Source organism: Jaculus jaculus, chromosome 12, assembly GCF_020740685.1.
Source record: "Jaculus jaculus isolate mJacJac1 chromosome 12, mJacJac1.mat.Y.cur, whole genome shotgun sequence".
NCBI classification, from domain to species: domain Eukaryota; kingdom Metazoa; phylum Chordata; class Mammalia; order Rodentia; family Dipodidae; genus Jaculus; species Jaculus jaculus.
In genome coordinates, this window is record NC_059113.1 from 71,525,466 (window position 1) to 71,813,823 (window position 288,358).

A 288,358-nucleotide genomic window follows, 5' to 3' on the forward strand; every position below is an offset into this window, starting at 1 on the left:
TGGTGTTCAATTTCTTTTGTTTTCTTCATGCTTTTATTGGGGACTTCCAATGTGGTACTAGGTATCCTTGGTGGAGATCTCTAAGTTTTCTAACTAACTTTCTTTCTTTCTTTCTTTCTTTCTTTCTTTCTTTCTTTCTTTCTTTCTTTCTTTCTTTCTCTCTCTCTCTCTCTCTCTCTCTCTCTCTCTCTCTCTCTTTCAATCTCTCTCTCTCTCTCTTTCTTTCTTTCTTTTTCTGCATTGTGGTCTATGTATCTCAGGGTAAAATTCTTATTTTATTGAGGAGGAAGCAAGTATTTGTAATTTTAGGATCTTCAATGAGTTTTAATGTTTTAAATGAGCACCAGATTGGAGTTGGATTGAGTTATAATCTCAGATGCACAGATTGTGGAGATTGCAAGTACATCAAAGCACCTGGGATTAGGTGGACAGCTGTGAGCTCAGACCTGCTGACTCCACTTGTATGGACTCTTTAGCACATGAAAACCAAGTGATGGGGAACCAGGAGCATGGAAGCTGGAGATCCAGCTGCAAGAAGCAATCTCTCACAGTTGCCCGTGCACCCTCTGGCTCAGGAGAACAGGGATTTGGGAACCCAAAGGGTGGTCAATCAGGAAGCCAGAGACAAAGGCCTGCTTTGTCAGTGTCCAGGCTGACCCAAACCAGAACAGGTATACTGAGACCAGGAAACTGGGAGTTTGGGAACAAGCTGACCAGGGAACTGGGAGGTGGATAAAGAATCCGGAGCTCTGGCCTACTCAGTTTGCATGTGTGCACCATCCAGAGGAGGGGATCTGGAAGTTGGGGACACAGGGCCAGGTCAATCAGGAAGGCAGAGCAGAAGACCTGTTCCAGTATCATGTACACAAGATCCAGACTGCCCCAATCCAGGAGCAGTGGTACCAGGACCAGGGAACTTCAAGGTGGGGAACAAACTGGGAGCTATGGCCTACTCACTTGCGGGGCTCTTTCCCGCACAGGTAGTGCCGAGGGAAGGACCAGGCCTGCTGGTTCCTCCCTAGGGGTTGAGGGGATGATGAGCGTCGGACGACCCAGAAACCTCTCCTGGCCACCGGAGAAAAACCACACTGAGTCGGGAGTCTTTGCAATGCAGGAACAACTCGCTTTATTACTCTGAGCAGTTGCCTATATCATGTTGGGGATGAAGGCGGGGATTTTAGGGTGGGAGAAGAGGTAAGGGCCAATAGTAAACTTTAACTATTGAAATGGTAATTACAATTACCACGAGGAAGTAGCAGGCCAGAAGCCCTTAGGCATCCTGCTGAGTCATAGCTGGCCAGAGACAGGTCGCCAAACTTTAGCTAGGCTCAGGAAGTTCCACTAGGCCTCACGCCTAGGCCTTTCAGGGCCCAACACTCACTCTGCATGTACCCTCCTTAGGGAATGTTTTAATAAAGCATTTTCAATACATTTAGTGTTTTCTTTTCCTCATATTTGGACATTCCAGAAACATACATGATTGTTTGTCTAGTGAAGTCTTAAACATCCTGAATGCTCTTTGCAAGACCAAGTATCTCTTTTTTTTATGTTAAAAATGATTTATTGTCTTATCTGAAATTCAAGTTTAACTGAGAATCCTATCCTGTATCATATCCAGCAATCCTCAATGGAGGAATTCTCAAAGGCATTTAACACAGTTTTTTTTTTTTTTTAATTTAATTTATTAGTTTTCTTTTCAGTAAATACAGGCAGTTTGGTACCATTGTTTAGGCTCATCTGTGATCTACCCCCTCCCATTTGACCCTCCTTGTTGATGAAAATGGGTCTTGCATTGTATGTCTTTTTGTATACCTTTTGTTTCATTTTCTCTTTGGGAATGGGATATTCAAAAGAACTGTCTTCTAGTTTGTATACTCTTTCTTCCACTTGATATAGTCTATTGCTGAGGCCTTCAACTGAACTTTCTTTTTATCTCACTTATTGAGATATTTATTTGTAAGATTTCTGTTTAGCTCTTTATCAATGTCTTATTTAATCAAATATTTGTATTTGTAAGAATAGAGAGACACAAAGAGAGATAGAGAGAGAGTGAATGAGTTCATCAGGACCTCTTGTCATAGCAAAAAAAAATTCAGATATTTGTGCCACTTTGTTTATCTGGCTTTATTTGGGAACTAGCAAATTTAAACTTGACTGGCAGGCTTTGAAAACAAGCTCCTTTAACGGATGAATCATCTCTCCAGCCCCCAAATCTATTTTTTTCTCACTTTATTTTATTTTATTTTTTAAATTAGTTTTCTATTCTGTAAGTACTGGCAGTTTGGTACCATTATTAGGCTCATCCATGACCTACCCCCTCCTCATTGGCCCCTCCTTGTTGAGGTATATGGGTCATGCATTGTGAGGTTAGCCCACAGTTATTGGTATGATAAATGTCTCTGTATATCATGACCCAACATGTGGCTCTGACATTCTTTCCACCCCCTCTTCCACAAAATTTCCCTGAGCCATGTTGGGTTCATTTTTGGTCTGCTTCAGTGCTGAGGTGTTGGGGGCCTCTGAGGCTCTGGCTCTCTGATTTGGTAGGAGTTGATTTTTCTCTGTGTTGGTCTCCTTCCCCCTTGTGCTGGTATCCGGTTCATCAGCAAAACACCACCCTTGCTTGTTTCACCAATTTTCCTTAGTTTCAGCAGGGGCCCTTTTGAGGTATGATGGGGTGGTTCTCTCCTTAGTATCTGCATCTATCTGAAAAAGAGAAGCAGAATCTCCAACAGAGAGTAAGTTAGCATCAGGACAAATGAGAGAACCCTTACTTTTTTGATAGAGAGTTTAATAAGTTTAGGCCCTCTTGTACTCCATGATTGATGGTAACTTGATATTGGAGAGTGGGCTTATGTTTGGATATGGTTCTGACTAGTTTCCCAGCTCCAGCTATGGGTCTGGTACCACTGAGGGGACCAGTTAGTCAAATCAAGAGCAGTTTGTTCCCCACCATGGCTGTGTGCCACTATTGCACTTGTGTGGGCATCACAACAGGTTATTTGCTGCTACGTAGGTTGGACCATGAGTCACTTGGACAGATATTGGTCATTTCCCCCAGTCGCCCATGTAGCACCTTCTGGCATTAGACACACTGACTGTCTGGGGACTGACTCTCTCCTGGCTTCCAGCCATGCTGTTCCATTTTATGTGTCAGCTGCATATGGCGTCTTCAGCAATAGGGTCTTACCACTAACCTTTGGTGGGTCATCAAGTACTCTGACAGAAATCTGTCATTCTTTTAGAAAACCTTGTAGGTTTCTCTAATCAAAAGTTCATTGTGGGTGATAGCCCCATACTGGTAGTGGGGGTTACAGGTCAGTGCCCACTAAGAAAATGAGGGAAAAAGATAACTAATATATAGGAGTTAGAGAGGCAAGACAGAGAGAGAGAAGGAGAGGGAGAGGGAGAGGGAGGGAGGGTAGATGTAGAGGATTTAGGTTAGACTTTATCCTACCCTGTCCAGTGTCCTGTGGTTCAGGTGTTTCCTGTAAGGGCCTGGTGAAGGTTCAGCCATTTGGTCTGCCTTTTAGAAAGTAGAATTTTATAGTACCATTGACATTTGGGTCTAGATTTGTGTTTCTCACCCCTTTGATGCCCTCTCCTCCCTCCCCATTCCTTTTAGTGTCTAGTCCACAGAATGCTTGCTGGGTATGTAAGGTATCTTGGGTAGATTCAGGTTACGTGCTGTAGATGAGTGAGACTATGTGGCTATTTATTTTCTGTGATTGGGTAAGTTCACTGAGAATGATCTGTTCCAGGTTCAAAGATTTTTCCTCAAATTTCTTTGTGTCATTTTTTCTTACTGCTGTATAGAATTCCATTGTGTAGATATTCCACATCTTAGTTATCCATTCTTCTAGTGATGGACATCTGGGTTGATTGCTGCTCTTAGCTGTTACGAATTGAGCCCCTACAAACATGGGTGAGCAAATCTCCCTGGCCTGTGGTTTGAAGGTTTATGGTAGATGCCCTGTAAGGGAATAACTGGGTCTGTTTGTATCTCTATAGTCAGCTTTGTCAGGAGTCTCCATATTGCTATTCAAAGTGGTTGTACCATCTTACTTTCCCACCAACAGTGGATGAGTGTTCCTGCTTCTCCACATCCTCACCAGTATTTATTTTCGTTTGATTTTTTGATGTTGGCTATTCTTATTGGGGTAAGGTAGAGTCTCATAGTTGTTTTAAGTTGTGTTTCTCTGATTATTAGGAATGGTGAACATTTTCTTAAGTGTGTGTTTGCCATTTGTATTTCTTCCTCTGTGAACTGCCTGTCTAGCTCTTTGTTGTTAGGGTGGCATCATCAAGAAATATGGTATTTTGTCTGGTCTGAACTGGACTCTGCATGGAGCCAGGGTATGTTTCGCCATGAATACCTGAGAAGGGAAACACTGGATACAGGGTCTCTCAAGGGCCTTTCTATATGCTCCAAGCAAGGCAGCAGCAGGCAGGCAGCATAGTGCTCCCTTCCTGTTCAGTGTGCTATAGGCACCTGAGTTTCACTCATGGACGAGGGTCAGTGGACTCACCTGGTTGCAGGCAGACTTTTTTGTCTACATTTTTGTTGCCTAGGGCAGTTCTCTTTTTTTATGAGCATTCATGGATGATGCTTCTGTTCCCTGTGTAACCCAAGACCAAACTCTTCAATGTGAGGTACCTTGTAGGCTTAATTCAAAGTCACTCTTCTAGGCTCATTTGGGTTTATGAAGCATCTAAACTCAAAGGCAGTGCCATGGAATGTCTGTGAGGTCCAGAGATGAGAATATGTAAGGTTTCTGACCTCATAGCATCCCACCTTCTTAAAAAAAAATATGCTTTCTTTCCAGATGGCATCTGGCCACAGAACACTGGTTTGCTAGGAGATTCTATCAGATTCTTCTCCCCATGAAGCTCTGTGTAGAATTCAGGTCCTTCATCTAAGAAGGTTTCAAGACTGAATTGATAGTGAAGCTTTCCTTTAGCTCATGTGGCAGAAATTCTGGTTCAGGTTGCAAGCATCATGAGAAAAGGTTAAAGACCTCCTAGCACTGAGAAGTGCTAAGCTCTAAATTCTTCCAGCCCTAAGCTCAGATGAGTTTTTATAGGCTATTTTGCGAGCAGTCAGACATCACCCCTTCTGCAATGTTCCCTGAACCTTGACAGGTGTCCCTTTAGTGTTGATCTCTTTGTAATAACTGTACTGAAGAGAACTCTCAGTGGAATGATAGCAGAGAAGGGGGGATGTAAAAGGATAACACTACCAGAATTGGACTAACACATGAATTTTTTCATATAGTAAAATTCACAATTAATACAATAGAAATGTTTATACAAATCTATACCTGTATACTGACCCACCAGATATGATTGTTATTTCAATTCTAATGTAATTTAAAAAATAAATGTATAGTAAATTAAAATAGTAACTGTAATCTGGGGGTCAGAAAGGTGTACCTTAAAACAGCAGGAGAGCAATTTCTCCACACTCAGGGAGAAAGTCAGCCTCTGCTTACCTTTGTGTGACAAACCCACATGCATGCATGTAAGTAGGACACAAGCATGGGTGTGAGAGTGTTGCAAACAAAGTCTAGAGATGTAAGAGGAGAACAGATGGTGACTTGTCAGGCCACAGTAACCACCATTGTGTTTTGAACTAAAAACGAAGTTTTTCATTTGTTGCACTGTTCATAAATCCTTCTGAGCCCTGGAAGCACCTCTGAGCATTACCATCTACTCCAAGAAATATTTCACAGTGTAGAGTCAGAGTCTGCCATTACTGCTTTATTATCTTTCTAACTTAGATTTAACAATTTTAGGTACCTTATGCAGAATGGAATTCAGTAGATCTTTGCTGAATACTATTTGAATCCTAAACATCATGCTAGCTATACAGAAAAGAAAATAAATCATTGATTTTCTGGCTCCTGAGGTTTTATGCTAATTGATAGAAGGCAATTAAGGAACAGGAGGGGAAGCAGAAAGAGAAAACTGGAATTAAAGTTTTATGAGTACTTACTCAGTCTGGCTAAAGGAAAGAATTACATACTTAAATATTCACCAAAAAATCCACATAGATTTAACACCCATAGCTGCAATAACCCAAAATACATTTTGAGACATCAATTGCGCATATTGGCAAATACTATGAATAAGTCGCAAGAAAGGGAAATAAAAATAAGTACTATATGTTATATATCTATATCTATATCTATATCTATATCTATATCTATATCTATATCTATATCTATATCTATATCTATATCTATATCTATATCTATCTACATCTACATCTACATCTACATCTACATCTACATCTATATCTATCTGTCTGTCTGTCTGTCTGTCTATCTATCTATCTATCTATCTATCTATCTATCTATCTATCTATCTATGAAAAGACATTCCTGTTAACAGAGGACAAAACACAGACCAGAAACATCAGATGGGTGGAAAAGGTCAATTTGGGTTATGGTTCGAAGGGGAAGCTGCATCATGACATGACAGAGCACAGGATGAGTATGCTGTCTTGTGACATCAGCTAAGATGGAGCAGCAAGAGTGAGTTGACTTCTGAACACCCAGTGTGTTGTAATAATTAACCTCAAGACCTTCTCCCAGAGATACACCTCTTACAGCAAGGTTCCACCTCCCAAAGGTTCCACAACACTCCTAAATTGTCACCAACTAGGAAACCAGATATTCTAATATATGAGCCCTTGGGGATGTTTTATTCAAAACCCTACAGCACTTCTCTGGTGTGACAAATAAACATATTGATTGTAAATTAATATTTTTTGTTCTTTACTCAGTATGATACTAAATGTTTAGTACATTTTACATTTTTGCTAGGAAACATATTATTTTTAACTATCACTGATATTAATTATTGAAGTTTAAAAGGTCTGTGTTCAATAAGATTAAACTATGACCACTTCTTGATATATATGACAACAAGATGGTAGAGTATTATAGTTGTGAGACTGAGAAGAGACTCAAATTATAGTATGCAATTGGTAGCTGGTGGAAAATGCCACTATATTCAGAGAAATGATTTCACACTTGGTATAAGCAATTACCATTCCAGTGGGTTTGCTCACACACTCACATGCACTATATTATGAAGGATTTTTAAGAGAATCCTTCATTTTGTTTCTCCCATAACTGTGATTTTAAAACATATAACTATAGTTTCATCATGTAGTTGTAGTTTTATTCACATATTATAATTTTGAAGAATCTTTGAAAAATAAACACTAGCTGGAAAAAAGGATACATGCATATACATACACACAATATACACATATATCTATACTTATCTATACACATGCATATATATATATTTTATACATGCAGATATACATATACATATATACACATATATCTATATTTTTACACATGCAGATATATGTATACACAAATATATACACATATATCTATATCTATCTATAGTCACACACATACGTGTATATGTATATATAGAAAGAGAGTTATACACATATGCCCATATATGCATGAAAGAGATCATTATAATAGAGAAACAAAAGTAAGTAAGAAATTATAGGAGCCAGAAATTTTGTGTAAGATACAAAGAATGAATTTTTAAATTATTTGTTTTGTCCATCTTTGACATTTTCATTCATTTACATAATGTATTTTGATATTATTCTTCTCAATTACCCTCTGTTATTTCCCACCATTAATATCCTTCTCCCCCATTAATTTCATGTCTTTTTATAAGATCAATTCATATAGGTGAGCATGAATGATCATGGACGGAATGGGCAGCTTATCACAGCCCACCACTGGTGAATCTGACTCTTCTACCTCACCCAGCAAGCATTAGTTCTCATTAGCTACTCTGGAAACTCATATAAGAGATGAATATTTTTGTAAAACAAACAAACAAATGAACAGAAACTTAAGACTTAAGCTAAAAAGGGAAATTATTGGCTGCTTTTTCTAAGAGCAGGGAAAGAGGGTGACTGCTGCACTGGTCAGACAGGAAGACAGAGGAATGACCACCTTGAGAAGCTGAGGTACAGGCTGGTCCCAAGATGACAATGACTATGAAGGTACCAAGGAAATGAAAACATTCTTAAGGTGTAAATTAGCATGTTTCATTTTTGTAAAAGCTCATTTTCTTTCTATCCCATCTTAACATTTCATATAGTAACATTTAAAATCAAGAGTCATATTATATTTATTAAAGATCACATATCCACCGTGAGTTAATTACCATTGTAAATGGTCATCAGGCATGCAGTGTCAATGTGCTAGGGGAAAAAAAAAAAAAAAGCAAAAACAAAAACAGAGGGAGCCATAAAGTAGTAATGCTGGAGCATAACAATTTTTGGTGGGATTTGCAGGGTCAAAAAAGCATAGGAATAACTTTCCTACTTTATTTTGTTTAAAGCTTAGATGAATGACATACAACAATACTTTAAATGATACTTAAATAGTTTCTTAAATAAAAAAAGGGAATTAGTATTCTTCTGTTTCTTCTTCTTTTTCTTCTTCTTCTCCTCCTTCTTCTCCTCCTCCGCCTCCTCCCCTTCTTCTTCTTCTTCTTCTTCTTCTTCTTCTTCTTCTTCTTCTTCTTCTTTTCTCTCTCTCTCTCTCTCTCTCTCTCTTTCTTTCAACAGGGTATCATGACCTAAAACTTATTTTGTAGCCGAGGATTACCTTTAACTGCTTATCTTCCTATCTCTTTCTACCAAATTCTAGGATTCTAGGCATATGCCACCCTTTCTGGCATGAAAATGAGTATTTTATAGTTTATTTGGTGGATTCCAGAATAACTCATACAATATGGCTGTTTTTTCATCCACTGGTCTCATCTTAGTTTCAATGTAAACAGTGTCTGTAGATAAATGGTAATCCACAAACACTTTGTTAGATAACAATCAGATGTTCCTTCCAGAAATGCAGCAGTTCTAAACCTCAAAGAATATCCAGATATTTTTTAATTAAAATACACAGCTGTGAGCTGGAGAGATGGCTTAGTGGTTAAGTCCTTGCCTATGAAGCCTAAGGACCCCAGTTCGAGGCTCCATTCCCCAGGACCCCTAGCCAGATGCACAAGGGGGCATACATGTCTGGAGTTTGTATGCAGTGGCTGGAGGCCCTGACACACCCATTCTCTCTCTATCTGCCTTTTTCTCTCTCTGTCTGTAGTTCTCAGATAAATAAATAAAAAATAAAAACAAACAAACAAAAATACACAGCTGTATTCAGGCAAGAGGATGACAAAACAATTTACTGAAAAATAACACTCGTAAAGCAGGAAGAACCAAATATTAGTCACATTACAATTGTGGGGCACAGATTAAAAAAAAGAAGTTCATGCATAATGTGTTCAAAGAAGCAGAGAACAAACTTGGAGATATATAGAGCCAGATACACAACTCACTGTGATTGTATAATGGTTAATACTCTGTTTTGAAAACAGTTAGCTATGAAGCAGCCAAGTAGTTTAACTAAAAATTAAATACATATATTTAGAAGCTGATTAACCATTGCTGAAGAGAAAAATTATGAACTGGAAGGCAAGTCAGAAAATATTCAGAATAAATCATAGAAGAAGTAAAAAATGTGAGGATGTTATCAGTGGACATAGAACATATGAAAAGCAATGACAATTGTCAGACTTCTGAAAAAAAAATGAATGAGATTGAAAATTAAAGCCAAAGCTTCATGTAAAGAAACTATGGCAATGAACATGGGAAATGATGCGTCTGACTAAAAATGTACTGAACTATCAATGTGTAGTGTTAAAATTTTTCCTTTATATTAGAATAGAACATGGTCAAAAATCCACCCATAAATATGTATAAAATCACTAAAAATATAGACTTTGTTTTTAATAAAAATTATTTCAAACACAAAGACACAATGGAATGTTTTATCTATCATTCTAAAAGACATTAACAAATATATAGTCAGATTGAATGCAAGTGGACCAAGTAGGAATTGTTGGGACAAAATAAAAGTGTGAAAGGAAAAACAAATACATGGGAAATATATTATCTTTAAGAGATAAATAATATGCAAAGACAAAACAAAGTGGATATAATGCTTTCCAATACCATTGTAAGGTATACACAAGGAAGGGAAGAGATTATTTAAATGTTGTACCAATAAGAAGTCCTGAGTGATTTCAGGCCTTAAGAATATTGCAGTTTGCAATTTCTGGATATAAAGTTAAGCAAGTATCTGAAGTAGTAGGAAGTGAAAATAATGGAAACAATATCTAATTAGTTAAAAGGCAGAAAAAACAAAAATAAGCAGAAACAGTATAGGACCCATAGTAAAAGACAAAATTACATTGGACAGGTAAGTAAGAATAAAACTAATTATATTAAATGTACATTGACTGTAAACTCTGTTAGAACACAATTATTTTTAAAGAGTTGATAAAAATACTATTATGTTGTTCCAGAAGACACTCTTGAAGTATTTGGACATGAGAATAGAATGAAAATTGCTTAATTTGTAGAATTGCTTAAATATGTATCAGATTATGGCAGGTAGGATGGAAATGTATGCCCCCACCCATAACCTCAGGGAGTTTTTTTAATAAGATTAAGCTTCCTACTGAAAGTCGCCAGCAGGCAGAGCCCTGTTGAGGTTGTGTGTGGTGGCTCAGGTGCACCTTGAGTCCCACCGTATTAAGGTGTGTGGGAGCTAGTTGATGCTCTAGCCATTCATGCTTACTGGTTTTGGCTCCCCTCCCCACTTCACGCCCTCTCCCCTGTGGGTGCTGAAGTGAGCCAGCTGCTTCTGCCATGACTGTGTTCCCCTCGAATCTGTAAACCTGAAATAAACCCTTTCCTCCTTTTCTCCCCTAAACTGCTTCGGGTCTGATGCTTCTCTGGTAGCAAAGGTAATTGCAACACAGATCAAAGAGGATTTGAGCAAAAGCATACTATTCAGGATAAAAGAATCACATCATAATTTGAATAAAAGCTTTACACATCCTTACAATTGGTCTGAGTAGAAGTAGATGGGAATGTCTTTGTATGGTAGTGCGGTGTCCCAAGAGACACCTTTTCTCAATACATGACATGAGTAGTAGTGGAGTCAGCTGTTTGCTAAACAAGAGAGTTGCATTTGCAAGGCAAATCTTTCTGAGTCCAAGTGCAATAGATCTTAATTGGGCTTGGGAAGCATGAAGTTTATAGATAACATTTACACGTTGTGGGGTTGGGGATTTGTTAACATTTAACTCTGCTGTTGTACTTTTAGAGAACCAAAGTTACTAGCATTTGCTGGTTAAAATCCAATTTGGGGATGGGAGAGATGGCTTAGCAGTTAAGGATCTTGCCTAAGGACCCATGTTCAACTTTCCAGATTTCATGTAAGTCAGCTGCACAAAGGTAACATAAGCACAAGGTTGCACATACCCACTAGGTGGCGCAACTGTCTGGAGTTTGATTCAGTGGCTGAGGCCCTGGGCCAATTCTCTCTCTCTCTTTTTCTTCCTAATAAAATAACTTAAATCCATCTTTGACTTGCAAGATTTTCAAGCAGTTGAACTGCTGGTTGTTCAGAATTCCTATACAGATAGACAAGATTTTATTTCTAGTAGTGGTGCTATTTCCTTCATTTGCATTTGAATAAAGCCAATTTCTTATTATAAGAGTAGGCTAATGTAGTACTTTGAGAGAAATTCATAGTTTTCAATGTGTGAATCAGAAAACTGGAAAAAACATAAAATAAAATTTGACAAAGAAAATTGGAAAAGAACATAGCTAGGCCAAAGAAAGAAAGAAAGAAAGAAAGAAAGAAAGAAAGAAAGAAAGAAAGAAAGAAAGAAAATAAACAAACAAAAAACACTTGTGATGTCAGGAAATCAAAGGTACACAGGATGCCTGTAAGTACAGTGGAAAGCAACTTGACATGAACAGGAACATTATAGTCAAGGCTAAATTCATTATAGTGATAAAGCAATGTCCACAGCAATGTGTACACAGATTAAAAACATGATGGTTGCTAAAAAAGGCAACAAGTGAGATATACTATGTAGCACTATGCCATTGATTTTAGTTAAAGTCATAGCACAGGGGCTGGAGAACTTGCTCAATGGTTAAGGCACTTGCTTACAAAGCCCAATGACCTGGGCTTGACTCCCCAGTACCCACATAAAGCCACATGCGTATAGAGTTCATTTGTACAAGATGGAGGTCCTGGTTTCCCATTCTCTCTCCCTGTTTGTCTTCTATCTCTGTTTGCAAATAAATAAATAAAAATGTAAATAAAAGCTTGGCATGGTGGCGCACGCCTTTAATCCCAGTACTTAGGAGCCAGAGGTGGGAGGATCGTCGTGAGTTTGAGGCCACCCTGAATCTACATAGTGAATTGCAGGTCGGCCTGGGCTAGAGGGAGAACCTACCTCAAAAAACCAAAAGAAAAAGTAAACAAAACAATAAAATAACAGCACAATACCCCAGAATAATTTGAAAGAACATATACTCATAAAGGCATACCCCTCAGAGTGCTTGCCTCTGGGAGGGATAATGTGAGGAAGTAACGTAATGTAAGGGTCATAGTGAAGGATCTAGTTCGGTGTGGGCTGGTGATGGAGGGAACTAGGAAGACGCAGAGGAGAAAGGATAAAATGAGTGATGAAACACAGGGAAGAAAAGAGAATAGGAGAGAAATTATGGGAAGAAAAAGAGGAAAGGGGATAGACTGGAGTAGTAAAAAAGAAGAGAAAGGGAGAGAAAGGGAGGAAAGAAAGGCAGAGAATATTCCTTAGTGTACACCTTGCTGATATATCAAGAGTGCAGAGTACTAGTACCCAATTGTCCTCATCCAGGTCTGATATGTGCAAACATAACTTGAACATCGAATGAACTAAGAATGAGGCAGGCTGTCATAAACCATTTGTTTCAACATACACAGTCAAGTTTCAATGCACTGGGATCTCTGCTTCCTCTCATGATTGCCCATAAACACATGTGAAATTGGTAAATAGCTTTTCATCGAGAAGCATTTTGTTTGTGTGTATGCGTGTGTATTTCTTCATGTGTGTGGGCACAGGTGCAGGTGCACGAGCTGTGGTGTGCACATGGAGGTGAGAGGAACGTGTTTGAGTTCATTCTTGCCTGTCCTCTCATCTGAGGCAAGGTTCCCTCCATCCATCTCTGCTCTTAGTGTTATCTATGCTGCACTCATGTGTGCATCTAGAAAATTCTACTGCCCCAGACTTCCATCTCACCATCAGCAGCAGCCCATCAAGCATTCTGGCTTTTCACATGGGGTCTGAGATCTAACTCAGATACTCAAGGCTTAAGTGGAGAGCACTTTTACCATTGAACTATCTGCTTAGCCCCATTCATTTTTATTAAAACTCTGACTAGACAATCATTTTCATTGACCACATTTGTTTAAGCTTCTTTGATGTGTGTGTATGTGTTTGTGTGTGTATGCACACGTGTGTGGTGCAGATATGTACACCATATGAGCATCTATGCAGAGGCCAGAGGAAGATACTGGGTGTCCTCTTCTATCTCACTTTCCTGAAGAGTTTCTCATTGAACTTGTAGCTCCCTATTTTTCAATCCTTCTGTCTCTCTACTTCCTCTCCCCCTCCTGTAGTGCTGTGGTTGCAGGCAGGTGCAGAAATGCCTGCTTGTTTACATATATCCTGGAAATTGAAATCACGCCCTCATGCTTGTGCAGTAAGCACTCTTACTCAATGAGCCATATATCCCCAGGCCATGTTTGGGATATTTATTTGAAAGACAGTTAACTAAAGGAAATTTACAATTAGAAATGGCCATGGGGCTGAAGAGATGACTTGGAGGTTAAAGGTGCTTGTTTGCTTGCCAAGCCTAGAAGCCTGATGATATGGGTTTGATTCTCCACTACCCATGTAAAGGCAGATGCATAAAGTGGCACATGTATCTGGAGTTCATGTGTTGTTGCAGGAGACGCTGGCATGCCCATACTCACTCTCTTTCTGTCTGCTGCTTTCTCTTTATCTCTGTCAAATAAATAAAAATGTAAATGACCTTTATATTATGAATCAATCCATTCCTTTATAATATCTACTTTTTATCTATTTTATGAGAGTTAGCATATTTCATATATATAATAACATATATAGCTCTTTCCATTTTACTGTAATTTCATCAGGTGTTATGCTACCATAGCCCTTGAAATCTAAAGGAGTGAATGAAAATAAAACATAGCAAAAACTTCAATTTTACTTCATTAAAACATAATTTATAATTTACTTATCTTACACACTATATACACACAAACTTTTGTATAGATTTTATTCATGAATTAGTATATAACATGATTATGGAAAGCTGTTTATTCAAGAACCAAACACTTTTAAAAATAATTTGGGATAATCTTTAGGAATGATTCAAATATTGTTTTATGTCCTAGAGTCATTTTCTGTGTTTCTTTTTCATGAAAAATTAAAAATAATATATTTGTGACAGATTAGTCACTCTGAGTTCACAAAATACATTCTTTAAATTGTGCTTTCCGGGCTGGAGAGATGGCTTAGCGGTTAAGCGCTTGCCTGTGAAGCCTAAGGACCCCGTTAGAGGTTAGAGGCTCGATTCTCCAGGACGCACATTAGCCAGATGCACAAGGGGGCCCACGCGTCTGGGGTTTGTTTGCAGTGGCTGGAGGCCCTGGCGCTCCCATTCTCTCTCTATATATATCTACCTTCCTCTTTCTGTGTTACTCTCAAATAAATAACATGAACAAAAAAATTAAAAAGAACATAAAAAATTGCCCTTTCCCCATTAATATCACTCATAAGTAGAACTAATCTCATGCTGTTGAGATGGGAAGATTATCTCACATATTCTCCAGTAACGGAGCAAGTCTGTATGTAAATCTTCGACAAGAAGTATCTGACTGAATTCTTTCTATTCCTTTCTGTTGGAATGATTGAATCAAAGTGAATTAACAAACAAAACAAAACAAATATTCCTGTAAAGTTACACTTGATAGCAGTGATTACGAATAATTTTTCGCCAATTTTAATTTACAAATTTCCCTTAGCTAAATTACACCCAAAACAATGGTTTCAACTTTAGAAAAGGGTTTAAAGTCTAAGATTTTAGTATGAAAAATATAGTAATAGACAATATAACTTGCTTGCTTATTTCCAGTTCACTCATTATATTAACTTTGAGAATTGTGCAGAACTAAATGTTCTAAGGTAAACAACGGAACCCGTGATAATTTTACATCTCAAGTCTTCACATTCTGTTTTGGGTTACAGGCTGCCGGTATGCTCAGGACTTGCATTTGTGTCTACTGTATTCTCTTGATTGTATTTTAACCCAAAATTAAGAAAAGCACTAGTTGTTTCTTACAGATCCTTTTCTTTGCCTCCATCCTTTTGGCAAGAAGGAGGAATTAGCCCTGTAACAAGATCTTTTCAGGCTCTGCATTTCATTTTAAGCCAAAACACCAGCGGCCAGGGTGCAGAATTAATAGATACCTGAAGAGGGCAGTGTTTACTCGTGCGTGAACTCTGGGCGCAGAAAGTTTTGGGTTTGGAGGGGTTCCTGAGGCTGAGATGTATGACATATGTCCTATATTTGCATTGTTTGTCTTAAATTCATATTTTTAAGTTGGTTCCGTTAAGGGGGAAAATTACTGACCTGATTACTACTCACTTTTTTTTTTTTCTTTTAAAGAAACCACCAGCATTGGTTAGTGGTAGGGAGTTAATCTGAGTGTAGTCCCTGGTCTGTAGCACTTAAAAAAATAATCTTTATCTCATTTATATCTATTTTCTTATATCTATTATTCCGTAAGGTCAAAAACACAACCAAACTTTATTAGATTTCCTTTGGCTACAAAATGTCCAGGGGGAAAATAACCCCTTGGGGGAATCAAAATTCCAAACTGACTTTGAAAAGGGAAAAGATCAGTCGTTGCAGAAGGCTTCCATTGTTACCACCGGAATCCCAAGGTTTCTCTGCTGACGGACGTCGGGAGTGGCTGGCAAACAATAAGCAACAGTGGCCGAGGGCTACGCTCTTTTCCTATGGGAAGTTGGAGTGTGGCTGGCAGCCAGGCCTTCGTGCCACTAGATCGAGGCAAGGAGTCTCGGGATTCGGGTGCAGACAAGGGAGTTGGGGGTCGGGGGGGACGCGGTGGGATCGTCCAGGACATTGGCTCGCTGGATGCATGGAAGCAGCGAGGGCAGGAAAGGGTTAACGCGAGCCCGCGCCTAGCATTCCCAGACAGGCCTAGCTTAATCCTTCCTCCCCGCGCTCGCAGACCCTCGCCTCTCTCCTTTCTTTTATTTCCCTGAACCCCTCCTTCTGAGTTATTACTAGCATAACAACCTAACCGTCTCCCCCACCCCCGACCCTGGCACTAAAGTTATTTATTTGCAACCCTGACCTCACCCCCATCTATTACGATCCTGCCTTTTGCTGTTACTGCTCTGACGCCGGCCAAGGTTGACCAAAAGGAAAATAAATAAATAAATAAATAAAGAGTGGGGGAGGATAGTCATCCCCTTCTCAGCGCCTCCGCCCGCCCACGGCCTCAGGAGGCTGATGTGATTAGCATCCGGAGGAGCCAGTCCCCGGCCCAGGGACGCCGGGCGGGGCTGCCCAGGCCCGAGGCCCAATGGGCTGGGGCGAGGGAGGGCCCGAGGGTGACAGGACCCGGAGCTGGGGGAGTGGCGGCCGACTAAAGTGCGGGGAGCCTCGAGGAGTAAGCAAAGTTTCAGAGTCCTGCTCCGGGTCGCGGTGGGCCCTCCCCCCGTCTGTGTGTGCGCGCGTGTGTGCGCGCGTGTGAGTGTGCGTGTGTACGCGCAGCGGGGAAGGGGCGGGGAGAGCGCCAGAGACCAGGCGAGGCTGAAGAGGACTCGCTGGCCTCCTGCTCACCGCGGTGCCACCGTTAATCCGGGCAGGCGAGGAGCGCACGGATCTGCGCCGGGCGCAGCAGCTGGGCACCGCCACCGCCCAGCGCCCAGCGCCGGGTCCCCGCGATCGGCGGTAACCGCGAAAGAGGGATCCACCCCCGCCCCAAACAATAAGCCTCGTGGATTACAAAGTGAAACTGACACGGGACAATAAAGAGCAAAGCTCCCCAGGCAAGGGCGAGGCGCGCTCCGGTGCGCTCCTACCAGCCGCGACCGGAGGAACGGCCCCTGGCATGGTGAGGGGAGAGGACTCGGGGACCGCGCGCAGCTGCTGCCGGATCCCCGGGAGGCCGAGGAGACAGGGGGACCTGCGCTCCATTGGTGTACCAGCGATGCGTGGCCAGGCGCCCGGGAGGAGGTGAAAGATGCCGAGGAGCGCGGGCAGTCTCCAGGGCGGGACCTGGGGCTCTGAGCCTCAGCAGGCGCAGCGGTCGCGGCGGCTGGCCAGGAGGGGCCGGAGCTGAGCGCTGGAGGAGCCGCGTTTGGGAACTCGGTGTCCCGGCAGCCTGCGCGCAAGCTGCCGACCTCCCAGGGCGCAGGATCCCTGACTGGAGGCGCTTGATACGGTTCTCTGGGAGAGGGACGCGAGAAAGTTGGCACCATTGGATCGGTTATCCGGGCGCCCCCAGCAGCTTCCCCTCTGGCGCAGTAGGCCTGCCAGCGCTGGCCCTTTCCTCCAGAGCTTCTCCCGCTGTAGGTAAGTTCTAAAGTTTCTGGAGAGATGCCTCTGCAGTGACTCCTTGTACACCCCGAATCCAGGCTGCCTGTCCCAGCTCACATTCACCGGGCGGACACGCTTAGACTGTGGGTTCAAGTTAAAGTGACCAAGGACGTGCGAGAGGTCTGGGAACTTTCTCTGGAGTGTCCGGGATGCCCAGGCAACTTTCGCTAAAGCCTGCCTCCTCCAGCGTTTCGCGTTCCACCCGCCACCTGGAGCCTTGGTTCTTATTCCTGCTGACTCTTTCAAATAGAAGTGGCAGGCCTAGTTGAATTCTTATTGGCTCTTCTTAACCCCTGTCTAGATCATTCCGTTTCCCTTGTCTTCCTTCTCTTCCTTACGTCCTTCAGGGAAGCCAGGACCATGAACTTGGCGGCTGACCCGGCTGTCCGCTGCCAGTGGCTCCCCTTGCCTGCTTCACCCGTGTGTCAGCTGTTGCGCGTTTGTGGACTGCTACTGCTGCTTCCGGGGCCCTCCAGGGTGCACGGGGCCGACCAGCGCCAGGTATTCCAGGTGCTGGAGGAACAGCCCCCAGGAACTTTGGTGGGCACCATCCCCACGCGCCCAGGCTTCACCTACCGCCTCAGCGAAAGCCACGCCCTGTTCGCCATAAACAGTAGCACTGGAGCTCTGTACACCACCGCCACCATCGACCGCGAGAGCCTGCCCAGCGATGTGGTCAACCTGGTGGTCCTTTCCAGTGCTCCCACTTACCCCACCGAAGTGCGAGTGCTGGTGCGAGACCTTAACGACAACGCCCCGGTGTTCCCGGACCCCTCCATTGTGGTCACCTTCAAGGAGGACAGTAGCAGCGGCCGTCAGGTCATCTTGGACACCGCCACAGATTCGGACATCGGTTCCAATGGAGTGGACCATCGCTCCTACCGCATCATCCGGGGAAACGAGGAGGGCCGCTTCCGTCTGGACGTCACCTTGAACCCCAGCGGCGAGGGCGCATTCCTGCACCTGGTTTCCAAAGGCGGCCTGGACCGCGAGGTCACATCACAGTACCAGCTTTTGGTGGAAGTGGAGGACAAGGGCGAGCCGAAGCGGCGGGGCTACCTTCAGGTAAACGTGACCGTGCAGGATATTAATGACAATCCCCCGGTTTTTGGCAGTTCCCACTACCAGGCGGGGGTGCCTGAGGACGCCGCTGTGGGCTCCAGCGTTCTCCAAGTGGCAGCTGCGGACGCCGACGAGGGCACCAACGCGGACATCCGCTACCGGCTTCAGGACGAGGGAACCCCCTTCCAGATGGACCCGGAGTCGGGGCTCATCACGGTGCGAGAGCCCCTGGACTTCGAGGCCCGGCGCCAGTACTCGCTGACCGTGCAGGCGATGGACCGCGGCGTGCCCTCCCTCACTGGGCGCGCCGAGGCACTCATTCAGCTGCTGGACGTGAACGACAACGACCCGGTGGTGAAGTTCCGCTACTTCCCTGCCACCTCGCGCTATGCCTCAGTGGATGAGAACGCGCAGGTGGGCACCGTGGTGGCTCTGCTCACTGTGACCGACGCCGACTCCCCCGCGGCCAACGGGAACATCTCAGTGCAGATTCTCGGGGGCAATGAACAGCGCCACTTTGAAGTCCAGAGAAGCAAAGTGCCCAATCTGAGCCTCATCAAAGTGGCCAGCGCCCTGGACCGTGAGCGCATCCCATCCTACAACCTCACCGTGTCGGTCTCGGATAACTACGGGGCGCCCCCTGCCGCCGAGGTGCAGGCGCGCTCCTCCGTGGCCAGCCTGGTCATTTTTGTCAATGACATTAACGACCATCCTCCGGTTTTTGCTCAGCAAGTGTACAGAGTGAACCTGAGCGAGGAGGCGCCTCCCGGAAGCTATGTGAGTGGGTTGTCTGCCACCGATGGCGACTCGGGCCTCAACGCTAATCTGCGTTACAGCATCGTGTCTGGCAATGGGCTGGGCTGGTTCCGCATTAGTGAACACAGTGGCTTGGTGACCACAGGGCCTGCTGGGGGCCTCGACCGTGAACTCGCTTCCCAGATTGCACTGAACATCAGTGCCCGTGACCAAGGAGTTCACCCCAAGGTTTCCTATGCCCAGCTTGTGGTAACACTCTTAGATGTGAATGATGAGAAGCCAGTATTTAGCCAGCCAGAAGGTTATGAGGTGTCTGTGGTGGAGAATGCCCCAACAGGGACTGAGCTTCTAGTGCTTGGGGCAACAGATGGGGATCTGGGTGACAACGGGACTGTGCGCTTTTCCCTACAAGAGGCTGAGGGTGAGCAGAAGTGCTTCCGTCTGGATCCTGTGTCTGGGAGGCTGAGTACCATCTCCTCCTTGGACAGAGAGGAGCAAGCCTTCTACTCCTTGGTGGTTCTAGCTACAGATCTGGGTTCCCCTCCCCAGTCATCCATGGCTCACATAAATGTAAGTCTCCTGGATTTGAACGACAACAGCCCTGTGTTCTATCCAGTCCAATATTTTGCTCACATTCAGGAGAATGAGCCTGGAGGAAGTTATGTCACCACTGTGTCTGCTACTGACCCAGATTTGGGTCCCAATGGAACTGTCAAATACAGTATATCAGCTGGAGACAGGTCTCGTTTTCAGATCAATGCTCAAAGTGGGATGATTTCTACAAGAATCTCCCTAGATAGAGAAGAGAAGACAGCCTACCAGCTGCAAATAGTGGCCACTGATGGTGGGAACTTACAGTCTTCCAACCAGGCAATAGTAACTGTCACAGTGCTGGACACTCAAGATAACCCCCCTGTATTCAGTCAGGCTGCCTACAGCTTTGTAGTGTTTGAGAACGTGGCTCTGGGATACCATGTGGGTACAGTATCTGCATCCTCCATGGACCTCAATGCCAACATCAGCTATCTCATTACTACTGGGGACCAGAAAGGTGTGTTTGCTATTGGTCCAGTCACAGGGCAGCTTACCACAGCAAGTGTGATCGACAGAGAAGAGCAATCCTTTTATAAGCTGAAGGTTGTAGCAAGTGGGGGTATGGTGACAGGAGACACTGTGGTGAACATAACAGTGAAGGACCTGAATGACAATGCCCCTCACTTCCTTCAGGCAGTAGAAAGTGTCAATGTGGTGGAGAACTGGGAAGCTGGTCACAGCATTTTCCAGGCCAAAGCTGTTGATCCTGATGAAGGTGTTAATGGTGTGGTGGTCTATAGTCTGAAGCAAAATCCCATGAACCTGTTTGCTATTAATGAGCAGAATGGTAATGTCAGTCTACTAGGACCCCTAGACGTTCACACTGGCTCCTACCAAGTAGAGATCTTGGCCTCTGATATGGGCATTCCCCAGCTTTCTTCCAGCATCATCTTAACAGTTTATGTCCATGATGTAAATGACAACCCACCAGTATTTGACCAAATTTCATATGAGGTCACTCTGTCTGAGTCAGAACCTGTGAATTCTAGATTCTTTAGGGTACAGGCTTTTGATAAAGATTCAGGAGTCAATGGGGAGATTGCTTACAAGATTGCTGAAGGAAATGTAGGGGATGCTTTTGGCATATTTCCAGATGGTCAATTGTATATAAAAAGTGAACTGGACCGTGAACTTCAAGACAGATATGTTTTACTGGTTGTTGCTTCTGACAGAGCAGTAGAACCCCTTAGTGCCACTGTGAATGTTACTGTGATTTTAGAAGACATGAATGATAACAGACCTCTTTTTAACAGTACCAATTACACATTTTATTTTGAAGAAGAGCAGAGATCTGGGTCATTTGTGGGCAAAGTGAGTGCTGTAGATAAAGACTTTGGCCCCAATGGAGAAGTAAGGTATTCTTTTGAGATGGTGCAGCCAGACTTTGAACTGCACGCTGTCACAGGGGACATTACAAGTACGCATCAGTTTGACAGGGAGTCTCTCATGAGGAGGAGAGGGACTGCAGTCTTTAGCTTTATAGTGATAGCTACAGACCAGGGGCTCCCTCAGCCTCTCAAGGACCAAGCCACTGTTCATGTTTACATGAAGGACATCAATGACAATGCCCCCAGGTTTTTAAAAGACTTTTACCAAGCCACGATCTCTGAGACAGCAGCCAACCTGACCCAGGTCTTAAGAGTGTCTGCCTCAGATGTGGATGAAGGGAACAATGGCCTCATTCATTATTCAGTTATCAAAGGAAATGAAGAAAGGCAGTTCACTATAGACAGTACCTCTGGGCAGGTAACACTTATAGGTAAGTTAGACTATGAAGCTACACCAGCCTACTCCCTTGTCATCCAAGCCATGGATTCAGGGACCATCCCCCTCAATTCAACCTGTACTTTAAATATTGATATTTTAGATGAAAATGACAACACCCCTTCTTTCCCCAAGTCAACACTTTTTGTGGATGTTTTGGAAAATATGAGAATTGGAGAACTTGTTTCCTCAGTTACTGCAACTGATTCTGACTCAGGTGACAACGCTGACTTACATTATACTGTCGCAGGGACTAATAACCATGGGACATTTAGCATCAGCCCAAACACTGGGAGTATTTTTCTTGCCAAAAAATTGGACTTTGAAACTCAGTCTCTGTACAAATTAAATATAACAGCAAAAGACAAAGGGCGACCTCCGCGGTCATCCACAATGTCAGTGGTCATTCAAGTGAGGGACTTCAATGACAATCCCCCTAGCTTTCCCCCAGGAGACATTTTCAAGTCTATTGTTGAGAACATCCCCATCGGTACATCAGTCATTTCTGTGACCGCACATGACCCGGATGCAGACATTAACGGGCAGCTATCTTACGCCATCATCCAACAGATGCCAAGAGGCAACCACTTCAGCATAGATCAAGTCCAAGGGACTATATACACTAGTGCTGAAATAGACCGAGAATTTGCTAATCTCTTTGAGTTAACTGTAAAAGCCAATGATCAGGCTGTGCCCATTGAAACCAGGAGGCACGCTTTGAAAAATGTGACCATTTTGGTGACAGATCTCAATGACAATGTCCCGATGTTTATATCACAAAATGCCCTGGCTGCAGACCCTTCAGCTGTGATTGGTTCTATATTAACGACCATTATGGCTGCAGACCCAGATGAAGGAGCTAATGGTGAGGTAGAGTATGAGATCATCAACGGGGACACAGACACCTTCATTGTGGACCGTTATAGTGGGGATCTGAGGGTGGCTTCTGCATTGGTCCCTTCACAACTCATGTACAACCTCATAGTTTCTGCCACAGACCTGGGTCCTGAACGGAGGAAATCAACCACAGAATTGACTGTCATTCTTCAAGGTCTGGATGGACCTGTTTTCACTCAGCCTAAATATATAACCATTTTGAAGGAAGGGGAGCCCATTGGTACCAACGTCATATCCATAGAAGCAGCGAGCCCCAGAGGTTCAGAAGCCCCGGTGGAATATTACATTGTTTCAGTTCGTTGTGAGGAAAAAACTGTGGGACGTCTTTTTACTATTGGACGGCATTCTGGCATCATTCAAACAGCAGCTATTCTGGACCGGGAGCAAGGAGCGTGCCTGTACCTGGTAGATGTGTACGCCTTAGAAAAATCATCTGTCTTTCCCAGAACACAGAAAGCAGAGGTAAGCCATTGTATTCCTTTATCTCTGGCTGGTGATAGGCTTTTTATAAAGGCCATTCTCTTTGTAATTACATTCTTGAATTACTTACCTTTATTTCTTATTTTGCTAATTTTATATGTTCTGTCATAATCATAAAGAATCTCAGAAGCTGTAACTTTAATCCAAGTCACTATTAGAGATTTTTTTTCACTTTTCTATCACTTCATACCCATCATGTGTGCAACATAAAAAAAAAAAAGCATCTGTAGCCATTTTCAGAAGTAACTAAACTTCATTTATCTGAGCTGAGCCTCTGAGCTCACATAAACATCTTTCATTGTTGGCTAGAAGATGGATGCTTCCAGAATTAAGAAATTCTTGTTCCAAAATACAAGGCTCTGTTAAAAACCTGTGTGAGTACATAGACTTTGGAGTGAGTGATGATGGTGTGGTGACAATTTATATCAGGACATGATATCAGCTTTCATGTCCTTAGCAAGCATGACACATTCTTTCACAGAGTGAGTAACTTCCGTGTGATAAGCCAAGTACTGGGGGATTCTTGATGCTGTTGGCTATCATATTTTAAGTACTGTCTTCTGAAATAATTGTTTTTCCTTTAAAATTGATGAATGTCACATGCCATGAATGGGTCTGAGGTTCCATGCTGGCCTTTGAGACTAAACTGCTGTTTAATGCTACCATGTAGGGTGCATGTTGTCACACCTGCAGGTGGGTAAGAAAGACAAGTTCCATGGTATAAGCTAATCCCAAACTTGGCCTCTGTGCTATAATTATGGTTTAGTACTTTGACTTGTCATCTTATCATTGACTGGCTTTACTCAGTTGAATGGGTTCCAGTGTTGCTTCGATAATCAACAGAAACTGACACAGATATATTCTACAAATCTCTGGGTGAATATTTCCTAAGTTCTCTCCCTTCTTACTCCCCTCAGAGATATTCTAGTGCTTGTCATTTGGCCAAAAACTCAAAATGTCAAATGTGGTTTGCAATAGTTGGCAGTGATACAAACACAACATGCTAGTGGAATTGAGGCTCGTGCGTTTGTTTTCCTGCTTTCTTCTCTCTTGGGGGAGGTAAGGAATGACCTTCATTTTAAATGCATATTTATCTATGATTACTATATTTTGAAATTCTCTGTGACTATTTATTCATGATTGCTAGCTATAGTCTATACTAATGGATTAGAGGAAATTAGAAGTAATTAGACATATCATTAATTATAGAGATGTAATTATAAAAGGGCTTCAGGTTTTTTCTTTCATACTTAGCCTTGAGAGGCCTTCCAGACAAACCGTCCTCTTTAACCTATTTATATGCTTAAGTATCTTAGCATTGTAGCTCAGGTCATAATTTGTCATGATTTATATGTAACTTTAATCTCAATTATGCTCATCCTTCTCCTAAACCCAACCACTGCCTCACAGTTTTCTATCTGTAATTATTTCTGAGATGAGGAACTTTGATTAGTTTGGAAACCAAAATATTTATGGGAAGCAAGGAATTAAGTCATTCCAGATATTGGATGAATTTTTAAAACAAATTATGTTACTGTTTAGTTCAGTGAACTACTTTTTATTAAGACTATAGGGCATTAGAAGAAATATTCATTATCATTAGAAAATTTATTATGCTTTGTTATTCATTCATTTGACAAGCTTAGCATAAATATATTAAATAGTGATGTCTCTGTGATGGGCATGTGGACTATAAATAGTGATTGTAAATAATATTGTCAATAATGAGGGAGGGTGTGCCCATTACATTTATAACCTCAAGTAACATCTGTGTGAAAAATAACTATTGTGATCTTCTGGGCCTTCTGTACCTAAACATACAAGAATTCAGATGAATGATTTTCATAATTACATATGAGGGAATGCATGTGTGTGTGTGCATGCGTGTGTGTATGCATGTGAATGTGTTTCCTCTGTGAACTAAAATGCTGAAACTGCAAACCAAGTTGGAATTCCCAAGCTCCACCCACTCCTGAAAGTAAAAACAAATGTTTTGTTCTCCAAAGAGTGTTGGAAGCAGTAGTTAGGAGATAAAATTTCATGTTGTAATTGGTTATATGTTTCCAGTGTATACAACAAAGTACTTTCATCTTTCTGCTTAATTAATATAACCCAAACAAAAAAAGGTTATGGAGGCATATAGTCAAAGGTGATTTTTAAATTGTGTGTTTCCAAGTGATCACTTTTAATGCCTTTGAAAAATTTATTTTTCTCTCTGTATAGGTGTGGGTTGTCTCCCTGAACAGGAGTGTGGGTTGTCTCTCTGAACAGGAGTGTGGGTTGTCTTAATGCACAGGAGTGTGGGTTGTCTCCCTGAACAGGAGTGTGGGTTGTCTTAATGCACAGGAGTGTGGGTTGTCGCCCTGAACAGGAGTGTGGGTTGTCTCCATGCACAGGAGTGTGGATTGTCTCCATGCACAGGAGTGTGGGTTGTCTTAATGCACAGGAGTGTGGGTTGTCTCCCTGAACAGGAGTGTGGGTTGTCTTAATGCACAGGAGTGTGGGTTGTCGCCCTGAACAGGAGTGTGGGTTGTCTCCATGCACAGGAGTGTGGATTGTCTCCATGCACAGGAGTGTGGGTTGTCTCTCTGAACAGGAGTGTAGGTTGTCTTAATGCACAGGAGTGTGGGTTGTCTCCGTGAACAGGAGTGTGGGTTGTATCCATGCACAGGAGTGTGGGTTGTCTCTCTGAACAGGAGTGTGGGTTGTCTTAATGCACAGGAGTGTGGGTTGTCTCCCTGAACAGGAGTGTGGGTTGTCTTAATGTACAGGAGTGTGGGTTGTCTCCCTGAACAGGAGTGTGGGTTGTCTCCGTGAACAGGAGTGTGGGTTGTCTCCATGCACAGGAGTGTGGGTTGTCTCTCTGAACAGGAGTGTGGGTTGTCTCCATGCACAGGAGTGTGGATTGTCTCCATGCACAGGAGTGTGTGTTGTCTCTCTGAACAGGAGTGTGGGTTGTCTTAATGCACAGGAGTTGGGTTGTCTTAATGCACAGGAGTGTGGGTTGTCTCCCTGAACAGGAGTGTGGGTTGTCTTAATGCACAGGAGTGTGGGTTGTCGCCCTGAACAGGAGTGTGGGTTGTCTCCATGCACAGGAGTGTGGATTGTCTCCATGCACAGGAGTTGGGTTGTCTTAATGCACAGGAGTGTGGGTTGTCTCCGTGAACAGGAGTGTGGGTTGTCTCCATGCACAGGAGTGTGGGTTGTCTCTCTGAACAGGAGTGTGGGTTGTCTTAATGCACAGGAGTGTGGGTTGTCTCCATGAACAGGAGTGTGGGTTGTCTCCATGCACAGAAGTGTGGGTTGTCTGCAGGCACAGGATCCTTGGGTATCTACATGCACAGGACTGTGGATTGCTTACTTAGATCTTAGGCAGGACTCCTGGCTCATCACATTCTCTGTGTCAACTGAGGTCACTAGGTACATGCTGAATGACTCAACGTTTTTTTTTTTTTTTTCTCTTTCTAGTGCTGGTATTTGGGGCAGGGCAGAAAGATTGGATATTGCATGTTTGGTTTCTCTACCTGTCAGAGCTGGTGTCATCAGGAATGTCTTTAAAGTATGACCTTTAGCTTTCTGATACTGGATTTGTCAGTCTTTTACTTTGTCTCTCTCTCTTTTTTTTTTCCTCAGGAGAGTGCACACAGTCTTCATGATGCTGCATGCCAATGAACATTTTATTATTTAATATGTATTATTAAGAACATGGAACTGTGAATCTTGGTTGGACCCCATTATAAGGGCCTTTGTGATTTCAGAGCCTCCTATGTTTGTTGTCTGTTGAATAGCTGACATTCCCAACATATCTGTCGAGTAAGGTGGTAGAGTAGCTAAGATCAGAGCATACTCCACAACTGAGTAATAAATCAACAAAGAAGACTTTGGGCAAGTGGATGGAGTTACTAAATGTGACTCTGCCCATTGATTGCACTAAGGTTAGAATACAGTAATTACCTCACCTGTACCAATGAAATAGGTTTGTCAGAATGTTGGGCTTGTTATGGGGACTGATGTGTTCCCAGCTAGGTGTTAGCACATTGCTGCATTACTTCCCCCACGCCTGTGTGCTCTTTAGAAGCATTCCAAGACCTTTAATCAGGTGTGCCTTAGTGCCTTAAAGTTACCAGTTTTATCAATGGAAAAGGAAAATTTGAGAGACCAGTTAGCATTACATTAACCATAACATTTTTATTTTATTTAGACTTTACTTGTTCAAATTAAAAACTGAAAATATCAATTCTATATTACATTTAAAGATCTGTTTGGTCTGTGGCATCTAGAGCACAGCTAAGTTCTCCAATCTTTTTCCTTTTCATTCTATAGCAATGTGGTGGCTTTTAAAAAACCAAAGTGTCACTAAAGAGTTCATACTCAAAGAGGTATATTGAATTGAATATTGTAAAAGCACTTTTGATTTGGTATCCTCCTCATCTATGCACATACGAATGCCAATGCACATGTGCATGTACACACACACACACACACACATACACACACACACACACACACACACAAGGTACATTGTTGTGAGGCTTGCTGGCAACCTGTGATAGGAAGCTCAGCAGATTTTTTTCATACTCTCATGAAAATTCACAGATTTATCTTGCATTCAAAATGAGTCTTTTGCATATTCATGATTTAGGAATATCAACCACTTACAATTTGGAAAATATTGGTATAAACAATAAATACCTTATCACATAGGTAAATGTGTGAATGGGAGCATGCTCATGTATGTGTGTAGGCATACAAGTATGTGTGCATATGAAGGCCACAGGTCAATGTTGGGTGTCTTACTCAGACATTTCAGACATGGTCTCACAGTGAACCTAGAACTTAGATAGCTTAGCTGAGATAGTTACTGTGTTCAAACCTTAATTCCACTAGATTAGTTAGCCATCAAAACTGTAGCATCATCCTGTCTCATCCTCCTGTCTCTACCTTCCAACAGTTGGTATTACAGTCATGTATGAGCCAGCCCACATCTGTATGGATGCTGGGTTTCTGCCCTCAGGCCCTCATGCTTGTGACTAATAAGCTTACCCAATGATCCATCTTCCTAGCCCCACACTTAGTTACTTATGTGGTGACAGTTCATAGTATCTACTCGACTTACAGCTTTTCACAAATACATCACTGTTAAATATTGCCACCTTGCTATATATTGTTTTCTGAAATTTATTTATTATTTACAGTAATGTATTTTTAATTTTATTTATTTGAGAGGAATAAAAAAAGAGGCCAATAGAGAGGAAAAGAAAGGGAGAGTGGGAAGGAAAGAATGAGTATGCCAGGACTTCCAGCCACTGCAAATGAACCTCAGGCACATGTGCCAATTTGTGCATATGGCTTACATGGGTCCTGGGCAGTTGTACCTGGTCTTTTGAGTTTGCAGGCAGGTGCCTTAACTGCTAAGCCATCTCTCTAGCCCTGCCATGTATTTTTGACCAGCACATGATCATCTTCACTTGAAGTATTCCAGACTTCAATAACCCCAGTGTACTCTACTTCTATAGGATCAATTATATTATATTGCACATATGAGTGAGTAATACACATATTATATGGTTTGTCTTTAGCTTAATTCACTTAGCATTACACCCTCCCTTTTTCTTCTGTGGTGCCATAAATAGCAGGCTTTCATCATTTTATGGCCACAAAGTGTTCCATTGCATGTATATGTAGTGTATATTCTTCATCCACTGAGGACACAAGTTGACTTTATGTTCTGATTCTTGTGAACAGCATTGCAATAAACATGAGAATGTAGGCACATTTCCAATGCCTTTCAGAAATACACACACACACACACACACACACACACACACACACACACACACACACGACCAGTGATGTCATTGCTACATGCTAAGGCAGTTCTAACCATAACTTTTAAAAACTCCCATCCTTTCCTCTAGTGGATCCACTATTTCTCTTCTTTACATTCTCACTGCTATGGTTTTAGATTTTATGCATCCCCCAAAGGCCTGTGTGTTAGGGCTTGCTCTTCATGGAGGAAGTGCTGATATGTGGTAGAACCTTGAAGAGGTATGATTTAGTAGGAGGTGTTTAAGATGTTTAGATCATGTTTTGGAGGAAGATCGCAGACCCAGAATTTCTTCAATTTTTTTCTTTGTTCCCTGGATCCTGATGCAACTGTCTTTTTCTGCCATGCATTCCAATTCATTGTCTTGCTATAGTATGAGCAAGTGTGCCAACTGTTGATAATGGGAGACTCCAAAATTATAAGCCACAGTAGCCACTCATCCTTATAACATGGCTGCTTATGGGAAGCTGACTACCATACTTACTACTGTTCTTGAGGGATCTTTTGCCTCCAAAGCTTACCACACTTGTCCACTCATTTAGACAGTGATACTCTAACTGGAATGGGTTATAGCTTTATTTTATGGATGGCATGAGATCTTGTCTCAAAAACAAACATTAATCAAATAAACAAAAAACCACTGGTAGCAGGAACTGATAGTGCATGCCTATAATTCCAGCGTTCATGAGACTGAGGCAGGGAGAGCTCCATGAATCAAGAACTTCCTGGGCTATATAGTGAATCTCAAAAGAAAGCTAAAATCCAAGACACCAAACCCAACTAAGTTTTTTTTTTTTTTTTTCCCTGTGTCTACATTTAAAAATTTATTGGATGGGCTGGAGAGATGGCTTAGCGGTTAAGCGCTTGCCTGTGAAGCCTAAGGACCCCAGTTCGAGGCTCGGTTCCCCAGGTGCCACGTTAGCCAGATGCACAAGGGGGCGCACGTGTCTGGAGTTGGTTTGCAGAGGCTGGAAGCCCTGGCGCGCCCATTCTCTCTCTCTCCCTCTATCTGTCTTTCTCTCTGTGTCTGTCACTCTCAAATAAATAAATAAAAAAAAATATTTAAAAATTTATTGGAGAGTGAAGTTTCAAAGGGGAAAGTGGGGGAAAGGAGAGAGATACCATGGAATATTGTTTACAATTATGGAAGTTGTCAATAAAAAATAATAAAAAGAAAAACTGTTGAATAAGACACTGAGTTAAAGGTCTTCCTAAGTCCTTAAGACACAAATGTGTCACAACTAGAACTATTGTGGCCAATAATGTTGACTTTGCAAGTTTAAAATATATCTTCAGTATCCTTGATTAGTTCTTTCTGTTTGGTGATAGATTTTTCTAGGTATAATTCATTTTTATAGGAATTTACTTTTTGCATTCTTTCTCCTTTATGAAAACTTCAATCATTTTAATTCTTTATGTTTCTGTTATTTTGACACAACTGTGCTGAGGTAAATATTTTTTGGGAACTGCTTGCATGTTTCAACTTTTGTGGAGTCAGGTTTTTGTTGTTGTTGTTGTTTGTTATCTGCCTGAGCACTTTATCATCATTAGAATGGAAAATTGCCTCTAGGCCTTGTTAGTAGAGAAGGGTTGCTTAGAGCCCAAGGACTGAAACCAGCAGCTCTGTTGTGGTCCTCTCTTCCCTGTCAGTCAGGCTGAGCTCAGCTCCTAACAAGACTCCAGTAGGAGGTATTAGAAGTAATAACTGGGAAATGACGGGATAGGAGGAATGTAAACATCCTTTAAAACATCCCAAATATAGACTATGGTGAATATTTCTGACTTCTTAGTTTTACGTAATGGGCATAGTCAATTTCAAAGTATGCTAAAAGAAGGAGCATGCAATATAGAAACGGAAGAAATGTGAGAATTTAAAAATCTTATTAGGTGGATATTCATTATTATATACATATATATGTAATTATATATTAATAAAATATATGCATGCCATTATATGTTAACATATATGCACCAATTGTACAAAGACTTGACTTTTTAAAGGCAGAATGGACAATAAGGTCAAGTAAAGGAAACAATCTAATTGGCAGATAAATATCTGTGGTTATGAAGAACATATTTAAGAAACAGTCAGTGAGTAAATAACAAATAATATCACTTTAAGGAAATGCCACTGAAAAACATGGTTCATAGTAGTATGACTCTAGAGTGTAAGAATTTATTTCCAACTGAGGAGTGAAAAGTGGTACTTTAAGAATGATTAATTTCTCTACTCTACAAGCATCTACCTTTATATTATAAAAAATTCTCATAGCTGTGTGTATTTCTGATTCCAGCACTTGGTTGGGAGGCAGAGGTTGGAGGATCACCATGAATTTGAGGCCACCCTGAAACTACACAGTGAATTCCAGGTCAGACTGGGCTAGAGTGAAACCCTACCTCGAAAAACCAACAACAAAAAAAAGTCTTCATAGTTATGTGTATTTCCACATTGGTGATGGAGGAAATTGGGGGTCAAATGTTACTTGGGTGATGATCCAGTGATCTATCACTTCAGGTGTCCTCAGTGCATTGACCTCTGCTGATCTGTTCTTCATTTTGACTTACTAAACCCAACATGGGGATATGCTTCCACTCTTCCAGTTACTGCTTCAATTTTGTCTTCCCTTTGCAGCACCACTGTTTTGAACAAGTTTTCTGTACTCACCCCTTTTGTTCTTACCATTTCCTAATTTATTTCTACCACACTTGGCTTCTGCACCTGTAAACAAAATTGTCTTAAGAAAGCCTGCATGACTGACACACTGTTTGAGCCCAGTTTCACAATGTTTCACTAGCATCTCTCCATCATCCTATCTTAAACCCTAAATGTTGGAACATTGTTAGAATCAGTTCTTGAAATTTTTCTCCTTTTAATCTACTGTTTCCCCCAATGATCTCAATCAAATCTCATCTCATTATGTTCATTAACACATGTCTACTGGTGACTCCAAAATACAGTCCCATATAGCTTTCCTAACTCTACATTCAGTTACCAAATTCTTATTCATTGCTTGATTCATAATAAATATTTATATGCATGCATGTATGCATGGGCATATATGTGTGCTAAGAAACATGCCTGTGCACATGTGTGTGGAGGTCAAGGACAACCTGGATTGTCATATCTCAGGAATGATGATCACCATTTTTTTTTGAGACAGAATGTTATTGGCTTAGGGCTCACCAACTAGGCTAGACTGTTTTCCCTGTGAGCCCCAGGGATTCTCTTGTCTCTACCTCCCCAGTCCTGGGATTACAAATGTGCACCACCACACCAGGTATTTTTATGTGGGTCCTGGGATTTGATCTGAGGTCTTCGTGCTTGCAGGCTAACCACTTTATCAACTGACTTTTCTACCAGCTCCTTAATAAATTATTATGTCGGGCTGGAGAGATGGCTTAGCGGTTAAGTGCTTGCCTGTGAAGCCCAAGGACCCCGGTTCGAGGCTCGGTTCCCCAGGTCCCACGTTAGCCAGATGCACAAGGGGGGGCACGCATCTGGAGTTCGTTTGCAGAGGCTGGAAGCCCTGGCGCGCCCATTCTCTCTCCTCCTCTATCTGTCTTTCTCTCTGTCTGTCGCTCTCAAATAAATAAATAAATAAAATTTAAAAAAAAATTCTTTAAAAAAATAAATAAATTATTATGTCAACTTTTTCAAGTCTGAATTCTCAATATCCTGTTCAGCAGAAACCTAGTCTTTCTGCAGCCATCTCTTGCTTGGTGGGTTACAATTCCAACCTTCTGAGTGTTAAGTTCAAATATCCTGGAATCATCACTGATTCTACTGTCTCATCCCATGTACAGTCTCACTGAATCTTGTATCACTTTTAAATATTTGAAGAATCTGACCATCTCTTATTGTGTCCACCTCTCATATTTGGTCTGAGACCACATCATCCCTGCCCCACAGACATTTTGCTGCTCTCTGACAACTTCTGGTCCTCTCCTCCCTTGCTTCCTCCACCTGACTGACACTGGCCTACTGATAACTCTCAGGAGTTGCAAGATAGATATCTCCTTCAGGGCTTCTGTTCTTGGCCCTTCACTCTCCTAGAGCCTTCTTTCCTTCAAACATTAGTTTGGACAACTTCCTTCTGTGTTTCTAGTATTTGCTTCAGTTTCCTGCTGCCAATGAGGCTTAACTTCCTTCCGTACTGTACTACTGTACTCAGCTCATCATTAGGCTTGGTCTAATGTTCCGGTTCCCATTCCATGTTACCCTTCTGTGAGGCATACCATTCTCTTCCCCAGCTCCTAACAATCTTTCACATGCTAAATGCTGGGACCCCTTCTAGGATGAGTTCTTGAAACTCTTTGCTTTTTTATGTCTTCTATTCTACTGAGGGACTTAACAATTTCATTACTTTAAATTAAACACTCAGTATGTATTAGAAAAGTGAGTGTAAGGGACATAATTGACTGGTCTGTCATGTTGGTTGCATTCTGTTTTTGCCCACTGAAATGAATTTCTTTTAGGGCCAGTATGGCTATGTTTATCTGCTATATTCACTAATCTTGTCTAAAAAGCCTAGAATATTACTTTGAACACAGATTTTCTGAAGACTGACTGACTGATTGACCTTCCTTTTCTGCTCCTGTACTTCGCCTTCCTGATTAGTGTAGGAGCCAGGGTGAGAAGAATCCTTAGATCCTTTCATTTGTTTACAATTCTCTCCTGCATATACCATTAGCCAAAAAATGTCCAATCTGTACCCAAAACTATAGCTATCTCCTCTAGTTCATGACTTTCTGACCTCTTTTCTCCTCAGCTGGCTCAGCAGAACCAGCCATGGACTTCCCGAGTCCAGGTCTGTGCTGCTCTGCTCTCAGCCAGCAGTACTGCCTGCCTCACCCCCTCACTTCTGCCCTCAGCTGTTTTGCAAAGCCTCTCTCCCTCCAGCCTCCTCTTTTCTCTTCCCACCTCCTCAGGCCTTTTCATTTGACATGCCATGACATATTTTGCTTCTTTTACCAGAAGAGGAGACTGACTTCTCTGGGCTGTGTGGAGCATGGAATCCAGGTAGGCAAGTACTGAGCTAGAGCTTCCACCTCATGTTGTGTCTTTACTTGGTTTATGGTGGGTCTTCTCTCTCCCGTACCTGTTCAGTGACTGGACAGGTGTTTGTGTTTCTGCTATGTGTGCAGGAGCTCAGGAAATCTATGATAGACCAACGGATTATTACTGATGGTGCTGAAAATATTTTGTTTCAGCACAGGAGTTCAGTTGCTCTGCATGCATAAAGAGAATAGGCATTTTTCATCTCCCAGATGAACCCATTAGAGCTTCTGAAATTAGTGAAGCTAACTAATTGGCAGGGACTGCTTGCTGAATAAAATGACAGTAGCCAATGCTTGTAACTCAATCTCCAGAAACATTTATAACACATGTGAAGTGTTATAGTGGGACCACTACTTATGTTTGTTAAATAGATGTTTTAGTAAAATAACACACACATACACCACTCTACTTCTAAAGTATTTTAGAACTGCTATCCTTTTTTTCCTGTCCAATTTCCAAAACAGTCTATAAATGAGTGAGTCAGGCATTTTAAACTTCCTTTTTATAAAAGCAGAGAAGTGCAGAACAGCATGAGGGTTTTGCTGACATCATTCAGAATCCCACTGTCCAGTCAGCTGCTAACATATTGCTGTGTCCATCTGTCACTTAGCTGTTGATGACATAATTTGGTAATGTACCTCATGGAATGGTACTGATGAACTGTGAAACTTTGTTGAATGCCTTATTGGCTCAAGGAACAAAGCAATGAGTGTTAGAATGTTCCAAGCATGCTTCACTAGAAGCTTTTCTAGGATCTGATGGTGGATGCTCAGTTATCAGTTTTCATTGCTGATGGTGAATTGTTGATGGCTGCAAAATTATGAGTGTTTATTTATAAACATATTTTGAAAGAAAAAGTGTGTCAATGAGTATTATAGTTTGGATCCCAAATGTTCCCTAAATGTTCATGTGTTGAAAATGTGGTTCCTAAGTTGGTGCTGCAGTTGGGATGTGGATTTCACAAGCTGCACTATTTGAAGAGGCAGATCTATGTGGCCTTCTCTTAAATACCACATCTTCACTTGCCTTGCTTATAAGGTAAGCAAATCACAGCATTATATCTGGCCTACTAAAAGCCAGAAACAAGGGAGCCCAGTGAGCATGGACTAAGACCTCTCAAACTGTGAGCCAAGATAGGTTTCTTCTTTTAAGATCATTGCCTTATATTGATAGAGATCTCAGGTACCCAATGTCTTAGTGAAAATTTACTTGAAGTCAAAGTGGCTTATTCTAGCCAACAAAGACCAAACTTTATTTAATCCAAATCTATTGCTTTTTATAAAATAAACAAGTTTTAGTAATTTCTTAAGTGAGGGTTTCCTCATTCATATTGAACATATTTCCTGAAAAGAAAAATACTTATTACTCCATGAAATTTTCAAAATAAAGAAATAGGACAGGGCTGGAGAGATGGCTTAGCAGTTAAGGTGCTTGCCTGCAAAGCCAAAGGACCTCAGTTCAATCCCCCAGTACCCTCATAAGCCAGATGCACAAGGTGGCACATGCATCTGGAGTTCGTTTGAAGTGGGTGAAAGCCCTGGCATGCCCATTGTCTCTCTCTCATTCTCTCTCTCTCTCTTTCACATTGCCTCTTACCCTTAGCCTCTCTCAAATAAATAAATAAATAAATAAAAATAAGATAAAAAAAAGAAAGAAATAGGACAAACTGTCCTTTTGCAGTCTTACTTCACAAAGGGATGGAGTTCTCTCCCTCTTGGTCTATTGCTGTGTGGCACAGAATTGTGCTCCTTTGGGGAAACAATTGTCATTTTTATGCAGTTGCTCATTCACTTCATTCCTTAGTGGATAAGGTAGGCAAGAATAGGATCTATACACTGAAGGGATGCATTACTTACATGACTCTAGGAAGTATGTGTTGTCAAAAGTGAAATTGGGTTAGCATTCTGACAAATAGTTTATGAATCAAGAGAGAATCCCAGTGGTGCAGTGACTTTGCCTGGTTTGCTTTCATGGAATGGATGAACATTCTCTAATCATAGGGAGAATGTTCCTGTCAGGGTTTGCACATTAACAGATCTATAGTGCCTCAGATAGGAACCTGATGGGAGATTTCAGCAAAATTTCTGCCTAATCCATGAGGAGCCTTATCTTTCTTTTTAAACATGTGTGAAGTTGGTAAAGTGTTTGATATAAATCTATAGCAATCTGTGGCCTATACCATTTCCATGTAGCAAAAAATGGAGACAGATATGCTGTGAGGTAACAGAGCCACTATAGAACAAATTGATGCTATTTTACATATGTGACCTGTTTCCAAACAATAAAGGTTTATTAGAATAATTGTCACATAGACTCTTCTCTAGTAGAGCCTCTGACCACCCAGGTCTACAGAGTGCAGGAACGAACAGTACCAGGACAGAGTCTTGGACTAAGAAGATGAACCTCAGGCTTGTAATGGTTGGATGCTCCTTTGTGGCCTCAACTGGAAATGATAACCCGAAGCAATGACTGACAGTCTGTACATGACAGGTTCTACTGGAATTCCTGAATTCCCTGCCTGTCCTTACTGTTGACTCCAAGACTGTGATCCCCACAAAGGGTTCCTGAATGAACATGAAAATGAGCTTGAATCAGTGAGGTTAGGCAGACGAGGCGGTGGCTTTGCCCCCCACCGTCTTATTCATGTCACCATCTTGACCAGGTTGCTGTCACTAAGTCCTCACTTACACGCAATAACCTTCGTCAACATGACATCATCTCTGAATTTGTCCAAATCCTTAGACACTTACTTCTTTTTAGATATTGGTGATTCTGTGTATCTTTAAATTTATAAAAAATTGTATCAAGTATTGTTCTTATTTCAAATTTATAGTAGTTTTCAGGTACTGGTTTCTCTTACTCGAAGTATTTTATAAAACAAGGCATCTATTTTATTTATTTCTTTAATGCTAATTTTAAATGTGATTATGCCAAACTATGGGATGAGGTATTTGAAATATAATTGTTACTAAATGCTACTATACTGACTTGATTGCTCCTTCTGGCATTTTTCCTCATGAGAAACTGTATGAAAGTCCTTTCATTGCTACCAAAATCTGATGCATGATCTATTTTTAAACAGTTTATTAAATTATGCACTTAAATGATTAAAATAATCATCTTTGTGTATTTCTGTGTGGGACAGGATAGCCTGTGTCTGAGAGACAGCTTAATATTTTATTATTTCACATAATGGAATAGGCAAACTATCTTCCCATTGAGGTTGTAACTAGTAGGAAGTAGTAGTGAATCTTTAGTGTCCTAAGTCTAGAGACTCACATTTAGAACACCACTTGACTTGAAGAAAGTGGAGTATACTTTTTTTTTTTTTTTTTTTTTTTGGTTTTTCGAGGAGGTAGGGTTTCACTCTAGCCCAGGCTGTTGACCTGGAATTCACTATGGAATCTCAGGGTGGCCTCGAACTCACAGCGATCCTCCTACCTCTGCCTCCCGAGTGCTGGGATTAAAGGCTTGCGCCACCACGCCCAGTTTAAGAGTACGCATTTTTTTTGTAGGACAAGAAAGTTTTCGATGTGGGGGCAATGTAGCTTGCCAAGAGCATGGGTCACACTAAACACAGATGGCTGTAGCTGATAGTGGCATCTATTCTTGTATTTTCTTCTCAGCACTATTCTGTGCACATATGTATGAGTCAATAAGTTGGCATACACAAGAAGGACTTTTTGTTGTTGTTGTTGCTCAGAAACCATGAAAAGTTGCTCTAAGTGAATCACTTTTTCTTGTTGTTGTTATTTAAGTTGGGGGATGTTGTATAATGATGTCTGAGTGAGCTTGGGGGTGAGCCACGTTGACATGAGAGAAGAGTGTTTGCAGTGGATGTGCTTACCACATGCTTTTCATGTTAAGCTTATTAACTACATATATTTAATTTTCAGTTCATCGAATCTTTATCTTCAACCTCAAATAGAAATGGAAAAAAAAATGGCTTGGGCACAATATGATGTATTGAGAAACTAAAGTGATAATATATAATTTATGCTCATAGCTTTATCCACTAAAGAACTTGACGTGGGGCTGGAGAGATGGCTTAGTGGTTAAGCCCTTGCCTGCAAAGCCTAAGGACACAGGTTCCAGACTCCATTCCCCAGGACCCATGTTAGCCAGATGCACAAGGGGGCACACCCATGGGGATTTCCTTTGCAGTGGATGGAGGCCCTGGCATACCCATTCTCTCTCTCTCTTTCTCTCTCTCTGTGTTTCTCTGCCTCTTTCTCTCTGTTGTTCTCAAATAAATAAATAAAAATAAGCAAAAAAATAAATAAATAAATAAAGAACTTGACATGCACTTCAATTCTTGAGGACTTCAGTGTTCTTCCTAACATAAAACTTAATGCCTTGCTACTTTTCAAGTAAAATAGGGAAGTTATCTTTCCATTGATGTTGTAATTAGTTGGAAGAATGTAGTGAATCTTTAGTGTCCTGAGTGTCAACCTGCAGAGAGCAAGGTGCAATAAACTCACATTGAAAGTCAGAGTAGCTCCTCCTAAGACTTCCTGCTGTGAGGACCTGAGGCTGATGCCTGGCCTCTCTGGGTCACAAGGCCTTCCTCTGCTAAAGGGACCCTGCTGTGACCCTTTGGTGTTTGGAGGTAAATCTGTGGTGCATACAGCAGTGTAGATTTTTCTAGAAGGCTATTTGTTTTACTTTTGAGGCTTGTACATCCTGTGTGGTCCAATAATTAAAAAAAAAAATGCCAACAGCTCCTGGTCATGTAAATAGCTACTGTTCACACAGGGATGTGGTGGCATTTACAGGAATTAAACCAACATTTTAATTCAACTTCCGGTTCTGAGGAAATTATTAAAGAAGTTCATTAAAATACTTTTAAGGAAATTTTCTTCATTACATGATACCTGAAATAAAAATAAGTTTTTGATGATTGACAGTGTGCTGAAAGATAAATCTGAGAACTAAAAAGGTTTTAGCCAGGAGAACACAGTAAGTGCTGTTTTTTTTTAAAAACTTTTTTTGTTGTTCATTTTTGTTTATTTTTTGATAGTGACAGAGAGAGGGAGAGAGAGAGGCAGATAGATAGAGAGAGAGAGAGAAAGAGAGAGCGAGAGAGAGAGAATGGGCACACCAGGGCTTCTAGCCACTGAAAATGAACTCCAGATGTGTGCGCCCCCTTGTGCATCTGGCTAACGTGGGTCCTGGGAAATCAAGCCTCGAGCCGGGGTCCACTTCACAGGCAAGCATTTAACTGCTAAGCCATCTCTCCAGCCCAGTAAGTGCTGTTTTTATTTTTTTATTATTTATTTATTTATTTATTTATTTATTTATTTATTTGAGAGCGATAGACACAGAGAGAAAGACAGATAGAGGGGAGAGAGAGAGAATGGGTGCGCCAGGGCTTCCAGCCTCTGCAAACGAACTCCAGACGAGTGCTCCCCCTTGTGCATCTGGCTAACGTGGGACCTGGGGAACAGAGCCTCGAAGCAGGGTCCTTAGGCTTCACAGGCAAGCGCTTAACTGTTAAGCCATCTCTCCAGCCCAGTAAGTGCTGTTTTTATATTGTGAATTTTGCAAACATTTATATCAGGTGAATTACAAAGATCTCTTTTAAACACAGTGAAGCTAGATGAATGTTACTGATAGACTGTTGTGTAGTCATTTGAAAACTCTAAGCAGCCCACCTAGGAAAAGCAATGTATTGACAGATACAGTGAGTATTTAGCAAGTATATAAAAATTGAGATTCAAAACACATTCAGTAATTTAATATGATTTAATACAACTTAATGATAGGTCATTCCTAGTGTCTGATTTTAATAAGTAAGATTACATTATTATAATTTCTATTTCTAAGAAATATTGCTTAGAAAAGTATCCATTCTGTTTCAGATTTTTTGGCTATGGTATCTTTTTGGTGTTTTAATGGGAGAAATACAGTGGTTTAGTATATATGTGTATTGTGCTTATGTTGTCAAAATAATCACTAAAATCATTGGATTACAAGGATTATGAAGGAAGAACTAGAGTAGTGGAAAGAGGCGTTGCTTTGGTTTGTGTGTGTGAGAGTGGGTGTGTGTGTGTCACAGCACGTGAGTGAAGGTCAAGGAAAACTCTGGCTGTCAGTCCTCTCCTTCCATCTTGTTTGAGGCAGTGTCTCCCAATCATTGCTGCATGTCCCAGGCTCGTTGGCCCATGTGCTTCCAGGAAATTCTCCTGTTTCTGTTTCCCATCTCAGAGTAGGAATGCTAGAGTTACAGAAGACTCTGCCATAGCACTGGGATTTGAACACAGGCACTCACACTTGCACTTTATTCACTGACTCATCTTCCCAGCCAGGGACTACGTTTTGATGACTTTCAATTTAAAAGCCAAGCACTGGACTATATGCTTTACAAAGATGATCTCATTGAATTCTCTCACCAGTTCCGTATGGCTAGCAAGATGCTGTGTGACAAATGGAGGGTGAGGGACCAGGACTAGTGGAGGATATTGTTTTACATGGAGTTGGGGGTCAACTTCACTTGGTTCTTTCTAATATACTTATCTGCTCTTGATTATTATAAATCATCAAGTGGGAACATAATAAAAATTAACATTAAAGGAATAATGAAACATCAGTGATAGCATTTGAGGCCTGACTATATCAAAACTGGATCTTTTATTTTGCTTATAGTGTAATGAATATTTCCTAGTTTTTAAACTGGAGATCCTATATAAACTATGTTTCTGTGAAAGCATAAGCAACATGGCTTCAAGGAACACTATTGAGTCACGTTTAATTAAGCGTTAGGCACATTGAAAAGAAAAAAAGAAAAAAACACAACTCAGTATGCTGACAAATGCCTATAATCCCAGAACTTTGGAGATTGAGGCAGGAGAATGGCAAGTTCAAGACCTATCTGGACTACATGCAGAGGTATTGTCTTAAGATGAAACAAAACTAAAGATGGAATATATGCTTAGAGAACAGACTTATGTTTTTTTGTGGGCTGGATTTTGACAATGTGTCAAACAAAGCAAATGAAACAAAACTAAACCAAAGACAAGGAAGGAAGGAAGATCTACTTAGAAATAGTACTTTTATAATTTTTATGGACTGGATTTATAGTTAACTAAGTTAAATTTAGACATTAAGCTGACTTTGAAAGGGAAATACCTAATTAAATACTCATACACAAATTAACCTATCCTTGCTTTCTAATAATGGTTCCGGGAGAAAAGGAAAATTGAACTTTAACTAGTTAAATGTTGATTGACATCAACTTATTAATGTAGGAAGAGATGATAGGGAGTCTATTATAAATCACACTTGTGCATTACAACATCTGTATCATGCATCCAGGTTGCAAATGTCAGCTCTTCATAATTTGAGCAAGTGCTGGTGACCATGAAGTTAAACACTGAAGATTTATTTATTTTTAATAGTCTTATTTTTCATTTACATTATTTATTACATTATTTGAGAAAGAGAGATAGAGGTAGGGAGAGAGAGAGAGAGAAAGAATACACCAGGATACACCAGGGCCTTCAGCTCTTACACATGAACTCATGAGTCACATTGAGCATCTGGCTTACATGGGTACTGGGAAATCAAACCTGGGTGCTTTGGCTTTGCAGGCAAATGCTTCAACCACGAAGCCATCTCTCTAGCGCTGAAGATCTCTTTTAACTCAGATTTAGAGGACCCAGTCCATGACTGATTGGCCCATCCACCTTTGGGCCTATGGTGAGAGAGTTCTTCATATTGGGGGTACAGGGTGGAGTGGAGCAAACGTCTCACCTCATGGTGTCTAGGAAGCAGAAAGGGAAAGGGGAGCAGGAGGACCAGGATCCCAATGTCCACCAATGGACAAAGAATGCCCACTAGGCTAGGTTCTTATGATGTCCTATTCTTCCTCATGGCTCAGAGCTCTGCTATCTCACCAGGTGTCACTGAAGGTATAAAACACAGTTTACATGTGCTCAGATAGAAGTTGATCTGGATTAATGGGGTTGCAAAACATTTCCTATAATGGGCAGAAGTTTTCTGAGTTCAAATCTAGGAAACCTGGGAAGAGAAATAAAACTCTGTTAAGTAATGTAATAGAAAGAGCAAGGTTAGTCATACGCATTTGGGTACAAAGTACCTTGTGGAATCTGTGATATACAAGTTTATCATTTGGCTTATTCTGAAAGTCCATTTCACAAGCTGCTATAAATCATAAAATAGATACAACCATGAGATTCAGCAGTTTTCATTTTCCTCTCTCTTACCATTTGCTTTTGCATTTTTATCTTTTATTAGGCCAGAATGCTAGAACACAAGCTTGAGGAACATATAAATGATGCTTCATCTTACCCCTACCCTGAGACCAGCTGGACAATGGTTTGAGGGTGTTTCAGAAGAATGTAAATTACTTAGGATTTCTGATGTTGTTGTGAGATTGAGGATGGTAACAGGATGATGGTGAACTGACCCCTGGCTATTGCCCACAATGTGTCTGTACACCTCTAAGACAAGAACCAGAGACCTCAGAATCAGAAGGAACAAGTATTAGAGCCTTTTTCTCTTTTTGTATTGTAAATAATTTATTTTCCTTTTTTGTTACCTCCTCATCCTCAATTTCATTTCTTTATTCGTTCCATGAGAATCCTGTCTAGTACTGGGGACTCAAACAATCGGAGTTCAGAACCACGCCCTATGGAGACAGGCATTCTGATAGGAAGCCCAGCCTCTTGTAGAAAACCTAGCAGATTGCTGTGATAAATGGTTTCCTCACTTGGTTACAGTAACTGATTTCATACAATTAAAATTATTTAAGCTTTTAGTTTTGGACTTAAATAAGAGTTTGCTTGGCTTGGATTCTTAGCTATTAGGAATGAATTGTGTTCTTGGTCTTTGTGCTCAGAAGACATTTGTAAGACAATGACTACCTTTCTTCTTTCCTGTTTTTAAAGTATTTGACACAAAGTATCACTATATAATTAAATGTTATATACTTTAAATCCTGCTCAGTCCAATCTCAAACAGGAAATCCTCTAGTGCAGTGTCCCAATATGCTTCTTTCCTTTCTGCTTGACTGTAGGCCTAGCCTGTGCTGCTGTGTCCCTGCCCTCCTTTCCTCCTTCCTATGTGAATCCAGCCCCATCCTGTGCTGTGGTGTTCTCTGCTCTCCTTCCTTAACTTTGTTTAAACCCAGGCTGATTCTGTGCTGCTGTGTTCTCTTTCTTCCCTCCCTCCTTCCCTCGCTCTCTCCCTCCTTCCCTCCCTTTCTTCCTTCCTTGCTTCCTTCCTCTCTGTTGGAACTGAGGCCCATCCAGTACTGCTGTGTTCTCGGCCCTCCTTCCCCACTTCTTGTTGGAACCCAGGCCCATCCACTGCACCTGCTATCTGTGCTCTTCTGTAGAGGCCCTGATTATACAAATTTTTTATGATATATTTGTACATCTGGCTGAGGAAATGTATTTTCTTACATTCTCTAAAATTATTTCTATCTGTACTAATAGTAATAAGTAATAGCAGTGGAATAATTAAATGATAATTACTAAGGAATAGTAGCTACTACTCCTAAAATAATAAATAAAAACAAAGCCCTCATTAACAATGATGGCTATTTATGCTCTTAAACCTCAAAGTAATTCTAAGAATGAGATCTTGTTGATATTATATTCCTACAGATGGTAACATAGCCTTTAAGGAGGATAAATTAACTCCCTGTGGGTGTACAGTCAGAAAGACCTGGAATTAGGATTTGAGCCCACACAAAGTGCATTCTGAATGACAGATCACTCAGACTGCAGTTTTGCATAAACTTTCAGTTGGCAAAATGTTTGCTATTATTTTTTTCACTGTATATGATATGTATTGGTACGATTATATGTGTGCATAGCAAGGTAATTTAAAATAGCTCATTAAAGCCTTTTGTCAGAATGAGCTATAAATAAAAAAGTTCTCTATACACAAAAGTGTGATTTTAGCCAAATGTATGTGGAAAAAAATGTGCTAAACTTTAAAATCACGAACTTATAAAAATATGTGAGTTTAAGAAATCATTTTTCTTCAATATATATTTTTTCTGTTCTGTAGATATTCAATTTAAGCTAAACATAATAATACTTGAGTTTTCTATGTAAATATGTTTTAGTTTTATTACTTCTAGAAAAGTAATATGAATGAGAATTCCTTGTGAAGATCTTTGTATATAAAGTAATTTATTAATTTTTTTAAAGAAAAATCCTTGTAGCATATAATTTTAACTAGAACCACAAATGGTTGCGATGTTAATAGGTCATAGAGTGTATTGTTAAAATCCAGCTTTTAATAAACTAGGGTTTATATGTAAGATTAGGTAGACACTTACAACTCTGAATAATAAGTAACAATAATAATAAGAACAAGGCCCTAACTCCCTGGATATCCACTACAGTTATACAGATACACATCCAGGTAAGGACAAGACAGGACCAAGTTCAATATCCTTCTGTTCCATCTTCCATTTCTGTTTCTGAACATAGTCAAGCCTTCTCTTTTGTGAAGGAAGAGCATCAACACCAGTCGTTGGAGCAGCAGTGGTAGAATCACAGGGGCAGTTGCAGCAATCATGGCTGCATTCAGAGTAGTAGCAAGAGCAGTGATAGACATATTGAGAACATAGATATAGAAACAGAGGCCTAGGATATTCAGGGCAAGCAGCATTAGTACATGGGCTGCAGCACTGGTAGTATCTATGCATGTATAACACTGGCAGCCTTAGCACATAGGAGGCATTGCTGAGAGAATCTGGACACAACCTGTAGCACATGTTGGATCAAAACATAATACATAAGCTGTAACCCAGGCAGTAGTTCAGAAGCAGTAACAGCCACAGGAGGACAGTAGTGGCCATAGTCCAAATGGGATCAATACAGGTAATACTAATGGAAGCCAACCTTTCCGTGAGTGTTAGTCAAAAATTACATGTTGTCAAAAAAAGTTACATGTTTTCATATTAGTTGACCAGATATTAAATGTGTCTACAACAATCAATGAAAAAGTATAACTAAATATAAATATATAATCTTAATTATTGATTAAATTTGTATAAGCACATTAGTAGCTGCAGCTTTCAGAATCCTGGGTCTTTAGGTAATTCTGAAATTCCAATGTACAGGCTACTTGCCACACACATTAATTATAAACATAAAAAAAGAAAGGGAGAAGGATTGCTTTTGTATGTTTACTTTAGCTTATTGAATCTAGTTAGGACAAGCATACTTTGGAAAGGTATCCAGGAACGGAAAGAGAAGGAGAAAAGGTAGGTGCTGCCTCAAGTCCAAGGAGTATTCTGGGGACTTCCACTGGATAAATTAACTTAAAGAAGGAGGATTAGTTTAGTACAGGATTCATGAGTTGTTCTACAAAGCATATGGCATACCCTAAGAATTTATGCTCGCATTACATGGCATAACAGTAAAAGCCAAGGTATTCTTTCAAAGAAACCTCCAGATAAGTGAAATATGCAAATTGATACATTGACATCATCAATGCCTTGAGAAAATCTTTTTAGTTTTCAAATTATAGCTGGATAATTGTGAAATTAGTAGTATGAGAGAGTTCCACAGGGTTGTACGTTTCTGAAGTCTTCATAGAAGCAAAACCCCAGGAGAGACAGTAGCATCCATGCAGAAGAAAATTACTGATAAATCAAAAGTTTGTTTTTTTAATCTTTTAGTATCAATCATAGATGTAATGTCTTTATGAGGTTATGAAAAGTTCAGTGCCTTTTTATTATCATTTCTCTTCCCTATATGAAAAGCAGACCAAAAAATGAACCCAACATGGCTCAGGGAAATCTTGCGGAAGAGGGGGCGGAAAGAATGTCAGAGTTACATGTTGGGTCATGATTTTCAGAGACATTTATCATACTAATAACTGGGGGCTAACTCCACAATGCACGACCCATTTTCAATAATAAGGAGGGTCTAATGGGAGGGGGTAGATCACAGATGAGCCTAAATAATGGTACCAAACTGCCTGTATTTACTGAAAAGAAAACTAATAAATTAAATTAAAAAAAAAAAAAGAAAAGCACTTACATACAAGAATTCCCTATGTGTGCCCATCAATATAGAAGTGGTAGCTATCACTTTAACTTTCTATATGCTGCAGAACCAAAGGTCACTTGAGAAAACTCGTCATTTATACTAATTGAAACATGCCTAGCCATCTGGAGCATGCAGCACAATATATAGATACTTGGCATCTTCAATAAATGATTTTGGATTAAAGCAGAATTCTTTTGTGTTTTGCAAGGACAATGATTTATTGAGACTATATATGGCTTTCCTATCATACACCAAAGATAAATGACTTCCTAATGTCCTTTCCTTTCTTTTTTCTGTAAGATGCATAGTGCAGTTCAGCAAAAAGAAATCGTCCAGGGCATATTAACCAAAGTGACATAAAATAGCCCAAAATATTTTTCCTATTAGTTCACCAAGGGGTACAAAACATAAAATTATTTCAAGAAAATATTCACTTAGAATGATTGAATGTTGGCTGAATTACAGATGAACATATTTATGATTATCTCTGTATTATATGAGTGTGATTTTTATGAGAAAACTTGTAAAGGGTGCTGTAACTTTTAACTTATAAGCTTAAAGTATAAAGCTGATATTTTATTAAAAGGAAGCCATACTAACAAAAGTATGTTCTGATTAAAATTGAATTAGGTTCCATCGATTCAAACTCATAACTGATTAGAAAATAAAATATAATTCTTTGTGAATGTCATTACACTAGCCTTTACAGTTAACTTTTAAAAAATATTTTAATTTTTATCAATACTTTATACTGAAATGGAAACCTGGGCCCCCTTTTCAGTAATGTGTATTTATGTAAACTTTTCATCAGAAATAGTCAGGAGACTTTTTTTTTTCATTTCTTGTCAAGCACATGTGAATCTCTATATTTGAATAAAGATGATTATATATAACAATATATACATCAAAGTTGGAAAATATGCACTAGAAATAGGAAAAAAAATGCTTAAAGACAATAAAGACCCTGAAAACCCATGGAGTAGTGGCTGAGTTTATTTAATAAACTCTTTTGAAAATATTTTATTTGGGATGGAGAGATGGCTTAGCGGTTAAGCGCTTGCCGGTGAAGCCTAAGGACCCTGGTTCAAGACTTGATTACCTAGGACCTACGTTAGCCAGATGCACAAGGGGGCGCACATGTCTGGAGTTCATTTGCAGTGGCTGTAGGCCCTGGCACGCCCATTCTCTCTCTCTATCTGCCTCTTTCTCTCTTTCTCTGTCACTCTCAAATAAATAAAAATAAACAAAAAAATTAAAATATATTTTACTTATTTTTTATTGACAACTTCCATAATTGTAAAGAATATCTCATGGTAATTCTCTTCCTCTCCCCTTTCCCCTTTGAAACTCCACTCTCCATCATATCCCCTTCCCCTTTCAATCACTCTCTCCTTTATTTTTATGTCATGATCTTTTCTTCCTGTTATCATGGTCTCACATAGGTAGTGCCATGCACTGTGAGGCCATGGACATTTAGGCCATTTTGTGTCTGGAGGAGCACATTGTAAGGAGTCCTACCCTTCCTTTGGTTCTTAACATTCTTTCCGCCACTTCTTCCTCAATGGACCCTGAGCCATGGATGGTATGATTGAGATATTTCAGTGCTGAGCACTCCTTTGTCACTTCTTCTCAGCACTATGGTGCCTTCTGAGTCATCCCAAGGTCACTGTCATCTGAATTGAGAAGGTTCTCTAACCAAAAGTGTGAATAGCATTAATATATGGGTATGCACATTAAGAGAAGTGCTCAGTGGGCAGTTTGGTGAGCGTAGTATATACATTTAACCAGACACTAGTAGACATTACAACCCTAGGGCTCATGACTATCCCTGTTGTATGTTTTCAGTATTAGGGATGTATTCCCTCCCATGGAGCGGGCCAGAGAGAGGGAGAGAGAGAAAAATATGAACACCAGGGCCTCTAGTCACTGCAAATGAACTCCAGATGCAATGCACCTTGTTTATCTGGCCTTACTTGGTTGCTGGGGAATCAAATCTGTGTCCTTAGGCATTGCAGGCAAGTACCTTAACCACTGAGAAATCTCTTCAGTTCCTCTTCTTATTTTTTTTTCTTTGTCTTATCAAAATTCCCTTTTAAGGAGTGACATTGATGCATCCTGCTATGTCAAAGAACTTAAAAGTACTATTGTTGTGCATAAAGCCTATCATGCAGTTTCACCCTAACATGCAGTTTATCCTATAAAATTCATTAATATATTCATCAATAATTACAATTAGAGCTAAATTTTATAGTGATGATATATTTGCTTATTTAGTTCTAATATCATAGAGAATTGCCCAGTTCTCTGTGAGATTATATGTTTCCTAACATTGATTTTGTAGGAGAATACACCAATGAACTTAGTGATGAAATTAATTAAAATATACATATTTCATTGGTTCTTATGTAGAGCAATTGAATTCTAAGTTTATGATTTCAATCAAAATTATATTCAGGTGGGCTGGAGAGATGGCTTAGCAGTTAAGCGCTTGCCTATGAAGCCTAAGGACCCCGGTTCAAGGCTCAATTCCCCAGGACCCACGTTAGCCAGATGCACAAGGGGGCGCACGCGTCTGGAGTTCGTTTGCAGTGGCTGGAGGCCCTGGCGCGCCCATTCTCTCTTTCTCTCTGCCTCTTTCTCTCTCGTCTGTCACTCTCAAATAAATAAAGAAAAAAAAATTAAAAAAAAATTATATTCAGGTAATTTATCATGCATTTACATGATACCTTTTGTAATTTTTAACATTTTAAGGGCTGTAATATAAACATATTCTTTCTGGTTTTCTTCAGAGATAGTTTGACTTTCTGTTTTTTTACTATCCAAGTATCTTCCTGCTTTTGGATGCTGGCATTCATCTCCATTAGACTTTTGCAGTGCCCTTAATGGAATTGAATGATGACCATATTATCTGTTTTCATTTTTTCTTCTTCTATCAGTCACTACATTTTGCTCTGTACTATGATCATCTCATTATACTTGCAAAATGCTTCTTTCCCAAGGGGTGTTACTTAGGCTGCTGCAAGTTCCAGAAACAGCTTCAGATATGTTAGTGAAATTGTTCCATTATGACTATGTAGCATGTGGTATTTTTATACAAAATGTATACAATATACCTGTGTATCCATTAATATAGAACTGTAGTGAGTTGTTAATAGTTTATACATTACTAAAATATTATCAACATGTTTGACATTGTATTTTAGTTTAGTTTTCAGAATTAGAAAGAATAGTTATATTTAGACTGTCTAACTTACTTTCTTACATTCTATGGTTCTTAAAATAAGATTCTTAAAATAAGTGTTTTCTTTACAATTTAATGTGATAATGGCTGACATTGAAATATCTATAGATGCCATCATATGCATTATAATTTTATTCCTTATAATAACTCTTGATTAGAGGGCAGTTATTTTTATATTACCTTTAGATAAGATATTAAAATGAGATAAATAATGCCAGGATGTAAAATAACTCAGGTGCTTCTACTCTTATATTTTTAAAGAATTATTTTATTATTTATTTATATTAGGGAGAGAGAGAGAGAGAAAGAGAAAAGAAATGGTGTGTCAGGGTCTCTATCCAGTACAAACAAACTCGAGACACATGCGCCACTTTTCCCATGTGGCTTACGTGGGGGTAGTGGGAAATTGAACCTGGGTCCTTAAGCTTTGCAGGCAAGTGCCTCAACCACTAAGCCATCTCATCGGCCCTGCTCTTATTTTTAATTTCACTATTTATATTAATATAATTATCCATTATAATAAATCAGAGTTTAAAACACATAAATGTGCCATCTGGGTATAATGAGTACATAAATATTCTGATGCATATTGATTAATGCTATATAATTTTGAAATTACACATTGGGCTATAATGAATATGTTGGTCAGTGTTTGGTGTTTATCATAGTCATGAAAGCTGTCAATAGCTACTCATTACCCACTTGTAACTTCCTTTCAGAGGGTTCTTGAAAAGCACACCTGCAGCCATTATTGCCAGGCCACTGTTTCCTTGTACAGTCATTCTTCTTTGATGGATCAGTTTCCACTCTTGTACACTGGGGAACTTCCTTCCTTCAGTCAGGGCAAGTGAGATTTTCAGAGGCTAGCCAGTGTTTTGTTCCAGTTCTCTTGAATTGTGTATACTCTGGCTTAAAGAATGATGAGCGAGGCACTTTTAGTCCTTGGGTCTGGTAACGGCAGGACTGGACGATGAGAATCCTCACAGCAGGCTCAATTTCCTCCACCTCACCTCCTGTTAAAGGCACTAGCCACTTGGCTCTTTCTTCATCACTAAATCAGTCAAGAATTCTCATATGATTTACAATTCCATGTATTCAATAGTTCAAAAGAACTATTCTGGAGAATTTTTATTTCTTGATACAGTGTTAATAGTGGTTCCTAGTAATTTTATCAGATTTTTAAAAGCACATTTTAAATCAGAGTTTGTCAATACGTACTACTGTAAGAACTTCACAGATCAGTTATATAAGTCTAAAAAATATTGATCCTGCTCTGATGCCATACCACAGAGCTGTGTAGTGCACATTGCATACAGGCTTGTGGGTGAATTGATAAAGTAAATTAGCTCAACATATTATAGGGTATGCTCTCTTGAAAAGCTGCCTAAAGAGAAGATTTGTCTTGAAATCATGTGAATTGCACAAGAGAGAAATTATGACATGAGACATTTTAAAATATACAATGAACTTAGGATAAGGTAAAACAAGGATAAAATGCAGCAATTGAACTGACCCCAGGATCAAATCATCTAATAGAAGAACTGGTAGAGATTGGGTTTGTTATATAAATCAGTGAGCCAGAAAAGTTCTTTTTGTTAGATTTTCTTAGCGGACTGAACAGTTTGCATTTTCTTTTGTTTTTCAAGTTAGGGTATCACTCTAGCACAGGCTGACCTGGAATTCACTATGTAGTCCCAGGGTGTTCTTGTACTCATAGTTATCCTCCTATCTCTGCCTCCCGAATGCTGGGATTAAAAGCATGCACCACCACACTTGGCCTCAGTTTACATTTTTGAGTTGTGGGAAGCTTTTCTAGATCCATTGCAACAATGTGAGGTTTTCCAAATGGACTTTAAGCAGGGCTGTGTGTTAGCACAGACCATGTTCAAAAGACATTGAGTGTGCACTTTGAATATGATTATCTGCTTTAGAAATTTATTATTCTCATATAGTATGTGTACTCTTGGTTCCCTTTTTCTGTGGTGGATGCATGGATTTTCAACCATCACAAGCTCAGTCAGATGAGAAGACATGTTGCCCCCATGAGCTTAGTGGGGGCTGCAGGAGAGTCAAAGTTTTCATTCACCAGAAAATCTCAGAGCACACACCAATAGCAGTGCTCAGATCCCGAATGTCTAATTGGTGCTCTTGATTTAACTTGTTCTTGCTGGTTAACTTTACTAAACTTTCCTTTCTAGAAGATTCCTTCTCATTACTCATTATCTAGGTTAAGTACTCCTATGGAGGGACAAACTTCCTCAGTTTTAGAATTAGTCAGTCTTTAAACAATACCTAATTGGATGCCACTTTGTTAACACTCCAAATGTAATGGCACTGACTTCCTTTTGCTTACCTATCTTCAACTACCTCTCCTTCCTAATCCTGGCCTCTTTTTTTCTGGTGTCCTCCCTTATCCATGATGCACTTCCCCTTCATCCTTAAGGTCTTTGTGTGTCTGCAATGGTGACAGACAAGTGGCAGCGATCAGTCCATGCTAAGAGAACAACATGGAAACCAATTGTATACCTGTGTGGACTGATGGGGTTGCTTCCTGGTTTTCACCTGTAGAAGGTCTGTGTGTTATTTCCTTGTAGTAGAAATTGTTGATGGAAGTAAAAGTCATGCAATATTAGATCCCTGGAGTTGCTAACATTTTCATTGACACTTATAGGTGATCTGTAAGTGCTTGCAATCAGTAAATTGAAAAAGTCCTGGTGGAAACAGTTGGTAGGGTAAATCAGCCTGCAGCTCAGTTACCATGAAGTGACTCCTTGAACAATGGAGTAGAGGAGTAAAAATATACTGATAAAGAAAATACTGGTTACTAAAGAATTAAGTTTGCCTTTTGTGATTTTATGACTCTTTCAAATGAGTGCATTTCATGCCTCTTCTGTTGACTTCCACTTCAGGCCAGACAGAAATGTCTACTGGCTTCTTAAGAAACATTGAGAGGGAAGGAGAAAACTGGTCCTGGTGTATATGATTTTCCTTATGATAAATTACATTCCTTTCATTTTTTTCTGGGATTCTAATAATATTGCTATTACTTCCACTTAAATAAAGGTAATATTAATGATTGTATTAAATAGCACTTATTTTTTTTCCTCTTCCTAAGCACTCCTCTCTTTTGCATATTTACATACTTGGTTTGGCATTGGCATGCTGGGGTTTCTATATGTCTTCTAACTCAAAAGCAGTTCTTTAAGTTTATATAATTGGCTATATGTGCTTTAAGCACAAATATGGACTTAATTTGAAAACCTGCCTTGCATATGCTAAGCAAGTATACTCAGAAAAGCATTTCAGTTGCTAACCAGGTAGAATTTCCAAGCTGGCTATCCAGAGAGTATACCACACTATGCCATAGTTTGGTTCAGTTGTCCTTATCTGTATGAGATCAATCTTTGTAGAAGGACTGGGAGGTTTTCTTATTGAATTTGCTTTCAGAAAACCCCCTCCCCCTCTTTTTTATATTTTAAGTAATGCTCTCTTAGTAGGTCATTAGACTTTGAGACTTATTCACTTTGTTAGCTCAAACACTAAAACCTTGTGTCTCTTAACTCTGATTAGTGACACTTTAATAAAGTCATTTGAAGTTCAGTGGACTGAATTTTCCAACTTTTCTGATGTTTCTATGGTCACAGCAAAGCAACCTGTATTGAAGCTTGTATACAATCTTTTAAATGCAAATTTCTAAAACCGTGTGTAATTTTGTGTATCTGACTTCCACACCAACTGAAAAATGTGAAAGATTCACATAAAAGTGGGCAACGCTTCTCTGATTTTTTGTTTTGCAAGTTGGGGTACACTCTGATGCAAAATAGAGAAGCTGTAAGTTAACTAAACTTGAGTCTGTGAGGATAAAAATTTTGCCAATGAAGATGTTAACAGTCATACTCTTTTTTTTTTTTTTATTTCACAAACCAGTGAGGATGAAACCTCATTTTTTTCTACCTGATTTGATACTTAATAATTGTCATATAAACCATTGAGTAAAATATTTCTTAAAGATAGACCCATGAATTGTTTTTGGAGAAGAAAGAGTATGTCCAATTGGCGATAATTAAATCATGCATGGTGAGCTCACTTAGGAGGAACTGATGCATTTTGTATCACATTATGTCTACAGCGAACATCTACAACACGTGAGAATGGAAGGGATGAAAAATTATGGCTGTCTTTTGGTTCCCAAGAAGCCAAGTACATAGGTCATTGACTTGATTTTCATGGGAAGCCTGTCTCCAGCCTGCTCGCATATTCAGAGGCTGAGCAACCTGTATTGACAGCACATTGGGAGGAAGCAGGACCCAGCATTGTGCCAGGGTTTGTGGAGGAAAACAAGGCAAGATTTAAAACAAAGCTGTGAATAGAAACAGTGGACCCTGTGTCTTGAAGCTGACTGAATTTGCCTCTGTACCCCTTTAAGAAAGTGCTCCCCCTTTTCTGTAAAGAAGGGCTACATGGAATAAGGGAAATATTTAAGATATATTCAGTGAGTGATGGGAGTGGGAATGGTTACTCTAGCAGAAGGAAATTCCTTGGGAATATTGAGCTACTGAGGGTTGCTCGGGCCCAGGCAAGACAAAATATATTAGTGCTAATAGGGTCATGTTCCTAACCAAATGAATAATGATTCTTGCACAATTTGTTGAATTTCTAAATTTTTATAAATTTGGATTCTTGTATATGATTGCTTAGGAAAAAATGAATCAATATTTAGGTAATTGCCCTTGTCAATTTTAGAAGGCTTCTTTGCCATTTATGTAATTCTATCAATTCACAGATACTTTCTGTGATTCATTTTGTAGAAATCGAACAACAATGTTATTGTAATATCTTGTATCCTTATATTCCTTGGGAAATTAATGGTTTTGCCTTAGTGAGAGCATCCTTAAGTTATGACAAGGGAATGATAATGAGTATAGACCTTCTTGAGTTCTCTGTAGGTCACAAACTATGCTGAGAAATGGTGAAAATGAATATTTATAATTGAATACCTTTTGGAAGCTGTTAAAATAAAACTAGTATTTGATCAATTTTATTTTAAGGTAAATATTTGTCTATGAGACACAATGGGGTATCCAGGTTCATATATCCATTAGTTAATCAGCAAATCACTGCCATTTACATGTGCCACCTTGTACACCTGGCTTATGCCAGATGAGTCCTGGGCAACCAAACCTGGGTCCTGTGGCTTTGAAGGGAAGCACCTTCACTGCTGAGCCATTTCTCCAGCCCTATATTCATGATTTTAATGGCAATGTTAGAGGACCAGAATTAGTCTGGAGTAGACTTTCTCTTTTAGCCTTCTGTCATTCTTTCTCTCTTATTCTCTCTTCTTTCTGCCACTCTTTTTTCTACGTCTCACTTTTACACCTTTGTTTTTGTTCAGCTGCCAGTATGTGACTGATTTTGACAGGGACTTATAGACAAACCTGCAAAGTCACGTCCATGTTTGATCAAAGAAACAAAAGCAGCTCTGCCTAGACTCTGTGGAGATTTCTGTGAGCCTTTGTAAAATAATAATAAATAATAATAATAATAATAATAAAACAAAACACAGAAAAATCAAAAAAAAAAATTAGCAGCACCCACAGATCTCTTTGAAAGTAATTGTCCAAAGTACCTTCACTGGGAAATCAATGTTCTATTTCTTTCTCTCTTGTATCAGTAATTCTTCAGTTTGTTAACATTTACAAATGATGTCTGCCATGACTGAAGCAGAAATAGTGATTTCAAAAATGAAAAAAAATGTATGTTTGAATATATGTGGTATGAAATTTTGAATTTATATATTAGACTAACTACAACACATGAATAAATACTAGAGAGGATATTTACTTTGTTGGGGTTCACATTGAGGAAGACTGATTGTTGATCACATTATTTAAATCAGTTTTTAAAATAAATATGAACTATGTATAATTCTGAAATGGTTTTGTTTCCTAAAACTAATACATAATTCAAACCAAATATTTCCTAAAATTTTTGATTTCTGAAAAGAGTCAAGGATGCATAATTTTGCCTCTGGTATTGACTGAAATGAACTGACTTTTAAATTGAGATGCATGACCTATTCTTCAAGTAATATTAATTGGATTGATGAGATTGTTAAGAATTATCAATTTTATCAATCTGATTACACTGAGAGTTCATAGTCTATTGCTCTCTGGGATAACTAGATTTGATAAGAGTGAAACATCACACATACTGGGCTAGGAAAATATGAGTCCTGGCATTAGAGATCTGAGTGCAAACTTCATACCACTTACAAAATCTGAATATTGAGGGAGTTTAACAGTCATTAATATTGAAATAAGTTTGAATTTTAGTTTCTAAATCCATAATATAATGATTTTTTGTAGCTTATGACCTAATTTATTTATATATATAAAAATAGCCAATGGGGTAGTTTCTGTGTTATACGAAGCCTACTTAGAACATATAATCAATTTAGAAGATACTTTAAATTCATTATTTCAAAGTCCAGAGATCATTACAACAGTGTCAGATAGCACACTTTAGTAATGGACTGGGGATCTTTGAGTATGATGCAACCTCTGGCGAAGAAAGGACCTTAACATCTGTCTCCTAGGTCTAAGCTTCATGCCCAATACACAAGAGAACAATCACTGCGAAGATGAATTAACTCATGGGATTGGAATTGAGTGAATGAAAGGGAAAGAAAATAAGAGTATGTCTTAAATTAGTGTCATATTCTGAAAGGACTACGTCTCCTCTCCACTCCCCTCTTCTCCTCACCTCCTCTCCTTCCCTTCCCTTCCCTCCTCTCCTTCTCTTTCTCTTTTCTCTCTCTCTCCCCTTCACTCATTCCTCCCTCCCTCCCTTCCTGCCTCCCTTCCTGCCTGCCTCCCTCCCTCCCTCCCTTCCTCCCTCCCTTCCTTCCTCACTCTTTCCCTCACTCCCTCCCTTCCTTCCTTTCTTCCTTCCTTGATGGTGAGGAATTGAAATCAAACCCATGACCTTGCAAATACTCTAAAATCCATGAGCTATGTCAGTGATGATATTTTATCTCTCTCCCTCCCTTCCTCCTGGGTTTCACTTTGTGGCCTTGGCTGAATTTGAACTTTTGATGATCCTTCTGCCTATAAAATATTACAATGGAAATATAAAAAATTGGACTCAGTTCTAGGGAAGGAAATATAAATGACAAATTCACTAAAGTTTCTTCAGGCATATATAAGAGATGGTAGGTGTGTATAATTAGTTGTGACTTGAGGGGAATATTTAGGAAACACAAAATAGTTACATAAGTATCACAAGATGAAATGAGCTGCAAAAGTATATTTTAATTTGGTTTATGATTTTCACTGCCTTCCAGAAATGCTTAACAGTCAGAGCATATAAAAAATAATGCATTATGAAATCTGCAATTCTTTCATTCTAGGTTTAAAGTTCATATCAGTGAGATTTATGGTAGCTCTTGCTGGCAAACAGCATAATGACATTATATCTGCAGATTATATCATGCATGATTTTCAAAAAAAATACATACATATATATATATATATATATATACACATATATATATATGAGGGATATGAGTATAAACACACACACACACAGACACACACACACATAGGTGTGTGTGTGTGTGTGTGTGTGTATATATATATATATATATATATATATATATGAATATATATATATATATATATATATATATATATATATATGAATATATTCTGGAGTTTAGAAATGAATTTTACACCTATGATTTTGCCCAACATCCATATCATATAAGCTGGATTTGAATTATGTAAAGATTCTCCAAGGCTTGGTTTACAAATAAAAAGAATTTTGGGCTGGTGTGATGGCTCAGTGTTAAAGGAAGCTGCTTATGATGCCTGATAGCTCTTTTATAGTACCCACATAAAGCCAGATCTACAAAGTGATGCATGTGTCTAGATTTTGTTTGCCAGAGGCCCTGGCATGCCCATGCTTCTCCTCTTCTTTGTCTTTCTTTATCTACTTGCAAATAAATAACTAAAAAATAAACAACTTTTACTAAATTTTACACATCAAAAGACAGTAAACATGGATTTGAACCCGGATTAATACAATTCTAACATCATTAGGCTCTAAATGCATGTGAAATTGAGACACATGAATTTAAAATTAATAACTATATCAACTGTACCTATTTTTATTTTTTATGTGCATGTGGATTAATTTTAGTAAAATTTGAATTTATGTATACCTATCCAGTGAATTGTGATTGCTTTGTGCTTCCCAAAGATGCACATTTCATATAGTAAATGAAAAATCAATGTTATGAGTTTGTGGATAGGACTACTTCTTGCACAAATAATAAGGCATCATGAATCATGATTCTTATAGTTCACTCACTTTGGTGCTAAGTGAAGGCAAAAAGAGCTTGGGTGTTCCTGTCTATGGATAGTCAATGTTTTCTTTTTTTCTCCATGATAGGATGAGAAATCTGAAGTTTTTCTCTCTGGTTGGGCCCTGTAAACACCAGAGAGCCATAGGTTTGGGGTTGGCTTTACAACTGATGTCATTTTTCTTTAGTTCTCAACTTCAAGAATCAAAACATCAAATCATGTCAGTAGATGATGTTTTGGAAATGCTATTCCTTCATGCTGATTTGCAAAAAGAAATAAGTTTCCATTAGTTGGTTTCTTGTGTAAACAGAAAGAATTCAGCTCAGTCTTTGTGGGGCATGAAAGAGGAGGAAGTATGTGTTGTATAGCTAGTGTATCCAGTTAGTAGTTTTTGCTTTTGTTGACTGTGTTTTTCATTCAATCTGAATACTCCTATCTCTAACAAGTTTTGGAGAAGCACCTTTGTCCCCAGAGCTGGCCTCCAGGAAGGCTTGGACCCTTACTTGTTGGGAGAAATGGGTACTGTCTGTCATCCACAGAAAACAGAACACCTGCTGATTTCCTTGAAAGTCCTGCCTCCTCAGGGGCTGCAGAGAGCCAATTAATGTCACTGGGGACAGACCTCAGGCAGAAGGATTTCTGAGCCATCTATTCAGCTTTACCAGTTAGATAGGTCATCCCATTTGCAGAATGCTTAGCCTTTCAGGAAAAGTGGCTCATCATGCAGTACAGGGACTTTAAAATTATTCCTACTGGAATAGAGGCATGAGTATGATAGCTGAAGTTTGTCCATTGAGGATTGCTGACTGCAACCTTGTGTCATGTGACAACTTACCAATGCTCACATTCAGATGTCATGGAATGTTGGTGATTGGTCAGATTGCAGTAAAACTTATTTCTGCATTTAAACATTCTGTTGTGCCTCACCTTTACTTAATAAACTTACAGTCTATTGGCTGTAAGTATTGGATGACATGACTTCCTAAATGTTAGGAATAAAATATGTATGACTGTAAATTTCATACCTGCAGTTGGAATTCAAATGTGCAAATGAGAGAGACTGGGGAGACAGCTCACACAGCAAAGTACTTGCTTTGCTAGCATGCAGACCCACCTGCGTGTTTTATCCTGATACCAACATAGGAATCTTGGTGTGGTGGGCCACACTTTTCATCCTAGTGTTGTGGAGATGGAGATAGGAGGATCTGTGGAACACTCTGGCCAATCAGTCTAGCCTATTGGGTGAGCCTCAAGCCCCTGAGAGATCTTTTATTTTATTATGTTTTTTAAATTTTTTTATTAATTAGTTTTGTATTCAGAAAATACAGTCAGTTTGGTACCATTGTTAGGCTCATACATGACCTACCCCCTCCTCTTGGCCCCTCCTTGTTGAGGTATATGGGTCATGCATTGTGGACTTAGCCTTTGGTTATGGGTAGGATAAATGCCTCTGCATATCATGACCCAACATGTGGCTCTGACATTCTTTCAGCCCCCTCTTCCACAAATTTTCCCTGAGCCATGTTGGGTTCATTTTTGGTCTGCTTCAGTGATGAGGTGTTGGGGGCCTCTGGGTCTCAAACTCTCTGATTTGGTAGGAGTTGATTTTTCTCTGTGCTGGTCTCCTTCACCCTTGTGCTAGCACTTGGTTCACCAGGAAAAGAGCATGTTTGCTTGTTTCGCCAATTTTTCTTAGTTTCAGCAGGTGCCAATTTGAGGTATGATGTGGTGGCTCTGTCCTTAGGATCTACATCTATCTGAAAAAGAGAAGCAGATTCTCCAACAGAGAGTAAGTTAGCACCAGGACAAATGAGATAACCCTTACTTTTTTTTATAGAGAGTTTAATAGGTATAGGCCCTCTTGTAGCCCATGATTGGTGGTAGCTTGATAATGGAGACTGGGCTTATGTTTGGATATGGTTCTGACTTGTTTCCCAGCTCCAGCTATGGGTCCTGTACCACTGAGGGGATCAGTTAGCCAAATCAAGAGCAGTTGGTTCCCCACCATGCCTAGGTGCCACTATTGCATTTGTGTGGGCATGACAACAGGTTATTTGCTACTAAGTATGTTAGACCATGAGTTTCTTGGACAGATATTGATCATTTCCCCACAGTCGCTCATGTTGCACCTTTGGGCACTAGACGCGCTGACTATCTGGGGACTGACTCTCTTTCAGCTTCCAGCCATGACATTCCCTTTTACGTGTCGACCACATAAGGTGTATTCAGCAGTAGGGTCTTACCACTAACCTTTGTTTGGTCATCAAGTACTCAGACAGAAATCTCTCATTATTTTAGAAAACATTGTAGGACTCTCTGATCAAAAGCTCACTGTGGATGATAGCCACATGCTGGTACTGGGAGTTACAGGTCAGTGCCCATTAAGAAAAGGAAGAAAAACATAATTAATATACAAGAGTTAGAGAGAAGGGAGAAAGAGAGAGAGAGAAAAAAGCTGTAGAAGATAAAGATCTGTCTTCATCATACCCTCTCCAGTGTTTTGTGGTTCCGTTGTTCCCTCTAAGGGCATGGTAAAGGTTCAGCCATTTGGTCTGCTTTTTAGGATGTAGAATTTTATGGTATCATTGTCATTTGGCTCTAGATTTGTGTTACCCCCCTCCATTGCCCTCACCTCTATTCCTACCCATCCTATTGTCTAGTCCACGAGATGCTTGCTGGGTATGTAAGGCATCTTGGGTAGATTCAGGTTAGGTGCTGTAGATTAGTGAGAGTATGTGGCATTTTTTTTTCTTTAATTGGGTAAGTACACTGAGAATGATCTGTTCCAGGTTCAACCATATTTCCTCAAATTTCATTGTGTCATTTTTCCTGCTGCTGTACAGAATTCCATTGTATAGATATACTACATCTTAGTTATCCATTCTTCTAGTGATGGACATCTGGGTTTGTTCCAGCTCCAAACTATAAATTTAGCCACTACAAACATGGTTGAGCAAATCTTTCTGGCCTGTGGTTGGAAGGTTTTAGGGTAGATGCCAAGGACGGGAATAACTGGGTCTGCTGGTACCTCTATAGTCAGCTTTTTCAGGAGTGTCCGTATTGCTTTCCAAAGAGGTTGTAACATCTTACATTCCCACCAACAGTGGGTGAGAGTTCCTAATTCTCCACATCCTTACCAGCATTTATTTTCATTTGATTTTTTGATGTTTGTGACCCTTGTTGGGGTAAGGTGGAATCTCATAGATGTTTTAAGTTGCATTTCCCTGATGATTAGGGATGATGAACATTTTCTTAAGTGTGTGTTTGCCATTTGTATTTCTTCCTCTGTGAACGGCCTGTTCAGCTTTTTGCCCCATTTTGTGAGTGGGGTGTTTGACGTTTTACTGTTTATATTTTTGAGTTCTTTGTAGATTATAGAGATTAGGCCTCTGTCAGTTGGTTATCCCACACATATTTTCTCCCATTCTGTGGGTAATATATTGGCTTTGCTTATTGTATGCTTGCCTATAAAGAAACTCTTCAGCTTCATGTGATCCCATTGCTTGAATGAATGTTTAAGATCATGAGCTACTGGGGTTTTGTTCAGGAAGTCTCTTTCCATTCTATATCATGGAAAGTACTTCCTAAATTTTCTTCTAGTAGTAATTGAGTTTCTGGTCTTTTTTTTTTTAATTTTTAAAAATTATTTATTTATTTATTTATTTGAGAGTGGCAGACACAGAGAGAAAGACAGATGGAGAGAGAGAGAATGGGCATGCCAGGGCTTCCAGCCTCTGCAAACGAACTCCAGATGCATGCGCCCCCTTGTGCATCTGGCTAACGTGGGACCTGGGGAACCGAGCCTCGAACCGGGGTCCTTAGGCTTCACAGGCAAGCGCTTAACCGCTAAGCCATCTCTCCAGCCCGAGTTTCTGGTCTTATATTGAGGTCTTTGATCCATTTGGATTTGAGTGTAGTGCATGGTGAAATGTGTGGATCAAATTTCAGTTTCCCGCATATGGTTATGCAGTTTGTCCAGCACCATTTCTTGAAAACGCTATCTTTTTTCCAGCCTAAATTGATAGGGCCTTTGTCAAATATGAAGTAGCTGTAGTTGCTTGACTCATAGTCTGGGTCCTCAAGTCTATTCCATTACTCTATATTCCTGTTTATATTCCAGTACCATGCTGTTTTTATTACTATGGCTTTGTAATATATCTTTAGATCAGGTATGGTGATGCCTCCAGAGGTATTTCTTTCGCTGAGGATATGTTTGGATATGCGAGGCCTTCTGCCTTTCCATATGAAATTTGAGATCATTTTTTTCCTATCTCTATGAAGAACACTGTAGGGATTTTAATTGGAATTGCATTAAATCTATATACTACCTTTGTTAGGATTGCTATCTTCACAAAGTTAATTCTACCTATCCAGGAGGAACATGGAAGGTCTTTCCATTTTTTCAAGGCCTCCTCAATTCCTTTTTTGATTACTTTTATGTTTTCATTGTATAGATCTTTTACTTCCTTGGTTAATGTTATTCCAAGGTATTTTTTGTAGTTGTTGCTATTGAAAATGGGACCATGTCCCTTATTTCTTTCTCTGTATCTTTTTCATTTGCAGCAACAAAGAATACTGTTTTTGTGTATTGATTTTGTATCCTACTACTTTGCTATAGGAGTTAATCACCTTCAGGGATTTTGGGATGGTGTCTCTCATTTTTCTTACATATATAATCATGTCATCAGCAAATAGAGCTAACATAGCTTCTTCCTTTCCAAATTGTATCCCTTTTATTTCCTTCTCCTGTCCTATTGCTTGAGCTAGGAGTTCCAGTACTATATTGAAAAGCAGAGTTGAGAGTGGACAACCTTATCTTGTTCCTGATCTCAATGTGAATTCCTCCAGTCTCTCTCCATTAGGTATTATTTGGGCCTTATGAGCGTTGTATATTGCCTTTATCATGTTAAAATATGAACCAACCATGCCAATTCTCTCCAATGTTTTGATCATGAAGTGATGTTGTATCTTGTCAAAGGCCTTTTCTGCATCTAGTGAAATGATCATGCGGTTTTTATGTTTAACCTTGTCTATATGGTGTATTACATTGACAGATTTTTGTATGTTGAACCAGCCCTATGTTCCTTGGATGAATCCCATTTGGTCAAGTTGGATAATGTCTATGATGTGTTGTTGGACCTGGTTTGCAAGGATTTTGTTCAGGATCTTTGCACTAAGTTCATCATGGAAATAGGCCAGTAGTTTTCTTTTCTTGTGTCATCTCTACCTGGTTTTGGAATTAAGGTGATACTAGCTTCATAAAAAGAGTTGGGTATCTTTCCTTGTTCTCCAATTGTGTGGCACAGTTTGAGGAAGATTGGTTTGAGTTCTTCCATGAAGGTTTGATAGAATTCAGGTGGGAAGCCATCTGGTCCTGGACTCTTCTTTTTTGGGGAGGTATTTTATTACTTTTTCAATCTCCATGAGTGTGATGGGTTTGTTGAGGAGATTAATCTCCTCTGAGTTTAGCTTTGATAAATGGCATGTGACCAGTAATTAATCCATCTCCTCCCCATTATTTAGTTTTGTGGAATAGAGGTTTTTGAAATAAGTCCTGATGATTCTCCCAATTCAACTTATGTCTGTTGTGATCTCTCCTTTTTCATTTTGGATTATGTTAATTTGAAGCTTCTCCTTTTTTTGCTTGATCAATTTGGCCAGGGGTTTGTCAATCTTGTTTATTTTTCCAAAGAACCAGCTCTTTGTTTTGTCATTTGTCTTAATTGTTTTGTTGGTTTCGAATTCATTACTTTCTGCTCTGATTTTAATTATTTCTTTCCTTCTGGAGCTCTTTGGGTCAGATTTTTCTTGCTTTTCCAGTACCCTTATGTGGATCATTAGGTTATTGATTTGGGATCTCTCTGTCTTTTTTATTAAAGCATTGAGTGCTTTGAATTTTCCTCTGAGGACCGCCTTCATTTTGTCCGATAAGTTTTGGTACCACGTGGTCTCATTGTCATTCAATTCTAGACATTTTGCAATTTCAGTATTTATTTCATCCACTATCCATTTATTGCTTAAATGTGTGCTGTTCAGTTTCCAGGTGCTGTTGGGATTCTTGGTGGGTCTTTTGTTGTTGATTTCTGGCAATATAGCATTGTGATCTGATATCATGCAGGGAATTACGTCAGTCTTCCTAAATATGTGGAGGCAGTCTTTGTGACCCAATATATGGTCTATTTTAGATTATGTTCTATGGCTGCTGAGAAGAATGTGTAGTCTGTGGATTTGGGATGGAAAGTTCTGTAGATGCCGGATAGGTCTAAGTGTTCTATGGTTTTGTTGAGCTCTGTTACTTCCCTGTTGATTTTCAGATTGGATGATTTGTCTGTTGCTGATAATGGTATATTGAAGTCCCCAGATATGTTGGTGTTGGTGGTTATTTCTGTTTTTTTTTTTTTTTTTTTTTTTTTTAAATTTATTTATTTGAGAGCGACAGACACAGAGAGAAAGACAGGTAGAGGGAGAGAGAGAGAATGGGCGCTCCAGGGCTTCCAGCCTCTGCAAACGAACTCTAGACGCGTGTGCCCCCTTGTGCATCTGGCTAACGTGGGACCTGGGGAACCGAGCCTCGAACTGGGGTCCTTAGGCTTCACAGGCAAGCGCTTAACCACTAAGCCATCTCTCCAGCCCTTATTTCTGTTTTATTGTCATGTAGGTTTTGTTTTATGGGCTGTCATTCCCCTGTGTTTGGTGCATACAGATTTTTGATTGTAATATCCTCTTGATGGATCATTCCCTTGATAAGTAGGAAGTGGGCTTCTTTGTCTTTTTTGATTATTTTTGGTTTGAAGTCTATTTTATCCATATTAATATAGCTAACCCTGCTTGTTTCTTATTCCTGTTTGCTTGGAATATCGTTTTCCACACTTTCACCCTGAGGAGGTGTGTGTCTTTAGTGGTGAGGTGGGTTTCTTGAAGACAACAGATTGAGGTGTCTAATTTTTTTGATCTATCCTGTTAGTTTGTGTCTATTCGTGGGTGAATTAAGGCCATTAATTTTTAGGGTACTGACTGTGAGATTTGATTTTATCCCTGCCTTATTTTGATGATATATGTGGGTTGGTGTTTTCATGTACTTTGAAGTTTTTTGTGCCTACTATGAGTTTGGTTATTGTGATCTGCTTCTTGTAGGCATTTGAGTTTGATTATTTGTTTCTTCTGTGTGGAGCATTACCTGAAATACTCTCTGTAGGTTTGGTTTTGTGTTCATATAATTGTAAAGCTGAGTTATGTCATGGAAATACTTTTGCTTGGTAGAGTAGTTTGGGTGGGAAGCCATACGTTATTAGACTTAGCAGTGTTCCATTCCAGGCCCTTCTAGCTTTCAGGGTTTCCATTGAGAAGTCTGAAGTAATTCTAATGGGGTTACCTTTGAAAGTGGTGTGCTGTTTTTCCCAAGCTGCTTTTAGGATTTTTTTCTTTGGTGTCAATGGTTAGAATCTTAATGACGATATGTCTTGGAGTGTTTCTTCTTCAGTCCAGTCTGTTTGGAGTTCTGTTGGCTTCTTTTATCTTGATGGGCCTTTCTTTTAAGAGTCTTGGGAAGTTTTCTTCAATTATTTTGTTAAATAAATTCTCCAAGCCTTTCATCTGAATTTCTTCTCCTCTGGTATTCCAATGATCCTGATATTAAGACGTTTAAGTGTATACCACAATCCTCTCATGTTCTGTTCACAGAAACTTTTGAACTTACTGAAATTTTGGAACTCTCGAACTGTTTCTTCCATCTTGTCTTCCAGGTCAGATTTTCTATTCTCCACATGGCTTACTCTATTTCTGAGAGTTTCTAGAGAGTTTTGGACTTGTTCAATTAGGTTTGCATTTTCCACTACTTTTCTATGTGTAATTTCCATCCCTCTGTCAAGCTCCCTTTTCACATCATTTTCTGATTTTCTTGATGATTCTTGGAATTCATACTTGCATTTCTTTATGTCTTCATTTAGTATGGCTATCTGGTTTTTGTAGTCTTCTTTTTTTTCACTCTCCCTCAAATCTCTTAACTGTCTTTGAACTTCTTCCATATTCTTATCTATTAGGTCTAATTTAGTGATGGCAGCATCCACATGATTATTGGTCCTTTGTTGGTTTTCTGCAAGTTCTTCCAATAGCTTGGTCAGGGTTGCATTTCTCATAGCTTCATTTTAGTGTTCTGATCCTAATGACTCTTCTATGCTTTAATTAGAGATGTTCATTGTAGGACTGTGTGACCTAAGTGGATTTTCGTGCATTTGATTTTTCATGTTATTTCTTTTGTGCTGTGGTCTGTCCATCACAGTGTGTAGGCATGTACGTGGGTGGACCAGCCTGAGCTCCAGCACAAAGGGAATCTGATTTAGCCTGAGGCCACTGCCAAGCTACCTGGGCTTTGGCTTTCACCTGCCAAAGCTGCCTGATCTACTGCCTGGCGAGGGGCGTCAAAGTTGCCTAAGCTCTCAAGAGCTGCCTGCACTCGTGCTAGTAAGGACACTGAGTCACCAAGCAATGAAGCAGCCCCAAGTCTGGCCTGTGAACAAAGGGACCCAGGAGCAGCCTGTGCTCCCTTCAACAGGACAATGGTGGATGGGTTTTGTGGCAGACAGGTAGGGGATGGCACCTGAGCTGGTGCAAGTGACAGACACAGTCTGGACTTATGTGGTAGTTGTTGTGGGCCTGGGTTCACTGAATGTTTGGTGCCAGAGCATTAAGTGAGTGTGTGGGCAGAGCAGTCTAAGCTTCCACACACAGGGATTGATCTGCGCAGCACTATGGATACTGTGGCTACTTGGGGGGAGATGGGAGCTTCCAACCAGCGAGGGAATCAGTGATTCCCTGTTTTTCCCCATCTGTGTCCTCCCACTGGCAATCTATTGGAGATTTCTCTCTCCTAAAAGACCCAGTGAACCCTTAATGCCTTGCCTTTCTTTCCCCAGGATCTGCCAGGCAGCTAGCCCCTGACAGATCTTGTTTCAAAAGAGATAGACAATGGTTCCTGAGGGACGCCATCTAAGATTGTCTACTGGACTCTATAAGCATGCAAACATGTACACAAACACCTATGTGTGCATGTGTCCATACCCCCTAGCCCCCCCCGACATGCATGCACACACCCATAATTATGTGCAGGTAAATCATCTCTGACCCAGCAGTGAATTATCACTGACAGAGTTTGAAATGTGCTATCGATCTCTTTTTCATGTACATTGTGGCCAGAGTATTTTTTTCTACATTTGGCTTTTACAGCCTTTAATTCTAAAAGTATTTCATGTATGTGTATATATGAACTTCAGAGATATTTGTAGACACTTATTATAGCCCTGTTGATTAAGTTTCCAAATTCATTATTCTTCCAACCATCTTGTATTTTTCATCCTAAGAATTCTTCAGAATTCTGTCTCTTGTTACAAATTTCTGGACTTTCCAAACTCAGGATAATCATGTGAAATTCCGAACTTTATGCACAGGAAGCAATGCAGCAATTCCCATAATTTCAGATGGGAATCACTCCCCATTGAAGCACTACATAGTGATATGTCATCAACTAACAGGATGTCAGACTTTACTGCCCTTCTTGTTTATTCCAATGAATCATTTTTATATCTTGTCTCAGTGTTGAGGGTGGACATTGCCTTGCTTTTCATGGTTGTATAACATGAAAAATAGCAAGCATACAGACTTGGAAGTTCTGTGATTTTTTTTTCTGAGGTTTTAAAAGATAATTAAAATGTTCTGGAAGCACTTTTGATCATCTAATGCACAGACTGTGCACTAGATGAGGAGGTCTTTGCCCATAGTACCTTCATCCCTCTTCGCCATTTCCCTAGAAATAGCTTTGAGTTTAACTACTTTAATGATTTTCCCATAGGCTTTATTTTTAATGAATCAATGCAGTAGTTGATAATTCATGATTAAAAATGTTTGAGCAGGATAGGTAGCACAGGGAGGTCTGTTTGAAGAGGCACCAGTATACCTGTTGAAGTTGTCAGTGAAGGTACCATTGTGTGTGTGTTAGAGAGGTACAGGCATGCCCATTCAAGTTGCCATTGTCTGTTTGCCTTGAAGAGGTTTCAGTAAGTATATTCAAGAAGTACCAGCATGAGGGTTGGAGGAGGTCGCAGCATTTGTGATGGAAAGGAACAAGTATGTGTGTCAGAGTGGCACTGGCATGTGTGTTGAAGTGTTACCAGCATGCATGTTGCCAAAGACTTGGGAGGAATAGCACCTGAGCTGAACTGGACAGTTTTTGATGTATCATTTGAAGTTGTTAATTTTTAAGCCTGCCATCATTTCAAGTACTCAATTTGTTCAAGTCACTTTAATATTTCATTCATCATCATCATCATTGTTTGTGCTGCAAATGGAACCCAGGGCCTTGTGCATGATAGGCTAATATTTTACCACAAAGCTATATCCACAGCCCAAGGATATTTAAAACAATTTTTTTCAACATCCCCTCATATAAAATGTTACCTCCTCATCATGTCACAGTATAGCTAGGCTACCTTCCCTCTGAGAGCTTCTAGCCACCTCCTTTGTGGACCCAAATTTGAAAATTGTTCTTTTCCAAAAGAGAACAGGCTTTGCAATGCTTACCCTCCCCTAATCTCCAACCTTGTCACAGAGAGAAAAAGCCAACTTTAGTGTCTAGCAGTACAGCTATATAAAATCATACTGTCTGCTAAGACACAGTATAGAATTAAAAAGACATTTCGTTTCCTGTTCATGGTGTCCCCAGCAGAGTGCCTCACACATAGTTGGCCACCCATGAGTGTGTTTTTAATTCAAAATTCACCATCTTCTTTACTGCAATGTTATAATATGGATCTCCTCTAATTTGAAGACATTCAAATCCTTCTGAATTTTCACTGGATGTAATTTTAGAAGGACTTACTGGGTAAGTTTTTGACTGCAATAATGATTTTTTTGTTTGTGCTTGTGTATGTTTATGGTGTGCATGTGTATGTGTGTGTTCATATGTATGGATACATACATGAGAGTTTGCACATGAACATGTGTGTAGAAGCCAGGTTGAGCTCATATGTCTTTTTCAACTGCACCTCGCCTTATTAATTGAGACAAGGTTTCTCCTTTGAATCCAGAGCTGGCAAGATTTTAAATGACTGGAACCAGATCTTATTTTTCAAGAAATATTCAGTTCCATAGAAAGTTTGGCTTTCTGTCAAAATGACATTTTTGCTCAGGCAGTTTTATAATGATTTTAAAATGAAAACCAGCAGTATTGAGTGATGATCATCTACAGAGGTTGCACTGAAGCATTGCTTCTTTACAAAGAAAGAGTCAACATGGCCCATTAGGCATCATCTTCACATCTGTCCACCAGCAACTTGTCCAGTTTAATATTGGTTCATAATATGATCTAAATTAAAGTTTTCTTGATTCTCTCTTCAGTATACAACTATGCCTGAAATTGGAATTAACTCAGGAGTGAGATAATTATGCTTTAATACCAGCCCTCTCCATAGTATATTTACTGTACTTTGTGAACCTACTGCTTATGGAAAGATTTAAAAGTAGAAATTGAGCTGGGGAGATGGCTTAGCGGTTAAGGTACTTGCCTTAAGAATCCATGTTCAACTCTCCAGATCCCATGTTAACCAGACACACAAAGGTGAGGCAAGGGCAAGGTCTCACATGCCCACTAGGTGGTACAAGTGTCTGGAGTTCGATTGCAGTGTCTGAGGCCCCGGGCCCACCAATTCTCTATTTTTCTTCTCTGTCTCTCTCTCTCACTCATTCTCTATAAACAAAAAATAAATTAATATTCTATGTTACAGTAGAAGAGCATGTAGTAAATATCACATTTATAGAAAATCTTAGCACTATTGTTGGGGTATAAAGGTGATTTATTAATTATGTCATATTACATCTATATTAAAAGTGAGCATTTTTTATGCTTTACTATTTAGAGTCAACTATTTGTTTACTAAAAAAATTGAAGACCAAGAATGTAGGCCTGTGCTAAACTGTGGTGTTTGAGATTTTTGTAAAGGCTTAATATATAGAATAGAACCAAATATCTGAAAATTTTTATATAACCATCCTTATTTTGAGGCATACTTTGTTTTTAATCCTCATAGGGTGATAGTTATCTATTTTCTTAAATAAAGTCTTATAAAAATGAGTATAATTCTTAAGCAAAGAAAGTAAATATCAAAAACATGCAATGTTAAAGGAAATGGGAGTTGTCTGTGTTTCTAAGATAAAGTTGGAGATGGTATTGCAGCTAGAATAGTTTCAAGAAAATCCACAGAATAATACTATCAAGGTGATTGTAGAATTTAAATACAGTTTTTCATAGTAATACATTGGCCAATAAGCAGTCAGTTCTTCTCTAATCAGCTGACATTATAGGTAACAGAACTTTTACAGTGATAAATTTGTTAATACTGGACTTTTTTTTTTTTACACTGAAGCATATATCTTGGCTTCAGAGTATGTTTTGAATACAAATGCTGAAAGGAACAGCTGGGATACTGCAGAAACTATCTGTAAACTAAGTTAATGGACACAGCTCTGCATAGACACTTACTGTGGCTCACCATAGAAGAGTTGTGATCATTTCCTTGTTGGTAGGAATGTGTGACTCCTAGGCCAAGTTAAACAGTGATGATGTTACTTTTCTTAGATCAAGCATGTTAAGAGAAAAAATAAAAAAATATATATACTTGAGAAAATCTGTCAAGCCTCAAATACAACAGGGAAAAACATGGGGAGATTGACGAAAATGGGAAAGATTGGTGAATTATGAAATATTGAACCAGCCATGTTGAGTTTAAGCATTGGGTGAGTTGATTAAAGAATAAATCTAAAAACATGTTTTAGTTTGACAAAGACTTTTGGATTATATACTTATTCTGGAAGGAATGGTTCAAAAATATACCTGGAATGAGGGCTGGAGAGATGGCTTAGCGGTTAAGCGCTTGCCTGTGAAGCCTAAGGACCCTGGTTCGAGGCTCGGTTCCCCAGGTCCCACGTTAGCCAGATGCACAAGGGGGCGCACGCGTCTGGAGTTCGTTTGCAGAGGCTGGAAGCCCTGGCGCGCCCATTCTCTCTCTCCCTCTACCTGTCTTTCTCTCTGTGTCTGTCGCTCTCAAATAAATAAATAAAAAATTAAAAAAATATATATATACCTGGAATGATTTTTGAAACTTTCTATCTGTTAAAATTTAGAAATATGAAAGAATGATATAAAACATTTAACTTCAGCTTCACATGAACATTATGGTCATCTCATGTATCATGTTTTTTTTTTTTTTTTTTTTTTTTGAGGTAGGGTCTCACTTTTTACTCTAGGCTGACCTGGAATTCACTATTAAGTCTTAGGGTGGCCTGGAACTCATGGCGATCCCCCTACCTCTTCCTCCCGAGTGCTGGGATTAAAGGCATGTGACACCATGCCTGGCTATATATATCACATTTTTATTTGGATATTAGTCAAAATGAATTTAGTTTGGCCTTTGCATTTTAATATTTAGAACCCTTTACTTTTCCCAAATAACTTACTCTATGTGATCCACTATATCACTGTGTATATATTTGCCCATTTGGTTTTAAAGGATCTTGTGGCATATCAATGATACTAAATAAGAAAGTTGAATAAATGTTTAAGACATGTGTATTTCCAAGGACATGAGTTATACACTGATTTACTAGCTTTTTGTAAGTTGTTAATATTCATTTCCCCATAGAATATTTGGTTTCTACTAGAGCTGGCTAGGCATAAGAGAAAACTTGGAGGGTGCTTACAGTAAATTGATATCATCTACATATTTTAATAAAAGTAAAAATTCTTTGATCCTTCTCTTTACCCAGTGCATTCCAGATATGAATCCAAGTGTATTCAAAAAGATGGAAAGAAAATGAAGTTGTGGTGATATGGAGGAAAAATTATCTCAAATTTGGTTTAAACTTAGATCCTTTAACTATCTTTAAGGTCAAGTTACTTGCTTTTAGGGCATTTCAACTTTTAAATTGATGTATGCATCACACATGTGTCTTTTACAATGCAGGAAAAGTTATTTGCATTTATGTTTTGATGATGTGGAGGTGGTGGTTCAAACTGAGTCATTTACTTCTACTAATCAATGGACTCAAAAGAGATACAGCAAGGGAAGAAAAACATATATGGTAATGATGGTGACAACAATGTAGCTGATTTGTGCTGGTCTTATTTTGTGCCTAAGCATGTATGCTATGTATGCATGCGTGTTTGTGTGTGTGTGTGTGTGTGTGTGTGTGTGTGTGTGTATGTTGAAAATGGATATTTTCCTCAGGTTTTCTATCTTATATATTGAGACTGTGTCTCATTTGACTCAGAGCTCACTAATTTGGCTAGTTTAGCTAGCCAGTTTGTCACAAGGATGCCCTCTCTCCACCTCCCAATTCTGGGATTACAGGTTGCCCTCCCTTATCTCAACATTTACAAGTGTTCTGGGGATATAAACTAGGGTCCTCAGGCTTATATAACAAGGACTTTATCAACTGAGCCATATCTCCCGCCCTTCAGTGATTTTTTTAAGCCATCATCATGCTTTGGGCCACTGAGAATCCATTTATCACTGAAACATACACAGAAGCACAGCCTTTTCCCCCTCAGGACTCCAGTTCTGGACGAGCTCCTCTGGGCCAGCTGCACTTCTTGATTGGCATAATAACATCCTTGCAGGAGCAGCCTGCTGTGTGGACTGTGTTTTGTTTTTCTCAACAGTGTGTTTTCTTCAGTGGGTTGAGCAGACCCTGAGTGGGAGACCAATAAAAGCAGTTTAGTCTTGATGTGTCACCCTGAGTGATTTCAAAGAGACACAAAGCAACTGTGACAGTGTTCACACGAGCCACTCGGGTGGTCGCATCTTTGTAGTCTAACAAAAATAGTGTCCTTTGACTTACATTCCTTAGTTGGCTAATAGCCATATATCCTTTCTCTTGACATGTCTTAAAACTGGGTCTGCAAGAAAGGGAGTGACATATTTACCTCCCTAGAGAATATGTCTTCAAAGGAAAGCTAGAGAAGTATTCTTTACAGATTTATTACATGTCTGAGACAATGTTTATTTTATAGTTACTTTTCTATATATAATGGATTGATAGTTATAGAAGCAATGCAAACTTTCTTTTATTTGCCTAAGTACAAAAGTAGACAAGGAAGTGTTCCACTTAAGCAGAGTTATCCCAGTAATGCCACACTATTAGAAGGTGTAGGTGTGCTTCTCTTTTTCCATTTATGGGTTGTGAATCATGCTTTTATAATTGAAAGTGTTTTATCAAACCTAAGTTAAACAGTGACTATGTAGTATAGGTAAAAAGACTAGATATTGTAAGTATGATATATTGAGTCTAATACCAGGTGTATAAATATATGTATAAATATGAATGCCCATATATTTCTTTATAGATATAGATATAGATATATGTCATGTAAAACATCACAATACAATAGATGTTTTGATAGAAATAATAGAAATATCTATGAATAGGTACATAATATACCTAGATAGATGTTGGATGTCACAGTAAATCTCAAATACTTTTATGCCAAACATTCATGAATCTAAAGCTATGAAAATTAAGTTCTCTAAGGATGAGCCTATGTTTCTATATTTTTTAGATTTTATTATCTGACCATAGTTACCCTATGATCACTGGACAAAATAAAAAGTGGAAACATGTTATGATGGGTGAATATAATATCAAACAGTTTTAGCATGAATGAATAATGCATTTTTAGCCAAAAGTCTGTTCTGAGCTCTCACAGACAATTAGAAGCATTAAGAACAACTCTGGGGCCACAGAGTTCTTTGACTATAGTGCCAAATTTCTATTATATGAATAAATATATTTGAATTAGCTATTTTAGCTTTGTAATGAATTGGCTCATATTGACATATTTTTAATCAAATTACTTACACAACATGATGTGAAATAGATTTAAACCTTAACTCAAAATATATAGTGACACTATATATAGTAACAAAAAACAACAGAGTCAACATAGGTTCAATAGATTTATTTTACTAATATGCTTATGGTATTTAAGTAATGAAATATAATGTAATTTCTAGTTGAGAGGTATTGGTAGCATTCGTTTTTCTGTGTAAATACTATGGGGGTCATTTTAATTGTTCATCCTTAAGAATTTTACTACTTTTACTGAAGTGAAAGAGAAAAAAAAGAAACAAAAAAAGCAGCAACAACACTGCTTTCCTGAGAGTAGCTCAGGTTTAAAGTGTAATAAGTGTAGATTATTGAATACTGCTGGCAAGTGCCCTGAGATGTGCTCACTGAGGGCCCTGCCCTTCCCCCTGGGTGGTCAGCACTTCCTGTAGTGTTCTGGCTCGTGGTGGTGGTAGCCACAGGCACATCTCCTTTTTTGAGGACTCATGAGGTAAAGAACAGGTAGGAAACAAAAACCCTCTGCTGGGAGAGTGTTTCCTTTTGTTCCTGAGTATTCTTTGTTGTTGTTATTATGATTTATTCTTCAAATATATGCAGCCAACTGGAGTTTTTCTTACATAAATGAGCAGAAAGGGGAAAGCCTTACTATTATTATGAGTTAAATGTTGAAGAAAAAAGGAATGAAACTTCAACGGACTGATATATTAATCTTTTAAAGTGGAAGTTTATGTTTAATTTGAACTCTTTCTTTTAAATAATCGTTACTTGTTATTCTTTCCAAAGTGTTTGTTGTGTTTCAAGAAGTATGTTTCTATTATCATGAACAGTTTTCTGTCTTTTGGTGTGGGTTTAAGGATGAAAAATTACATGTAGTAGAAAGTGGAACGTGAGGTCACATTCACTGTACTAGCTCTAGAACCATGTTCTAGTTGTTATAAGTCCTAAATATATCATTGTGTACAAAGATGACTGAGTTATACACTACTGACTTACATAGAAGCCAGTGTATTAGTAATGAAGATAATTTCTGGTTAGCTCATATTAAATCTTGAGTTCTTAGTCCAGGATGGATGCTAATAATAGAAGCAGTATATCCTTAGGTAGGTTTGTCATGCACACCTAGAAGCTCATTTAATGCTCCTGATATTTCTGTGAGGTAGGGACCTGTACTGTCACATTTTTATAGTTATAAATAGAAACATATAATAAAGCTCATCAAATGATATTAAAGTCAAATGTGAAAATCTTACTCTAGTTACTTAGTAATTCCCTGAGTATCATTGCTAGTACTATCTTCCCAAGAATGGAATTGTCTATACTAGAATTCTAAGCTAGTCATACATGCTGAAGGCGTATCCTATCAAAGCACACATGTTCATACATCTTTGCTAAAAGGGATTTTTCAGACATTTTTTAATTACTTATGGCCATTCTTAGTATGTAAAAAACTCAAGTTGTTACCATCCTTTTCCTCATCCCTGTCCCTTTTCCTGGAGGGTCCTCCTTATCAGGGACAAAGGTTATCCCCATGGTGATTGTGGGTCATGTATTGTGGGGGCAGCAGTCGGTTATGGGGGAGTAGAAATGCCTCTGTGCATAATGTCCCCACTTTTGGCTCTAACAATCTTACTGCCCCCTCATCCACAAAATTCCATGAGCCGTATTGGGTGTGTTTTAAGGCTACTTCAGTGATGGTATTTAAGGAGCTTCTGGATCTCAGTTTGGGTAGGTGTGGAGTGCCCTCAGGGTCTATCTCCTTCACCCTTCGCTGATATCAGGTTCACTGAGAAAGTAGCACTCTTGCTCATTTCCCCAATTACTCTGTAGCTTTAGCTGGTGCCAGCTGAAGTGTGATGGGCTGATTATCTCCTCAGGTCCCACTTCCATCTGAAAAAGAGAAGCATATTCTCCAATGGAGAGTGAAGACAGCACAGGTTAACTTGGATAAGCATCATTAATTTAGAGAGAGTTTAATGGTTGTAGTTCCTCTTATATCCTAAGATTAGTGGGACCTTGATATTGGAGAGCAAAATCATTCTCTGGATATGATTCTGACTTGTTTCCCAGTTCCAGATATGGGCTCCTTTCCACTGATCATGGCTGTGTGTTGCACTTGTGTGAGCATCACATCAGGTTGTTCACTTCTGAATAACTTAAACTTGGCTTGCTCAGACAGTTACTGGCCACTTTCCTCTGGTAGCTCATGTAGCACCTTCCAGTACTAGACAGGCTAACTGTCTGGGGACTGTTTCTCTTCCTGATTCTAGGCATACCATTAACCTCTAGTGGGTAATGAAATACTCTGACAGAAGTCTGTCCTGCTTTGGGGGACTTTGTAGGTTCCTCTGATCAACAGACTGTGGATATTAATTGCATCATAATACTGGGAGTTACAGACCAGTACCAAAGGAAAAAGAAAAAAAGAAAAGAAAAAGAAAAAGAAATTTAAGGTTAGGCTTCATCTCACCCTTTCCAAGGCCCTTCTTTTCAGGTGCTCCCCCTAAGGTCCTATTGAAGATTCAACTTCTTAGTCTGTCTTCCAGGATATAGATTTCTTTGATACCAGTTCAATTTCAGTTCCATTTTGTGTCCCTGCCCCACACTCTTCCCCTTCCCCTAAGCCCTACTCTCCAAAGTGTTCAGGCCTATCAGATGTGTGAGCAACTTGGGCTGATCCAGCTTAGGAGTTGCAGATGAGTGAGATCACGTAACAGTAATCATTCTGTGACTGTTTGAGTCCACTGGTTATGATCTACACCAAGTCTGATCATGTTTCTGCAAATTTCATTTTGTCATTCTTTTGTACTGCTGAGTAAAATTCCATCATGTAGCTATACCACATCTTGGTTATCTATTCATCCAATGATAGATACTGGGTTGATTCCAGTTCTTAGATACTATGAATAGAGTAGCTATAAACATAGTTGACCAAATATCTCTCAACTGAAGTGTGGAGCTTTTAGGGTAAATGTAAGGAAATAACTGGGTCTGTTGGCAACTTTATATTCATCCTTTCTGGGAGTCTCCATATTGATTTCCTTAGTGTTTCTACCCACCAACAGTGAATAAGGGTTCCTATTTCTCCACATCCTTGCCAACATTTTTTTTTTCACTTGATTTTTTTTTTTTTGATTCTCTTGTGGCTACATGGTTATTTATTGTTAGAGATATAAAAGTCTCCAAAATTCTTCCCACAAACTGCATTTGTTTTTATAATGGTCATGTTCAAAATGTATCCCCTAACCACACTAGCAAGCTAATGAATTTTAACCACTTAACAAATAATGTGAAGAATGAATGCATCTTCAAGTGTAAATTTTGACTGAATTCTTAATGTAAATTTATAAACACACCAACCATAAGCCCAAAGGAATTTTTTTTTCCAGGTCTATACTGGTTTATTCACTGATTCCTTCAACAAGCTTTTTTTTTTTAATTTTTATTAACATTTTCCATGATTATAAAATATATCCCATGGTAATTCCCTCCCTCCCCACCCCCACACTTTCCCATTTGAAATTCCATTCTCCATCATATTACCTCCCCATTATAATCATTGTAATTACATATATACAATACCAACCTATTAAGTATCCTCCCCTCTTCCTTTCTCTACCCTTTATGTCTCCTTTTTAACTTACTGGCCTCTGCTACTAAGTATTTTCATTCTCACGCAGAAGCCCAGTCATCTGTAGCTAGGATCCACATATGAGAGAGAACATGTGGCGCTTGGCTTTCTGGGTCTGGGTTACCTCACTTAGTATAATACTTTCCAGGTCCATCCATTTTTCTGCAAATTTCATAACTTCATTTTTCTTTACCGCTGAGTAGAACTCCATTGTATAAATGTGCCACATCTTCATTATCCACTCATCTGTTGATGGACATCTAGGCTGGTTCCATTTCCCAGCTATTATAAATTGAGCAGCAATAAACATGGTTGAGCATGTACTTCTAAGGAAATGTGATGAGTCTTTTGGATATATGCCAAGAGTGCTATAGCTGGGACATATGGTAGATCAATCTCTAGCTGTTTTAGGAACCTCCACACTGTTTTCCACAATGGCTGGACCAGATTGCATTCCCACCAGCAGTGCAGAAGGGTTCCTTTTTTTCCACATCCCCGCCAACATTTATGATCATTTGTTTTCATGATGGTGGCCAATCTGACAGGAGTGAGATGGAATCTCAATGTAGTTTTAATCTGCATTTCCCTGATGACTAGTGAGGTAGAACATTTTTTTAGATGCTTATATGCCATTCGTATTTCTTCCTTTGAGAACACTCTATTTAGCTCCATAGCCCATTTTTTGATTGGCTTGTTTGATTCCTTATTATTTAACTTTTTGAGTTCTTTGTATATCCTAGATATTAATCCTTTATCAGATATATAGCTGGCAAAGATTTTTTCCCATTCTGTAGGTTGCCTCTTTGCTTTTTTCACTGTGTCCTTTGCAGTGCAAAATCTTTGTAATTTCATTAGGTCCCAGTGGTTAATCTGTGGTTTTATTGCCTGAGCAGTTGGGGTTGTATTCAGAATGTCTTTGCCAAGACCAATATGTTGAAGGGTTTCCCCTACTTTTTCCTCTAGCAGTTTCAGAGTTTCAGGTCTGATGTTAACGTCTTTAATCCATTTGGACTTAATTCTTGTGCATGGCGAGAGAGAAGAATTTATTTTCATCCTTCTGCAGATATGTATCCAGTTTTCAAAACACCATTTGCTGAAGAGGCTGTCTCTTCTCCAATGAGTATTTTTGGCATTTTTATTGAATATCAGGTGGCTATAGCTACTTGGGCTTACATCTGGGTCCTCTATTCTGTTCCACTGATCTACATGTCTGTTTTTGTGCCAGTACCATGCTGTTTTTGTTACTATGGCTCTGTAGTATAGGTTAAAATCAGGTGTGGTGATACCACCAGCCTCTTTTTTGTTGCTCAGTATTATTTTGGATATTCGAGGTTTTTTGTGATTCCAAATGAATTTTTGTATTGTTTTTTCTATTTACATGAAGAAAGCCTTTGGAATTTTGATAGGGATTGCATTAAATGTGTAGATTGCTTTAGGTAAGATTGATATTTTCACAATATTGATTCTTCCAATCCAGGAACAAGGGATGTTTCTCCACTTTCTAGTGTCTTCTGCAATTTCTCGCTTGAGTGTTTTAAAGTTCTCATTGTAGAGATTCTTTACTTCCTTGGTTAGGTTTATTCCAAGGTACTTTATTTTTTTTTTTTAATTCAATTGCGAATGGGAGTGATTTTCTGATTTCATCCTCTGTGTTTTTGTTGTTAGCATATATGAAGGCTACTGATTTCTGTGTATTTATTTTGTATCCTGCTACATTGCTGTAGGTTTTGACCAGCTCTAACAGCTTGCTAGTAGAGTCTTTAGGGTCCTTTATGTATAGAATCATGTCATCTGCAAATAATGATAACTTGATTTCTTCCTTTCCAATTTGTATCCCTTTTATGTGTGTCTCTTGCCTTATTGCTATGGCTAAGACTTCCAAAACTATATTAAATAAAAGTGGGGACAGTGGACACCTTTGTCTTGTTCCTGATTTTAGTGGAAAAGCTTCCAGTTTTTCCCCATTTAGTAATATGTTGGCTGTAGGCTTGTCATAAATAGCCCTTATTATATTGAGATATGTTCCTTGTATTCCCAGGCTCTGTAGGACTTTTATCATGAAGGGATGTTGGATTTTGTCAAATGCTTTCTCTGCATCTAATGACATGATCATTTGCTTTTTGTCCTTCAACCCGTTTATGTAATGTATTACATTTATAGATTTGCATATGTTGAACTATCCCTGCATCTCTGGGATAAAGCCTACTTGGTCAGGGTGAATGATCTTTTTGATATATTCTTGTATTCTGTTTGCCAATATTTTGCTGAGAATTTTTGCATCTATGTTCGTGAGGGAGATTGTTTTGTAATTTTCTTTTTTTGTTCTATCTTTGCCTGGTTTTGGTATCAGGGTGATGCTGGCCTCAAAGAAGGAGTTTGGTAGGATTCCTTCTTTTTCTATTTCCTGGAAAAGCTTAAGAAGCAATGGTGTTAGCTTTCCTTAAAAGTCTGGTAAAATTCAGCAGTGAATCTGTCCGGGCCTGGCCTTTTTTTAGTTGGGAGATTATTGATAACTGTTCAGATCTCCATGTTTGTTATAGGTCTATTTAAGTGATTAATCTCATTTTGATTTAATTTAGGTAGGTCATATAGATCAAGAAAATCATCCATTTCTTTCAGATTTTCATACTTTGTGGAGTATATGCTTTTATAGTATGTCCCTATGATATTTTGAATTTCTCTGGAATCTGTTGTGATGTTACCTTGTTCATCTCTGATTTTATTAATTTGTGTCTCTTCTCTCTTTCTTTTGGTCAGATTTCCTAAGGGTTTATCAATCTTGCTTATCCTTTCAAAGAACCAACTCTTTGTTTCATTAATTCTTTGGATTGTTCTTTTTGTTTCTATTTCATTAATTTCTGCCCTAATCTTTATTATTTCTTCTCGTCTACTGATTTTTGGTTTGCCTTGTTTTTCTTTTTCCAAGGCTTTTAGGTGAAGCATTAGGTCATTTACTTGTGACCTTTCTAATTTCTTAATATAGGCACTTAAGGCTATAAATTTACCTCTTAGAACTGCCTTCATTGTGTCCCAGAGATTTTGGTATGTTGTGTTCTCATTATCATTTGACTCTATAAATTTTTTGATTTCCTTTTGGTTTCTTCATTGACCCATTCATCATTTAGTAGTGTATTGTTTAGTTTCCATGATTTTGTGTATGTTCTATAGCCTTTCTTGCTACTGATTTGTAGTTTAATTCCATTGTGGTCAGATAGAATGCAAGGAATTATTTCAATTTTCCTGAATTTGTTAAGATTTGCTTTGTGTCCTAATATATGGTCTATTTTAGAGAATGTTCCATGTGCTGCTGAAAAGAATGTATATTCTGCAGCCTTTGGATGAAATGTCCTGTATATATCTGTTAGGTCCATTCCTTCTATGATCTCATTTAGTCCAGATGCCTCTCTGTTTATTCTTTCCCAGGATGACCTGTCAATTGATGAGAGTTGGGTGTTAAAGTCACCCACCACTACTGTGTTTGTTGTTATCTGTGACCTTAGTTCTAATAGTGTTTGTTTGACGCATTTGGGAGCACCCATGTTAGTTGCATATATGTTTAGGATTGTAATGTCCTCCTGTTGGAGTGTGCCATTAATCAATATAAAGTGACCTTCCTTATCTTTCTTGACTAATGTCGGACTAAAGTCTACCCTGTCTGATATTAGGATAGCAACCCCTGCTTGTTTTCTAGGCCCATTTGCTTGAAACACCGTCTTCCAACCTTTCACCCTTAGATATGTCTATCCTTTGTAGAAAGGTGAGTTTCTTGGAGACAACAAATTGTAGGATCCTGATTTTTAACCCAGTCTGCAAATCTATGTCTTTTCGTTGGGGCATTGAGGCCATTGATATTAAGAGATATTATTGAAAGGTGTGTATTTTTGTTTGCCATTTGTTTGTGTGTGTGTGTGTGTGTGTGTGTATGTGTGTGTGTGTGTGTGTGTGTGTGTGTTTCTGGTTCTACCTGCGCTGTCTTCTGTTAACTAGCATTTGAGTATTGCTTGTTTTTTCTAGGTTCCTTATATGTGTGCTTTTCCTTTTGTTCAGCATGGAGGATTCTATCAAGTATTTTCTGTAGAGCTGGTTTTGTCTTCAAATACTCCTTTAACCTGCTTTTGTCATGGAATGTCTTTATTTCTCCATCTATTTGAATGGATAACTTTGCAGGATAAAGTAGCCTTGGTTGACAGTTGTTATCTTTCAGAACTTGGAATATATCACTCCAAGCCCTTCTTACTTTAAAAGTTTGTGTTGAATAATCTGCTGTAATGCTGATGGGCTTGCTTTTGTAGGTAACTTGATTTTTCTCTCTAACTGCTTTCAATATTTTTTCTTTGGTGTGTGTGTTTGGAAGTTTGATTATAATATGGCGAGGAGAGGTTCTTTCTGAGTTTTGTCTGGCTGGGGTTCTAAAGGCTTCCTGTATCTGCATTGGCACCTCTTTCCCAATTTGTGGGAAATTTTCTTCTATGATTTTGTTGAAGACGCCTACTATGCCTCTGGAGTGGAGTTCTTCTCCTTCTACTATGCCCTGAATTCTTATATTGGATCTTTTCATAGTGTCCCGAATATCTTGAAATTCCCACTCATACTTTTCTATAAGTTTGTCTTTTTCTTTTTTGGACTGTATTAGGTCTGCCACCTGGTCTTCTAGCTTACGTATTCTGTCCTCTCCCTCATCCATCCTACTGGTGAGATTTTCTACAGAGTCTTTTATTTCATTAACTGTGTTCTTCATTGCTAGTAATTTTGACTGGTTTATCTTTATTTTTTATATTTCCTTATTTATGTCTTGTATTGCCTTCTTTATTTTATGAAATTGGTGTCTTTCATGTTCTTTGATTCCTTTGATTTCCTCTTTAAGTTCCTCTTTGACTCCTTTGATTTGTTCTCTGACTTCTTTGAACATATTTACAGTCATTCTTTTGAACTCTTTCTCAGGCATTTCCTCTAACTCTGTCTCACTGGAGGACATTTCTGATGCATTAATTTAGGTGGGTTTATATCATCTTGCTTTTTAGTGTTTCTTGTGTTATAATGTATATATTTTTGCATCTTGGATTAAGTTAATGCTTGGATTTTCTAGCTAGCTGTGTATTCTTAGCTGTTGCAATTGATTTGTTGTAATATATTTTCAGGGTAGGACCTTAAGGTGTTAGGTGTGGCTCTTAAGACTCTCAGAGTATCTACAAAGATGTTCTTAGGGGTTGAGTTTCCCTGCTATAGGAGTATTCAAGCAGGCTGAGTGGAATAAAATACAGGTAGATTCTAAAATTTAACTAAACACTGTACACATTCAATCAAAAACAGCCCCAAGTATGTATGCAAGAGTAGTTATTATAACGACCAGATTCTCTGTCAACAAAGAGGTTAAGATTTCTGGTCTGTTGAGGGATCCAAGTCAGCTTGTGACCAAGTGAGTCCCTTCCCTGGTGCAATCCCAGTTACCTTGGATGATTTTGGTCTCAGTCAAGTTGCTGCCTGGGCCGTCGGGCTGCTGTTCTGATTTCTGGAGCTGGGCACTTGCTTTTCCTGTGGGGCAAACCGAACCTGGCAAGTGTGGCCCTGCAGATCAGCACCCCTGCAGCTGGAACTGCTGCTGCTCAAGCTGCCTCTGCTGGGACTGTAGACACTGCTGCTGAAGGTGTTTCTGCTGGACCCACCTCTGCTGTTGCCTCTGCTGCTGCTGTAGCTGCCACTGCTGGAGCCACCACTGCTGCTGAAGCTGCTGCTGCTGTGTCCACTGCCGCTGCTCCCCCTGAAGCTGCTGCTGCCAAGTCTGCCGCTGCTGCCACTCCTGAGTTTGTTGCTGCTGGGGCCGCTGTTACTGGTGCTGGAGCCGCTGATGTTGATGCCGAACTCTGCTCCTGCTTGGGTCACGCTGTTGGCGTGGCCAGGTCCGGGTCTGCTGTTCTGTTCTCCGGAGCTGGGCTCAGGCGGTGGGGGAGGGGAGGGAGCCGCAGCTGCTCCGGTTCTCTCGCTGTTCCACGTGTTCTTCTACCTTGCGGTCTGCTCCTCTGTTGCTCGCTGCCGCTCTCCTCTCACGTTTCCTGAGTTGCGGAGAGTGCGGTGTGAGGGAAAGCTCCTGCACCTTGCTTTTCCTGCGGCTGGAGCCCAGCCTGGCGGCTTTCTGGTGCGCCGCGGCCAAGGCCGTTGGCCGAGCTGCCAGAGCCGCTTTTCCCGCCTGTGCGGGCTGTGCACACTCTGGAACTCTTCTACTTCACTGCTGCCGCTTCAATTTCCTATACACCTCACTTTTTAGTAAAAGTGTGTATTTTGCTGAGTTTTTTTGGTCTTTTTTCCCCCCTAGGCTGCTTTGGTGTGGTACCTACGCTGCCATCTTAACCGGAAGTCTCACTTGATTTTTTTTTAATGTTTGCTATCCTTAATGGTTTTAGGTAGAATGTCATATTTGTTCTAATTTGCATTTCTCTAATGTGTTTGCCATTTGTACTTCTTACTCTGAGAACTTCCTGTTCAGTTCTCTGACCCATTTTATGAGTGGGTTGTTTGATGTTTTATAGTTTGAGTTTTTTTTTTTTTTTTTCAAGGTATGGTCTCACTCTGGCTCAGGCTGACCTGGAATTTACTATGTTGTCTCATAGTCTCCTCCTACCTCTGCCTCCCAAATTCTGGAATTAAAGACGTGTGTCACCACAGCCAGCATTTGTTTTCAACTTTTTCAGTACTTTGTAGACTCTAGATATTAGACCTCTGTCAGTTGTATAACTGGCAAAAATTTTCTCCCATTCTGTGGGTAGTGTATTGACTCTGCTTATGGTATGTTTGTCTGTGAAAAAAACAAAAAACAAAAAACAAAAAAAAAAAACTTTTCAGCTTCATGAAATCCCAATGGTTGAGTGATTATTTAGCTTCCTGACTTCCTGAGGTTTTGTGAAGGAAGTCTTTTTTCCACTCCTATATCATGGAGGTATTCTCCTATTTTTTCTTCCAATTGTTGAAGAGTTTCCGATCTTATATTGAGGTCTTTAATCTATTTGGACTTGATTTTTGTGCATAGTAAGATGTGTTAAACCTACACATTAATTTCATTTTTCTGTATATGGATATCAGTACATCCAGCACCATTTGTTGAAGATGATATCTCTTCTCTAGTCTATGTTATTGGGGCCTTTGTTGAAGATCAAGTAGTGGTAGTTAATTGACCTAAAGTCTGGATCTTTAATTCTGTTCTTTTGGTCTATACTCCCATTTTTATGCCAGTACCATGCTGTTATAGTTTTATGGCTTTGTAATATAGCTTTAGATCAGGTATGGTTATGCTTCCAGAGATGTTTCTTTTGCTGAGAATATGTTTGGACATTGAGGCCTGCCTCCATTCTATGTGAATTTTCAGATCATTATTTCTCTGTGAAGAATAATGCTGGAATTTTTTTTGGTATTGCATTAAATCTGTTTATTGATTTTGATAGGATTGTCATTTTCACAAGTTAATTCTACCTATCCAGGAGCATGGGAGGTCTTTCTTTCTTTGTAAGTCTTCCTCAATTGGTTTATTTCAAGGTATTTTATGTATTTATTTTTTTTTGTTGTTGCTATTGAAAAATAGGACAATCAGCCGGGTATGGTGGCGCACACCTTTAATCCCAGCACTTGGGAGGCAGAGGTAGGAGGATCGCTGTGAGTTTGAGGCCACCCTGACACACCATAGTGAATTCCAGGTCAGCCTGGGCTAGAGTGAGACCCTACCTCAAAAAACCAGAAAAAAAAAAAGAAAAGAAAAAAAGAAAAGAAAAATAGGACAATGTCACTAGTTTCTTTCTCTGTATCTTTGTCCTTTGCATATAGAAGGCTATTGATTTTTATGTGTTGATTTTGTATCCTGATACTTTGCTGAAGGAATTAATCACCTTTAGGAGTTTTAAGATGGAGTGTTTTTGGTCACTTATGTTCAGGATCATGTTGTCTGCAAACAGGGCTAACTTGACTTCTTCTTTTCCAACTTATGTCCCTTGTATTTCTTTCTCCTGTCTTATTGCTTGGGGTAGGATTTCTAGTACTATTTGAAGAGCAGAGTTGAGAGTGGGCAACCATGTATTTTTCCTGATATCAATGGGAATTTATTGAGTCTATCCCCATTAAGTATTATTTGGGCTTTAGGTGCTTTATATATAGCATTTATTATGTTGAGATATAAACCATACATGCTTATTATATCAACTCTTTTGATCATGAAGTGATACTATATTTTGCCAAAGGCTTTTTCTGCATCTGTTGAAATGATCATGTGTTTTTTGTGATTAAGTTTATTTATGTGGTGTATTACCTTGATTGATTTCCATATGTTGAACCATCTGTGCAGTCTCAGGATAAACCCTACTTGATGAAGGTGAGTATGCTTTCAATATGTTGTTGAATTTAGTTTGTGAGAATTTTGTTCAGAATCTTTGTGTCTAAGTTCAACAGCGATAGGCCTATAGTTTTCTTTTCTTGTTGTATCTCTGGCTTTGGTATTAGGGTGATGCTAGCTTCATAAAAGGAGGTAGGGAGCTTTCCTTGTTCTCAGATTATGTGGAACATTTTGAGAGCTTGTTTGGAGGTTCTAGCAGGGGAGCACAGCTACTCATATACCCTTAGCAAAGACTGGTCCTCCTGTATTTGGGGAAGGTCATCCTCTTCAACCAAGGGGTCAGTTTCAGGAGAGATGCACATGGAACTGTGAGAGAGGAAAGGGACAACTGCCTAGTCAGCCAGATCAGCCAAATGAACCCTGACAATCAATGTGGTGACAGATGTTGCACCCAGATTGCCCTCACATCCTATGTGGAACATTTTGAATAAAATTAGTTTCAGTTCTTCCATGAAGATCCAAATGTATCTTGATGGGGCTCTCTTTTGAGAGGGTGGGAAAGTTTTCTTTGATAATTTTGTTTAGTAAGTTCTCCATTTCTTTGGTCTGAATTTCTTCCCCTTATGGTATTCACATAGTACAGATGTTGGGATGTTTAAGGGTATCTCACATTTCCCTCATGTTCTGTTCACAAAATAAATAAATAAATAAACTTATTAAAGTGTTTGAACTCACAGAGTCTTCCTTCTGTCTTGTCTTTCAGTTCTGAGGTTCTGTCTTCCACATCACTGACTCTATTCTTGAGGGCTTTCAGAGAGGTTTGGACTTGTTCAATTTGGTTTGTATTTTCTATTACCTTTTCCTATATTGTATCCATCCCTTTGTTGAGTTTCCTTTTCAGGTCACTTTTTCTTAATGCTTCTTAGAATCCATCCTTGCATTTATTTATGTCTTCATTGATCTTTGCCAGCTTATTATTGAGGTCCTCTGGTTTTTGGCTCTCCTTCAAATCACTTAACTCCCTCTTGAAATTTCTCTAGATTTTTTTTCTATTAGGTCAATCTAGTGAAGATTTCATTCACAGAATTGTTGGTCTTTTGTTGATTTTCTATAAGTTGTACCTTTTGCCTGGTCTGGGTCCCATATCTTGTGTCTTCATTTTGGGGTTCTATTCTTGTTGTCTCTTCTATGTTTTGTTTAGAGTCTTCCATTTTGGGACTAGGGAACCTTGTTGGGGTTCCTTTCACTAGATGTTTCATGTTGTTTCTTTTGTGCTGTGGCCTGCCCATCACAGTGCAGTAATCACATTTGATTTATGAGGAAGCTGCAGTTACCTTTGTAGGGTCTTCAGAGATTGCTCCCTTTTATATTTGAGTTAAATAGGCTGTTGATGGCTTTGTATTCAGGTATGTGCAGATTTTGAACCCTGGGTTGGTGCTTACTACAAACAATGGAATTGAGGGCATCATGGGGGCCTGTTTGCTCAGGTGGGAGGAATTGGCATGGTTCTGGTGGTGGAGGAGGAGTCAGGAAGGAGACAGTGTAGTCCCAGTGATGGGGGGGTAGAAATTGGGAGATGGAGCAGTCCTGGTGTGGGGGGAAGGGTTGGGAGACAGCTTGGTCAATGTGGGAAGGGAGGGGAGAGAAGTCATGAGATGATGTGGACCTGGTAGTGAGGTGGCAGGAGTTGGGAGATTGTGTGGGTCCGGTGGCAGAGATGGCACAGTGGAGGAGGAGTCAGGAAGGGGACAGGAGATATTGCTGTTCAGGTGGCAGTGTGTGTGGGGGGGGAGTTGGGAGATGGCCCAGTTCTGATGGTGGGTGGGTGGGGGGAGAAAAGTTGTTGGAGGGAGTGAAAGGACCCAGTCAGTGGGTGTAGAGGTGAGAGGTGCTTGGGTCCTGACTTGTGGAGGGTACAGATAGCACAGGAGAGAGCCTGGTTAGGGGTGTGGTGGCTGGATGTGTGTTTGAGTGGTCTGGGGTTCTAGTGGGTTACCCTAGAGGATATAAATCACCAAGTTCCCTACTTTGCTCATCTCTACCCTTCTTCCTGAGGTCTGCTATGACCTGCTGACTCTGGAGTCCCACAGATCTTGCCTGGTGCCCCAGGAGCTGAAGAATGGTTAGTTGGATGCCATCCTGACTGGATGTGCCTTTCAGTCAATTTATATTTAAATGCAAACAATCTACTTTTGTGTGATTTCTGGTAACCCTACACAGTGGACCAAAGAAAAGGCACTGTACATTCATCAGTGAGGCTAGTGAGATGGATCAGTGGTCAAAAGCACTTGCTCACATACCCTTCCAGCACAGGTTTAATTCCCATGCACCCATGTATGTCCAGATGCACAAAATTATGCATTTGTCTGGGCTTTATTTGCAGAAGCAAGAGGCAATGGCATGTCTATATTTTCATTCATTCATTCATTCATTCATTCAGTCAGTCAGTCTGTTTTTCTCTCTCTCATAAATAAAAATATTTTTCAAAACCAATGCATCACGTTAATTGGGTTGACTGAAGAAGAGGTAATTACAAGATCCGGCAGGCTTAGAAATCTTTTGCTTATTTATGAGAGAGAAAGAGGGAGAGTGAGTGAGTGAGTGAGAGGGAGAGAGAGAGAGAGAGAATGGGCACACCAGGATTTTTGCCACTGCAAACAAACTCCTAATGCATATATCTCTTTGTACATTTGACTTCGTGTGGGTACTTGGGAATAAAACCTGGCCCATCAGGCTTTAAAGCAAGCACCTTTAGCCACTGAGTCATCTTTCCAGCTCCTACGGTTAATTGTAAAAGCATGATGTCTCAATTTGGGGGTTAGTATTAGCCACAGATCCTACTGGGGAAAATGTGTGAAGCAAGGAAGCATGCTAGCCATGGATTAAAGTATACAAAATAATGAACCAAACTAAATTCTTCCTCATTTTGTAGTGCATTTGGTGATTGTGACAGAAATGTATATTGTAATACAGTGCTTAGATTTCTGCCTTCTATAGTAGAATACATGGCAAGTCAGGGAACATTCGAAGAGGAGCAATAACAAAGGGCAGTAGTTAGGGTCCTGCTTGATGTAGTATTGCTGTGAGACACTCAAAGGAATATTCATGAGTATCAGATCAAGCATACAAGAAAATAATCTTGATTAATATTTACGTCTGGAATTTATGAATCAGCCCTGGGCACAGATACTGGATAATTTCTTTTAAATCCTATCTCTGCAAGTTCAGAACCTCAGCTTGAGCCTTGAAAACTTCTCCATCTTTCTTTCTTGCTCCATTAAATACAAATTCATTGCTCAATTTTGTCAGTTTTGCCCTGTAGTATCAGTCACACTGACACTGCCATTTTTATTTCTGACAATTCTATTAGGTTTTGTTACTTCTTACCAGAACTATCACATCTGTAAGGTGGCAAGACTACTGGTCAGGAGATGAAACTTGACTGCAAAGAGCTAGGAGTTATACAGGAATTTCTCTAGCTATTTCATGTATATTAAACCTCCTAATAGTTTCAAAACTTTTAGGAAACACATATTATTCTAGTCTATAGATGAGGAAATGAAACTTTCAAGTCTTATGGAGTATCTTTGCAATGCCACATCATTTATTACTGCCATAAAATGATGTGGGCCTGGGTGATCTGGTTCCAAAGTAGGTACTTGAACTATGCATGTGTTACATTATTAATAATGAACTAAGAACAGTGTTATCTATGAAAAGGTGTATAAAATTTAATATTCCAATGCATAATTTAAATGTAACATAGGGAAAAAGAATATACTTTGTTTCTAGTGTAAAAATCAAATATCAATAACAGGGAATAGTCTTTTCACTTGTTTAAGATGAGTCAAATTCAATGAGACATGGCTGAAATGAAAAAAAAAAAAATTCCTACAGGAAAATCTCCAGTGTGACCACAGTTTCTGATAGTCAGACACCTGTAGACATCATTTTTCCTTAAATAGTACATGAAATGTGGTTACAAATAATTTACAAAAATAGTTCACTCATTTTGACCAGTAAATTTTCCATAGTTACATTTAAACACAAGTGGAAAAGGCAACATTCTATCTGATGGTGTGACCTGTCTAAGTCTACTCACTTCTACCTACTTTTGGTGCAGTTTTTATAGGAATTTCTTAGTAGGTAATTTTATATTCGCTTCTCATTTGGACATTAACTTTCTCGAGCCAGTCCAAAGTGCCAAAAATCATGGACAGAAGCATTGGCAGAGAATTGACGGATCTTGACTTGGTTTTTCACAGTAGAACAGGAACTGAACATATTCATTGCAAATCAGACCAGAAGAGGCCCTGTGGCTTTATGTGGGTGTGTGCAAGCCAAATACATGCTGAGATGGTTGTTTCTTCGACTGTCATGTCATGACAATTAAAACTTTTTTTTATGCTTTCTGGTTTAGAGAAACACCTCACAAGGTTTGCAACAAACAATTTATGAAGCTCAATTGTGAAATTGACAAAAGAAAGCAAACCAAAAAGACATTTTAGAATAGCAAGGGAATTGGACAAGTGAACCCGAGTTGGTAGTGTTTGGAAGGAAGCCAGGAAGTCTGTGATGTTTCCCTAGATTTTATATATTTATATTTATAGAAATTGAAGAGAGAGTACTGGATAGGTTTGATACAAATTAACTATTTCCATTGCATTTGAGACTTTTTTTACATTCTGAAATTCAAAAATGAAAGCAAATTGAGTTTTTAAAGTAAGATTTTTAAAACATACCATAGACACACATTGTATTTGGCAAGGTCTTACATCTCTTTAAAATGTCAAGATAGGAAAATATCCTTTTTTTTTTTTTTTTTGAGTAAAGAGAAAATTGGATCCTAGCCAACTGCTTGCTGAGGAATTCTTAAGAGACTTTCTAGAAACAGTATTTCCTAAGGTAATCATGTTTCCAGGCTCTCGTAATTCCAAATATTACTGGAGTGAATTTTATGTTTCATCTATTTGTCTTGCTATTGTCTGTCTTTCAGATTTTAGAAGCAAAGTTTCACTTTGGCAAGTTGACAAGAGGAAAATACTGTGCTTGGCATCACTCCATCTTAGACTACTTTATAAAGAGTGTTCCAGGGCAGAGTCGTATTGTGTAGTGAGGGGTGTATGTTTCATGTATGAGACATACATGTCTGCATGTTAGTTCAATCTAGGTCAGGCATTTGCTTTCCCACTAATGTTGAATACATACCAGGTACTTGATATACATGGTATACTTTGAGGACATGAATAATACTTAATTTCAGATAATCTGAACTTCACATACTAAACCTTTTCTTTGAGATAGGGTCTTGTGTATCCCAGACTGGCCTCCAATTTTCTAAGTAGTTGAGAATGGCCTTGAACTCCTAAACCTTCTGGCTTTACCTCTCAAATTTTTGGATGTTAGGTATGCAATATCCCTCCTGGCTTTATATTTAAATCTTGAGCCTACTTTTCTAAGTAAGCAGGAACAACTTCTACATTCTGAAATGGCCTATGGAATAAAAATAAAAACTTTCCTGTGATAATTTCAGAAATTACTATCACATACATGAATATATTCATTCTGTCATTTAGCATAAGTGATGAAAATGTGGTCATGGAATTGAGGCTTTTTAGATTCTGGTAAAATAAATATAAGATAATATTTCCCATTTTAGCCCAATTTAAATTCAGTGTTCAATGGCATCACTATACCATCCATGTCTTGAGTGTCTTCTTCCCTGAACTGAAGCTCTATGCTCACTATACAACTAATTCACCAGCTTCTCAGTGATGCATGAAATTGACTACATGGTCATATACAAAAGGAGAGTCACATTATTTTTCTATTTTCTCTATTTTTTGATTAATGTTTTCCCTTGGTGTAATAACAATGCATTCATTATGGCATTTTTTTATCTATCAAGATGTCTGTGCATACATTATCATTGCACATTTCTCATATCCATGCCTCTATACTTGTCTTAGCCCTTCTACCCCATATTGTTTCCGTTCCTCCTCTAAAACACTTTCCATTCTGTTTTCATGTCATATATAAACTGCATATATCATTACTCTAGATTCACATGTGAGACACAACATATGATTATTCATCTTTCTTACCATGCTTTAGGTTATTTTGCTCTCTTCTAACTTCCTCTCTTTTACGTCTTCCTTTCTCTACATAGTCCTCTTTTTACTTTCACATGCTATCTATGTATGTATACATATTTAAATGTAAATTTCACATATGAAAAACATACTTGTTCCTCTGAATCTTCCTTATTTTAGTTAATATGATAGTCCATCAATTTTCCTGGAAATGACTTTATTAAGTTTCTTTTTATAACTGAACAAAACTCTGTCATCTTTATACAGTCATTAATTGATGGCATCTAGCCTGGTTCTATAACTTGGATATTGTGAATAGTGTAGCAATAAACATGATGTGCAAGTGTCTCTGTGCTATGTTAACTTAGAGTACTTCAGTTATTCACCCAGGAGTGATATAGCTAGACCTTATGGTAGATCTTTTGATTTTTTTTTTTTTTTTTGAGAAACCTCTATACTGATTCTCATAGTTGCTATACTTATTTACATTTCCACCAACAATGTGTAAGTATTTTTTTCCCAAGATCATTTTCAGTATTGGTTTTTATTTAAAAACACTTATATATTTGTTAAGGGGAATAGGCAGGCCAGGGCTTCCTGCTACTGCAAATAAATACCAGAAACATTGGCCATTTTGTGCATCTTGTTTTACGTAGGTACTGGGGAACTGAACCTGGACCATCAGGGTTTGCAAACAATGCCTTTACCTACCGAGCCATCTCTCCAGCTGCCAGTTGTCTTTCTGATGATAGCATTGTGACTGGGCTGAGATGGAATCTCAAAGAAGTTAATTTTGTATTTCCTGATGGCTGAGGGATGACTTTTCATGTTTGTTGGCTATAGGTAATTAATCTTTTGAGAACTGTTCATTCATCTGCCCCTTTATTGGTTTGATAGTTTGTTGTTGTTATATATTCTAGACTGATAATCCTTTGTCAGGCATATGTCTAATGGAGGTTCCCTACCATCACACAGGCTGTTGTTTTGCTCAGTTGTTTCCTTTTCTGTGTAGAGACTTTTAAATTTCATACCATCGAATGTATCAGTCCTTGAAATTATTTGGTCAATGCCTAGATCTTGAGATGTTTTCCTTGTTTTGCTCTAGAAGTTTCAGAGATCCAGGTCTTACATGAAATCCTTTTTCAACTTCCTTGAATTGATATTTTTAAAGATTTTATTTCATACATTTATTTATTAGAAACAGATAAGGGGAGAAAAAGAAAGGGGGGGGGAGAAGGAAGAGAGGGAGAGAGAGAAAGAGAGGGATAATGGGCATATGAGGGCCTCTAGCCACTGCAAATGAACTCCAGATGCATGTGCCACCATGTGCATCTGGCTTACATGGGACCTGGGGAATTAAACCTGGGTCCTTAGGTTTCACAGGCATGCACCTTAACTGCTAAACCATCTCTCCAGCCCTTAACCTGTGTCCTTCGGCTTTGCAGGTAAATGCCTTAATAAGCCATCTCTTCAGCCTTGAACTGACTTTTGTGCTAGATGAAAGATGTGGATCTGGTTTCAGTCATCTACATGTGGATGCAGTTTTTCTAGCACCACAGGTTGAAAGGGCCATCTTCTCCAACTTTTCTTTTGAATTTTCCCTTCTAATAGAAGTATGGCATGCTAAATGAGAATGACAAATTTTATATGGCAGTACAAGTTATTAATGTTTCACAGCTCTTGAACTTAACTCACAGTACCTGATCCATCCCAGCTGACTGGCCTTTTTCTCTTTATGTCTCATTATTCAAAAAAAATATGAAATTTATTTAAACTGTTCAATAAAAGACTCCTCTACTGTTCTCTGTGTACCTGTTAGCTAGTGCCATAATTATGTTGCATAAAAAAGACCACTGAACCTTAGAGGTAAACCACAAGGCACATTTATTCTTGTGCATCCCTGAATAGCTGACAGTGATTGTGCTCTATAGTAAGCTCAACCAGGATCTCCAGTTTGGTGGCAAATGTTAATCTCTGATTCCTCTACTAAAAACCCACCATCCTTTATCTTTAGTCATAGTGTTCTAGTCACCCTGAGAAAAGGTACCAAGAGTACACACAGGCGCTGGAATATAGTAAAACGTTTGTCACCTAAGAATGGGGATGAGTTTGGGTTGCCAGCACTCACATACAAGCTAAGCATGGTGGTGTGTTCCTATAATCCCAGTGCTGAGGAGGTGAATAAGCATGTGTGTACACACAGACACATACACACACATGAAAATGAGAAATACATTTGAGCTTTTCTCTTTGTGATTACCCTAAATGAAGATTCGGAGAAAGTAACTATACCTTCTGTGGCATACAGTCACCACAACCTCTGTCTTTAGTGCTAATCATACACCAGTTTCAGTAGAAGCCTTTCCTATTTTATAATATTCAGTACATCTTAAGCAAGTAAAAACATGAAGAAAAATGTTGGTGGAATATTTTATGATTATTTTTTATTAAATGTCCCTTTTAATATGTTGCCCCTTTTAAGATTAATATCTACTAAAAATCACACTGCAGAAATTTTTGCAGGATTGTGTTTTGAAGAATAGTATAAAAATTTCCATACTTTTCACATGCAAACCACTCATCTTTTAACTTGATCTTTCATCCTGCATTTACTTTGGGGCATCCTTAAGATTCTGTTAAAATGCAGAAATTATGCAGTATTGATTTCAGGAAGAGCTGAAGTGGTCACACATGATTGCCCTTGCCTCAGAAGAAATCCTTATTTGGTTCTGATTTGAACACTATTGAACACACAACAACTCTAGCTTCTTATTATGTCACCACACATGTAGTGAGTTATGGAGCGTATTCTGCTTCCACAGTGTAGTTAACTGTGTCCTACCCACACCTCTGGCTATGATTTTCAGTTCTTGGCTTTCCTCCAAGCCTGCCTATTACTCACACATTTTTCTTTCGATAGAAATGCATCCAAATCCCAAGAACACATGCTGCTGGCTGCTAGGATTGTTCCAGTGGTAAGAGATTAGAAGAATTGCTTTAGTTTGAGAAATATAATTGGGCACAGTACATCCATGTAGCTTATATGAGAGCTATATTCTGCCTTGAAATTCATTATGTTCAATTTATGTGGCTTTTAAAAGTGAAACTAAAAGAATGTAAAATGTACATAGTTCCTTCATTACTAATATTCAAGAATAATTGCATTAGAACAATGCATCTTTGTTTAAAGTAATGGACAGTTATATAAATATACCTGAAACTTAATTTAAAATAAGCATATAAAATTTTAAATGTCAAAATACTCAGTAACCTAGTTTCCTCCTACCTTAAGGAATATTCTAATTATCAAATTAAAGGTTTTTAATACAAGAATTATTTACAAAACTTTTTTAGATTTTTTTTGTGAGAGAGAGTGTGTGAGTGTGTGTGTGTGTGAGAGAGAGAGAGAGAGAGAGAGAGAGGATTGGCATACCAGGGCCTTCTTATTTATTTTTCTAAAGTGTTTTCTATTAAACAATATAGCATGAAATAGCATTAAAATTGTCATATTCTTATAAAATTCTTATCTAATTTTTCCTTTTAATTATTTTTTGTTTCCTTTGTGACAAAGTATCATTTTGCCACCCAGACTAGCCTACCAGTTCAAGACATTCTCTTGCCTCAGTCTCCTGAGTGTAGGAATTGCATTTGTGACCTACCATGCCTAAATTTCACTTAGATCTAAATAAAAATACACTTAAATGCACAGAATACTTTTTGATGATCCTAAAACTTCAGCAGGGTTTAGGCCTGCAAAAGATTTGTGTTTTTAAGAATTTGTGATAGAATGCATGGTTCATTGAAACAGGCAGACCTTGTCTGGCCCTTTCTACTTTCCATATAGTGCCTGCCAGGCTTTCCCAGAACAGGATGACAGGTCTTTACCCAGTTTGAGTTCTCTCTTTACTTTCAAAATTTCAGTTTGGAAGTTTCATCAGTGTCAGAGAGATGACATGATAGGCTGTTATTACACCTACCACAGCATCTTCTGAACTAGGTCAAGCATACATCATAAATAAATACATACCTGAAAGCATTGTTCATAGGCGAAGATAGACCTCACATGCTTTCACAGTCCAAACATCACATTCTTGACATTTAGGGCACTTAACTGTAAACTGCTCTTTGTTGGGGCCCTCTCATAACTAAAATATGAGTCACTTTCATACCATAATAGATGTTGGCTCTGCAACATGATGAAGTGTTCTGGATGCAGACAACATTTCACCCGAGCTCATGGCAGCAGAATTCCCAGTGGCTACCCCAAATAGGGAAAGCAGTGAGTAAGAAACTTAAAAGAACTACATAGCCTATGGCATTGGGCTTTCCTAGCAATTCATTATTGTTAACAAATGGAAGTTTTTACACATAAACCCACACAGATGAGTGTAAATAGGTATTAACCTTTCTAGAACTGGTAGGCTAATAAGTCCACACTTGAAATTTTACATTATAGTCAGATATATATTTTTACCAAGTGAAGTTAATGTGGTTAGTCCTACAAAAAGGACTAATATAGAATAACAAAGTTAGGGTTAGTCTTTATTTAGATCTTTTGTTGTGTAATAACAGTATCAACAGGCTTTGACATCACTTTGATATATAAAGATTTGCTATTGGGAGATTAAAGAGAATAATATATCTGTCAATACTATTCTAAGATATTGCCACACATTTTAAATCTAATTTCATTATATTCTGGAAGCTGTGTTTCTGATATACCCATTCAGCTCTCTATGTTTATTTTTTATTTTTTTGGTTTTTACATTAGTTAATAGATTTTGTTTATCTTTTATTTTATTATTTTAATTTATTTTATTTATTAGTTGTCTATTCAGCAAATACAGGCAGTTTGGTACCATTATTAGGCTCATCCATGACATACCCCGTCCCCATTGGCCCCACCTTGTTGTGGTACATGGGTCATGCCTTGTGGAGTTAGCCCACAGTTATTGGTACAATAAGTGTCTCTGCATATCCTGACCCAACATGTGGCTCTGACATTCTTTCTGCCCCCTCTTCCACAAAATATCCCTGAGCCATGTTTTTATTAAACGTCCCTGACTTGCTTCCTGGGTAGATGCTCCCATTGGATGTGATGCTGAGCAGGGTCACTGGGCTGTCTCTGCACAGTTTAGCTTAAAGGCATTGTGGGAAACTCTCCTTTCATAGCCTGTTTCAGGCCAGGCAAGACAGGTGAAGCTTTCCTTCCCAGAACCAGAGAAACTGACTGGTCAGGTGTAAGGCTAGAACTGCTCCTGGCCTAGATTTCTATGAGGTTAATTTGTCTTTTATTTTAGCTTCTCTTGGGCCTACACACAAGAAAGGAAGTGGCAGATATTCAGTGTTTTATTTAACATTGAAAGGATAAGAATTGCTATAGAGTGAGGATAGATAGTTATTCCTGATTATCAGTACCCACCTTGAGTACCTGCCAATGACTAGGGAAATGTCATGGGAATGACAGCTTGAGGGCCACTTGGGGATGGCAGTTGTTGAAATGCCACATGGTGATCAGCTTAGCAACTTCTAAAAGGCTTGGAACCACTGTGAGAAACTTACACACCCTTTAGTTTCTCAAATGAACTTCTCCCAAACAGACTGAAGACGTCTCCTGAAGCTCTTTTCAAGTTATCATTCTGAGCTTGTGTTATCATGAAATGTCTAATAGCATAGAAATTATATATTGTGGCACAAGGGCACAAAAACTAGGATGTCAACAGGATTGGGCATTTCTTGATACCATTGCACAGAAGACAAGTTTGATTAATTTGTTTTACATAATCCAAAACAATCATGGCTATCTTATTAGTTCATTACTTAATATTTATTTTAGTGTAGCAAAATCTAAAACATCCGAATTGGATATTAAAACAAAAACATCTCTGAAGGTTTCTATGTCAGGCATGAATAATTGTGCCAATGAACAAGAGAAAGTGTTACTCTCTAAGGCCTAGCACTTAGACATTGCTATTTTGCACAGCAGTAATAACCTTGAGGAACATGGATTCCAACACAAATGCATCAACACCTACATGCATACTCTCAACATAAATACTGGGCTGGAGAGATGGCTTAGTGGTTAAGCACTTGCCTGTGAAGACTCATGACTCATGAAGGCTCAGTTCCCCAGGACCCACGTTAGCCAGAGGCACAAGGGGGCGCACGCGTCTGGAGTTTGTCTGCAGCGGCTGGAGGCCCTGGCGTGCCCATTCTCTCTATCTGCCTCTTTCTCTCTGTCTGTCGCTCTCAAATAAATAAATAAACAAAAAATTTAAAAAAAAACACAAATACTTTTTCTGATAGGTCTTCAAATGTTGACTTCCTCAGCATACTTTTCTTTTCACTTCTGAATAAGTATGTGGTCTACATGACACATCACTGGCCTTATGCCAAGATCTCAGGTGACGGGTACACCTGGGTGCATCCTTCAGATGGCTCAGCTTTGAAGCCTATTGAAAGTTCAGTGGTGGTAGGAGGCCTTGGCTCTGGTTCTTTGTATAATAGATGAAATGAACATAGTGATATTTTATATTTCTTAAGTACTAATAAATTTCCTTGAAATGAAGGGTTTCTAAACTTTTAATATGCTATGAAACCTATGATTGTTCTTCACATACAGATGATTATTTCATGTGGGTTGAACAGGGGTTATGAATTACCACTATACCCACTTTGTAGAGAGGTTATAAGTATATGGATATGTTTCTAATAGTCATTAGGATAAATGTCCATTTAATTGTGATCCTAATTGAAGGATGAACTCTTATTTAACCTTACTGTTACCAGACCTTAATTTGAACATAGTGTGTTATGTTCTTATTTATTTAAATAAATTGCATACTTATATCCACCCATGTGCAATGGTATCATTAGTTATGTAGTTCTATGCTGATTATTCACTTAAACCCAGAAAAGTGAGGTAAACTATTCTTGATGTAGTACACAATGAAGTGATTGGCTTCATGGTATTAAAATCTTAAAAATGCAAAACAAGAAAACATTGTGTCTAGTTCAATAACTATTTCACAGGGTTATTTTTTGGTTAGTTATTGAGGTGAACACTAGGCAAGCTATTTTTTTTTTAGTGCAAAGAACTTCGTAACAACACTTAAATTTATACTTTTACTCTAACTCACAAAACTACCAAAGACAACATTTTTTGAACCAATGTGTCTTTGGCTCCTGTAATCTATCGTGCTTTTGCCTCTAAATATTATAGTTTCCTTTATCAGGGTTTCAGTGTCTGTGGGTCAGCTTTCTCCAGATACCACTGTTCTATAGACCCCCAAATTGTAACAGGAGTGTGACCATGGACAATACTGGTTTCAGCCACCCCAAGCTAAAGTGATCAGAGTCAAACTCAGAGCTATAGCTGCCCAGGTAATTGTAGCAGACAGCACATCTGCTTCTATAGCGCCAGATATCAAAGCACATAGGCCAACTGATAGGCAAATATAAAATATGCAAGTGTCTTATCTTAAGAGTGTAATGTTCCTTTTATCTTGGGAGTTGGTTTTCACAATGTGTCAGAATAAATACTTTTAACATGGCTACTGGGCTTAAATTATGGTCACTGCTAGTAGTGTTGTGTTTTAAAAGCAGCTGCTCAGAGAGTTGATTTATTTTTTTTTTCAAAACATACTTTACTATGCAATTAGTTTAGTTATTAGGATCTAAAAAAATGTATAGACAAATGTGAAACCCTAGAAACTGTTATCGGTATCCACTTAGCTAAGCAAAACTTCGGTGTGTCTTTTAAGAGAATGGAAGAATTGAATCTATTTTATAACATATACATTTTCATTTATGAAAAATAAAATAGACTTTTAAAGTTTCAGAATGTTAAAGTAAACCAAGTAATATCTATTGTCTGTAGTCCTTAATATGACCTAATCTGTATAGAAAGTAGTCTTTAAATATTCTAGTCTTCCAGATATTATTGCTAAGCTTTTATTAATATTGATTCCTGTGTTTTATGCAATAATTCCAAACCAAGCACATTACATCTTAGTCCAGAGTAGGCATAGTAATGGTTTGCATTGGGTCCAAGATAGTGGGCTAAGAACATGGTACTCTTGAGAATCGTCAAAAGAAATGGCATCCATCAACATGAACAGGTCAGACAGTTCAAAGAATTTCTCTTGTTTAGGGGACAAGTTTCTCAGATCCAAATTGTCAACAATATGTTTTCCTAGGGAGAAGTACAAATACTTCAGTTTTTATGTATTTCTAAGAATGCATTTCAACTGTTCCCTCAAAGGAATGGTGTACTAGCCTATTTTTTTCTGTGATTTGGGTGGCTAAAACACACATGTTATATATAATACATATATAACTATATATGTATTATATAATACATATATAATACATTCTAAAATATCAAATGAATAACTGATGATACGAGTAATTATATCATAGACAAAGTATTCCAGGTTCCTGAAAAATGCACACATGTATGAAAATGTATTTATAGTTTTCACAAAATTTTCAAATGTTATTCATTGTGTTTTTTGGGCAAATTCATGTTTTCATACCCATACATTGTTTACTATGTGGCTGGGTGGCAGTTCAGTGCTATAACACTGGATTACTGCTCCACTGTGAGTTATCACTAATGCATGTCTCAAATAGGAAATTAGCAGCTCCTACTACAGCAAATTCCCATGAATATTATATATGCATATATATGTTTGTATGTTTGTATACATATACATAGTTATACATATAATAGTTATGACTATTACAATCTGAAGCATATTACTCATTTCATACAGCCACCACTTACAATGTGACCTATTTTTGTTCATTCCCTTTCCATTAGCATATGACATTTTTACCTGTTGTGTCTTTATATATTGGGATCTTGTAGACATGTGCAGCTCAAACATCATTCCTCTTTCTTTGCAGGTGGAAATAACCCTCCAGGATATTAATGACAACCCACCAGTGTTTCCAACAGACACTCTGGAGCTCACTGTGGAGGAGAACATTGGAGATGGCTCAAAGATTATGCAACTGACAGCCTTGGATGCTGACGAGGTAGCTCAGAGGATGTCTTTAAAGTTTTGAACCTTGGGATTGTGTGACCTGTCAAATTTCAAGTGTCTGCTGACAAAATGTAGTGTCCAATAATCAAGGTTCTTTCCCAGAGGACATATGTTAGTATGTCTGAAGTGTGATATAAGAATGGTGAGACACTCTCATGTCATTCTTCTTTGATTAGCAGTTCCACAACTCAGTTGATAATTGTTTGCATTTTAGATTTTTAGCCAAATTATTTTAATATCTCATATTATAATAGCATCACAAAACATATCTTTAAGAGCCTGGAGATATGACTTTGTGGGGAAAATGCTTGCCATGAAAACACGAAGACCAGAGTTCAAATACCCAGCACTCGCGTAAAAGCCAAGCTCATTGGCATGTGCCTGCAATCCCAGCACAGGGAGATGGAGGCAACAGGATCTTTAGAATTGACTGGGGGATAACTAGTCTAACCAAATTGGTAAGCTTGAGTGAGAGACCCTGCTTAACAAACAACATAAGATGAAGGGCAACTAATCAAGTCCCTGAAGTTGACCTGTGTCCTCCATACATACATACACACACACACACACACATGCATGTACATCTGCATACATATGTGTACCTACATAATATCAGCGTTCATATGCATGCATAACACATATACACAGTCACATACACACAACCATCTTTATTTGTATTAAGTCTTTGTCATTCAAATTTGCTCTTATAGTAAATAATGGTGAATATTTATTTCATTAAAACTTTAAAAAGCAAATAATCTAAAATTTAAAAATATATAAGGTGACCTCACACTCTTAATATGAAAATATTAATACTAAATACTACATTACATATTTATATTTTATATTTTTGGTAATATACATTCTAAGGCTATTTTCTAGATGAGCTCATGGAAATAAACAGGAAGGAATAGCACAACTTTCATACATCATACCTAGTGATGAGCTCAAACTTTAGACCATAATTTAGACTATCATCTTCTATATTTGTACTAGAACCATAGCTATTCCATTGCCATGCCAAGAATGACATGGAAGCTTGAATCATTTGTAATTTGTATATTTTTTATGATAAAACACATTGATTTTTTCTTGTTTTGCCTGGGTAAAAGTTTTCATTGATGCTTCATAGTTGTGGAAAGAGGGATGACCTCCTTAGACATGAGCATACCCTCTTCTGACCCTCTTCAGCCAAACCTGACAAAATTGGAATTTCTCTCAATTTCAAGAATGTATGAACTTTTGATTTTTTCCTGTGAATAAGCTGTGTATTAGTGTATTTCTCTGGTGTTAAAAAGTGAATAAATATCACACTAATCAACAGATAATTCAAAAGTACTATGACCTATTCATTATAAAATTTTTAAAATCTAGTAAGGCACAGATATTTTTGTAGGTAATAGCCATGTCTGGTAGTAAAGATTTGGTGTTTTAAATTTAGCATCTGCAATTCATTTTTCTTGGAAAGAAAATGTTTAATTTATTTCCAGTTTATGTGTGTGTGTGTGTGTGTGTGTGTGTGTGTGTGTGTGTGTGTATGAGCTTGTGTGAGACAAGCTCTCATGTAACCTAGGCTATCTACTTAAAAATGACAGGATGACTTAAATCTTCTGATCCTCCTATCTCTGCTTCCTGAGTGCTAGAATTACAAGCATGTAACATCATACTTGGTTTATGCAGTGCTGGGGATTGAACCCAAAGCTTCTTGCATGCACCCTCATGACCACGCTACCTCCCCAGTCCAGTTCAGTTATCATTAAAGGGGTTATCTGATTGAACATATCTATTATTGACTCATATGTAATATCCTTATTTCTAATTTTATAAATAATTCTTAAATCTTCTTGACAAACTCTAGTTATATCAGTTTATAAAATTTAATTCATTCATTTGTTCTAATTTGACAATCATAACAATAAAAATCTTGTGAAATTGACATAATTCACATTAAATTACAACAATTATAATGATTGATTTTTCTACATATTTTGAAGGAAGAGAGCAAACAAATATCATTTATTTGAAATGACTTGTTCTAATCACTTCAAAAATATGAAGCAATAGCCATAGCAATTTTAATATATATTTTAATGTGATAGTTATTTACTCCATGGAATACTGTAATTGGATTGGGATTACTCAATCCAGTTTGTAGTCAGTCACAAATATATTGTAAATGGAAATTCAGTTGTTGTAATCAGCATACAATTCCTCTGAGAACTGATCATTTCAACCTTTAGTGCTCTTCCCTTAAGACTGTTAGATTTTTATCCTCATCATTTCTCCTTTTAAGAATCCAAATGCATTGATGTAACTGCTATGTGAGTTTCTGGTGTGACTTCATAGTATGTGTGAAAATGCAAGCATATACATGTTTGTACTGCCTTCATTGACACATTAAGATATCCTAAAGTTATGCAAAATTTGAGAAAAGGTGAGAGTCCTCATGATTCTAGGTATTTGCACCAAAACTGGTTCCAAAATATTTAACTTTTTTTGTTTTTTTTTTAAATAAATAAACACCCCCTTTTATTTATTTTATTATTATTATTGTTGTTGTTGTTTTATTTTTATTTTATTTATTTATTTATTTGAGAGCGACAGACACAGAGAAAGACAGATAGAGGGAGAGAGAATGGGCACACCAGGGTTTCCAGCCTCTGCAAATGAATTCCAGACGCGTGCGCCCCCTTGTGCATCTGGCTAACGTGGGACCTGGGGAACCGAGCCTTGAACCGGGGACCTTAGGCTTCACAGGCAAGCGCTTAACCACTAAGCCATCTCTCCAGCCCCAAAATATTTAACTTTTTAAAAATAAATTTTAAAATATTTTTATTTTTTATTCATCTGAAAGAGACAGAGAGAGTGAGATAATGGGCACACCAGAGCCTCTGGCCACTGCAAAGGAACTCCCACTGCATGTAGGTATTGGGAAATCAAACCTAGGTACTTAGGTTTTGCAGGCAAGTGTCTTATCTGCAAAGTCATCTCTCTAGCTCTATTTTTTAATTTTTTAATCTTTTTTTTTGAGGCAAACCCAACAGACTCATCTTTTTTTTTATGTGAGAGAGCAAGAGAGCAAGTAAGAGAGAGAGAGAGAGAAAGAGAGAGAGAGAGAGAAAGAGAAAGAAAGAGAGAATGAGAGAAAAAATTGGTCTGCCAGAGCATCTAGTCATTGCAATCAAATTCCAGATGTGTACTCTACCTTGTGCCCATGTGTGACTCTGTGTGCTTGCATCATTTTGTATGTCTGGCTTATGTGGTATCTGGAGAGTCAAACATGGGTCCTTAGACTTCTCAGGCAAGTGCCTTAACTGCTAAGCCATCTCTCTAGCTGTATTTAAAAAAAAAAAAATTTATTGAAGCTTTATTTTTTTTTAATTTTAAGAAAGTTAAGTAACCAGGGAGGTGTGATCATTTACATATCACAGTTAAAAGTTTTTGAATGTAAAGATAACACTTTGGATAATCAAATGTTATATTCAAGGTCAGACAGAGTAGAGATTTAAGGGACAGAATAGTTCAAGCCTGTAAAGTAGGAATAGACAAGAGAATGAGGCTGAGGGTGGGGATTGTCAACAGGTCAAATGAGAAGGAAGAGGTAAAGTGTCATGAGTGTAGCTGACTGCAGAAATCAGAATGTCTGTGTGTGCTATGGTGTGTGTGCTGGTGGAAGTTTGAGGGAGTTAGTGCTATGGTTTGTGGTAAGTATGGTATGGGAGATGTATGAAGAGCATTGGATTGTGATGTGTATGTGTGCTTATGTATGTGTGATGTGGATGTTTAGTGTTTTAAATATGTGTGGTATGTGTGTAGTGCATGAAGTATGTGTGGTGTGTGTGTGTGTAGTGTATGAGGTATGTGTGGTGTAGGTGTGCAGTGTGTGATGTATGTGGTGTGTGTGTGTTTGAGTAAAAACCAGGAGAAGCTTAAGGAAACTCACTTAAACTTTTTAGGAAGGAGGGGCATTTTTGTAAATAACTTTTTAAAGAGATGAAATCCATTTGCTTCTTTGCTTCTAGAATACATTTTCTCTTAAATATGTAATGGTGATTTCATAATTACTGAGTAGTTCAACTCTTGCCATGAAGAAGCAGTATATTTTTGGCCATATGCCAAATAAAATGAATACTCAAGCTCCCTACAGCATTGAGAAATGTTGGCTTTTACATTTGTGTTATTTATGAAAAAAAAAATAATCTTTTAGATAACCTTCTAGTTTCTTGCCCCTTTCTCAGCTCCTTACTTCTATGCTGAATATGGATGAGAATAATTTGAAATGTTTTCTGTCTTCCATAATACAGGCTGTGTTTGTTTTTTATTTGGTTTGAACAGAACTGCATACTGAAATGTAAAGTTTGTGGCCAGAATTAAGTCATCACACAATGTTACTGATTGAGAAGGTGCAGAGTGATTCTTGAAGGCACTGAACATTTCTACTCCACCAGTAACTTATGTCACTATTCTTTGTGTAATTATACACATTTTCTTAATTACTAAACATAAATCGAAACTGTTGGTATTTTAGAGAAACCTATGGGGCAGTGGGGTATCACTACTGGATAAAGAAATCAGTTTCAGAGAGCAGCAACATGCCTGTATGCTCATGCTAAGCCAGAGTCCTCAAATTTTGATCATGGTCCCATAATTGTTCTTGAAAATATTAGTTAAGGTGGAAAAGTGAGTACATTTGCAGTTTACCATTTCTTACCTTTAGTCTTTTATTTATTTATTAATTAATGTATTTATTTGAGAGTGATAGACAGAGCGAGAAAGAGGCAGATAGATAGATAGAAAATGGGCACGCCAGGGTCTCTAGCCACTGCAAAGGAACTCCAGACGCATGCGCCCCTCATGCATCTGGCTAACGTGTGTCCTGGGGGATTGAGCCTCGAACCGGTGTCCTTAGGCTCGACAGGCAAGCGCTTAACTGCTAAGCCATCTCTCCAGCCCCCTTTAGTCTTTCTTATGAGTGATTTTGAATCTGGTTCCTGGAGACAGTCAACTGATTTTAAACAGAGCTATTCTCACATCCCTGTAGCTGAAATGCCATATTTGTTTCTGGGATTGTTGATATGGCATATTTTGCATTTAAATGGATAGATCTTTCAAAATGCTATTCTTGGCCATGCATTTTCAGATGCTAATGACTAATATTAATTTATAACAGCTGATTTTGAATATAAATATTGCTTTATCAACAGAGTATTTTTCTTTCAGAATAATAATTACTATTTTAAGGACACTATTTATTACTACAAGGCATTTTGTAGATGGGACACCTCTAAATATCAAGTTATTTGTGCAGTGTGATGGCTTTCGAATATATGTTTTTAAATATTTTATTTATTTGGGAGAGAGAAAGAGAAGAATTTTCAGAAAGAGAGAAAGAAAGAGAAAGAAGATAGGTGCACCAGGACTTCTAGCCAATGCAAACTCCAGATGTGTGCACTACCTTGTGCATCTGGCTTTATATGGATACTGGAGAATCAAACTTGGGTCCTCACAGGCAAGCAGTTTAACTACTAAGCCATGTCTCCAGCCCTAGAATATTTTTGTTTTTTCACATTTCCTTAATTCCTTAATTCCATATCACTGAATAAATCAGAATTGAGTGTAGCTACATTTATATGTATACAACTTGACTAGAATAATAAAATTACTCTGTAAAATGTCCCAACTTGTAGCTCTAACAGTCTTTCCACCCCCTCTTCTGCAACATTCCCTGAGCCATGCTGGGAGCATTTTAAGTCTACTTCAGTGATGGACACTTAGAGGCGTCTGGATCCCTGGTTTGGTAGGTGTTCAGTGTCCTCGATATCTATTTCGATCACCCTTGTGCTGATATCAGCTTAACTAAGATAATAGCATTCTTGCTTATTTCCCCAATTCCTCTGTGGTTTCAACTGGGGCTGAGGTGGAATATGCTGGGTCTTTTATCTCAAGTCCACTTCCCATCTGAAAAAATGAAGTAGATTCTCCAGCAGAGAGTAAAGTCAGCACAAGTTAAATGGGGTAACCATTATTAATTTATAGAGTATTAAAATGGTTTAGAAACACTTATAGTTTAAGATTAGGGGGAGCTTAACAATGGAAAGCAAAATCTTTATCTGGATATGATTCTGACTTGTTTCCCAGTTCCAGATATGAATTCCTTTCCACTGAGCAGATCTGTTAGCCAACCCGAGAGCAGTTAGTTACCCACCATGGCTGTGTGCCACTATTGCACTTGTGTAAGCATCATATCAGGTTGTTTGCTTCTGAGTCACTTAGAATTTGAGTGACTTGGACAGATGTTGGCCACTTTCCTCTGGTAGCTCATGTAGTGCCTTTCAGCACTAGATGGGCTAATTATCTGGGGACTGTCTCTCCTTTGGATTCCAAACAGGACTCTCTATGGTCTGTGCCAACAGCATTGAGTGCCTTCATCAGTAGGGTCTACCATTACCCTCTGGTGGGTAATCAAGGGCTCTGACAGAAGCCTCTCTTGTTTGTTTTGGGAGATCTAGTAGGTCTCTGTGATTAACAGTTCTTTGTGGATATAGACCACATCATGGTACAGGGAATTAAAGGACAGATCCATGGGAAAAGAAAAACCCAGAGAAGAAAGAGAACAAGTAGAAATTTGATGTCAGGTTTTGCCTCACTCTTTCCAGGTCCCTTGAATTCAGGCTTTCCCTATAAGGTCTGCTTGAGGGTTCTACCTTTTAGTTTGATTTCCTGGATATAGGATTCTATGGTACCAGTTCAGTTTGGGTTCAGATTTTGTACCCCGCCCTATACATTTCCCTTCCCTCAAGCCCTACCTTCCCTATTGTCCAAACCTCAAGATGCTATTCAGTTATGTCAACAACTTGGGCTGATCCAGGTTAGGAAATGCAAATGAGTGAGATCATGTGATGGTTGTCTTTCTGTGATATATAGGACTGGGAAAAGACTTTCTGAACAAAACACTAGTAGCCAAGTAAATTAAACAAGCAATAGGATCTCATGAAGCCATAAAGCTTTTGCACAGACAAACATACCATAAGCAGAGCCAATAGGTTACCCACTAAATGGGAGAAAATCTTTGCCAGCTATGCCACTGACAGAAGCCTAATATCTAGAATCTATAAAGAGCTCAGAAAACTAAATAATAAAAAATCAAACAATACACTCCAAAAGTGGGGCAGAGAACAAAAGAGTTCTCAGATGAAGAATTACCATTGGTGAATATACACACGAAGAAAATGTTCAAGCCGGGCATGGGTGTTTAATCCCAGTACTCGGGAGGCAGAGGTAGGAGGATCACCGTGAGTTCGAGGCCACTCTGAGACTACATAGTGAATTCCAGGTCAGCCTGAGCCAGAGTGAGACCCTACCTCAAAAAAACAAAAAAAAAAAACAAAAAAAAGGAAAAAAAAAAAGAAAGAAAATGTTCAGCAGCTCTAACCATCAAGGAAATGCGAATTAAAACAACTATGTGATTCCTTACCTCAATAAGGATAGTAAACATTAAAAAAATCAAATAAAAACAAATTGTGGTGAGGCTGTAGAGAAATAGGAACCCTCATAAATAGGAACCCTCATTCACTGTTGGTGGGAATGCAAGCTGGTACAACCACTGTGGGAATCAATTTGGAAACTCCTGCAAAGGATTAATATAGAGTTACCAGCAGAACCTGTTATTCCCTTACTGGGCATTTACCCTAAAACTCCACATCTCAGTTCAGAAATATTTGCTCAACCATGTTTATAGATGATCAATTTATAATAGCTAAAAACTAGAATGAACCCTGGTGCCCATCATTGGATGAATGGATAACCAAGATGTTGTAAATCTACATGACGGAATTCTACTCAGCAGTAAGAAAAAAAGACACATTGAAATTTGCAGAACAATGGTCAGACTTGGAACAGATCATTTCTCTCTCTCTCTCTTTCTTTCTTTCTCCCTTTCTTTTTTATTAGTTTTGTACTCAGTGAATGCAGATAAGTTGGTACCATTGCTAGCCTCCTCCTTGTCCTGGCCCCTCTGCTGGAATCCTCCTAGTTAGGGAATATAGGTCATGCATTGTGGGGTTATCCATAAGTTATGGGTAGAAGGCAATGTCTCTGTGTATAATGACCTAATGAATGGCTCTAACATTCTTTGTGCTCCCTCTTCCACAAATCTCTCAGAGGCATGTTGTGCTCATTTCAGGTCTGCTTCAGTGATGAGGTCTTGTGAGCCTCTGTGTCTCTGGATATCTAGTTTGGTAGGAGTTGATTGTTCTCTGTGTCTATCTTTTTCACCCTTGTGCTGGTACCAGGTTCACCATGAAAACAGCACTCTTGCTTGTTTCCCCACTTAGTATTAGCTGGGGCTCCTTTGAGGTATGATCAGGTTGTTCTCTCCTAAGGATCTGCATTTATCTGAAAAAGAGAAGCAGATTCTCTGAGAGTAAAGTTAGCACAAAATAAGTGTGATAACCATTTTTTAGAGAGAATTTAATAGGTGTAGGCCCTCTTGTAGTCCACAATTGGTGGGGGCTTGATAATGGAAAGCAGGCTCATTTTTTGGACATGATTCTCACTTGTTTCTCAGCTCCAGCTATGGGTTCTCTTCTACTGAGCAGATCAGTTGGCCAAAGCAAGAGCAGATGGTTTCACACTATGGCTGTAGACCACTACTGCACTTGCGTGAGCTTCATGTCCGGTTGTTTGCTAAGTAGGTTAGATCATGAGTTGCTTGGACAGATATTGTTCATTTTCACCCAGTCACTCATGTAGCACCTTCTGGCACTAGACACACTAACTGTCTGGGGACTAGCTCTTTTCTAGATTGCATGTTATGTGCCACAGCATATGGTGTCTTCAGCAGTAGGGTCTTATCACCAACCTTTGTTGAGTCATCAAATACTCTGACAGGAATCTGTCTTCTTTTGGGAAATCTTGTAGGTCTCTCTTATTAAGAGCTCATTGTGGATGATAACCACATGCTGGTATTGGAAGTTACAAGTCAGCTCCCAAGAAGAGAAGGAGTAAAAGATAAGTATTAAGAAAGATATAGAGAGAAAAGGGAGGGGGGAGAGAAAGAGAGAGAAAGAGAAAGAAAGAAATAAGAGAAATTAAGATCAGTTTCATCGTACCCTCTCCAGGGCCTTGTGATTTAGGTGTTCCCTCTAAGGGCTTGGTGAAGGTTCAACCATTTGCTCTGTCTTTTAGGATGTAGAATTTTATGGTACCATTGCTTTTAGGGTCCAGTTTTGTAACCCCCACTGCCTCCCTTATACCCCCTCCCTCCCCACCCAACCTATTGTTTGTTCCTCGAAATACTTGCTAGGTATGTCGGCATCTCCCATAGGAGCTGTAGATGAATGAGATCATTTTAAGTGAACTCACACACTCACATAAGGATAACCATTGCATAATCTAACCTGAAGTTCCTAACCTGGCTCCTTTTAGCCCTCCTCTTCCCTTCTTTTCACTCCTGCACACCAAGTGCTCAGTCCCTATCACTTTTACTTTCCCATGGACCTAGTAAATACACAGTTGCAGCAGTAAAACCACTTAGTTTCCATAGAAACACTTACTTTACCCTTCTCCATGTGTATGATTTGGTTTCTAAATCAAAGCTAATGTTAAAGGCTGATTTGTAATTTTATTAAAATTAATTAATTAATTAATTAATTAAATTTATTGTGTGTGTGTGTGTGTGTGTGTGTGTGTGTGTGTGTGTGTATAGACCAGAAGTTGACATTAAATGTATTCCTCTGTCACTCTTCCCTTTTTTTCTCTTACTTAGTCCCTCAAGCTTGAATCTTTAGCTCACCCATTTGGCTACTATAGCTAGCCAGCTTGCTCCAGGGATCCTCTTGAGTGCTAGGATTGTAAGTAGGCTTTCAAGCTCTTAGCATATTTATGTGGGTGGTGAGGATTTGATCTCAGGTCCTCATGCTTGCCCAGCAAGCACCTTTCCTACTGAGACATCTCCCTAACCTAAAGGCTCAGCTTTAATTAAGAAAACAAAGCTAATACAGAAGGCTGAGATTTATTATATTATTTAATGGAGCAAATCATGGAAGGTTGTAATATATTGCAGTCACCTCTTATCTCCTTATATTTATTTTATTGTGATGAGAACACTTAATATGACACTCAGCCTCTTCGTAGATTTTTAAGTGTATGACACATTATTGTTCACTGTAGACACAGGTTTGATATGTCCTGAAGTGCCCCAAAACATTTTTTTATCTTGTGCAAGTGAAGGTTCCTACCTAGGTGACTACCATGGAAGTAACTTTTCATTTCCTTACTTTCAACCTCCACAAACTAACCTCTTGATAACTTATTCTATGAAGGTGAGTATTTTAAATGCCTCAAAAAAGTGATGTCCTGAAACAGTTATCTTTGATCAGTGGCTTTAAGCTTCATAATGTCACACGTGGAAGGATTTTCTTCTCCAAACAATTATGTTTGTGCATGTTTGTGCCACACTTCTTTATCTGTTCACCCACTGAGGGGCATTTGGGTCATTCCGAAATCTTGACTACTGTGAATAGTTCAGTAGAGAGCATGAAAACATTAATATCTTTTTAAAATCTAACTTCATTTATTTTCCATAAATACACAGGAGCTAAATTGGTAGACCTAGTTTTTTGCTTGAGGCCTCCTCATACAGTTTTCTACAACATTCCCACCAAGAAAGAACCATTTTCCAATTTTTCCGTGCTTTTGTCCACATTTTTTTTTCTTTCCCAAGTAAGGTCTTCCTCTAACCCAGGCTGACCTGGAATTCACCATGTAGTCTCAGGTTGGCCTTGAACTCACAATAATTCTCCTACGTCTGCCTCCTAGTGCTGAGGTTAAAGATGTGCGCCCCCATGCCTGGCTCACATTTATTGATTTTTGTTTTGATAATAGCTATTCTAACATGTTTGAGGTGACACATTATTGTGGTTTGGATTTGCATTTTCATGGTGATTAGTGACAATTAACCTAATTTTTATGTATGTGTTGACTATCTTTGTAACTTCTTTGGAAAGATATCAACTTGGACCCTTAGTGAATTTTTAAATTAGATTAATAGATGCTTGCTTTGGGTTGTATGGGCTCTTAATACATTTTGGAACTATCTATCTATCTATCTATTATCTATCTATCTATCTATCTATCATCTATCTATCTATCTATCTATCATTTATGGATATATAATTTCTTCGATTAGACAGCTTTCCTTTTCCTTTCCTTTTTAAAAATATTTTATTTTTATTTACTCAATTGAGAGAAAGACACAGGAAGAGACAGAGAGTGAGAGAGAGAAAGAGAGGGAGAGACAGAGAGAGAGAGAATGGGCATACCAGGGCTTCCGGCCCCTACAAATGAACTTCAGACACCTGTGCCACCTTGTGCATCTGCCTTATGTGGGACCTGGGAAATTGAACTAAGATCCTTTGGCTTTGCAGGCAAGTGCTTTAACCACTAAACAATCTCTCCATCCCCCTTTTCCTTTTCTTTTTCTTCAGTGATTTTTAGCAGAAGCCTCTTTAATGACATAATCTCACTTCTCTTTGTTATTTGTGTTTCAACTCCAGAGCAATGAAATCAGAATTACTTGTGAGAGTTTTATAGTTTCAGGTCTTTTGTTTGTTCACCCATTTTCAGTTTGCTTTTGAGTGTAAAGACAAGGATCCTATTTTATTCTTTATTGTGTGGGTATTCTGTCTGTCCAACACCATTTGATGGAGACAAATCCTTTTCTATTTTATATACTTGGTTAGGCATAAATTTTTTTCTGGACATTTTGTTCAGCTCCATTGATAAGTATGTTCATCTTTATGTTACTACCAAATAATTTTATAGTTCAGCAAGTGTGATGCCTCCAGCTTTTTTCTTTCCCACTATTGCATCACTTTCAAGTCATTTGTGTTTCTATGTTAATTTTAAATTTGCTTTATTTTCTACTTATATAAAAGTGTCATGAGGCTTTTGATATGGATTACATTGAATTTGTAGGTTTCTATGGGAAGTATGGACATTTTAGCTATATTAAGTTTTCCAAGGCATGGACCTAAATATCTTTGCATTTGTTGATTCCTTTAACTTATGTCAGAGTTTTATAATTTTCAGTAAAATTTTACAAACATTTTACTTCCTTACTTGAGTTTATCTCCAAGTACATTTAAAATCTTATAGCAGTCCATGAAACAAGAGTTCCCCAAACCACACTTTGTCAAGTTCATTTTTATAATAAAATATAAGAAGCAATATTCTGTTTTTTCTTCCTTCACATCCTGGGGTTTTCTTCCTAGGGTGTGAACGCTGTGGTCACTTATGCCATCATCAGTGGGGCAGATGACAGTTTCCGCATTGACCCTGAATCTGGAGATCTAATAGCCACCAAGAGACTGGACCGGGAACGTCGATCCAAGTATTCTCTGCTGGTCCGTGCTGATGATGGCCTCCAGTCCTCAGACATGAGAATCAATATCACCGTCAGTGATGTGAACGACCATATACCAAAATTCTCCAGGCCTGTGTACTCTTTCGACATCCCAGAAGACACAACCCCTGGTGAGAGGCATACCATCAAGTACATTTTGCCAAAAACCTTTGCCTATAATTGCAGACTATGTGGCTATTCTTTGTGACTATATATATATATATTTTACCATGTGCTACTAATTATAAAAAATATATGAACAAATTTTCAGTCTTTTTGTTAACATCTTTGACATAATTTCCAAGCAAGTTACTAGTTTTTTAAAGAAATTTTATTTGTTTATTTATTTGAGACAGAAAGAGGAAGAGGCAGAGAGAAAGAAAGAATGGGCATGTCAGGGCATCTAGCCACTGCAAACAGACTTCAAATGAATGCATACACCACCTTGTGCATCTGGCTTACATGGGTCCTGGAGAATCAAACCAGGGTCCTTAGCCTTCACAGACAAACTCCTTAACTGCTAAGCCATTTCCCCAGCCCCAAGTTACTAGTTTGTTTGGTTTTTGTTGTTGTTTTTGAAAACATATGAAATTAACTAGTTATCTTTTTAATAACTATAGATGTTTCTATTTCTGGCCTGGGACTCAGGTCCTGAGAGCTTCTGTCAACTATTGTTAATTTATCTACTTTAAAATGTCTAATAGAAAGAAAAGCCTATGAAAACTGTGATGACTAGTCTTAGTGCTTATTAGCTGTGTTACCTGAGTAAGTTAATTCCTTCCTCTTGGCACCAATTCCTACTTTTGTAAAATAGAAACATTAATAACTGTTTGCATTAGAGAGATTGAGCTGGGGAGATGTTTTGGTCAGCAAAGTGCCTGCCTTTCAAGCATGAGGGTCATGTTAAAAAGCAAGCAAACAAACAAACAAACAAACAACAAAAAAAAAAAAACAGCTGTGATGGAGCCTGCCAATAATCCTAGCACTAGGGAGGAATTGGCAGACAGTTCTCTGGGTTTCATTGGCATGAGTCAAGCCTACATGGCAAGTTCCAGACCAGTGAAAGACCCTGTCTCAGAAAAAGACAAATAACACCTTAGGAGCAAACCCAAGTTTATCTTTGAGCCATGCCCACATGTGCACATGTACACACACACACACACACACACACACACACACACACACACACGAATTAGAGAAAAAGTTGATTTAGGAAATAAATGTGAAGCAGGGTGTGGAATTTATATCTATATCAGAACTCAGGAGGTTGAAACAAAAGGATAGCTGTGAATTGGGCCAGTATGTGCTACAAGGTGAGTTCCAGGCCAGTCTAGACTACTGTATAAGACTGACTCCTGCCCCATCCCCTCCCCCATAAGAAAAAAAAGTGAGTTTGTTAATCTGGGGTTCGAGTGTTCACAAGTGTTCCATGAATGTCACTAGAGTGAACTCTAACCTTGCCTCTGACAACAGTGTGTTATGAATGTTGAAACTGAGGAGCCAGTGTCGATGTGTCCAGTACATGGGCATGTTTCACTCCTGTATTATGTATTATTATGCATTCTTATCTAAAATAGAAAAAATTGTAAATTACAGTTGAAATGTGTTTGAAATATAATTCCCATGTTTTGGAAGTGCCATTTAACAAAGGAATTAAATACCAAGAGAAGAATGCTTCTCCTACAGTCTTTCCTTCACTTCCTCAGGCCATTTACTACATCACAAAATTCCTATAGCATTTATCTGGTACATTAATGGTAACAATGACCCCCAGAGTTGCAGAGCACTGTACCCAAAGCACGAACCTATGTTACTGCTTAGTTTCTGACACTGTGCACCAATAAATATTCAGGAACTTCCTGAATGAATGTATAAGTTTGTAGTATCAGGTGAAAAAAATATCAAATGCCATTACTTCCCTAATTATACTTCTACTATTGCCTAAAATAATCTGGATATGTAATGTGCTACAACTTTCATTAATAGAGGAGAATGCTGGTGTTAGTTCCAAAGTAGAGCTCAGAACATTAGATGCACTGTATTTCTATACTTGCAATTTAATTAAATTATTTTATTGTTACAAGGCAGTTTTGGTGTCTCTGCCTGTATTCCCTCAGAAATTCTCCAGAATCTCTTGGACCACTAATTTCAGATTGTGAATTTCATTTTTGCAGGTTCATTGGTGGCAGCCATTTTAGCTACAGATGATGACTCTGGAGTGAATGGAGAAGTCACATACATTGTGAGTGAAGATGATGAAGATGGCATATTTTTCCTAAATCCAGTTACAGGAGTCTTCAACTTGACTCGAGTATTAGATTATGAAACACAGCAGTATTACATCCTCACCGTCCGAGCAGAAGATGGTGGGGGACAATTTACCACCATTCGAGTTTATTTCAACATTCTAGATGTCAATGACAACCCTCCTGTTTTCAGCATGAATTCATACAGCACATCTTTAATGGAAAATCTTCCCCTTGGATCCACTGTTCTGGTCTTTAATGTGACTGATGCAGATGATGGTATGTACTTTATTTGCTATGTTTAAAAGTTCACTTATGAAGCATAGTTTAGGCTGTGTTTATACCAGATATTAGTATTAACTTTATTCATTGTGCTCAGCTTTCACAGATGGCATTCTGGTATAGTGGTGAGAAGTTGAATTAAAATTTAGCTATAGAGGACTTAGAAATCAAATAACTTGTCAGTTCATTATGTGTGTGTGGTAACTGCATATGGATGTGCAGGTGCTGGCACTTCATGGGCACATGTGTGCAGGCCAGAAGAACATGTTGTGTGTGTCCTCCTTTATCACTCTTTCACTTTATTTCCCCGAGACTGAGTATCACTGAACCTGGCTTTCTTACGTGAGTGCTAGACACTGAACTCAAGTCTTCATGCTTGCACAGAGAGTATTCTCACCCATTAAACCATTTTCCCAGTCCCACATAATTTTTAATTTAAAATTTTTCTTTTGTTTTGCCCTAAATATGTTGGCAACATGGCAGACAGTACTGAAGGCACCATAAGACAACTTCTTGGTAGGATTGTAGTAAGTAAAACATAAGTACCTGTATCACCTAAACTTAAAATGTGAGTAAAGTTCAGAAGCAAAAGCTAAAAAAATTCTTAAAGACAAATACTTCACAATGTATAACTAAATTATATATTATTGAATGAAAATTGCTAATGATATTTTATCAAACTTTCATGTTTTCACTCAGAGGATAAGCTCAGATATGTTTAACTTAGTATATGTAAAGAAGTTAAGATTTTTCATGCAATCTATCATTTATCTATCTTCCACCTGCATGCATGTGTATGATTTGCACTTATTAAAAAACATTTGATCAAGTTCCTTCTTTCCAGCTCTCTCACCAGCCTTTCTTATCAGGCTTGCTCATCAGTAAACATTCCAGGTCCTGGAGTATCTCAGATAAGACTGCTGAGCACCACATTAACCTAGGTGCTGGCAGGTCTGTTCCTTTGTTCTCACCTCCATTGGATGCAGCTTCCTAGCTTATCTGAGGCTGCAGGATGCACAGACTTTGAACAGGAAACAGAACTCCAGCCTGAGGATTTGCCTCCTGACATGGGCATAGCAGCCTGAATTCTGGTACTCGGGATTCTTGCTAATGTGGATACTTTCTATAATCTCAGCACATTCTTCTACAACATTTCTTCTGCTCTGTGCCTGCTTCCATTTCATGGGTGTCTTGCAGTGCCTCTTAGAAAGTTGTGAGAAGATAAAGCCTTTCTTTAGAAGCAAGTCATTAGCATTTATTGAGCATGTACTTGAAGTCTCCTTAATATTGGAACATAAATTAAACTGGGCACATGGATATTTTTAAAACAGATGTAGCTCAGTATGAGAACTGCAACTATTACATTTCTTTTTTAAATTTTTTTAAATTTTATTTATTTTATTTTATTATTTTTTATTAGTTTTCTATTCAAAAAATACAGGCAGTTTGGTACCATTCTTAGGGTCATCCGTGACCTACCCCTTCCCCATTGGCCCCTCCTTGTTGAGGTATATGGGTCGTGCATTGGGGAGTTAGCACACAGTTATTGGTACGATAAATGTCTCTTCATATCATGACCCAACATGTGACTCTGACATTCTTTCTGCCCCCTTTTCTGCAAAATTTTCCTGAGCAATGTTGGGTTCATTTTTGGTCTGCTTCAGTGATGAGGTGTTGGGGGCCTTTGTGTTTCTGGCTCTCTGATTTGGTAGGAGTTGATTTTCCTCTGTGTTGGTCTCCTTCCCCCTTGTGTTGGTATCTGGTTCATCAGGAAAACAGCACCCTTGCTTGTTTCGCCAATTTTCCTTAGTTTCAGCCAGGGTCCTTTTGAAGTATGATGGGGTGGCTCTCTCCTTAGGATCTACATCTATCTGAAAAAGAGAAGCAGATTCTCCAACAGAGAGTAAGTTAGCACCAGGAAAAATAAGATAACCCTTACTTTTGTTGTAGAGAATTTAACAGGTGTATGCCCTCTTGTAGCCCATGATTGATGGTAGCTTGATATTAGAGAGTGGGCTTATGATTGGATATGGTTATGACTTATTTCCCAGCTCCAGCTATGGGTCCCATACCGCTGAGGGGATCAGTTAGCCAAATCAAGAGCAGTTGGTTTCCCACCATGGCTATGTGCCACTATTGCACTTGTGTGGACATCACAACAGGTTATTTGCTGCTGAGTAGGTTTGACCATGAGTTGATTGGACAGATATTGGTCATTTCCCTCAGTCACCCATGTAGCACCTTCTGGCACTATACATGCTGACTGTCTAGGGACTGATTCTCTCCTAACTTCCAGCCATGCAGTTCCATCAACTGCATATGGTGTCTTCAGCAGTAGGGTCTTACCACTAACATTTGGTGGGTCATTAAGTACTCGGACAGAAATCTGTCATTCTTTTAATGAACCTTGTAGGTCTGTCTGATCAAAAGCTCATTGTAGATGATAGCCCCATGCTGGTACTGGGAGTTACAGGTCAGTGCCCACTAAGAAAATGAGGAAAAAGATTACTAATATACAAGAGTTCGAGAGAAGGGAGAGAGAGGGAGAGGGAGAGTGACAGGGAGGGAGGGAAGATGTAGAAGATTTAAGTTAACCTTGATCCTACCTTCTGCAGTGTCTTGTGGTTCAGGTGTTGCCTGTTAGGACCTGGTGAAGGTTCAGCCATTTGGTTTGCCTTTTAGGATGTAGAATTTTATGGTATCATTGCCGTTTGGGTCTAGATTTTTGTTTCCCACCCCTTGATGCCCTCCCCTCCCTCCCCATCCATCCATAGTATAGTATGTGCTAGGTATTTGGGTTGCATGCATTCCAGGCTTATGCTTGCTACACATTTCTGTCTTACACATTTCATCACAGCTCTAGTTATACATCCATACATAGCCAAGGGAACCTTCCTGCTAGTGGCTGATTTCTATGTTTGAAACACTTTTAGTTACTTTGCTGGTTCTTAGAATATTTGCAATACCACATACACATTCTTAAGTCATTTGTTCTATTGATATGCTCAAACTTTCTGTGGTAAAGAATTGTCTGCCTATTGTCATTGTAATTTGTTACCTGTTATAGCCCAAGTTTAATAGAGTAGGAAGTGTCTACCCCGGAATAACCATCATTTACTCTTGTAATGGGGAAAACAGTTTTAAAAAAAGGAGAAACTATGTTATGAATTTACTAGACTATCCATGTACAGATATCTCAAACACATTCACTACTGATTTTAAGTCATTATCACGGAGTTCCCCTTTAGTTGTGCAGCTAAAAGTTGTAAAAGTTTCAGGATACATTTACCCATTGTTTTAGTTTTAAATGCTTTTATCAGAGCAGTTTCCTGAACCTTGACCTATAGTAGAAAACACAATTCTTATTCTTTTGCATCTCAAGGCTGATGACAAGGGCAGGCTTGCTTTTCAAATTCACCACAGTTACACTACTTTTTCCTAATTATTACACATAGTATTAGTGACATTCCTGAGAATTAATAAACTCATCTTAATCTCTTATCACAAAGTTTTCTGTAAGGGAATATTATCATCTTTTAGGTAAAGCAATTTTATATGAAAAATTTAATATTTTTTTATTCGTATACAAATTTTCACCTTCAATATTTTAAGTTATACTATTCTCTTATAAAACATAAGGCAAATAATTCACTGTTTTTACAGGATTAGTGGTCGCTTTTTTAAACTCATAATGTAGGAGGTATTTTATTGAAAAATCTTATATTTTAGAACATCTTAGATTGGCATTTTTTAGATCTCAATTCATATTACTTAAAGGCATCTGGTAGTCATATCAATGTTTTGATGATAATATAATTATATTTTTGGAATAATTATGCTTATTTATACTTGGTACATAATGTTGAGTAGTCCATTAGAGAATGGATTCTTTATAGTCCATGCTCTGTTGATCTTGTTGGCCCATTTATGCTTGATACATGATACTGACTATTCCCTTTACAAAAGGGTTGTATATTTCATGCTCCATTGGATGATCTTGTTGGATCTTTATCCTTGATACATGATACTGATTGTTCTAATCACAAATGAGTTTTATATGCTGTGCTCTAATGTTATTGGTGAAACTGCATCAGGAACATGAAGGGCATAGGAGTCTGAAGTGTCACAACTGAGATAGGGTGACTAACACTAGTGTTTATACTCATAAGATGCTTAAGAGACTGTGGACAAGTATGCAGACTGTACAGTAGGACTAATTATAGTTTCAGAATATTTTCAATTATTTAAATTTATATATTTTAATTTTTTTCTTTTTTAAAAAGTTTATTTATTTATTAGTTTGCTTGGTACCATTGTTAGGCTCATCCATGTCCTACCCTCTCCCCCTGGCCCCTCCTTGTTGAGGTATATGGATCATGCATTGTGGAGTTAGCCCACAGTTAAGGGTATGAGAAATGTCTCTGCATATCATGACCAAACGTGTGGCTCTGACATTCTTTCTGCCCCCTCTTCCGTAAAATTTCCCTGAGCAATGTTGGGTTCAGTTTTGGTTTGCTTAAGAGATATATTTTAAATTTTATATTTTATTTAATAATTTTTTCACGTGAATGTGTGTGTAATATGTGTGGTGTGGTATATGTGTGTTATATGCCCATTTGTGTGCAGATGCATATGACCCCTGCACACACATGTGAAAGTCAGAGGTGAAGGTCAAGTGTCCTTCCCTATAACTTTTCCATATGTTTCCTTGGAATGGAGTCTGAAACTGAACCCACAGGTGCTGTTTACAGTCATACTGTCTGGCTGGTGAGTCCCAGCTATTCTCCTGTCTCCATTCCCCACCCTCCAGGACTGTAGTTCCAGGCATGTGTGGCCATGTCCTGCTTCTTATTTGGAACTCAAGGCAAAACAAAACACCTCAGGCCCTCATGCTGGCCCAAGTGCTCTTACCCACTGAACCATCTTCTCAGACTGTTTGTATAGTATTATAATGTTCTTTACTCCCTGAAACTAAACTATCCACTCAAATTCCATTGTCTGTATGTACACACACACACATACATAAAAAGAAATGGCCAGAAAGAAACAAGGAACCAATGACTTATAAAAGTTGAACTCAGGGTGCAGTGGTGCACAACTTTAGTCTCAGCACTAGAGAGGCAAAGGTAGTAGGACCACTGTGAGTTCAAGGCCAGCCTGAAACTACATAGTGAATTCCAGGCCATGTTGGGCTAGAGTGAGACCTTATCTCAAACAAACAAGCAAACAAACAAAACATTAAAATTATGGGCTGGAGATTTGGCTCAGTAGTTAAGACGCTTGCTTACAAGGCCTGAGGACACAGGGTCAATTCTCCAGTACCTACATAAAGCCAGATGCATAAGTGTTGCCTGTGTCTAGAGTTTGTTTGCAGCAGCAAGAAGACTTGCACCCATTTTCTGTCTCTCTCTCTCTCTCCTTGCTAAAAAATAATTAAAAAATTGAACTCAGGTGACCAGAAAGTGATCTGTTTTCAGTTTAAGTATTTTATAGGCTATAAACTCCCACTAAATTCAAGTTTCAACATTTAGAGAAAATTTTTACATAAAAATAAATCACTGTATTTAAAGGTTTTTAATTCAGATATTTGATGCCAAAAGCAGAGGGAGAAGGCAGCCAAAAGTTTGCAGGTTTTCCTGACTATTGAGGAGAATTTTGACTTCTTTGTCCACTTGTACTTTCAGTATGTGGAAAGCTATTCTTAGGCTACTTAGACCTATGAGAAGCAAAATGTCTCATTTAAAGTAATTGTTCTCATTTTCTATAGCCTGTGATCATAGCAACTGATCTCAAATAAGTTCTTAAGTGCTATTTCTTAGTGTTGCACTATTTTGTGCAAAGGAATTGTCTCTTAAAATTTGTATATTGATTGGAGATAGAGAGAGAGAGAGGGAAAGAGAGAAAGATAATTGGTGCATTAGGGCCTTAGCCACTTCCAAGTAACTGCAGACACAGGCGCCACCTTGTGCACATGTCCCACCTGTGCGTATGCTTCACCTTTTGCATCTGGCTAATGTGGCTTCTGAGGAGTTGAACCTGGGCCTTTAGGCTTTGCAAGTAAGCACCCTAGCTGCTAAGCCTTCTCCCCAGTCCCAAAACAGTTATTTTAAATATTTTTTCTTCAAAGATAATAGCTGTTATCTAGTTTATGTTTGATTGTATTGCCTAGAATAATTTGATTGTGAACTGAATATGAAATTTTTTAAATTTTAAATAATAATAGCTAAAATTTTATGTGTACTAATTAATTCCCTTATGAACATATCCCACCACCTTTCCCCCTTTACAAAAGGGACCATCCTGTTCTTGGTTAGTGCAAGATGGCCCTCTCACTCTTGGAATTTTCTTCACTGTGCTTTTGTAGTTAGGTGTTTTCTCAAGGGAGTTTCTCACATGGGATCCATGGATGATCATACCTTTGGTTTAATCATTCACTTTCCACGCAATGTATATTGACATTTCAAACTACTTCCTGCTCATTCCACTATTTCTGATTTCTTTTGATCTAGGATATAGATATTTGCACAGCACAACATTTTTCATTCTTATATTCATTCTGGTGTTTTCATAGTTACTTCTCCATGTCTGACTTTTTGTCTCAAAAGGAGCAAGGATTCAACATTTTTGCTGTACTTTGTATTAGGAAATTCAGAAAAATGTCCTCATGAAATAAAATAATAATTAGATTTAATACAAATAACTACCTTAACCACATACACATATAAAACCAATGCACTATTATATATCAAAGTAGGTGGAACATATTTTCCCATCTTCTCCTATTTTAAGACAAAGAGGTAAAGCAGTGGCTAAAAAAAAAATGTTTATTTGTTTGAAGTTTTAGAGAGAAAAAGAGAGAGAGAGAATGGGTGCACCAGGATCTCTAGCCACTGCAAACAAACTTCATAAGCATGTGCCACCTTGTACATCTAGCTTACATGGGTCCTGGGGAATGGAACCTGCGTTCTTAGGTTTCACAGGCAAGCACCTTAACTGCTAAGCCATTTCTCCAGCCCCTTAAAGCAGCGATTTTGTTCATCCAGTTCATAACATCTTCTGCTTCTGCTTGGAACTTGACCTGTGGCCCCTGTTAGAATTACTTATCATACTTTTCTAATGCTCTAGCTTGTAAATGCTCTTACATTATACCTCTGCTTCATTGGCTTAGGAATAATCTTCAATAAACTGGGCAGATTGCTAACCATAGTTCAGGCTCTATGTTCTTGCATTTTTTAATGCAAGAATTTTTGTGTCAGTAACTCAGTGCTTGAAGTTATCTTCTGAATGCTTTTTCTTTGTCTCAGCATACGGCACAGTGCTGTAAGGGGGCTCTGGGAGCCTAAGCAAGGTCCTTAAACCCCAAACCCTGAGTTCATGTCTGCTTTACCAAGGTATTAAAATAAAGCAAGACTGAGAAAGGTAACTGTTAAATTATTACATTTATTCAGAAGTCAGGAGGGGTGAGAGAGAGTCTGCAGGCCAAGGAAGGGGGAGTTGATACACCCACATGGCCCGAGCGCTCTTGTGGGGAATGAGTATGAGCCTGAACTGTGGAAAGAGATTTAGAGGAGAAAGAGAACACAGTGCAGAGAGCTTCTGCCATGTGGAGGGCAGGAGGGAGAGAGCTTACAAGGGAGTAGGAGTTGGGGTGGGGCACTGAGGGAATGCTTACCAGTACTGGACCCTGGAAGTGCATGAGAGATGAACAGCCAACGGAGAAGTGGGAGAAGTGCTTGCCTACCTGTTAAGAATCTATATATAATCTTACTGTGGTGGGCTTTACCCTAGGACTCAGATGAGTCTAAGAGACTGCTGTTTTGTGTGGAGTTGAAAGGAACTTGATGAGATTCAAAAATAGGCAGAAGTTTATTAAATAGTTCACACAGTCCTGAGGAACACTTTTCAAAATAATAAGGGCAACAAAGGAATAGTTAAAATATTCTAGAAAATGGCTGGACAAACACAGCTGTTATTTCTGATAGGTAGATCTCAGAAAGCAATGTATTTGAGATTAGCTTTGGCCATAGTAGAGGGATTCATCTGTGGGCAGTTCATACTGTATGAACTTGTCACTGAGAAAGGGCTGTCTTTCTTATAACCATGTCCTTTAGTACTCTCCACATCCTTAAGATAAAAGATGAAAGTGCTTGTGGCATTGTGAGCTGCTCAAAAAGACACAATTCTGTGGTAGGTAATCTGATTTTTTCATTCTGTTTTCATCGCTTACCTGTAATTTACTTTTTGATTGGTAATTAAAAAAAAAGGGCTACATACTCCTCTCCATACTATCTTTGCTTAAAGAATTTCTGCAATAATTTTCTGAAATGAGAAAATGGATATTTTTAAGTTAAAATGTGATACATATTCATTAGAAAAAGGATATTATCTAACACTAGACCAGTAATAGCATGCTCATTGCTATTTGGAGACTTTTATATATAATTTTATTGCTAGCTGTTCTTTTACAAAATACCTTTGCAAAAGTTTAAATATATATAATAAAACTTGAGGGTGAGCTATTTTTCAAATACCATTACTTGCCCAGATGCTTAATAGGAATTAAAAAAAATATTTATTAGTTCTGACAAGAAATGTAAAAGTAGACTTGAAGAATCCGTGACTAATGTCATACATCAGAACATTTTATTACTCTTCTCTGAAAACTGATGTTGGCCTCAATAAATTACTGAAGTTATAAATGTTTCACTAATAATATATAGTGTGGCACTCTGTGTTGAACCTTGGAGGACTGTGTGATAGAAACAAAGAAAATTTAGAAAAGTATCTGCCCTCTGGAATAGTTTTCTTCTCTTTACTTTTACAATTTAACATTTCAACATTGTAGTAAATAGCACACAGTATATAGACATTTCCTCACCAGACTGTAAATATCTTTCAGATAAAAAGCTAACATAAAAAGAGTGATATACATGTGCTAATTACTAAAAATATTTAACTGCAGATAAATCATACATAATGGTCCATTTGAAATCACTTAAAATCTCATTAGGGTATAAGATACATCAAATTACCTAGTATTTCATGTCAAACAATATAGTGCAGCTTAATTTGCTCTCAACACATATTACAGGGTGTTAGTTATTGTCTCATTACTGCAACAGGTACCTTGCAAGAACAGTTTTGGGAGGAGGGGTTTACTTCAGCGTATACTTTCTAAGGCTGCAGTCCATCATGGTAAGGAAGGCATGTTGGCAGGAGCATGAAGCAGCTGGTCGCATTCAGTCCATAGTGTTGAAGCAGAGATGAATGCTGCTGCTCAGCTGACTTTCTTATTATGCAGTCTAGTATTCAAGCCCATGCATGGTAGAACTCACAGATAAAGTAGGTATTTTCACCTCCATTAATCCAATCTATAATCTTCCTCAAAAATAGGGCCAGAGATTTTTTCCCATGGTGATTCTAAATCTTGCCAGATGGATACATAAAATTAAACATCTCAGTAAATTTTCATTTCCCCCTACATTTTCAGGTATCAACTCTGAGTTGGCTTATAGCATCAGCTCAGGTGACAGTCTTGGGCAGTTCACTGTGGATAAGCATGGTGTACTCAAAGTCCTCAAAGCGTTGGACCGGGAAAGCCAGTCTTTCTACAACCTGGTTGTTCAGGCCCATGACTTGCCACCACCACCAACATCCAGGTTTACAAGTACTGCTCAAGTCACCATCATTCTGCTGGACGTTAATGATAACCCTCCCATGTTTCTTTCTCCAAAATTGACGTATGTTCCAGAAAACACACCTGTTGATACTGTTGTTTTCAAGGCTCAAGCAACCGACCCAGACAGCGGCCCAAACAGCTATATTGAATACACCCTTTTGAACCTTCTGGAAAACAAATTTAGTATTGGAACCATTGATGGTGAGGTGCGGCTCACTGGAGAACTGGACAGAGAGCACGTTTCTAATTATACTCTGACAGTGGTGGCCACCGACAAAGGTCAGCCATCCCTGTCTGCATCCACAGAGGTTGTTGTTATGGTCCTTGACATCAATGACAACAGTCCCATTTTTGCACAATCTCTATATAAGGTGGAGATTAGTGAGAACACGCTTACAGGAACAGATATCATACAAGTGTTTGCAGCAGATGAAGATGAAGGCACAAATGGACAGGTTCGCTATGGCATAATTGATGGTAATGCCCAGCAGGACTTCAGAATTGACTCAGTCATGGGGGCTATCACGGTGGCTAAACCTCTGGATAGAGAGAAGACTCCTGCTTACATGTTAAGGGTCCAGGCCACGGATCGGGGCAGCAGCCCCAGAATGGATGCCTGTACTGTCAGCATTGCTTTGCTAGATATGAACGACTTTGTTCCCATATTTGAACTGTCTCCATATTCTGTGAGTGTCCCTGAGAACTTAGGGACACTGCCCAGGACCATTCTTCAGGTCAGTGTATTTATATTGGATAATTTATTTTCTCACCAGAAGTCAAAGCCTCTACTGAAATGTCTGCATGATTTCTTCCATCCTCTCTCCATTTTCATGGATGAAAACTCAAATGCAGACAAGGAAAAGCTTGGAAAGGGATGTTTATAACATTACATCTGAGGCAGTAACTTCCTCATAGATTAACATATGAAAATTCAATCACTTATGCATTTGTACATATTTAAATTATTCTTCCTTAAGAAGGTAAAATTAGTGCATAACACATTGATGTAAATCTTGGAAAAGTTTGTCCCAGCTATCATTTTTTATTTCCTCTTTACAATTAAGCCAATGTTAAAATTTTGCAGTAGATGGCTCACGGAACATTGCAGAAGAGGTGGTGGAAGGATTGTAAGAGGCACAGAGTGCATAGGAATACCCTGAGGCATGATCCTCTGCTACCTCATAGGCAGTGACTGAAGCCTTCATGACCCCACAGTGAATACCAGAACCCTTGAGCAGGCTCGACGGGATGAAACGGAATAACTTGTTATCTATCTCTCTCTATATATAGTATATAATATATATATATATATATATGTATATGTATATGTATATGTATACATACATATATATGTGTGTATGTGTGTGTGTCTGTGTGTATACATATATATAATACTAATATATATATTTATATACTATATATATGTATGATTAAATTTTAAAAATTGGGTTAGCCTTTCAGAAATGCTAATGCATTTGTTTTAAGCATAGTTTTATAATAGTATGGGTATGCAACAATATTTATTTATTTATTTGATATAGAGAGAGAAATAAGCAGAGAGAGAGAGAGATTGAGAATGGGTACGACAGGGCCTCCAGTCACTGCAAACAGACTCCAGACGCATGTGCTACCTTGTGCATCTGGCTTACGTGGGTCCTGGGGTATCAAACTGGAGTCCTTTGGCTTTGCAGGTAAACACCTTAACTGCTAAGCCATTTCTCCAGTCCTACTTTTATATTTTTAACTTGAAACTGTATCGTTGACACACTGTTAGATGGCTTCCTACCTTCTTTCAGTTGGTCCATTTGTTTTCATAGCATGTCCTGTGTTAGGTTTTCTCACCCCACTGACATGGTTTTTACTGTCCTGTAGGTGGTAGCCAGAGATGACGATCAAGGATTGAACAGCAAACTCTCTTATGTTCTGGTTGGTGGTAATGAGGATGCTGCTTTTACCCTCACAGCCAGTGGAGAGCTTCAAGTGACACAGAGTTTGGACCGGGAGACTAGGGAACACTTTGTCCTGACCATCACAGCAGCTGACTTGGGTATGTCTAATAACTGCTCATTTTCCAATCACTTTTTCATGAGCAAGTGAAAATAGTTTCAATTATTAAAGTAAGAATTGATTGAAATTTAGTGGTCATTGAAAAGCTCACTATAATTGTGTATTGAAAATAACATGAGAAGGTTTCACTTTTCTTGAACTTCCAGGTCCCTTCTCTGCAAAGCCCCCTCATCTCAGCCTGGCTGGGCTGATGTGGGGAATCCACACTCCTACAGGGGCTCCCTACCAACACCCCTGCCTTTCACATGGCAGGAGCTCTCTGTACTTCTTTTTCTTTCCTGCTTTTTATCTAATAAATTCTCTTGAACCTTGTAAAAATAAAAAGAACAAGGAATTTCAGTGTCTTGTTATTTGTTTGTTTTCATAGCAATCTGAGTCAAGCAGTATGTAAAATTTTACAGACCCTTAACACATTTCTACACACGATTTTCTTCTTATCATTTTAATGACCAAAGACTTAAATGTTTTTATTTCTTTAATAAAAAATTTATCTCTGCTCAGAATATTAAATAACTTTCTCAGTAAATAAAATCAGAATGAGGCTTACTTCATTGTATAGAGTATACTGAAGATGTCACTGTAAAGGAAGATTTGCAAAAACAAATACTTTGAACTAATTTGATAAATACACAACCACAGTAATAGCATAAAATAATAATGGAATTACTTTATTTCTTTTTTTTATTTTTTTTATTTATTTCAGTTCTTATCCTTTTACCATTTCTTTATGATACAGGTGAATTACATCATGTTTTGAACTTTAGCACATTCCTCTTTAAAATGACATAATAGTAAATGCACAGCTCTTATCATTAGCTGTAATTGCTCAGTCAGTTCCTATGCCATAATATATAAAATGACTTAAATAATAATTGCGATCCACAGACTATAATTATTTCAAAAACTTAAAAAATGTCCTGTTCTGAGATGTATGAACTAAATTTTAAAAATACTCACTTTAATGATATTATGTAGAAATTTATTTTATTGTACTATATCTTATATATTGCTACCTTGGGTATTTATTTTGTGTATGATTAATTTTGAAATTTACAGAGTATTATTATATAGCAAGTGTTTTAACCATTCTAAAGCGCTACACATTTAATAACTCTACCTTCATCCATATTATGGCTACAGGGGATTCTGTGGGCTCACTGGCAATTTTTATCTTTTAGTCATCAGAATGACAACACAAGAGGAATGTCTGGTTAGGAAGAACAAAGAAGAATTTAAATAATACTGCTGAAAGTATTCCCTTCTCATAGACATGGCTCAGTCAGCTTGTCAGGAGACTTTAATAAGAAGTCAAGACTTGACTCCATGGACGCAGATGATGAAATTCCTTATGCAACCCTTCTTGGTCCTGCAGAACATTTTGACACTGTGTGTGTGGAGGGGGTGAGCACATTACCCACAGCAAGGCCCCAGGAGATCATAGGGTATCCCTTTCTTATCACTCATCTGTGTATTTCCTTGAGCTGAGGACTCTCATTCAACCCAGAGCATATTTTTGTCAGCAAGCCCCATGATTCTGTGTTTTCCTCCCACCCCAGGACTGGGGCTTATAGATATACATGGCCATGTCCAGCTTTTTAATGTGAGTTTGGGGAGTTGAACTTAGTAGTTTCTGGTCTGAGAGGCCCTCTTGCTTAAGCAGCAAGCATTCTTAACCACAAAGCCATCTCCCAAGCCAGTTCTTCAGATCAGAAGTAATAATAAGCACTTGATTCTATTGTCTATGAAGAAATGTTATTAATAAGGATGTGGAGACCCAGGGTGTCAATTCCTACTCAATATTGATATAGACAACTTATGAGTCATAAAATCATTTGAATTAAGGACTGTGAAAGTTGTACATGTTGCCATATATCCTGAATCCACACACTTCGTGTCAAGACAAGATCCCTGTAAGTTTGAGTCCAGCCTGGTTTACCTAACAAGTTCTAGGCCAACCTGTATCTATAGAGTGAGAACTTGTTGCAGAAAAGAAGAAAAATACCAAAAAAGACAGTGACAGTTAATATTATTGGCACAATTCAAGTATTGGGAGGTGCACCCTGAGTTATACAATGATGCTGAAGAAAACTTGGGGAGATGAGTGAATTTTCGTTGAGTTTCACAATGATGCTGAAGAACACTTGGGGAGATGAGTGAATTTTCGTTGAGTTTCACAATGGTGCTGAAGAGCACTTGGGGAGATGAGTGAATTTTCGTTGAGTTTCACAATGGTGCTGAAGAACACTTTGGGAGATGAGTGAATTTTCGTTGAGTTTCACAATGGTGCTGAAGAACACTTGGGGAGATGAGTGAATTTTCGTTGAGTTTCACAATGGTGCTGAAGAACACTTGGGGAGATGAGTGAATTTTCGTTGAGTTTCACAATGGTGCTGAAGAACACTAGGGAGATGAGTGAATTTTCGTTGAGTTTCACAATGATGCTGAAGAACACTTGGGGAGATGAGTGAATTTTCATTGAGTTTCACAATGGTGCTGAAGAACACTTGGGGAGATGAGTGAATTTTCGTTGAGTTTCACAATGGTGCTGAAGAACACTTGGGGAGATGAGTGAATTTTCGTTGAGTTTCACAATGGTGCTGAAGAACACTTGGGGAGATGAGTGAATTTTCGTTGAGTTTCACAATTGTGCTGAAGAACACTAGGGAGATGAGTGAATTTTCGTTGAGTTTCACAATGATGCTGAAGAACACTTGGGGAGATGAGTGAATTTTCATTGTACTGCTGCTTCAGGTACAGCATTTTGGCAGTCCAGGAAATTGAAGAATTCATGGTACCTTGACAAGAGCCCAGGTCTCTAGGACAACCATTTTTCAGATTCCCCTGAAACAGACTGAAATCCTTGGGATCCCAAATGGCAAAATATTCCATGAGAGTCTGACAAGCATTTCAGGAGTCATGAGGAAAGCCAGCCTAGACAATAATTAAATTTACTGACTCTCCCGGACAACTGTGGTCTGGTGTTCAGTGAATTCCTGCACAGCCTTCTAGTGACATGCATCACCATACTTTGGAGCAGCATGGGCATGGGTTATCACATTTAACAATCTACAGTTCAGTCATATTTTCTGAGATGAACTCTCATACATGGGACTTAAGAAACATATTTGGGCCTATGATTTAATAGTCAAAATAGAAAATGACATGAGAAATTCAGGAAAACATAGCAGCATTCAAATCTCAGATGCCACGTTGCTCTCAAATCTGTAGTGTTTGAGGATCAGGAAAATGTCAGTGTTCTTCAGAAAAAAAATGTTTGACATTTTTATTTCTTATATTACAAATCACTCTGCCTTTGCTCTGTTAAACTCTTATTTGCTGGCAGCCTCAAAGCAGGCCAACTGTGGCAATATGGCAGGAATAGAGGTGGTTGCTTTCTAGTCATGCAGACTCTAAATCTTTGAATTTGTTGTGAGAGAACATTAGAATTCCAACTCTCATTGTGTTTTATTTACTGACTGCATATCTCTAGGATAGCACATCTGGAAACACTCTTGCTATTCCTGTCTGCTCCAAATAAACTGCACCCATCCCATTGCATATGTGTAAGGCTGAACATTACCTTGCTAAAAACAAAACAGGCTGAGGAGGTGGCTCAGTAGGAAAAGGGCTGCCCATGTAAGCATGAGGACCTACGTTTGCATCCTGATCACCCACATAAAATGTTGGGTATGGTGGTAAGTGCCTGTAACCCCAGCTCTGGAGAGGCAAAGACAGGGAGTCATTTATACTCAGTGGGGTGCTAGGCTCATCAAATTAGTGAATTCTAGATTCAACAAGAAAGCTTTCTCAAAGACTGAAGTAGAGAGTGAATGATGAAAACAAAACCTTAACATTTTAACATTGACCTCTGGCCTTTGCATGTGCATACACTTGCATAGGCATGTGTACCCAAATACACATCAACATGCATGCACACATAACAACACATGCATAAAAGAACAAGGTTAATAATTTTAGTTCATTTTATTTGCATAGAATTAAATTGTTACACAGACAAATCAAGTAAGCATTGCATTTTATGTTTAATTAATTAAAAGTATGAGTCCTGTGCCTGTGTGACAGCATGCTTGCTATTATTCCTCCTGGGATTATGCACCACAGTGGGGTAGAGAGACTCAGAGGCTGTGTCACACTGATTTATCAGAAACTTTATGGAAGGAGTCTTCTCTTCCAGCTGGCCCAATTGCTACAGAAGCATTAGTGAAGCTATTGTGAAGTACTGAAGCTTTTTGTTTACAAGCTTGAATTATAGCCAGAAAGGCAGATAAACAAATATGATCAACTAGACACCAAGTATGATAAAGTTAAATAAGCATAGGGCAAGCTGGCTAGCTAGTTTAATGAATATGTGAACTCCTGGTTCGGCAAGGGATCTGGTCTGAGCTTGCAAAGGATTGTTAGTGGCGAAGAAACAGTTAAGCCTGAGACTATTTATACTAGGCCTGACAAGAATGGAAAGTGGTGAATAGAAGGAAAAGAAAGAAAGCAGAATAGTAGGAAAAGGGGCATGACCTGATATGAGTGAGCCATACGAACAGCCAGCCTGTGTGAGGCTCTCTCTGGGGACGATGGACGTTCTCAGAGGAGAAAGTTATAGGGTCCTATTTACTCTTGTCATTTCCCACATTACTTCTTGTTTGAGTCCATTGTGCTAAAAAGCCATATTTTGGGGTAGTGTGTTCTGAACCTCATCACAACAATGTTTAGCAAATCTGTCCTCTTCAAAGGCTAAGGTATAGGGAGCAGGAACTAGGAAACAAGAAAAATCTAGCAGGAGTCCAAAGATATTGGCCAAGGAACTTAAAAATTTATATTTATTTATTTGAGAGAGAGAGAATGAGAAATTGAGAGAGATAGGTGCATAGGGCCTCCTGCCACTGGAAACAAACTCCAGTCCCCTGTGCCACTTTTGCATCTGGCTTTAGGTTGGTACTGGGGAATTCAACCTGGGTAGAAAGGCTTTGCAAGCAGGGGCCTTTAACCACTGAGTCATCTAGCCAGCTCAGCAAGCAACTTTTAAATGATAACAATAAATATTGTTTTAGGACAGATTGTGAAGAATTATTTTTGGATACATTATATTGGATATATAATGATTGCCAGTGACATGAAAATAAATATAAAAGAAATAAAAGTTTAGATTTAGATATAAAAGTTTAGTTCTTATAGAAGACATTCAATTAAAAGTATGGCTTAAGAAACCATAAATTCTTGGCAAATATTCATTCTGTAGACAGAGTGCTTCTAAGGTCTAAAAATTATACTGCATGACCTCATTTAATCGTATAATAGCCCATTTAGTTACATCAGGTTACAATTTATTCATCAGTGCTCACAGTTCTCCCACATATTAGTTTTTTTCATCATATTCTGGTTTTTATAAGTTGTTATGAGTTTCTTCTCTAAGGATTAATATTGTTGTATTACAAAGCAGTGGTTAAATAATGTAAATTATATTATTTAGTCTTCATGCTATAATTTATGTATACACATAAACACACCAATAGGACTGTGTGTATGTTTTCATGTAATATGTGGAGATATATTAATCCATTAAGAAATAAAATAAATTATCCTTTAATCTGTCTATTTTTTTTAATTTTTATTTATTTATTTGAGAGTGACAGACAGAGAGAAAGACAGGTAGAAGGAGAGAGAGAGAATGGGCGAGCCAGGGCTTCCAGCCACTGCAAACGAACTCCAGATGTGTGCGCCCCCTTGTGCATCTGGCTAACGTGGGACCTGGGGAACCGAGCCTCGAACCGGGGTCCTTAGGCTTCACAGGCAAGCGCTTAACCACTAAGCCATCTCTCCAGCCCTAATCTGTCTATTGACAGTTTAGCACACTAAGAAATAGAGAGCTAGGCTGACTGTAGATTCAGCCAAAAAGCTTAGCTATGGGCTGTCTGTCTGTGTGTTCGTGTTATTAATAGATATGCAGGGAGAGGTCAGTTATCAGCATTTCTAATTAAGGGCATTTATCATCAAACTGAAAAAGGGAAAACTGCTTTCTCAGGCAGTATGAAAATTGCTTTTTAATAGAGGGGAAATGTGATGCCTTTGCAAACATTAATGTTAAAAAGCTAAAATGATTAATCATATGCATTATTTTCTTGGTGAGTATATGATGACTTTGAGTTAATACTGGGTTTTGTCATATTAGTTAGTTGAAGGGGGGATCATTATCTTATAAATGCTTCTGTTACCAAAAGAGAGATTAGAATTATGTGACTTTTTCATCTCAAGAGCGGTACTTAAATGTTCCAGAAAGACTGCATGTTGTTGACATAATTGTGTGTGAAAGATTTCCTTGTATACCATGATGAAGTTGTTAAATAATGAAAACAACACCAATGATCCCATATACCAGACAAATGTTGAATTACCATCAGCTACCAGAAATGAATTGCACATAGCTTATTTGCATTGGCAGCAAAAGCCATTTGGTTATTGCCATGGGAGTTTTAGTCTCAGAAAGAACTTCCCTTTCTGTATTTCATCTGTTTATTTTAGAAAAAGGGAAAGATAGAGAGAAAGGGAAAGGGGAGGGGGGGGGAGAGGAGAGGAGAGAGAGGCAGAGACAGAGATAGAATGAGAGAATGGCATGCCAGGACCTCTAGCCACTGCAAACAAACTCTAGACATATGCACCACCTTGTGCAATTGGCTTATATGGGTACTGGGGAATTAAACCTTACGCTTTACAGGCAAGCACCTTAACCACTAGGCTCTCTCTCCAATCTAGAACTTCCCATTCAAGGACTGTTTTAGTTCTTTCTGTTTCTATTAAGTCTTTGTAGCATGCCTACCATTGGTATAGATATTATGATTCATTTATTTAAATATTGGCTTTTGAATCACCTACTATTTAGCAGTAAAAATTCTTACATAGAATTTTATTTTCATGGAATTAAGAACATCAAAGAAAAAAATTGAGGCTTGGAAGATGACCTAGTGGTGAAAGGTGCTTATTTGCATTGCCAGCACCACTTAACTTCCCAAACCTCCCATGTAAGCTGTAAACAAAAGTGCTACAAGAGCCTGGTGTGAGCGAGCAACAGCAGGAGGCCCTGGTTCGCCCCTGCCCCACCCACACACATTGCAACACGAAAAGTTTAATTTAAAAAATACCATTGACTAAGACCTAGATCTTCCCTAGGTGCCATAAAATTAAAATTTGATAACATGTTTCACTTTGTTATTTATTCACTTCATATAAGATATAAATCTGTGTATATAAATAAACTATAACTTTGAAATGTCAACTTCCAGTATTACAAATTACTCGATGTTGTCACATTTAAAATAGTCCATACTTTTTGTTTTAAGTTTTTTGGGTTTTTTATTGTAATTCCAATGTGAAGATAACCCCAAACCTTCAGTGTCAACTTGGACAGGCTGAGCTTCAGCACATTCTCAGAGGATAGTTTGCTTCCTTTGAAAAATTATCCTAGAGGAGCTATTGGTAAAGGTGGTCGCTAGCAGGAGTCACAGCTTTCAGTGGTGTAGCTACTGCTATGTCTTCATACTTTTGGATAAAACTTACTACCTATGCTCATGCAAACAGCCCTAATTTATCTCCAGTGGTCACAAAAAAACAAACAACAACAATAACAAAAAACAAATGAAAGTAAAGGGTAGGTAGTGGAGAAGAAGAAAGAAACTAGCAGGAATGGGAGAGGACTAATAAAGGGGAATGTGAGCGAATGTGATTAAACCACATTAAATTCATATGAATGAAATTGTCAAAATTAAAATAAAATTTAAATTTAAATACTCTTTGTATTATAACCAAATTCTGTATTGGGTACGGGTCACAAACCAATGATTATTTTCAGGAATTAATTTAATTTTGCTGCCAAGCCACAGATTTTAGTTAAGCAAAACTTCTGTTTCTTTTAAGTACTTTTTCATTGAGAACGTGTGTTTAATTTATAGGGGATGCATAAAGATGTAATTTGCATGAAATTTAACTTTTAGTCAATCTCTTCATTTTGTTTAATATATATGCATTCTCTTAATAAATATCTATCTAAAACATTTTTCTACTTAAAATCGTATTCTAAGTTTCTTAAACTTCATTTTGACATATTTGAGATTATAAAATCACCAATCAGAAAGACAGTTCAGTCATTTTCCAAATTCATGAATAAGGCTGGAGGGCTGTAGCAGTTTAGATGCTTGCCTGTGAAGCCTAAGGACCCATGTTTGACTCTCCAGATACCAGGTAAGTCAGATACACAAAAGTGAAGCAAGAACTGGGTTAGAGTGATGGCTTAGCATCTAAGGCATTTATCTGCAAAGCCAAAAGTTCCTGATTCAATTCTCCAGAACCTATGTAAACCAGATACACAGGGGGGTACATGCATCTGACGTTTATTTGAAGTGGCTGGAGGCCCTAGCATACCCATTCTCTCACTCTTTCTCTCTCGAAAAAATAAATAAAATATGGAAAAAAGTGAGGCAAGCACAAGGTCACACATACACAATAGGTAGCACAAGTATTTGGCGTAGAATTGAAGTAGCTGAGGTCCTGGCATTCCAACTCTCTCTCTCTCACTCTCTCTTTCTTCCTAAAATAAAGAAGAATAGGGCTGGAGAGATGGCTTAGTTAAGGCGCTTGCCTGTGAAGCCTAAGGATCCATGTTCAATCTCTCTCCAGATCCCACATAAGCCAGATGCACAAAGGTGATGCAAGTGCAAGGTGGCACATGCATAAGAGGTGGCACAAGCATCAGGAAGTTGATTGTAGTAGCTGAGACCCTGGTGCACCAATTCTCTCTCTCTCTCTCCTGCACTCTCTAAAGCCAAAAGTAGAATATAACATGTGGTTCAGTGGTTCAGGAGCCAGCCATGAAAGCACATGCTTGTAATTCCAACACTATGGAAGTGGAGACAGAAGAATCAGAAGTTCAAGGACAGAACGGGCTAATTGAGACTTTGTTCCCAAAACAAAACCCTTAAAATAAATAACCCCTAAAAAGTGGGACTCTGTTAATGTTTAAGATTACCCTGGTTCATTAAACAACTGCAGGACTAAACTGTCAGTGTGTGTGTGCGTGTGTGTGTGTGTGTGTGTGTGTGTGTGTGCATGTTCACATAATTTGTTGGTTTTGCATATTGATTACATTTTATTATTTTAATTGTTATTTATATATAAATATAAAGTAGAAAAATAGATAAATAAGATTATAAATATAATTATTTTACTATATATATTTTTTTCTACTTAGTCTAATAGTATAAGATGAATTTTATAAATTGACCCATTTTTATTTTATGTTTACTTAGTTTTATTTCTATGCATATCTACACATAAACACATATGAATGTTTATATATAATGGATATAATTTTATAAATTAAATTTTTTTAAATCCTTTATCTTCTGAATTATAATTGTATTAGACTTTTGGATCATAATTGCAATATGACATGTAATTTGAATGTCCACTGCACTCTCCTAACCTTTGTAATTACAGGTTTCTGATCTTTACCTTCTATGTCATTTGTATTCTCTGTCCCTTTCATTAGCTCACACTCTGCTCTGAATGTGTGTCATTACATCCCTCCTCTTCTTCTGATTGCATCTGGTTCTGAAAAATGATTACAGATGAAATGGGGCCTTCTGGGCCTGTTATACCACTGCCCATGTAATCCATCATTATCAGATCCCTTTATGCCACACATTGGACCCTGGTGTTCTCAATCTTCTCCAAGGATTCAAAATTAATGTAGACCTTTTGTTTATATGTAGTTATACAATCTCCTGATCTTTGACCTTCATCTCCAGTCTTGTCCTCTGAGCCCAGCCTTAGGCTAAGGTTTGTATTATCATAGTGCATATTTCTAAGGTGTTCCACTCAGTAACCCTTCAGCCATATAGTCCAAGGACCAGATAACTATATGTAACTTTAAGAAAATGGACACACAGTAAGTACAAGACTTAATCATTATACATTACAGGTTTTCTTGAAGATGAATTAAAGAGAATGACCCTGATTTTCACCTAGAAGAATTTATAAAATTTTGTTAATAATGAAAGAGTTTGGTGGAAAATACCAGTGATAATAATATCACAGTGTTAGTTGAATTTTACAAACAGGGAGGAATTTTTTTTGGTAAGAATTGATAATTGGCATTTTGTGTATGTAAAGCTAGATGTACAATAAAAGTGTAAAAATTGCTTTAATTCTTTGGATTTCAAATTCCTTCTTGTAATAATTATACAATATCAACATTCATGAAGTATTCCACATTAGGTGAGTAATATAATTTAATTCACATAAAATACTTATTAACAAATCTTCTAAAATTTATTAATAAAAGCACACTATATGTAAACTTACATATTTCACCATATATAATTTATAGGCTGTTTGATTATGAGTTCATGCTTTGATATGCTAATGTTGAAGATCTTTAATGACTTGCAAGATTTCAAGATGAAGTTTTAAGATTTTTATATGCCTTATCTGGTAAGAATACTGTAGAAATGAGAATCACTGGACATTAGAGGACATGCCCACTGACCCTCCTATGTTTTTATGCCTGGTGAGGCAGTGACTGTGAAAAATGATGTTATCTGTGGACCAGAATCTGCAGTTGGGTGAAGTGAGGCTAAACCTATTTCCCAATAGGAAAAACAAAAGAATACTGGAGACAGTTCACATGTGGAGTGAGTTTCATCTTACTAAAAGAGTTAGAAAATAGCAACAAACTTTTGTGAGGTTTTCCTTTAAACATTAAGATGATGAGACCTATCTCCACATCTCCTAGTGCAGGAAGATTGTCAAAATATTTTCAGAAATTGTGCATTCTTCCTGTCTGTTCTTGAGGTTAAGGTGAGATAAAAATGAGAACATGCCACATGGTTATAATAGAGGTAGTGGAAGAAACAAAGAGGTGAATGGATTCTGGAAAGGTCTTTGGCTTGGGAAGGGCCCCATGCAACTGTGGAATCACACATGGGGTCACCCTTACAAGCCAGGATCATTGATTTTCCTTGATGTTTTTGAAAATCTGGAGAAGTTTGATAATTTTGGGTGTCAATACAGGACTTTCAACCTGTTAAAAGTTTTCCTGTATAAACACATTTTCTCCTGTTTGCTTACTAAGTCAGAAAATGTGTCAATAACAGTATGAAATTTACAAAGAAAGAGACCACATGAAGCTGGTCAAGTGACTCGTTCTTCACTGTGTGGCTTTCCACATGTTTTCCACACTCTAGAACTCCAAAGGAGAAACCTGTGTTTGTTAGTGTTTTCTTAGCTAGTCTTAGCACTGAAGATTAGAGAGCTAAGAACAAAGTACATGTTGCGAACAGGTAGATCATCCTTAAAATCTCTCTTAACATTTTACATTTCTATTTCTATGTATCTCCCACAAAGGGAGATTTCACAGAACTAAATTTCTTGCATTTGTGTAGCAGACACCTTCAGGTTCACTGAGATAAACTTGCAGACCAGGCAAAGTTATGGAAGAACGGGTATTTAAATATATTTTTTGTTTATTTTTATTTATTTATTTGAAAGTGACAGACAGAGAAAGAGGCAGATAGAGAGAGAATGGGTGCTTCAGAGCTTCCAGCCACTGCAAATGAACTCCAGACACGTGCGTTCCCTTGTGCATCTGGCTAACGTGGGTCCTGGGGAGTCAAGCCTCGAACCAGGGTCTTTAGGCTTCACAGGCAAGCACTTAACCACTAAACCATCTCTCTAGCCCAGAACGGGTATTTATTGAAGCTTACAAATCCAGGGGAAGTTCCATAATGGCAGAAGAAGATGGCCTACCTTCACAGGTCCAAGCAGAGAGAGAGAGAGAGAGAGAGAGAGAGAGAGAGAGAGAAAGAGAGAAGCATAGGCCTAAAAGTCAAAAGCCACACAGCACAGCCCACTTCAGGAAATCCAGCTAGGTACATTTTGCATATATTTGGATTGGAATCTCAAACCCCACCACACCTTATGTTCTGCCCAGTGACACTGCCTCCAGCCAGGAAGATGCAGATCCAATACTAACAAAACACTGAATATATTGGGGGGCATATATCCAAACTACCACAATTTGTTCTTCAATTGAATAATCAAGATGAATTTTGACTCAAAATATTTGCCTTATTAATTTCAAACTAGGACTGAATTAACTTTTATGGAGGAAAAAACAATCCTAAGAGTTGAAAACACAAAAACTTGCAATAATTAAAATAGAATTTGGGACTAGGAAGATGGCTCAGTGGTTCAAGGTACTTACTTACAAAGCCTGACAGGCTGCCTTTAAATACTTAGTACCCATTCCCAAGCTGGGTACAAAGTGGCACATGTGTCTGTGATCTCTAGAAGCCCACATCAATGGAAGGTAGCACCAAGAGAATCCAAAGCTCACAGGACAGTTAGTGTGACCTTCATTTGCAGTTTAACTGTTTGTTTGAGGTGGAAAGAGAGTTTGTTCCAAAGGAGGGGAATGTGTCCCGTGACATCTGCATGTTCCCTCACACAAATAAATTTATTTTTTTTTAAAAAATAGAGCATTGATATATTTATTTAATGTGATAATCAATATCCTATTTTTGTGTCTAAAGTATCAAGTAGTAATCACTAACACAGAAAACACTGTGATAAATGCTAGACATTGTACTGTTTCCTCGCTAGTTTCTTGGGGTAAGTTCTAGTCTCACTTTTCCCATTCTACAGACAGAGACAGATTTAGTGAGTAGAATGAAATATCATTAAATTGATTAAAGCCTTTTCCATTTTCCCCACCCATTGCCTCTGGGACCTGGATTTCATTAAGTAATCCTCTCTCTCAGTTTATCCCTTGTATTCTCTCCTTCCCAAGATATCCTTTTTTATTCACAAATGTGCAAAGGTATTGTTTAGCTCAATGTAGTACTTAATTGCAACCCACAAGAGGACTACTGATACAAGTCAGAACATTCACTTCTGTGGTACTGAAACTGAGCATAACTAAGTATGCAATCAAGAATTCTAGGCCAAATACTGATCATAAACAGACCTCAACAGTATTTATTTTAGCTTTAAAATGTCAATTGTGAGAGATTTTATTATATCTATGGTGATTGCAGATTCCAAATACTCCAGGAACCTATGGTATAGAGTTAGCATTACTCCTAGTTTTTTTTTTTTTTTTTTTTTTTTTGTTTTTCCACCATGTCCCAAGTTTGTCCCCTGAGCTTACAGGTGGTACAAGTCAATTTTCAGAGCATCATTCCAAATGACCCTTGGAGCTGCTCCACTCTCCTCTGGCTGTTTGCTGGGCAGACACTTCAGGTACATGTGTGTCATCTTGTTTCCATTCCTTGCTTGGTCTTTGACTCTTTACAAGGTACTTACAATTTTTATGATTTATTTTATTCATATTTAAAATGGAAACACTAACACTCTTCTGTAAGTATTAGATAAAGTCACTTACATCCTTGTCATAATTACATACATACATGCTAAAGGACTCAGTATTTTCAGCTGCTGATATTAAAATTCCATAAGAGAGTTTAAAGCCTTATTTAGATATATTTGTCCAGATAGTTGCATATACATATATATGTATGTATGCTGCTTTGTGTGAAATAGTGATAGTGTAACCTTAATACCTTCATCATAAGCAATTATTAAAAAGGCAGTTGTAATATTTTTTAAATGTTTGCAATGAATCATAGCTAGATCTAATAGAGTGAGAGCTAATGTATTTTACTATAATGTAAATTCAAATACTAATACATAACATCTCTATAGTCATAAAATTTAAAATCCATTAATATACATGAAAAGCTTAATATAAACTATCTTATTTAAAAAGATACACACACACACACACGTGACAACAATTATCAACAAACAGCCTACATTTAAGTGAATAAGAAGGATCCAAAAGGTGTCTTACTTCTTTGCCCTATCCACCTCAACTGGATATGAATATCTGTTTTATTCCACATAGAAATTGATCTTCCTGTATAGAATGCACAAGAAAGAGATTACCAAAACCATGGAATTTTGTATTCTTGTACCCTGTGCATTTTGGTTCCCACTTTAAACAATGATGATGGAAATATTAACAAATAAAAAAGATTAAATAAAAACAAAATTGTAATGTTGTGAATCTCAATATCATTCTGTGATAATAAACATATCCCATAAGCATTATACTAATAACTAAATAGAGGGCTTTATTAATGGAACACCTACTAGTAAAATTCAAGAATATATGCTTCATATAAGGGAAAACTTTAGGAGAAGTAACATCATATAGAGGACAATAACTGGTCCTTATTTTATTTTAGATCAATTCTATAAAGTAGACCTTTATTGTTTTTATTTGGGGGAGTTGATATATGAGAACACATAAAGGGAGATGATTTTCCCTTTAGTTATGAGGGCAACTCACAAAATTCCAGCCAAATATGACATTAGACTGTCACCACAAAATGTGTCTGTGGGCTCTATGAATCTGAGAGTACAAGCACAGCTTTTGTTAAATATTGGATTTTAACTATATGTTAAGACAGTTGGAACAAGAATTAAAATGAATTATTTCAAAATTATCTTATATATTAAGTAGATATAGAAATGATTTTATTGGGTCATCCACATCTGTATAAAGGTACTTCCAGTAAGTAGAGGTCTATCATACTGCATTATAATCAGAAACATTTTTCCTACCAGGAGGTAAGGCTTAGAACAGAAAAAAAGGATTTGAACACATCAGTTGTTTGATACTGAGGTGTTTAAAACTGCCTGGTCAGTGCCTAACTCTTCTATTCCTGTGGCTACTCCAAATATCTTCTGTGCTACTTTAACATAGTTTTAGAGAATTTACCTCAGAGTCTCTTGTTGGGGTGTTATTGTTTTTCACATTAATGAATCAGTACTTCTGAAATGCAATGGCAGGGTTTTGTGCAGAATCACTAAGGTAGAGTTAAAATTTTAGGTTATCAATGAAAATATTTTCTTGTAACAATATTAAAAAATGATCACTTATCTCACATGTTTAAAAATTTCATTTTCATGTTTTGTAAATTTTCTCCCATAGTTTTGTCTACAGTGAGTTATTGCCAAGCATGTTGTTTGAGTCATTTATAATCAGTAACCATGATTTTTTTTTTTCTTTCCAGGATCCCCTCCCTTGACTGGAACTGGGACAATCAGTGTCATAGTAGATGATGTCAATGACAATGTCCCCACTTTTTCCAGTAAAAAGCATTTCACAGAGATTCCTGAAGATGCCCCCACTGGAACAGATGTTTTGTTAGTGAATGCCTCAGATGCTGACACATCAACAAATGCAGTTATAAGGTCTGCATGTTTGACTTTGTACACTTTCATTGTTTTCTCATTCACCATTGGTCTTTGACCTAATTGAATGTGATGTTTAATTTCAGAGGAAATTCCATTTGGGCACTTAGTCCTCTCCTGATACATATTGACAAATGGGCATCCAGCCTTGAAATGAGAATTGAAATGCTATCACTTTGCTTTTTCTAAACTTTCACTTGGTATATTAATTATTTTAATTTTTATAAGTGTTATTATGGAGACATCTGTAGTGATGGTTTCCATTGGTCTCAGTTAAGAATTTCCTACTGATCAGTATGACAGTGGAAAGTTCTGTTTTGCGTTGTTGGCTGTCATCACTCAGTAGTATTTATCTGGGGACTAGGTGGTCCAGAGGGATGGATATGGCCTCACATGTAGGTGCTTAGCCAGGATGCTAGAACTTAGCTGCAGCTCAGTACCCCCTCTCTCCTTGTGTAGGCACAGACTTTACATGTTATTTAGCAGAGCCATTGCCTTTTTACAGGGTGACTACGGTATTAAAGAAAATTAATAAAAGCAGTTAGTGGTGGTCAAGGTCAGGCACAGGAGTGTCACAATATCACTTCCATAATCCTCTGTTGGTTGAAATAGCAATGTTTAGCCCCGATTCATCATGAAAAGACATGCATATGGTGTTTTAATGTGAGAAATGTTAAAGAAAGTTCGCTATTTTAAAATATTTATATATTTGCTAGCAGAGAGTGACAGATAAAGAGAATAGGGTTGCCAGGGCCTCTACCCACTGCAAACAAACTCCCAATGCATGTGGCACTTTGTATATCTGGCTTTACATGGGCAGAATAGAGTTAGGGTTATCAGGCTTTGCAGGCAAATGCAATCTCTGCAGCCCCACTGTTGGCTAATTTTTTAAAATTTTTATTTATTTTTTTGAGAACAATAGACAGAGAGAGAAATAGGGAGAGAGAGAGAGGGAAAGAATGGGTGCACCAGGGCCTCCAGCCACTGCCAACAAACTCCAGTAGCGTGTGCCCCTTGTTGGCTAACATAGGTCCTGGGGAATCAAGCCTCGAACCGGGGTCCTTAGGCTTCACAGGCAAGTGCTTAACCACTAAGCCATCTCTCCAGCCATGCTGGCTAATTTTTAACCCAACACTAGCTCCAAAATAAATATTTATGCTTTCTAAGTGTAAAGATTCATTTTAATTTAAGTCCTTTTGATATAGAGGTTGGCAGTGTGCTTACTTGCTTAGGGAGACAGGGAAATGGGTTGTAGTACTTGATCACTCTATGTTGTTCTCTTCATCCATGTTCACCCTAAACTAATAATAAAAGTATTCCCAACTTTCTAGAGATAGTCTCAGAGATATACTTTTGAAGGTGTCTTGTGTAGACAATATGGGTTACACAGAGAATGAAGTAATGGCTCAGAAGAGAGAATTTGAAGAGGTGTGAGGATAGCATACATATAGTGTATGATGAAATTTGATTAGTGATGATTTTGTGATTTGTTAGTAATTTTCTATTAGCAACATTGTATTGGGAGGCTGACACAAATTAGTCTCTTCCTCCTGGCAGGAACAGAGTTAGAGTAGGAAGTCCCAGAGGCACTTTACATTTAATAAACACTGAGTTTCAGAAATGAATATAACCTTCATTCTCTGTATGACTGACAACTAAATACAAGTAAATACAGTTATTTCATATCATTATTGCCTTGAAACACAAACAGGACAATGTAATTGACACTAACAAGGAGATGCAGGGAATTGTGGTGCAAGCTGACCCGGAATCCCAGTAATTAGGAGATGGGGGAAGGAAGATTAAATTTCAATGTCATTCACTACATACCAAGTTTGAGGCCAGTTTTGGCTACATGACACCCTGCATCAAAAAAAAAAAAAAAAAAAAAAAAAGGAGGGGGGGAGAGAGAGAGAGAGGCAGTAGATGTGAGATTTATAAATGGTACCTGTGTCAGTCAGGGTTTTTCTGTTTGTTTGTTTGTTTGTTTTATCACTGTGACAAATATCTAAAAAAATGAAAAACAATTTTGATGGAGGAAGCTTTTGTTTTGGCGTAAGGTGTCATAATCCTAGGCCCATGGTAACTTGTGTCCATATTTCTGGTCCTGAGAAGAGGCAGAACAGGATGGCAGTAGAAATGTGTGATAAGAAAGACTGCCTACCTTATGCCAGGCAAGAAGCAATGATTAGTAACATAAGAAGCCAGGGCCAAGACAGACCCTTCCAAGGTATTTACTGGTTTTTATTTTGAAACCAGGCAGGAGAGCTATAGGAGACTTTAGGATAACCAGTTTTGGCATGTATTGGGAGTTTATTGTTTTAGTATTGCTTGAAGTGACGGTAAGTCACTCAATAGAACTGTCAGTGGGAAACTTGTAGATACGTGAATGGCTTGGGCTTAGTGCTGGCTTTGTAGACTTATCAGTGTTTAGAAGATATTCAAAGCCAGGGACGAGCATGAAAATACTTCTGAAGGAGAGCAAGTAAAGGATGAGAAGCTGAGAGTTCTTTAGTACTTAAAACACAGATTTTGAAGGAATAGTCACAAGTCACTTCAAAGGGGATTGTCAGAAATAGGAATAAAAGCACAATAAGCATTGCAAGTGACTTTTTTCAGAAACTGGTGCCAGCTCGCATGAGGGCAGTGGAATTAACAGTCAAATAATTCAGGTTTTGGAGATTTCTCTTCACAACCATAGTTCCATTGCTGTGGAGGTTCCTGTTTAGAAGGGATAACTGAACTTCTACCAGGATATGAACTCACGAGGCTAGGAAAACCCTCATCCTCTACCTGTCCTACACTGAAAGAGAATAGAATACTGAGTGTGGTGGCTTGATTCAGGTGTCCCCCAAAACTTAGATGTTCTGAATGCTAGGTCCCCAGCTGAAGGCAATTTGGAAATCAAAGCCCCCTGCTGGCAGTGTATTTCTGGGGGTAGGCTTATGGGTATTGTAGCCATTTCTCCCTTGCCAGTGTTTGGCACACTCTCCTGTGGCTGTTGTCAACCTGATGTTAGTAAGAAGGTGATACCCACCCTCTGTTCATGCCATCGTTATCCCCTTCAACCATTGACATTCATCTTGAGTCTGTAAGCCAAAATAAACCTCCCTCCCCCAACAAGATGCTCTTGGTCAGGTGTTTTCTGCCAGCAATAAGAACCTGATTGCAACACCAAGTATTAAGCTAGGATATTTTATTTGCCTATCATCATTGTGGGCTTTGAGAGTGATGGAGTCTTTGTCAGATAGCTCAGTTTAAGAGTGCTGGACATTCAATGCCGACTAAAACTGCCCAAGTCAATGGCTCTCTAGTTTGTTTTTTGTGAATCATGAAGAATGACAAGTGCAGACACAGCAGGAGAGCAAGTTAAGCCAGGGTTCATTAGAAAATCCAGTGAGAATAAAACAGAAAATCTCCTGAGTTGGCAGGGGTTCCAAGTGGATATCTGCCTAGTCACTTGTATCAGATTTATTTATTTTTTTATTTTTTTTAAATTTTTATTAACATATTCCATGATTATAAAATATATCCCATGGTAATTCCCTCCCTCCCCACCCCCACACTTTCCCGTTTGAAATTCCATTCTCAATCATATTACCTCCCCATTACAATCATTGTAATTACATATATACAATATCAACCTATTAAGTATCCTCCTCCCTTCCTTTCTCCACCCTTTATGTCTCCTTTTCAACTTACTGGCCTCTGCTACTAAGTATTTTCATTCTCACACAGAAGCCCAGTCATCTGTAGCTAGGATCCCCATATGAGGGAGAAGATGTGGCGCTTGGCTTTCTGGGCCTGGGTTACCTGACTTAGTATAATACTTTCCAGGTCCATCCATTTTTCTGCAAATTTCATAACTTCATTTTTCTTTACCGCTGAGTAGAACTCCATTGTATAAATGTACCACATCTTCATTATCCACTCATCTGTTGAGGGACATCTAGGCTGGTTCCATTTCCCAGCTATTATAAATTGAGCAGCAATAAACATGGTTGAGCATGTACTTCTAAGGAAATGAGATGAGTCCTTTGGATATATGCCTAGGAGTGCTATAGCTGGGTCATATGGTAGATCAATCTCTAGCTGCTTTAGGAACCTCCACACTGTTTTCCACAATGGCTGGACCAGATTGCATTCCCACCAGCAGTGCAGAAGGGTTCCTTTTTTTCCACATCCCCGCCAACATTTATGATCATTTGTTTTCATGATGGTGGCCAATCTGACAGGAGTGAGATGGAATCTCAATGTAGTTTTAATCTGCATTTCCCTGATGACTAGTGAGGTAGAACATTTTTTTAGGTGCTTATATGCCATTCGTATTTCTTCCTTTGAGAACTCTCTATTTAGCTCCTTAGCCCATTTTTTGATTGGCCTGTTTGATTCCTTATTAGTTAACTTTTTGAGTTCTTTGTATATCCTAGATATTAATCCTCTATCAGATATATAGCTGGCGAAGATTTTTTCCCATTCTGTAGGTTGCCTCTTTGCTTTATTCACTGTGTCCTTTGCGGTGCAAAATCTTTGTAATTTCATTAGGTCCCAGTGGTTAATCTGTGGTTTTATTGCCTGAGCAATTGGGGTTGTATTCAGAAAGTCTTTGCCAAGACCAATATGTTGGAGGGTTTCCCCTACTTTTTCCTCTAGCAGTTTCAAAGTTTCCGGTCTGATGTTAAGGTCTTTAATCCATTTGGACTTAATTCTTGTGCATGGCGAGAGAGAAGAATCTATTTTCATCCTTCTGCAGATATTTATCCAGTTTTCAAAACACCATTTGCTGAAGAGGCTGTCTCTTCTCCAATGAGTATTTTTGGCATTTTTATCGAATATCAGGTGGCTATAGCTACTTGGACTTACATCTGGGTCCTCTATTCTGTTCCACTGATCTACATGTCTGTTTTTGTGCCAGTACCATGCTGTTTTTGTTACTATGGCTCTGTAGTATAGGTTAAAATCAGGTATGGTGATACCACCAGCCTCTTTTTTGTTGCTCATTATTATTTTAGATATTCGAGGTTTTTTATGATTCCAAATGAATTTTTGGATTGTTTTTTCTATTTCCATGAAGAAAGCCTTTGGAATTTTGATAGGGATTGCATTAAATGTGTAGATTGCTTTAGGTAAGATTGCCATTTTCACGATATTGATTCTTCCAAGCCAGGAACACGGGATGTTTCTCCACTTTCTAGTGTCTTCTGCAATTTCTCACTTGAGTGTCTTAAAGTTCTCATTGTATAGATTCTTTACTTCCTTAGTTAGGTTTATTCCAAGGTATTTTATTTTTTTTGATGCAATTGTGAATGGGAGTGATTCTCTGATTTCATCCTCTGTGTGTTTGTTGTTAGCATATATGAAGGCTACTGATTTCTGTGTATTTATTTTGTATCCTGCTACATTGCTGTAGGTTTTGATTAGCTCTAACAGCTTGCTAGTAGAGTCTTTAGGATCCTTTATGTATAGAATCATGTCATCTGCAAATAATGATAACTTGATTTCTTCCTTTCCAATTTGTATCCCTTTTATGTGTGTCTCTTGCCTTATTGCTATGGCTAAGACTTCCAAAACTATATTAAATAGAAGTGGAGACAGTGGACACCCTTGTCTTGTTCCTGATTTTAGTGGAAAAGCTTCCAGTTTTTCCCCATTTAGTAATATGTTGGCTGTAGGCTTGTCATAAATAGCCTTTATTATATTGAGATATGTTCCTTCTATTCCCAGTCTCTGTAGGACTTTTATCATGAAGGGATGTTGGATTTTGTCAAATGCTTTCTCTGCATCTAATGAGATGATCATGTGATTTTTGTCCTTCAACCCATTTATGTAATGTATTACATTTATAGATTTGCGTATGTTGAACCATCCCTGCATCTCTGGGATAAAGCCTACTTGGTCAGGGTGAATGATCTTTTTGATATACTCTTGTATTCTGTTTGCCAATATTTTGTTGAGAATTTTTGCATCTATGTTGATGAGGGAGATTGGTCTGTAATTTTCTTTTTTTGTTCTATCTTTGTCTGGTTTTGGTATCAGGGTGATGCTGGCCTCATAGAAGGAGTTTGGTAGGATTCCTTCTTTTTCTATTTCCTGGAAAAGCTTAAGAAGCAATGGTGTTAGCTCTTCCTTAAAAGTCTGGTAAAATTCAGCAGTGAATCCATCCGGGCCTGGGCTTTTTTTAGTTGTGAGATTATTGATAACTGCTCGGATCTCCATGTTTGTTATAGGTCTATTTAAGTGATTAATCTCATTTTGATTTAATTTAGGTAGGTCATATAGATCAAGGAAATCATCCATTTCTTTCAGATTTTCATACTTTGTGGAGTATATGCTTTTATAGTATGTCCCTATAATTTTTTGAATTTCTCTGGAATCTGTTGTGATGTTACCTTGTTCATCTCTGATTTTATTAATTTGTGTCTCTTCTCTCTTTCTTTTGGTCAGATTTGCTAAGGGTTTATCAATCTTGTTTATCCTTTGAAAGAACCAACTCTTTGTTTCATTAATTCTTTGGATTGTTCTTTTTGTTTCTATTTCATTAATTTCTGCCCTAATCTTTATTATTTCTTCCCGTCTACTACTTTTTGGTTTGCCTTGTTCTTCTTTTTCCAAGGCTTTAAGGCGAAGCATTAGGTCGTTTACTTGCGACCTTTCTAATTTCTTAATATAGGCACTTAAGGCTATAAATTTACCTCTTAGAACTGCCTTCATTGTGTCCCAGAGATTTTGGTATGTTGTGTTCTCATTATCATTTGACTCTATAAATTTTTTGATTTCCGTTTTGATTTCTTCATTGACCCACTCATCATTTAGTAGTGTATTGTTTACTTTCCATGATTTTGTGTATGCTCTATAGCCTTTCTTGCTACTGATTTGTAGTTTAATTCCATTGTGGTCAGATAGAATGCAAGGAATTACTTCAATTTTCCTGAATTTGGTAAGATTTGCTTTGTGTCCTAATATATGGTCTATTTTAGAGAATTTTCCATGTGCTGCTGAAAAGAATGTATATTCTGCAGCCTTTGGATGAAATGTCCTGTATATATCTGTTAGGTCCATATCTTCTATGACCTCATTTAGTCCAGATGCCTCTCTGTTTATTCTTTCCCTGGATGACCTGTCAATTGATGAGAGTGGGGTGTTAAAGTCACCCACCACCACCGTGTTTGGTGTTATCTGTGACCTTAGTTCTAATAGTGTTTGTTTTACGAATTTGGGAGCCCCCATGTTAGGTGCATATATGTTTAGGATTGTAATGTCCTCCTGTTGGAGTGTGCCCTTAATCAATATAAAGTGACCTTCCTTATCTTCTTTACTAACTTCGGACTAAAGTCCACCCTGTCTGATATTAGGATAGCAACCCCTACTTGTTTTCTAGGCCCATATGCTTGAAACACCGTCTTCCAACCTTTCACCCTAAGATAATGTCTATCCTTTGTAGAAAGGTGAGTTTCTTGAAGACAACAAATTGTAGGATCCTGCTTTTTAACCCAGTCTGCAAATCTATGTCTTTTCGTTGGGGCATTGAGACCGTTGATATTAAGAGATATTATTGAAAGGTGTGTATTTATGTTTGCCATTTGTGTGTGTGTGTGTGTGTGTTACTTGTTCTACCTGTGCTCTCTTCTGTTAACTGGTATTTGCGTATGGCTGGTTTTTTCTAGGTTCCTTATATGTGTGCTTTTCCTTTTGTTCAGCATGGAGGATTCTATCAAGTATTTTCTGTAGAGCTGGTTTTGTCTTCAGATATTCCTTTAACCTGCTTTTGTCATGGAATGTCTTTATTTCTCCATCTATTTGGATGGATAACTTTGCAGGATAAAGTAACCTTGGTTGACAGTTGTTATCTTTCAGAACTTGGAATATATCACTCCAGGCCCTTCTGGCTTTAAAAGTTTGTGTTGAATAATCTGCTGTAATCCTGATGGGCTTGCTTTTGTAGGTAACTTGATTTTTCTCTCTAACTGCTTTCAATATTTTTTCTTTGGTTTGTGTGTTTGGAAGTTTGAGTATAATGTGGCGAGGAGAGTTTCTTTCTGGGTTTTGTCTGGCTGGGGTTCTAAAGGCTTCCTGTATCTGTATTGGCACCTCTTTCCCAATTTGGGGAAATTTTTCCTCTATGATTTTGTTGAAGATGCCTACTATGCCTCTGGAGTGGAGTTCTTCTCCTTCTACTATGCCCTGAATTCTTATATTGGATCTTTTCATAGTGTCCCGAATATCTTGAAATTCCCACTCATACTTTTCTATAAGTTTGTCTTTCTCTTTGTTGGACTGCATTAGGTCTGCCACCTGATCTTCTAGCTTAGATATTCTGTCCTCTCCCTCATCCATCCTACTGGTGAGATTTTCTACAGAGTTTTTTATTTCATTAACTGTGTTCTTCATTGCTAGTAATTCTGACTGGTTTTTCTTTATTATTTCTATTTCTCTATTTATGTCTTGTATTGCCTTCTTTATTTCATTAAATTGGTGTCCTGCCTCTTCTTTGATTCCTTTGATTTCCTCTTTGATTTCCTCTTTGATTTCTTCTTTGATTGTTTTCATGTGTTCTTTGACCTCTTTGAACATATTTATAATTATTCTTTTGAACTCTTTCTCAGGCATTTCCTCTAACTCTTTCTCACTGGAGGACATTTCTGATGCATTAATACTTTTAGGTGGATTTATATCGTCTTGCTTTTTAGTGTTTCTTGTGTTCTAATGTATATATTTTTGCATCTTGGATTAAGTTAATGCTTGGATTTTCTAGCTAGCTGTGTATTCTTAGCTGTATCAATTGATTTGATGTAATATATTTTCAGGGTAGGACCTTAAGGTATTAGGTGTGGCTCTTAAGACTCTCAGAGTATCTACAAAGATGTTCTTAGGGGTTGAGTTTCCCTGCTATAGGAGTATTCAAGCAGGCTGAGTGGAATAATATACTGGTAGATTCTAAAATTTAGCTAAACACTGTACCCATTCCATCAAAAACAGCCCCGAGTATGTATGCAAGAGTAGTTATTATAATGACCAGATCCTCTATCAACAAAGAGGTTTAGATTTCTGGTCTGTTGAGGTATCCAAGTCAGCTTGTGACCAAGTGAGACCCTTCCCTGGTGCAATCCCAGTTACCTTGGGTGATTGTGGTCTCAGTCAAGTTGCTGCCTGGGTCGTCGGGCTGCTGTTCTGATTTCTGGAGCTGGGCACTTGCTTTTCCTACGGGGCAAACTGAGCCGCTGCTGCCGCCTCTGCAGCTGTTGTAGGTGCCACCCCCGGAGCCCCCACCTCTGCTGAAGCTGCCGTTGCCATGTCCACCGCTGCTGCTCACCCCGAAGCCGCTGCTGCGGAATCTGTCACCGCTGCCGCTCCTGGGTCCGCTGCTGCTGGGGCCACTGGTACCGGTGCTGGAGCCGCTGAAGTTGCTGCCGAATTCTGCTCCTGCTTGGGTCCCGCTGTCAGCCCAAGTTGGCGTGGCCGGGTCCCGGGCCGCTGCTGTGTTCGCTGGAGCTGGGTTCAGGCGGCAGGGGAGGGGAGGGAGCTGCGGCTGTTCTGGTTGTATCGTTTCTCCACGTGTGCTTTTACCTCGCGGTCTGCTCCTCCCTCCGTTGCTCGCTGCCGCTCTCCCCTCACGTTTCCCGAGTTGCGGAGAGCGCGGTGTGAGGGGAAAATCCCGCACCTGGCTTGTCCTGCGGCTCGAGCCGAGAGTCCGGCGGTTTTCTGCCGCTCCGTGGTTGCGGCGGGTAGCTGAGCCGCCCCGGAGCCGCTGTTCCCGCCTGTGCAGGCTCTGGATGCTCTATAACTCTTCCACTTCTCCGCTGCCGCCTCAACTTCCTATACACCTCACTTTTTAGTAAAAGTGTGTATTTTGCTGAGTTTTTTTTGGTCTTCCCCCCCCCAGGCTGTTTTGGCGTGGTACCTACGCCGCCATCTTAACCGGAAGTCCCAGATTTATTTTTAAGTCCTTGGAGAAGTAAATTAGGTACCAAATGGGGTAGATTGGATACTTTCAATGTGTGTTGAGCCTCCTTATTGTCTGATTGTTTGAACAAAGGATTATAGAGCACTTATGGCCTGCTAAAAAGTTTCAGGATAGAAGAAGAGTTGGAAAGTAAACAGAAGATGCTCAGATGGCTGTCTTGATAAGTCAGGTTAAGGTATAGAGTGGTGTTGTGTTCTAGTCTTAACAGGGAAACTTGGCACCTATGGTCTTTTGAGCCTATGTTCCTAAGTACCTACCTGCAAAAAAAAGGCTATTTTGCTTATCATAATCTCTATGACTGTGACTTAGGAAAGTTATTTTCATGTTTTAATCATTTAGTATTTGCATTAGTAAAATTTGTAAAAAAAAGAATTTCCACTAATTTTTTTGTAAAAATTAAATATTTTGGACCTATGACATGTCAAATTATTCATATAGATTCTGTTAATAGCTATAAATTGTTACTGTAAAATTTTAAGGACATAGCTATTACTAGATTAATGTTAGTTTTCTTGTATTTTATTCTTTATATCTAATGTAGTACTAATATATTCTTCCTTGCATAATATCTGCATAGTATAGCTGCTGAATAGCTGCTGAGACTTCAATGAAACACTTTGAGGGCCTGGCTGTTAGCTCAGTGGTATAACACTTCCCTAGCATGTGTGAGCCCCTAGGTTTCCTCCTTAGCACTCAAAGCATAAATAAATACATAAGTAAATAAAAATGATTGGATGACATATTCTAATATTTTCTAGTACTAAAAGTAACTTTGTTTCTAACAGCCCCCTGTGTCAAACTCCTGAGTCCTGGGATTGCTGGTGTATAGGTATATGCCACCATGCATAACTCTAAAAAAATAATCTTGAAAAGAAGGCTTATTGGTTTCATTTTTTTTTTCTCAGCCATTTACTTCTGAAAATTTTTCACGTTGACATTTGATACATTGCTTAACTTAAAACAAACCAATCCAAACCAAAACAAAGCTCTGTCAAGAGACAAATAACTTTAATCCCAGAATTTGGGAGGCAGAGGTAGGAGGATCACCATGAGTTCAAGGCCACTTTGAGACTACATAGTGAATTTTAGGTCAGCCTGAGCTACAGTGAAACCTTACCTCAAACAAACAAATAAACAAACAAACAAAAAAAAAAAACAACCTACTGAACCGTATGAAGCCCTGTGAATTGTTTTGTTTTGTTTTGTCTTTGTATTGCTTTGTCTTTGATTTTTTTTTTTTTTTTTTTTAACAATGCTTGCACTGCCAGTCATTCTCCTCAGGGATTATGTGAATGCTAGCTCTCTCTACTAATGGTATGCCTTTGACCACACTTCATTTACCATCTTCGTCTCCTCCCTACAAAGCAATTCGGACAAGCCACTCAGCACTTTCCCACTTGGTGGCCTAGAGTTATGCTATTCCCTCACATCCCATCTAAGAACAAGTTTCATGTTTCTCTTTTCTGCTGCCCCTGGCACTCACGCTTTTCTGTGATTCATCTTGCCAAGATTGAGGCTCAGGCAATAATGACATAATGCCTGAACTACTACAGTAAATACCTTCTTACTTCTCTTATTCACATTTCTATATATTAGACTATATTGGATAGATATGTATAACACTTCCTGTGTGGGAACCCCATTGTCCAATAGTACAAGTGTAGGCAATCTAGGTTCTCCAGATCACAATGTATCTCATGAGGTGAGCATGAGGTGAACACTGCTGTTTAGTACAGTATAATCAATGATGCTTGAGAAAACCAATAAAGCATCAAGTCGTTGATCATTTTTATGAAGACTAATAAGGACCATGGGCAAATGAAGGATATGTAAAGACCCATAACAATGAGGTGTCTGACAATCTGGCAATAGGAAAAAAAAACATTGGAATATTTGTGAATGGACTTTGAAAACCAGATGAGGAAATGAAAATGCTCTTTCTTTATTTAATGGGAGAAATAGTAGAAGTATTTTGAGTAGGGTCATGACACAATACATCTAGTTTATACTTAGGATGGTTCCACTCTGTGTTGTAGACAGTAATTTGGAGGAATCTGAGCCTGAGCTGGGGAACAAAAGGGCTGTGGCCATAACATGCACCAACTTGAGTATTGAAAGTCTTGGCTTTAGCTGCTTCTTCACAATCCATCTCTAACTTCTGGTTCCCCATTCCAGCCACTCCATAAATAGCCCCAAATGTCTTCCCATATTTATCCTGCTAAATCTCCGGTGTATAGCCCAAATTTCATTCACACTGGATAGCTCTCTGCTCCTGAAAGAATCAGGGCTTTCCCAAGCCTTATGGCTCAGATCATATTTCGCTATGGCATAGCTAGGGTGAGGCACCTGCCACCCCCACATCAACCTGGCATTGCCTGCGGCTGTGAAGATTTCTTGGAGCTCAGTCATGCCCATCAGGTGTGCCCATCAGGCATGGCCTGTGGCTGTCTGCACCTAACTAGCCTGCAGCAGGCTGCATATTACAAAACAAAACTGTGGTCTCTTATGCTAAAAATAGTTCCTACTGGAACCTTTGAAGAAAGCTTTGCCAAACATTGGCCTGGACAATATCTAATTTTCTTCCTTTGAAAACAATATTACAAAATAGGTATTCCTTTTAAAACATGTCTTAATCTAAGCCTTTTCTGTAGAGTCTTTCTTGTTTTCTAAATTTTCTTGAGGCTTTCCCAATAAACTGACCTTTTTTATGTGAGAAAATGAAAGTATGATAGCAAGACTGAGAGGGAGAGAAAGAATTGGCACACCAGGGCCTCCAGTCACTGCAATTGAACTCAAGACACACACATCACCTTGTGTACATGTGGAACCCTTCATGCTTGTGTCACTTTGTGAAACTTGTTTACATGGTTCCTGGAGAATCAAACCTGAATCTTTAGGCTTTGTCAGCAAGTATCTTAGCCACTAAGCCATCTCTCCAGCCCTAAAGGCTTTCTTCTAATTATTCTAGTCAAAGGTATTCTGTATCATCTAAGCATTTCTTGACAATTTCCTAGCACTTTTTTGAATGCTTGTTTTGTGTTGGCTCTTTTATTTATCTTTTCTTTATTGAGGATGCAAACTTGAAACTAAGATTCTTTACCTACTTATTCATGTTTTCAGTCTTTTTACCCATTTATAATCTACATAGGTATAATCTTATATACTGTATAGACTATTATTTTATAAATATATACTAAGTTTATCCACTAGTGTGTGTAAAGCTAGATTTTTAGGTACTTACTGAGTGTCAATTTCTATGCCAACTCTTTTTGTAAAACAATTTCATTGATAACTATGGCAAAGGAAAGGATTATATATGTGTCCTCCAGAAACTAAGAACAAAGGCTTAGGAAGGTTATGAAATTTTATGAATTAAGTGCTATTGGTGTCATGTCAAAGTAAACTGTGTTTCAGAGTTTAATCTCTCAATTGCTAAATGATTGCGTTCACCTGGCATTGATCTTACAACAGCAGTAGGTCTCAGGGAGACAACAAGGGCTGAAAGAAACCATGGGAGCTATATTAGCAAAATAAGCACAACATAGGAGCTTCAGTCTTGGTTAACAATGACCTGTTTGCTTAAATAATTGGAAACTGATGCTTTAAACTCTCAAGTCAGAAAATAAATGAACACTTTTATTAAATTGTTTTGAACTGTGCAACTCAAAAACAACACTATATCCAGCATGTTGATACATGCCTTTAATCCTAGCACTTGGGAGACTGAGGTAGGAGGATCACTATGAGTTCAAGGCTACCCTGAAGCTACAGAGTGAGTTCCTGGTCAGCTTGGACTAGTCTCAAAAACCACAAAAATAAATAAATAAATAAATATGTACCATGAACAAGATTTCATTTTGTCTTTAGCAGTCAGCTATGGCATTTATTGTCTGCATTTCTTCAGTTCAGTTTTACTTTATATGGTGGTTTGATGGGAAAAGTTAAAGTCATAAAGGCAGAAGTTCAAATCTTCAACCAACCATTTATACCTAATGAGTGTCTTTGTGCAAGTAATTGGATCTTCCATAGATTTAGATTCTTATCTATAATAAATACAAAATTTAAAAAAATAAACCGTTAGGGTCTGTGAACATGTTCTTATTTTCTTCTTTCTGTTAAAAAGATTATTTTGAGCTTGAATGTAGGCATATGTAACTTCCTTACTAATGTGTCAGAAAATTAGTCAATAACATATTAGAAATCATTGAAAGAATTGCATAGATATTTAGCTACCAAGACAATACTACAGCATGATCCAATGAAGCTCATGATGGTACAAGAGCTAGTGATGACTTCCAAAGCCCAAGAGATCTCCAAAATTGCTCAGAACCTAACCAAGCCTCAGACAAGAGAGGGGGCAAAATCCCACATACATTTCTATTTGTAGGGAGGTTTGTATTTCTTCTCAGTTCTTTCTAAACTTAGAAGCATAAATTAATAAGCTTGTAGTATTATAGAATATTTCATTTTTAAGATACAGTTTTCATGTGCCTTAAAATTTAATAAAACCCGAAAAAGGAATCATCCATTGCTATAGCAGTTACTCTTTAAAAATTCTTAAATGCATTCCCTTCTGTTAAATAGTCATATAGACCACGGTTTATACAATGACATAAAATAAACAGTCCACCTTTACAATTCAAGCTTCCTTTACATCAACTAATCCTGCAGTGGACGGAACATTATTTGTCTTTCAGCACTTTCTTCTTCAATGTCTTTACATGTGTAAAATATCCAAAGCCAAATTCCCATATGTTTCTGTCACTCATTTTTTTTTATTATTATTTATGGGGAAAAGTACTGGATTGAACCTCAATCACTGTTGTCATAAACCTGTTAAGAACATTCATAGTAAAATGAATCGTTTTCTTTTCATACTTGCATGCACTGATCACAAAAAAGTTCCCAAAATATAATTATAAACTTATGACCCAGTTTCCCACAATCTCCCTCAAAAGCTAAACTAATTGGTGAGTGCCATGAGTGCCTAATTAAAAATTTTATAGACTTCATCTATAAATCTCTGATGTTGCTGTTTTAATTAAGTGAATAGGTATCCTTCGCTCTAGAGGAGTAATTATTATACTTTACATCAGTCATATCTACATCAGATAGCATGGCTCTGCTCTCATGTACTTTTCATGCAGGCTTGCTAAACAGGGATAACAATCTCAGCAGCAGAAAGGAGTACTTTACCAATCTTGGGTCACTTCTCAGCTAACCTCCCTCTCTGTTATATTTCTGATTTAATTTTACAGGACCTGTCTTCTTTTTAAATGTCAGATCCAAAGATTATTATGTCCCTAAAATAGTATAAAAATCCTGGCATGTGTTTTAAGCTACAAAGACAATAGGGAATGACATGTTGACATTCTAATGTAGCATTTTTATTTTTTTTCTGCAGTTTCTATTAGATGCACTCTATTACTTTGTTCTCTGAATACAAATACACAAGCCAAACTATAGAATCACACAGTTAACTCCAACAAGCATAACTCTTTGTTGGCTTAAAGAGGTAATACTGACAAATACACCTATTTTCTTATTGCCTTCTCACTTTAAAGTGTGTGGACTGTGAAGTTTTGTTGGCTACTCTCATCTTTCTGAGGGGTTCACTTCAACTACCACACAGAGTTCAGATAGCATCACTTGCCAGAAAGAAAAGTTGAGCTCAGTGGAATCTTCTTCTGGTTAACCGTTCTGGTTAGCATCAGGCTACCCATGAAGATGTCATACCTCTCTTGACAAGAGAGCTGCATGACCATATGAGGAGTAACAGAGGAGAGGCCAAGAAACAGGAATGTCTCTGTTTAAATGCACAGCTCATAGTGGCTCTGGACAGTCAATGCATGCCAAATGCAGAGTTTTGTCTTTAAAGAATAAGGTCTTCATCTGATTTTCTCTGCTTTATTATACATGCATCAGAAAACAATTTTAAATTAATTTGCAAAATATTCATTTATAACCACCAGCCCCAATATTAGAACAAGGCCTCATTTGTACTTTTAGGCTCACTTGTTTTCAAGGCAGCTGTATTTTAGGCTTATTCTGTGGCATTTATGATTTGAGAGTCATAAAAAATATCTTCCAAAACCTGCTGGAGATTACTGGACACATTAGAATCATGATTGCTTGTGTAGAGTGTTGGCAGCACACCAGCATGTGTGAGGAGGACAGAGTTCAATTTTTGGCTTGGTCCTCACTTTCCACCTCATTTTGGAGGCAGAGTCAATCATTGTTCACTGCATTATTTCTGAGATTTCAGGAAATTATCCTGTCTCTGTTTCCCTTCTTATGATAGAAGCACTAGTATTATAGAAGACTGCCACAAATGCATGCATGTATACACACACACACACACACACATACACACACCCCACATTAAAATAATAACAACTGAAAAAAATCAAATAATGATGGCTAGCAAGATGGTCACAAACCCTATAAAGTGATCATTTACTAGCTGCATTTATTCATTGTTGTGTGGATCTTTTGTCATACTTTTCTTGGGACATTTTTATTTCCATTTTTAGCAAGCTGTAATAATAACTAAATGAAATCTAATCCCCTCCCCTTTCTGCTTTCTGTTTTAGCTATAGCATCATTGGTGGAAATTCACCATTCACCATCAACCCATCCACAGGACAGATCATCACAAGTGCATTGCTAGACAGAGAGACAAAAGATAATTATACGTTGATAGTGGTGGCCACTGATGCGGGATCTCCAGAGTCTCTTTCCAGTTCCACCAGTGTGCTTGTCACTGTGACTGATGTCAATGACAATCCTCCAAGATTTCAGCATCACCCGTATGTCACACATATCCCATCTCCTACTCTCCCAGGTAATCAATCTAGCACCAAGTCCCTGTAGACATACACAAGCTATCATGTGCTTTCTGTGTACAGTCTTGCTCTTTCACATACCCATTTTCTAATATAACCAAATCTTGCAAATCCTCTAAAATGCAGGTTGTTCTGACCAACAAAACTAAGGTTGACTTGAATTTGAATCTTTTAAATAACGTCCTGTTAGACATATTGTGTAAAGGATTTTATACCTTCCCTGTGTTCCTTGGTACTATTTTTTAATATCATTTAAACTCTTTAAATGATTAAAATCTATACCCTTTAATATTCAATGATGGTTCTTCTCTGAGTTAAAACTTGTAAGTTCCCTAAGACCAGAGTCATTGTCTCTTTATGTTTCATGGCAAATTTTCTATCTGGGAAGTAATTTAATTGAATATATTTTTGTTGAAAAATTAGTATTTTATTTCAATAGGTGTATTTTCAAAAGTGTTCAATGAGTAGCTAATTTTAAATAACACACCAGTTTTATTCCAATCTTGTTTCTGTTAGTAAACTTATGGACTCTTTATCTAACACTTTAGTGTTGATGACATGTACTTGTCTTTTTTAATTCTTAAATTTAATTTGGTATCACTTGTTTATTAGCAAACAATGGTATGTTCTCTTAAGAACTTCACCAATATTCTGTCACTTGTGAATTTCACAATAACTTCTTAACAGTAAGACATACGAATGCAGCTCATTCTTGTTATCCTTCCTTGTTTGAGAACCCATTGTAATGAGAAGAATTAATGAACTGGTTCAGTTCTTCTTCTCATAGTGACCTTATTGTCTGCTAACTTGAGAATGTCTACTTGATACCACAACATCATAAAATCTGTACATGCATGTGTCAACTTTCTATCAAAATGCAATGCAAATGTTGAGTCATAAGTCTTCTTTGACAGTCTCCATAGGCATGATGCTGGCAGGCATGACTTGATCACATAAGTGTGTGGTCATGAATGAAAGAATCTCCTGCTCAAAGTGAAGTTTCTTCACCACCATTTCCTTATTTTTTTTTAAATTTTTATTTATTTATTTATTTGAGAGTGACAGACACAGAGAGAAGGACAGATAGAGGGAGAGAGAGAGAATGGGCACGCCAGGGCTTCCAGCCTCTGCAAACGAACTCCAGACACGTGCGCCCCCTTGTGCATCTGGCTAACGTGGGACCTGGGGAACTGAGCCTCGAACCGGGGTCCTTAGGCTTCACAGGCAAGCGTTTAACCGCTAAGCCCTCTCTCTAGCCCTCCTTATTAGATTAATAAAACTAATAAGTTTTAGTGGACCTTCATAAAATATTAAGACTTTTCACTTGTGTCACCAGTACTCCTATAGGGGTGTTTGGGAAGGGTTTCTGAGTGAGAGTATTGAAACAATACTCTTATAGATGCTTTTCTAGATATTTCTACTACACGCTGTTGCATGGGCATTATTCCAAGAGCTAATGTTTGAAATCCAATCTGAGTCTAGCTTTCCTCAGATCTTCCTGCTAACTAATTTAGCTTATTTTGCATAATGCATACTTATCCTGTAAGTTTGGAGACGGTCTCATCATGGAGGAGTGGGCACCAACAATAATTTTTTAAAATGTGTCCTGTTTTTATCATGATTGCATGTATTGCTATTGAATGCATTGCAATATCAATAGAACAGTGGTAATGACCTTTTTCTTCATCACTGAGCAGGATCATGGCTTTTTGCAGAGCTCACGAGCTATTATGCCTATAGGAAGGTTGGGTGGTATACAGATCCTTCTCCTAGGGGCTGTGATTCGGATTTAGTCAGTGATCTTCCCAGTGGCTCTCTCAAAAGCATTACAGAAAAAAAATTACAACCAGCAGATTGTGTGAGAAAATTAAAGGTCTGTCTCCAGAGTCTGTCATTAAACAAATCTGACATCAAATTTAGGAATTTCAGAGAAAATAAAGACAATACACTTCTCTTTAGTACTCATGATAAAAGTCATATCAAGCAGCAATATTATGTTGTTTTTTTTTTATGTTTTAAGTAACCACCAAGCATTTTCTTTGGATTCTTTGAGATTATAACCATAAACTCCCTCTTTTATAGGTTCCTTTGTCTTTGCAGCCACAGTGACAGATGCTGACACTGGCCCCAATGCTGAGCTCCATTATTCCATTTCTGGTAGAAATTCTGAAATATTTCTCATTGACCCCCTGAGAGGAGCGATCATGGCAGCTGGACCACTAAATGGTGCTTCAGAAGTGACATTTTCTGTCCACGTGAAAGATGGTGGTGCAGTTCCAAAGACAGATTCCACCACAGTGACTGTTAGATTTGCCAACAAAGCAGATTTCCCAAAAGTCAGAGCCAAAGAACAAACTTTCATGTTTCCAGAAAACCAGCCAGTGGGCACTCTTGTCACTACCATTACAGGTTCCTCTTTGAGAGGAGAAAGTTTGTCCTATTATATTGCAAGTGGGAACCTGGGCAATGTGTTCCAGATTGATCCTTTAACAGGGCAAGTGTCCATAAGCCAAGCTTTGGATTTTGAAAAGATACAGAAGTATGTTGTGTGGATTGAGGCAAGAGATGGTGGTTTCCCTCCCTTCTCATCTTATGAAAAGCTTGACATCACTGTGTTGGATGTCAATGACAATGCACCAACTTTTAAAAAGGATCCATTTGTATCTGAGATACTAGAAAACCTTTCTCCTCGAAAAATATTGACTGTTTCTGCAATTGACAAAGACAGTGGACCAAATGGGCAGTTAGATTATGAAATTGTGAGTGGGAACCAAGAAAATAGTTTCAGTATCAATCATGCTACTGGTGAAATTAGAAGCACCCGACCACTTGATAGAGAAAAAATATCCCACTATGTGCTCACCATAAAATCTTCAGACAAAGGGTCCCCTTCTCAGAGTACCTCAGTAAAAGTCATAATAAATATTTTGGATGAAAATGATAATGCCCCTAGGTTTTCTCAGATATTTAGTGCCTATGTTCCTGAAAACTCTCCCTTGGGATATATGGTCACACGTGTCACAACTTCTGATGAAGACATTGGAGTAAATGCAATTAGTCGATATTCTATGGTGGACACAAGTCTTCCTTTTACAATCAACCCCAACACAGGAGACATTGTCATTAGTAGACCTTTAAATAGAGAAGACATGGATCGTTACAGAATCAGAGTTTCTGCTCATGACTCTGGATGGACTGTAAGTACAGATGTCACCATATTTGTGACAGATGTTAATGACAATGCACCAAGATTCAGCAGGCCCTCCTATTACTTAGATTGCCCTGAGCTTACAGATATTGGTTCCAAAGTGACCCAGGTATCTGCCACAGATCCTGATGAAGGAGCAAATGGACAAGTATTTTATTTCATAAAATCTCAGTCAGAGTATTTCAGGATTAATGCCACCACTGGAGAGATTTTCAATAAGCAGGTCTTAAAATACCAAAACGTCAGTGGCTTCAACAATGCAAATATCAACAGACACAGTTTCATTGTGACATCTTCAGATCGAGGCAACCCTTCCTTACTTAGTGAGACTACAGTGACCATCAATACAGTGGACAGCAATGACAATGCACCTCACTTTCTTAAAAATAAATATTTCACTCCAGTCACCAAAAATGTGAAAGTTGGTACAAAGTTAATCAAAGTGACTGCAGTAGATGACAAAGATTTTGGACTGAATTCTGAGGTGGAGTATTTCATGTCTAATCAGAATCATTTGGGGAAGTTTAAGTTGGACAATGACACAGGGTGGATTTCAGTAGCCTCTCCATTGATTTCTGACTTGAATCAAAATTTTATCATCACTGTCAGAGCAAAGGATAAAGGAAATCCTCCACTTTCTTCTCAAGCCACAGTTCACATAACTGTCACTGAGGAGAACTACCATACACCCGAGTTTTCACAAAGCCACATGAGTGTGACTATCCCTGAGAGTCATAGTACTGGGTCTGTGGTCAGAACTGTATCTGCCAGAGATCGGGATGCAGCTATGAATGGCTTAGTTAGGTACAACATTTCTGCAGGAAACGAGGAGGGCACTTTTGCAATCAACTCTTCCACAGGTGTGTTAACATTAGCCAAAGCTCTTGACTATGAGCTCTGCCAGAAGCACGAAATGACCATCAGTGCCACCGATGGAGGATGGGTTGCAAGAACAGGGTACTGCATTGTGACTGTAAATGTGATTGATGTGAACGATAATTCCCCAGTGTTCATCCCTGATGAATACTTCCCTTCTGTTTTGGAAAATGCCCCAAGTGGAACAACTGTCATTCACCTAAATGCAACTGATGCGGACTCTGGGACCAATGCTGTGATTGCATATACTGTACAGTCATCTGATAGTGACCTCTTTGTCATTGATCCCAACACAGGGGTCATCACCACTCAAGGCTTTTTGGATTTTGAAACCAAGCAGAGCTACCATCTCACTGTGAAAGCCTTCAATGTCCCAGATGAGGAGCGCTGCAGCTTTGCCACTGTGAATATTCAGCTCAAAGGGACAAATGAATATGTGCCTCGCTTTGTTTCCAAACTCTACTACTTTGAGATCTCAGAAGCAGCTGCTAAAGGGACTGTTGTTGGAGAAGTGTTTGCCAGTGACCGGGACACAGGTGCCGATGGGGAAGTACATTATTGGATATTTGGTAATAGCCGGAGAAAGGGCTTTCAGATTAATAAGAAAACTGGACAAATTTATGTTTCTGGTCATCTTGACAGAGAAAGAGAAGAAAGGGTATCACTGAAAGTATTGGCCAAGAATTTTGGTAGCATTCGGGGTGCTGACATAGATGAGGTCACAGTGAATATCACTGTGCTTGATGCCAATGACCCACCAGTTTTTAGTCTAAACACTTATTGCGTTCAGATCAGTGAAGGCGTCCCGATTGGAACTCATGTCACCTTCGTTAGTGCTTTTGACTCAGACTCCATCCCCAGCTGGAGCAGATTTTCTTACTTCATAGGATTGGGGAATGAAAATGGGGCCTTTTCCATCAATCCCCAGACAGGGCAGATCACAGTAACTGCAGAATTAGACAGGGAAAGCCTACCAGTCTATAACCTCTCAGTCTTGGCTGTGGACTCAGGAAGCCCATCAGCGACAGGTAGTGCCTCCTTGCTGGTAACCCTGGAAGATATAAATGACAATGGGCCCATGTTGACCATCAGCGAGGGAGAAGTTATGGAGAACAAACGCCCAGGAACCCTGGTGATGACACTTCAGTCCACTGATCCCGACCTCCCCCCAAATCAGGGTCCCTTTACCTACCACCTGCTGAGCACTGGTCCTGCTACCAACTACTTCAGTCTGAACACTGCTGGAGTTCTGAGCACCACCAGAGAGATTGACAGAGAGCAAATCGCAGACTTCTATCTGTCTGTGGTCACCAGAGACTCTGGTGTGCCTCAGATGTCCTCCACGGGAACTGTGCACATCACAGTTTTAGACCAAAATGACAACCCCTCACAGTCTCGCACAGTGGAGATATTTGTAAATTATTATGGAAACTTGTTCCCTGGTGGGATTTTAGGTTCAGTGAAACCACAGGATCCAGATGTGTTAGACAGCTTCCACTGTTCCCTTACTTCAGGAGTGACAAGCCTCTTCAGTATTCCAGGGGAGAGCTGTGATCTCAGCTCCCAGCCCAGGTCCACTGATGGCACATTTGACCTGACTGTCCTTAGTAGTGATGGAGTGCACAGTGCAGTTACCAACAATATCCGAGTTTTCTTTGCTAGCTTTTCCAATGCTACAGTGGATAACAGCATTTTACTTCGTGTGGGTGTCCCAACTGTCAAGGATTTCTTGACTAACCACTACCTTCATTTCCTGCGCATTGCTAGTTCCCAGCTCACAGGCCTGGGGACTGGTGTGCAAATGTATGCTGCCTATGAGGAGAACAATAGAACGTTCCTTTTGGTGGCTGTAAAGCGAAGTAACAATCACTATGTGAATCCCAGCGGTGTGGCCACCTTCTTTGAAAGCATTAAAGAGATTCTTCTTCGTCAGAGCGGAGTCAAGATAGAATCCGTGGATCATGACGCCTGCATCCATGGTCCATGTCAGAATGGAGGCAGCTGCCTCCGAAGGCTGGCTGTGAGCTCTGTCTTGAGGATCCAGGAGAGTCTTCCTGCCATCATGGTGGGAAATGCACCTCTGCAGCCCTTCCTGTGCAAGTGTCTGCCAGGGTATGCTGGGAGCTGGTGTGAGGTAGACGTCGATGAGTGTCTGCCAGCCCCTTGCCACAATGGGGGAACCTGCCACAATTTGGTCGGGGGCTTTTCATGCAGCTGCCTGGATGGCTTCACAGGGAGGGCCTGTGAGAGGGACATTAATGAGTGCCTTCCCAGTCCTTGTAAGAATGGCGCAATTTGTCATAATTTTCCAGGCGGCTTCAACTGCGTTTGCAAAACTGGATACACAGGTATGAAAATGCTTGACGAGATTGGTTAGAATATAATAGATAGTAACTAATATTGTCAATTTTAATTATCTCACGGTAGTGGGCATAACCATCGCACACACACACACACACACACACACACACACACACACATATATATATATATATATATAAATTTTATTTTATTTATTTATTTATTTGAGAGCAAACAGACAGAGAGAAAGACAGATAGAGGGAGAGAGAGAATGGGCACGCCAGGGCTTCCAGCCTCTGCAAACGAACTCCAGATGCGTGCACCCCCTTGTGCATCTGGCTAACGTGGGACCTGGGGAACCGAGCCTCGAACCGGGGTCCTTAGGCTTCACAGGCAAGTGCTTAACCACTAAGCCATCTCTCCAGCCCGCAAATATATTTTTTTAAATATTTGTGTGTGTGTGTGTGTGTGTGCACATGCATGCATATGTGCATGCACACACACATGCCCAACTGTCTGTTGCTTCTGCAAATGAATGCCAGATGTGTGTGCCACGTTTTGTATCTTGTTGACTGGCTTTACATGGGCGGTGGGGAACTGAGCTCCAGCCAGGCAGGTTTGCAAATAAGCACTCATAACCACTTAGACACTTCTTTAGCCCTTTTCAAATATTTTAGTTTTTTAGTAGATTAGAAGCTGTTATATGCTTACTTTATATTTATGTTTATGTTGTATGTTTACTTTAGGACTTTCATGTAAGAAAGCCTTGGAGATCGCTGTAATTTCCAGATTTTTATAGGCAACAAGGTTGATGTGGATGGGTGCTCCCTAAATGGTTGTGTGGATGTCACAACAATTCCATACTGCACTGTAGTTTAATCTGCTGATTATCCAGGCTTAATGTCACTTACAAGAGGGAAAAGGCAGTCTCTTCCAAGAAGACCTGAATTGAAAGGATGTAGTGTATAATTTTAACAAAATCTGGGCCTTCTTCAGTTGTAAATAATCAGTGATACTCTTGATGCTCTGGTCATCCTTCAATAGTCTTTCAAAATCATCAGTCAAAGTGTAGAAATGGGGTCCAAGTCATGAGAAAAATACAGCAGAAGTCATCTAAGAAGTTGTTCTTTTTAGCAGTTGGGTAGAAAGCACGTAAATCAGGAAAGAAAGGAACTACCATTTACCCTGACATTTTAGTGGTAGCATTAGATATAGATCAGCAGCTTTATTCAACTATTCTTTAACATCTGAAGAGGTTGTGATATCTTATATGTTTAAGTCTCATCTATTATCTACTAACTATACATTACATGGGAGCTGGATATTCAAACAGGAGTTCTTAGGTTTCACAGGCAAGCACTCTGTAGCCCTCATTGCTCTTTTGGATATCCATGGCCTCACAGTCCTTCATACTACCTGCATAAGACCATCATAAGAGGAGGAAAAGATCAAGATATCAAATGTAAAAGAGACTGATTGAGATGGGGAAGGGGGTATGATGGAGAGTGGAGATTCAAAAGGGTAAGTGGAGAGAAGGAGGGTATCACCATGGGGTATTTTTATAATCATGGAAGTTATTAATAAAAAAAATTTTAAAAACACAAAGAAAATACTCTTTTAAGCGGGGTGTGGTGGCACATGCCTTTAATCCTAGCACTTGGGAGGCCGAGGTAGGAGTGCAGTGACTTTGAGGCCACCCTGAGACTACATAGTGAATTCCAGGTCTGCCTGAGCTGGAGTGAGACCCTACCTCGAAAAAACAAATGCATATACATGAATGTGTATATATTTAATATTTTCTTTAAAAATATTAAATTTAAAATATTTATTTATTTATTTATTTATTTAAAAGAGAGAGAATGAGCATGCCAAGGTCTCTAGCCAGTGAAAACGAACTCCAGATGCACGTGCTACCATGTGCATTTGGCTTACATGGGTTCTGGGGAGTTGATATTGGGTCCTTAGACTTCACAGGGAATTGCCTCAACTGCTATGCCTTCTCTCCAGCCCTGTCATTTCCCTTTTATCTTACTATCTCTCTATTTCTTTCATATTCTGTCTATTTTTATCATATCATCTATCTATCTATCTATCTATCTACCTATCTTATATCAAACATTATTATCTTTCTTCTGTATGCATATCTGTCTGTTAGGTGATCAATGACCAACATTCTGGTATCTTGATGAGTTTGAGGAGAATAATTTTCTCCCATAATTTGAGTATTTTACAGTTTTAGAACTGACATTATTACAAAGTGTTTATAGGCACATTTTTTTTCTGAAAAAATGATATTATAAAAGAGGCTTTCAAGAAACTAGATCTGGCTATAATATTTTTAAAGTTCCCATCATGTATATACTTTTACCTTCACATTTGCAGAAGAGTTTATTGATGATAGAACACATTTGAAATGACAAAGCAGGGCATTCAAATTTTACTTTCTAACAAAGCAATGTCCTTAACATATATTGAGGAAGAAAACTGAGATTAGGCATCTTTAGGTAGAAGATTACTATATTTGAAAGAGAATGATATAGACATAGCTTTTGAGATTTTATATAACATTGTTGACTATTTTCCATCAATAAATGTGAAAAAGTCATATTCAGAATTGTTCTTATGAGTAACTGCCATCTAGTAAGTCCTCCACTACTGCGTTCAGTGCCCAGAGTGGCCAGCTGTGCTGATTAGCACTGTTAGCATGTTAATAGTGATAGAGGTGTGCCCTGAACTTTCAGAGACTTGAAGCCTCAACAGCACATGGTTACTGGACATCTTTATAGGTTTGTGTTTTTAGGATCATAGTGCTGTATCCATAGTATGAGGTTAGGTTTTCTCCAAATCTCTTCAGTTCCCCACCACCAACACCCACAAAATGTTTTCCTTGGCTGGGAATTAATAATACAAATTACTTATTTGTGCTACTTACAATTATAAGTGGAGTGTGAGTTCATATCTAGCCTTAGAATGAAGAAACATAAATGTTTTCATCCTGACAGATAATAGGGAAAGTACCTCTCGTGTGTACCAATTGCCATGTGCTGATTTCAGCATGATCACAGCCCATTTCACCAGCAGGCATATTGCTTCTCTCTGGATTTCTTTGTTTCATTATGTTTAAGTGTCATATACTTACCTAAATATAATGGCTGTAATATTTAGGAATGCTCTTTTCATCACAAAGTATCAGAATTTTATCTAGTGGCTATGTAAAGCACTGTTTGAACCTCAGTGTGATTTGTACATTACCATATTTAATTCCCAAAATTCTGTGACATGGATATAACATGGATATAATCCTTGCTTTCATTTGAAAGAGGGGGAAAAATAACCTGACAGGTGGTAGAAGAATTAAGAGACTTAGTAACTTGCCTGAAGTGTAGCAGCGGAGGTATTTGGGCTGTGATTTGACAGTCGGCCTGACTTCAGTGTCTGTCCTTGGAGTGCAAGTTGTACTTTATCACAGTCTGCTTGCACTTGCCAGGCAGTCTTATGGAGATGTTTGAATATTTTATACGAACATTTTGTCAATTTTTCATTTTTCCCTCACAAAGACGTTGTGAGCCTGGTACAATCTAGTCAGGAGCTATCACTGACTATACTAGGGCTTTCTAGCAGGAAGGCACTAGTGAAAGAAAATTGTCTTCAAAATGTCTTCCCAAAGTGAGCTTGCAGGTGGGAGAATATCCAGTGGGTTGGGTCAGCAGCACAGGACATTACAGCTGCCCTGAGCCCTCAGGTTGGTCAGTGCCCTGCATACCAGCCATGTTGCAGGGCATGCTTCCAGGAGAAGGACATCTGCTTTGCTTTGACTCTCCGCATACCACTCATCTCTTCCTTCAGTGACTCAAGTTTCCTAGTAAGTTAACTTTCTTACTACTGAATGGATTGTGATTGGCTATACAGAATATTAGACAGTATGAACAGGTTTATGATAATATAGAACACGTGAAAAAATATTTTGTAGGCTTTCTTGGGATGTAAAAATTACCAAAAATAATTTTCATTGTAAATATGTGTCAGTGTCTCAAAAATCCTTTTATTATTAATACCTCACAATTCCAGATCTTGTAGGAAAACATCAGCTTCACAGCGACACCAATTTTTCTTCCCCCCATATCTTATCTCCAGTAGAACTTGAATTTTACAGCACAGCTACAGTCTGCAACATCTTAGAACATGTCTTCCTACCCAAAGGTTCTCACTGTTCATAGCTTACCACTTGCATTAAGGAAGCTCGGCCTGCAGACAGAGTTAGTTTCTAAAGCTGAATCTCTTAAAACATGATTCATGCATAGCATGGGCCCTGTAACCATTCCACACTTCCAGATGGATTTCAGGTATGGTTTCTGGAGTAATGTCGAGGGTTTATAACCATATGAAATATCCTCTGCTCTCAAGTAAGCTTGGATATTTCAGGAGAGAATGAAACTTATCCATCCATCACTCTTAAGACAATTGACAATATAAGTAGCTATTTTTTCCCAAACATAAGATATTATATACAGGCTTTGCATAATAATTTTTCTGAGATGTTTCACTTAAGAGAGGCCATAGCAGTTACCTTCTCATTTCTGAAACAAAACAACTAAACAGAAGCAGCTTATAAAAGGAAGGGGTTTATTTCTGTAATGTAGTTTTGAGGGGAAGTTTCATCATAATGGGAAGCATGGCAAGAGAAGACAGCTGGGCCTCAAATTTTGTCATATCAACAGGCGGAAAACAGAAAGAGTAAGCTTTTAAGTACTCAAGGTTGGACTAATAAAGATCCAGGCTCACCCCCAGTGACATTCTTTTCCATCACAGTTCTACCTCTCCAAAGCTGTACCACCTAGGATTAAGGCTGAGTATTAGTCAAAAACCACAAGAGGCTATGGTGGGCACTTTACATTCATACCAACTCAGAGGCAAAAGCTTCAGTTTCTGCTCACATATTATTTCCATGATTAGGATGGACAGATAGCTTAGGTGATATATTATCTTATTAAGACATTAGTATATTAGGTCTCTAGTAGCTTAAATGTGTCTTATTTCTTCAGAATATAAGTACTTATATAGAAATGTTTATCATGACTATTATCCATACCATCAAATATAATTATATGTAGTCTCATTGAGACTATAGTCACTCATATTTTATTTTAATTATTTTTTTTCCCAGTGGGGTTGCTGACCTGGAATCACTATGTAGTCTCAAGTTGGCCTCATATTCATGGAAAGCCTCCTACCTCTACCTTTTGAGTGCTGGGATTAAAGGGACACACAACCACACCTGGCTTGTGAATGTTTTAAAACACAAAAATGGACTTTTAGTTTTGGCTTTCATACTCGCAGTTCTTTTCAAACATGGAACTTTGCTTTGGTAATACTAGCAGATACGATATTCAGATGAACTCACATTTTTGATAGCACCTTTCCTGAGGAAGGGAATATTAAGTTATATAAATATAACTACTTTCTTTCTAAATCATCTTAGATCATAAACTTGTATATTTAGTATGATTGGCACATGTTTATTATAGAATATAGTTAATTTTGAAATAAAATATATTTTGATACTTTCCCCCAATGCTCTAGTCCCTGCATATATAAACCAGTTATAAAAAACTTGTAGCAAAGTATAGGTATGTCCTGGGAACCACAGGAGATCAAAAACCATTGTATTCATATAGAATGATTTAATTAATAGCTAGACATTACCTGGGCTGTGCTATACTATCCCATAGTAGTATGTGGTATAGAATAAGTGAACCATGGATATCCATCCTTGTGGAATATATACTATGGTGAATACACAGATTCACCATGTGTTCAGTACATCATCCCATCACCAGCTTCTAATCATGTATAAGCTAAATGTTTTCTTTAAGCTCACAATCTTGGAAATTCTATGGAAACCCACTGTGGCTAACCTGTGAAGCATTTGTTTTCTTCAGAACTTCCTAATTTTCCATACACTAAGAATTTTTACAATCTGACAAACATCTAATGCAAATTGTGAATGCCCACACAATTAAGTGATATAGTAAAAGAAAGGAGATCAATTTATTTTTCTAAGCACCTGTTCTAACAATAAACACATCTTAACAGAAATATTTATTTTGCTTTGCAGAAAGCTGGGGCTTTTATTTGTATACATCTTATCAAAATATTGCCAGACCTCAAGACATTGACGACTATCCCTAACAGACTTGCACCATTAAGTTCATGATCCAAGAACATTCCATAGTGCTCCAGCATACCAGGAGCAGGTTACAGTAATTCAAGCCACTGCATTCTCTGGCCATCTTGTGTCATTAATTCTATGTCTTAGTAGGCCAATCAAGGAAGAGCAGTTCAAGTTTTGCTTTTTATTTTATTTTGTTTTTATTTCTACTTCGTTAATAGAACAAAATGTACCAAATTCAAGAAATACACATTTAGTAGGGTTCTTTAAAATGCTAAATACAATCACAACATCCTTTCCTTACACAAGAGAAAGTATACTTTAAATTAAAGCCTCAAGTTCTCAAATTCTTTGAATCTCAATATCTAGAACAGTCAATCCTTTGAGGGTATGAATTTTAAAATTATTTTTACTAATAAAAATGAGAACTAAGAACTAAATTTTAGAATAATGAATAGTTCATATACTCTAATGGAAAAAATAAATCTATTTCTTCCAAACTCTGTAATAATTTATTTTAGTCAGAATCTCACAGAGCTATTTTTATGTATTCTCAATCATGATCTTTTTAGAAAAAGGTAAAGTATCTTTATATTGAGATGTTTAACATAAAGTTAGTTTTCTCTAAACAATTCCTATGTTTATCATTGTATATATGAATAAATTGATGTTTTCAAAGGTCTTCATTCTCAGAATACTTCTGAGTTTTCCAAAATGTCTGCCACTAGTGTAGTCACAGAACTGCCAAACACATGAGGAAGAAGAAGTCTTGTTTATATTAAGATGCTTTTTCTTTACTCCTTTTTGAACTAATTGCAATAGCCTATAGTTTATATTTGAATTAAACTTAGACCTCTACATAAAAGAATCATTGTGTACAGAGTCAATATTATAAGGGATTTATATAAATTATATCTGGAAATAAAAAGCCTACATTTATTTTGCTGATCCTAAATCTAAATGGTAGTATTTATAGCAGGATTCAAATCAAGGTAGCATTGAACTTCATAGGTTCAATGACTAGTGACTTTACTTGTAACCTTTCTTGCAGAGTACAGAAGCCAACATATATGATAGTATATACTTATGTTTGTTACTCCTGGCCCCTACCTCTTGTCTTTAAGAAGGGAAGTTGGCAATTTGTAGTCCATGACCATTATCTAAAGATTAGGTTGACTTTAACTATAAAATATTTAGGTCTACATATTTATTACATATGACTTTGAACACTAGTCTAAGATAATTTTCAGAAAAAAATAAAAGAATAACAACATTAAGCAGTACTTATTTCACGAAAGTTGTGTCTTCTTTTACTGTGAAAATCATGAGAGGAAGTAGTGGGGTGTGACTTTGCTGATCGCCAGTAAATAATGAAAAGTATAGCCAGTAGGTCTTGGTTATTCTCCATTGAGGAAGGAAATGCTTCTTAAAAACAGCACTTTCGGTGTGATATTCAGCAAGGTTTCCAGTAAAGACTGACCTCTTGCTTGCCTCTATAATATTTAAAACCTAATTTGGGGGCCTCCAAATTAGGAACTTGTTTATTTTCATGTTTCCTTTTTTGAATGCATTAACATTCTAAAATGCTTTGCCATGGGCTGGAGAGATGGCTTAGTGGTTAAGCGCTTACCTGAGAAGCCTAAGGACCCTGGTTCAAGGCTCGATTCCCCAGGACCCACATTAGCCAGATGCACAAGGGGGCGCTCGCATCTGGAGTTCGTTTGCAGTGGCTGGAGGCCCTGGCGCGCCCATTCTCTCTCTCTCTCTGCCTCTTTCTCTCTCTGTCTTTCCTTCTCAAATAAATTAATAAAAATAAACAAATATATTTTAAATGTTTTGCCTTGTAAGGAGGCTATGAGTTATGCTTGTGAAGGAAAACATGTTCTGCTCATGACTCCATGATGTACAGGAATGGCTAACTTAGCTGTGTCATGAGACCTGACTCACACTTATAATTTCAGACCCTAACAATTGTGGCTACATAATCAAGCCACAAAAACAATACTGAGTGAAACAGAAACTTCTGGCTGTTTTAGGCAAAAAAGCAAAAAAAAAAAAAAAAAAGTGATGTAATGCATTATGTATGTTCAATGTTAAGCCTAGTTATGCTTATAAAATGCATCTTCTGTCTCAAGATGTATAAAGTACTCATTAGTATCCCATAGAAACCAAGAACAGTAAATAAAATCAACTATTAATGAAAATTAAATACTATAATATCTTACCATTTTTTGGAACTGAAAAGCTAAAAATTATGCTAACAAATATATTTTAAAAGTCAGTTGATTTTAAGTTACAAACAATGATGTTACAGTAAAATGAAGTTTATATAAAACAGAAACAACAAAAAATAGGTAAACTGAGTTTTGGCTACCAACACATCAAATTCTTAATAATTACTTTGGGATAACTAGATATGGAAATAAAAGTCTGAATTGCTTTGTGTCATATTTTTATTTTTTCTCAGGAATGATACTAGTCTATATTAGGTATTTTTCTTGTTGTTATGACAAAATACCTAGGGAAGGCAAGTTCAGGGAGGAAGAGTTAATTTTTGGATCACAGTCTACGGGTGCACCATGATGGAACATGTATGGTGACAGGAGTGTAAAGCAGATGGTTGACCATATTGCATCTGCAGTCAGAAAACAGACAAATTATTGCTTATGCTCAGCTAACTTTTGCCTCTAATTAATTCCAGGTACTCAGCCCACAGAACGGTATCACACACATTTGTAATGACTTATCCTATCTCAATTAACCCAAACTATAAATTCATAAACATGTAGATATTTGTGCCCTAGATAATTCTAGAGCCTGTCAAATTCAAATCAATATTTAGCACACCAATTCTAAAAGCTGTTTCATTTGTGAAATATATGTCTCCTTGTAATGGCTTCATTTTCCAGGTCAGCCTAGCCTAGAGTAAAACCTCACTTCAAAAAATAAAATAAAATAAAATAAAAACTTGGGCTAGTTTAAGTTGCTTCAGTGGTTAAAGGTGCTTGCTAACAAAGCCTGATGGCCTGAGTTTTATACCCCAGGACTCACATGAAGTCAGATGCACAAAGTAGCATAGTGTCTGGTGTTTGTTTGCAAGAGGCCCTGGTGCACCCATTCTCATTCTGTGACTCTCTAGTTCTCTCTATGATTGTAAATAAATAAATAAATAAATAAATAAATAAATAAATAAAAGTTAAAGTAAAAGTAAAATATCAAAAAAACAAGCCCCACCAAAAATGAAACTAAGGATAATTCTCCACTTTCTTCATGTCTATTTCTTGACCCTCTGTCATGTGTTAACCATAAACATTAAGTCAGTATTAATTATTTGATTTGAAATATTTATAATAAAAAGGATGCTATAAAATTCCAACCCTTCAATCACAAAGAGTAAATAATTGAAAAAATAAAATCAAGAAAAATGAATTCAGAAATATTCAAATCTGATCATTGTGTCATTTCCTTGAAAGATAGGACTTTTTTCTCAAGATGGTATTGTAAATTATTTCCTAAATATGAATATCTATACCATAACACAACTATACCAGATTTTAAAGTATGAGGTATCCCAATTTTCTAATTTCAAGTTCAATGTCTTCTGATTAATTTCCTTTGAGACATGATGAGTCCAGGATGAAATTATACATATCATTATACTTTACTGGTAATATATTTATGTATAAGTTTTCTCAACAAGTTTGATACATTTTAGGGAAAATGTGTGAATCATCAGTCAACTACTGTGAATGCAATCCCTGCTTCAATGGTGGTTCCTGTCAAAGTGGTGTGGAATCATATTATTGCCATTGTCCATTTGGTGAGTATGACTTCTTTATTATAAAGATCTGTTTTGAGGCTAGTGATAAGGCTCAGTCAGCAGAGTGCTTGCCTATGATATAGAGAACCTGGGTCCCATCCTTAGCACTGCATAATCCAGGTGTAGTGAAGTATGCCTGCAGTCACCTATAATTTCAGTACTAAGAAGATGAAGGATAAATGATCAGCAATTCAAGGTAATCCTTGGCTACATAGATTTCGAGGCCAGGTGGACATACATGATATTCTGAAATTCTCAATCTCTCTCTCTCTCTCTCTCTCTCTCTCTCTCTCTCTCTCTATATATATATATATATATATATATATGTGTGTGTGTGTGTGTGTGTGTGTGTGTGTGTGTGTGTGTGTTATACTTATGTTATATATTTTTATTTGAATATGAACTTCTGTGCAAAGCAATTACTAAGTATTTTTAAGCACTCATGGCCATAATACACACACACACACACACACACACACACACACACACACACATTGCAGTTGCCTTTGTGTTGCTAAAACAAACATCCAACCAGAAGCACCTTATGGGAAGAAAGGATTTCTTTCAGTCTTGTAGATTCCAGGGGAAACTCCATCATGGCAGAAGATGGCTCACTCTATAATATACTTAAAGTAGGGAGAGAAAAACCCACAAACATGAACATACAGAAGTCAGTCTGGCTCTTAACACCCTTAGTGTGTCTGACTCAAGGTGCAGTCTCAGTGACAAACCTCCTTCAGCATTCTCCACCTACTGAAGACTAAGTAGGAAGCTTAACCAAAAATAACTAAGATGAGCCAGGCGTGGTGGTGCACGCCTTTAATCCTAGTACTCAGGAAGCAAAGGTAGGAGGATTGCAGAGAGTTCAAGGCCATCCTGAGACTACATAGTTAATTTCAGGTCATCCTGGGCTAGATTGAGACCCTACCTCAAAAAAACAAAAAAAATAAATAAATAAATTAGTATAAATCCTTCCACATTCCTCCTACAAACACATTCAAAGAGACCAAAAATGACATAGTCAGATTCATCTCACCAAAAATCCCTGTCAGAAACAACCTATCAGAAGGAGCTTATGGGAGGAAAGAGTTTATTTCAGGCTTACAGATTCAAGGGAAAGCTTCATCAAGGTGAAAAAGGAGGGACCACTCCATCAGATGCTCAGAGTAGAGAGAATATCACCCAAGCATGAGCACCTCAGAGTCAAGGTAGCTCTCTGCATGGATTCAAGATCCATCCTAGTCGCATACCTCTTCCAGAATAGCTCTGCCTGCTGAAGACGACATAGGAAGAGTAATCAAAATAAGGCCAGAGAGATAGCTTAGTGGTTAAATCACTTGTCAGCAAAGCCAAACAACCCAGGTTCTATTCCCTAGTACCCAAGTAAAGTCAGATGCACAAGGAGTTTGTTTGCAACAGCTAAAGGCCCTAGTATGCCCATTCTCTCTCTCTCTCTTTCTCTTTCTTTTTCAAATAAATAAAATATTTTAAAAATATTTAAGATGACAGGGCAGGTACATGCACATTCAAACCACCACACACATATAATATGTATGTACACACACACACATACATATGTGTGTGTATGTAGTAAATATCATATAGATAGATAAGATAGATAGATAGATAGATAGATAGATAGATAGATAGATAGATAGATAGATAGATGTATATATACACACATTTATATACATACATTTTGACTAACAGTTTAGAAATTTTGCAATAGCCATGAGTGACTAAAAAGATATCACTTGCTTTGCATAGGCGGTCACAGTCAAACAAAATACTAATGCTTTAAACTTTTAAAAGGTTAATCATTAAAATGCTATTAGAAACATTATTAGGTTTTCAAATTGACAAAGTCTACTTCCACAGTGTGAAAAGGGGGTGTGGGGATGGAGCTTGACCTAGTTATTCGTATAGCAAGCAAGTATGTCATGTGTGACCTAAAAGCCTAGCTGCCAGTCATCTGTATAAAGACAGAGAAGAGCTGTGAGGATTTTTTCAATATGTTTGGCAGTCATGATGAGAAAACAAGAACTCCTTAATGGAGGTTTCTAAACATTGCCTGGGGTCAGCTTTAGGTATGTACCTTCATATGACAAGGGAACAAATATTGATGTAAAATCCAAAGGCATTAGTAAATATAATCCCATTAAAACTGAAAGGAAATGTTTCCATTAGAATTAAGCAGCATTTAATTACTATTTTTAATCAAATTTAAATGTGCTCAAAACTATTCCTTACTTCACTCAAGTAAGGTTGAGTAATATGATATTCAAAGTTTGTGTTTAGATGAGGAGTAGTCATGTGGAAGTATTTCACTGTTACCTAAAATGCAGTTCTCAATAAGATTTTTGGAAAATAAAAATGGTTACCAAGGTATAGTAATAACTAAATGATAATAATAAATAAACTTTTGAATTTGAGGAAAATTTGCAGAATTATTTTCTGTCTGTCACATTCACATGTTGACTATTGTAATAGATTACTTAGAATTTTTACATTGTATAGTGACATATCATTTGAATCAGTCAGAGCTATGTAATATTATTAAAATTAGATGTCTGATATTTCTTTGAATAAAATGTTAAAATTCTCAGTGTTAGACCTAACACAGAGGTCAAATGCAGAGGGCAGAAATAGAATCTCCCTGGTTTTCCATGTCTTTTAAATACTCATAAATAGCACAGGGCTTCTGCAAAGGACCCTGTTCTGAGAATGAGACAAAGACCATGTATCACAGGAACAAAGCCAGATTCTAGTCTGGCCTTGTTACAAGCTGTTCAGTGCAAGCATACTTATTTATACCTTTTCCTTTTTAATTTATTCACTTGAAAGCGTGAGAGAAAGATGCAAACACAGTGAGAGAAAGAAAGAGAATGGATGGGTGTGCTAGGGCCTCCTCCTACTGCAAAAGAAACCTCCAGGCACATGAACCATTTTGTGCATCTGATTTTACTTGGATAGTAAGGAATTGAAACCAGGCCCTCAGTCTTTGCAAATAAGTACCTTTATCAACTGAGTCATCTCTACAGCAACTCCCTTTTCTTTTCGAAAGGAGTGATTGCAATGAGAAGTTCATGATTTGTGCTATTATCTAGGAATTTTGTGTTTTCTGTACCATAGAACATTGTTTTCTTATTAGAATGATAAGAATGGGGCCCAAATATACCTGGTAGGGATTAAATAGATAAAAACACCTGCAAAATTGAAATCAATCTGATTTTCCATGAATCAGGACTATACTAAACTCTAATGTTAATTTTCATTTTCTGAAAAATTTAGTATGTTAACTTATATCATGAGTCATACAAAATAATAACAAAGGCTTGTGGTTTCTGGATTACTTATAACACCTAGAAATATACATACTATATACCTACTAACATATAAAAATATATATAATATGTACTTAGTGTAATATAATACATACACACTACCATATATATATAAATATAATGGTAACTTTACCATTGATCACATTGTAAATAAAAACTGAATATGTTCACTTTGTCAAGAAAATGCTGGATTTCTGTGTAACACCTTTTTAAAAATTCTATAAAATAAATATCATGAAATTACTCAAAAGGAAACATTATTAGAAAAAAATATTCAGCTAAAGAATATTGAATCAATGTTGTCTCCACAGGACAAAGCTCCTCGAGTACTGATGGATGCCTTTGCATTTGCCTAGAATTCATTAATTAAAACTCTGGGGCTGAAGAGACATTTCGTTGGATAATGTGCATGCCACACATACGTAAAAACCTGAGTTTGAATCCTGATGCCCACAGGAAAGCCAGGCTTGGAAGCACATACCTGTAACACAGAGCTGACGAGGTCAAAACAGGAGAATCTCTCAGGTTTGCTGAGTAGTCAGTCTAATGACATCAGTGAGACCTGGGTTCAGTGATAGACCCTGTATCAAAAATATGGTGAAGAATGATTGAGGAAAACATATGATGACTTCCACATGCACACACATGTCACTGGTCAAATACACCCAGAATCCATCTACTGATGATCTTGTCTCTTTCTTTAAGAAAGAGAAAAGAATGTTGTTTCCAGTAACCAGTAAGTAAGCACAACATTAAAAGAATGCTAGAAACAGCCTATAAAATCAAATATGAAACATGAAATTTATAAGATTCTGAGGTTCAGAAATTAAGTAAGTACTCCATGTAAGAAAAATTAAAAAGAAATTGGAATACAACTACCCCAAGAAACTAGCTGGTTCTTGCATAGTTCTGGCTTCCTTCATTCGTAGAGATTCATTGAGGGTCTCAGCAGAATGTGGATGGAACAGTACAGCCCATCACAAAGAGTGCAGCCACAGCTTAGATTGCCTGGAGTGTCCTTTCTTTCACTGGTCTCTGAAAAGCTTAAACAATGTTGCTTTTTCTCATATCACCAAAGTTAGGCTTCAAGGTGCAACTTGGTAGTTTGTAATGAAAATAAAATAAATTGGAGTGGAAAGTGGAAAATGATTTTCAAGTGACTGAAAAGAAGTGTGTACATTTTAGTTCTTTTGCATTCCAAAAGCAAAAATGAGGATTTAAGACAATTAATACCAAACTGGAATATATATTTTTTTATGCTGAGTCACTGATACAGGGACCCTTTGTGGGGAAGTGCTATGGGATACAAATAGAGTTTCACCTCACCTGCCAAACAACCCAGGAGATAGGAACAACACACTAAAAATCCCAGTAGACATGGAGCTGGCAGTACACATTGCTGTCCTTATTCCTTCCAATGGAAAATCAAAACAAAACAAAACAAAACACTATTTAAATTTAGACATAGTCAGCTGACAATATAAGCACTTATAAAGGAAAAGAAAACTAAAGGCCTTGGAATGCCAACACATAATCCCAGACTGCAAAGATTGAATTAAGAGAAAAGTTATTTTCCTTCTGAAATTTAGTGTGGGTGAAACATTCAAATAGAAGTGGAAGATGGAATGTCTCAAACAAATATCTGAGCTGCTTACACACGTATCCTATCAAACAACATTACTGTAATTTTGAAGCTGGAAAAATAAATTGCACTGTTTACATTTGTATCAGTTAAAGGATTGTTATTTGGATTATAAAATATCTTTTCAGTGTCTTAAACCATTTAAATTATGCCTAAGAAAAAACTAACATGCTTCAAACTTTATAAGAAGAGCTTAGCCCATGCGTTTTTAAGAACTTGGTTATGGTATATGTAAAGTTTTTTATATACAAACACAATATATGTATTTCTTCACATAAAGTCTTATAAAATTATTATAAGACAAATTATATTCTTATGTATATGTAACACTGCATATTACTAAATATATAATACACATCTGTATATATTATATATACTATTTTATATTTATGAATTATAAATTACTATATTAGGTGATACTGACGGTAGATACCCTTAAAGATAACTTTATGGTTTCTTTTGATCTTTATTGAAATTAATTTCATGGCATTTCTTTGGAAGATAACTTTAAAACCTCATTAAATTTTATTATACTCAAAATATAAGAAACTCACTTTACATGAAGATAATAAAAATATCCTTCATAATGGAAATAAAATCTATGTATTTTCATATTCTTAAAAGAAGTACAGATTTGAATAAAAGGACAACACACACACTTTTAAAATACCTATATACTCTTATGGAGGAAGATTCAAACTTTTAACTGTTTTTTATAGATTAGTTACAGTTTAATCAAGAAAGACCTAAAGTGGTTGTAGCAGTTATGTTCTCCTTGCAGAGACAACACTCAGCCAGCAGCAGCTTGAGGACAGAAAGGGTTATTTTAATTTAGTGTATGAGGGGAAGTTTCATCGTGGTAGGGAAAGCATGACAGAGCAGACAGCTGGGCATCACATCTCCATAGAAGCAAGAATGAAATATTCTGAGTGGTTTCATTCTGAACACATAGTACTTTGGACTAGTAAACCTCATGATCTTCCCTAATGACACACTACCTCCAGCAAACTCCACCTCCCAGAGGCTCCACATCTTTTCCAACTTGCCACCAGTTGGACCAAATATTCAAATTTTAAAAGATACTGGGGACATTTCATTCAAGCCATCCCAGGAACCCATTGTGCTATTTTTACCTCAATGCTCTGTTTAATTAGATGCTGTTTGCTCTTTCACTGACATCAGTTACTCTTTCTGTTTGCAAAAGTAATGTGACCATAACAACTAACAATTAATTGAAATGAGTAGTATTGTATATCAGTGTAATTTGCCCATACAGTATAAGTCTATAAACTATAAATACCCATGTAAGTATAAATTCAAATATAGAAAATCAGTCTATACTATGTATAATATGTGGTGTTATGGATATATTATGATATATGATATTTATATGTGTATGTCTAGGTATGTGTCATTCCTATAATTTTCTATTCATTTTAGTATTACCTGAGCCTCAACAGAAAAGGAGAAGACAAATAACTCTAGCAGCCTCTAATGCTATTGTTTTCATTTTGTTTATTATTTATTTATTTGAGAGGGGGGAATAGAGAGTGAGAGAGAATGGGCATGCCATTCCAATCACTGCAAACAAATTGCAGAAGCATGTGCTACCTTGAGTATCTGGCTTTACAAAAGTGATAGGGTTAATGAAACTGTGTCCTTTGGCTTTGCAGGCAGGTGCCTTAATGGTTAAGTCATCTCTCCAGCCCCTCTTAGGCTGCTTTAGTTTTAAAAAATTATATGTAAAATGTGATACAGTATCTAACTTCATTTTCTTTTTTTGGTTTCCCATGGTTCTGTGACTTTCAAAAAGTTTTAAATAGGGTTGGAGAGATGGCTTAGCGGTTAAGCGCTTGCCTGTGAAGCCTAAGGACCCCGGTTCGAGGCTCGGTTCCCCAGGTCCCACGTTAGCCAGATGCACAAGAGGGCACACGCGTCTGGAGTTCGTTTGCAGAGGCTGGAAGCCCTGGCGTGCCCATTCTCTCTCTCTCCCTCTATCTGTCTTTCTCTCTGTGTCTGTCGCTCTCAAATAAAAAAAAAATAAAAAATAATTTAAAAAAAGTTTTAAATACTCTAGAAAGTTATGACATTGATTGCTTTGAGTTGAACAATTCCATGATTCTAAATGTAATGCATCTATAATAGATATATAGATAAAAGTAAAGACTGAATATTTGGAAGTTAACAAAAGTCATTATGTATTGGCCAAAGTTATTTTTCCAACATTGGCTACAGTCTACTAGTATTTGTGGGAAAAGAATTTTGGCATAGAATTGTGACTTCTACAAGACTCACTTTTGAAGATGGTAAAAGAACCAGCACAAATAATGGGGATAATGAATTACACACACAATAAAATAAGAAACAACAACAACAAAACGATTTTCAACTAGATTTTAGAAGGACATTCCAAAGACAGTGTAAATCAAGTAAGAGATAAAAAACCTAAAATAACAATTTCTTTTTTTCTAGAAGTGGGGACTACATACCCTTATTTTAACATCTTGGAATACATTACTGAGCATGGGGATGGCTTTTTATCAGGTCAAAACAATTGAATTTACCATTCTTAATTGAGTGGATAGTATATGGAAGAATTACATATGATGAAGAAAACATATTTGTTGAATATTACAGCATACTAAACCTTTGAAAAATCAGCAAACTGACTTTTGAGGTTTTCTAGGAAAGAAGACTCTTCAAACTTATTCCATTTCACTAAGTCCTTCATTGTGAAGAATGAGGCATACTTAAATTCTTAATTTTACAAACAACAACCTCAGCTTACCATCTCTCTTAGTTTTCTTCCTTTTTCCCTTTACAGTGCTATGGGTGCAATTTAGGACCTCCAGCATATTAGATAAACATTCTCCCACTGAGCATTCCTTGCTGGCTAGAAGAGTATTAATTTGTTGTATTTTTATTTCAAAAAGACAACATCTTGTAGGAAATAAAAATTTGTCAACATGACTCATTATTATGACCTAAAATACTTAAATGAGAATAACTTGATAAAACTTCACTGGGTTTTAATGTCAGTTTTCCATTTTTCTAACAGGTGTCTTTGGGAAGCACTGTGAATTGAACAGTTACGGGTTTGAGGAACTTTCCTACATGGAATTTCCCAGCCTGGACCCCAATAACAACTATATTTATGTCAAATTTGCCACTATCCAAAGTCACGCCTTATTGCTTTACAATTATGACAACCAAACTGGAGAGCGGGCAGAGTTTTTGGCTCTTGAAATTGCTGAAGAAAGGTTGAGATTTTCCTATAACTTAGGCAGTGGTACATACAAACTCACCACCATGAAGAAGGTGTCAGATGGACATTTTCACACTGTGATTGCACGGAGAGCAGGCATGGTGAGTGCTGTTTATATTATATAAAGGTAGCAAGCTTAAATCAGCCTACTGCTGTGACATTCAGATCAACTTAGAAATTGTGTTTTCAATAAGGGAAGTCCTTAATCCTCCCTTACTTCTGGATATTGGATTGCCTCTAAAAATGAGCCTGACATGGCTGAAATGCCATACTCTGAGTATTATTCTTACAATTTCATCAACTAAAACATGAGAATTTGCCTTTTGGTGAATTTTACTAAAGTTTGGGTAACAAAGGCCCCTCATTACAGGAAGCTTGCCAAATATAGAGTAATATGGAAAGGCAATTTGGCATTGAAATGTGCTGGAGACTCCTCAATGGCTGTGGCTCAACATGGAGAACCTTGGCTTCTATCTGATGCTTGGGCATTTTAAACACAATGAGGGAATTTTCATGGACCACATGGAATACTTACAGGTTCTACTATACTGATCATTCCATTTGGATTGCATTGCATCCCTTAGGATGCAGAGATGATTATAGATGGACTTACTGAGATACTGTTAAAGAATTTCCACCATGCAGACAATCAGAGGACACAGCTATGCTGGAATGTCATTTGAAGAGTAATTCTTAACATAAATGAAGGAACTTACTTGGATTCTCTACTTAATCATAAACTTTAACATTAATCCAAGCATTATAATGTTATCATTGTCTTCATAAATTTAAATTGCTGTTATAGTGTTTTTCACTGTGTTTTCATAATATTTTTGTAAATATGAGTGTCTTATTAGAATTAAGTCTTTTGAAAACATGATGGTGATTTTTTCATTTATTTAAATAACTGGGTAGTAGGGTAAATAGTATTTAAAAAATTAGAATCCCAGTGAAATATCCCAGAAGTAGAAAACTTAATGTATTTTTAATTTTTTTTCTTCATTAAAAGAAGGAGCATGTGAAAAATTTTTAGTCCAATCTCTTACCTCTTATTTGCAGATATAATTACAATTTCAGTTTTAGAGACATCAAAGAGAGATGTGACTTGGTTTATATTGCAACATATTACATCAAAATGTTAATCAAAATGACAAAATTTTCTCTACATGGAAGCCAGTCTTGGGTGGTGTTGGCTAGGAATCTCAGTGCATCAGTAGGACCCATGGTGATGTCTCCCTTTATGGCTTATAGGCAGCCTCCTTGACTGTGGACTCCTGTTCTGAGAACCAAGAACCAGGCTATTGCACTGTGAGCAATGTAGCACTTTCAGATGACTGGTGAGTGTAAACACCTGTTTAATTCATGTTATTACTATAAATTAAAATGTGTCATTTTAGAATAACTATATTACTCTAGGTAGTGTAGAAAAGTATACCTCCCTGAAAGAGATTTTTCACACTATATAAGTAATAGTAATCTGTGCTGAGTTGATAGAGGTAAAAGCTAAATCAAAGAGTTTAATGTAACCAGAATTCTTTGAAATCTTACTGAAACACTTTTGAGGGACCTGAGCTGGCAAAGAAGTGTAGGATGGAGGTCCCAACATGCTCTGCCATTTAGGAGCAGTTCATGTGGAATTTTCAGTAGTGTTTTGCGCTGAACTATACTTGCCTATCAGAAATACAAATGATTTTGATAGGAATACTATCAGAGAATTATAGCACTGCATCATGCATGGGTTGTATTAGTCATCAGCCATGCATGCCGTGTCATTGCTGCAGAGAAAAACAATAGGCATAAATGCCAGAGTTGACACTTCTATGCCTTGGCTTCTCTGGTAGTGTGCACATGCTTGCAGACTCGACAGTTTAAGGTTTGTAATTGCAATATTTTCTTAAACTTTACTATTTTTTATGCTATAAGAATCCAGTGATCCTGTAGGCAGGTTTAAAGGACATGTATTGACTGGGAATGTTCTCCACTGGCATTTACCAGACTGTAATAAATTTGAGAGTTATGCTCAACTTTAAAAACTAAATGGTAATCTGTTATGTGGCACTAATATCATTATCTTTCCTACTTAATTTAGGTCTCTTGATGTTCAGCCAAATCGAATCACAGTTGGAGGTATCAGGTCTCTAGACCCAATCCTTCAGAGGAGGGGACAGGTGGAGAGCCATGACTTTGTGGGCTGTATAATGGAATTTGCAGTCAATGGGAGGCCTCTGGAACCCAGTCAAGCTTTGGCAGCACAAGGCATCCTCGATCAGTATGGAAATTTTATTTCTTTTCCCTTTAGAAAAATTCAAAACTGCCAGCTGAGCACCAAAGTTGAAATTGTTATACCCCAGTCATAGATACAATAAATGTTTTAAATTTTAGAAATATATTTTTAGCTAAGAAATTTTATTTGTTACTAGGATATTTAATTGGAAAAATATTATCTGCACTCTAAACAATGAATATATGGGTAGAAACTGATTTACCTTACAGATTTTTGTGAAGATTAAATGAGTAACTTGTCATATAAAGGGAGCCTGACACATTGTCACTCGTCACTGTTAGCTACCTTGTGCACATAACACTGAATTGGCAGTTATGTAGTTTTACTTATAGACATTCATTTCTGAAATCTTGATAAAATTTGGGTAGAAAATAGCTTGATTATTGGAACTGTAAGATTTTTTTATTCAATTATTGATTTAGGTACCCAGTAATGGTGAGGAATTTAGAAAATTGCCAGTTTTACTTTAAAAACTCATTTTGCTCACAACCAAAAAATTTATGGGCTGGAGAGATGGCTTAGTGGCTAAGGTGTTTGCCTTCAAAGTCAAATGACTAAGGTTCAATTCTCCAGGACCCATGTAGACCACCTGTACAAGGTGGTTTCCTTTTCTGGAGTTTGTTTGCAGTGGCTGGAGGCTCTTTCTCTTTCTGCTCTATCTATCTCAAATTAATAGTTAAAAATATTTACATACAATAAATAAAACATGAAATTCAGAAGAAATATATAGACGAAAATAAAAATAATCTGTCATTGTAAATTCCATAGAAAATACCCTTAGGTTATTGTCAATGTTATAACAGATTAATGTTCCACAATAGTAATATACTTTATTTTAACTACTGTTGTATGTATACTATAGTCTTTTCCAATTTTATTAAAATGTTATTAAACCTGAAATGAACGTATTTTTACAAACATCTTTGGTGACCTTATTACCTTGAATAAGGTACTTAGAAGTAAAATTACAAAGCTAAGATGGTCAACATTTTCTAAATGTGCACTTTATGCATTTTAATACAGTTTTGCATTTGCATTTAGTTTCCCATGCATTGTTGGTATTACATTAAAGGTAGTACAGTCTGCTCAATGTCATGATGGAACAACACTGAAAAGCAGTGTGAGTGCTGCACGTTGCCAACAGCTTGGGGTGTCTCCTGCCTTGTCATTCCCCATGTCCTTACTAATAGATTCAAAATATTAAGCTCTATTTTTCTCTTAAGCTACATTGTGCAAACTTTTGGGTCAGATACTGCTCAGTCACAACTACTATGCTGGTCACTGCTGCCAGTTTTGTTGTCATTCTTTATATCCACTCTTCTGGCAACCAGGTGGCATTTTTGAAACACATATCATTCCTCTGCCTAAAATGCCTTTATATCCCATCCTGTTCTGATCCAAAGGATGGTCATTACTTGATTGACAAGGCTTTCAAGATGTAGCCCTCTCTCTCTTAACTTCTTGTCTTAAACACTTTCTCTTCCTTCTCACTCACTCTACTCCCTGGTTTTCCTCAAGTTCAGCATGTGTGTGTTCACAACAGAGTTTTCTCACCTGTGCTTTCATTTTCCTGGAAGGTTCTTGGTATATATCTTACTCCCTTCCTTTGTTTAGGTCTCCGTGGAATCATTTCTCCACCCTCTCAGGATCAAGAAGCCCCAAACTCCAAAAACACTCTATGTTTTCTTCAGAAATTCTATCTATCCAGCAAACTATACATTTAGTAATTTTTATTGTCTAACTTTTACACAGGGAAAAATTACTTCAAGAATGTATAGCTGTTTTAATCCTTTTACCTCCATACCTAGAATATTACTGGGCATATAAATGGGCATTCAATAAGTGGTGTTAGTGGCTAGATTGGAGCACCTGGGTAGCCAAGTAAATATGTGACCTTGTGGGATGGTAATCAGTGAGTTTGTGGACCAAGATGGCTTTCTTAAATAAGGATTAATATAAAGAAGAAATTACTACCCCTTTGTTGTTATTTGAGATGTATTTTTATTTAACTCATTGGTGTGAAGCAGAGCATGAGTCACATGACTGCTCTCTCATTAGTTGCTCCAAAGGTGGTTAGAACCTGAGTTTCTATAAATAGATGGTTCCCTGCCATTAAACACACAGATCAAAATTAATATATGTTTGCAACAAAATTCCTTTCTTCCCGTTTATGCTTTATGTACATTTTTGTGATTTTATTGCAGGTGTCCTCGATTAGAAGGCACATGTACTCGCAACCCCTGCCAACATGGCGGCACGTGCGTGGACTTCTGGTCGTGGCAACAGTGCCACTGCACAGAAGGGCTGACTGGGAAGTACTGTGAGAAATGTAGGTCATGGTTCCGTCTTCCACTGGGGCTTGTATTAGCCAGGCAAAGTAAAATATGTGTATTTACACCAAAGTGAAATTATCATTCCATTCTGAATATTGACAGTATCAACTATTTTTAAAAAGGTAAAATATGGAGTCACTTCAATTTTCTTAAATCCTGGATAAGAATAAATCTTTAAAAGGATCAGTTAAAGGTGAATCTTTAGCTTTTATCTCATAAATACAATATTGGGTAATTTTTATATCACCCATTGGAATGTGAGGCAATTTAAAATGCCAGGGACAATATCTTGGCAGTAGATTAATATTTTTTGGTCAATTTTCCACATTTGATAGAAATAGTCACATATCAAAGCACTGAATTAACACAGAAAATAATAGTTCACCAATGAATGAAAATAAAGATAATACCTTCTTTTAGATTTTCATTGAACTGTAGTTGGTTTGAACATTGCTTTTTAAATCTCTTTAGTAATTACTTGACATTTATACCATGATGCTACTGTTATTAAGACACTGATGATATTCAAACCATTATTAGAAAATGGTGTTCTTTAATTTCATGTCGGGTATTCTACTACCTACATCTAATGGGACCATTTTATAAGAATTGCTTTATTTTCAAAGAAGTGATTACTACTTAATTCAGTGCAGACAGCTTATTACATTTTAAGGAGACATTTGTTGCTATTATAATGAGAGACTGAAGAGACATGCATGATAAAATGTAGGATCCAACATAATTGAAAAGATCTTCACAGCAGAGAATATAATTATATGTAATTATCTTGGATATAATGAAAACACTGAAAAATATGTTGTCACATAATAGATATTTCTTTGAAGTAGTGAGTGCTTAGTAGGTAGAAACTCACTTTCAAACATAGCAAGGATCATTGCCTTGGGAAATGGCTAAGGCCTGCTTTCTTAAATTAAGAAATAATCCACACGACAGTTTACCTTTGCAAAGTACTAGATCCATCACAGACTCCCCTGTGATCTCATCTCCCTAATTTTAATTCTTTAGCTCTGCTATTGGTTACAGTAACTTAAACTTCTATACTTCTGACCTGAGAACCTTCATCTGATTATGATAAAATATTCACAATTATTATGCCCAATGTTAAACCATCTATAACAGAAAATAAAACTGGAGAATTATATCATTTTGTGTACAATTTTTGAACAAATTATGAAAGATCAGAAACTAATACAACTAAAGACATGAATTGACTTTAACTGTGAAAAGGTGCTCATTTATGAATTTTAGAAATGCAATGAAATTGATGACACTTTTAAAGTGAATATTTTTGCAGGTGGCTATGTATACAGATGTTTAGGCTTTCTATCATGTAGCCAATGTTTGGGAAAAAGATGTCTCACATGATTAATGACTTTCATCAGGTGTTTCATATTTCCTAGTTCTGAAATAAAGTTTATATTTGAATTAGGCTCATATCATTACTCACAAATGGAAATTATTTTCACAGAGTAGGGTTTGGTTGGGGAGAACTTAGTATTTTTTTTGTCAGTTTTAATAATTTTTTGCACCGTGGAAAAAATTTCTAAAACATCCCTGATGGATACTCTATTTTCCCTGTCTTCTTGGCTTCCAGCTGTCACTCCAGATACGGCCTTGTCACTAGAAGGCAAAGGACGCCTGGACTACCACATGAGTCAGAGCGAGAAGCGGGAATTCTTGCTAAGACAGAGCTTACGAGATGCCATGTTGGAGCCTTTTGGTGTGAACAGTCTAGAAGTGAAGTTCAGGACGAGGAGTGAGAACGGTGTCTTAATCCACATCCAAGAGAGCAGCAACTACACAACCGTGAAGGTGGGAGAAAGCCCATGCTCACCTCATTTAGGTGGACTGCCTTCAGTGTCATGGCTCAAACCACTTCACCCATAATTCCTGCCCCATTCTTTACAGCCTACTAGAGTTCTCAGAAGTGCTGGATACTGTGTCCTCACTACTCTGCAGATATTGGTCAGAGTAGCAAAGATTTGAATGGTTTGGTTTCCAAACACTTTTGTCTTACTTTAGAGTAGAGACTAATGCCAGGTAGGCCAGCATGACAGAATCTGTCCCAATTTATTTTGCCTGATAAAAGGTTTATATCACTTTTCCCTGCTTATAAGCAAAGCAAAAACAATGAGAATGTGTCTTTGCTAGGGAAAAATACTTTGCTCCAGGAATTATTTTAAACACTGATAGCATATGCTATATGGTAGGGTTACAATAGTTTGAAATCATTTGACTTTATTTAGAAATAATGGGAAATGAGCCATCTAGGTAAAGTCTGTAAAGTCATGTATACTTGGACATTATTACATAGCATTTCATGTGGTCTATCCAAATAATTTTGAAACAAATACTTTTTTAAAATTACATTCATGAGTATGGTAGATTGATTTCTCAATGGGCTTTCTTATGACCTTTTATTATATGTTAGTAAAATGTTAAGCTGGACAAAGACTCCATGTGAAGTTTCTATCAACTATGCACTTCTGAATTTCTAAAATGATGCTTTCCTTCCTACAAATAAATCAGTATCAGTTTGCCTATTAGATTTAGTGTTAAATAATAGTGACTATCTTCCAGTAGTATCATTTTATATTTTATAATTCTTTGTACTGCTAAATTTATGTGAATTTTGTAAATTCATTTAAAGTATTTTTATTTATTAATTTGAGGGGGAAAGAGAGAGAGAAAGGGAAAAAGAGAGAAAACTGGTGGGGGAAAGGTCAATATGAATGTACCAAGGACTCTTACCACTGCAAATGAACTTCAGATGCATGAACCACTTTGTACTTTTGGCTTTATGTGAGTGCTGGTGAGTGGAACCTACACCAGCAGGGTTTGCAAGCAAGAACCTTGAACCACTGAGCAATCCCCATCCCAGTAATTTCTTGTTTTGTTTGTTTTTTTTGAAGTAGTGTCTTGCACAAGCCCAGATTGACCTGGAATTCACTATATAGTCAAAGGCTGGCCTCAAACTCATAGCAGTTTTCCTAACTTTTCCTCCTAAGTATTGGGATTCAAGTCATACACCACTATGCCAGGCATCCTTGTAAATTCTTAAGAATATAAGAACACACTTTCACCTATTAATGTCTGAAAATTTGACAATAATTAATTTGAAGGGACAAATAAATACAAAAAAGCCATTAGAAAGAGTTACATATAATTAAAAACTAAAACAGATACACAATTTAATCTTTCTATTCTCACAATTTCCCTGTGCAGGTCAACTCTGATAACTATATTTTGTATGTTTTCAGTAATAATCACAATAATTATTATAAATAATAATTATGAGAATGAAAAACAGTCTTTTCAAAATCATCCAATCATAAACCCATGATCCCTGTGTTTCTCACTGAAGGTGATTACTCCTTCCCTTGGGGACATCTCACAATATTTGGAGATAACTTTGATGGTCACAGCTGGGGCTGTGTGGAGGTCCTGGAATGACGCAAACATACTATAACTCACTACAACCTCAGCAATTTAGATCTGTTGGGTTCTAAACATCCTATAGCAAATAGAACACTCAACAAAGAACTGTTAAGTTCTAAGCACTCCATAACGCATTGTACGCCTCAGCAAAGAACTGTGAATTCAAAAATGTCCAAAGGGCTGCTGAATGTGACACACTCTGCAGGTGTCTCAATACAAAAGGACTTTTTCAGATTATAACTTTACTGTTTTACTGAATCAAATATCCTGTTTCCAGGAGTAACCAAATCACCATGTTATAGAATATGCAAGTCTGAATATTATTTTAGAATGTGCTGTTGACAACTTCAATTGAAAAGCATATTAGAAGCAATGAAAGGAAAATTGCAATAAAATAAAATCCTGAAAAAATAGGCTTGTCAGTTCTCCAAGGCATGACACAGAGTCAGGTACATGTGATTATCTGTTCATCTGATTCAAAGTCCTTGTGACAATCAAATAACATATGGAGAATTTCTGTGCATTATCTCTTTTAGCTAAGGAAATTAGTTAGAATACAATGTGTATGAAATGAACAGAAATATTCTTTCTTGAGGAAGAAAGTAAATGTCAAGATCCATTTTTATCACTGTGAAGTTCTGTGATTTCAGCAGGACCAGAGCTTGCACTTATCACATTGGTAACAATTAGACATTTAAATATTTATTCATTTATTTATTCATTTATTTATTCATTTATTTATTTGACAGAGAGAGGCAAATAGAGTGAGAAAGAGAATGAACACTTCAGGGTCTCTAGACACTGAAAAGGATCTCCAGATGCATGCATTACCTCATGTATCTGGCTTTAGTTGTGTCCTGGGGAAATCTAACCTAGGTCCTTTGGCTTTGCAAGCCAGCACCTTGACATCTAAGCCATCTCTCCAGCCCAATTAAGCAAAATAACTGTTAATAGCCATGATATTGTTAGTATAAGCATTTTGAATAGCAAGTTTTTAGATATCAAGGATCTTGTCACGTCAAGTAACTAGATGAGGAAAAAAAAATACCCAGTAAAATGATTTAAACTTGAGATGCAGAGATGAATCAGTGGCAAAGCCTAACAACACAGGTTCTATTCCCCTGAAAATATGAATTTCATAAAATATTACTGTACAACTAATTTATATCAGTGTGTTAAGCATAATATTCACAAAGTCCAAATTAACTGACTTTTAGTCCTCCCAAATGTGTTTGTTGCAACGGGAAGTAGCATTTAACTTAAGCAACAGAATGGTCCATGCTTTTATTCCCAACCCTTGAGGCACAGCACCACCTCTTCTCTGTGTCTTAAGGGATGGGAATAATACTAGTTTTCCCTAACTGTTGTGATGGGATTCTGTTTTCTGAATCAAGTGCTCATCTTGCATAATCAATTCTTTCTCTATGTGAAGTGGTCTGCTCATAAAGTTAGAAGCTTGGAGCTAGAAAATAGAGCAGGAGCATCCTATGTCCCAATGTTCTATTGGGTGAAGGGAAAGAAACCAGAAAGTCCATAGATAAGCTGCAAAGGCAGCCAAAGTTAAATTTTGCCCAGACACACTTCAGAATTCACCGTTCATTTCTGAATAGTATCCCCAAAACACACATATATATGCATAATTTCCTCTAAAGTGTTAATGAGTAATGGGTGAAGGAATAGTGGTTTGCTTCATCTTTGTTTTTCCAACTATGTTTCATGTTAGTACTCATCCTTCATTTTCCTAGTAATTTGAATATTATTTTTATCACTATCTACCCTTTGCTAAACTGGCCATTATAAATCCTTGCCTCTTTCATCAAAACATAAGTCATCATAAAAGGTGCAATCTACTTAAGATAGGTATTTACTGCACCTTGAGAAACCAATCATAAACTTAAAAACTACTGAAACTACTAAATATAAAATTATATGCTATGTAAAATTATGGAGTGAACATGTGTAAGTATACCCTAATGCCCCTCAGCCATGCCAGCTGCTTTACACTGATTAGTGTTTTAAATAAATTTCTTTTACATAGGCATATCATGTTTATTTATGTATCATTTTAATGTGTTTTACAGATTAAGAATGGCAAAGTGCATTTTACATCTGATGCAGGGGTTGCTGGGAAAGTAGAGAGAAACATTCCAGAAGCATACGTTGCTGATGGCCACTGGCACACCTTCCACATTGGGAGAAATGGATCCCTCACAGCACTGTCCATTGACAGAATTTATAACAAAGATGTCACTCACCCTACTCAGGACTTTGGTGGCCTTGACGTGCTTACCATATCTCTTGGTGGCATCCCACCCAACCAAGCCCACCGGGATACTCAAACAGGTAAGTACTCATGTTTAACAGATTCATAAAGGACAGAGATTGTTTTCCTTTAATGTAGCTGATCTCTGCTAATAGCAAGTAAACTCCACTAATTGGCATATACAGTACAATTTTATTATAATAATTTTTAATATGTAGTATAATTTCTGATGCTATCAATTATATAACTGCCTTTAGAGAGTTTTATAATTAATGCTGGCCATCATCTCCTTTAGCTCCTTACCTCTGTCCTGTGGAGATGAGAACTCAGCATGTGGTATTTAGATGCTTGTCTTGCCCTCCAAGCCTTTGTTTATATGTCCACTCTTATGCTTATCCATAGCCACTCCACAGGGAACACAATGATCAGGATACATGCATTAAGCAAATCTTTAAAGAAATTCAGTCACTATTTTTAATATATTTATTTAAGAGAGAGAAAGAGATAGAGGCAGAGAGAGGGAGAGGGAAGGAGAGAGAGAGAGAGTGGTTGTGTTAGGGCCTCCAGCCACTGCAAACAAACACCAGATACATGTGCCACCTTGTGCATCTGGCTTACCTGGGTACTAAGGAATTAAACCTGGATCCTTTGGCTTTGCAGGCAAACGCCTTAACCCCTAAACCATCTCTTCAGTCCCTCAGTTACTATTTTATCTATAGTCAATGAAGGAAGACTGTAGAATTATAAGAGATTGTAAAGGAAAAGAGAATAGAAAATCTATGGGTACTTGAATCTGAATAAAGATTAGAATATAAGAAATATTTACTCATACTACAGGGACATGTTTAAATAGTAGAAAACGGGTTATGGAGATGGCTTATCAGTTAAGGCACTTGCCAGCAAAGCCAAAGGACCGAGTTTCAATTCCCCAGTACTCACATAAGCCACATTCACAAGGTGGTACATGCATCTGGATTTTCTTTGCAGTGGCTGGAAGCCTGGGCATGCTCATTCTCCCAATATGCCTCTTTCTGTCTCCCTCTCTTAAATAACTAACTGAATAAAATGTTTTAAAAATTAGATAATTCAAAGTGAGGGGAAAGCTTATTCATGGCTGGTGCCAAAATGAGGGGACAGATGCGGAATGAAGCCAGGTATGCTGGACCCAAGACTGCAAGATTTATCTTACTTTTAGGACAAGATGTTTTTAAAAACTTCAACCAAAGGGTTTCAGAATTAGGTGTGCAATGACAGTGTCGGTCTTTCAAGCTCAGCACAGGGAATGAATTAGTGGAAAGGAAAGATACAGGCAATTTGCATACATTATCTGGGTAGTATTGCACCAGGATCTTGTTTGAGCTCTGACTAATGAGATATCCAAGGACAGCAAACAAAGGGATATGCCTGAAAGGATCTGGACACTAAAGTTAGCCAGATTCCTGGTGATTTTGGCAACATTCAGGGAGATTCTGACTTCTCATCTCAAACTTCAGAGGGACCTGCATGAGATGATAAAGAATGGTCTCAGGAAAGCACTGAGTTTCTATGGAACATTAGGGGTTTGAAGCCCCTTTAAGAAAGAGCTTTGAAAGAATGGGCAGGATCTCAGGACAGTAGGAGCCTAGATATGCATCCATGGGATGCGAAACAGATGATTGGAAGGTTGAGGTTGTGATACCTGACATGGCCGTGTCTAATAAAAATAAAGCCAAGACCTTTGACCTTGAGTGACTCAAAGAATGATGAACTGTTTAAGGAATAATGAGTTTTCAGAAGTAAAAGGACAAAAATAGATTTCCCAGAAGCCCATGGAAAAAGTACATCAGAGGTACTAATGTAACTTGTGTGGAATGATATGTAACATAAAAGGAACACAGAAAAAAAAATAAGTGTTATAGAAAAACAGGAGCAACTCATAACAGTTAAATTCCAGCTAACAGAAGTCTCTATTTCAGGTTGTTTTAGAGCATAGTTGATAACTCATTTAGATTTTATAGGGAATCAATTCAATGTATATCACACTGTTTTAGTGACCAAATAGATTACTATAGCTTCAGATAGGAACTCATCAGTACCAGTGCTCTCATATCTAAAGAAATATATCTAAATTTATCATTATTACTTATTAGAAACTTTTGAAGATATGTTTTTCCCCTGTCCCCTGACCATGTGAAATATGCATGTCAGTTACATTCTCTCTGTGCCTAAAACACTATAGTGCGTTCCTCAGAAAACAGTTTGTGTCTGACTACTTGAAAGAAAGTAATTTCTATTGATTTGCACAAATGCCACTGTGGCAATTGGACAATATTTGGGTGGTCTTACACGCACACGCACACATTTCTAGGCTATATGGACCAGTAAATAATTCAATACATGAAAAAGACAAAGACTGCCTGAGTCATTCCTGGAGCTTCAGAATGTTCCAGGCCCAAACGTTGCACTCCACATTTTGCCACAGAACTCTCACCCACCATGAGTCATGTGTGTGTAGGGGAGGGGCTGAGCTCATTTCCTGTCCTGAGCTGGAGGGAGATAGGGGCCACGCATGAGTGGACTATGGGGCTGTCTCGTTCAGTCCCAGCACTGTGGTGCCCAAGCCTTTGCTTTTCTCTTAGATGACTGTCTGGTCCTGTCTTTCTCTGCAGGCTTCAGCGGCTGCATAGCATCTGTGCTATATGGGAGAGAAAGCCTGCCTTTCAGTGGCAAGCACAGCTTGGCCTCCATCTCTAAAACCGACCCCTCAGTGAAAATCGGCTGTCGTGGTCCCAATATTTGTGCCAGCAACCCGTGCTGGGGAGACTTACTTTGCATCAACCAGTGGTATGCCTACAAGTGTGTCCCGCCTGGGGACTGCGCATCCCACCCCTGTCAGAACGGGGGTAGCTGTGAGCCCGGCCTGCACTCTGGATTCACTTGCAGCTGCCCTGAGTCGCACACCGGGAGGACCTGCGAGACGGTTGTGGCCTGCCTGGGCGTTCTCTGTCCTCAGGGAAAGGTGTGCCAGGCTGGAAGCCCCGGGGGACATGTGTGTGTCCTGAGTCAGGGCCCCGAAGAGATCTCTTTGCCGCTCTGGGCCGTGCCTGCCATCGTGGGCAGCTGTGCCACCGTCCTGGCCCTACTTGTACTAAGCTTGATTCTGTGCAATCAGTGCAGGGGAAGAGAGAGCAAAAACCCCAAGGAGGAAAAGAAACCCAAGGAGAAGAAGAAAAAAGGCAGCGAGAATGTGGCTTTTGATGACCCAGACAACATCCCACCCTATGGGGATGATTTGGCTGTGAGGAAGCAGCCTGAGGGGAACCCCAAACCAGACATCATCGAGAGGGAAAACCCCTACCTGATCTACGATGAGACGGACATCCCCCACAAGTCCGAAACCATCCCCAGTGCCCCCCTGGCGTCCCCAGAGCAGGAAATCGAGCATTATGACATCGACAATGCCAGCAGCATCGCTCCCTCAGATGCCGACATCATCCAGCACTACAAGCAGTTCCGCAGCCACACACCCAAGTTCTCCATCCAGAGGCACAGCCCTCTGGGCTTCGCAAGGCAGTCCCCCATGCCCCTGGGAGCCAGCAGCCTCACCTACCAGCCTTCCTCCTACGGGCCAGGTCTAAGAACCAGCTCCCTCAGCCATTCGGCCTGCCCCACTCCCAACCCACTGTCTCGCCACAGCCCGGCTCCGTTCTCCAAGTCCTCCACGTTCTACAGGAACAGCCCGGCCAGAGAGCTACATCTCCCTCTGAGGGACGTGAGCACCCTGGAGATGCACGCGGACGCCTGCCAGCCCAGCATGTTCAACTATGCCACGAGGCTGGGGAGGAGGAGCAAAAGTCCCCAGACCATGGCCACCCATGGGTCCAGACCGGGCAGTCGCCTCAAGCAGCCCATCGGGCAGATGCCTCTGGAATCTTCTCCTCCAGTGGGGCTGTCCATCGAAGAAGTGGAGAGGCTCAACACCCCTCGGCCTAGAAACCCGAGCATCTGCAGCGCGGACCATGGGAGGTCGTCCTCGGAAGAGGACTGTCGAAGGCCCCTGTCCAGAACACGGAACCCAGCTGATGGCATCCCAGCCCCGGAGTCATCTTCTGACAGTGACTCCCACGAGTCTTTCACCTGCTCAGAGATGGAGTATGACAGGGAGAAGCCCATAGTGTATACTTCCAGGATGCCCAAGCTATCGCAAGTCAACGAATCGGATGCAGACGATGAAGATAACTACGGAGCCAGAGTAAAACCCAGAAGGTACCACGGTGGCCGCAGGGCTGAGGGGGGCTCCGGGGGCCCAGCCGCGCCCGGCACTGCTGACAGCACGCTGAAGCTCGGGCAGCAGACTGGGAACTTCAACTGGGACAACCTTTTGAACTGGGGCCCTGGCTTTGGCCATTATGTGGATGTTTTTAAAGATTTGGCATCTCTCCCAGAAAAAGCAACACCAAGTGATGAAGACAGTAAAGGTGGGACAGCTAAGCCGGTCCCCAAAAATGGGGACGCAGAACAATACGTGTGAAGGGTGTGTGGTGTGCCGCACAGTAGGAAACGTGAGGAGCACTCAGACCCTTGGTGGTTGCCAGCTAGCTTGGGTGCTGTGTGCACAACGGGCCAGTATAGCCTGGTGTCCGAGGGAAATGCTCAATAATAACCACGGTGCTGCTGAAACAGACTCCAAACAACTCTTAATTTAAGTGTGCTCGTATGAATCGATTCTCCTGCATGGGTTGTGTTTTGCTATTAGTTTTGTGGCATGCAGCATTTGGGAACTTTCGCTCATTGACCAGCGTTTAGTTTGTGATTTCATGAAATGGATACCATTACCATTGCAACATGAACGTGTGCTTTCCCAGTGAAGTATGCGTATGGTTTCCGTTGTATGATTTTAATTGTTTTACATTGCAAGATCCAGGTTTAACTGGCCCCTGAAAAGCATAGAAAAGAGACTTTGCTGCCTAGGATAAAAGAACTGAATATTAACACTTCCGAAATAAAGAATGATTCCGTATTCCATGGTACTCAGAAATGGCTGAGTGCTTGTTTTATATGATGGTGGGTACTAAAATTAACCTCGTTTTGAGCACTTTTAACACTTTCTTACAAAATTGTGTTGAAACTTCTGAATCTGTGCAAATGGTTGTGGATTCCTGACTTTCCTCACACTTCATGAGGAACAAATGACTACATTTCATCCCCAGAACACTGCTGCCTTCCCACTGTGGAATGAGTTCTCAGCAGCACTTCAAAGAGAACTCCTTTCTTAAGTTATTTATTGAGAAAAGTCTATGCTTTTAACATGTAAGGTGTTGATTTAAGCAAACCCTAATTGGATTTACTTTTCATTCATTCCATATTTACCCCAAGTGCCCAGTTTTTATAATTTATATGGAGTCAAATTGCAACATTTCTTACTTTCTGTCCTTTTGTAAATCATTTTTAATACTGTGTGAAAACTTGTTTTTACACCTAAGCTGGGTTTTGATACTGATATTTTCCTACGTGGAATCCTTTTCTTGCTTTCAGGGAAGGTGAGAAAAGACTTTTTTTTTTTTACATTGGTTACTTATGTAACATTCATATTTTTCACATTTTGATACTTGTAACATAATGTAAGCTTTCTACTTGTAAATGCCAACAATAGAATTAAAATATTTATTTAAAATACTTTGTATTCATGTGCAACACTGTTTCCATCTTTTTCTACTCTTTATGGGAGCAAGTGAGAAAAGGTTGCGCTTGTCAATAAGGCATGTAGCAAGTTGAATTTATATGGGCCACATCATATTCTTTTAGAAACAGGACTATGGCTCTATGCCAGAAAAGATATTTTAGAGCTACTTCAGTACATTCCTACATATCAGAGGTTTTAGACTTCCCTGAATTATAATGAGTCTAGACCGGTTTGGTCCAAGGGGACCAATGTGGACCCAGTTTAAACATTCTATTAATAGATGTTTGGAAATACCTAGGACAGTATGTTCTCTGAAATCCAATTTTGTACTGGAGTTATGGTGAAGAAGAGTAGAAGCTAATTATGCACAAATGTCTGGGATTTTCTCCAAGAAGCCAACTCAAAATTCTCTACCATCAGTGGTAGGTAAGTGGAATGAAAATGAAGGCTCAGCAATTCATGTCCTTCCTTAATTTATTGATCATGATAGTTTGTTGATATAGACTATGAAAAGTTTAAACATATTTTACATGTATACCTCTACTTTCTAGATGCCCTCAATGGCAAACCGGCTCAGTGGGTTGACACACAGTAGGATCCATTTATGTGTAAATAGTTTCATCTTAAATAAAATGTCTAAAATTCACTTTGCTGCCCAGAACTTTCTGGAATTGAATCTCTCTGTCCTGAACACCATATGTATACTGACATTCTCCTTTCATACTGATCATGTATGAACTACAGAAAGGTTTGAATAGTAGGAAAACAGTTCCTCATTGAAATATTCTTAAATTAATATCATCAAAATGAAATATATTCTAGAACTACTTCTGTCATTTAAAATCATAGAAATGAAGAAAAAGCCTTGGTAATGGCTCAGTGGGTGAAAGGCTTCAACTCCAGATCCCACGTAAAAACCATCTGTGGTGGTACACACCTGTAGTCACATTGTAGGAGGATTCTGGGTGTGTTGCCTGGGCAGATCAGCACTTAAATGAGTTCCAGTTTCAAAGAGAAAACCCTGTCTGAAAAAAATAATGTGAAGAGTGAAAGAGGAAGACATCCAGTGTTGACCACTGGCCTTTACATACTTGTACATCTTCACACACTGCCCACACAGATTTGAGCACATACATACATACACACACAGAAAAAAATTGAGAGTACTAATTCTGTGTCAGAACTAGAAGTAAAATAAGCATTTTAATCTAAGTAATGATAGTTATTTATGTGGTTTAGTTATTACCAATTATCAATTTAATTTTTTCCTTTTTGGTGAGCTATAATGAACCAATGTATTTTAGTTTTTCCCTATGATTTTTTTTAGTATTATGACTTTATTCCCCAAACATGGGAACATGTTCATGGCTTTGTGTAACTCAAAACAGAAGTTATTTTTCTGGGTCTTTTCCCCCTTTTGAGGAAACTCTGAGGCATCCTGAAGTCCTCAAGCATGTAAAGTCTCTAATTGAGAACAGAGTGGAAAGTGAAATGATCAACTTCAGTGTAGGTGAGTGTAGCTGAGTGAGTGAAGAGCTCGATGCTGAGATTCTGTATTCTTCTATGAGAATCCGTTGTGAGTTAGAATTCTCCTTGTTCTGTTGATTAATCAGTCTCAATTTAGGAACAAGATCAAATTCTTATAAGAAAATGTTTAGTGTATTTCTCTTGGAATCTTTTCCAATTGAAGCAAGCAAATCAGTAATAGCAAAGCAAATCAGAAATGCATGAAATAAAGGGCCCACTTAAAATGGAGACTAGGGCTGGAGAGATGGCTTAGCGGTTAAGCGCTTGCCTGTGAAGCCTTAGGACACCAGTTCGAGGCTCTGTTCCCCAGGTCCCACGTTAGCCAGATGCACAAGGGGGCGCACGCGTCTGGAGTTCATTTGCAGAGGCTGGAAGCTCTGGCGCGCTCATTCTCTCTCTCCCTCTATCGGTCTTTCTCTCTGTGTCTGTCGCTCTCAAATAAATAAATAAATGAAAATTAAAAAAAAAAAAACATTAAAATGGAGACTAATACTTGTGTTGAGAAGTGACATGAATGTCCTGCTGGGGCACCCTAGGCAGTTTGACAGAGTAACAATCTATAAAACATGGATGGTTTGTGATGAGCTGATTCTTTACACACAAAATCATTACCTTGAATTCTAATCCAGACCCCAAAAGGTTCACTGCATTTGTGAGGACACCACTGATCCTTCTGCTCTTGTTCCATCATGGTCAGAGTGGGCAAATACTTTCTTTGCCACACAGACTATTGACTTGCTGTGATGGGAGCCCAACTGTTCCTGACATCCTCTGAGTCACAGGATATGGGGTTCTAGGGGGAATGTTTTGCTGAATCTGTGGTAAGGAGAATATTGTTGTGGCGTTCAACGCCATTACTAGAATTTCCTAAGTTAGCTCATTCATTTATATCTTATTAAGATAAATTAGAACCATTTTAACAAGTGGGGACATAGAAGACCCTGGAGCTCAGTGCCCCAGGTATTTGTTGTTAACAAAATGCTCACTGATAAACCAGGTGATGGGAAACAGATTGCTTATACTAATGAGAATTGTGTGATCTATAATTATTTTATTAATAAGGGAAAAATAAAATACATCACTAGGTAATTTCATTGATTCCAAACATTCCACTTACAAAGAAGTAACTATTGTCACATAAGTGGATTTTATTTTGCCTGAATTTAATGTTGGGCTAAAATGAATCTATGAAAAGTTTTTTTTTAATCGTGGAACAAATAATTTAACTAAGCAGTTTTCTTTCCCCCCACTTCTTTTTTTAAAATACTTTTGTTTATTTTTATTTATTTATTTGAGAGTGACAGACAGGCAGAGGGAGAGAGAGAGAGAGAGAAAATGGGCATGCCAGGGCCTCCAGCCACTGCAAACAAACTCCAGACCTGTGTGGCAGCTTGTGCGAGTCCTACAGAATCGAGCCTTGAACGGGGTCCTTAAGCTTCACAGGCAAGTGCTTAACCACTAAGCCATCTCTCCAGCCCTCTTTTCCCCTTTTATTTTGTGTTATAGACTCAACTCTACAAAGACTAGCATTTCCTGGTTACTTAAACTATCTTCCCTTAGGAAAAGTAAACCTAGGAATGACACAAATTTTACCATACTACCAGGCTTCTCAATGAGAAGTAAAACATTGCAAACTGCACTGTACATTAATGTAGTATTTGTCTCTTAATGACATTTTGAATGGAACACTACAGCATTAATAATTCATATGGTTATCCAGCCAAGAGTTTTAATAATTTGTCTGCCCAAGTATTGTATCTCAGTGTTCCATATGAGTTCATTATTTTCCTTTATGGGTTATGAGAGAAAAGGCTCTACATTCTAATAAATTTGGCAAATATTAACTAAATTCCAGTGATTTTTCCCTTAAATACAAAGACATCTATACTAATTGAAAACAATTATATTTGTGACTAAAAAACAAGTAAAATATGCCCCCCCCCCACAATACATGGACCACAATCCCCATGGGGTTGGCCTGCATCCCCAGTGAGGAAGGCCTCTTCAGAATAGGGGCAGGAAGGAGGGAAAGGGTGATACCAACATGTGAGGTTTACATACAAAATATTTCCATATCTAATAGTAAAAATAAATGAAGAAACTATTCTATAATGGAAATAAATTGAGCTACATAGAATTTTGCATCTTAGATAAAGTTCACTCACAAGGTATAATTAATGTGCATTATATACCCAGTACTATTTCAGATGACAGGAGCAAAATAGCAAAAAAAAAAAAAAAAAAAAAAACAGAGTGCCTACTTTCATGGGACTCAGGGTCTAGTAGAAGACAGTAAGATCTGCAGATAAACACAGAGAAGGGATTATGCAAAGGATCATCCGGTGAAGTCAAATGCTACCCAGCAAGTAAAGCAGGTGAAGGGAAAACAGAGAGTGTGGATTTCCTTCTAGACAGGGCAGCTAGACAACGCTTTCTGGGGATCTGATGTTCCAGCAGTGACTTGAAGGACATAGGTGAGGGGTGTCACACTCACACATGTAATGCACTTTCATGCCTGGGCAGTGACAAGGGCAAGGGAATGAACAAGGGAGGAGAGGAGTCCATGTTAGGGAGGTCACAGGAAAGCCAAGGAGTTCTGGTCATTGTCATTACACCAGTAAAGTCTACAACCAAAAAAAAAATAGCTTTGAGGAATATACATACATATATACATACATACATGCATGCATACAATTTGTTACAATAACTGTGAAGAATAGACTTGTACAGTCATCACTGAGCCTCAGATGGACTGGCTGTCCTCATCTCATCATGCCTTCAGTTTGTTTTGAGGTTTAAGTAAAATTGAGAGGATGGCCTGATAAGATGGCTCAGTATGTAAGGGCACTCGCTGTGCAAGCATGAGGATCTGAGACAAATCCCAGGCACCCATGTTTAGAAAAATTAAAAAATAGGCATGGCTATACATGGCTGTGATCCTAGTACTGAAGGAGGCTGTAACAGGATTGCTGAGATTCACTGGGTTAGCCAATCCAAGTTCAGTGGGAGATCTTTTATTTTTTTTAAATTTTATTTATTTATTTATTTGAGAGCGACAGACACAGAGAGAAAGACAGTTAGAGGGACACAGAGAGAGAATGGGCGCGCCAGGGCTTCCAGCCTCTGCAAACGAACTCCAGACGCGTGCGCCCCTTGTGCATCTGGCTAACGTGGGACCTGGGGAACTGATCCTCGAACCGGGGTCCTTAGTCTTCACAGGCAAGCGCTTAACTGCTAAGCCATCTCTCCAGCCCCAGTGGGAGATCTTGTCTCAATGAAATATCATGAAAATGTGAGGGACAAGTAGAGTAGCATGCCTGCCATCCTCTTTAGCTCCCCCCCCATGTGTGTGCACAGGACACATGTATGTGGACAAACATGTGAACACACACATACACATACCACAAGCACACCACTACACATGCACAAAAATTAAAATATATGTATATTTTTATAACACATGACAGGCGCAATAGTGAGAAATCCCCTGTCAACTGTAACTATTCCTTTTGATAATGAAACTTGGGGGAAGGATATTACATTGGGATCTATCATAAGTTCCCTGACAACAAACAAGTCATTTTCCTTGATACTGGGGGATGGGTATGAATCTCCCAGCATCATATAGACCTTGTGTGGAGGAAGTAGTAGAAATTTTCACTTGAGAAACTGAATGCTACTTTTATAAAAGAAGATTATTTATAGGAAAATATTGTCAAAGTGGATGATATGGTAAGGAGTGAGTGGGAGTAAAGAACATATCCCTAAACCATGTTGAACTCATACCCAAATTCAAGGAAATAAATAATTTCCCCAAAGCCCAAATTTTTGTTTGTTTGCTTACTTTTGTTTTTGTGTTTAGTTCCTCCTTCAACATAGAATTTTTTCTGTGTATGATGCCCTTCAGCTCAGGACATTTCTGACTTGGCCTCCTAGATGCTGGGAATCTAGAACTATGCCACACCCAGCAGCCCCCAAGTAGCTCTCTAATGAAACTAATGAGAGGATTATTCATTTATAATAAGTATAGGTAACTCTGAATTTGCATCAATATCCCATTGTTTTCAATGTATGTTGCAATTTCAGTAGGATCCAAGTGCAGTATGTTTCAGTGGGATTAAAATCTGAAGACATATTTTTGTCATTCGCCATGAAAACTCTGAGAAGTCTTTATGCAGTGCATAATGTGAAAATGTTGGAGCCAAAATTGTGTCAGAATATACATAAACAGTTCTGTTCTACATCTTCCCTCCCTCCCTCTCCCCCTCTCCCCTCTATCTCTATCTCTATCCTCTCTAACTCTTGTATATTAGTTATCTTTTTCCTCAATTTCTTAGTGGACACTGACCTGTAACCCCCAGTTCCAGCTTGGGCCTACCATCCACAATGAGCTTTTGGTCAGAGAAACCTACAAGGTTTCCCAAAACAATGACAGACTTCTGTCAGAGTACTTGATGACCCACCAAAGGCCAGTGGTAAGACCCTATTGCTGAAGACTCCATACACAGCTGATGTGTAAAATGGAATGACATGGCTGGAAGCCAGGAGAGAGTCAGTCCCCAGACAGTCAGCGTGTCTAGTGCCAGAAGGCACTACATAGGCGACTGGGGGAAATGACCAAGATCTGTCCAAGCAACACATTGTTTAACCTAATTAGCAACAAATAACCAGATGTGATGCCCACACAAGTGCAATAGTGGTACACAGCCATGGTGAGGAATCAATTGCTCTTGATTTGCCTAACTGATCCACTCAGTGGTACTAGACCCATAGCTGGAGCTGGGAAACAAGTCAGAACCATACCCAAACACAAGCCCACTCTTCAATATCAAGCTACCATCAATCACGGGGTATAAGAGGGCCTATACCTATCAAACTGTCTATCAAAAAAGTAAGTGTTATCTCAATTTTCTGGGTGCTAACTTACTCTCTGTTGGAGAATCTGCTTCTCTTTTCCAGATAGATGCAGATCCTAAGAAGAGAGCTGCCCCAACATACCTCAAAAGGGGCCCAACTGAAACTAAGGACAACTGGTGAAATAAGCAAGGCTGATGTTTTCCTGTGAACTGGATACCAGCACAAAGGGGAAGGAGATCAACGCAGAGAAAAATCAACTCCTACCAAAGCAGAGAGCCAGAGCCTCAGAGGCCCCCAACACCTCAGCACTGAAGCAGACCAAAAATGAACCCAACATGGCTCAGGGAAATTTTGCGGAAGAGGGGGTGGAAAGAATGTCAGAGTCACATGTTGGGTGATGATTTGCAGAGACATTTATCATACCAATAACTGGGGGCTAACTCCACAATGCACGACCAATTTTCATTAACAAGGAGGGTCTAATGGGAAGGGGTAGATCACAGATGAGCCTAAATAATGGTACCAAACTGCCTGTATTTACTGAAAAGAAAACTAATAAATTAAATTTAAAAAAGTATTTAATTCCTATTGACTTGCATTTTACTCCTACAATAAAATACAAATATCTTTGAGACTATGTGGTATATCACCTTTATTAAATAAATTATTTCCAAATTCTAAAAAAAAACCCAAAAAACAGTTCTGAAGATATGTAAATGCCATCAATATAGAAACTTTAAAAAGAGCAAAAGAATGCAGAGAAAGGATGGCAGAGTGTCACATAGCATGTGATATATCCAAAAACATTTACTACAATTGAAGGACTTTCTGGTTTTGAAGAAACATCCACAGAAAGTTTAAAACCACGTGCCAAAAGAAAGAGGATATTAAGGCAACTCATGTGGCAGTATGAATAGATGGCCCCCATTACATTTTATTTTACTTTTTACCACTTTGTACATTGCATCTGCAGCCACCTGGTTGGAGGCGGTTTCATGGGCAGATCTTAAGGTGTGGTGGTGGATTTCAGATTTCTATCTAAAGATATGCAAATTGTGCCTAACTGGAGTTCCTGAAGTGTGCTGTGCTGCGTGGCTTTTGGCTTTTGGCTAGTGCTCCCCTCCCCCCCATGTCCCTCTCCCTCTCTCCATCTCTCTCTCTCTCTCTCCTTGATCCTCTGAAAGCAGGCAAGCTTCTTATACCATTATGGAACTTCCCCTGGATCTGTAAGCTTCAATAAATATCCCTTCCTCCATAACTGCGCCTGGTCTTAAATTTCATCTCAGCGAACCTGAAGCTGTCTGCTACATCCACAGAAAGTTTAAAAACATGTGCCAAAAGAAAGAGGATATTAAGGCAACTCATGTGGATACTTCCAACCTTACTAGCTTAAAAATCAGTTTATGAAACTCTCAAATCAGCTTTCAAGGTACAAGGTCAGCCATCTCTGCCAAGCAGTTGGCATCATAACCTGTTTACCATCCACATCATCACTTATTCACTACACTATGGTCATCAAATACCCACCCCCTCCCAAATAACTATCTATGGACAAACCCCATTGGCCACCATTGTGCCAAGACCCCTGACCAGGAGCCAAGACCCCCAGTCACCCAGGACTCACCCAGAGAACTGCCACAGAAGCCAAGACACTTGAGTGTAAAAGCAGCAGGTTTCATTATTGCAAGCCTAGGCCTGGGCTCTGTCCACACATTCTGGCACAGCAGTAGTGAGGGAGAGATACTGACCTTCAGAGGGAAGGGGTTTATAAAGAAAAAAATATCACTGAGGTTACATCATATTGCGACTTTTAAAATGATTGGTTCTAAGAGGGCACGCTCGGGAATTTCAGAGAGGGCGTGTGTGGGAACTCCTGCCTACTTAGGTCAGTGACTTGTTTGCAGAACCTATTTTTTGCAAGAGATGTTTGGAGAACTTATATTTTGCAAAAGGCCAGGGCCTCTGTGGCTAGATATCTCTGGAATGTTCTTGGGTGGAGGCTTCCCAAAAATCAAGGTGGGAGGAGGCTTTAGCTAAGCACCAATGGATACAGAAGCAAAAATAGCACATTAGTAAGCTAGTTCCTCATCTGAGCTGGGTCTGGGCCCTTTATTTACTCAAAATGGCTGTCTGACTTTAAATGGCAGCACGACTGTCCAGCCACTAAGCGAGGTCACAGAAGGCAGATACAGCACAAGACTTCTCCTTGGTCTCTCATTTCCTCCTCTCTATGTACCATGAGGAGCCAATCTTGGATCTCAATTGAGTTAGTGAGTGGAGTCTAATGGTGTACACTGTGATCTTAACACCATAAACTGTCCTGTATTAATGCATTCCATAACAGAAGCAACTACTCTAGTAATAATGCAAGGTCTTATTGTGATTAGCAACAAAAATAAAAGTAATGGCCCTGCTAAAGCAGACAGCAGAGTTGTTAATCATGGGGAATGACTGAACCATGTCTCAAACCATCCTCTATCAGCTTTTATTCTTTTGTTTTTCCAAATTCTCTTGTACCTTCACCATTGAGTCTCTAATTATACCTGAATGGTTGATATAAAAAAAAAAAACAAACTGTTGCAGTCCGGTTCGCATTGCTGGTAGAAATCACCCAACCAAGAGCAGCTTCTGGGAAAAAGAGGTTTATTTGGCTTACAGGCTCGAGGGGAAGCTCCACGATGGCAGGGGAAAAACGATGGCATGAGCAGAGGGTGGACATCACCCCCTGGCCAACGTAAGGTGGATCACAGCAACAGGAGGGTGTGCCAAACACTGGCATGGGGAAACTGGCTATAAAGCCCATAAGCCCGCCCCAACAATACACTCCCTCCAGGAGGCATTAATTCCCAAATATCCATCAGCTGGGAACCTAGCATTCAGAACACCTAAGTTTATGGGGGACACCTGAATCAAACCACCACATTCCGCCCCTGGCCCCCATAAACTGATAATCATACATGATGTAAAATATAATGCATTCAGTTTGGCTTTAAAAGTCCCCATAGTTTTTGATCAATCCCAATGATGTTCATACATCCCCATAGTTCAAGATCTTTTAACTGAGCCATAATACCAAAATATAACCTCAAAAAACCCAGAATGGCACAGAATAAATATTCACACTGCAATAGATGGCATTGGGCATAGCAAAGAAACATTCAACCAATACAAGATTTAAAACAGCCAGGGCAAACATCAAACTGTAGCTTCAAGTACAGCAACTCAAACCAGTGACAAATCTTCAAGTCCCGTAATTCTAACCAGCAACAAGTCTCTGGCATTCCAATTCCGCCCCTCCAGCTAGGCTACTCACAGTCCTGGGAAACTTCATCGGAGCCGGCAGCTCCTCGGCAGCCATCTCATGGTCCCGGCATCTCCACTGGGTCTCCACTGCAAGCCACGGTTCATCCTCATGGCCCCATGGGGTCTCTAGGCAGGCAACCAGCAAACCCACTTCACACTGCCCATGGCCATTTCCAAAACACAAGACCATGTTGCAAACTCAATGACCCTCTTTCCAGCATTTCTTATACTCCACGATACCAGGTAGGGTGCCAATTTGTTAATCCAGGGGGGAATAAAGCAGACTTTGAAGAACAGGACACTCCTTGAGCACTCAGGCCCTTTCAAAAGAGTCGACATTCTTTTTGTTGCCCCAGCACAGGTCAGCTAGCCCAGTCTCAAAGGTTGTAATCTCTCAGTTGCAGCTGAACGGGCAGCAGTTCACCCAAAGATTTTTCTTTCTGTGCCATATCCCTCTACTCACACCAGTTCATTTCTACGCAAAGCAACCCTGCACAACTTCTCAGGGCATGGGCATAAGAGCAAGCTTCTCACACAAACTGCTAGCCCAGTCCAGGAAAAGTTCTTTCTCACCCTCATAAGCCAAACCTCACAGTCCATAGTTCTTACTGCCTTCAGGTCTTGCAGCTCAGACCAGAATAGACCATCAAGCTGTACTTACAGCACTGCAAAGCATCTCTTGGGCCAAGGTTTCAACTCCTTCCACATTCCTGCTGAAAATCAGCTCCAAAAGGCTGAAGCCACATAGTCAGGTGTCTAGCAGCAATCCCACTCCTCGGTACCACTTTACTGTTGCAGTCCGATTCGCATTGCTGGTAGAAATCACCCAACCAAGAGCAGCTTCTGGGAAAAAGAGGTTTATTTGGCTTACAGGCTCGAGGGGAAGCTCCACGATGGCAGGGGAAAAACGATGGCATGAGCAGAGGGTGGACATCACCCCCTGGCCAACATAAGGTGGATCACAGCAACAGGAGGGTGTGCCAAACACTGGCATGGGGAAACTGGCTATAAAGCCCATAAGCCCGCCCCAACAATAAACTCCCTCCAGGAGGCATTAATTCCCAAATATCCATCAGCTGGGAACCTAGCATTCAGAACACCTAAGTTTATGGGGGACACCTGAATCAAACCACCACACAAACAAACAAACATACTTTTCTAAGGCCACATATAGTCCCCCTTGCTGGAGGAATAATACATCCAACCCCCATCTATTACATAATCAGCTAAGGAATCTATGTTTTTCTCTAAGTAAGTAATGGATGTTTCCAGCTTCTGAATACCTAAGTCTATACTTGATGATTTCCTTAAAGGGTGAGTGCTGCAATGCCTGTTCTTGCCCCTACCAAGCCTGCATTGGGAAATGTCATCAACCGGATAGTAAATAAGGCACTGGGATCATATGCAGTAACATACAGTCTTATTCCCCAGGTCTTTCCATTATCCCAGGGCCCCTGTTTCCCTTTTTCTGTAAACTTGAGAGAAACAAAATTACAGGTCTCATTTTCTTTCAGGGGAGATAGGGAACATGGTCCATTTTGGTCCCTGGTCTGGTTCAGTGTCATGGTGATAAGGTCTTCCTTAGCAGGTGGGTTTCAATATACCCTTCCAGTAGGCACACTGCCAGCCAGCATAGTAGAAGGCTTAATATCCCCCTCAGCCCCCTTTGATCTTGCTTTCCCTAAGTGCCCAGGGCAGACATAGAAATAAGAAATTTCCTGACTTGCAAGAGTCTCATGAGTTACCCACTAGTTGATTGAGGTCAAAGATCAAACCAGGAAATCAGGTTCCCCATGGTGCAAGATGTGATTTGGAGTAAGCAATTTCCCCCTTGGAGGTGTATGTTATTATCCAGATCAGATTATGAACTTGGTGGGAAGTAGCTGCCACAATATATACGGTTAGGAGCATAGTCAAGATCAGGAGCACTTAAGTTGAAGTTGAGTGGTGTGTTGCATTTCCATTGTGCCTGATAGTCCTCAGGTTCAGCCAGTGGATCTTCCAGTCGGATGTGGGTGTGATGAATCCAAGTTGCAATTCCGTCTGCCTTCACAGGTGTAGGTGTGGTCAGGATGAAGATTTAGGGTACCTTCCAGCACAGGGTCCCTTCCAGCAGGGTGTCAGTGTCTCGCAGGGATGAAAACAACCAGTCTCCCAGATTATTTACAAATTTTAGGTTTGAATATAACCCTTTGAACATCTATATTTGTTTTTCTTTATTATAGAATTAAAACTATGGGGAAAAGATGTTTTAATGTTTGTTTCCCCTCTTGGAAAGCTCTTGTGTTACGTGATAAGCCATTCATATATGTAAGGTTTTTTTTTTTTTAATTTTATTTATTTATTTGAGAGTGATAGACACAGAGAGAAAGACAGATAGAGGGAGAGAGAGAGAATGGGCGCGCCAGGGCCTCCAGCCTCTGCAAATGAACTCCAGACGCGTGCGCCCCCTTGTGCATCTGGCTAACGTGGGACCTGGGGAACCGAGCCTCGAACCGGGGTCCTTAGGCTTCACAGGCAAGCGCTTAACTGCTAAGCCATCTCTCCAGCCCTGTAAGGTATTTTTTAATCTTTGGTTATACATTTCTGTCTGAGTGTTTAAGACCATGCAGATAGCCAAATTTAATTAAGGATTCATTTTGGAGGTCATTAATGGCTCTCCAAAGAGACTTTAGGGCCACAGGAGTAGCTCCATAGCTTACTGGTGTCTTCTGTCTGTTAGGATGAGTCAGGGCCGTGCTAGCCAAGTAGTTTTCCCTTCTTTGGGAAGTCAGGAGGACTGATTGCTCTTCAATTGTGACTCTCCTGTTTCAGACTGTACACCAACTTTGCTTGGGTCTCCAATTAACACACTTAGAAAGGAAGTTACACCAGCCTGGAAGTATGTACATATAGAGCACATTTGATTACTGAAATAGACTTAGTTAAAGAATGGCACAAGGGCTTCTAAAATCATTTTTTCCTATCTTTAAAATTTTAGTTGTACTATGGCAACATAAGCCTTATATATGAGGTATAGAAAGGGACATCTCATATTTTAAATATCTAATATTTATAAATACCTCATATTTTAAATATCTAATATTTATAAATATAGGCAGAACCTGCTCCAGTCTTGAAAACAGTACAAATTGCTTTACAGACTAACTCATTTAACATAGAAATTGGCAGAAAAGGACAAGTAAGACAGTGTGAAGTCTTAGCACCTGTGTTTGAAAACATCTTTGATTAGTTCAGCTACCTGTGTTGGTACAAATTACTCAGAGAACATTGGAAATAGAACCACAGAGCTTGAAATTTTGTTTTTTAAGCCAAAACAGATAGCTAAATTCTAATATAACCCTTGACAAATCTTTTTGAATGAAAAAAAAACATCATTATTTGACAACCCATGATTTTGGCTTCAACTTGATAGCTATTGATTTTATGTCCACAGAAATTTTTATTAACATAAAACAATTTTATGTTTTACCCATGACTTGAATTTGATAAAACTTAAGCAATCTATCCTCACATATCCTAGGAAGATGAAAGTTATCATTACTGAAATTAAATCACTGAAACCTATGATTAAACCTAGTTATGACCATTCAATAGAATTAGCATAAATAAGAGAGAAGCTATATTTAAAGTCACAATGTCTTTAGATATGAGTACTTCATCTTTGGAAATTAACCACTTCTATGTGAGCCTTTATCATAAGAATAGTTAAAACCTTGATGAAAGAGGATCCTAGTTTACTTTAGTGAGAGAGTCTTAAAGCCAGTTTTATAACTCTTAAATCATAACAAATTAGCATCAGTGACCTGTTAATGAGTGAGGCCTTATCATAAGACTCAGTTTCTCCACTGATTAAAAGTTTGGCATCAGGTAAACATTAGATTTAATCCAATTAAATGTTTCAATGAAGGGGCCCTTACCATAATATACACATTAGGTAAGCCGGATGCTTGTCTTATGTAAGGAGTTTGTAACCTGATAAAATACCTTGACTCAGTTTACCTATTTGACATTTTGTCTAGTGAGAAATTTTATCCAACAGATGTAACTTTAGGTGTTCAAAAGAGAAGAACTAAAGAGAACCACAGTTATATGCTGTACTCCTTTTTCCTTGTCAGAGACAATTGGCCATTTTGTCTCTACTTAGAGTCTGGGGACACATGGCTTAAACTTGCATGGAGTCTGAGATAAAGGGGTTTCCATCCATTTTTACAGAGTCCAGATTTCCATGAATTTAAGTAGCACATGTGGGAAAGCAAGAGCAAAATGCAATTACAGAGCAGAGAGATAAGCATCCTGACATTCCTTATCCTATTCTGAAGCTGTTTGTTTGTTTGTTTGTTTTTTATTATTACTATTTTATTTTCTTTTTTATAGTTGATAGTTTTATTTTTGTTAGCTTACTTTTTTCATTATTTTTTAAATTAGTTTTCTATTCTGCAAGTACAGGCAGTTTGATACCATTGTTAGGTTCATCCATGACCTACCCCCTCCCCATTGGCTCCTCCTTGTTGAGGTATATGGGTCATGCATTGTGGAGCTAGCCCACAGTTATTGATATGATAAATGTCTCTGTATATCATGACCCAACATGTGGCTCTGACATTCTTTCCACCCCCTCTTCCGCAAAATTTCCCTGAGCCATGTTGGGTTCATTTTTGGTCTGCCTCAGTGATGAGGTGTTGGGGGCCTCTGGGGATCTGGCTCTCTGATTTGGTAGCTGTTGATTTTTCTCTGTATTGGTCTCCTTCCCCCTTGTGCTGGTATCCGTTTCATCAGGAAAACAGCACCCTTGCTTGTTTCACCAATTTTCCTTAGTTTCAGCCGGAGCCCTTTTGAGGTATGATGGTGTGGCTTCTACATAGCAAATTTACCCAGTTGCAAAACACAAGGTAATAGACTCTTGTCCTGGTTAAACCTCCAATTACATCTGTACTTATGACTTTGTGACCCACCTAGCATAGGCATCACCTGTGTCTAATGTAAAATGAATTTAGATTAAGACTATGCCCCTATATAAAACTTTTAGAGTATCCTTAAGAGTGTGTAAACAGTTGAAAAATCTCTAACTTTAAGCATGGCATTTATGTTTAGCCTGAAAATTCTTTTCATATATGCACATATTTATCCACATTCTCATCAAAGTACCACTCAAAAAGCATTTTTTTTTTAATTTTTATTAACATTTTCCATGATTATAAAATATATCCCATGGTAATTCCCTCCCTCCCCACCCCCACACTTTCCCGTTTGAAATTCCATTCTCAGTCATATTACCTCCCCATTACAATCATTGTAATTACATATATACAATATCAACCTATTAAGTATCCTCCTCCCTTCCTTTCTGCACCCTTTATGTCTCCTTTTCAACTTACTGGCCTCTGCTACTAAGTATTTTCATTCTCACGCAGAAGCCCAGTCATCTGTAGCTAGGATCCCCATATGAGGGAGAACATGTGGCGCTTGGCTTTCTGGGCCTGGGTTACCTGACTTAGTATAATACTTTCCAGGTCCATCCATTTTTCTGCAAATTTCATAACTTCATTTTTCTTTACCGCTGAGTAGAACTCCATTGTATAAATGTACCACATCTTCATTATCCACTCATCTGTTGAGGGACATCTAGGCTGGTTCCATTTCCCAGCTATTATAAATTGAGCAGCAATAAACATGGTTGAGCATGTACTTCTAAGGAAATGAGATGAGTCCTTTGGATATATGCCTAGGAGTGCTATAGCTGGGTCATATGGTAGATCAATCTCTAGCTGCTTTAGGAACCTCCACACTGTTTTCCACAATGGCTGGACCAGATTGCATTCCCACCAGCAGTGCAGAAGGGTTCCTTTTTTTCCACATCCCCGCCAACATTTATGATCATTTGTTTTCATGATGGTGGCCAATCTGACAGGAGTGAGATGGAATCTCAATGTAGTTTTAATCTGCATTTCCCTGATGACTAGTGACGTAGAACATTTTTTTAGGTGCTTATATGCCATTCGTATTTCTTCCTTTGAGAACTCTCTATTTAGCTCCTTAGCCCATTTTTTGATTGGCCTGTTTGATTCCTTATTAGTTAACTTTTTGAGTTCTTTGTATATCCTAGATATTAATCCTTTATCAGATATATAGCTGGCGAAGATTTTTTCCCATTCTGTAGGTTGCCTCTTTGCTTTTTTCACTGTGTCCTTTGCGGTGCAAAATCTTTGTAATTTCATTAGGTCCCAGTGGTTAATCTGTGGTTTTATTGCCTGAGCAATTGGGGTTGTATTTAGAAAGTCTTTGCCAAGACCAATATGTTGGAGGGTTTCCCCTACTTTTTCCTCTAGCAGTTTCAAAGTTTCCGGTCTGATGTTAAAGTCTTTAATCCATTTGGACTTAATTCTTGTGCATGGCGAGAGAGAAGAATCTATTTTCATCCTTCTGCAGATATTTATCCAGTTTTCAAAACACCATTTGTTGAAGAGGCTGTCTCTTCTCCAATGAGTATTTTTGGCATTTTTATCGAATATCAGGTGGCTATAGCTACTTGGACTTACATCTGGGTCCTCTATTCTGTTCCACTGATCTACATGTCTGTTTTTGTGCCAGTACCATGCTGTTTTTGTTACTATGGCTCTGTAGTATAGGTTAAAATCAGGTATGGTGATACCACCAGCCTCTTTTTTGTTGCTCAGTATTATTTTAGATATTCGAGGTTTTTTATGATTCCAAATGAATTTTTGGATTGTTTTTTCTATTTCCATGAAGAAAGCCTTTGGAATTTTGATAGGGATTGCATTAAATGTGTAGATTGCTTTAGGTAAGATTGCCATTTTCACGATATTGATTCTCCCAAGCCAGGAACAAGGGATGTTTCTCCACTTTCTAGTGTCTTCTGCAATTTCTCGCTTGAGTGTCTTAAAGTTCTCATTGTACAGATTCTTTACTTCCTTAGTTAGGTTTATTCCAAGGTATTTTATTTTTTTTGATGCAATTGTGAATGGGAGTGATTCTCTGATTTCATCCTCTGTGTGTTTGTTGTTAGCATATATGAAGGCTACTGATTTCTGTGTATTTATTTTGTATCCTGCTACATTGCTGTAGGTTTTGATTAGCTCTAACAGCTTGCTAGTAGAGTCTTTAGGGTCCTTTATGTATAGAATCATGTCACCTGCAAATAGTGATAACTTGATTTCTTCCTTTCCAATTTGTATCCCTTTTATGTGATTTTTGTCCTTCAACCCATTTATGTAATGTATTACATTTATAGATTTGCGTATGTTGAACCATCCCTGCATCTCTGGGATAAAGCCTACTTGGTCAGGGTGAATGATCTTTTTGATATACTCTTGTATTCTGTTTGACAATATTTTGTTGAGAATTTTTGCATCTATGTTCATGAGGGAGATTGGTCTGTAATTTTCTTTTTTTGTTCTATCTTTGCCTGGTTTTGGTATCAGGGTGATGCTGGCCTCATAGAAGGAGTTTGGTAGGATTCCTTCTTTTTCTATTTCCTGGAAAAGCTTAAGAAGCAATGGTGTTAGCTCTTCCTTAAAAGTCTGGTAAAATTCAGCAGTGAATCCATCCGGGCCTGGGCTTTTTTTAGTTGGGAGATTATTGATAACTGCTCGGATCTCCATGTTTGTTATAGGTCTATTTAAGTGATTAATCTCATTTTGATTTAATTTAGGTAGGTCATATAGATCAAGGAAATCATCCATTTCTTTCAGATTTTCATACTTTGTGGAGTATATGCTTTTATAGTATGTCCCTATAATTTTTTGAATTTCTCTGGAATCTGTTGTGATGTTACCTTGTTCATCTCTGATTTTATTAATTTGTGTCTCTTCTCTCTTTCTTTTGGTCAGATTTGCTAAGGGTTTATCAATCTTGTTTATCCTTTCAAAGAACCAACTCTTTGTTTCATTAATTCTTTGGATTGTTCTTTTTGTTTCTATTTCATTAATTTCTGCCCTAATCTTTATTATTTCTTCCCGTCTACTACTTTTTGGTTTGCCTTGTTCTTCTTTTTCCAAGGCTTTAAGGCGAAGCATTAGGTCGTTTACTTGCGACCTTTCTAATTTCTTAATATAGGCACTTAAGGCTATAAATTTACCTCTTAGAACTGCCTTCATTGTGTCCCAGAGATTTTGGTATGTTGTGTTCTCATTATCATTTGACTCTATAAATTTTTTGATTTCCGTTTTGATTTCTTCATTGACCCACTCATCATTTAGTAGTGTATTGTTTAGCTTCCATGATTTTGTGTATGCTCTATAGCCTTTCTTGCTACTGATTTGTAGTTTAATTCCATTGTGGTCAGATAGAATGCAAGGAATTATTTCAATTTTCCTGAATTTGTTAAGATTTGCTTTGTGTCCTAATATATGGTCTATTTTAGAGAATGTTCCATGTGCTGCTGAAAAGAATGTATATTCTGCAGCCTTTGGATGAAATGTCCTGTATATATCTGTTAGGTCCATATCTTCTATGACCTCATTTAGTCCAGATGCCTCTCTGTTTATTCTTTCCCTGGATGACCTGTCAATTGATGAGAGTGGGGTGTTAAAGTCACCCACCACCACCGTGTTTGGTGTTATCTGTGACCTTAGTTCTAATAGTGTTTGTTTGACGAATTTGGGAGCCCCCATGTTAGGTGCATATATGTTTAGGATTGTAATGTCCTCCTGTTGGAGTGTGCCCTTAATCAATATAAAGTGACCTTCCTTATCTTTTTTGACTAACTTCGGACTAAAGTCCACCCTGTCTGATATTAGGATAGCAACCCCTGCTTGTTTTCTAGGCCCATTTGCTTGAAACACCGTCTTCCAACCTTTCACCCTAAGATAATGTCTATCCTTTGTAGAAAGGTGAGTTTCTTGAAGACAACAAATTGTAGGATCCTGCTTTTTAACCCAGTCTGCAAATCTATGTCTTTTCGTTGGGGCATTGAGACCGTTGATATTAAGAGATATTATTGAAAGGTGTGTATTTATGTTTGCCATTTGTGTGTGTGTGTGTGTGTTACTTGTTCTACCTGTGCTCTCTTCTGTTAACTGGTATTTGAGTATGGCTGGTTTTTTCTAGGTTCCTTATATGTGTGCTTTTCCTTTTGTTCAGCATGGAGGATTCTATCAAGTATTTTCTGTAGAGCTGGTTTTGTCTTCAGATATTCCTTTAACCTGCTTTTGTCATGGAATGTCTTTATTTCTCCATCTATTTGGATGGATAACTTTGCAGGATAAAGTAACCTTGGTTGACAGTTGTTATCTTTCAGAACTTGGAATATATCACTCCAGGCCCTTCTGGCTTTAAAAGTTTGTGTTGAATAATCTGCTGTAATCCTGATGGGCTTGCTTTTGTAGGTAACTTGATTTTTCTCTCTAACTGCTTTCAATATTTTTTCTTTGGTTTGTGTGTTTGGAAGTTTGAGTATAATGTGGCGAGGAGAGTTTCTTTCTGGGTTTTGTCTGGCTGGGGTTCTAAAGGCTTCCTGTATCTGTATTGGCACCTCTTTCCCAATTTGGGGAAAATTTTCCTCTATGATTTTGTTGAAGATGCCTACTATGCCTCTGGAGTGGAATTCTTCTCCTTCTACTATGCCCTGAATTCTTATATTGGATCTTTTCATAGTGTCCCGAATATCTTGAAATTCCCACTCGTACTTTTCTATAAGTTTGTCTTTCTCTTTGTTGGACTGCATTAGGTCTGCCACCTGATCTTCTAGCTTAGATATTCTGTCCTCTCCCTCATCCATCCTACTGGTGAGATTTTCTACAGAGTTTTTTATTTCATTAACTGTGTTCTTCATTGCTAATAATTCTGACTGGTTTTTCTTTATTATTTCTATTTCTCTATTTATGTCTTGTATTGCCTTCTTTATTTCATTAAATTGGTGTCCTGCCTCTTCTTTGATTCCTTTGATTTCCTCTTTGATTTCCTCTTTGATTTCTTCTTTGGTTGTTTTCATGTGTTCTTTGACCTCTTTGAACATATTTATAATTATTCTTTTGAACTCTTTCTCAGGCATTTCTTCTAACTCTTTCTCACTGGAGGACATTTCTGATGCATTAATACTTTTAGGTGGATTTATATCGTCTTGCTTTTTAGTGTTTCTTGTGTTATAATGTATATATTTTTGCATCTTGGATTAAGTTAATGCTTGGATTTTCTAGCTAGCTGTGTATTCTTAGCTGTATCAATTGATTTGGTGTAAAATATTTTCAGGGTAGGACCTTAAGGTATTAGGTGTGGCTCTTAAGACTCTCAGAGTATCTACAAAGATGTTCTTAGGGGTTGAGTTTCCCTGCTATAGGAGTATTCAAGCAGGCTGAGTGGAATAATATACTGGTAGATTCTAAAATTTAGCTAAACACTGTACCCATTCCATCAACAACAGCCCCTAGTATGTATGCAAGAGTAGTTATTATAATGACCAGATCCTCTATCAACAAAGAGGTTTAGATTTCTGGTCTGTTGAGGTATCCAAGTCAGCTTGTGACCAGGTGAGACCCTTCCCTGGTGCAATCCCAGTTACCTTGGGTGATTGTGGTCTCAGTCAAGTTGCTGCCTGGGTCGTCGGGCTTCTGTTCTGATTTCTGGAGCTGGGCACTTGCTTTTCCTACGGGGCAAACTGAGCCGCTGCCGCCTCTGCAGCTGTTGTAGGTGCCTCCGCCGGAGCCCCCACCACTGCTGAAGCTGCCGTTGTCGTGTCCACCGCTGCTGCTCACCCCGAAGCCGCTGCTGTCCTGGGTCCGCTGCTGCTGGGGCCACTGGTACCGGTGCTGGAGCCGCTGAAGTTGCTGCCAAATTCTGCTCCTGCTTGGGTCCCGCCGTCAGCCCAAGTTGGCGTGGCCGGGTCCCGGGCCGCTGCTGTGTTCGCTGGAGCTGGGTTCAGGCGGCAGGGGAGGGGAGGGAGCCGCGGCTGTTCTGGTTGTATCGTGTGCTTTTACCTCGCGGTCTGCTCCTCCCTCCGTTGCTCGCTGCCGCTCTCCCCTCACGTTTCCCGAGTTGCGGAGAGCGCGGTGTGAGGGGAGAATCCCGCACCTGGCTTGTCCTGCGGCTCGAGCCGAGAGTCCGGCGGTTTTCTGCCGCTCCGCGGTTGCGGCGGGTAGCTGAGCCGCCCCAGAGCCACTGTTCCCGGCTGTGCAGGCTCTGGATGCTCTATAACTCTTCCACTTCTCCGCTGCCGCCTCAACTTCCTATACACCTCACTTTTTAGTAAAAGTGTGTATTTTGCTGAGTTTATTTTGGTCTTTCCCCCCCCAGGCTGTTTTGGCATGGTACCTACGCCGCCATCTTAACCGGAAGTCAAAAAGCATTTTTAATGAGCATTCTATGTCCCAACATTGAAAAAATCCTTACAAGTTTCTTCATTCCATTCATCTCATCCCATTATTAACCACCTTTCTTATAAGGCTATGATGAAAAACTACACCAAATTAATTAATCCTATTAATCACTAACAAATGAATAGTCTAAAGACCAGTTTATGTCATTAATACCAATAAGACACTTAACTAAGGCAACTATTGTTGCTATCTTGAGGCAGGATGGCCTTGAAGTCAGGTCAGTTGCCTTCTCCTTTCAAGTACATTACATTTTTTTTTAAGACCTGACAAATTATAAGTTACCACTTTAGAGAGAATTTTGTTGTTTTTAATAATCCTCTGTGAAAGTTGATGTTGACCTAAGACATAAATTCAGCAATCATATTTATGATATCATATAACAAACTTGACACTTTTTTTTTTACAGAAAACTTCAGTTCTTTATAGGCTGTAGTTAAATGTGACCTTTTTTGTTTTTTTCTCGTTCTTGCTGCTTTTTGGTGCGCTGTTGTGGCTGGGCAGGGTTTGTATACACCTTAGATCAACCTTGCCCTGCTCTCAGCACTCACCAGGGGTCTGGTCTAGTATATGTGGAGGTAATGGCCAAGAAGACTGCTGGGAGGCCAAGACCACCTGAAGGGGAAAGTGTGCGGGGGGAGCTTCAGGACTTCCAGGAGGCCTCTGAAGAAGGTGGCCCACTGGAAGGACACTGAAGAAGGAGTGGGCCCACTTGGGGGCTACTGGGAAGGGAGACAGAGACATGGCACCTGCATGGGCAGAGGTGTCATTGTCTGTCTGCCACATGACTTTGACCCAAAAAAAGTGAGGTGTATAGGAAATTGAAGCAGCAGCGGAGAAGTAGGAGAGATCCAGAGCATCCAGAGCCTGCACAGGCCGGCAAAAGTGGCCCCGACAGCTCCACCAACTGCGGCGGCCGTGGGGTGCACTAGAAAGCCACCAGACTTGGCTCCAGCCGCAGGAAAAGCCAGGTGCGGGAGCTTCCCCTCACACCTGTGCTCTCCACAACTCAGGACACGTGAAGGGAGAGGGGCAGAGAGAAGCGAAGGAGCAGAACGCGAGGTAGAAGAACACGTGGAGCAGCGAGAGAACCAAAGCACCTGTGGCTCCCTCCCCTCCCCCAATGCCTGAGCCCAGCTCCAGCAAACAAAACAGTGGTCTGGGACCCGGCCACACAAACTTGAGCCGACAGCAGGACCCAAGCAGGAGCAGAGTTTGGCAGCAACATCAGCAGCTCCGGAACTGGTACCAGCGGCCCCAGCAGCAACAGACCCACGAGTGGCAACAACAGCAGACGCAGCAGGAGCAGCCTCAGCAACAGCAGTGGCTCCAGAAGTTGCAGCTACAGCAGCAGCAGCACCAGAGAAAACAGCAGCAGTGCGCCCAGCAGCAGCAGCTTGAGCTGCTGACAGACCCAGCAGAGGCAGCTTTCGCAGGAGGAGTTCCAGCAGTGGGGGTGCTGATCTGCAGGGCCACAGTTGCCAGGCTTGGCTTGCCCCACAGGAAAAGGCAGTGCCCAGCTCCAGAAATCAGAACAGCAGCCTGAAAACTCAGACAGCAACTTGACTGAGACCAAAATCATCCAAGGTAAGGGTTTCCACCAGGGAAGGGTCTCACTTGGTCGCAAGCTGACTGGGGTCCCTCAAAAGACCAGAAATCTTAACTTCTATGTTGATAGAGGATCTGGTTGTTATAATAACCACTCTGGCATACATACTTGGGGCTATTTTTGACTGAATGGGTACAGTGTTTAGTTAACTTTTAAAATCTACCTGTGTTTTATTCCACTCAGCCTATTTGAATACTCCCATAGCAGGGAAACTCAAACCATAGTAGCACCTTTGTAGATACTCTCAGAGTCTTAAGAGCCAATCTAACACCTTAAGCTCCTACCCTGAAAATATATAACATCAATCAACTGATACAGCTAAGAATACCCAGCTAGCTAGAAAATCCAAGCATTAACTTAATCCAAGATGCAAAAATATATACATTATAACACAAGAAACACTAAAAAGCAAGATGATATAAATCCACCTAAAAGTATTAATACATTAGAAATGACCTCCAGTGAGAACGAGTTAGAGGAAATGCCTGAAAAAGATTTCAAAAGAATGATTATAAATATGTTCAAAGAAGTCAGAGAACAAATCAAAGGAGTCAAAGAGGAACTTAAAGAGGAAATCAAAGGAATCAAAGAAGATACAGGATACCAATTTCATGAAATAAAGAAGGTAATACAAGACATAAATAAGGAAATAGAAATAATAAAGAAAAACCAGTCAGAATTACTAGCAATGAAGAACACAGTTAATGAAATAAAAAACTCTGTAGAAAATCTCACCAGTAGAATGGATGAAGGAGAGGACAGAATATCTAAGCTAGAAGACCAGGTGGCAGATCTAATACAGGCCAACAAAGAGAAAGACAAATTTATAGAAAAGTATGAGTGGGAATTTCAAGATATTTGGGACACTATGAAAAGATCAAAGATTAGAATTCAGGGCATAGTAGAAGGAGAAGAATTTCACTCAAAAGGCATAGTAGGTGTCTTCAACAAAATCATAGAAGAAAATTTCGCCCAAATTGGGAAAGAGGTGCCAATAGAGATACAGGAAGCCTTTAGAAGCCCAGCTAGACAAAACCTGGAAAGAACCTCTCCTCGCCATATTATAATCAAACTTCCAAACACTCACACCAAAGAAAAAATATTGAAAGCAGTTAGAGAGAAGAATTAAGTTACCTACAAAAGTAAGCCCATCAGGATTACAGCAGATTATTCAACAAAAACTTTTAAAGACAGAAGGGCTTGGGGTGATATATGCCAAATTCTGAAAGATAAGAACTGTGAACCAAGGTTACTTTATCCTGCAAAGTTATCCATTCAAATAGATGGAGAAATAAGGACATTCCATGACAAAAGCAGGTTAAAGGAGTATTTGAAGACAAAACCAGCTCTACAGTAAATACTTGATAGAATCCTCCATGCTGAACAAAAGGAAAAGCACACATATAAGGAACCTAGAAAAAACAAGCTATACTCAAATACCAGTTAACAGAAGAGAGCACAGGTAGAACCAGAACCACAAAAAAAAAAAAAAAAGGCAAACATAAATACAAACCTTTCAATAATATCTCTTATTATCAATGGCCTCAATGCCCCAACGAAAAGACATAGATTTGCAGACTGGGTTAAAAAGCAGGATCCTACAATTTGTTATCTCCAAGAAACTCATCTTTCTACAAAGGATAGACATTATCTTAGGGTGAAAGTTTGGAAGACGGTGTTTCAAACAAATGGGCCTAGAAAACAAGTAGGCGTTGCTATCGTAATAACAGTCAGGGTAGACTTTAGTCCAACGTTAGTCAAGAAAGATAAGGAAGGTCACTTTATATTGATTAATGGCACACTCCAAAAGGAGGACATTACAAACCTAAACATATATGCACCTAACATGGGGGCTCCCAAATTCGTCAAACAAACACTATTAGAACTAAGGTCACAGATAACACCAAACAAAGTGGTGGTGGGTGAATTTAACACCCCACTCTCATCAATTGACAGAACAATCACTGGGACCTCATGAAATTGCAAAGATTTTGCACTGCATAGCACACAGTGAAAAAAGCAAAGAGGCAACCTACAGAATGGGAAAAAATCTTCGCCAGATATATATCTGATAGAGGGTTAATATTTAGGATATACAAAGAACTCAGAAAGTTAAATAATAAGGAATCAAACAAGCCAATCAATAAATGGGCTATGGGGCTGGAGAGATGGCTTAGCGGTTAAGCGTTTGCCTGTGAAGCCTAAGGACCCCGGTTCGAGCTCGGTTCCCCAGGTCCCACGTTAGTCAGATGCATGAGGGGGCGCACGCATAGGGAGTTCGTTTGCAGAGGCTGGAAGCCCTGGCACACCCATTCTCTCTCTCCCTCTGCCTCTTTCTCTGTCTGTCGCTCTCAAATAAATAAATAAATAAATAAATAAAAAAAAAAAGAAATGGGCTATGGAGCTAAATAGAGTGTTCTCAAAGGAAGAAATACGAATGGCATATAAGCATCTAAAAAAATGTTCTACATCACTAGTCCTCAGGGAAATGCAGATTAAAACTACATTGAGATTCCATCTCACTCCTGTCAGATTGGCCACCATCATGAAAATAAATGATCATAAATGTTGGCGGGGATGTGGACAAAAAGGAACCCTTCTGCACTGCTGGTGGGAATGCAACCTGGTCCAGCCATTGTGGAAATCAGTGTGGAGGTTTCTAAAACAGCTAAAGATTGATCTACCATATGACCCAGCTATAGCACTCCTAGGCATATATCCAAAGGACTCATCTCATTTCCTTAGAAGTATGTGCTCAACCATGTTTATTGCTGCTCAATCTATAATAGCTCGGAAATGAAACCAGCCTAGATGTCCCTCAACAGATGAGTGGATAATGAAGATGTGGCACATTTATACAATGGATTTCTACTCAGCGGTAAAGAAAAATGAGGTTATAAAATTTGCAGAAAAATGGATGGACCTGGAAAGAATTATACTAAGTCAGGTAACCCAGGCCCAGAAAGCCAAGCGCCACATGTTCTCTCTCATATGTGGATCCTAGCTACAGATGATTGGCTTCTGCTTGAGAATGAAAATACTTAGTAGCAGAGGCCAGTAAGGTAAAAAGGAGACATAAAGGGTAGAGAAAGGAAGGGAGGAGGATACTTAATAGGTTGATATTGTATATATTTAATTACAGTGATTGTAATGGGGAGGTAATATGATGGAGAATGGAATTTCAAATGGGAAAGTGTGGGGGTGGGGAGGCAGGGACTTTCCATGGGATATATTTTATAATCATGGAAAATGTTAATTAAAAGTTTAAAAAAAAACTCAGCTATACAATTATATGAACACAAAACCAACCTATAGAGTATTTCAAGAAATTCCCCAAAGAGAAGAAACAAATAATCAAAGTCAAATGCCTACAAGAAGCAGATCTGTGGGACTTCTGGTTGAGATGTCAGCGTAGGTACCACGCCAAAGCATCCTGTGGGGAAAAATGACCAAAAAAAAACCAGCAAAATACATACTTTTACTAAAAAGTGAGGTGTATAGGAAATTGAAGGAGCAGCAGAGAAGTAGAAGAGATGCAGAGCATACAGAGCCCACACAGGGTGGCAAAAGTGGCCCTGGCAGCTCTGCCAACCACGGCAGCGGCAGTGCACTAGAAAGCCACCAGACACGGCTTCAGCCACAGGAAAAGTCAGGTGGGGGGAGCTTCCACTCACACCGGCGCTCTCCGCAACTCAGGAAATGTTAAAGGAGAGCAGCAGTGAGCAACGGAGGAGCAGACCACGAGGTAGAAGAACACATGGAACAGTGAGAGAACCAGAGCAGCTGCGGCTCCCTCCCCTCACCCACCACCTGAGCCCAGCTCCAGCGAACAGAGCAGCGGTCCCGGGACCCGGCCATGCCAATGTGGGCCAACAGTGGTACCCAAGCAGGAGCAGATTCCAGTAGCAACATCAGCGGCTCCAGCATCAGAAACAGAGGCCCCAACAGCAGCAGACCCAGTAGCGGCAGCAGCAGCAGACCCAGCAACATCAGACCCAGGAGCAGTGGCTTCAGTGTTAGCAATGGAAGACCCAACAGCACCAGCTTCAGTGGCAGCAGCAGCAGTGGACCCAGCAGCAGCAGCTCGAGCAGCAGCAGTGGCTCCAGAAGTGGCCGCCACAGTAGCAGCAGCAGCAGAGGCAGTAGCAGTGGAGAGCCCAGCAGCAGCAGCTTCAGCTGCTGTCAGACCCAGCAGAGGCAGGATTAGCAGCAGCAGTTCCAGCAGTGGGGGTGCTGATCTGCAGGGCCACAATTGCCAGGTTTGGTTTGCCCTGCAGGAAAAGCCAATGCCCAGCCCCAGAAATCAGAACAGTAGCACAACGACCAGGTAGCAACTTGCCTGAGACCAAAATCATCCAAGGTAACTGGGATTGCACCAGGGAAGGGTCTCACTTGGTCACAAGGTGACTTGGATCCCTCAACAGACCAGAAATCTTAACCTCTATATTGATAGAGGATCTGATTGCTATAATAACTACTCTGGCATACATACACAGGGCTGTTTTTGATTGAATGGGTACAGTGTTTAGTTAATTCTTAGAATCTACCTGTATATAACATCAAATCAATTGATACAGCTAACAATAGCCAGCTGGCTAGAAACTCCACGCATTAACTTAATCCAAGATGCAAAAATATATACATTATAACACAAGAAACACTAAAAAGCAAGACAATATAAATCCACCTAAAAGTATTAATGCATCAGAAATGACCTCCAGTGAGAACGAGTTAGAGGAACTGCATGAGAAAGATTTCAAAAGAATGATTGTAAATATGAAATAAAGAAGGCAATACAAGACATAAATATGGAAATAGAAATATGAAAAACCAGTCAGAATCACTAGCAATGAAGAACACAGTTAATGAAATAAAAAACTCACCAGTAGAATCCTGCAAAGTTATCCATTCAAATAGATGGAGAAATAAGGATATTCCATGACAAAAGAAGGTTAAAAGAATATTTGAAGACAAAACCAGCTCTATAGAAAATACTTGATAGAATCCTCCATGCTGAAGAAAAGGAAAAGCATACATATAAGGAACCTAGAAAAAGCAAGCAATACCCAAATACTAGTTACACAAGAGAGCACAGGTAGAACCGGAACCACAAAAAAAAAAAGGCAAACATAAATACACACCTTACAATAATATCTCTTAATACCAAGGGCCTCAATGCACCAAAGAAAAGACATAGCTTTGCAGACTGGGTTGAAAAGCAGGGTCCTACAATTTGTTGTCTACAAGAAACTCACCTTTCTACAAAGGATAGACATTATCTTAGGGTGAAAGGTTGGAAGATGGCGTTTCAAGCAAATGGGCCTAGAAAACAAGCAGGGGTTGCTATCCTCATATCTGACAAGTTAGACTTTATTCCAACTTAAGTCAAGTAAGGTAAGGAGGGTCACTTTATATAGATTAAGGGCACACTCCAACAGGAGGAGATTACAGTCCTAAACATATATGCACCTAAAATGGGGGCTCTCAAATTCATCAAACAAACACTATTAGAACTAAGGTCACATATAACACCAAACACAGTGGTGGTTGGTGACTCTAACACCCCACTCTCATCAATTGACAGGTCATCCCGGAAAAAATAAACAAAGAGGCATCTGGACTAAATGAGGTCATAGAAGGAATGGACCTAAAAGATATATACAGGACATTTCATCCCAACTCTACAGAATATACATTCTTTTCAGCAGCACATGGAACATTTTCTAAAATAGACCATATATTAGGACACAAAGCAAATCTTAACAAATTCAGGAAAATTGAAATAATTCCTTGCATTCATTCTGACCACAATGGAATTAAACTACAAATCAGTAGCAAGAAAGGCTATAGAGCATACACAAAATCATGGAAACTAAACAATACACTACTAAATGATGAGTGGGTCAATGAACAAATCAAGAAGGAAATCAAAAAAAGTTATAGAGTCAAACAATAATGAGAGTACAACATATCAAAATATCTGGCACACAATGAAGGCAGTTCTAAGAAGTAAATTTATAGCCTTAAGTGCCTATATTAAGAAATTTTGAAAGGTCGCAAGTAAATGACCTAATGCTTTGCCTTAAAGCCTTGGAAAAAGAAGAACAAGGCAAACCAAAAATCAGTAGACGGGAAGAAATAATAAAGATTAGGACAGAATTTAATGAAATAGAAACAAAAAACAATCCAAAGAATTAATGAAACAAAGAGTTGGTTGTTTGAAAGGATAAACAAGATTGATAAACATTTAGCAAATCTGACCAAAAGAAAGAGAGAAGAGACACAAATTAATAAAATCAGAGATGAACAAGGTAACATCACAACAGATTCCAGAGAAATTCACAGGGACATACTATAAAAGCATATACTCCACCACGTATGAAAATATGAAAGAAATGTATGCTTTCCTTGATTTATATGACCTACCTAAATTAAATCAAAATGAGAATAATCACTTAGATACACCTATAACAAACATGGACATCCAAACAGTTATCAATAATTTCCCAACTAAAAAAGACCAGACCCAGATGGATTCACTGCTGAATTTCACCAGACTTTTAAGGAAGAGCTAACTCCATTGCTTCTGAAGCTTTTCCAGGAAATAGAAAAGGAAGGAATTCTACCAAACTACTTCAATGAGGCCAGCATCACCCTGATACCAAAACCAGGCAAAGATAGAACAAAAAAAGAAAATTACAGACAAATCTCCCTCATGAACATACATGCAAAAATTCTCAACAAAATATTGGCAAACAGAAAACAAGAGTATATAAAAAAAAAATCATTCACCCTGACCAAGTAGGCTTTATCCCAGAGATGCAGGGATGTTTCAATACATGCAAATCTATAAATGTAATACATTATATAAATGGGTTGAATGACAAAAATCATATGATCATCTCATTGGACACAGAGAAAGCATTTGACAAAATCCAACATCCCTTCATGATAAAAGTCCAACAGAGACTGGAAATAGAAGCAATATATCTCAATATAATAAAAGCTATTTATGACAAGCCTACAGCCAATATATTACTAAATGGGGAAAAACTGGAAGCTTTTCCACTAAAATCAGGAACAAGAAAAGGTTGTCCACTGCCCCAACTTTATTTAATGTAGTTGTGGAAGTCTTAGCCATAGTAATAAGGCAAGAGACACACACACAAAAAAAGGGATACAAATTCGAAAGGAAGATATCATGTTATCATTATTTTCAGATGACATCATTCTATACATAAAGCACCCTACAAACTCTACTAACAAACTGTTAGAGCCGATCAAAACCTACAGCCATGTAGCAGGATACAAAATAAATACACAGAAATCGGTAGCCTTCATATATGCTAACAACAAACACACAGAGGATGAAAACAGAGAATCTCTCCCATTCACAATTGCATCAAAAAATTAATAAATAAATAAAATACCTTGGAATAAACCTAACCAAATAACAAATCTCTATAATGAGCAAGACAAGGGTGTCCACTGTCTCCACTTCTATTTAATATAGTTTTGGAAGTCTTAGCCATAGCAATAAGCCAAGAGACACACATAAAAGGGATACAAATTGGAAAGGAAGAAATCAAGTTATCATTATTTGCAGATGACATGATTCTATACATAAAGGACCCTAAAGACTCTACTAGCAAGCTGTTAGAGCTGATCAAAACCTACAGCAATGTAGCAGGATACAAAATAAATACACAGAAATCAGTAGCCTTCGTATATGCTAACAACAAACACACAGAGGATGAAATCAGAGAATCACTCCCATTCACAATTGCATCAAAAAAAATAAAATACCTTGGAATAAACCTAACCAAGGAAGTAAAGAACTTATACAATGAGAACTTTAAAACACTCAAGCGAGAAATTGCAGAAGACACTAGAAAGTGGAGAAACATCCCTTGTTCCTGGCTTGGAAGAATCAATATCGTGAAAATGGCAATCTTACCTAAAGCAATCTACACATTTAATGCAATCCCTATCAAAATTCCAAAGGCTTTCTTCATGGAAATAGAAAAAACAATCCAAAAATTCATTTGGAATCACAAAAAACCTCGAATATCTAAAATAATACTGAGCAACAAAAAAGAGGCTGGTGGTATCACCATACCTGATTTTAACCTATACTACAGAGCCATAGTAACAAAAACAGCATGGTACTGGCACAAAAACAGACATGTAGATCAGTGGAACAGAATAGAGGACCCAGATGTAAGCCCAAGTAGCTATAGCCACCTGATATTTGATAAAAATGCCAAAAATACTCATTGGAGAAGAGACAGCCTCTTCAGCAAATGGTGTTTTGAAAACTGGATAAATATCTGCAGAAGGATGAAAATAGATTCTTCTCTCTTGCCATGCACAAGAATTAAGTCCAAATGGATTAAAGACCTTAACATCAGACCGGAAACTTTGAAACTGCTAGAGGAAAAAGTAGGGGAAACCCTTCAACAAATTGGTCTTGGCAAAGACTTTCTGAATACAAACCCAATTGCTCAGGCAATAAAACCACAGATTAACCACTGGGACCTAATGAAATTACAAAGATTTTGCACCGCAAAGGACACAGTGAAAAAAGCAAAGAGGCAACCTACAGAATGGGAAAAAATCTTCGCCAGCTATATATCTGATAGAGGATTAATATCTAGGATATACAAAGAACTCAAAAAGTTAACCAATAAGGAATCAAACAAGCCAATCAAAAAATGGGCTAAGGAGCTAAATAGAGAGTTCTCAAAGGAAGAAATACGAATGGCATATAAGCACCTAAAAAAATGTTCTACGTCACTAGTCATCAGGGAAATGCAGATTAAAACTACATTGAGATTCCATCTCACTCCTGTCAGATTGGCCACCATCATGAAAACAAATGATCATAAATGTTGGCGGGGATGTGGAAAAAAAAGGAACCCTTCTGCACTGCTGGTGGGAATGCAATCTGGTCCAGCCATTGTGGAAAACAGTGTGGAGGTTCCTAAAGCAGCTAGAGATTGATCTACCATATGACCCAGCTATAGCCCTCCTAGGCATATATCCAAAGGACTCATCTCATTTCCTTAGAAGTACATGCTCAACCATGTTTATTGCTGCTCAATTTATAATAGCTGGGAAATGGAACCAGCCTAGATGTCCCTCAACAGATGAGTGGATAATGAAGATGTGGTACATTTATACAATGGAGTTCTACTCAGCGGTAAAGAAAAATGAAGTTATGAAATTTGCAGAAAAATGGATGGACCTGGAAAGTATTATACTAAGTCAGGTAACCCAGGCCCAGAAAGCCAAGTGCCACATGTTCTCTCTCATATGGGGATCCTAGCTTCAGATGACTGGGCTTCTGTGTGAGAATGAAAATACTTAGTAGCAGAGGCCAGTAAGTTGAAAAGGAGACATAAAGGGTGGAGAAAGGAAGGGAGGAGGATACTTAATAGGTTGATATTGTATATATGTAATTACAATGATTGTAATGGGGAGGTAATATGATTGAGAATGGAAATTCAAACGGGAAAGTGTGGGGGTGGGGAGGGAGGGAATTACCATGGGATATATTTTATAATCATGGAAAATGTTAATAAAAATTAAAAAAAAAAATTAAAAAAAAAAAGAAAGTGGAGAAACATGCCCTATTCCTGGATTGGAAGAATCAACATTGTGAAAATGGCAATCTTACGAAAAGCAATCTACACATTTAATGAAATACCTATCAAAATTCCAAAGGCATTCTCATGGAAATAGAAAAAACAATCCAAAAATTCATTTGGAATCACACAAAACCTTGAATATCTAAAATGATACTGAGCAACAAAAATAAGGCTGGTGGTATCACCATACCTGATTTTAACCTATCCTACAGAGCCATAGTAACAAAAACAACATGGTACTGGCACAAAAACAGACATGTAGGTCAGTGGAACAGAATAGAGGATCTAGATGTATGTCCTGGTAGCTATAGCTACCTGATATTCAATAAAAATGCCAAAAATAGTCATTGGAGAAAATACAGCCTCTTCTGCAAATGGTGTTGGGAAAACTGGATATGTATCTTCAGAAGGATGAAAATAGATTCTTCTCTCTCGCCATGCACAAGAATTAAGTCCAAATAGATTAAAGACCTTAACATCAGACCTGAAACTCTGAAACTGCTAGAAGAAATATTAGGGGAAACCCTTCAACATATTGGTCTTGGCAAAGACTTTCTGAATACAACCCCAATTGCTCAGGCAATAAAACCACAGAACAATCACTGGGACCTAATGAAATTACAAAGATTTTGCACCACAAAGGACACAGTGAAAAAAGCCAAGAGGCAACCTACAGAATGGGAAAAAAATCTTTACCAGCTATATATCTGATATAGGATTAGGATTAATATCTAGGATATACAAAGAACTCAAAAAGTTATATAATAAAGAATCAAACAAGCCAATTAAAAATGGGCTATGGAGCTAAATAGAGCATTCTCAAAAGAAGAAATATGAATGGCATATAAGCATCTAAAAAATGTTCTACATCAATAGTCATCAGGGAAATGCAGGTTAAAAATAAATTGAGATTCCATCTCACTCCTGTCAGATTGGCCACCATTATGAAAACTAATGATCATAAATGTTGGTGGGGTTGTGGAAAAACAGGAACCCTTCTATACTGCTGGTGGGAATGCAATTTGGTCCAGCCATTGTTGAAATCAGTGTGGAGGTTCCTAAAACAGCTAAAGATTGATCTACCATATGACCCAGCTATAGCACTCCTAGGCATATATCCTCAGGACTCATCTCATTTCCTTAGAAGTACATGCTCAACCATGTTTATTGATGCTCAATTTGTAATAGCTGGGAAATGGAACCAGCATAGATGTCCCTCAACTGATGAGTGGATAATGAAGATGTGGCACATTTATACAATGGAGTTCTACACAGCAGTAAAGAAAAATGAAGTTATGAAATTTGCAGAAAAAAAGGTTGGACCTGGAAAGTATTATCCTAAGTGAGGTAACCCAGGCCCAGTATGCCATGTTGACTTTCATATGTGGATCCTAGCTACAGATGATTGGGCTTCTGCGTGAGAAGGAAAATACTTAGCAGCAAAGGCCAGTAATTTAAAAAGGAGATACAAAGGGATGAGAAAGGAAGGGAGCAGGATACTTAATAGGTTGATATTGTGTATATGTAATTACAATGATTGTGTAGGGGAGGTAATATGATTGAGAATGGAATTTCAAAGAGGAAAGTGGGGGCGGGGAGGGAGGGAATTACCATGGGATATTTTTTTATAATAATGGAAAATGCTAATAAAAATTAAAAAAAAAGAAAAACCAAAATAAGGCCTGTAGAGATGGGTCAGTTGTTAAGGCACTTACCCATAAATCCTAATGACCAAAGTCCAAAGTTTGATTCTCCAGTGCCTGCATAATAGCCGGATGTACAAAGTGCTGCATACATTTGGAGTTTGTTTGCAGGAGGTAAAAAGCCCTGATGTATGGAATAGAGAAGTGGCTTAATGGTTAATACATTTTCCTGCAAAGCCAAAGGACCATTCCCCAGGACCCATGTAAGCCAGATGCATAGGGTGGCACATGCATCTTGGGTTCACTACTCTCTCTCAATCTCTCTCTCTCTCTCCCTGCCTCTTTCTCTTTCAAATAAGTAATAAAACATAAAAAAAATAAAGTCCTCATGTACCCATATTCTCTCTGTCCTGGGCTTGGTGGCACAAATCTTTAATCCCAGCACTTGGAAAACTGAAGTTTAAGGATCACTGTGAGTTCAAGGGCCCCCTGAGAATACATAGTGAATTTCAGATCAGCCTATGTTAGAGAAAGACCTTACCTCGAAAAACCAAAAAAAAAAAAACCTAGTAAGGAATTTCCTTATGAGCTGACGAGATGCTTCACAAGGGAGTGGCATAGCACCATGAGATGTCACTTTACAGTAGGTAATATTTACTGACATATTTATATGGGTATATGCTGTGTGTATGTGGACCTGTGTATGTGTTTGTATATGTGTGGGCACATGTGCACAGACATACAAGTACCTGTGGAGGGACAGAGGTCAATACTGGGCATCTTCCTAAATTGCTCTCTAGGTTATTTGTTAAGAATGGCCCTGGTGCCCCCAAAACATTACAGGCCATTTCCAAGGCCCTTGGTTTCCCACCAGGAATAGATGGTAAGACCCTATTGCTGAAGGCTCCACATTCTTGGGCTGCAAGGCCACTGAGAAATCTTGCTGGAACTGAACTGATAACCTCCTCCATGTAGACCAGCTGACAGAAAGCTGGAAGAAGCCATTCTGCATGCAGCTTAATAGGAGAAACAGAAAACACCAGTGAAGATACTCAACAGTGGACATTGCGAGCCTTATATTTGGCCAGCCAGGCCAAATGAGCCAATGGGTGCAATAGTGGTACATCTGTCATGGTGGAAACCAACTGCCCTGTAATTGGACTGGAGGCCCACTACATGGGAGGGAATACATTCCTGATACTGAAAACTTAATGCAGGGGTAGTCATAAGACCTAGGAGTGTAATGTCTGCTACTCTCTGGCTAAATGTATATACAATGCTTACCAAACTGCCCAGTAAGCACTTCTTTTAATGTTCATACCCTTATGTTAATGCTACTCTCACTTTTGGTAGAGAATCTTCTCTTTTCAGATGGCAGTGACCTTGGGATGACTCAGAAGGCATCATGGTGTTGGGAAGAAGTAACAGAGGAGGGCTCAGCACTGCAATATCTCTTCCAAGGCTCAGGGTCTAATGTGGAAGAGGTGGTGGAAAGAATGTAAGAGCCAAAGGAAGGGCAGGACTCCTTACATACATGCTCCCCCAGACACAAAATGGCCTGGATATCCATGACCTCATAGTGCCTAACACTACCTACACAAGACCATCATAGTAGAAGGAAAAGATCATGACATCAGAATAAACGAGAGACTGATTGAGAGGAGAAGGGGCTCTGATAGAGAATGGAGTTTCAAAGGGGAAAGTGGGGGCAGGGAGGGAGGGCATTACCATGGGATATTGTTTACAATCATAGAAGTTGTTAATAAAAAATAATAAATTAATTAAAAAAGAAAAAAATACTTCACCAAGGGGTTGGAAAGATGGCTGAGTAGATGAGATCACATGTTGCAAAAGCATGAGGACTTAAGTTACAATCCAACCCCCATGTCAAAAGCAGGGCATGGACACACACGCCTGTAATGGCAGCAATGAATGGGGCAGAGACAGGAAGATTTCTCGGGCTTGCTGGTCAGCCAGGCTACTGAAAAATGGGAACCTTCATGTTAAATGAGAGATTTTATCTCAAGGAAGTAAGATGGACGAGTGTTGGAGGAGGTCTCCTGTTACCCTCCTCTGGCCTTCATACCTGTGAGCATTGAATGTGTGCAACTTCACAGACATGTGTATGTAACATGTACACACACACACACACACACACACACACACACACACACACACACACACTACAAGGGGGAAAAAAGCTTCATATAGTCCAAGTATATAGCTCAACATAGTACTTTCTATCCAGTCTAATCCATAGACATGAAGAGATTCTAAGCCAGAAATTTGCTTCTTTGAAGCCTTCTACCCAGAGATTACTGGATGCCATTCCAAGAAAGTAGAGGATTTGGGCTATCTGTAACAAGATAACAAAAGTATATTTTCATCTGAAATGTTTTCAACTTGTGAAACTTCTATTAGAAGAGAATAGGTCCAAGAAATTCTGCACAGATCTTAAATCAACAAAGGTATTTGTAAACAGATTTCTAATGAAATTAAAGAGATTTCCTTGGTCATTTTGTATTAATAATGACTTTTGAAAAGTTACATGTGGCACACAGCTATGACTTATACATGTAAGCCTCTGCTTCTGAGTAATACAACAATTTCTAACCATAAGAGCTGCTGGCTGCCAAGCAGCCTGGAGAACTATTCATAGAAGATGTCACTATTGATGGGGAAAGAGCATGAGACACTAGACCTCACAGAGTAGCTAATGGAGGTAATGTTTGCTGGGAGAAAAGAGTCAGGTTCATTAGTAGTGTAGCTACTAGTAAGCTACCCATTCCATAATAAACAAAACCTTTCCATCCATAATCATGTAAGCATCCTTCATTTAACTCAATGATTAAAAAGAAAAGTCATGAAAGTAAAATGGGGTTAATGAGAAGTAAGAAGGGTATTAATGAAATGACTAGGGAGAGAAGTGAGGGAAATTAATGAGAATTATATAAAATAAATTATATGTATTAAAATGGCACAATTAGATAAATACATAAAAATCTAAAAGAAAAATGACTATGGACTTCAGAGACAGTGGGACTAGGATTCCTTTATCAAATACTTTGAATTTACTTCAAAGCTTGCAAACCTCTGTTTCCTGAGAATTAATGAAATGTTTTCAGAGAAGCTTATATTAATAGTAATGCAGGCTCCACATACCGTGTTCTGAATGATTGAAACAGCACTTATTTACCCAAAAGTGCTCATTAAATACATATTCAAAAATAATTAAAATGGGTTTGTGACCTTTTAGCAGAAATTTCATAACATTAAATTCATAACATTCTATACTATTTTTAGTAGTTTTCACTGTCTAAATATAGCAGGGTACTATCAGTCTGGCCTAGGATCTCACACTTATTTCCAAGCTGGTTCACTTCACTTCTGGCTAGTGACTTGCCACAGAATTTGGTGTCATTTCCAGGAAAAAAAAAAAAAAGTGTCATTTTCCCCAGATTGATCATATTTTGTTGAGTTTGTAGAAATCAGAGCAGAAGCCTAAATTGATTAAAAATTATGAAATTCTGAGCAACTACTTCTGACATCTGTCTAATGTTCTCAAATTTAAAGACCCTTAGCTTTCCCATTCCAGAGCTGTTAATTTTCCATTTTAGATTCTCAAGGCTTACTGAAGCAGATACAGGACTGATCTGAGGCTATACCATGTGGAAAGAAGGCATTCAAAGCTACAGAGAACTAAAAGTAATGGTTCTTTCAGAGATATTTATTTTTCTAATCACACACTCTACTGACTATTTTACTAAAGTGAATAGAATGTCTCTATGTGTCCCAATTCTGCTGCAAATCCCTGATGTATCTGACATAATTTCATGTTAAGATTTGTATTTAAACAAATGCCATGAATTCAGAAAGGCACTGCATTGAATAACTAGCAAAGATGTCCTCATAAACCACAATGATCATGAGATAATTGCAAAATGCAATTCAATGTGTGTGTTATAATCATGGATGTCACAAAACAATATTAATATATCTTTATATACTGAACTTTAATTTCTGACAGTTTTAAAACTACATTTTAGGGCTGGAGAGATGGCTTAGTGGTTAAGCGCTTGCCTGTGAAGCCTAAGGACCCCAGTTCGAGGCTCGGTTCCCCAGGTCCCACGTTAGCCAGATGCACAAGGGGGCGCACGCATCTGGAGTTCGTTTGCAGAGGCTGGAAGCCCTGGCGTGCCCATTCTCTCTCTCTCCCTCTATTTGTCTTTCTCTCTGTGTCTATCGCTCTCAAACAAATAAATAAAAAATTAAAAAAAAAAACCAAAAAAAAACTACATTTTATTTTGTTTATATATTAGTCTTAGTTATATCTGTTGTAACAAGAAAGTCATTCTAATAACAAAGTAAAGAACTCATAACATTTTGTAACAATGACAATACCCAGGATGGCAAATCAGCTATACTAAATTTTTTTTGTCTCAAATAATGTCATATAATGTGCTTCAACTTTGTGGATAATTGAGAATTTGGGGGTAATTTCATAGTCGAGTTAAAAATGAATTTCAAATTGCATAAACTAAGGTGATTTCTTTAATATTTCCCTTGAAATGAAAATTGGTTTTAGAATAGTGGTATACAGATATGATTTGTTAATGAGGAGGAATATTGTGGTCATATGTTTAAACACTTGAATCCTAGATTCTAGCATTGTTATGGAACCTTTAGGAAGTAGAATCTTGAGATTATATAGCTGGTCCTACTTCCTGCCCACACCCTGCTTCCTGACTGTGGATGCAATGTGACTAGCCAGGCCCCTGCTCCTGTTGCATGATTTCTCTGCTAGAATTGAATGTACCCTCTGAAACCATACACTGAAAAGAAACGCTTCCTTCCTTGGAGCTGCTGCCCATTAGGTATTTGTCATAACCACATATAAAATAAATAGTATAGAAAGGAAACTTTGACATTAGATACAATTTCATCTTCTTCTTATTTTTTTTTTTTTTCAAGGTAGGGTCTCACTCTAGCTCCGGCTGACCTGGAATTAACTCTGTATTCTCAGGGTTACCTCGAACTCATGGCAATCCTCCTAACTCTGCCTCCCAAGTGCTGGGATTAAAGGCGTGCGCCACCACGCCCAGCTACAATTTCATACTCACCTATAAAGGGAACTATGAGATTATATGTTAAATTCAAGTTAGAGTATTTTTGACAATTTGGTGATATTGAGGCTTTGGAAAGTACTCTAATCTTTCTAAAGCCACGAGTTACAGAGAGCAGGTTTGAAGTTTGTAGTTTTCTCCTACTTCCAAGGGACATGATTCTGAGATTTCACAGGAGGGATGAAAAGGGGTGCTCAGGAAAGGCCCCCTGCAGAGTGAATATGACAGCTGGGATTTTGAAGAATCAAGGAATGAACCTCACTCATATCCCAAGAGTAAGGAGAAGGCCAAGTGAGGCGATCATGGTCCAGAGACTAAACAAGGCTGTCTATCGAGGCCTGCAAAGGAGAAATCTGCTCAAAATGAGACCTGGAACCACCAGCCTCAGATCCCACACAATATCAGGATGACGCAATGTCTCTGGGTTTCATTTGAACCCATCTTCTGTGCTGTGTTTGAACACATCATTAAACCTCAAACATAATTTTTATTGCGCAGTCTCTTTTCTTAATTTTTTTTTGTTTATTTTTATTTATTGATTTGAGAGCTACAGACAGAGAGAAAGAGGGAGGGACAGAGGGAGAGAGAGAGAGAGAGAGAGAAGGAAGGAGGGAGGGAGGGAGGGAGGGAGGGAGAGAGAACGGGCATGCTAGGGCTTCCAGCCACTGCAAACAAACTCCAGACACGTGCACCCCCTTGTGCATCTGGCTAACGTGGGTCCTGGGGAATGAAGTCTCTAACCGGGGTCCTTAGTTTTCACAGGCAAGTGCTTAACCGCTAAGCCATCTTTCCAGCCCTATTTTTAATTTTAGAAGATAGACGTAAGTAATCATAACAGGGACTTATAGGATTTTAAGCTTCCAAAACTGCAAGAAGCAAGCAAACACTGGCCCTCTTTACTTTCACATGTTCTTTCACATGCCCATTGAATATTCTCAAAGTACTTAATTTGCATAAGCCACAGCACAATCTGTGTACCTAAGTATGCCACTGTCACCTAACACGTGGTTCCTGTTGTAACACATCTAAGTGGCATGAAAGTAAAATATATCTGTAAAATTATATTTAAATTGTCATTTTGTTTTGGTAACTTAATCATTTTTTCAACAAATGAAATAAATCGCCTCTAAGAAATTGCAATAGATGTATCAACATGGTAGCTACAAGATGGGAAATTAACATTCTCACACAATTTATCATAAGATGTCTCTGATATAAAACTAGAAGCCATTCATTCATCTTTGTGGATGTCACATTACTGTCATTATCATCACATGTGACCTTGTCTTTTGCATTTAGCATCACCATGGATTCTGTGCTTTAGAGTGGCACTGATCCTTTCTGTTTTGAGCCAGGATGACTTGTCAGCTGTTTTCATTTCCTTGCACTCTACCACTAAGCAAGTGTTTGATACTTGCTACTGCTGACAGCCAACGGGACCCATCCCTGCCCTGACAGCTTTCTCAGGCTGGCTGCTTTCCACTCTCTAAACATATCTAATACATGGAATCATATCATAGTGAGCACATTTTTTTTTTTGGACACAAGAGCTTCTCCTATATCTCGTGTGAGGGGTACATATGGGTGACATGGCAGGAAGATAACTTTGAATGTCAGTGCTCACCTTCCACTTTGTTTGAGGCAGGGTCCCTTGTTCATCCAGCTAATACCACACCAGCTAGCCACAAACTTCTGGGCAATTCTCTTGTCTCTTCCTCCTTTCTTGCCCTGAACATGCTAGGATTACAGACCTAGTGTTACAGTGTTCTTCTTTATTTGGATTTTGGACCAAGTGCAGCTACTCACACTACACTGAGCCATCATCCCAGATACCAGAATTTATATCTTTCAGATTATGAACCTGCTAGAGTTAGGAGTCAATGCTCACTAAAATTTTGGTAACTAATGATCATAATCTCACGAAAATTTTTGTTTGTTGGTTCTATACTTCCTGTATTTCATTAGCAGTGTGCAGAAATGGTATAAGCTTATGTCCAAGTCATTGGGGAGACTTGATTCATAGATAATTTTATCACCTGTTTTATATGTGAGCAAACTGAGGGATGGGATCTTGTGTCAAGTCCTATAAATAGGAAAAGCAAAACTATAATTTAAACTCAGTTCTCCTTGAGTTCAAAGTTAAGCTTACTGCCATGTGCCTCAATAGCATTCAGGTTAGTCAAGTCTGATTTTGCATACAGTTCTTAGCATAGTGTATCTTTGCTATTCACATATGCCTCTGTCCTTTGTTACTTTTTGCTTCAAATCCTAATCTTAAACCAATTCATTTTTGCCACTATAGCCTCCTTGGGCCATTCCTCTAAGCATGACAATACTGCCTACCACACAAAAGGAAGAGGGAATGAACTTGGTGGAACTATGGAAGTTATTAGAACATAAAATGCTTCCCATATAACCAAACCCACTGGTGTTGGGAAATAGAAATCTGATCAGTTTTCTAAACATTTGTTGATAAACTATAACTATTTTAGTTCTGAGACATTTTTGTTCTAAGAAGACAAATTTAGTGGTCTGTATTTGGAAGGCAGTCTGAATTTCTGACATGATTATTTATCACTTAGTGCTCATTATTGGACGTTAGGAAATGATTTGATATTCTCAAATATTTCTTATGGAAAGGGCGTTGATTCAGAAAACCTTGGTTTACCTTTCTACAGCTCTTATATTGATATGAGGTTGTCTTTCTTAGTAGTTTGTACCCAGAAAACAATGCATTCCAGGCAGAACGAAAAGGGAATTCAGGTAGCATATTAATTTCTACAGAAGCCAATTTATGATCTCTCTCAAGTGGCAAGTTTATACCTCATCTTGTAGGCTCTAGGAGAATCATTGCATTTGTGAACGGATGCCACGAGCACACAGTAATGGTTATTGCTCATCAACTTTTATTGGGAAGAATGAGATAATTTCAAGGAGTCTGATTTCCTTGGAGAACCATGTTGTTATAAAATCCCACACTTCCTTGTGCTTCATAATTCAATACCAGGTAATTTAAGTCATTTTATGTTATCCTCAATGAAGCTGAAATTTCTAAACAGAAATGAGTATTTATCTACTACAGAATCTTAGGAATGGAAAAGCTATACTGGGATTTTCCTTTCTCTTTCCCTTGTTTCATCATCTGTGCAGTGATTGTTTTAATTCAGTTTGTTCTTTTCTTCCCAGAAACTGATATTTCAGGACAATTACACTTATACTTGGAAAACCTAGAAATGGAGAACTACACAAGATAAAGATGGCCTCAGATGCTATGAGCAATACCATGGATAAAACACAATCATGCCCTCAGGCCTTGTCCTGATGCTCTGCATATGGGGTTTGCATATAGATTAGGAGGAAGCAAAGCTATCTTCACATAATGTATTTGACCTCTGTCATACATACAACTTCTAGATGTTAAGGTTGTGTGGAAAGGCCTTAGCTTCAAGTCTATTTCACTCACATTTCCCTCCCAAATTTCCACTGCCACTGCAGTAAGGGGTCCAAAATTTCTGAATCAACGTGTACTCAATCATCCCTATTAACTGAGAGACTTAAGTAGAGTATGTAAAAGCATATATACAGAGTAAAAAAAGAAACCTAATACAGATATGACTGTTTTGCTTGTGCTTACATGTGTATATTTTATTCTGAAACTTTATGGAGCTTTGGTATAGCATTCCTCACCTGAAGGGAGATAGTTTTAGAAGTTTAATTCAAATTTACTCAAAGTAATGGTTTGTATTTTACTACTGGGCATTTTATATTGTGTGTGTAAAGATGTACGATATGATTAACAGGGTTTTATCTTTTAAGTGATTTAATATGCAATCTATGGACAAGAAGAAAGTCTATTCTTTTTGGTTTTGAGTAAGAAATTTAGATGACTTGCATTTATTACTCTCAGATTAGAATCTAAAACAAATAGACATTGGATATAGTACGGGGAACCATGGTTTACTAAAACATTAAAATAATTCTCTGCTATATGGTAAAATAAAAATTAAAACTTTTTTTTTTTTCAAGGCTTTGGGAGGGAGCTAGCAGGGCCATGTCCTAACTCTGGTGATAGCCAGCAGTCAGCTCCATTTCTTAGGCTAAGAAGTTTGTTCCCTACTTTTGATTGTTTGGCATGATAAATTTGTAGGCTGTATAGATCATTTCATACTTGGAACAATATTCTTCTGCTTTGATATTGCTACAATATTTGGCAAACAATAAGATGTTCTTAACATAGTGCCAATGACCCTAAAGAAGTGCATTTTTAGAATTAAAATGTCTAATGCAAATGATTTTTTTATACAAATTCTTTATATGCCATTAGAATATATCATTTTAAATGCTTCCAAAACTTCTTACTTCATTTGTACATGATACTTATAATACATTAGGTTATTTACCCATGTTGCTGATTAAAAAAATCATAGGCAGAAAAAAAGCCATAGCTATGAACCTATTTTCAGTTTATTCATAATATAGCCAGTGTCTTATACCAGTGCTCTAAGCAGAATAATAATTTGATAAAATACCTATCCTTTTTTTCAGGTTTTATGGATGGTATTCAATATTTATGTTTATTGACTTTAACCAGTGTCAGAGAAGTAAAGTTATATTCTATATCATTTTGATAAACAGTTGCATATCTCTTCATTTTTCTGTCATATCTACTCAACATCTTTGTGAATATTCTAGGAACTTAGTTATGAGACCAGAAAAAAGTTTTATAAGTGGCTTTAGAAAAATTCTCATGGGTGTAATTGCGTTATCTTTAAATTGGTTACTTTGCCTTCTTGCAAGGACTGTTGCCATAGAAAAGTATAACCTCTGGTCCTCTTGACACCATGGTTGGCCCTGGAATAACTCCAGTTAGCTAAATGTGACTGGAAATAAGTGTGGCACTTCAGAGGACAAGTTTTCAGAGAATTAACAAGATTCAGAGTCATTATTCCTATGTGCCTTGAGAACAGCTTACATGAGACATAGTCTTACCTTTCTCCTGGTTATTATTATTATGATGAGGATGAAGAAAAAAGCCACCCGGGATATAAATGAGAAACATTAGTGAGTAAGGCATACTCCACCCTGGAGTGAGCCTTTGTAGTGACAGGACATTAGTCTCTATGGTCTATGTCACACATTGCTGACTCTTACAGACAAGAAAATGAGATGACTATCTATGTGGAGCTGAGTCTCATTCTAAATTATCAAAGATGATCTTGAAACAAGACTATCAAGAGATATAGAAATCACAGAAAAATCATCTATGCTCTTTAGTACTTAGTTTGTTTAATTAAAATATATTGGTCTAGAATTCAAATAAACATATTAACACACAAAGTCATATTTCGCACTTTATCTTCTAATAGAGGAGAGCAAATGAGAATGAAACTATGGGCATTTTTTAATGGGTACAGAGAACCATCTGTTGACTGAATTATTAATATCTACTCCCCCTGAACCCATCTTGGTTGTTACATTCCTTTGGCAACCATTAAGAAGCACCAGTTTGTAGATTCTCCCTCTTCCTGTAATAATATCAGTAATTTATTTTCTACAATTAAAAAGTATATTATAGAGGAACATATTAAAATATACAACAGAAGCTAATTAGCTGCTTATGTTTTATATGCTGTAATAATTCTAGAAAGTACTTCTAAATTTACTAACAAAACTCAGATCAGAGAAGAACAAACTGGTTTCTGTACTTAACAAGTAATTCATACAAACCAAATGTGATCCATTATTAGAATTGAATTTTTCTTAACTGCCATAATGTTCAGTATTTTTTTGATTCATATTTTTAATTTTTTTATTAATTAGTTTTGTATTCAGCAAATGCAGTCAGTTTGGTACCATCATTAGAGGATTCATCTGTGAACTACCCCCTCCCCATGGACCCTCCATGTTGAGGTATATGGGTCATGCATGGTGAAGTTAGCCCACAGTTATGGGTAAGATAAATGACCCAACATGTGGCTCTAACATTCTTTCCTCACCCTCTTCCACAAAATTTCCGTGCGCTATGTTGGGTTCATTTTTGCTTCAGTGATGAGGTGTTGGGGGCCTCTGGGGCTCTAGTTCTCTGATTTGGTAGGAGTTGATTTTTCTCTGTGTTGGTTTCCTTCACCCTTGTGCTGGTATCTCTTTAACCAAGAAAACAGCACCCTTGCTTATTTTGCCAATTATTTTTAGTTTCAGCCTGGGCTCATTTGAGGTATGATGAGTTGGCTCTCTGCTTAGGATCTGCATCTATCTGAAAAAAGAAAAGCATATTCTCCAATGGAGAGTAAGTTAGCACCAGGACAAATGAGATAATCCTTACTTTTTTTTATAGAGAATTTAATAGGTGTAGCCCTCTTGTAGCCCATGATTTATGATAGCTCGATAATGGAGAATGGGCTTATGTTTGGATATGGTTCTGACTTGTTTCCCAGCTCCAGCTATGGGTCCAGAGCCACTGAGGAGATCAGTTAGCCAAATCAAGAGCAGTTGGTTCCTGATCATGGCTGTGTGCTACTATTGCACTTGTTCTTTGCTGCTAAGTAGGTTAGAACATGAGTTGCTTGGACAGATATTGGTCATTTTCCCCCAGTCGCCCATGTTACACCTTCTCACAATAAATGTGCTGACTGTCTGGGGAGTGACTCTCTTCCAACTTCCAGCCATGCCATTCCATTTTATGTGTCAACCACATAAGGTGTCTTCAGCAGTAGGGTCTTACCACTAACCTTTGGTGGGTCATCAAGTACTCTGACAGAACTCTGTCTGTCTTTTAGGAAACTTTGTAGGTCTCTCTGATCAAAAGCTCGTTGTGGATGGCCACATGCTGGTACTTGGAGTTACAGGTCAGTGCCCACTGACAGAAGGAGGAAAAAGATAACTAATATACAAGAGTTAGAGAGAAGAGAGAGAGAAAGAGGGAGGGAGAAGGAGAGGGAGGGAGGAAAGATGTAGAAGATTTAGGTTAGATTTAATCCTACACTCTCCAGTGTCTTGTGGTTCAGGTGTTCCCTGTAAGGGCCTGGTGAAGGTTCAGCCATTTGGTCTGCCTTTTAGGAAGTAGAATTGTATGGTATCATTGCCATTTGGGTCTAGATTTGTGTTTCCCACCCTTTCGGTGCCCTCCCCTCCCTCCCCATCCATCCTAGTGTCTAGTACATGAGATGCTTGCTGGGTGTGTAAGGTATCTTAAGTAGATTCAGGTTAAGTGCTGTAGATGAGTGAGACTAGGTGGCATTTTTTTTTTTTTTCTGTGATTGGGTAAGTTCATTGAGAATGGTTTGTTCCAGGTTCAACCATTTTTCCTCAAGTGTCATTGTGTCATTTTTTCTTACTGATGTATAGAATTCCATTGTGTAGATATACCACATCTTAGTTATCCATTCTTCTAGGGATGGGCATCTGGGTTGATTGAAGCTTTTAGCTATTACAAATTGAGCCGCTATAAACATTATTGAGCAAATCTCTCTTGCCTGTGGGTTGAAGGTTTTAGGGTAGATGCCTAGTAAGGGAATAACTGGGTTTGTTGGTATCTCTATAGTTAGCTTTTTCAGGAATCTCCATATTGCTCCAAAGTGGTTTTACCATCCTACATTCCCACCAACAGTGGATGAGGGTTCCTACTTCTACACATCCTTGACAGCATTTATTTTCATTTGATTTTTTGATGTTTGCTATCCTTATTGAGGTAAGGTGGAATCCCATAGGTGTTTTAATTTATATTTCTCTGATGATTAGGGATGATGAATATTTTTTTAAGTGTGTGTTTACCATTTGCATTTCTTCCTGTGTGACCTGCCTGTTCAGCTCTTTGCCCCATTTAGTGAGAGAAAGTATTGATATCCAGGGCTTGCAGAATCATATTCTATATCTGCTTTTAGTGAGTACTACAGAATTGAACTTGGGCCAGCAGGATTTGCAAACAAGCACGGTTAACTTCTGAGCAATCTCCCCAGCCCTTGCCTCATTTTATATGTAATTATTATTTGGCACAAATGGGTAATAGAGGCTATGCTCCTATCTCAAGATTCTTAGTCATACACTTGCAGTCTTTCTCTCATAGAAAATAATATACTCAGAAAACACACACAATCTCAGAAAGACAAATGCTGCATGTTCTTACTCTTCTGTGATTCCTAACCTGAATCAGCTGGACTTGATTACATACCTGATAGAGAATTTGACATCCAGACAATAGAGATGTAAAGGTTTGAAGGGGTCAGGGAGAGGGTGTGGGTAAAAACACAAAAATAATTGCAACATTAACTGGTACAATACAAACCTTTATCCCTGAAGGTAAAATAAAATGTTTAACCCTCAACAGGAGTATATGGGGGGAGAACCTGTAAAGAAGGACTCTGGAGAAGGTGTAATGAAGCCTGATCTTAATTTTTTCTTTACTTTATTGTTGTTGTTGTTGTTATTATTATTGTTGTTGTTGTTATTATTATTATTTGCTCTGGCCTGTAACTCCTAGGACCAGAAATCAGAGGCTACCCACAATGAGCTCTTGAACAGAGGGACCTAAGAGGTCCCCAAAACAAGACAGACTTCTCTCAAAGCACATGATTACCTGCCTGAGGTAAAAGTTAAGACCCTATTGCTGACGACACCATATGTTCCTGACACAGAAGAGAGACACCTGGCGGGGAACTGGAACAGAGCCAGTCCTCAGACAACCCATTTAGTACTGGAAAATGCTATGAGAGCTACTGGGGGAAAAATGGCCAACAATGGTCAGAAAAACCAGGTATCTAAGCTACTCAGAAGCAAACACACTGGTAAGAAGTACACAATGCAATGTTGGCACACAGCCTTGATGGGTAACTAATAACTTTCTGATTGGCTAAGAGATGCATTTAATGTAAAGCAACCCATATATGGACCTAGGAACCAAGCTAGAAACTTATGAAGACAAAATTTATGCTTCCCAATGTCAAATTCCTACAAATCCTTGGCTACTAGAGAGGCTACATCCATCAAATTCTCCCTAAATTAATAACGCTTATCCTACTTAACTTATGCTGACTTCATGTTTCATTTGGAGAATCTATTTCTTTTTCATAAGGTAGACAGATCTGAGGAGATAGACTACTCCTCTCATTTTAGGCAAACTTGAGATGAAACCATAGAGAAAATGGGGAGATGAGCAAGAGTGCTGCTGCCATTGGGAGCCTAACAGAAGCACCAAGGGTGAAGGAGGCTGTGGATACTCAACACTTACCAAAGCAGAAATCCAGAGACTCCTAAGAGCTCATCATTGAAGTAGACTTAAAACACACCCACCACAGGTTGGGGTATCATGCCCAGAGACATTGCCTTCCCCTAGTAACTGACTACTGCTCCCACAATGTATAACCTGTAACCACAAGGGGCATGCCAGCAACTTACTGAGAAGGGCTCCCAGCAGAATGGGGGTAGGGACTTGGGAAGGGATGGTACCAATACATGATGTATCTGTACTAAGTATGTCCATAACAAATAAATAAAAAAAAAAAGTGGTGTAGACTTCAAACTAATTACCATAAAAATTTCAATAAGAAGAAAATTATCCTTAGATGCTTTAAATAAACATACTGAATAAAAATAAAATAATATACTTATAAGATCCTGGAATATAACAATACAATTAGAATGCTATAAAGCTTGTCATGGTGGCCAACAAGTTAAGACTGAGGAATGAACAGTGGTATAAACAAAGGCTGAGGAGGGAGGTGTTAGTGGTTCTTTCTGGGTGTTCTCTGTCTTATAAAAAGGGCTAAATTCAAGGAGCTATTAAAGTTCTTGTACTTGGGGATGAGGACATAGCTCCATGGAAAACACTCACTGGCCATACAAGAGTCCATGCCTGAGTTCAAGTTCCCAGAAGCTGTGTAAAAGCTGGCCATGGGAGCGTTCGAGTCTGAGACCCCAGCGTGACGACTAGGAGAATGGACATGGAGATAGAATCTCATGGTGGGGCAGCAGTGAAAAACAAGAGACTGCCGCAAACGAGGTAAAAGACAGTACTGACACTTGTAGTTGTCTTACAACCTCCACACACAAATGGTGGAATGCATGCATCCATGCTCATGCATATGAAGTGACACACATGCACTTGAGCAAAAGAGTTTCTGTCTTTTTTTATTATTTATATTTGGTTTAAATTTAAGTAAGAAATTTACATGACCTAATTTTGATCAGCTGTTCTGTGAACAGCTAATGAAGTGGAGCCAGAGAGAAAATAGAAGCATGCTTGTTTTCTATATGTTCATACATCCACTTGCAATTAAAAGCTCTTGAAAAAATAAAATGAGTAATGAGCTAATGTTTGTGAGATAAAATGCATTATTTTACTAAGTTTACTGTGAAGAGAACATTGACTTTTAGCCATTATGCTAGAAAAATTATTAACTGTAATGTTGGGGAATTAATTCACAGTATATATTAGATTTTTCATGAGTTTTGAGTTCATGACAAGCTCTCAGAAAATTTATAAGCTGCTAAAGATTTCTAATTAAAAAAATAGTTCTAGAAGTATGTAACTGAAACAGTTACTCTAAGACACAACAGTCAAAGCAGTAGTCCTCTGCCATTATTTAAATTTCCATCTGTTTTTTTTAATATCTTTGCCCCAACTTTGCACTTAATTGAATTGTCATAAAAGCTTGATTTCCTCCTAAGTGTCCTGCACTTGGTTTTGTGATGAAATAGGTATGGTTCACGTCACAGGTTGACAATCCTGAGTGACTCCTGGAACTCATTCATTAACATGTGTGGAAAACCCTTCGTTTAAAATGCAAGGCTGTAATGAACCCATGATGTAGCTAGCAATACTTTCCATTCTCAGTCCATCTACCCTGAAACAGCTCTGCTGGGCAATAAGGATACTTACAGAAGGATTTTGTGCTGACCATTTGGTGTTGCTATTCCAAACAGAATGTCCCTCACAGCTGTGAAAATTCTTTCACCTTCTCATGGGAGAAGCTGTGTCCACTGCTGGACAGGGATTCTGCTCTGATCTACATTCTGTAATTTGAGCTAACTGGGCTGAATGAGTTCTGCATAAAGGAAAATAAAACTTCAGTCCTTTTGGAACAGTTTCAAACAGCTTGAACTAAGAACATTCAAACAAAGGTGGACTCAACCATAAAATGGTCAGCAGAAGATTGGGTGGCGCCTCAGCCAGTGAAGGTCTAGCTGTCTACGTTGGGGACCTGAGTTTAGATCCCCTGCATCCACAAAAAAAAAAAAAAAAAAAAAAAAAAAAAAAAAAAAGCTGCATGTGGTGGAGAGCTCCTGTAATCCTAATGATGTCAAGTATATATAAGGGGATACTGGGACCTTTCTAGCTAGCTAGTATAGCAGGACTCATGATGTTTAGGTTCAGTGAGAGAATTTGTATTAAAATAATGTGGTGGATGCTGATTGAGGAAGTCATCTAAAGTGGACTTCTGACCTGCACACATTGACATATGTATGCAAGCACCCGGACACACACACACACACACACACACACACACACATACCCTCATGCAAGTATGCATACACACATGTATATACAACATACATAAGCAAATAGAGACATAAAAATGTGTGAAGTTTTGTAAGCATCACACATCTTCCTGCTGACACTTCTGACAAACTTTCATGACTGGTCTAGTAGTTAATAAAGAACTCCATGCAAATGAAAACAACTTTTGCCTATTTTGATACACATGTTCACTCAATGCATTTGACCCTGGTAACATGGGCATCCAGTCTTCAGTGAATGTCTACCCACATGTCAGAACTGATAGCCGGAAACTAATCCATGGACAATGAAGATTAGATATAGCTTCAATGGTAAAATAAGTCTGTACAGGCTTCTGTTCCCAGGTGTCTTTACAGGATTGCACTCTTAGACAATAAGAGCTGAGCATGGGTGGAAGCTATCACCATTGTACTCAGAAAATGTTCTGTTAATTAACATTTGAGAATGCTGAAGAAACAAGTCAATGAACAATTTTTTGTGTTGGTTGGGAAATTTCACAAATGTAAAGCCCTTGGTGCAACTTCTTTACTGCTCAACAAAAATTAAGGTTCTTATGTAGGAATAGGGAATTTCAGAAATGTGCCACTTTCTGGGTAACCAATCCTTACTTTGTGATTGAGGAGTCTGGCTCCAAACCACCAAGTTCATTGTTTTCATACATACAGTGTGAAAGAAAAAGTATCTTGGTGCCAACCCCACATCATATAAACCCTAACAATGTGTTGAGTGTAACTTAAGAGTCCATAATGTATTTTTTCATGAAGGTAAGGAAAATCCATTATGTAGATTAATTTGCATTTGGAGAGTCTACCTCTCTACAGCCAAAAATATTTGTTCTGTTAAGTGTTTTTTTTGCATACAGTATGATAGCATTGTGGCTTAGTAATGGCACTGTTATTTGCACAATTATTTTTTTTCTGCAGATGGAGCATTTATGAATTATTAAACAGCCATTTCTCAAGAGGAAATGTTGACTCAGTGCTAAAACTTTCTTTTTTCCTTGGTAAGTTTTATAGCCAAAGGTTTTCTGAGGGGTTCTTCCAAGTCTAATGGAGTCTTCAAGAATGTTTTTGGTGTGGAAAGCTGTTCTTTCATATCCGTATAATGTTCAATTTCTATTATTCAGTAAGAACTTTCCAGAAAAAAAATTGCAATGCCTACAACACATTGTTTAATTGTTTAGTGTTATGGTTCACATGAAAATGCCCCCACAGACTCATGTGTTTACATATTTGGGCCCCAGCTGGTAGTGCTGTCTTGGGATGTTGGGAAACATTTTGGGATATAGAGCCTAGCAAAGGGGAATAGGTTTCTGATGTATGGACCTTGAGGTTTATGATCCTGCACCACTTCTGTTCACTCTCTCTGATTCCTAATCCATCAAGATATGAGCAAGAAACCTCACGTTCCTGTCACTACAGCTACTACTAGGTCCCTCCATCATGCCTTCCTCATCATGCTGGACTTTCAATTCATGAACCAAAGTAAGTTCTTCCTTTTTTAAGTTTCTTCTTTCAGGAATTTGGTCACAGAAATTAGAAAATAAACATACATTTAGCAGCACTGTGGATTTGTTCATTTAACAATATTAAGGAGAGATATTTGATGAACTATATTAAGTAATTAAGAGTTTATACTTTACTTCAGGCAGGTAATCAAGTGCTTTGACAGAAGCTTGTCTTGTTGCTCTGACAACTCATAATCCACAAGTCCATGGTGAATACCAGCAATCCCACTGAGAAAGGCCCTCAGTGGAATGGAAGCGGGAAGGAAAGGAAATGATGGTACTAATATATGATATGTCCACCAAAGTTTCTACTTAATAAAATACTGTGTATTAAGAAGAAAAAAAAAAGAATTTAGACATGTCTTTGCCAGTTGTGTTGAGGCATTCTAGCAGGTAATCACTGAATAGGATTCTTTCAGCCCTTCTACCTTTCCTCTCTCACATGCACAAACATAAGGCCCCCGCAAGAACAGGCATACATTACACCACACCATACACGTACACAATAAAAATAAGTCAGCTCAAATATTTTATATGTAATAAAGTTGACATTTTATATCATATATCATGAGAGTCACACAGACTCATATGAGGACAAGGAAGAAGCTTAGGCACTTTTGTTTTTACATCAAGTCCAGATAAGTTATCTATTGGGGTGTACCATTACTTGTCACTTTGCTCACTGGGGAATATTTAAGGTACACAGTTGTCCCTTAGAGCTTCACAGCTACCTGGTCAGAGGACAGTCTTAGAACTGAGGCTTTCAAAATACTGCAAGTAGTTCCAATGTTGAGCTACAATTGATAGCCATTAAGTCAGGGGAGAAATAATGAAAGATCTAGTGGGATTCCTTAGCAGGACATGAATAGGTAGAGGGAAGCCAGAAAATTACCACCAATCAGCCTGGTTTTATATTCTCCACTTAACAATGCTCTCCTTATGACTTTCTGTTGTTGAATGTTGATAAGTATACATATAAAGTGCCCAAAGCATGGGGCTCTCATTTTTTCAGCTACTTTAAACTCAGGATTCTAGGAGTCAGGATTTATGGCAGTGTTTGCATCAGGTACAATGATATTATAGATGATGCTGATAGGGACAGAAGTGGGTGAATTTCCTTGACAGGTAGTTGGAGTGAAGTGCCCTTTTAGATTAAAACTTTACTAGGAAGAGTGGGAGAGAGATTGAAGAAGTCCACAGACCAAAGTGAGGTAGTCTTTGTTCATAAGTTTTTTGGGGGAGGGGGTAAATTCTACCTCTCATGACTCAATTTATATGTGTTAGGGGCCACCAAGGCAATGGAAAGTGGAAGATGAAGGACTCTTGGTCATTCACACTCTCTAAGGATGAGGGGAAGCTCTGCTTTTGCCTCTGGCAAGGATGGGAATATGAAAGTAGATGAAGGAGGATAGTTATAATTCAAGAACACCTCTGCTCAGGCAGCAGGGACCTGGTCTTTACTGCCTGACCTTGTACTTAGGCATCAGGGTACTCTTAAAATGACCACAGTTATTTTAACATAATGCCTTCCAGTGTTGCAACCTTACCTGGGGCTTTTGTAGAATGTTCCTCTGAGAAGGACAGTTACCTTTTTCACTCTCATGAAGTTAATAAGACAGTGATCATTCCGGAAGAGATATGAGGACCTGCTTCAAGATTATATGACTGGTTTGGCCAGTAGAATATATCCTTGTACCCACCTCTCTATGACAGGAGAAAGTTAAAACTAAACATATTGGGAAAATTCAGTCTGGCCTTGGGAACCTTCACAGAGATATTACACCCTCTCAGTAACATGAGGGCTTACCCTGTTTCCCTCTGAGTTTGGAAGGAGAATGAGAAAGATCATAGGTCAAGGATAAGCAAAGAAAAGGAATCAAAAAAGCTTCCAGAGGCTTCTCATAGTGCACCAGATGGGGTGTGATCTTACTACATGGGGTACCTCTGTTTTCATTACTCTTGTATACATGAGTAATAAAATCCATGTGTAAGAGACAGGGGTTTAAGATAGGTACATTTTTACTGAGTAAACTCATATAAAGAGGTTACCTAAATAGGATAGGAGCTGGAGAATTGGCTCATTGGATAAATCACTTGCTATGCAAGCATGTAGACCTGAGATCTGATCTTTAGCGCTCATGTCAATCCCAGGACTGGAGAGGTAGACATGAGATCTCCAGACAAATCTGTGGCCTCCACATGCAAGCATATGTGTACATTCACCCATATACATACATGCACACACATACACATGCACAAAAGGACACATGTGGGCTGGAGAGATTGCTCAATTGTTAAATATTAAAGGTGCTTGCTTACACAGTCTAAAGGCCTGGGTTCAGTTCCTTAGTATCCTGTAAAGCCAGATGTCCATAATGGAGCATGCATCTGTAATTCATTTGCAGTGGTGGTCCCTTGTGTGCACATTCTCTCACTCTCTCTTTCCTTCCAAATAAATAAATAAAATAGAGAAATTAGAAAAAAGAGCGTATGTGTAGAATTTCTGAATTATTTAATCAGTCTATGCAAGATAATTGAAAATTGAAGAAGATAATATATTAAAATAATTAATTAAGTCAAATTTAGCTAACATTTCACACTGTGATTTTCTCATTTGACTAGTGAGGATAATATTGTGGCCCTGTTGAATGAGATAGTGTAAAGATGCCCTCAGAGACTGATGCTCTGTTAAATAAGTTGGTTACTATGCACTTTTACTAATGACTTTTCAATCTAACCTTGAAAAACAACCCCCCCCCCACACACACATTAGATCATTGCCAACATAATTGCAAACTTTTCTGGTATTCTACAGAGTAGCTTTCCTCACCATAGGGGTGCTTCCTTCTTAAAAAAAAAATAAGTTCAATGAAATCATAGGCTTAGAGAATGATAGGTTTATAAAATGTTGGCAAAAGGCCTGGAATTAAAAATAAATAATTTTTTTCATCCTTTTGATCACCAGAGCCACTACAATCTTTGCCAAATACTTCATCGATACCATAGAGATCCACAGAGATAATCATGTAATAAATAACCAAATTGCTTCATAAGGACAGTGCACCTCATTTGAATTTCTGCCAAAAACTGGGTAAGAGGTCTGATCATATACAGGTACATACAAGTGCAACCGTTATGCAAATTTTGGTAATTAACTACAAAATAAACCAGTACTCAACACTGCTGTTTTAATACATTGTTTTTCTTACTCACTTTTGCTACTGAATAGTCTTCTTTTTTTCTTTTTTCTTTTTCTTTTTTTTTTTTTTTTTTTGCAGGGATAGTTTTTGCCTTGTTTGTTGAATACAATCAAGAGACTTTTTGGATGTTTTCAACAAACTCTCCTTAGTGACCTTAATTCCCCCTCATCTCAATTAATTGTGTACTTTTATTATGTTTACTGCTAACGAGCCAGGATTCCATCTAAAGTGCAGCTCTGTTCTCTACCAGATCTTTATGTACATTTGTGGTGGGTGATTTTCTCGACAAGGGAAACTTACTGTAGAGTAATCTTCCAATTCCCCATCTTACTCTTCCACTCCCCCCACCTTGAGACTCTAGAGGAGGCATGGGTTCAAAACCTAGACTACGAAAGAGTTAGCCTTCTCCCTTTGCACATCTTCATACTTGTTCTTCAATCACTGGGAATTTAGAAAAACTTGGGATTTCTTGACTGGAACCTTAGTTGAAATGTTTGCTTCTCAGATCTTCATTGTGTAGTTGGCATATACACATAGACAGGACCAGGACAGATAGCTTAAGACAATTTTCTTTTTCAAATTCTCGAATTGATAATTGTTTTGTTTGGTTATACTCACTTTTATCTTTTCTTTTCTTAAGTAGAAACTTTGTATGGACACATCATGTGCTGGTACCATGGTTTTCTTCTTCCCTGACCCCACTCCACTGTGGGCCCTCCTTAGTGGGATTGCTGCTATTTACCATGTAGTTGCAGATTATGAGTAGTGAGAACAGCAGTCTGTCACTGTGGGGAGGGCTATGTCTGTGGATATTCCTTCCCACTCCATGTCTCTTACATTCTTTCCAGCCCCTCTTCTGCAAACTTCCCTGAGCTTTGCTGGGTGTGCTTTAATTCTACCTTAGCTTTGATTTCTCAGCAGTTTCTGGATTTCTGCTTTAGTATGTTTTAACTTTTTCTGGAATATTTTATTAGCAAAGTATCATTTAATATAATTAAACAATTCTTTACTTTGAGACAGGAATGTGAAATATTCTAATGGAAAAGTTCAGGGCTGGAGGGATGGCTTAGCAGTTAAGCCTTTTGCACACAAAGTCAAAGGACCTAGTTTTTCTTCCCCAGGACCCACATAAACCAGAAGCACAAGGTGGCACATGCATCTGGAGTTTGTTTGCAATGGATGAAGGTCCTGGTGTATCCATTCTCTCTGCCTCTCTCTCTTTCTCTCTCTCAGTCTTGCTTGCTCTCTCTTTCAAATAAAATAATTTTTTTAAAAAAGTTTATGCAACAGTAAGTCACTGGTTCCTGTCCATACATTGTGTCTTACATTTTTCTTTTGTCTATTTTTTAGCGAAAGTGATAAGAGCAACAACTAATAACTGACATATTTCCATATTTCAGGCAATGTTGAAGTATACATAGTAACCCTTGAAATTTGCCGTATCATAATTCTTAGTAGTGCAGAATATCCCAACATAATGTAACCCAGAGAGCAGAGCCTAAGAATAAAACACTGGAAGTTGTGGCCAAGGCGCCAGAAACCTCATTCCTCTGCTATTTAACTGGTGCTGTGTTCTGAAAGGCATTTCCATGACAGAATCTGGGAAATGTTTTTGTTCAATTGAAAATATTCCATTCTTTCTTTATAAACTGTAACAGAAACAGCTCCCACCTGTCAGGGCTATATCTGCACCAAGAGTGTTTAGTCATTTTCCCAAGCTTGTGTGGCAAGTCCCAGCCCCCTCCCACAGCATACAATGTAGACCAAGGCACATGTGCATGGCCAAAATTAATTAACTCTATGGCAATCCATGCTTCAAAGTACCAATTCCTTGCAGGGTCAAAAAAGGTTATGCAGCTCTCATTTTAATCAACATTTTCAAAATGTTAAAGTAGATTTGTTTTCTTTTAGAAAGGATGGGGGAGGGTGGAAGCAGAGATAATTCCTGTTAATAGTGTCAAATACACTTACAGGCATTTGGGATTTAAAGAAGTCTTATGTGCAGTGTTTCGAGGACTTAAAGCTTTTCAAATAAATGTATGCACCATTAGCATTCACTCGGCTATAAAAGCTTTGATCTCTCTTTAAAAGAGGCAAGGGAGAAAATGGAGAAAGAAAAAAAGATTCACAAAAGCAAAGCTGTCAGTCATCTGAATGCGGCCAATTATTAACCCACTTATAAAGAGCTAATTAAACTCGATTGCTTCCCAGAAGAACATTTTTTTTTTCTTTTTGTGTTCTCTTTTTATTTGTACTGTAAAGAAACGTGATTATTGATAAGACCCACACCTCCAGCTGAATTGGTAATATTTCCTACAATAACAGAACCATGCCTTTATTCCTTGGGCCTAGGGTATATTATCACATTTTGGTTTTGTAATACTTACCTAAGACTTAAGCTTTAAATCTAGCTTAAACAGTTTGCAAAAAAAATATAGGGATAACAAACTTATATGGATGTGATTTACACACACACACATTCGCTGTGTATTGTTTTAAAATATAGTAGTTTAATATTTCTCACAAATGAATAATCATTTTCAACCCATAAATTCCAAACCAGTGAATTCATCTAAATACACTCTTTCTGCTGTTTTATCTCTCCACCTTCATCTCTTTCCCTTCATTGTTCATCAGGTCCCCATGATCTCTCAAGCTTTTCCTTCCTCCCTGTTTCTCCTACCTCTTTCTGGGAAGAATTTCATTTCTTCTCTTGGGAATTTTGAAAACATGCCCTTTATTTTTGGTTCTCTCCTCCATGTTCAAGAGTCTCTGCAATAATTATTTTCTCACTGGAATGTAAAAAAAAATCTTGATTATTATTTTCAATGATTGTATGGAACAAATTAATATTTATAGAATAATTATAGGACAAAATTGAACATGTTTCCTATAGATGAGTTGTGTGCAATAATGCATATTTTTGGAATCATCACAATGTCACAATGCCAACCAGAACACACAGCTTTCTTTCATACCTCAAAAACCCAGACTCTGGCTGGAGAGATGGCTTAGCGGTTAAACACTTGCCTGTGAAGCTTAAGGACCCCCATTCTTGGCTCAATTCTCCAAGACCCATATTAGCCAGATGCACAAAGGGGCACACAAGTCTGGAGTTCGTTTGCAGTTGCTGGAGCCCCTGGGACACCCATTCTCTCTCTCTTTCTCTCTCTGCTTCTTTCTCTTTGTGTCTGTCACTCTCAAATGTATAAATAAATAAATGAACAGCCAGAACAAAAAACAAAACAACAACAAAAAAAAACAGACTGTCCAAATACTTTGCTCACTTTGTTTGGGATTGTCTTCCTACTTTATAGGGTTTATACCGTATTCATCTAAGCCCTGTGTTTATGTGTGAAAAATGCATCAATCCTCTACTAAGATGTGCTTTAGGCATCTAATGATCAGATGTTTAAGATGTTGAGCCCATGTTTGTCCCTTTAGAGGGAATAATTTGCATTCTGTTTAGTTATTATTCCTTGTTCCAAAAGTTAGAAGACATTCTTGCACAGTGCACTCTAGAGATTTTTTTTTTTTAAAGAAATCACAATTAGGGTCTGGGATGATGGCTCAGCCATTAAAGACATTTCTTTTCAGTGCCTGCCAGCCTGGGTTTTATTTTCCAGTACCTACATAAAGTGGTGCATTTTATAGTGACAAGAAGCTCTGGCAAATGTGTGCATACATACATACACACACAGCAATAAAAAAAAGCAAACACACACAAACTCATAAATAAATAAATAAATAAATAAATAAATAAATAAATAAATAAATAATTTTATAAAAGAAATCACAATTGGGCTGGAGAGATGGCTTAGCAGCTAAGGTGCTTGCCTGCAATGCCAAAGGATCCAGGTTCAATTCTCTAGGACCTACATACTCCAGATGCACAAGGTGGCACATATGTCTGGACTTCATCTGTAGAGGCAGAAGGCCCTGGCATGTCCATTCTCTCTCTCTCTTCATCTGCCTCTTTCTCTCTCAAATAAATAAACAGAAAATTTAAAAAGAAAATTAAAAAAGAAGAAATAACAATTAGTTCTACAACTTACCACAACTTAATTTGTGAAGTTTTTTTAAATGTGTGTACTTGCATTATTTATTTAAATGATACCTTTTTCTCAAAGCTATGCAAAAACAAATTCCAGTTGAAATCTTAAATGCGATACACACACACACACACACACACACACACACACACACACATAGGAATTTCATTCCTGCCATCCAACATAGAAGGGATGCCTGACCTGATGTAGATAAAGGATCCCCAGGAAGGATGCACCATATATGTGTGTGTGTGTGTGTGTGTGTGTATAGACAGATCCTGATTATCCAAATGTTCCTGGGTTGTGTTAACAAATAAAATCAATTTCCTAAAAGACTAGACACATTTTGCAAATAATCTGCTCATTGCATTAATTGTTTGCGGACTTGCATTTTCAAAGTACATAATGATAGTTATTTTTCAAGCTTTTTAACTGATAGGCACTGTACTTCTTTCTTGCTAATTTCTTGCTATTTCTGCTCTGAAATAAAGCAGGGTTACTTCAGGCTCCACTCTCCGTCCTCTGTGTGCATAGCCTAGGGGCCTGAAAAGTGCATCCTTCCTGGGGATCCTTTATTTACATCAGGCCTCCCTTCTATGTTGGATGGAAGTAATGAAACTCCAAGCAGCCTTAGCCAGAAATTGCCCCACTAGTCACCTGGCAAAGCTACATGGAAAAGAGCGGGGAGAGATCCCAGCACTGAGAAAGCTGAGGCAAGATGATTGCAGCACTCTGGAGGCTATTATAACCTACAGAGTGAATTCCAGATTAGACTGAGCTACAGTGTGTGACAAAATGTTAATAAATAAATAAATAAATAAATAAAATTTTTGAAATATTTTTTTTCTATTTGTTTCTTTAATTTTTTATCTTTTTCCATGTTCTTACTTATCTTGTGTTTCTTAGTCTTTTTCTTTTTTTGAATTTCAAATATTTTATTATTACTATTATTAATAACAACATATTTTGCATGGATATATCATGTTATGGTATCCTCTTTCCCTCGTCCCTGCCCCCATTTCACTGGGGATCCTCCTCAGTGGGGTTGCAGGTATTCTCTATGGAGCTATGGGTTATGTGTTGTGAGAACAATGGACAGTTATTTTTTGGAGAGAGGGAATGCCTCTGTGCATGATGTCTCAACCTGTGGCTCTTACAGTCTTTATGCACTCTCACAAAATTCCCTCAGCCATAGTGGGTGTTTTTTTTTTTTTTTTTTTTTTAGTTATTTGAGGTAGGGTCTTGCTCTCAGTGGGTGTGTTTTAAATCCATTTCAGTGATGAGATCTTAGGAGCCTTTGGATCTCTGCTTTGGCATGTGTTGAGTATCTTCAGGGTCTGTCTCCTTCACTCTGGTGCTGATTGTCAGGTTCACCATGGAAGCAGCATGCTTGCTTGTCTCCCCAATTCCTCTGTGGTTTCAGCTGTGGCTTGGCTCAAATGGGAGGGCTGATTTATCTCCTTGGACCTTGATACCCTCTGTAAAAGAAGAACAGATTCTTCAAGAGAGAGTGAAGTCTGTATAGTTTAAATGTGATAAGCATTATTAGTTTAGGGAAAATTTGAGGTATGTAATCCCTCTTTTAGCCAATGACTAATGAGAGCTTGACACTGAGAGCATAATCTTTCTCTCCACTGGATTCCTATCTGGTTCCCAATACCAGATACTGTTCCTTTACACTGAGCAGATCTCTCAGCCAAACTGAAACCTATTGGTTACCCACTGAGGCTGTGTGCCACTATTGCACTGGCATGTACATCTGTCTTTGCTTCTGAGTAGCTTAGACCTCTGGTTGCTGAGACTGTTGCTGTCCACTATCCCCCAGTAGCTTACATAGTGCTTTCTAACACTAGATGGGCCGTCTGGGGATTGGATCTTTTCTGGATTCCAGACAGGTTTCTCCATGTCCTGTGTCATCAGCATATGGTGCTTCAGCAATAGGAGCTTAGGTTTTGCCTCAGGTGTGTAATCAAGTGCTTTGACAGAAATCTGTCTTGATTTGGGGACCTTGTCGATCTCTCCAGTCAGCAGCTCATTGTGGATAGCAACTAATTTCTTGTATCTGGAGCTACTAGGCCATAGACAATAATAATAATAACAACAACAATAAGCTTAGGCTCCATTCCACCCTCTCTTGGGCCCTTACTCCTTTTGCATCTTTTAGTCTATCTCCAAAGATAAAAGTTTCTATGGTAGTAGTTCATTTTAGACTTAGTTGTGTGCTTGTTTTCCCCCTCCATCCCCTTCCCATCTCCCAAACCATTCCATCCCTATTGTGTAGGCCTAGAGTTCCCTATCAGGTATGTCAGAAACTTGAGCTGGTCCAGGTTTGGAACTTCAGATCAGTGAGACCATGTGGTGTTTGTCTTTCTGTGATTATGTGAGTTCACTGAGTATGATCTGTTCCAAGTCAGCCCATTATTATTATTTTTTACAAATTTTATTGTATTGTTTTTTCTTGCTGCTGATAAGACTTACAAGTAACTTCACCCAAAAGCTTGTCTTACCCATTGTAAGAGGAACAACAGAAAGTAAATTCCACATAGTCTTTTATCCACACAATAGCAGCTAAAATTACCAAAGGGACTTTATGCTAGTGAGAATCACAGAAAAAGCTCAATACAGGGTCATTATGTGAAAACTCACTAATCACAACCCAATAAGCCATAGGTAAGTAATACTATGCAGCCCAACTGAAATTTTACAACACCATACCACAAACTGATGGTTAATACTGACAGAGGTGGTCATGTAAAAGAAACATATGTGTTCCAGTAGATGTGTGACCTGATTCACAGAAACAAGCATGGAAAACCAAAGACCTTTTCCCTTCCCACATTGCCTCATCCTGTAAGTATAGATTTCAAAGGTATGCATTTCTAAGTAAAAAACTCAAAAGAATTTTTTAAAGGCCTGATGAATTCCAGATACAAAATTGAATGAATTAAGGAAGATAATACAGGATACAAATGAGAAATTCAGACAAACTGATATTTTGAAAACAGTCAACTAAAAATGTTAACAACAAGTAGCTCAATAAATCAGATTAGGAAACCAAAAATACAAGTTAGCATAAATAAAACTAATTATTTTAAAATACTTTCTTTATTATTTATTTGTACATGTGTATATACAGGAAAAGAAAAAAACAGAGAGAGAGAGAGAGAGAGAGAGAGTGAGAGGATATGGGCATGTGATGCCTTCTGGCCATTGCAAATGAACTCCAGATGCACCACTTTGCTTTTCTGGATTTGCATGGGTACTAGGCAATGAAACCTAGGGTTTCAGGCTTTGTAAGCAAATACCTTTAACTACTGAGTCATCTCTCTAGCCCCCTCATTTTGTATATACTAAAAATATTAAAAATCAATCTATCTAAAGGAAAATGTATCCCTAACTCAACAAAGGTGAACCCTATTCTTGTGGATGGCAACCTGAAGCTGTTCTCTGGCTTCTACCACATGTACACACATGTGTATCCACACAAAAAAAATAAGGGACAATACAAAATAATTTGTTTGCTGGTGCTTAATTGGTGACTTGTTTGCTATGATGTTATGCACAGACAATCAAAAAAAAAATTGCTACATCTCTCCTCTTCCCCCACCCCCACAACACAGTTCCCTTCATACAGTTTCTCTGTAGGCTTCCCTAACAACTAAACTCCTTTCACACATACTCTTTCTCCCTTCTGCCCGATATCATATGCATTTTATTATTTTGTTTATTACCACTTTTCTACATTATAACTTTGATTTCATCAGGCCAAGAACTTTTTCCTTTATCACTTCGATTCTATCAGCACCATAGCAGTAGTATCTGCTGCATTGAATAACTGAATAATAATTTACTAACATAATAAAAATAATTAATAATGGATTAAACTTCTTATAATAAATCAGAGAGTATGTAATTTACCATGCCATTTCCTGTTTGATAGAAAAAAGCATGAGCATATTTTCACTTATATATCAATAGATATACAACCCGTGTTTGATTCCCTAGTATCCATGTAAGCCAGATGTACAAGGTGGTGCGTGCATATGGCATCTGCAGTTCATTTGCAGTGGCTAGAGGGCCTATACTTTCTCACTCTCTCTCTCTCTTTCTCTTTCTCTGTATCTCTCTGCTTACAAATACAATATTTTAAAAAGACATTCAATTAAGTCAGTAATAGATGTGAAAGATCATTGCTTTCCTGTGCATAGAGAATTCAGAAGTGAACATCCTGGTGACTATTTTTCTGTAAATATTTGATGTGGGCCAACAATGAATCTGCTTCTGTCATTTGCATCATCCCATTTTATAGTTCCAGCAGTGCCACATGCATATGCTGTATTAAAACATAGGCTTAAAGCATTCCAATGTTATGCTCTAGTTTTATGAATTTCAGTACCTTATTCATCTTCCTGGATCCCATCTTTCTCAATTGTATATTCAGAATTGCCAAACACAGCAAATGCACTCACACCTGCAAACTTCAGAGCAGTGATATAAAATCAAAGACTGTGTAGTTTATATTATTATCTACTTTTCATAATAAATTATTTTTAACTAGTAGCAAATTTCTGATGACAACTATAATATGAATACATGGTTAGATAATATTATTAAAACATAAAAGAGCAATGACCACTATGTAAGAAATGCCTACATTGCTGGCAGGAATTTTAACTATTACAACATTTCAAGGAAAATATGGCTACTGGTATGAAGTGCTTAAAATGTTTGGACATCCTGTGATGGTTAGAGAAACACTAAGGGTGTTGATTTTCTCAGGAAAGAAATTCAAAATAAATTTAGTAAAATAAGCCTACTAATTTCAGAATTAGTTTTAACATAAGACTAAAAGTAAGGACTTTATCTTCTAAACAGTGTTTATAAACTTTTAAAAGTTTTAATTTCTCATAATAATATAATTTCTTTTGGAAAACAGGAACCCTAAAGAATAAAGTGGCTTCTACTCAGAATTCACAGCAACTGTCCAAGTATTTAGTGATGTGGCATTGAATGAGTGACATTTTAGATGTTTAAAATGTGAACATTATGAGAAGTATCATTATGAAATAATTTGAAAAATGTCAAGACCAACTCAATTTAGGTAAAGAGGGAAAAGCAAAGATGTTTACTGTTTTAAATACAGAATTATAGAAACTCAAGCCCTTTTACAAAAATTAAGAAAATCAGTATGTTTTTATGATCATAACAAAATTAGCAACAGAAAGCCCACAGATTTTTTTCAGAAAGTTCCATTAAATTTCCACATAAATTTGAAAATAATTTTTAAAATAGCTAATTTAGGTAGTAATCAACATAATCAAAAGCATTAGTTTGATTCTGAGAGAATAAATTTTTAAGTTTTATAGTTTAATTTAGAACATTTTTACCCTGCCATAAAGAAATTATTCTCCCTTTAGATATGATAATTCCTATCACTTAATATTATGTAAATGTACAGTTTGTCATGTTAAAGATATTTTGTAATTTTACTTCAAATTGCTCCATGCAAAGTCAGCATTTTTCTGTGAGACTGCAGGTTACTCTGAATGACAACGTGTAACAGAGGCTTCTTACATATTCCTGCAATTGAACTTTTCCCTTGTCAAGGGCAGATGGCTGGTGCAAAATTAAACTGTTTATCTTTTATCTTTGGTGTTTATGGGAAACTAAAATAACAGCTTATCTGTTTGATATCCTTTCTTTAAAGTACACATTTGAATATTAAATGATTACAACATAACAAGAACAGATGGATGTTTTCATCTAAGCTGAAAGATATGTAATTTTTGTGGCCATCTTTCTCCCATTTCAGAAATCTATTTTGGCCTTTTTTCAGTTTCTATCTACTTCATTAGTCCTCCACCAATTGTCCAATGTGACAGTTATTTGATTTAACCAATTCAAAGGCGTCCTACTGAGTAAGCAATCAAGGCCTGCTGAGCCACACTATATTGTGGAGAATAACTGTTTCCAACTGTTATCTCTCAGAACATAATTAAAAACACTTGCTTTTTAAAGTTTGATAAGACTTGACTATTTTTAACTAAACTAACCATCTAATGAGGTAAAAAAAAATTACCACTATGAATAAAATAATAAACCCTAAAAATTTATAGGAAATAATTTCTCTTTTCACTCAGTGCACAAAAGTGACTATACTTAAATGGACCTTGTATATTTTCAGAAAAAAAAAAAACTACCCGGTTTATCTAAGGGTCATTAAAATTTCAGTATGTAACAACTATTTAATGAAATTAGGTCTTTTGTTATGGCTTTTGCTTGGGTTTTCTTTGCTGTTTATGTTTGCTTGAGGTCTGGGTAGTGTTCCCCAGTTCTGTCAGTTTCTCCCAATGAGGGGACAAAGTGAAAGTGCTTTCAGGTAACAAATCTATGGTTGTTATCATTTCCCTTTGACAGAAAAAATGATAAAAGTGTTGCATATGTGAATCTCACATCTTCTGATTCAAATTATGCAAACAGGTAGTTTCTCATGAAGATAATAAATTCTTCTGTGTCCATTGCCTACATAATTCCAGCATTGAATTTGTCAAACATATAAACATCCTTCCTTTTAACCCTTCAAACCAGTTATTGTCCACCATCTTTATTATCTTCTTCATCAGTAAAGGAATTAACAGCAATATTCATGTATGTATAGTTGTATAAATGATACACATGTAGCAATTTGCATCAAATTTTATGTGGGGGTTAGAAAATAAAAACTGGACCAGTAGGCTTTATTTATTTATTTAAATTTAAATATTTTATTTATTTATTTATTTATTTATTTATTTATTTATTTATTTTCAAGGATATAGGGAGAGAGATAGAATGGGTGCACAAGGGCCTCTACAAATTCCAAATACATGCAACATTTTGTACATCTGACTTTATATGAGTGCTGAGGAATCAAACCCATTTGACTAAGCTTTGCAGGTGAATGCAATAACCATTGAGCATTCTCTCCAGCCCTATAGGCATTATAAGCAAGTGACATTAACCATGGAGCCCTCTCAATAGCCCAAACATTAGAATTACTTTAAAATGTCATAGTATAGTATCCAAAAAAGTGTTTTGAAATTCAATAAAGACAATGTTGACAGAAAGTTCTTTATGTTAAGGGACTAAAGAATCAAAAGAAACACATATTTGGATACTTGGTTTGGAAAAATATGGTTCTGAAAAACAATGGTAACAGTTACCTTTTCACTATTTATCTTTTTACTTGTTTTTGAATGTGTACATGTGTATGATGTGCATACATGTGTGTATGCATGTTGACATGTTTTTTCATACATATTTGAGGCCATCTGTATATGGGTATATGTAAATATTCAGGATGCAGGTCAATGCCAGTTATCTTTTCTGAAAGTTTTTATTTTTATTTTATTTATTTAAGAGAGAGATAGAAAGTGGGAGGGGGGGAGAGAATGGTGCATCAGGACCTCTAGCCACCTATATCAAACTCCAGATACATTCACCACCTTGTACATCTGGCTTACATGGGTACTGGGAATCAAACCTGGGTCCTTAGGTTTCACAAGCAAGAGCCTTAACCACTAAGTCTCTCACCACCTGACTCTGTGACACCATTTCTCACTAAACTAGAGCTCACCAAATTTACTAAGCTAGTTGGCCACTGAGCACCAGGGACTCCATGTCTGTGCCTCTCCAGTGCTGGGATTACTATCAAGTATTATCACATACATCATTGTACGTGGTTCTTAGAATCTGAGTTCAGGTCATCATCATGCTTGCATATTGCATAGCAAGCACCCATGAAGCCATCTCCCAACCCCAATAATTATCTTTTTTGTTGCCGTTGCTTGTTTTCCAAGGTAGGGTCTCACTCTAGCCCAGGGTGACCTGAAATTCACTATATAGTCTCAGGGTGGCCTTGAACTCACAGTGATCCTCTTACCTCTGCTTCCCGAGTGCTGGGATTAAAGGCATGGGCCACCATGCCCAGCCAATAATCTTTTAATATATATTTCCACAGTGATGATGTGGGTACAAAAGTGAGTCACACTTACTGCTCACAAAACTAATATTACAATATTAACATAACAGACAGATTACATAACATATTAACTTTTCAAAATATTTTTATGTACTTTGATTTGGGAACAATTTCTCAAACATAATTCAAGATAACATTAACATTAAAAATACTGATAAAGGGAGCTGTAGAGATTGTTCAGTGGTTAAGGGCACTTGCTTGCAAAGTTTCATGGCTTGGGTTTGATTACTCAGTACCCATGTAAAGCTAGAAGCACAAAGTGTCACATGCACCTAGAGTTTGTTTGCAGTAGCAATAGGTCCTGATGTGCTCTCTCTGTCTCTCTGTCTCTGTCTCTCTCCCTCTCTCTCTTACACACATACACATAAAAATAATTTTATTTTAAAATAGAGTTTCCCCTAGCCAGCTGTCCTGGCACTTACTCAGTAGTCCCAGGCTGGCCTCAAACTCATGGTGATCCTCCTACTTCTGCCTCATTAGTGCTGGTATCAAAGGCATACATCAACACACCTAGCCAAAAATATTTTTTTTGTAAATACAGATATGATGGATTATATAAAAGTAAATTGAGGGGCTAGAGAGATAGCTCAGTTGTTAAAGTAGCTAATTCACACCTGCTGACCCAGCTGTGATTCCCCAGTACCCACATAAATCCAAGGCCTACAGATTGGTGCATGTATCTGAAGTATTTTTTGCAGTGGCAAGAAACCCTGGTCACCCAATGCAATCTCTCTCTCTCTCTAGCTCTCTTTCCTCACAAATAAATAAATACAAATAATTGACTAAGTACAAATAACTGACTGTTGGCCCAGGTTCAGTTATCCAGTATCCATGTAAAGCCAGATGCACAAAGAAGTATACGCATCTGGCATTTCTTTGCAATAACAAGAAGCTCTGGGGTGCCCATACTCACTTTCTCTCTTGCAAATAAATACGTAAAAACTATTGTAAATAATAAAATGAAATATTATTCTATACATAGATGAATAGTTTAAAATGAAATTATTAGCAAGACTAGATTTTGTCTCTTTTAATATTATCTTTCTGCATCAAATTCGTTTGGAAATAGGCTTATCATATAACCCATAAGAACAATATTGATCCCAATGAAATGATGTGCATGTATGCAGAAGGCTTATATAAAATATTGACAATGGACATCCACTATATCAGTGAGAAAACAGGATATGTGATTCATCATATGAAGACCAGGAAAAGGAACTTGTGTTTTTAACCACTGTATGCAAACTAGCAACCACGAATTTCATAAGAACAACTGAATTTCAAAGTAGAATTGCTATATTGGCCAAATTTCAAAAATTATAAAAATATCTTCAAGTATTAGCTTTATCTGTTAGCATATTACTGTTGAGTCTCTTCATATGCTGAGCATTTTGACCACCATATGTGGAAACAATGAGGCAACTGCCCCTGTAGCTTTCATGATAGAGACTTTTGCATGCTTCCTTAATCATCTGGTCAAAAATTTCTTTGTTGACCTCAATCTTTTGGGGGTTAAAGTATAACATCATTTTATCCCAATCTAAAAAATGGTGAAATCTAAAAAATAAAAATAAGTTAAACTCTGGAAAGAAAGTGTACCAAATAATTCCTGTTCATACTGCTGCGAAGATATTCTTTTTTAATTTTTTTTAGTTAATTTGTTTTCTATTAAGCAAATGCAGTCAGTTTGATACCATTATTAGGCTCATCCGTGACCTATCCCCTCCCCTTGTTCCCTCCTTGTTGAGGTATATGGGTCATGCATTGTGGAGTTAGCCCACAGTAATTGGTAGGATAAATGTCTCTACATTGTTAGTTACAAGATATTCTTTAACTTGGAACCAGGTGTTGGTTTGAAATATTTTCAAATTAAATATAGACTTTAGCATTTTGCTACTCTGAAATGCGAAGGTAGTTTTATTCACATTTCATGGCATAATGCAATATTTAAGAAAGTTATCTTCTGAATTCTTCTGCCAGGAATGTATATTTTGAAGCTCTGCCAAGGTGACAGCCCTAAGAGGTGGGATTTTTGGAAGATAATTAGGTTCAAATGAGTTCAGATGGTACAGGCCTCATGACAGGAGTGATTCTCTATTAGAAGAGGAAAACACATGATGCTGTTCACATGAATATAAGAAATGACAAGGCATGAATGTAAGATGAAGATTAATGGGAGGAAAGAAGAGTGATCATAGGATGGGGAGGGGATAAAAGAAGGTAATTGGGGGGATAAGGTAAGAGCACATTGTATGTATGTATAAAATAACAACAATGAAAAACTAAAATTTATAATACAATAAGTGGTTCCCAATAAGAAATAGATTATTTTCAGCTGAAACAAAGGTTTTTGAGACTTTAAACCCAAGAGAATTAATTGCTGTGGTTTAAGCCACACATTCCATGAGAGTTTGTTCTACCAGCCATAGCTGATTAAATCATCATCATAACGCTGCAAAGACAGTTAATCAATGTGGTCTCCTTTTGAAGCAGCAATGCAGATTTCCAATATATATGCTATTCACATATGGATTTAAAGAAGAAGAAAAATATATTTCAAATTACTATATGTTTTATTTTCTGCAAACTTTTCTTAAATTTTTTTATTAGTTATGTACACAGTTTGTATACAGACATGTTGGTACCATTGTTAGCCTCCTCCCTGTCCTCCCCCCTCCAGAGGGACTGTCCTCATTGGGGAATGTGGGTCATGCATTGTGATGTTAGCTATCAGTTATGGGTAAGAGGCAGTATCTCTGTGCATAATGATCCAACTTGTGGCTCTAACGATCTTTCCTCCCCCTCTTCCACAAATTTCCCTGAGCCATGTTGGGTTCATTTTAAGTCTGCTTCAGTGATGAGGTCTTGGGAACCTCTGTGTCTCTGGATATCTGGTTTGGTAGGAGTTGAGTATCCTCTGTGTCTATCAGGTTCACCAAGAAAGTAGCACTCTTGCAAATTTCCTCAATTATTCTTGGTTTCAGCTGGAGCTCTGTTGAGGTAAGATGGACTGATTCTCTCCTCAGGATCTGCATCCATCTGAAAAAGAGAAGCAAACTTTTAACCCACAAATGCTACTACAGCTAGAACTGGGAAGCATTTCTGCATGTGAAGAATGACGTAAGTTATAAGAAGTTTTGAATTCTTCCTTTATTTTCTGCATAAAATTGTACTTAAGTTCTCAAATTAGCCCTGAGAAGGGAAGTAAAATTTAGGTGAAAATGAATCTTTACTACCAGTTAATGTTAATATCTCACTCTGTCTTTAATCCTGAAGCCAATAGCATATGGCCAAAAATACAATAACAAATATAATCATTTTCAAAATGCTTATTATAATTTTAAATGTTTTGTGCTTTTCATGTGTATCTTTTCTTAAGAAAGTAAATTTTTGTTGATCCTAAGAAATAATTGATAATGTGGCCAGTGTATATCCTAATTACATTCCCAATAGAAAGTAAACACTGACTGATTCAAGTAGACTTGATTGAGTAAGGAATTTCTTTTTGAATTACTTTGAGTAAAATCATATTCAGACTTCTAGTAGGGTCAGAGAAACATAGCCTTCACCATGTGGCCATTTATAGCAAACTGAGTCACAATTTTGGAGAGAGTAAGAGAAATAAAATAATTCATTTTCCCATTTACTTTTTTCCATTTCTGCATCCATGTATAATATACATCTACCAGATACAGTTTCTTAAAATAGAGTTTACAATTATTCTCAAAGTATCATATTTGACTTAGAGCACCTCATCATTTCAGGCAATTAGTGGCCAGGATAGCCAGCATGGCCCCTCAGCACCACTGGCTGTTGATTCTGCCTGCCATTTACAAAACCAGGCCTGTATAGTGGGATTCCTGCATGTGGCTCTCAATGTGGCTTCTGCATCTCACAGTATGTCCCACAGAATTGAAAAGCACCCATTCCCAAATGATAGAAAGTAGGTATCTAAGGTCAGAAAACAATAATAAAACAAAACAAAACAAAACAAAACAAAAAACCTGGCATAATCTCACTTCCACTTTAGCTTGTTGGCCCAAAGAATCAGGTCCTGTTTTTTGTTAAGAAAAGTTTAAGAGATATTTTAGTCATTTTCAATCCCTTCCATCATTTTCCCTCTCATTACATGCTTGTATTCTACCACCTGACCTCCCCCTGTTTTTAATCCCAACACTGCTTGAAGTCTTTACTTTTCTCATGTTCATTTGATACAGACATGATGCTGGGGTGTGATTCCTCTCCTTCTATTCACATGGAATGAATTGATAAATTCTCTGCCAGGAACCTCTAAACACAACACAACAAACCACAGGACACTCAAAATTGTTAAGACATAGACTGCATAACCACGATAGACATTCTGTTTCTAAAAGGAAAGACATCCCAGGCATATAGCCACTGCTTCATAGAAACTCTGAAGTTTAGTCAAGAGGTTCACCTGAGTTTCTTGGTTGGGACGCAGATTTACTTCATGGGGATGTATGTTGTTGTGCAGAGCTGGCACAGAAGGGATCATCATGTTTCCATCTGAGTTATTTTCTTAGTTTATCTGCTAACTTTGTGTAATGCAAATTCTAGCAGAGATCATCTGGTCAAAACTGCTACATGTGGGTTTGTTCATGCCACTGGGGAGAGTTCAGATGGTAGATGGGATGGGTAATTTGCAGGAACAAGAGCAGCTTCCCTTTTAAGTTTGATTAATTTCAAAGATAATGGAATTTAAAAAAAAAATAAACAGGGTAAGGTTGGACTCCTGATCACTGTGACAAAGCATGGCTATTAGGAGAGTCAGATTTCTAACAAGGAAAATGAAGGCTCTTGAGGTAAAGTTCCCAGAGACTAATGTAAAATCTGCCAGTCTGTTTTGTTAATACTAAACCTGGATACCAGCACAGTGTGACTTCACCATATGTCATTGCTGAGAGTAGCCATAAGGTCTACCAAGAACAGGAGAAAGGAACTGTGTCCTTGTTTACTACACCATATGCATGTTTTGGAAGATGACCTTCACAGTAGTTAATCATTACTAGAAGAATCTAAAACAACAGCAGATATAAGAATTAAATCAGTGTTTAATGTCATAATAATGTGATTAAACTTTAATTCTAAAAGCAATAGGGACATACCAGAGGTCATGCTTGAAGAATTGCAAGCATTGATATAGGGGTATCATTGCTGATGAGAGAAAAGAAATGGGGAAGAATTTGGGTGGAAAGTGAGTTTGAAGAAAGATTGACAACTGTTTTAGTTTTTAACAGCATAAGAGGGTTTACTCGTACTTAAAAGAACGAATAAGCCAGGTGTTATGGTGCATGCCTATAATCTCAGCACACATGAGACTGAGGCAGAAGAATGAGCTTGAGAACAATATGGGCTATATCTTGAGAACCTGTCCAAACTGAAGAAGAAAACTATGAAAGAAGGAAAGGAGGAAGGGAAGAAGGAAAAGAAGAAAAAAAAAAAAAAGTAAGGTGCTAACTGATGGGACAAGAACATGGAGCAGAAACAAAAAAGAGGTTATTGGAACCCAGTAATTGTAATTGGTATTATATGGAAATAGATTTTCTGGGCTCAGTGGCCAAGGCGTTTGCCTATAAAGCATAGCAATCTAAGTGTGATTCCCCAGTACTCACATAAAGCCAGATGCACAGTGGTGCATGCAACTGGAGTTCTTTAGCAGCTGGTGAAGGCCCCGGTGTACCCATTCTCTTTATTTTTCTGTCTCTTTTCGCTCTATCTCCCTCTGCTTGAAAATAAATAAATTTAAATTTAAAAAATTAAAAAAGCCAAATGTATATTCTTTTTTTCTGAGATTTTTAAAAATTATGTGGTTAAAAAAAGTCTAATCTATGAAGACTCTTTAAGTGGAGTATGAGGAAAGTTGAAGAAAAGCTCTCTCAGAAGTATACCCAGTTCCTAAGTTCTGGAACCTCTGAATAGTCCTTACAAAGTCAAAAAAAAAAAAAAAAAAAAAAAAAGGATCCTGATAGCTGTGATTAAATCAAGGCTCTTAATATTGTGTGGCGCCTTTTATTGTCTGGGTGACCTTAAGCCAACATATACATCTCTGTATGAGTAATATGAAAATATTAAACACAGAGATGTAGGTAATATGAACATGAGGCAGTTTGAAAAAAAGGCACAAATGATGTCTATTTTTAATGAAAATTCTCTTTCTCCATTCAAAATTTCATGTTTTCCAGAATTGCCCATCATCTGTTATGTCTTTACAGATATAGACAATCTTGAGGATATGAGTCTTAATATTTTTGATCCAAATCAAACAACAAATAGAGGTAATACTGACTATTAATTATGATACTATTACATGTTAAACAAACATCTTCCTTAAAATTTAAGTTATGTCTTAGGCGACAAAAGAAATAAGCAACAAACACCATATTAGATAACTGTGGTTAAGACTTCTGAAATATGGAATAATCATTTGTAAACTATATCATTATATACAATTGCTCTTGTTTTATTTAAAAACTGATCATGATTGAATGATCTAGAATTTTTAAAAGTACTTTTAGTTCTCTTACTTTTTGCCTATATTTTTAATACATTAAAAGTTCTTTTGAAATGATCAATAAAAATAGTTTATTGCAATTGCTTTCTCACAGCTATTTAGCATATTATTTATAATAAGAAAACTTTACTTTATATTTATACATCTTTATGAAAATAATGCTGCTTCATAGATCTTTAGAGGGAGCAGTGAATTTATAAAATAAATACATCTGCAAAATTTCAGTAAAACTTTGATGGTTTCCTGATAACTATGATTAGTTTTAGCCATCTGGAAAGTAACTTCATTCCATTGGAGGGAAACGATACACACTAAAGAAGTCCTGAAAGTTACTAACACTAAAAGATAATTTTAGAGACTTCTGGTTAAGATGGCTGAGTAGGTACCACGTCAAAGCAGCCTAGGGGGGAAAAAGACCAAAAAAACTCAGCAAAATACACACTTTTACTAAAAATGAAGGTGTATAGGAAATTGAGGCGGCAACGGAGAAGTAGAAGAGTTATAGAGCATCCAGAGCCTGCACAGGCGGGAAAAGCGGCTCCGGCAGCTCGGCCAACCGCCGCAGCCACGGCGCAGCAGAAAGCCGCCAGACTCTCGGCTCGAGCCGCAGGAAAAGCCAGGTGCGGGATTTTCCCCTCACACCGCGCTCTCCGCAACTCGGGAAACGTGAGGGGAGAGTGGCAGCGAGCAGCGGAGGAGAAGACCGCGAGGTAGAAGAACACATAGAGCAGCGAGACAACCAGAGCAGCCACGGCTCCCTCCCACCCCCCACAGCCTGAACCCAGCTCCAGTGAACACAGCAGTGGCCCGGGACCGGCCACGTCAACTTGGGCTGACAGCGGGACCCAAGCAGGAGCAGAGTTCGGCAGCAACTTCAGCGGCCCCAGCACCGGTACCAGTGGCCCAAGCAGCAGCGGACCCAGGAGCGGCAGAGGCGGCAGATCCCGCAGCAGCGGCTTTGGGGGGAGCAGCAGCAGTGGACACGGCAGCGGCAGCTTCAGCAGTGGTAGTGGCTCCGGTGGTGGCAGCTACGGCAGCAGCAGAGGCAGCAGCAGCGGCTCGGTTTGCCCCGTAGGAAAAGCAAGTGCACAGCTCCACAAATCAGAACAGCAGCCCGACGACCCAGGAGGCAACTTGACTGAGACCGAAATCACCCAAGGTAACTGGGATTGCACCAGGGAAGGGTCTCACTTGGTCACAAGCTGACTTGGATCCCTCAACAGACCAGAAATCTAAACCTCTTTGTTGATAGAGGATCTGGTTATTATAATAACTACTCTTGCATACATACTCGGGGCTGTTTTTGATTGAATGTGTACAGTGTTTAGTTAAATTTTAGAATCTACCTGTATTTTATTCCACTCAGCCTGCTTGAATACTCCTATAGCAGGGAAACTCAATCCCTAAGAACATCTTTGTAGATACTCTGAGAGTCTTAAGAGCCACACCTAATACCTTAAGGTCCTACCCTGAAAATATATTACATCAAATCAATTGTTACAGCTAAGAATACACAGCTAGCTAGAAAATCCAAGCATTAACTTAATTCAAGATGCAAAAATATATACATTATAACACAAGAAACACTAAAAAGCAAGACGATATAAATCCACCTAAAAGTATTAATGCATCAGAAATGTCCTCCAGTGAGAAAGAGTTAGAGGAAATGAGTGAGAAAGAGTTCAAAAGAATAATTATAAATATGTTCAAAGAGGTCAAAGAACACATGAAAACAATCAAAGAAGAAATCAAAGAGGAAATCAAAGGAATCAAAGAAGAGGCAGGACACCAATTTAATGAAATAAAGAAGGCAATACAAGACATAAATAGGGAAATAGAAATAGAAATAATAAAGAAAAACCAGTCAAAATTGCAAGCAATGAAGAACACAGTTAATGAAATAAAAAACTCTGTAGAAAATCTCACCAGTAGGATGGATGAGGGAGAGGACAGAATATCTAAGCTAGAAGACCAGGTGGCAGACCTAATGCAATCCAACAAAGAGAAAGACAAACTTATAGAAACGTATGAGTGGGAATTTCAAGATATCCAGGACACTATGAAAAGTTCAGATATTAGAATTCAGGGCATAGTAGAAGGAGAAGAATTTCACTCAAAAGGCATAGTAGGTGTCTTAACAAAATCATAGATGAAAATTTCACCAAATTGGGAAAGAGGTGCCAATACAGATACAGGAAGCCTTTAGAACCCCATCCAGATAAAACCTGGAAAGAACCTCTCCTCCCTATATTATAATCAAACTTCCAAACACACAAACCAAAGAAAAAATATTGAAAGCAGTTAGAGAGAAAAATCAAGTTACCTACAAAAGCAAGCCCATCAGGATTACAGCAGATTATTCAACACAAACTTTTAAAGCCAGAAGGGCTTGGAGTGATATATTCCAAGTTCTGAAAGATAACAACTGTCAACCAAGGTTACTTTATCCTGCAAAGTTATCCATTCAAATAGATGGAGAAATAAGGACATTCCATGACAAAAGTAGGTTAAAGGAGTATTTGAAGACAAAACCAGCTCTACAGAAAATACTTGATAGAATCCTCCATGCTGAAGAAAAGGAAAAGCACACATATAAGGAACCTAGAAAAAACAAGCTATACTCAAATACCAGTTAACAGAAGAGAGCACAGGTAGAACCAGTAACACACACACACACACACACACACAAATGGCAAACATAAATACACACCTTTCAATAATATCTCTTAATATCAACGATCTCAATGCCCCAACGAAAAGACATAGATTTGCAGACTGGGTTAAAAAGAAGGATCCTACAATTTGTTGTCTCCAAGAAACTCACCTTTCTACAAAGGATAGACATTATCTTAGGGTGAAAGGTTGGAAGATGGTGTTTCAAGCAAATGGGCTTAGAAAACAAGCAGGGGTTGCTATCCTAATATCAGACAGTGTAGACTTTAGTCCGACGTTAGTCAAGAAAGATAAGGAAGGTCACTTTATATTGATTAAGAGCACACTCCAACAGGAGGACATTACAATCCTAAACATATATGCACCTAACATGGGGGCTCCCAAATTCGTCAAACAAACACTAATAGAACTAAGGTCACAGATAACACCAAACACAGTGGTGGTGGGTGACTTTAACACCCCACTCTCATCAATTGACAGGTCATCCAGGGAAAGAATAAACAGAGAGGCATCTGGACTAAATGAGGTCATAGAAGGAATGGACCTAACAGATATATACAGGACATTTCATCCAAAGGCTGCAGAATATACATTCTTTTCAGCAGCACATGGAACATTCTCTAAAATAGACCATATATTAGGACACAAAGCAAATCTTACCAAATTCAGGAAAAATGAAATAATTCCTTGCATTCTATCTGACCACAATGGAATTAAACTACAAATCAGTAGCAAGAAAGGCTATAGAGCATACACAAAATCATGGAAAGTAAACAATACACTACTAAATGATGAATAGGTCAATGAAGAAATCAAAAAGGAAATCAAAAAATTTATAGAGTCAAATGATAATGAGAACACAACATACCAAAATCTCTGGGACACAATGAAGGCAGTTCTAAGAGGTAAATTTATAGCCTTAAGTGCCTATATTAAGAAATTAGAAAGGTCGCAAGTAAACGACCTAATGCTTCGCCTTAAAGCCTTGGAAAAAGAAGAACAAGGCAAACCAAAAATTAGTAGACGGGAAGAAATAATAAAGATTAGGGCAGAAATTAATGAAATAGAAACAAAAAGAACAATCCAAAGAATTAATGAAACAAAGAGTTGGTTCTTTCAAAGGATAAACAAGATTGATAAACCCTTAGCAAATCTGACCAAAAGAAAGAGAGAAGAGACACAAACTAATAATATCAGAGATGAACAAAGTAATATCACAACAGATTCCAGAGAAATTCAAAAAATCATAGGGACATACTATAAAAGCATATACTCCACTAAGTATGAAAATCTGAAAGAAATGGATGATTTCCTTGATCTATATGACCTACCTAAATTAAATCAAAATGAGATTAATCACTTAAGTAGACCTATAACAAACATGGAGATCCGAACAGTTATCAATAATCTCCCAACTAAAAAAAGCCCAGGCCCAGATGGATTCACTGCTGAGTTTTACCAGACTTTTAAGGAAGAGCTAACACCATTGCTTCTTAAGCTTTTCCAGGAAATAGAAAAAGAAGGAATTCTACCAAACTCCTTCTATGAGGCCAGCATCACCCTGATACCAAAACCAGGCAAAGATAGAACAAAAAAAGAAAATTACAGACCAATCTCCCTCATGAACATAGATGCAAAAATTCTCAGCAAAATATTGGCAAACAGAATACAAGAGTATATCAAAAAGATCATTCACCCTGACCAAGTAGGCTTTATCCCAGAGATGCAGGGATGGTTCAACATACGCAAATCTATAAATGTAATACATTACATAAACGGGTTGAAGGACAAAAATCACATGATCATCTCATTAGATGCAGAGAAAGCATTTGACAAAATCCAACATCCCTTCATGATAAAAGTCCTACAGAGACTGGGAATAGAAGGAACATATCTCAATATAATAAAAGCTATTTATGACAAGCCTACAGCCAACATATTACTAAATGGGGAAAAACTGGAAGCTTTTCCACTAAAATCAGGAAAAAGACAAGGGTGTCCACTGTCCCCACTTCTATTTAATATTGTTTTGGAAGTCTTAGCCATAGCAATAAGGCAAGAGACACACATAAAAGGGATACAAATTAGAAAGGAAGAAATCAAGTTATCATTATTTGCAGATGATATGATTCTATACATAAAGGACCCTAAAGACTCTACTAGCAAGGTATTAGAGCTGATCAAAACCTACAGCCATGTAGCAGGATACAAAATAAATACACAGAAATCAGTAGCCTTCATATATGCTAACAACAAACACACAGAGGATGAAATCAGAGAATCACTCCCATTCACAATTGCATCAAAAAAAAAAAAATACCTTGGAATAAACCTAACCAAGGAAGTAAAGAATCTATACAATGAGAACTTTAAAACACTCAAGCGAGAAATTGCAGAAGACACTAGAAAGTGGAGAAACATCCCTTGTTCCTGGATTGGAAGAATCAATATCGTGAAAATGGCAATCTTACCTAAAGCAATCTACACATTTAATGCAATCCCTATCAAAATTCCAAAGGCATTCTTCATGGAAATAGAATAAACAATCCAAAAATTCATTTGGAATCACAAATAACCTCGAATATCAAAAATAATACTGAGCAACAAAAAAGAGGCTGGTGGTATCACCATACCTGATTTTAACCTATACTACAGAGCCATAGTAACAAAAACAGCATGGTACTGGCACAAAAACAGACATGTAGATCAGTGGAACAGAATAGAGGACCCAGATGTAAGCCCAAGTAGCTATAGCCACCTGATATTTGATAAAAATGCCAAAAATACTCATTGGAGAAGAGACAGCTTCTTCAGCAAATGGTGTTTTGAAAACTGGATAAATATCTGCAGAAGGATGAAAATAGATTCTTCTCTCTCGCCATGCACAAGCATTAAGTCCAAAGGGATTAAAGACCTTAACATCAGACCTGAAACTCTGAAACTGCTAGAGGAAAAAGTAGGGGAAATCCTTCAACATATTGGTCTTGGCAAAGACTTTCTGAATACAACCCCAATTGCTCAGGCAATAAAACCACAGATTAACCACTGGGACCTAATGAAATTACAAAGATTTTGCACCACAAAGGACACATTGAAAAAAGCAAAGAGGCAACCTACAGAATGGGAAAAAATCTTTGCCAGCTATATATCTGATAGAGGATTAATATCTAGGATATACAAAGAACTCAAAAAGTTAAATAATAAGGAATCAAACAAGCCAATCAAAAAATGGGCTATGGAGCTAAATAAAGAGTTCTCAAAGGAAGAAATACGAATGGCATATAAGCATCTTAAAAAATGTTCTACGTCACTAGTCATCAGGGAAATGCGGATTAAAACTACATTGAGATTCCATCTCACTCCTGTCAGATTGGCCACCATCATGAAAACAAATTATCATAAATGTTGGCGGGGATGTGGAAAAAAAGGTACCCTTCTGCACTGCTGGTGGGAATGCAATCTGGTCCAGCCATTGTGGAAAACTGTGGAGGTTCCTAAAGCAGCTAAAGATTGATCTACCATATGACCCAGCTATAGCGCTCCTAGGCATATATCCAAAGGACTCATCTCATTTCCTTAGAAGTACATGCTCAACCATGTTTATTGCTGCTCAATTTATAATAGCTGGGAAATGGAACCAGCCTAGATGTCCCTCAACAGATGAGTGGATAATGAAGATGTGGTACATTTATACAATGGAGTTCTACTCAGCGGTAAAGAAAAATGAAGTTATGAAATTTGCAGAAAAATGGATGGACCTGGCAAGTATTATACTAAGTGAGGTAACCCAGGCCCAGAAAGCCAAGCGCCACATGTTCTCTCTCATATGTGGATCCTAGCTACAGTTGACTGGGCTTCTGCGTGAGAACGAAAATACTTAGTAGCAGAGGCCAGTAAGTTGAAAAGGAGACGTAAAGGGTGGAGAAAGGAACGGAGGAGGATACTTAATAGGTTGATATTTTATATATGTAATTATAATGATTGTAATGGGGAGGTAATATGATGGAGAATGGAATTTCAAACGGGAAAGTGTGGGGGTGGGGAGGGAGGGAATTACCATGGGATATATTTTATAATCATGGAAAATGTTAATAAAATTAAAAAATAAAAAAGATAATTTTAGCCTCTCATTTTAAGACATATTAGATGGCAGGAAAATTAATACTTAAGGGAGAAAAAAAGTTAGGTTGAGACTTGATGATTCAATGGATAAAAAGAAATGATTTGTTGGGTAAAAGTGCTTGCTGAGCAATCATGGAGGCTTGAATTTGGGTTTCAAAAGGCCAAGTAAAAATCCCAGTCTGGCATGTCATCCCAGGCACCTACACAATGATGGGGTTGGAGGCAGGGGAATTCCTAGAAGTGTGTAGGCCAGCTACCTGTTGTGTACCATAGCACATAAGAAACCTGCCAGGAACAAGGCAGAAGCCAAGCAGTCACACCCCAGGTTTTCCTCTGACCTTCGCACATTTGCATGGCAGACATGCATCCACACTTACACACATAACATGTGCACACATCATATACACATAAAAAGAGTTGGAAACAGAAGAGTGAATCATCAAAATAACAGAATAAGAAGCTATAAATATTCTTTTCCTATACATACCTCTGATAACCAACAGTCCACTGTCCAAAACCCTACATGAATACTCTAGAAATTACAAAGCAGAATGAGTAGATGATATATTCTAAGTATTAAAGAGTAAAACAAAAACATCTCATCAAGTAAGAATATTATATCCAAGAAAACTATCTTTTAATACATGAAAGAGAAATGACCATTGTTGCAATCAGGTTTGCCTTACTGGCAAAAGTTACCTGACCAAGAGCAAATTTTGGGGGAAAAAAAAGGTTTATTTTGGCTTACAGGCTCAAGAGGAAGCTCCATGATGGCAGGGGAAAACGATGGCATGAGAAGAGGGTGGACATCACCCCTTGGCCAACATAAGGAGGACAATAGCAACAGGAGAGTATAACAAACACTGGGAAGGAGAGGCTGGCTTTAACACCCATAAGCCTGCCCCCAACAATACACTACCTCCAGGAGGAGTTAATTCCCAAATCTTTATCAGCTGGGAACCTAGCATTCAGAACACCTAAGTTTATAGGGGAATACCTGAATCAAACCACGATAACTGCCTTAGGTGAACAAAAGTTGCTAAATGGGGTGTCTAAAGAAAAAGCCTTTGAAAAGAAAGTGCTCTCTGGCAAAGGCAGAATTCACTTACAATTCATATCATACTGTATAGTAATATAAATATAAAACTCCTGTTTCTAGAAAAGAAATCAAAATATAAAATCATAATAATTATAAATATAGAATTATATTAATGTAAAATATAAGCAAGATGTTAACTGTTACATTGATGGTGTACTGCAGGGTGAACAGTCTTGTGTGCAATATATCTTGCATTGTTATAAGTTGAAAGCAGATTATTATAACTGTAAGGTGGTTTAATGTGAAGATTTCTATTGATTGTTAACTTGACGGGACCTAGAACCACCTGGGAGGGGTTATCCTTTTGGTATGCCTGTGAAGGATTATCTCGATTAGGTTAATTGAAGTGGGAAAGCCCACCTTACCTATGGGCAGCATGCTGTCAAGGACAGGGTTCCTGGACTGTATAAAACAGTAAGAACTGGCTCAGCATAGGCATTTATCATTCCTGCTTCCTTACTGGGGGGGTAAATGTGACCAGCTGCCTCAAGCTCCTAAGGCCAATACTACCTCCCTTAAGTGAGTCATTGTCAGGTAATTTGTCCTAGCTACAGGATAGTAACTAATGTATGCATGTAATCCCCATGGTGACCATGAAGAACACTCCAAAGGAAATACACAAATAATATGAGAAACCATGTGTTTTATTGCAGTTGTTCAATAAACCACAACAGACAGAGCTGGAAGAAAAGAGGTTCAAGTTAATCTGCAAGCAAAGTTCTATTAAATTCACGAGTACCATTCATGAGATTCTATTCCTCAATCAGAACACACAGTGTGGCTGAGTGTATTAAAACAACTAGTAGAACTTACATAAATGTTCTCCAAAGACAACTATGGATATAGACAGTGCTCTTGATTGTGGTGTGTATGCATAAAATTTAACAGTATCATGTTCAGTGAAATAATCCAGTCATAAAGTGACTAATGTTATGTGATTCCATGTGTATAAGATATATTGATCTGTCAAATTCTAAGAAATGTAAAGTTGAACAGGGGCTGCTTGAGGCTGGACTGAAAAGAAAAAGAGGATTTTGTTCAGTTAGTAAAGAGTTTCAGTTTCATGAATGAGTTCTAGAGTTCTAGAGACCAGTTGTGCAACAATGTGTGTATAGCTAAAGCCACTCTTATATACCACACTAGTTAAGATGGAAAATTTTATGTTACATTTTTCAACATAATAAAATTCCATATAGTGCAACTGTGGAAATGTCTGTATGACTGTGTGAAAGCATTTCCTTAGCACTTCCTCACAAGGTGGAGTTTGGCAGAGGCTGTTTTCGATCTCACTGGAGAAAATAGGATAACAACCCAGGGAGAATAGTGATGGATTGTGGTTCCTGGTCTACTTGGGGCCACTGCACATCAGTCTCCCAGGGGCATCCAGACAACTGCAGAACAGGTTGTTGAGTGGTCTTCAGTGAGATGGGAAGAATCACCCAGGACACAGCTTCAGAGAAGAGCTGGTTTATTCATCAGAGGAATGGGAATGGGTTTATAATGCTTGTGAAAGAGCAGGAAGAGGTATAGGTCTTAAGGGGATTGGTTAGTACAAAGATCCCCCTGATGCCTAATTAACATATAGCGACTGCAGTAACATCACAGGTGAGTGGGAAAGGGTCACATGGTCTAAGTAGTGGTGGGAAAGGGCACAGGTTACAGTTCATGGGGGATTGGCTGTGTGAAAGCTGCTGGTTGGTACCTCATTAACATATAGGGACATGCTTGGCTAGTGGCAAGACATTACAAGGCTCTAGGGAAAAGGAAACCTAAGCTTTATCAGGATTCCCAGGTGCCCCAGGCTGGAGGTAGGGAACAGCCTCACTCCTGCTGGTCTATAGGTGAGATCAAGGTTTTCTGCAATCTCCAGGGGGAGGGAGCCTTTAGGTCTCCAGGCGAGATTATTGGGGTCTGGGCCTGCTTAAATCACCAGTGGCCTGCAGCCCTCAGCTGTGCCAGACAATGGAGCAGAAAGTACTAATTGCCAAGTGCTCTAGTCAGATGACCAGTGTATCACTGAGGGATGGTTGAGCATTTGATAATCAAAATATTGGGCTCAGATGTCAGCTGATCTAGAATGTAATTCTGGTCTTTATGCTTATCTTCTATAAAATACAGGACAAACTTATGCTTATCTATTTTTCTAGACATAATAAAACATACTTTACAGAGTTGTGTGAATTAAATGAAATGCTTAGGTAAAATGCTTAGTATAGGATACCACTTACAGAATGCTTAATAGACCCTTCTCATTAAAAAGAAAAAAACAGAGATAATGAGACAAAGGGGGAAAATACTCTATAACAACTTAGTCATTATAAACAATTGTAGCTTATTATTAGCAAATGTTGAAAGAAAGCACATGATCCAGTTTCCCAAGCTACAGACCTCCCACTGCCACCAAGGTGGAGAGGCTGCCCACCAGTGCACTGGGTTGCCAGAGCCCCACAGAGCCAAACAGTGTGAATGAGTTGGAGACCAGTTAAAGAGATTCCTTTATCTAACACTACTGCCTTTTCAAATAGTGGGCTAAATGAAAGACTATTAAAATTTGTACAAGTTTCAGGGATTGAACTATGAAGAGTCACAGTGTCAGAAATACTGCCCTTTGTTCCTCAGGCTTAAGTTATACTAAAAATATGATTTGATAACTCTGGATAAAATTATATAAAAGAAGGAAGTTTTAGCATATATTGGGGAAGGTCACAAATTATCCTGGCTAAAATCTCCAAAAGGGAGGCAATAAGTGGAAGGAAAGGTGCTTAGCCCACCACCACCAAGTCTTTACTTGTCGATGTCTTTAGCAAGATTATTAAAAAGAATGTGTGGGCAGGGGCTTGGTCCCAGCACTCTACTAAATGCAAAGTTAAACCATTTAAAATTTTTTGTTGTTGTTTATTTTCATTTATTTGAGAGCAACACACAGAGAAAGAGGGAGAGAAAGACAGAGAAAGAAAGAGAGAAAGAGAGGATGATGGCCAGGGCCTCCAGCCACTGCAAACGAACTCCAGATGCATGTGCCCCTAGTGCATCTGGCTAATGTAAGTCCTGGAGAATCCAGCCTTGAACCAGGGTCCCTAGGGTTCATAGGCAAGTGCTTAAGTTAAACCACTTTAAAAAGAACTATCTTATAAGGTTGTGACAATCTTAGCCCTGATTGCAAATGGGAAATAGGTTAGTGTCACCAGCAAAGAATTATGACAGCTTGCCCTGATTTCACACACCATGCAAGTGTTGTGAGTTCATATCCCATCCTTGCCAGGAAAAATCTGGGGACTATGTAAGTGTATGAGGCTGAAACTAATGCAAGTGATGAGTTGAGAGGACATATACCATTTAAAACTTTGATCAATTTTATGCTATTATTTTTCTTTAGAAAAAATAAAATTTTGATTTATAGTGAAAAATATAATACTGTTTCATACTGGCAGCATAAAAGGAACAAAAATTCAGCTTTAGAGATTTAATACTTATGTGGGCACTTTATTTTGTGAGTAGCAAATTGTATAACATAAATTACAAATATGCATATACAAATATGTTTAATATATATTAAACATAAAATTATGTATACACACATATATGTACTTAAAAATTAAAATATGTATGTATTAAACATATGTACTTAAAAATTATATGTATATTCTTTCAAGAAATAATTCAGTTGCTTTTTGTTTATTTTATTTATTTATTTGAGAGTGAAAGAGAGAGAAAGAGGCAGAGAGAGAGAATGGGGGTGCCAGTGCCTCCAGCTACTGCAAACGAACTCCAGACACGTGTGCCCCCTTATGCATCTGGCTAACATGGGTTCTGGGAAATTGAGCTTTGAACTGGGGTCCTTAGGCTTCACAGGCAAGTGCTGAATTGCTAAGCTATCTCTCCAGCCCGATAATTCTGTTTTTAAGCTGATTAATTTATCTTCTGGTAATTTTAAACATGTATATAATGCATTTTAATCATGTTTGAGAACCTATTATCATCTTATATAGTATATCTTGGATTCATCTACTCAGGTGAGCTTGGTATTTATAATATTTTTTTCTCTTGGACTCAGGTTCTCCCTTAGAAAAATACAATAAATTTATGAATATATGGATCAGTTAGCAAAAAATGAAGATTATTGTTATAAAGACAAAGAAATATGATGAATAGAAATTAAACCACAAATAGTGGAACCTATGAACACAATCAAGGAATACCTGTCTGAAGAGGTGGCATTTAAGGAAAGGAGGAAATTCAACATGAGCCAAGCCTGCATGGGAGTACAGGAGGCAAACCCATCAGAATGAGCACCATATCTAGTTTTGACTGGCAAGCTGGCAGTTGACAGAATCTGAGCTGGCCCTTCTGACACAGGCTGAGAACCATGGGGAAACGTTTTTTAAACTTGAGGACAGTTCCATGTCATTTGATAGAGAAACCTGTGAGATGACCCAAAAAGAGAAGTAGGCACCCACAGGGTAACATTTGGTTTACATTTACATAAGTGTCCACGATCATGCATGAACCTGACTGGCATATTCATGGGCATAGAAGGTGACCCTATTTCCATTTTTTTCCTTTAGGGTGAATGTTGTTCTCACTTATGATATTTATTCTCATGATCCTATTAGAAAACCCATAAATGAGAGAGCAAAAATCTATAATATAAATTATAGTATAGCAAAGGCAGGATTTTTGGATGCAAATCATGTTAGTGTATATGTATGGAAATTAGGAGAGTGTCCTCATGTTTTGATTTATGCTACAGTGACATGAGCCCAGCTAAGTAAGAAACTGTGTATAAATGAGAACATGTGGTATTTGTCTTTCTGATCCTGTGTGACTTTTCTTAGAATGACTTTTTCTCAGTCAATCCATTTTCTTGTGAACTTCATTATTTCATATTTTTTTTTTTACTGCTGAATAGAATTCTATTATGTATATGTACCACATCTTCATTATCAGTTGATGGGCATCAGGACTAATTAAAATTCCTAGTTATTATAAACAGAGTAGTAACAACATGGCTGTACAACTCATTCCTACCAGCAGTGGATGAGGGTTCTTCTTTCCCCCAACCATGCCAGCATTTGCTGTGCTTTGACTGTTTTGATGATTGCCATCCTGACTAGAGTGAGATAGAATCTGAGTTGTTTTGATTTGCATTTCCCTGATGGCTATACATGTTGAATATCTCCTCAAGTGTTTAAAGAACATTGGCATTTCTTTCTATGATGTTGTAGTCAGGTTCACATTGCTGATAGAAATTACCCAACCCAGAGCAGCTTGTGGGGGAAAAAATGTTGATTTTGGCTTACAGGCTGAGGCAGAAGCTCCGTGATGGCAGGGAAATTTATGGTATCAGACCTTACACCTTGGCCAACATAAGGTGGTCAACAGGAACAAAAGGTGCCAAACACTGGCAAGGGGAAAGTAGCTATAACACCCATAAGCCCACTCCCAACATCAGGTGGGAACCTAGCATTCAGAACACCTAAGTTTATGGGGGATACCTGAATCAAACCACCACATTCTGCCCCTGGCCCTTATAAACTGACATATATATATATATATATGACATATATATATACATATATATATATATATATATATATATATATATATATATATATATATATGTAAAATGCAATGCATTCATCCAACATTAAAAGCCTCCATAGTTTTTATCAATCCCAATGGTGTTCAAACATTCCCATAGTCCAAGATATTTTAACTGAGCAAAAATAGCAAAAATTAACCTCAAAAAACCCATAATGGCACAGAATAGACACTCACACTGCAAAAAATGGCATTGGATATAGCAAATAAATATTCAACCAGTTCAAGATTTAAAACAACATCAAACATTAAACTCTGTAGCTTTAATTCCAACAACTCTAGCCTGTGACAAGTTTACAAGTCTCATAATTCCAACCAGCAACAAGTTGTTGGAGTTTCAATACCACCCCTCCAGCTAGGCTACTCACAATACTAGAAAACTTTATCAGGACCAGCAGCTTTCCTTAGCAGTCATCTCATGTTCCTGGCATCTCCACCGGGTATCCACTGCAATTCATGGTTCATCCTCATAGCCCCATGGGGTCTCCATGCAGGCATCCAGCAAACCTGCTTCTGCTGCATGCTGCCCATGACCATTTCCAAAACACAAGACCGTGTTGCAAACTCAATGACTCTCACTTTCCTCCATTTCTTGTACTCCCCAATACCAGATAGCATGCCAATTTGTTAATCCAGGTGGGGGGGGGGGAAAGATAAACCAGACTTTGAAGAACAGAATACTCCTTGAGCACTCAGGCCCCTTCAAAAGAGTCTACATTTTTCCCATTGACCCACTGCATGTCACCTGGCCTAATAGCAATGGTTGTAATCTTTCAAACAATTTGCAGGTGAATGGAAGGCAGTTTAGGCCCAAAGATTTCCTTTTTTCTGTGCATATCCTTCTACACATACCAGTTCAGGTCTACACAAAGCAACTCTGCACAACCTCTCA

General features: G+C 38.3%; 1 protein-coding gene across 1 annotated transcript; it reads left to right on the forward strand.

Annotated features, from left to right (window-relative positions):
- The first annotated feature begins 16,681 nt into the window (after positions 1-16,681).
- On the forward strand, positions 16,682-200,746 carry Fat4 (FAT atypical cadherin 4). Its single transcript, XM_045131880.1, has 18 exons — positions 16,682-17,593; positions 17,965-23,152; positions 100,528-100,659; positions 112,940-113,201; positions 115,245-115,595; positions 125,089-126,011; positions 127,150-127,324; positions 142,488-142,668; positions 159,223-159,473; positions 161,557-165,906; positions 175,744-175,848; positions 183,893-184,200; positions 185,351-185,436; positions 186,189-186,368; positions 188,588-188,712; positions 190,332-190,549; positions 194,257-194,518; positions 197,087-200,746. Exons 2-18 carry the CDS (start codon positions 17,978-17,980, stop codon positions 198,946-198,948), a joined length of 14,946 nt encoding a protein of 4,981 aa, XP_044987815.1. The 5' UTR covers positions 16,682-17,593; positions 17,965-17,977; the 3' UTR covers positions 198,949-200,746.
- Positions 200,747-288,358: the final 87,612 nt, after the last annotated feature.

Bases quoted from the DNA above. Each gene is read 5' to 3' on its own strand.
- Fat4 (XM_045131880.1), top strand. From the start codon at position 17,978: ATGAACTTGGCGGCTGACCCGGCTGTCCGCTGCCAGTGGCTCCCCTTG. The intron at 100,660-112,939 runs GTAGCTCAGAGG...TTTTCTTCCTAG, and splicing joins CAGCCTTGGATGCTGACGAG to GGTGTGAACGCTGTGGTCAC. The intron at 194,519-197,086 runs GTAAGTACTCAT...CTTTCTCTGCAG, and splicing joins CCACCGGGATACTCAAACAG to GCTTCAGCGGCTGCATAGCA.